We start from the raw sequence: 215894 nt of genomic DNA on the forward strand, positions 1-215894 counted from the left end.
TATATGTTAAATGATGGATGAAGGATTGGACATTGGCGGTACATGTTAGCACAACCCTTATGCTTAGGGCCATTTCTTTTTATACAAAGGTTACAAAGATGTTAAATGAGGAGTAACACAAAAATTGGATATAAATAAAAAAAATTGCATTGATATTTTTTTTTCATTCTGAGAATAATCAGAATTTTTCTTCACTTTTCGGAAGTGATTCTAGAGCAAACCTTCTTTTCTGGCAGGTGGCCGCTTTCTAGATGTTTTTAAACATATTTTTTTCAAATAATAATGGCTGAACAAGCACATATCAATACAAGCATGTAAATAGAATTACAACAGTTATTTTAGCACCCCGGTACCAGGGCGTCTGCTTTTCAAAATCTGCATCACCAGAGCGCTTGAAAATCATATTGCCCTAAGATCAAACTCCCGGGGTGCTTGTATTTTCGTGCGTGAAAAATTTCCAATAGCGAGAAAAAAGTCCACTATGATAGTTATTATAATGCTTTAATATCACAGGAATAAATGTCAATGTATGTGCGTACTTTCTTGTGCACTATTTTATAATGTGTTTGGCGTATGAATACATGTTTACAAATAAAAACTCCCCTTATGTTAAATGATGTGTTTGGCGTATGAAAACATGTTCTTGAAAGGGAAAAAAATTCCAATTAGAAACATAGCAGTCAGGTAAAGAAATAATAGGTGTAAAATATGACAGACAAAATATAATAGTGAATGTGACAATAAATTCTATAAAATATTATAAAAGTGTTTGATTTTTTTTTTGAGTATTCAAATATGCAGATATGAGCTATTTAGCTTCCTGTAAAGGATGTTTCTACCCTGATTATAAAAAAAAATATTATAAAACTCTCATTGCAAGCAAATACAAAATATGTGTAGGTTTAATCTATATAGATAAACAGCATATTGATAAATAGTGTTCAAAGTCATGATTTGTCTTTTGGCCCAGCCTCTATTTAATTCAGCCGATTCACCTGATTAAAGTCAATAACAGCTGACTGCTGATTAATTTAAATAAACATACGACGAATTTGAAAAAGCGGCATACCATTAAACAAAATAAAATTTTGAACACTAAATTTTATCAATAAATTCAGGATTAAATTTACAGAAAAAATGTGACATAAATAATTCATTACTTTTTAATGTGCAAACATTTTATAATAAAATGCACAAATATATTTAATACTTTTAACACAGTGCATGTCTCTTTTGTGAAGTACATCATTATATCATCAATTAATTCAAAATGAAAAAGAAAGAAACAGCAGTTTTTATGGTGATGAGACTATTGTCTTTTCTATTGAAACAACAGTTTTAAATATGTATGTTGTGTATGTGCTTCATATACAATCATAAACAAGGCTGTTTTCCAAAGTTGGTATTATTACGCAATGTTATTATCTGCCTTATTTTCTTTTATAATTAATCAGAAATACATTAAAGTTGAATTATATTTAGATTCCCTTTAAAATAAAATGACCTTGACCAAACTCATGTTATGCTACACTAAATGTTGGTTGTATCTGGTTTCTACTGTTCGGTCGTCTGTACGAGTCGTCCATAAGGTCGCTGGCGTTCAGTGTCCGGTTGATGGGCCGCTTGTCTTCGTCTTTGGCTAGGGTCCGATCCTGAAAATATATTTTAATAATTAAACAAGAAACACCGCAATTCGACGAAACCAGGTTGGCAATGATTGACAGAAGAACTTCAGCCTGTTTCTGTTTATCTATTTTTGGTAACAGTGACCTTGACCTTCACCCTAGGGACCCCAAATCCAATCCCATGAAAGGTACCTATAAACTCTTTCTATTGATCAAGTTTGGTCAAGATATGTCATCCCTAACTAAAGTTATTCAGTTTCAACCGTTTTTCTATTTTTAGTAACAGTGACCTTGACCTTGACCCTAGGGACCCTTAACGCAACCCCATGAAAGGTATCCATAAACTTGGTCAAGATATGTCATCCCTAACTAAAGTTATTCAGTTTCAACCGTTTTTCTATTTTTACTAACAGTGACCTTGATCTTGATCCTAGGGACCCCAAACGCAATCCCATAAAAGGTCTCCATAAACTCTTCCTATAGACAAAGTTTGGTCAAGATATGTCAACCCTTACTAAAGTTTTTCAGTTTCAACCGTTTTTCTATTTTAAGTAACAGTGACCTTGACCCTCGGGACCCAAAACGCAATCCCATGAAAGGTCTCCATAAACTCTTTCTATAGACCAAGTTTGGTCAAGATATGTCAACCCTTACTAAAGTTATTCAGTTTCATAGGTGAGTTTGACGCCGCCCAGACGAAGCGCCCAATTTAAAGCAGAGTTTTGGCATTACCAGACGAAGCGCCCTATTTCATAGGAGAGTTTTGGCATTACCAGACAAAGAGCCCTATTTCATAGGAGTGTTTTGACATTACCAGACCAAAAACCCTGTTTTTTAAGAGAGTGTCAGTATTATCAGACCAAGAACCCTGTTTAATATCAAAGAGTTGGCATTATCAGACCATACAAAGAGTAAAATACTCAAATATAGCATTACTTGTTTATTTCCACTCCATAATCTTTTAGATAGGGCGTAAATGCAAATAAGTTAATAACTTAATCTTAACGAAAGGCATCAATTCTTTAAAGCGGAATATCTCTGATGTTTAAATGAATGAGTGCAGTCTCAAAGATAAGCTGTATATCATCCATCGCTGATTACAATAAATAAGGCCCTCATAGTCAAATTATCCAGATACCTTGTAATCAATCATTGGACACACTGTCAATAACTTGCAAACAATTGTTTATCTACAAATAAATGTAATCAGGGCCTCACATGGTACGTCCTCAATTATAATCATGGAACTTGTGCATTTCGCAATAAAACCCTGTTGGCTCGAATTCGCTCGGGTTAAATTCCTCGTTGGCTCGAACTGGATGTAAAGGACCGATTTCTTTATACTGTATGTAAGCATTCTCACTTGGCTTGAATTTTTCGAGGTTCAAGGAATTTGTGGGTCCCAGACAGTTTGAGCCAGCAAGGTTCTACTGTATACCCTATTTTCAATAGACATATATTATGGCTCAGTGATATTTCCCATAAAATTGTCCGTCACTCAGATGTCAGAAATACATACCGTTCTCACGTGCACCTTGTTTTCTGTTTCCCATTTCTTCATGCGACGTCGGTCCTGAAATGGATAATTTATTAATGTCACAGGCTTAGAAGAGTATACAGCAAGTCAAGGCAAAACTGGACCTGCCTAAAAATATTTTATGGACTGCTGAAGCCAAATACAGTGATATACGGACCAATCTACTTTTTATATACACATTAATGTAAGGTATAAAATTTTATATAAACAGCCAAGTCCTTTGTATAAATAAAAAATCATATTATATAACACAGGTTAATGCATACTAATAATCCTTAACCAGCTTTGTGTTTGAAATAATATTTTGTCTCATTCAATTTTGTCTTATTTTTGAGCCAGCCTCTGTTTAAATCTATCAATTCACCTTATTAAATTTAATAATGCCTTACTTCTGATTTACAAAAATTGTACAACAGATTAGAAAATTACTCCATCCCATTGGACAAAATATAATTTCAATTTTAGTAATGACAAAAATAGAGTGGGTTATTTTTAACACCTATAAATAAAACTATACTTATTGTTGAAGAAATTGTTGTGTGTTTTACAAAGATGGTGATATTTGAAGGATACCTACCACACACCAAATGATGATACAAATAGGAACGTAGAGAATGAGGGAGAACCCTGTCACACACGCCACCATGTTCGTCTTGAAGGATTCAACTGAAATCAAAATAAAAAATATTATCATATGCTTCCACTGAAGAACACTTCCACAATTTTTGGAGTTGAAATGAAATAATATAAATGGGCATGATTTCCGACTTGTTATATTAAAGGTAAAAGCATATATCATGCCTCCAATATGAATGATGCAACGCCATTGGTCCAGAACTGGTCACCCGGGGACCTCATATTTTTCCATATTGGGTCACCAAATTTATATCCCATCAAAATGACGTTTTTTTACCAATTCTGATGAATATTCTTATGAATAAATAAAACATTGAAACATGTAAACAGGTTGTTGACATGATATATACGTTACGGGATAAATAGGTGACCCGATATGGGATATACCGGGCGGAGGAAACCATATTCTGATTCAAGCTTCGCTCTCACCCGATACAGGGCGTAGGAAACCATTTTCAATAACCATATGGTTTCCTTTGACCCGTATTTCCCAAATCTGGTCACCTACTAATCCCTTAACTCATAATACTGATTTTTTATATAACGTTCCCTTTGCTCACACTGAACATTTTAAACATTCACTTTTTGTTGAAACACTTGTAAATTTGAACCACCTTCAAGTCAGAGTTGTGCAAGCATATAACTTTGAGGGCTTTAAACAGGCTCTCCCACAACGCTACTAGAACCCATCCCTCCGTAGATAGAGGCCCTTCTACATATTTGAACAGATACAGATACAGACCTGGAACTAAAATCACTTACCAAGAAAGTCAATGCTGATTTCATCAATAAAGTCCCACAGTCGCTCTACAAGGTCTGTGGTGACCTTGATACACACACCCTGTAAATCATTTACAATAAACTTGTATATATATGAAAATCTTATGGATGCGAAATTTAGGGCTCAATTACAGAAAGATTTCATTTTGACTTTTTATCTATTGATATGTTTAACTTTCATAACAATTAAATTGTGTGATAAAACTATATTCTGGAAACAATGACATTAAAAATCTTTTATGAGAACTAGAAATATCCATAGTATTCAACTTTTGTCTGGTTAGGTATAGGTTAGCACACCAAGGCAACCCTGGTTCGATTTTCAGCCAGAGCACATGAGAGCTTTTACCCGTTTTTTTCATTATTAATCAAATTGAATAAAGGGTATACTGGGTATAAGTTATAATTCCAACTTGCCCTAAAACGAGCTAAAAATGTACGGACGGACTTAAATGAAATAAGTAAATCCTATGTCATACAGTAGCACAATATCCCTGGACACAGGATCTGCCATCGGCAAGAGCATCATTGCTGTACAAGGTACATGGAGTGGTGGTGTTGTCACGGCAACATCGCTTGCATGAGTTCTCAACTGTAAATAACAAATATGATTGAAAGAAGCGCTTAAAAATAAGATCGGGAATTCTCAACTGTGACAAACAATAATAATTGTAAGAAGTGCTCAAAAATAAGAGCAGGAAATCTCAACTGTAAATAACAATAATGATTGTTTGATTCCCAGCCTTCGCATATGAATTTTGTTGGTGGTTACCAAGCTGGAAAAGTGGGTTTTCCCCAGGTTCTCACCTAGGCAACCCGGGATCTCTACGCAGCCTTGGCCCATGTGAGTTTGGTTGGTGGTCAACAAACCGGACAAGTGTTCCTTTTCCCAGTTCTCCGGTTTCCCTCGCAACGCAAGACCACACTCTTGCACAACATCGTGCAACTTTTCATAAGTAATTATAACTTTCTTCACAAGTGTTGTGAAATAAATAAAGTTTAAACTAGGGCATAACACTATAACAATATTCAAATATCATGCACAAACATAACACAAGTAAAGTCGCTAGCAAAGAAGAGAAAATGTGTTTTATATTACCAGAATCGCATACACAGGAGATCTTTCCCCGATATTCACAATACCCTGAGCAACTTCCCGACTGGCATGACCCGCTGTAAACATGCATTGAAAAAACATGAATCAGAAGCATGCATTAAATAATGTGGCAACAAAGTAGCAAATTAAGGCCCACATGCCAACACCGATCAGGTTTTCACAGGTGAGACAATAAGGTTGATTCTGTTTTTTCAAGCTCCTTCTTGTTGTTTGAACATCGGAAGGGGCAAAAGCAAGTTTGATTAGGTATTGATGTTAGCCACGGTTTTCAACCTTTTCTTTCAGCCCGAGTCAAAAAAAAATTCAGCCACAGCCAAAATTGTTAACATCATGCCTACAACGATGACATCAAAGATATTTATCAAAAACCCCCAGCTAAAATGTTTTTTTGAAGATCTTATTTGAATTAAGATAAGCTATTTCATGACATGCAATATTTTTCAATTTAACATCACCAATAACATGCATTGTAATTTCAAAATATAACAGATGCAATGCTTAGTTGTGAAAATAAGAATAAAAGAACATTACAACATGTATACACTGACTCTAAACTTTAGTTCAATCTACAATGGTTAAAGATGCACTCTTACTCCCAAATAAGATTAGCCATAATTCATAGTATTGTTTTAATATTCCAAAAAGGATGCAGAAATGTCAAAAAACAATGGTTCTTATGAAGGATACCGAGTTTAATTTGAAATAAATGAGCATAAAACACGGTATTTCTACCTTATGAGACTATAGTAGACCACAGTAAATCTTTCAGCATTCACCAATCATTTAATATTTTTGCACTTTCTGCTATTAAATGCATGGTTACTATCTTGTTATAAGTAATTAATATTTTCCATAAATGCATTATTTAGAATTTAGTTAAAGGTTTATCAGTCAAAATTGATGTTTGTTATACATGTGTTTTTTTTAATAAGAGTGTCACTTTAATTGAATACGGCCCATTCATTTGCAAGGGGTTGGTTGTCAGGGGCAGTCAAAGTATTCCATTGGATTATAAAAACCAAGTGCTATTTTTTACAAATGAAATATGATTGCTTATTGGTCTACTAAATGGTTAAGAGACAAACAGCATCCTGTTAATTACAACAAGAAACATGGTAAGTGAAGAACTGATGATATTGTACCGGTTTGAAACCATTTTAAGAAAATATATGTTGCATTATAATATATTATATTAATGTGACTTTGCCTGCAAAATATCAGTCAGGTGTGGTATTCTTGTTAATGACAAACATAACAAAATTTAACCAAGTGATGAGATAAAAAAAACAACAACAAACTTACTACAATGCAAGAAACTGAATAAGAAAATATTTTTAAAAATATTTAAAAGTAGCTGTGAAAAACTGCTCATATACCTAAAAAAAGAAAATGGCATTATTTCCTTTGCATGAGTGATTTTTGGTGAAGACGTCACAAATAAAATAATAACTAGACCTACCCATCAGTACATAGTGTACCATCTGCCTTGTTGGTTACCGTCTTGGGGCATTCCACACTAATTCCAGTTCATACAGTCAAGGAAAAGTTGGAAATTTTGTGACAAATAATTTATGATGAGGCTTAAAATTATTTTGATTTTCATACAAGACCTTTAAAGCTGCACTCTCACAGATTGAACGTTTTGACAACTTTTTGTATTTTTTGTTTTGGAACATATTTCCGTCCGAAAATCAATGTTTTATGGCTTAAACTGTTAGTAACGGTTTAAGAAAAATCCATAGAAACAATTTTTTTCACCTAAATATAAAAATCTGTGATCTAATTTTTTTATGAGCACCAAAAGTTATATTTCACAAGTTCATCGTGACATAGTAAACAAGATGGAAAGATTAGAGGATATTTCTTGATTTTAGTGTAATATCGCAATATTTTTCAATAAACGACTACCAAAAGTTATGTTTTACTTCAATGTGGTGCAGCCTCAAATGAAATATGAGAATATTTGTTGATTTAAGTTTCAAATTATTGACATTACCGGTAATGATTATGCATGTTTAATTTTCTGCAACTTTTAAAGGGGCTATACACCGTATAATGAAATAGCGAAAAAAAAAACATTGTCGAAAACTTGGTATCGATGCGTACAATTCATTGAAACTAACTAACAGAAGTACCACATATTTTACAATTAATTAATTTTTCGCAGTTTTTCGTATTTTACCATTAAAAAAGATTACTAGGTATGTATACCTAGTAGTATTCATTCTTATGCGTGATTGGCTAGTTGATGTTATCACGTCATATTACCAAGTTAGGTATATAGCTTAAATATTCCAATGGTTAAGGGTAAGCGTTTGTAGCACAGTGGATACAACACTGGACTGCAATTTTGGCTACACTGGTTCGAACCCGGTCTCTGACTCGATTTTTTTTTACATTTTTTTTTAACAATTATGATATCAACGAGTAAAACATTTTATTGAATAATTATCCAGATTTATTACAGAAAAAAATTGTTTTGGTGCCAATATGGTGTATAGTCCCTTTAACTGCTGCATCCATAACAAAAAGAAGAATAACTATGTTTAATCATTATACTGAAGATTTGTCCACAAAAAAAATGTTCAATATGTGTAGAATGTTTTGTGACATCAGATAGAAAGGATATTCGCAAGACACTTCCTCCGTACAGGACCCTTCCACATCACCTTTACAGACTACAGTGCTTGGGGCCGTAAAACAGCTGTCTGTACAGCAGTCACTATTTGCAGGGCTGGAAGAAAACATTAATATGGAAATGAAATTGAAATGTGTAACAAGGTGAAAAGTTATAGTGTAATGTAACCGTTTCTTGTCAGTATTTTGTAAATTGGCTAACGATCAGAGTTATGCCCTTAATAAGGTATTTTAACTGATAAGTGGAAACAACTTATCTATTAGGCAATGGTTGGTTTTGTTTATACTCATTTGTTTTAGCTCGTTTATGACGAAAGATGGAAGCTTGTAAAATCACTTTTTCTGGGCAGAAACCAGTACTGTGCCCTTTTTGATAGGCCGTGGGCAAGTACCCTTGGTGGGGATTGAACTCACAACCTCTAATGTTTAAGCCAGTTGACCACTCTCAACTCTAGTTTAAGGTTAATAGTTGATTTGGCTATAAAGAATTTATGTGTTAAACTAGAACTCCGCGAGTCGGATGTGTCGCCTGACGAATTATTTACTGTCGACATTATAGCTGTTAGATTGGCATTTTATTCGTTTATATACAATGATGTTGCCATTTAACTTTCAAGTGTAGGTGGCATTTGAACCCTCAGTCAGATATACCTACGGAATAAGTTTCAGGTTGAAACCTCCTATAGTTTACGAGATATGCCACGGACAAAACCTAAGCAAGAAAATTAACAAAGGGCAAAAACTCTAAAAATATGGCAGCAAGAGTAACGGTTCTTGTTCACTGCACTTGCCCTCAATGAGATCTATCTAGCTATGAAGTTTCAAGTTGATACCTCTTATATTCTTCAAGATATGCCCCGGACAAAACTTTAAGCATGAAAATTAACAAAGGACAATAACTTTAAAACTAAGAAAGCAAGAGTTACTGTTATTGTGCACTGCACTTGCCCTCCATGAGATTTATCTACATATGAAGTTTCAAGTTGATAACTCTTATATTCTACAAGATATGCCCCGGACAAAACTTTAAGCATGAAAATTAACAAAGGGCAATAACTTTAAAACTAAGAAAGCAAGAGTTACTGTTATTGTGCACTGCACTTGCCCTCATAGAGATATATTTAGCTATGAAGTTTCAAGTTGATACCTCTTATATTCCTCAAGATATGCCCCGGACAAAACTTTAAGCATGAAAATTAAGAAAGGACAATAACTTTAAAACTAAGAAAGCAAGAGTTACTGTTATTGTGCACTGCACTTGCCCTCAATGAGATCTATCTAGCTATGAAGTTTCAAGTTGATACCTCTTATATTCTTCAAGATATGCCCCGGACAAAACTTTAAGCATGAAAATTAACAAAGGGCAATAACTTTAAAACTAAGAAAGCAAGAGTTACTGTTATTGTGCACTGCACTTGCCCTCCATGAGATTTATCTACATATGAAGTTTCAAGTTGATAACTCTTATATTCTACAAGATATGCCCCGGACAAAACTTTAAGCATGAAAAATAACAAAGGGCAATAATTCTTAAAAAAAATAGGGAAGCAAGAGTAACAGTTCTTGTGCACTGCACTTGCCCTCAATTAGATCTATCTACATATGAAGTTTCAAGTTGATACCACTAATAGTTTAGGAGATATACCCCGGACAAGCGAAAATGGGATGCGGACGCCGCCGCCGACGCCGCCGACAAAAGTAACCCCTATATGTCGTCTTTTCAGGCGACACAAAAAGTATATATTTACATTTGTACAGTTATTTAGTTCCATAATTATATTAATTTTTTATTACCGGGTACACCTAAATAAGGATTTCTTTCAGATTGGTTCACTACAAGTCAAGCTGATATAGCTTTCAGTATCATCCTTGATGTGTTTCATGAGTAGAATCCAGGGTCCGATTTTTTCTCGAAACTACTTAAGTCTGTTATAACAAAATTAAGCTGAGCTCACTATTTTTGTTCTGCTGTAATTTGTGAGAATTAAGTTTTTTGACTGTTCATCAAAGTTATCTATCTGATCAAAATCAGATAAAAGTATGAAATTTTGCTTAACAAAATAAACTACTCAAGTCATTCAAGTTTAAGAAGTTTTGAGAAATCAGGACAGGTAATGCTGTTCATTAAAAGTTCTTTTGCCCTCTGCTCGGTAGGTATCAAGGCGGACAAACATACCACTAAACCAATCCCAGGCTAATAGTTGACACATCAATTCCCATGTTCATCCCGCTGAATGTGAGAGACCTAGGAGGTTTTGCAAAAATAACCATCCATACCTGCAAAAAGCTCCTGGTCTCAGCGTACAGTCACTGGCACAGCACGTGTCCTGGTTGACCATTCCCAGAAACCCTCCGTCACATTCTTCTCCCGCATCCATACGCCCATTTCCACAAAGTTGTTCACCTCGTGCAACTACAGGGGAAACAAGGCAGACATCAAAGTTATTTGTCTGATCAAACAGGTATATATTCTATTTTTATCTATATAAGATAATGCCGAGTCATAAAAACGGCAGCAAGCTAACTTTCTCCTTTACACCTTCACATTATCACAAAGATCTTTCATTCTATGTTAACCTTAAACAACTTAGTATTGACCTTAAACATCTTAGTGTTGACTTTGAACAACTTAGTATTGACCTTGAACAACTTAATGTTGACCTTGAACAACTTAGTATTGACTGTAAACAACTTAGTGTTGACTTTGAACAACTAAGTGTTGACCTTGAACAACTTAATGTTGACCTTAAACAACTTAGTATTGACCTTAAACAACTTAATGTTGACCTTGAACAACTTAGTATTGACCATGAACAACTTAGTATTGACCTTGAACAACTTAATGTTGACCTTGAACAACTTAGTATTGACCTTAAACAACTTAATGTTGACCTTGAACAACTTAGTATTGACCATGAACAACTTAGTATTGACCTTGAACAACTTAATGTTGACCTTGAACAACTTAGTATTGACTGTAAACAACTTAGTGTTGACTTTGAACAACTAAGTGTTGACCTTGAACAACTTAGTATTGACCTTGGACAACTTAGTGATGACCTTGAACAACATAAATTATTGACGTAACATTGATGATTGTCCGGTTTATGCAGTGGGGTTAGCACACTGGCTCCTTGCCAAGGCGACCTGGGTTCGATTCCCGGCCTGGGTGCATGGAAGCTTTCCCTCACGACAATCTCATTAAAAAATATCCCCAATACACGCTTCACGGCGTAAGACTATGTATGTACATGACATAATGAGCTGAAGTGAACGTCATTAAATGATTCTAATGAGATTGCCCTGACGCAAACTCTTATGTAATTTTATAGCCAGGTACTCCCATTTCCTACTGAAGGTGCATCGGTGTAATCCCAAAATAGAATACATGGAGTGTAAATCATTCAATTGGACCACAGATAATAACTAATTCGTCAATTATAAGGGTCAAAGGAGCCCCGGCTGGAAAAACCAAGAGATTAATATCTGTTAGAGAAATGAAGTTGCCAAATATCTGCTCAACCTTGCATGGTTGACCATTTCAAATTAGAAAAAAAATATTAGCTAAATTTAAGTTTTAAAGAGTAATATAAAACAATTTATATCTCAGAAATAAAGAATTACTCACCCACGAAGCAGGAGGATTTGGTTGATAAAACTTCATTCATGCGATTAATACTGCAGGATGAGAATTTCTGAAAAGTGATATTTCAAATTTTACTGTAGATAATACACTATGATAGATAATATGCTGGGATAGATAATTCACTATGATAGATAATGTGCTGGGATAGATAATACACACTGATAGATAATATGCTGGGATAGATAATTCACTATGATAATGTGCTGGGATAGATAATTCACTATGATAGATAATGTGCTGGGATAGATAATACACACTGATAGATAATATGCTGGGATAGATAATACACTTCGATAGATAATAAGCTGGGATAGATAATACACTTTGATAGATAATATGATGGGATAGATAATACACTATGATAGATAATATGATGGGATAGATAATACACTATGATAGATAATGTGCTGGGATAGATAATACACTATGATAGATAATTTGCTGGGATAGATAATACACTTTGATAGATAATATGCTGGGATAGATAATACACTTTAATAGATAATATGGTGGGATAGATAATTCACTATGATAGATAATATGATGTGATAGATAATTCACTATGATAGATAATATGATGGGATAAATAATACGCTATGATATATAATGTGCTGGGAAAGATAATACACTATGATAGATAATGTGCTGGGATAGACAATACACTATGATAGATAATGTACTGGGATAGATAATACACTATGATAGATAATGTGCTGGGATAGATAATACACTATGATAGATAATGTGCTGGTAAAGATAGTACACTATGATAATGTGCTGGGATAGATAATACGCTAAGATAGATAATGTGCTGGTAAAGATAGTACACTATGATAGATAATGTGTTGGGATAGATAATACACTATGAAAAATAATTTGCTGGGATAGATAATACGCTATGATAGATAATGTGTTGGGATAGATAATACACTATAATAATAATAATAATAATAATAATAATAATATCTTTATTTTAAGAAGGTGACATATTAAGATCATGTACAAAACTACAGAATCTTATTTTCGATATGGCCCTCTGAAACAGAATGAAAATATGGCAAATAATCATAAGACAAACATGAAGACGATGCTAACAACGATGACGATGATGATGATGATTATAAGTATGCTGTTGATGCTGACGATAATGATGCATATGATGACATGATGATGATGTTGAGTCAATATTAGACAGATACTCTCAGTTAAATATAATTATGAATAAAACATCACAATTTGTATAATCACAAGTTTCCTATGAGGTACTGTTTGACCTTTATTTTATACGTATTAAAGTTTTTTGATTCTCGTATTTCCAAAGGTATATTATTCCAAACAATTCTGCTGTAATATGTAAACGATGCTTTCATATAATTAGTACGAGGTCTAGTTTGTAAAACAATATCTTTGTGTGCCATTGATCTTAGCATATATACATTATTGTCTGAAACTGTTACTAATTCTGACATATATGATGGAGCCATGCTATTCAACGTCTTGTAAACTAATACTGCTGCGTGGTATTTACATCTATCCGAGAAGTTTAGCCATTTTAGTTCTTTAAATAGATTTGTTGATGAATCTCGTTTAGATTTACCAAGTATGATTTTTGCAATTCGTTTTTGTAAGTTATTTATTTTATTCACATATGAATTGGTTCCCTTGCCCCAGACCAAGCAGCCGTAATCAAAATTTGGCAGAATATATGCATTGTAAAACATTCGTTTTGTATCAGGTGTGAGGAAATATATTATATTTTTTAGAAGTGCAATTTTCTTATTCAGATTTTTACAAACATAATCGATTTGCACATGCCAGTTTAGTGTATTATCTATATACAACCCTAATAACTTTTGCACAACAACATTAACTATTTGAACATCATTAATACAAAGTTCAAGATTCCCAGTGTTTTTTAATTTATTTGCAGACCCTATTAACATGCATTTAGTCTTGTAAGGATGCATTGACATATTATTTAGTTGACACCACTTATTAACATAATTTAAATGATGTTGTAATTTATTTTGAATATCCGTCAACTGATATCCAGATTCATAAAGTGTTGAGTCATCTGCATATAGAACTATATTTAATGTTGGATGCATAACTGCAATATCATTTATGTATAAAATAAAAAGCAAGGGTCCCAGTATGGAACCCTGGGGTACCCCAGATGTAACAGTGAGTTTTTGCGATTTAATTTTGCCAATCTTTACAATTTGGTTTCTATTTTCAAGATATGATTTAAACAAATTCAATGCTATTTCAGAAAAATGATACAGTTTCAATTTATAAAGAAGAATTTCATGATCAACTAAATCGAAAGCTTTTCTCAAATCCAAAAATATCGCACCAACTAGTTTACCACTGTCAACATCTTTAAGCCAAGTATCTATAAGTCTTATTATAGCAGTGTTACATGAATGGTGTTTTCTAAATCCAGATTGTGTTTTGTGTATGACATCTGTTTTCTCAAAGTACAACTGTACCTGTGTCGCTATATGCCTTTCAAAGATTTTTGATATATTTGGGAGTATTGAAATGGGGCGGTAATTATTGGGGTCCTCTTTGTTGCCCGACTTGAAAATTGGTATTACTCGTGCTTCTTTCAGTTTATCAGGGAAAACTCCATGCGCTATACTACTGTTGATAATTGATGCTATACAAGGTGTAATAGTATCACCACATTGCTTCAAAATTTTGGGGCCTACTCCATCTATGCCTGTGGCCTTTCCAACATTTAATTTATCAATAATAGTATGGACTTCATAAGGGGTAATATGTTTAATCTCAAACCTATTTGTACCTAGTTTTGTATCTAGAATATGTTTTAAGTTTCTAAAATTTGTATTCAAAAACTTTGTTTTATTTATAATGTTTGAAATGTTTACAAAATGACTGTTTAATTCGTTTACAATATTTGACAGATCTTCAACCGGAAATTCATTAAATGTCATTTTATGAGGTAATGCTGTCACAGTTGATTGATTCAAATGTGAAATATCTTTTAGATTTTTCCATAAATATGTCGGATTTTTATTGTCTTTTATTGCATTGTTGAAAAAATTCTTTTTACTTTTCTTTATCATAGAAGTTACTTTATTTCTAAGTATTTTATACTGGTCTATGTTGCCAGTTTTTCGGCATTTATCCCTGTGATTTATTATAGATATAATTTCCTCAGTAAACCAATCAGGCTGATTCTCGCGTTTCACACGTTTATCTTTGACTGGGGCATGTTTAGATAAAATGCCATTTAGAATTTCATAAAATCTTTTCAGTGCATCATTGGAATTTGACAATGAGTCTATTTCATCCAGTCCTGAAAACATCAATTCTGCCTGAAAAGCTTCTTTTTCAAATTTCTTAAAAGATCTATATTGTATAACTGTATGGCTATTAGGGGCCAATTTTGGTAATTTGTCTGTAATAGAATGTGTGAAACAAACGGGAAAGTGGTCACTTAGTGATAAGTGAGACACACACCATTCAGTTACATGATTACTCATATTCGTATATAAATGATCTATTATAGTAGAGTTATTTTTTGAAATTCTTGTTGGTGATTTAATTAATTGTTCCAAGCCATACTTCGTGGTAAGATCTGCCCATTTAGTGTTGTTATATTTGCCACTTTCCGGCGAATAATTGATATTAAAATCTCCAATTAAATGAAACCCAATATTAGAACTATCAGCTATTTCTAACTGCTTATCATATAAGTCAATCCATTTTTGTTGGGAGTTCGGAGGTCGATAAATGAAATTGATTAAGAACGATTTGCAATATAGACCATTAATTTCAAGCCAAATCGATTCAATGTCATTTACCTCGAGATCTAGACGTCTACGGTACTGTATATTATTGTTCACGTAAACAAGAATACCCCCTCCCTTTTTATGTTCTCGGTCTTTCCTTTCCAACGTGTAATTCTTAACTTGCAGCATATTGTCATTGATATCTGCGTGTAAAAAAGTTTCACATAAATCTAATATATTTGGCGAATACGATTGACAAAGGTGGTATTTAATTTCCTCAAGTTTCGGAAGCAAATGACATACGTTTAAGTGTGCACACCGAACACCCTTCTTATCAAACATGAACACAGTGTCACCTTGAGAAGAGGCTGCTGAAGTATATGTGTTTCCATTTGTTTCCATATTTGTATTAATACACTGCGAATTATGACTACCGCCCAACACACTCGTGCAATTTAGTTGACAGCATTTTTGGCTTATTATGGTGCTTTCGTTGTTATCGGTATCGGTAATAATTTTATCAGATTTAATATCGGTTCCTAGCGAGTTGACGTGACCGTATAACGCAACATTATTTTCGATACAATTTGTGCTAGATCTATTCTCATTTTGCCAGACGTCGTATGTTAACTCAGAATGTATACTTTCGATGTTTTTACACGTTTCAATTTGGTCAACACACATAACTTGCCTAAAAAAACTGCATGAACATATTACCTCATTACATTCCTGGCATATATTAGCTAAATGATGATATCTATTGCAAGAACGAGTTAAATCAATAGAGTGTCTGTCATGCTTATCCTATTGGGAATATCTTCCATTTTTTACCATTCTGAAATGAAAGTTATTCCTAGATTGTCTGGGAAACGTGCCCCACGTCTGCGTTGGAGGTGTGTTAAAGTGTCTCTGTGTTCTGTGTGTCTTCTGGTTACCGTCTCTATCACGAATAATATGAACTCGACTGTTTACAGTCGCAACTAGTGTTCTCGATCCCTGCTCAGTGAGATGAATTCCGTCGCGGGTAAAGTATAGTATCACTGTATCTCCGTTTCCGTAGACGAACGCCTGGTAGCAGTCGATGAGATCGGCTCCTGTTTCCCGGCTTACTTGTCGCACCCTGCTGTTAAACTCCGAAACGTCGGCGTCTCTGCGTGGAAAGACGGTACAGAGGTGGACTTTACAACGCTGCTCCTGTAGTTTCTGTGTGACGTTCAAAATTTCGCGGTAAGACGCGTCGGGCTGTTTTCCGTCACTGACGTCATTTCCGCCAACGTGTATGATGACGTCGTTATAGTGACGTGTGTCAATTTCATTCAGCCTCTGAGCCACGTCCCTAATTTTCGCGCCGCTGATCTTGACGAGTTCTACGTTTGTAGATAAACCAGGGGGCTGTATCCCTTTCACAATTGAGCTACCTATTAATAGAGTCTTTGTCCTTTCCGGTATTTTAGTAATTGAACTCTGAGCTGGTCGCTCTGTTGGAACTGTGTTAGGTGAAGTTGGTTTTCCGGCAGTAGAGAGATTTTTGACCGGCATAGTTTTAATCAAGTCTGTTATTTGTTGCAGTCTTTTAGTTAGGCTGTCGAAGTTTTTGACTACATTTTGTCTAATGTCATTTGCTGTGGTATTTACATCATCAATTTGTAACACGTTGTGCTTGTTTTCACAAATAATCTGCTTTTTCACACTTTGGATCTCATCCCGGATCTGGCCAAAATTTATATCCGTCATTTGTATATGGCTTTCAAGGCTATGGTGCAGATTTTTGACGGACTCGGCAATTGATTGGAGTAGGCCGATGTACTTGTCATAATTGGCGTCACAGTGATCGGGGCCATTTTCATTAGAGCTGCCTTCATCATTTTGTGAATCTAAACTGGAGTGATCGGACAGTAATATAACATTACTGGCTGCAGTTGCCGATGGGAGTGAATCACGCACTTGTATAGACAGGTCTTCTGTAGGGGTTTCGGGGACACTGATCGCTTTATACTGATGAAGGAGGGATTTCAATTGTGAGTTAACATCTTCTATAGACGAGTTGCTAACTTCTAAGCAGCTTCCTTGAATCAGGTTTGGGAAGTCGGCATCTATGAACTGAGCCACCTGCTTACCGTTCACAAGGCAACTTGACTTCGTGTGGTACATATTTAAGGTATAGATATGAGACTTACCACTGCTAACTTTAAACTTCGTTTCCACAATGTTTCCTTTTTTATCTGTCACTGGAATCTTTTGAAACTGGAACGTGTCGTTTTCAGATGCGTAAAAATGTTCCGCCGACACTTTTAAAAGTTCGTACGCACCAGTATTCAGCATGATCTTTATTCCACCGCCCGTATTTATTATTTCCACATCATTCACTTCGGTCGCCTCCATTTTCTTCCTGATCGCCTTCTTCTTATTTAAATCATAACTCCTTGTTTCCGTTTTTGAAACATGACGGTTAGAGTCTACGTTGTGCGAAAGTTTATTTTTCGCTGTAACTTCCGCAATTTCCATCGTAGATTTATAAAAAGCACACGCATGCAATTGTTATAAAATTTCCTTCAAATGGTATGCTTTTTCTATAAAATCGAACTTCTTTGACTTAATAATTAATTAATTTCATAAAATTTGTTCAGACGTCGAGAAAAACTTGTTTACACGGAAGTGACGTCATAATATAATATGAAAAAATCTATTCTATGATAGATAATATGCTGGGATAGATAATATGCTACGATATATAATGTGCTTGGATAGATAATACGCTATGATAAAGTGCTGGGATAGATAATACATTATGATAGATAATATGCTGGGATAGATAAAACGCTATGATAGTTATATGCTATGATAAATAAAACAATCTTTTTTAATGTTTGTAATGGTTTTAAACTAAAATAGTTTTAAAATAAACCAGAAGAAAAAAATCTTATTTCCATGATTAAAATGATAACTTAAAAAAAAGAGAGTCTTGTTTGAACCATTTCCATGGTTCAAATGATAACCAATAGAAAACAGTCTTTTTTCCTTGGTTTAACTGATAACTAATAGGAAATTGTGTTATTTCCATGGTTTAAGTATGAACAATAGAAAAAAGTATCTTTTCCATGGTTTAAATAAAACCCATAGAAAATTGTTTAAATGATAACCTGTAGAAAACAAGTGTTATTTCCATTGTTAAAATGATAACCTGTAGAAAACATTCTTATTTCCATGGTTTAAATGATAACCTGTAGAAAACATTCTTATTTCCATTGTTTAAATGATAACCAATAGAAAACAGTGTTATTTCCATTATTTAAATGAAAACCGATAGAAAACATAGTCTTATTTTCATTGTTTAAATGATAACCTGTAGAAAACTTTCTTATTTCCAATATTTTTATCATTACCATTAGAAATAAGATATTTTTATCATTACCATTAGAAAACATTCTTATTTCCATGGTTTAACTGATAACCAATAGGAAACAGTCTTATTTCCATTGTTTAACTGATAACCAATAGAAAACAGTCTTATTTCCATTGTTTAAATGATAACCAATAGAAAACAGTCTTATTTCCATTTTTTAAATGAAAACCTGTAGAAAACAGTCTTATTTCCATTGTTTAAATTATAATCTGTAAAAATCATCTTTATTTCCATTGTTTAAATTATAACTCATCAAGTACAAAGGAAGACTTACATGATTGTTTGGGTCTTCACCAGTCACAGAGGAGGTCCACATGAGGTATTTGCCGTCACCGAAGATGCTGCTTGGGGCACAGTCATCAGTGTCAGGGTCGTGATCACTGCCCAGGTTGTGACCAAACTCTGAATAATGAATTGAGTCATTTAGCTAAATGTTTGGAAATAAAAAAGTTATACTATACAAGATGTGAAAAAAGGGCCATAGGATGGTATTCAATAAAGTTTTTATACTTATTGTAAGACATGCCTCAGTAATTCCATTCAATCTATTGGCCGATTTATTTTATAATTAATAATCAATTTCTAATCAATTGGATTTTACTCTCAAAATTAAGTAAGATCTCAGGTGGATATTGAACAATTGATATTGATTAATATCATATTGCAGTATAGGGTATTTATGAACTTTGTCAAATCTCATTTTTCATTTATGGCAATGCATTATATTGATGATATACATGTTCAAGTTTGTATAAAATATAATTTTGGCTAGTTGAAATTATTTATTGTGACTTTAATGAGCCTTTGTCATCTGACAAGACACTGTGTGATTAATGGCATCTTTGAGAGAGGGAGCAATACTTTGAAGGTACATTGAAAGTCAAGTAGGGTGCCTCAGCAGATATGGCGTATGCAATTAAAAGTATTTATTATATGCTTTCTAGTGGTTAATAGAGATTTATCAGTGAAATTAAATTGATATTTCACTACTTCAAACAGTGAAAATATCAATTTGATATTTTTCACTGTTTTGAAATTTAAGCTTGCTCTCAGTTTCAAACATCATCCAACATAGGGCTGGGACACAATTTCAACGACATCATTTCCAGGAAATGAATACAAATACAACATTCAACTAGAACTCCGCGAGTCGGATGTGTCGCCTGACGAATTATTTACTGTCGACATTATAGCTGTTAGATTGGCATTTTATTCATTTATAGACAATGATGATGCCATTTAACTTTCAAGTGTAGGTTACTGAAGGTAACAACGTTAAGCCAGGAGCAAGCAATTGGTTATATAAGCAAAAATGAGCACAATAAATACTGAAGTCAATGACATTGAGAAATAATTTGAAGATAATGGATTAATACGTTTTCAGGTGTGAAATGAGCATCTCTGTCTTGCTTCTGTCTAAACTGCTATCCAGACCGGTTTATGAAAGTTGAAGTAAGACTCCAATTCACCAACAGACAAAATTTAAGCTTGAAAATTAACAAAGGGCAATTACTCTAAACATATAGATGCAAGAGTTACGGTTTTTGTGCACTGCACTTTCCCTCAATCAGATATACCTACGGAATAAGTTTCAGGTTGAAACCTCCTATAGTTTACGAGATATGCCACGGACAAAACCTAAGCATGAAAATTAACAAAGGGCAATAACTCTAAAAATATAGCAGCAAGTGTTACGGTTCTTGTTCACTGCACTTGCCCTCAATGAGATCTATCTAGCTATGAAGTTTCAAGTTGATACCTCTTATATTCTTCAAGATATGCCCCGGACAAAACTTTAAGCATGAAAATTAACAAAGGGCAATAACTTTAAAACTAAGAAAGCAAGAGTTACTGTTATTGTGCCCTGCACTTGTCCTCCATGAGATCTATCTACATATGAAGTTTCAAGTTGATGCCTCTTATATTCTACAAGATATGCCACGGACAAAACTTTAAGCATGAACAATAACAAAGAGCAAGTACTCTAAAAATATGGAAGCAAGAGTAACAGTTCTTGTGCACTGCACTTGCCCTCAATTCGATCTATCTACATATGAAATTTCAAATTGATACCACTAATAGTTTAGGAGATATACCCCGGACAAGCGAAAATGGGACGCGGACGCCGCCGCCGACGCCGCCGCCGACAAAAGTAACCCCTATATGTCGTCTTTTCAGGCGACACAAAAACCTTCACCATTACACAAAAACATCGTACATAGTCGGAATTGCTTACATAAACAACCTGTATCATATTATACTGGATAACCATACTCGGTGAAAGGCCTCGTTAAAGACAGCACCATCATTTTGTCAGTTCTAGTTTTATCTGGTTGCTAGTTTTTATTCACGTTTGCATTTCCAACAGAAGAATTCAACGGAAATTGAGCAAAAATAATAATAATCAATTTTCAAGTATTTTTGGGGGAATTTTGTAGTTTTCAAGGAGCGGGCATCAAAGTCAAGGACTTTTTTTGAAATTCAAGTACTTTTTAGGTAATTTTGTAGTTTACAAGGATTGTTTATCGAATTCAAGTACTTTCAAGGCCATTGCGAACCTTGGCACTCGTGGATTGCTTTAACACAGCAATCTGGATGCCATAAACATGGAAAACCAGGACTGCATTTTTGCATTTATTTCAAAGCTTTTCACTAAAAATGTTTTTGTTTTTTTCACAAATAAGTACAGGGTACAAGCAACTTACTCTAAGCATTTATAATGTTACAAATAGGATTTTTTCAAACATAAGCAAGTGTCGTACTTTTATTTAATTTATTGAAAAACATATTTACATATAACAACACTACCATGTAAAACAAATGTGCACTTCTGTGCTAGATGATTTCCAAAGTATGCTTCAGAGATTGTCTTGAGTGAAAAATCATATAAGAATGTATTAATGTATTTTTACTCTACAATTTTTTTTTCAGGCCTGGTTATGTAGAAATTACACAATTTACACTTTTTTGGGAGTTTATTGCTACTTTGTAATATTTTAGTCTTGATAATATTTGCATGCAATTTCATTATTAAAGCTTTATTAAGCTTTTGTTTAAAACAATATATTTCATTTAAGGAATAAATTGCGGGCTTGATGTCATTATCGGGGTATGAACGCAATTAGGCTGGTCAAAGTGTGTGAAGTCCGAAGGACTCCACGAGTACTTTGACGAGCCAAATTGCGTACATATCCCCGATAATGACATCAAGTCCGCAATTCATTCCTTATATTTACACCAATACTTCATTATTTCATTCAAGAATTGTTAAACAAAAACTTAATTTCATTTAAAAAAAACTTTCAGTAACCCATTCCTACCCATTCAGTAAATAGAACGACCCGGAAGCATTTTTTTAATGACGTCACAATATCGCGGGAAAAGATCAACCACTTGAAATCACTTTTAAATGTAAAATTCAAACAGTTATGGCAACTACATATTTAAAACTTAAAAAATTAACACTTTCTAAAATGCTGATTTATATTTTACGGGACCTTCTGACACAATACAAACAATAACAAGATAAATATTTTTCATGTATATTGTTATGCAATGAATTGCGATCCGAACATATCCGAAGATGTTGCGTTCATCAATTGAGGAATGCAATTGCCGAAATGACGTTCATTAAAGGAATGGAAGTTGAGGTGTAAATATATTACCGTGAGCTGTTAAAAGAGCCCGTTGTGTAAAGGTGAAAGTATTGCCTGCTCCGTTCTTGGATGAGGTCCAGCCGGTGTTGAAGTACCTTAACACTCCACTTTCGGACCGGGCTGTGAATGTAGAGACTTTAATGTTAGATAAGTTAACAAGGCCAGCCAGTGTTGAAGTACCTTAACACTCCAATGTAGGCCCGGGCTGTGAATGTAGAGACTTGAATGTTAGATAAGCTAACATGACCAGCCAGTGTTGAAGTACCTTAACACTCCACTGTAGGCCCGGGCTGTGAATGTAGAGACTTGAATGATAGATAAGTTAACATGACCAGTAAGTGTTGAAGTACCTTAACACTCCACTGTAGGCCCGGGCTGTGAATGTAGAGACTTTAATGTTAGATAAGTTAACAAGACCAGCCAGTGTTGAAGTACCTTAACACTCCACTGTAGGACGGGGCTGTGAATGTAGAGACTTTAATGTTAGATAAGTTAACAAGACCAGCCAGTGTTGAAGTACCTTAACACTCCACTGTAGGACGGGGCTGTAAGGTAGAGACTTTAATGTTAGATAAGTTAACAAGACCAGCCAGTGTTGAAGTACCTTAACACTCCATTGTAGGACGGGGCTGTGAATGTAGAGACTTTAATGTTAGATAAGTTAACAAGACCAGCCAGTGTTGAAGTACCTTAACACTCCACTGTAGGACGGGGCTGTGAATGTAGAGACTTTAATGTTAGATAAGTTAACAAGACCAGCCAGTGTTGAAGTACCTTAACACTCCACTGTAGGCCCGGGCTGTGAATGTAGAGACTTTAATGTTAGATAAGTTAACATGACCAGCCAGTGTTGAAGTACTTTAACACTCCAATGTGGGACCGGGCTGTGAATGTAGAGACTTTAATGTTAGATAAGTTAACAAGACCAGCCAGTGTTGAAGTACCTTAACACTCCCCTGTAGGACGGGGCTGTGAATGTAGAGACTTTAATGTTACATAAGTTAACAAGACCAGCCAGTGTTGAAGTACCTTAACACTCCACTGTAGGACGGGGCTGTAAGGTAGAGACTTTAATGTTAGATAAGTTAACAAGACCAGCCAGTGTTGAAGTACCTTAACACCCCAATGTAGGCCCGGGCTGTGAATGTAGAGACTTGAATGTTAGATAAGCTAACATGACCAGCCAGTGTTGAAGTACCTTAACACTCCACTGTAGGCCCGGGCTGTGAATGTAGAGACTTGAATGTTAGATAAGTTAACAAGACCAGCCAGTGTTGAAGTACCTTAACACTCCACTGTAGGACGGGTCTGTGAATGTAGAGACTTGAATGTTAGATAAGTTAACAAGACCAGCCAGTGTTGAAGTACCTTAACACTCCAATGTAGGCACGGGCTGTGAATGTAGAGACTTTAATGTTAGATAAGTTAACATGACCAGCCAATGTTGAAGTACCTTAACACTCCAATGTAGGACGGGGCTGTGAATGTAGAGACTTTAATGTTAGATAAGTTAACAAGACCAGCTAGTGTTGAAGTACCTTATCACTCCATGTAGGCCTGGGCTGTGAATGTAGAGACTTTAATGTTAGATAAGTTAACAAGACCAACCAGTGTTGAAGTACCTTAACACTCCACTGTATGCCACGGCTGTGAATGTAGTGACTTTAATGTCAGATAAGTTAACATGACCAGCCAGTGTTGAAGTACCTTAACACTCCACTGTAGGCCTGGGCTGTGAATGTAGAGACTTGAATGTTAGATAAGTTAATATGACCAGCCAGTGTTGAAGTACCTTAACACTACCCTGTAGGACCGGGCTGTCAATGTTAAGACTTTAATGTTAGATAGGTTAACAAGACCAACCAGTGTTGAAGTACCTTAACACTCCCCTGTAGGACGGGGCTGTGAATGTAGAGACTTTAATGTTAGATAAGTTAACAAGACCAGCCAGTGTTGAAGTACCTTAACAATCCCCTGTAGGACGGGGCTGTGAATGTAGAGACTTTAATGTTACATAAGTTAATAAGACCAGCCAGTGTTGAAGTACCTTAACACTCCACTGTAGGCCCGGGCTGTGAATGTAGAGACTTCAATGTTAGATAAGTTAACAAGACCAGCCAGTGTTGAAGTACCTTAACACTCCAATGTAGGCCTGGGCTGTGAATGTAGAGACTTTAATGTTAGATAAGTTAACAAGACCAGCCAGTGTTGAAGTACCTTAACACTCCACTGTAGGCCCGGGCTGTGAATGTAGAGACTTTAATGTTAGATAAGTTAACATGACCAGCCAGTGTTGAAGTACCTTAACACTCCACTGTAGGCCCGGGCTGTGAATGTAGAGACTTGAATGTGAGATAAGTTAACAAGACCAGCCAGTGTTGAAGTACCTTAACACTCCACTGTAGGCCTGGGCTGTGAATGTAGAGACTTGAATGATAGATAAGTTAATATGACCAGCCAGTGTTGAAGTACCTTAACACTCCACTGTAGGCCCGGGCTGTGAATGTAGAGACTTTAATGTTAGATAAGTTAACATGACCAGCCAGTGTTGAAGTACCTTAACACTCCACTGTAGGCACGGGCTGTGATTGTAGAGACATGAATGATATATAAGATAACATGACCAGCCAGAGTTGAAGTTCCTTAACACTGCACTGTAGGCCCGGGCTGTGAATGTAGAGACTTGAATGATAGATAATTTATCATGACCAGATAGTGTTGAAGTACCTTAACACTCCACTGTATGCCCGGGCTGTGAATGTAGAGACTTTAATGTTAGATAAGTAAACATGACCAGCCAGTGATGAAGTATCTTAACACTCCAATGTAGCACCGGGCTGTGAATGTAGAGACTTTAATGTTAGATAAGTTAACAAGACCAGCCAGTGTTGAAGTACCTTAACACTCCCCTGTAGGACGGGGCTGTGAATGTAGAGACTTGAATGTTAGATAAGTTAACAAGACCAGCCAGTGTTGAAGTACCTTAACACTCCACTGTAGGACGGGGCTGTGAATGTAGAGACTTGAATGTTAGATAAGTTAACAAGACCAGCCAGTGTTGAAGTACCTTAACACTCCAATGTAGGACGGGGCTGAGAATGTAGAGACTTTAATGTTAGATAAGTTAACAAGACAAGCCAGTGTTGAAGCACCTTAACACTCCACTGTATGCCAGGGCTGTGAATGTAGAGACTTTAATGTTACATAAGTTAACATGACCAGCCAGTGTTGAAGTACCTTAACACTCCACTGTAGGCCTGGGCTGTGAATGTAGAGACTTGAATGTTAGATAAGTTAACATGACCAGTCAGTGTTGAAATACCTTAACACTACCCTGTAGGACCGGGCTGTGAATGTAGAGACTTTAATGTTAGATAAGTTAACAAGACCAGCCAGTGTTGAAGTACCTTAACACTCCCCTGTAGGACCGGGCTGTGAATGTAGTGACTTTAATGTTAGGTAAGTTAACAAGACCAGCCAGTGTTGAAGTACCTTAACACTCCACTGTAGGACGGGGCTGTAATGTAGAGATTTGAATGTTAGATAAGTTAACAAGACCAGCCAGTGTTGAAGTACCTTAACACTCCATTGTAGGCCTGGATGTGAATGTAGAGACTTTAACGTTAGATAAGTTAACAAGACCAGCAAGTGTTGAAGTACCTTAACAATCCACTGTATGCCAGGGCTGTGAATGTAGAGACTTTAATGTTAGATAAGTTAACATGACCAGCCAGTGTTGAAGAACCTTAACACTCCCCTGTATGCCAGGGCTGTGAATGTAGAGACTTGAATGTTAGATAAGTTAACATGACCAGCCAGTGTTGAAGTACCTTAACACTCCACTGTAGGCCTGGGCTGTGAATGTAGATACTTTAATGTTAGATAAGTTAACATGACCAGCCAGTGTTGAAGTACCTTAACACTGCACTGTAGGCCCGGGCTGTGAATGTAGAGACTTTAATGTTAGATAAGTTAACATGACCAGCCAGTGTTGAAGTACCTTAACACTCCACTGTATGCCCGGGCTGTGAATGTAGAGACTTTAATGTTAGGTAAGTCAACATGACCAGCCAGTGTTGAAGTACCTTAACACTCCACTGTAGGACCGGGCTGTGAATAAAGAGACTTTAACGTTAGATAAGTTAACAAGACCAGCCAGTGTTCAAGTACCTTAACACTCCACTGTAGGACCGAGCTGTGAATGTAGAGACTTTAATGTTAGATAAGTTAACAAGAATAGCCAGTGTTGAAGTACCTTAACACTCCACTGTAGGCCCGGGCTGTGAATGTAGAGACTTGAATGTTAGATAAGTTAACAAGACCAGCCAGTGTTGAAGTACCTTAACACTCCAATGTAGGACGGGGCTGTGAATGTAGAGACTTGAATGTTAGATAAATTAACAAGACCAGCCAGTGTTGAAGTACCTTAACACTCCACTGTAGGACAGGGCTGTGAATGTAGAGACTTTAATGTTAGATAAGTTAACAAGACCAGCCAGTGTTGAAGTACCTTAACACTCCACTGTAGGCCCGGGCTGTGAATGTAGAGACTTTAATGTTAGATAAGTTAACATGACCAGCCAGTGTTGAAGTACCTTAACACTCCAGTGTAAGCCTGGGCTGTGAATGTAGAGACTTGAATGTTAGATAAGTTAACATGACCAGCCAGTGTTGAAGTACCTTAACACTCCACTGTATGCCCGGGCTGTGAATGTAGAGACTTTAATGTTAGATAAGTTAACATGACCAGCCAGTGTTGAAGTACCTTAACACTCCACTGTAGGCCCGGGCTGTGAATGTAGAGACTTTAATGTTAGATAAGTTAACATGACCAGCCAGTGTTAAAGTACCTTAACACTACCCTGTAGGACCTGGCTGTGAATGTAGAGATTTTAATGTTAGATAAGTTAACATGACCAGCCAGTGTTGAAGTACCTTAACACTCCACTGTAGGCCTGGGCTGTGAATGTAGAGACTTTAATGTTAGATAAGTTAACAAGACCAGCCAGTGTTGAAGTACCTTAACACTCCACTGTATGCCAGGGCTGTGAATGTAGAGACTTGAATGTTAGATAAGTTAACATGACCAGCCAGTGTTGAAGTACCTTAACACTCCAATGTAGGCCTGGGCTGTGAATGTAGAGACTTTAATGTTAGATAAGTTAACATGACCAGCCAGCGTTGAAGTACCTTAACACTCCAATGTAGGCCTGAGCTGTGAATGTAGAGACTTTAATGTTAGATAAGTTAACAAGACCAGCCAGTGTTGAAGTACCTTAACACTCCACTGTAGGACGGGTCTGTGAATGTAGAGACTTGAATGTTAGATAAGTTAACAAGACCAGCCAGTGTTGAAGTACCTTAACACTCCAATGTAGGACGGGGCTGTGAATGTAGAGACTTTAATGTTAGATAAGTTAACATGACCAGTCAATGTTGAAGTACCTTAACACTCCAATGTAGGACGGGGCTGTGAATGTAGAGACTTGAATGTTAGATAAGTTAACATGACCAGCAAGTGTTGAAGTACCTTAACACTCTACTGTATGCCTGGGCTATGAATGTAGAGACTGTAATGTTAGATAAGTTAATATGACCAGCCAGTGTTGAAGTACCTTAACACTCCACTGTAGGCCTGGGCTGTGAATGTAGGGACTTGAATGTTAGATAAGTTAACATGACCAGCCAGTGTTGAAGTACCTTAACACTCCACTGTAGGCACGGGCTGTGAATGTAGGGACTTTAATGTTAGATAAGTTAACATGACCAGCCAGTGTTGAAGTACCTTAACACTCCCCTGTATGCCCGGGCTGTGAATGTAGAGACTTTAATGTTAGATAAGTTAACATGACCAGCCAGTGTTGAAGTACCTTAACACTCCACTGTAGGCACGGGCTGTGAATGTAGAGACTTGAATGATAAATAAGATAACATGACCAGCCAGTGTAGAAGTACCTTAACACTCCACTGTATGCCCGGGCTGTGAATGTAGAGACTTTAATGTTAGATAAGTTAACATGACCAGCCAGTGATGAAGTACCTTAACACTCCAATGTAGGACCGGGCTGTGAATGTAGAGACTTTAATGTTAGATAAGTTAACAAGACAAGCCAGTGTTGAAGTACCTTAACACTCCCCTGTAGGACGGGGCTGTGAATGTAGAGACTTTAATGTTACATAAGTTAACAAGACCAGCCAGTGTTGAAGTACCTTAACACTCCACTGTAGGACGGGGCTGTGAATGTAGAGACTTGAATGTTAGATAAGTTAACAAGACCAGCCAGTGTTGAAGTACCTTAACACTCCAATGTAGGCCTGGGCTGTGAATGTAGAGACTTGAATGTTAGATAAGTTAACATGACCAGCCAGTGTTGAAGTACCTTAACACTCCAATGTAGGCCTGGGCTGTGAATGTAGAGACTTTAATGTTAGATAAGTTAACATGACCAGCCAGCGTTGAAGTACCTTAACACTCCAATGTAGGCCTGAGCTGTGAATGTAGAGACTTTAATGTTAGATAAGTTAACAAGACCAGCCAGTGTTGAAGTACCTTAACACTCCACTGTAGGACGGGTCTGTGAATGTAGAGACTTGAATGTTAGATAAGTTAACAAGACCAGCCAGTGTTGAAGTACCTTAACACTCCAATGTAGGACGGGGCTGTGAATGTAGAGACTTTAATGTTAGATAAGTTAACATGACCAGTCAATGTTGAAGTACCTTAACACTCCAATGTAGGACGGGGCTGTGAATGTAGAGACTTGAATGTTAGATAAGTTAACATGACCAGCCAGTGTTGAAGTACCTTAACACTCTACTGTATGCCTGGGCTATGAATGTAGAGACTGTAATGTTAGATAAGTTAATATGACAAGCCAGTGTTGAAGTACCTTAACACTCCACTGTAGGCCTGGGCTGTGAATGTAGGGACTTGAATGTTAGATAAGTTAACATGACCAGCCAGTGTTGAAGTACCTTAACACTCCACTGTAGGCACGGGCTGTGAATGTAGGGACTTTAATGTTAGATAAGTTAACATGACCAGCCAGTGTTGAAGTACCTTAACACTCCCCTGTATGCCCGGGCTGTGAATGTAGAGACTTTAATGTTAGATAAGTTAACATGACCAGCCAGTGTTGAAGTACCTTAACACTCCACTGTAGGCACGGGCTGTGAATGTAGAGACTTGAATGATAAATAAGATAACATGACCAGCCAGTGTAGAAGTACCTTAACACTCCACTGTATGCCCGGGCTGTGAATGTAGAGACTTTAATGTTAGATAAGTTAACATGACCAGCCAGTGATGAAGTACCTTAACACTCCAATGTAGGACCGGGCTGTGAATGTAGAGACTTTAATGTTAGATAAGTTAACAAGACAAGCCAGTGTTGAAGTACCTTAACACTCCCCTGTAGGACGGGGCTGTGAATGTAGAGACTTTAATGTTACATAAGTTAACAAGACCAGCCAGTGTTGAAGTACCTTAACACTCCACTGTAGGACGGGGCTGTGAATGTAGAGACTTGAATGTTAGATAAGTTAACAAGACCAGCCAGTGTTGAAGTACCTTAACACTCCAATGTAGGCCTGGGCTGTGAATGTAGAGACTTTAATGTTAGATAAGTTAACAAGACCAACGAGTGTTGAAGTACCTTAACCTCCACTGAAGGACGGGGCTGTGAATGTAGAGACTTTAATGTTAGATAAGTTAACAAGACCAGCCAGTGTTGAAGTACCTTAACACTCCACTGAAGGACGAGGCTGTGAATGTAGAGACTTTAATGTTACATAAGTTAACAAGACCAGCCAGTGTTGAAGTACCTTAACACTCCACTGTAGGCACGGGCTGTGAATGTAGAGACTTTAATGTTAGATAAGATAACAAGACCAGCCAGTGTTGAAGTACCTTAACACTACCCTGTAGGACCGGGCTGTGAATGTAGAGACTTTAATGTTAGATAAGTTAACAAGACCAGCCAGTGTTGAAGTACCTTAACACTCCACTGTATGCCAGGGCTGTGAATGTAGAGACTTTAATGTTAGATAAGTTAACAAGACCAGCCGGTGTTGAAGTACCTTAACACTCCAATGTAGGCCTGGGCTGTGAATGTAGAGACTTTTATGTTAGATAAGTTAACAAGACCAGCCAGTGTTGAAGTACCTTAACACTCCACTGTAGGCCAGGGCTGTGAATGTAGAGACTTTAATGTTAGATAAGTTAACATGACCAGTCAGTGTTGAAGTACCTTAACACTCCACTGTAGGCCCGGGCTGAGAATGTAGAGACTTGAATGTTAGATAAGTTAACATGACCAGCCAGTGTTGAAGTACCTTAACACTCCACTGTATGCCAGGGCTGTGAATGTAGAGACTTGAATGTTAGATAAGTTAACATGACCAGCCAGTGTTGAAGTACCTTAACACTCCAATGTAGGCCTGGGCTGTGAATGTAGAGACTTTAATGTTAGATAAGTTAACATGACCAGCCAGCGTTGAAGTACCTTAACACTCCAATGTAGGCCTGAGCTGTGAATGTAGAGACTTTAATGTTAGATAAGTTAACAAGACCAGCCAGTGTTGAAGTACCTTAACACTCCACTGTAGGACGGGTCTGTGAATGTAGAGACTTGAATGTTAGATAAGTTAACAAGACCAGCCAGTGTTGAAGTACCTTAACACTCCAATGTAGGACGGGGCTGTGAATGTAGAGACTTTAATGTTAGATAAGTTAACATGACCAGTCAATGTTGAAGTACCTTAACACTCCAATGTAGGACGGGGCTGTGAATGTAGAGACTTGAATGTTAGATAAGTTAACATGACCAGCCAGTGTTGAAGTACCTTAACACTCTACTGTATGCCTGGGCTATGAATGTAGAGACTGTAATGTTAGATAAGTTAATATGACCAGCCAGTGTTGAAGTACCTTAACACTCCACTGTAGGCCTGGGCTGTGAATGTAGGGACTTGAATGTTAGATAAGTTAACATGACCAGCCAGTGTTGAAGTACCTTAACACTCCACTGTAGGCACGGGCTGTGAATGTAGAGACTTTAATGTTAGATAAGTTAACATGACCAGCCAGTGTTGAAGTACCTTAACACTCCCCTGTATGCCCGGGCTGTGAATGTAGAGACTTTAATGTTAGATAAGTTAACATGACCAGCCAGTGTTGAAGTACCTTAACACTCCACTGTAGGCACGGGCTGTGAATGTAGAGACTTGAATGATAAATAAGATAACATGACCAGCCAGTGTAGAAGTACCTTAACACTCCACTGTATGCCCGGGCTGTGAATGTAGAGACTTTAATGTTAGATAAGTTAACAAGACAAGCCAGTGTTGAAGTACCTTAACACTCCCCTGTAGGACGGGGCTGTGAATGTAGAGACTTTAATGTTACATAAGTTAACAAGACCAGCCAGTGTTGAAGTACCTTAACACTCCACTGTAGGACGGGGCTGTGAATGTAGAGACTTGAATGTTAGATAAGTTAACAAGACCAGCCAGTGTTGAAGTACCTTAACACTCCAATGTAGGCCTGGGCTGTGAATGTAGAGACTTTAATGTTAGATAAGTTAACAAGACCAACGAGTGTTGAAGTACCTTAACCTCCACTGAAGGACGGGGCTGTGAATGTAGAGACTTTAATGTTAGATAAGTTAACAAGACCAGCCAGTGTTGAAGTACCTTAACACTCCACTGAAGGACGAGGCTGTGAATGTAGAGACTTTAATGTTACATAAGTTAACAAGACCAGCCAGTGTTGAAGTACCTTAACACTCCACTGTAGGCACGGGCTGTGAATGTAGAGACTTTAATGTTAGATAAGATAACAAGACCAGCCAGTGTTGAAGTACCTTAACACTACCCTGTAGGACCGGGCTGTGAATGTAGAGACTTTAATGTTAGATAAGTTAACAAGACCAGCCAGTGTTGAAGTACCTTAACACTCCACTGTATGCCAGGGCTGTGAATGTAGAGACTTTAATGTTAGATAAGTTAACAAGACCAGCCGGTGTTGAAGTACCTTAACACTCCAATGTAGGCCTGGGCTGTGAATGTAGAGACTTTAATGTTAGATAAGTTAACAAGACCAGCCAGTGTTGAAGTACCTTAACACTCCACTGTATGCCAGGGCTGTGAATGTAGAGACTTTAATGTTAGATAAGTTAACATGACCAGTCAGTGTTGAAGTACCTTAACACTCCACTGTAGGCCCGGGCTGAGAATGTAGAGACTTGAATGTTAGATAAGTTAACAAGACCAGCCAGTGTTGAAGTACCTTAACACTCCACTGTAGGCCTGGGCTGTGAATGTAGAGACTTTAATGTTAGATAAGTTAACATGACCAGCCAGTGTTGAAGTACCTTAACACTCCACTGTAGGCCTGGGCTGTGAATGTAGAGACTTTAATGTTAGATCAGTTAACATGACCAGCCAGTGTTCAAGTACCTTAACACTCCACTGTAGGCACGGGCTGTGAATGTAGAGACATGAATGATAAATAAGATAACATGACCAGCCAGAGTTGAAGTTCCTTAACACTCCACTGTAGGCCCGGGCTGTGAATGTAGAGACTTGAATGATAGATAATTTATCATGACCAGCCAGTGTTGAAGTACCTTAACACTCCACTGTATGTCCGGGCTGTGAATGTAGAGACTTTAATGTTAGATAAGTTAACAAGACCAGCCAGTGTTGAAGTACCTTAATACTCCCCTGTAGGACGGGGCTGTGAATGTAGAGACTTTAATGTTACATAAGTTAACAAGACCAGCCAGTGTTGAAGTACCTTAACACTCCACTGTAGGACGGGGCTGTGAATGTAGAGACTTGAATGTTAGATCAGTTAACATGACCAGCCAGTGTTGAAGTACCTTAACACTCCAATGTAGGCCTGGGCTGAGAATGTAGAGACTTTAATGTTAGATAAGTTAACAAGACCAGCCAGTGTTGAAGTACCTTAACACTCCACTGTAGGACGGGTCTGTGAATGTAGAGACTTGAATGTTAGATAAGTTAACAAGACCAGCCAGTGTTGAAGTACCTTAACACTCCAATGTAGGACGGGGCTGTGAATGTAGAGACTTTAATGTTAGATAAGTTAACATGACCAGCCAATGTTGAAGTACCTTAACACTCCAATGTAGGACGGGGCTGTGAATGTAGAGACTTGAATGTTAGATAAGTTAACATGACCAGCCAGTGTTGAAGTACCTTAACACTCTACTGTATGCCTGGGCTATGAATGTAGAGACTTTAATGTTAGATAAGTTAACATGACCAGCCAGTGTTGAAGTACCTTAACACTCCACTGTAGGCCTGGGCAGTGAATGTAGGGACTTCAATGTTAGATAAGTTAACATGACCAGCCAGTGTTGAAGTACCTTAACACTCCACTGTAGGCACGGGCTGTGAATGTAGAGACTTGAATGATAGATAAGTTAACATGACCAGCCAGTGTTGAAGTACCTTAACACTCCAATGTAGGCTTGGGCTGTGAATGTAGAGACTTTAATGTTAGATAAGTTAACATGACCAGCCAGTGTTGAAGTACCCTAACACTCCACTGTAGGCCTGGGCTGTGAATGTTTAGACTTTAATGTTAGATAAGTTAACATGACCAGCCAGTGTTGAAGTACCTTAACACTCCCCTGTATGCCCGGGCTGTGAATGTAGAGACTTTAATGTTAGATAAGTTAACATGACCATCCACGGTGTGGAAGTATCATAAAACTCCCCTGTATGCCCGGGCTGTGAATGTAGAGACTTGAATGTCAGATAAGTTAACATGACCATCCACGGTGTGGAAGTATCATAAAACTCCCCTGTATGCCCGGGCTGTGAATGTAGAGACTTGAATGTCAGATAAGTTAACATGACCATCCACGGTGTGGAAGTATCATAAAACTCCCCTGTATGCCCGGGCTGTGAATGTAGAGACTTGAATGATAGATAATTTAACATGCCGCCCTTTGTTGAAGTACCTTAACATTCCACTGTAGGCGGGCTGTTAATGTAGAGACTTTAATGTTAGATAAGTTAACATGACCATCCACGGTGTGGAAGTATCATAAAACTCCACTGTAGGCGGGCTGTTAATGTAGAGACTTTAATGACTTTAGATAAGTTAACAAGACCAGCCAGTGTTTAAGTAAATGACTGATTATAAGACGCACATTTTTCCCTCAGATTTTGATTTTGAAAAATACCTGCGTCTTACAAACAGTAATAAGCTTTTGACATTTTTTTAAGAGAAGTTTGTTTACGTTATTTAGAAAGGTATGTAACACTAATCACCCTACATCATTTCTATTTAATTAAAATGGCAGTTGAAGATCGGATGAGTTGGAAAAAAAAGAAGAAAAAAAACAACACTCCACAGTATAACCAAGCTGTGAATGTAGACTTGAATATTAGGTAAGCCCACTGACTCCAGTTAGCCAACAACTTGCAAGGAACCCTGACATTGTCATGTCACATAAAACACTTGTTTTTTTGATAACACAAAAAAATGAAAAAATATATTGATCTTACGTGGTGAGCATATTCCTCCAAGAGCTCCTGCCTTCGAACTAGCGATATATCCGTTCCCCAGTACACTTTGCTCAAACGGAGTCGCTGTCCACAGGCGGATTAAACATGCACTTGGAAACTCACTCGTTTTGCTTAATTCCTGAAAGTTTTGTAAAAAGGTAATGTGAATACTATGGTGGTTAAAACTGCCGTAAGATAATCTGTTAACCACTTAATTATCATGATAATTCTCTAACTATTTAGTTAGTATTTGCGAAACTTTCTTTGGTAAGATAAATATCATAAGACTTAAAACAAGCTTGAAAGTGCCCAGAACTGCCACCTGTTACCTTTTTTTAGCTGTACAACATTACCAGGTTAACTAATAATGGTTTGCGAATTCCACTTAATAAGTACCGTAACATAATAACTGGTTAACTAGATAAGCATCGTGTTACCACTTATCTTTAAATGCAATTTTGGCTTTAATCAGTTACTGGTTATTTAACCGGGGTGTGGTGGGGGGGGGGCAAATATAGGGCTAAAAATAAACAAATTAGTTAATAAACAATGCTAACCAAGACTTGTTTTCATCAATAATGGAAAAAAAAATTTCTGTGCAGTATATATTTTCAAGGTACATATACTGAAACAGTCAGTTCAGGTATAATATTTACTTATTTGATTGTCCATTCAAATACAGTTAAACCCTTCAAGTCAAACTCCAAGAAACTGGCGAAAATACCTTGATCCTCGGTTAATTAGACCAAAGCGGGAATGTTAACCTTCAGTATAAAGCAAACATTCCTTAACATATAGTTCAAGCCAACAAGGAATTCTAGCCAAGCAAATGCCAGCAGACTGGGTTGGACTGTATAAATTAACATGGTATTTACAGTTAGTAGTTCTCTTGGCCCCCAGTTGGACTTGGCGATGTTGTATGGGTACTTGGCGATGTTATCACCAGTAGATGCTGCAGTGTGGATCTCCATCTGAAAAACAAAACATCACTTTTGTTCCGTGTCTTTTTAGTCAAATTAGGCTGAAAATGTTAATTCGAAACATCGCTGTTCCGAAGTAATATGTTGGGTCCCTGCGATTTCGGATTAACGGTGTTCAACTGTATGTACCAAGTTACATTTATATATGGTCAAAAAAATTAAGTGGCCATGAGCAAGTAACCTTGGTAGGAAACAAACCTACTACCTCTTGGATGAGAGGGGGACAACTTTACCACTAGACCACTGTCAACTGGTGGGAACTGAACCCACAACCTCTTGGGTGAGAGCAATACATCTATACCACTTGGGTGGGAGGCGGACATTTTTACAATCTTACTTTCATCCTTTAAGAGATCAGACCCACCTGTTGTGTGAGAGATGGACACCTATACCACTAGACCACTCTCACCTTTGTTGGGATGAAACCCACAACCTATTTGGTTAGAGGAGGGCCCCTATACCACTAGACCCTCCTCACCCTTGTTGGGATCAAACCCACAACCTCTTTGGTTAGAGGAGGGCCCCTATACCACTAGACCACCCACACACTGGTTGGAATCAAACCAACAACCTCTTTGGTGTGAGGTGGACGCTTATACCATCAGACCACTCACACCCTGGTGGTGATCAAACCCACAACCTCTTTGGTGAGAGGTGGACACCTATACCACTACACCACTCACACCCTGGTGGTGATCAAACCCACAACCTCTTTGGTGAGAGGAGGGCCCCTATACCACAACACCACTCACACCCTGGTGGGAATCAATCCCACAATCTCTTCGGTGAGAGGTGGACTCCTATACCACTAGACCAGTCACACCCTGGTGGGGATCAAACCCACAACCTCTTTGGTGTGAGGTGGACACCTATACCACTACACCACTCTCACCCTGGTGGTGATCAAACCCACAATTTCTTCGGTGTGAGGTGGACTTCTATACCACTACACCACTTACACCCTGGTGGGGATCAAACCCACAACCTTTTTGGTGTGAGGTGGACACCTATACCACTACACCACTCACACCCTGGTGGGGATCAAACCCACAACCTCTTTGGTGAGAGGTGGACACCTATACCACTACACCACTCTCACCCTGGTGGGGATCGCACCCACAACCTCTTTGGTGGGAGGTGGACACCTATACCATAAGACCACTCTCACCCTGGTGGGGATCGCACCCACAACCTCTTTGGTGGGAGTTGGACACCTATACCATAAGACCACTCACACCGTGGTGGGGATCAAACTCACAACCTATTTGGTGAGAGGAGGGCCCCTATACCATAATACCACTCAAACCCTGGTGGTGATCAAACCCACAACCTATTTGGTGAAAGGTGGACACCTATACCACTACACCACTCTAACCCTGGTGGGAATCAAACCCACAACCTATTTGGTGAGAGGAGGGCCCATTTACCACTAGACCACTCACACCCTGGTGGGTCTCAAACCAAAAACCTCTTCGGTGAGAGATGGGCCCCTCAACAATATGACCACTCTCACCCTGGTCGCGATCAAACCCACAATCTCTTCGGTGAGAGGTGGACAACTATACCATAAGACCACCCACACCCGGGTGGGGATCAAACCCACAATCTCTTTGGTGAGCGGTGGACACCTATACCACTTCACCACTCACACCCTGGTGGTGATCAAACCCACAATCTCTTTGGTGAGAGGTGGACACCTATACCACTACACCACTCACACCCTGGTGGGAATCAAACCCACAACCACTTTGATGTGAGGTGGACACCTATACCATAAGACCACTCACTCCCTGGTGGTGATCAAACCCACAACCTCTTTGGTGTGAGGTGGACAACTATACCATAAGACCACTAACACCCTGGTGGGGATCAATCCCACAACCTCTTTGGTGAGAGGAGTGCCCCTATGCCATAAGACCACTCACAACCTGGTGGTGATCAAACCCACAACCTATTTGGTGAGAGGAGGGCCCTTATACCACTAGACCACTCACACCCTGGTGGGTCTCAAACCCACAACCTCTTCGGTGAGAGATGGGCCCCTAAACAATATGACCACTCACACCCTGGTGGTGATCAAACCCGCAATCGCTTCGGTGAGCGGTGGACAATGATACCACTAAACCACTCACACCCAGGTGGTGATCAAACCCACAACCTCTTCGGTGAGAGATGGGCCCCTAAACAATATGACCACTCACACCCTGGTGGTGATCAAACCCGCAATCGCTTCGGTGAGCGGTGGACAATGATACCACTACACCACTCACACCCAGGTGGTGATCAAACCCACAACCTCTTTAGTGTGAGGTGGACACTGAAACCACTACACCACTCACACCCGGGTGGGGATCTAACCCACAATCTCTTTGGTGTGAGGTGGACACCTATATCATAAGACCACTCACACCCTGGTGGTGATCAAATCCATAACCTCTTTGGTGTGAGGTGGACAACAATACCATAAGACCACTCACACCCTGGTGGGGATCAAACCCACAACCTCTTTGGTGTGAGGTGGACACCTATACCATAAGACCACTCTCACACTGGTGTGTCTCAAACCAAAAACCTCTTCGGTGAGAGGAGGGCCCCTATATCATAAGATAACTAACACCCTGGTGGTGATCAAACCCACAACCTCTTCGGTGAGAGGTGGACAACTTTACCATAAGACAACTCACACCCTGGTGGGGATCAAACTCACAATCACTTTGGTGTGAGGTGGACAACTATACCATAAGACCACTCACACCCTGGTGGGGATCAAACCCACAATCTCTTCGGTGTGAGGTGGACAACTATACCATAAGACCACTCACACCCTGGTGAGGATCAAACCCACAACCTCTTTGGAGTGAGGTTGACACCTATACCATAAGACCTGGTGATCAAACCCACAATCTCTTCGGTGAGAGGTGGACACCTATATCATAAGACCACTATCACCCTGTTGGGGATCAAACCCACAACCTCTTTGGTGTGAGGTGGACAACTATACCACTACACCACTCACACCATGGTGGGGATCAAACCCACAACCTCTTTGGTGAGAGGAGGGCCCCTATACCACTAGACTACTCACACCCTGATGGGAATTAAACCCACAACATCTTTGGTGTGAGGTGGACACCTATACCATAAGACCACTCACACCCTGGTGGTGATCAAACCCACAACCTCTTTGGTGTGAGGTGGACACTTATATCATAAGACCACTCACACCCTGGTGGTGATCAAACCCACAACCTCTTTGGTGTGAGGAGGACACCTATACCACTAGACCACTCACACCCTGGTGGGAATCAAACCAACAACCTCTTTGGTGAGAGGTGGACAACTATACCATAAAACCACTCTCACCCTGGTGGTGATCAAACCCACAACCTCTTTGGTGTGAGGTGGGTACCTATACCATAAGACCACTCTCACCCTGGTGGTGATCAAACCCACAATATCTTTGGTGTGAGGTGGACACCTATACCACTACACCACTCACACCCTGGTGGGGATCGCACCCACAACCTCTTTGGTGGGAGGTGGACACCTATACCACTACACCACTCTCACCCTGGTGGGAATCAAACCCACAATATCTTCGGTGTGAGGTAGACTCCTATACCACTAGACCACTCACACCCTGGTGGGTATCAAACCCACAACCTCTTTGGTGTGAGGTGGACACCTATACCACTAATCCACTCTCACCCTGGTGGTGATCAAACCCACAACCTCTTCGGTGAGAGGTGGACAACTATACCATAAGACAGCTCACACGCTGGTGGGGATCAAACCCACAACCTATTTGGTGAGAGGAGGGCCCCTATACCATAAGACCACTCTCACCCTGGTGGGGATCAAACCCACAACCTATTTGGTGAGAGGAGGGCCCCTATACCACTACATCACTCACACCCTGGTGGGAATCAAACCACAACCTATTTGGTGGGAGGTGGACACCTATACCATAAGACCACTCACACCCTGGTGGGAATCAAACCCACAACCTATTTGGTGAGAGGACAACACCTATACCATATGACCACTCTCACCCTGCCCTGATGGTGATCAAACCCACAATCTCTTCAGTGAGAGGAGGGCCCCTATACCACTAGATCACTCTCACCCTGGTGGTGATCAAACCCACAATCTCTTCGGTGAGAGGAGGGCCCCTATACCACTACACACTCTTACCCTGGTGGTGATCAAACCCACAATCTCTTTGGTGAGAGGAGGGCGCCTATACCACTACACCACTCAAACCCTGGTGGTGATCAAACCCACAATCTCTTTGGTGAGAGGAGGGCCCCTATACCACTACACCACTCACACCCTGGTGGTGATCAAACCCACAATCTCTTTGGTGGGAGGTGGACAACTATACCACTACACCACTCACACCCTGGTGGTGATCAAACCCACAATCTCTTTGGTGGGAGGTGGACACCTATACCACTACACCACTCTCACCCTAGTGGGAATCAAACACACAACCTATTTGGTGAAAGGAGGGCCCCTATACCACTACACCACTCACACCCTGGTGGGAATCAAACCCACAGCCTCTTTGGTGAGAGGTGGACACTGATACCACTACACCACTCACACCCTGGTGGGGATCAAACCCACAACCTCTTTGATGTGAGGTGGACACTGATACCACTACACCACTCACAACCTGGTGGTGATCAAACCCACAACCTCTTTGGTGTGAGGTGGACACTGATACCACTAAACGACTCACACCCTGGTGGTGATCAAACCCACAATCTCTTTGGTGTGAGGTGGACACTGATACCACTACACCACTCACACCCTGGTGGGAATCCAACCCACAATCTCTTTGGTGGGAGGTGGACACTGAAACCACTACACCACTCACACCCTGGTGGGAATCAAACCCACAATCTCTTTGGTGTGAGGTGGACACCTATACCACTACACCACTCACACCCTGGTGGTGATCAAACCCACAACCTCTTTGGTGAGAGGTGGACACTGATACCACTACACCACTCACACCCTGGTGGTGATCAAACACACAACCTCTTTGGTGAGAGGTGGACACTGATACCACTACACCACTCACACCCAGGTGGTGATCAAACCCACAACCTCTTTGGTGGGAGGTGGACACTGAAACCACTACACCACTCACACCCTGGTGGTGATCAAACCCACAACCTCTTTGGTGGGAGTTGGACACCTATACCACTGGACCTGGGGATCAAACCCACAACTTCTTGGTGAGAGGACGACACCTATACCATAAGACCACTTACACCCTGGTGGAGATCAAAACCACAATCTTACCTCACTGAATTCAAATCCATACCCATTGCCACCACGGAAGCCAGTAGATTTGTAAATCTGGTTCACTCTGTTCATAATGTTTGCCTAAAATAATCAATGGTTATGTTTTAACATGCTGTGTCTACATCATTTAAAATGTTAGCCTGCATTGAATATACGATAAAAAATTATCAACAACAATTTGAATAAATGATAAATAGAGAGGATTAACAAAACTACTTTTAAGGCTATTGCATTTAAACAATAACAAACTTCCTCAAGGGCTCATTTCAATAAAAGATTTTAGTCATTACTTCAATAGTTTTTAATCTGTATAAAGGTCATATATGGCAACTAATTGATATATTTTTTCTCAATTTTTGTTTGTTTTGATTTTGGTTAAATTCAGATCTCTAAAATATACAGCAAAATTACCAAATACTCTTACACCATTTTAATGAATTACTACAGACGACTAAGATTTTATTATAACAGCCCACAGAAAGGTAAAATAAAAGAATTAAATAAAGCAAGGTTCCTGTTAATTTTTTGTTTCAAATATGGTAAACAGGTTGTAGTTTTATGTTTAAATATGTCATACAATATAAAAAGAAATTCAGTACTCCAAATACATAAGTAAAAGAATATGAAATTGTTAAGTGTCTTCCTGGCCCCACTTCAATAAAGATTGAAGGCTTTAGATCTGAACTTTCTAGGCGTAACTCAGTTAAACTGGGTTTCAATAATATTGTAAGAGATTCTGCCCGTAAGTTTACAGTTGCACCCAGCAATCACAGTCTTAAGCAGCTTATGGTTTACAATTTAAGTATTTCTTATTAGAATAACAAGAGCTGTCACAGAGACAGAGCGCTCAACTATTCCACCGCTTTTCAATGTAAGGATTGAAGTTTTGGGGAAACATGCAAGGATCACTGTTAGATTATATTTCAATGCAATACGTGATGTGCTGAGATATTAACATAAATGTGGTTACATGGAAAATTTTAACCAGAATTTTTAAGTCTAATAATAAAGGGTCATTATTTGCAAAATACATTTATCTAACTTGGTTATTCAATTACGTTGGGTGGTTGAATACCATTGTATTAAATCTCAACGCAATACATCAAGAAGTTGCTGAGATATTGTGTGCTAACATGCAAGACCTTAACCAGAATTTCTAAATCTCATAATAAAGGGGAAAGAACTATATAATATGAAAGATAGAGTTATCTTACTTTATTAAAAAAGAAGGTTAAATGGTTGGGAGCCTGTGTGTAAAGTTTCAATGCAATACATGATGAATTCGCTGAGGTATTGACTTGAAAGTGGTTACATGCAAAACCTTAACCAGAATTTCTATGTCAAAAAAGGGGCCATTATTTGAAATTAATGCAAACTGGAGTTATCTAACTTGGTTAATTAAATAGGTTGGATGGTTGGGTACCATTGTATCAAGTCTCAATGCAATATCTCAAGTAGTTGCTGAGATTTTAATCTATGTGTGCTTGCATGGTGAAGGTTGCATTAACTAAGGTGTGACGCGGACGCCGACGCTTGGGTGAGTAGTATAGCTCTCCATATTCTTCAAATAGTCAAGCTAAAAACTACATTTTCAGCCAATGCAATTGAAAATAGGCAAACATTAAGTAGACTTAATGTCTATGTCTTTGTCTTAGGCGTTTACTCAGTGCCATTAAACCGGGTTTATGTTTAAACTTTTTTCTACTGAGCTTGTTTCTGTAAATAAATAATTAAGAATTTTAACAATCGCACATGTTTACAGGTCCGCCTACTGCCAAACATCAGATACACGCTCCCTGCGTCAGACTTTTCTTCAACTATGTATCAGCCAATGAGGTTGTATTCTAGTCAGTTAAATGACCTGAAGTAATTTCTTAATGATTAAGAAGGACTCGTTCACTACGCTCATTCCGCCCATTCTTAATCACTAAGAATTCACATCATGTCATCTAACGAGTACTTAAAATGGGGAGCTGATGACTTTTAATTCATAATACACTTGTAATCATTTCATTAACTTATCTTAAAAATATGCAGCAAATATGTTGACCATGTTAAGTATACCCAGTAGCTACATGCCTATATTTTCAGTATAATGGTAATATTTTCATAAGAAGACCTGAAATTACTTACAATATAGTTTGCAGTTTTAAATATGCTGCTTCTGCCCATATGCTCGTAGAATCGATAGTCAGCTATAGCTGCAACCTGACAGGTCTTTTCTCCTACAGCCCTTTTAGCCCTCTGACCTTCACCTTAACAGAAAAGAAACATACATAATAAGACATTTTACTCAAAATCTGACCTTTATCTTACAAGAAAAGAAACATACAAAATGAGACATTTTACTCAAAATCTGACCTTAATCTCAACAGAAAAGCATACAAAATATGACATTTTACTCAAAATCTGACCTTAATCTCAACAGAAAAGAAACATAGAAAATCAGACAATTTCTTCACTATCTGACCTTTATCTTAACAGAAAAGAACCATACAGAATAAGACAATCTATTCAAAATCTGACCTTCACCTTAGCAGAAAAGAAACATAGAAAATAAGACAATTTACTCCAGATCTGACCTTAATCTTAAAGGGGCTGTTTCACGTATGATGAAATAGCGAAAAAAAAGAGAAAATTGTCTAAAACTGACATAAACTTGGCATCAATGTGTACAATGCATTGAAACTTACTAACTGAACTACCACATAGTTTAAAATTTATTTAAGTTTAGCAGTTATTTCATATTTTTCCATTAAAAAAAGATTACTGGGTATGTCAACCAGGTAGAATTCATTCCTTATGCATGATTGGCTAGTCGATGTTATCACGTGATATTACCGAGGTAGGTGTATAGCTTAATTATGTCACTCGATTAGAGTAAGCCTTTGTAGCTCAGTGAGTACCACGCTGTACTGAAATTTTGGCGACACGGGTTCAAACCCGGTCTCCGACACAATCTTTTTTTTACATTTTGGTACTTTTTTTTACAATTATGATATCAAAGCATAACACATTCTATTAGATAATTGTCCTGAGAGTTGTTACAGAAAAAAACCTTTTTGGTGCCAATACGTGCAACAGCCCCTTTAACAGAAAAGAAACATAGAAAATAAGACAATTACCTCCAAATCTGACCTTAATCTTAACAGAAAAGAAACATAGAAAATAAGACATGTCTTCACAATCTGACCTTAACCTTAACAGAAAAGCATACAAAATAAAACAGTTTCCTCACAATCTGATCTTCAACTTAACAGAAAAGCATGCAATATAAGACAGTTTTCTCACAATCTCACTTTCAACTTAACAGAAAAGCATACAATATAAGACAATTTCCTCACAATCTGACGTTCAACTTAACAGAAAAGCATACAATATAAGACAATTTCCTCACAATCTGACTTTCAACTTAACAGAAAAGCATATAATATAAGACAATTTCCACACAATCTGGCCTTCATCTTAACAGAAAAGCATACAATATAAGACAATTTCCTCACAATCTGACCTTCAACTTAACAGGAAAGCATACAATATAAGACAATTTCCTCATTAATCTGACCTTCAACTTAACAGAAAAGCATACAATATAAGACAATTTCCTCACAATCTCACCTTCAACTTAACAGAAAAGCATACAATATAAGACAATTTCCACACAATCTGACCTTCATCTTAACAGAAAAGCATACAATATAAGACAATTTCCTCACAATCTGACCTTCAACTTAACAGAAAAGCATACAATATAAGACAATTTCCTCACAATCTGACCTTCAACTTAACAGAAAAGCATACAATATATAAGACAATTTCCTCACAATCTGACCTTCATCTTAACAAAAAGGCATACAAAATAAAACAATTTTTTTCACAATCTGACCTTTATCTTAAGTATTCTTAACAGAAAAGCATACAGAATTTGACAATTTCCTCCCAATCTGACCTTCACCTTTACAGAAAAGCATACAAATTATGATAATTTCTTTACAATCTGACATTCACCGTAACAGAAAAGCATAGAAATTATGATAATTTCCTCATTATCTGACCTTCACCTTTACAGGAAAGCTTACAAATCAAGACAATTTCATTACAATGGGACCTTCACCTTAACAGAAAAAACATACAAAATAATATAATTTTCTCAAAATCTGACCTCACCTTATAACAGTAAAAAACCCACAAAATAAGACAATTTCCAAGGTTTTGTGTTTGGTAGGTTTAAAATAGGCCATTTGTTAATAGGATCTGTAGTGGACAATGGTTGAAATCTTGTGGCCTTGACCATGCAGAACAAGCTATAAATGATTCTAAAATTCAAACTATGTACACTATACTATATATAGATTATAATGCTACATCCATCTCATCCTCGTTACCTGAGCTATGCTGGTCAAATGCTACTTCAATCTCATCTTCATCATCATCATCACCTAGCTCAACCTCTGGGTGGATTGCTCCACATTTTGGATGCCTGAAATATACACAAGGCTTACAAAACATATGGTGTATATTTTTTGTAAGTAAAGAGGTTGTTTATAATGCTTAATGTACTTAGTCCTTTACATGAAGATATGCACATTAGTCGAGGACACAGTTAGCATTAAGAGTTGCTTGCATTTTAAACCACCCTTTTCCAAGTGCTGGTAGGATCACCGACTCTCGCATTAACCTCTTTTCTTGTGAGTTTATAGATTTCATTATTGTTCACTTTGCATTCTAATACCTATATGACATAGATCACAATTTTACGTATGTGTCCTGCATATCAGCTATCTATTGTAGCGTATTATTTGTCATAGTATATTATCTATTGTAGCATATTATCTATTGTAGTGTATTACATGTTCAAATGTATTATCTATTGTAGCATATTATCTATCGTAGTGTATTACATGTTCAAATGTATTATCTATTGTAGCATATTATCTATTGTACTGTATTACATGTTCAAATGTATTATCAATTGTAGCATATTATCTATTGTAGTGTATTACATGTTCAAATGTATTATCTATTGTAGCATATTATCTATCGTAGTGTATTACATGTTCAAATGTATTATCTATTGTAGCATATTATCTATCGTAGTGTATTACATGTTCAAATGTATTATCTATTGTAGCATATTATCTATCGTAGTGTATTACATGTTCAAATGTATTATCTTTTGTAGCATATTATCTATCGTAGTGTATTACATGTTCAAATGTATTATCTATTGTAGCATATTATCTATCGTAGTGTATTACATGTTCAAATGTATTTTCTATTGTAGCATATTATCTATCGTAGTGTATTACAAGTTCAAATGTTACATGTTCAAATGTATTATCAGTTGTAGCATATTATCTATCGTAGTGTATTACATGTTCAAATGTATTATCAGTTGTAGCATATTATCTATCGTAGTGTATCACATGTTCACATGTATTATCTCTTGTAGCATATTATCTATCGTAGTGTATCACATGTTCAAATGTATTATCTCTTGTAGCATATTATCTATCGTAGTGTATCACATGTCCAAATGTATTAGCAGTTGTAGCATATTATCTATCGTAGTGTATTACATGTTCAAATGTATTATCTCTTGTAGCATATTATCTATCGTAGTGTATTACATGTTCAAATGTATTATCTGTTGTAGCATATTATCTATCGTAGTGTATCACATGTCCAAATGTATTATCTGTTGTAGCATATTATCTATCGTAGTGTATTACATGTTCAAATGTATATTCTATTGTAGCATATTATCTATCGTAGTGTATTACATGTTCAAATGTATTATCTGTTGTAGCATATTATCTATCGTAGTGTATTACATGTTCAAATGTATTATCTGTTGTAGCATATTATCTATCGTAGTGTATTACATGTTCAAATGTATTATCTGTTGTAGCATATTATCTATCGTAGTGTATTACATGTTCAAATGTATTATCTACTGTAGCATACTATCTATCGTAGTGTATTACATGTTCAAATGTATTATCTACTGTAGCATACTATCTATCGTAGTGTATTACATGTTCAAATGTATTATCTATTGTAGCATATTATCTATCGTAGTGTATTACATGTTCAAATGTATTATCTATTGTAGCATATTATCTATCGTAGTGTATTACACGTTCAAATGTATTATCTATTGTAGCATATTATCTATCGTAGTGTATTACACGTTCAAATGTATTATCTATTGTAGCATATTATCTATCGTAGTGTATTACACGTTCAAATGTATCATCTATTGTAGCATATTATCTCTCGTAGTGTATTACACGTTCAAATGTATTATCTATTGTAGCATATTATCTCTCGTAGTGTATTACACGTTCAAATGTATTATCTATTGTAGCATATTATCTCTCGTAGTGTATTACACGTTCAAATGTATTATCTATTGTAGCATATTATCTCTCGTAGTGTATTACACGTTCAAATATATTATCTATTGCAGCATATTATCTATCGTAGTGTATTACATGTTCAAATGTATTATCTATTGTAGCATATTATCTATCGTAGTGTATTACACGTTCAAATGTATTATCTATTGTAGCATATTATCTATCGTAGTGTATTACACGTTCAAATGTATTATCTACTGTAGCATATTATCTATCGTAGTGTATTACACGTTCAAATGTATTATCTACTGTAGCATATTATCTATCGTAGTGTATTACACGTTCAAATGTATTATCTACTGTAGCATATTATCTATCGTAGTGTATTACACGTTCAAATGTATTATCTACTGTAGCATATTATCTATCGTGGTGTATTACACGTTCAAATGTATTATCTATTGTAGCATATTATCTATCGTAGTGTATAACATGTTCAAATGTATTATCTATTGTAGCATATTATCTATCGTAGTGTATTACATGTTGAAACTTATAATCTATTGTAGCAAATAATCTATCGTTGCATATTTATCTATTGTAGCAATATTATCTTTTGTAGCATATTATCAATCATAGCATATCTTCTATTTTAGCATATTATCTATCCAAACAAATTATCTATTGTAGGGTTTTATCTATCGTAGCATCATTATCTATTGTAGCATATTAGCAATAATATCGTATTTTCTATCGTAGCATATTATCTATCGAAGCAAACTATATATCATAGAGTATTATCTATCAATCATAGCGTATAATCTATCTTAGCATATTATCTATCCAAACGAATTATCTATTGTAGGGTTTTATCTATCATAGCATCATTACCTATTGTAGCATATTAGCAATCATATCGTATTTTCTATCGTAGCATATTATCTATCGAAGCAAACTATATATCATAGCATATTATCTATTGATCATAGCATATTATCTATTCTAGCATAGTATCTATCAAAGCAAACTATCTATCGTAGCGTATTATCTATTGATAATAGTGTATTATCTATCGTAGAATATCATTGACAGTAAAACTCTGTATTACTTACGAGTCAGATTTGATGTCTGAACGTCTGTAGGCAACCATAGTGGACTCGTCGTGGAAGTCCATGGTCTCCTTCTCAGCATGGTGGGACAGCGGCTGAAGGAGTACAGTGAACCATATATATTATATATAGTTGTCCATGTCCTTCTCTCGCCCAAGAGGTTGTTGGTTTGATCCCCGCCATTGGTACTTTCTTATAGCTTCATTTAATGGACACCAGTACTGGTTTATATCAAACCAGAAAACAGACTCAAGGGTGATTCTATATCAGCTTACATTGCAATTCAGCTAAAATATATCAGCTTAAAGATGCACACTTACTCCCAGATAAGATTTACCACAATCAATAATAATGTTTTAATATTTAAAAAAAGATGAATAAATGTCGACAACAATGGTTCTTATGAAGGATACTAATTTTAATTTAAAAGAAATGAGCATAAACCCCGGTATTTCTACCTTATGAGACTAAAGTAGGCCATAATATATCTTTTAGTATTCACCAATCATTTAATATTTTTGTGCTTTCTGCTATTAAATACACGTTATAATCTTGTTATCAGTAATAAATATTTTCCATAAATGCATTATTTAGTAAGCAGTTAAAGGTTTATCAGTCAAATTTGATGTTTGTTATACATGTGTATGAATTGATTTTGAATAAGAGTGTCACTTTAAGCTTATCAAATATGAATTGTGTATCAATTGAGTTTGTCTTGTTGAATATCATGCTGTTCAGAGGTTAAGTGAAAAACAATGGGGGACTATATCCTTATGAACTCAATACTTGTATTTTAGTACATTTTGATACTAAAGTTTCCATGGCAACTGTAATATGGTACGTGTAACACTCCCATTTTATCTATGGCTCAAAACTAGACACGTGAGTTTGTCTTGTTGTATATCATGCTTTTCAGAAGTTTAAGGGGAAAATAATGGGGGACTATATCCTTATGAACTAATATGAGATAGTGAGTTCATTGCAATCAAATCTCACGGTTTCTTTTATTTTGGACTTTTGCTCTATAACAATCAAAACAAAAATGTACTCAGTGCTGGGGAGCAAAATCAATGAGGTTATTTGCCGTATTCAGCTGAAATTTGGCTCAATTTGCAATTTGATATCAATTGATTGTTATTTGTAATCAATTATAAGAATGAAAGAAAGGAAAAATGTTTGTTTCAGTGTAAGAATGCATTATATTACCAAAACTACCAGTAAATGTTTCACCATGACAAAGGCACTCTTGAAATTTGGTGCTCACTCGGTGAATTATATCATTTTGCTATCTTACACTAAAATAAACACTTCCCACAAAGACACAATACAGAACAACGGAATTTTCACCAAGTTTTCACTACAGCACAATTCGTACACACATCAGGGCCTTTTACCCTTCTTTGCTTTAGCCCACACCCGGCTACTTCCCCAAGGAACAGACCCTGTTCCCCCCCCCCCCCCCAAAAGCGTCTGATGATGTTTGAGTGATGTATTAACTGTGTTATTGATAATTTACTCCATATTTAAAACTTAATTGTTTAACAAAAAGTACTTGAAAAACTATGAAGAAGTACTCTGAGAATTTTTCCCAAGAAGAAAAAAGTGAAAAAAACACCCTACACATGTATACACGAAGGAGTCAAATAGTGCCAACGAGCATGATTTAGTATAATGTTGTAATAATTATTAACTAGATTCACAACTGGTGAAAACAAAATAAAATAACAATTAAAAGAGGGAATACCTCAACCACAAACTCTTCCCCATCGGTGGCAAACACCCCCGTGAACACGCCAGTATTGTCATCCATGTGAAAACTTGCCTCCGAATTTCTATCATCTGTTTACAGGAAAGAAACAATCTTACATTATACAAAGTTGATTCTGAAGGTTTTGGGATCATCATCCTAAAGGTATTTAAAATGTCTATTTCGGGGCTTAGATTAAATAGAGCTCTTTTGAAGCCAGATATTTATCCCCTGCCAGGAAACTGGGGAAAGGATTGAAATTCTGAGGGATGTTTCTCCCTTCAAGGGATATAATGATATGGCACATTTGAATACACATTTATAAGCACGTAGTATTCTAAAATTTGTCATAATGACATGTCAATATTCACACCGCAGTCGAAACCTGTTGGTTCGACCTCGCTCGGCTCGAGTTCCTTGTTGGCTCACACTAGATATAAACGACCTATTTCTTTTAACTGTAGATAATCATTCCCGCTGATTCCGAGGCTCGATGTATTTTCGACGGTCCCTGGTGGGAGGTCAAGCCAACGAGGTTTGACTGTATATGCTTATTATGGATTGGGTTTCTATTAATATGTCACTTACTTTCAACTACCCCTTCAAAGAAGTTCTCTTGGTTGAAGCCAAACACTTCCTCTTTTGATCCATCGGCATGCACCGCTCGTAGTTTGAATGTGGAGCTGAACAGATGACTAGGTTTGGCATGAATCGTAAAGTTCCTGAAAAAAATCATTAAAAAATGTATGAAACATTATTTAGTTGTTAAAAAATTAATGTAATATCGCCAAATTAATTACTCTGCCCACTACATGGATCAGTTAAAAAATATTCGGCGTTGAACAACATATTCATGAATAGCAGTATAATGCTTCATTTGCTAAATGTTAAGAGGTCAATGCCCCTAAAAAAAAGGAATTAAAAAATAAAAGGGATTTTTTTTCCATATGTAGAGTAGGGAAAAATATATACTTTTTCAGTAAGGGAATGGTGACGTATTTCAGCCATAAAAGGGCTGAATAAAAACACTGCATGAACGTGTACTTACTTGCCGAATGCTGAAAGTTTGATCTCTTTGGTGAATCTTCTTTCCTCAATGCTTCGTTTTGACAAAGAGTGAACATGAATGTGCTTGGTCTTTACGATGTCATATGAGTGAAATTTATCATCTAAGGCTCCTGAAATATAAGAAACACATGTATGAAATGAAAAGAGCAGGAGCAGTGTCCTTGATGGAGCTTAAGCATCGCGGTGACCAACACTTGCAGGGGTGGATCCAGGATTTGATGTTAGAGGGGGAGTAACATAGGGGCATGACCTTTTGACTTACATGAACATTGCTCCCTCAGAACTGAAATTTATTTGGTTAAAAGTGTTGGCAAGGGGGTTTGGGGGTACTCCCCTAAGAATTAAAACAAATATAGTCTGAATTTAAGAGCATTTTGGACATATTTTTGGGTAAGATGAAGACCCTAAAATGCACAACCTTTTGTGTGAGAGACAGAAAGCTTCGAATGATCCTCCGGTCATGATCTCTCATCAATTCATCTGTACATTTATAATCGTACAGTGTATTATTTTTTTAAGCTAGATCAAACAGCAAAATAAAATATTTCAGATGGGAAACTAAATCTTTATCTACTCTATTGCATTAAGATATGAATTGCTATAAATGGAAAATACCTTTAACACTGCAAAATAAATTCAAAATGAGGAAGATTTTGGCGATCATCTTGCTGCTACCGTTGCGAGATGTAAACAAACGGTCGGCCCAGTTGTCTATCCTTAATTATGATCGGACCTGCTTCGAGGCCATCAGAATTATAAATGTCGTTCATCTTTGTCGTGATATTTTTTTTTTTACTTTTATGTTATAAAAGGAATGGCAATATTACTATATTATAGTATATTCTATACTTTTTTTAGGAGTCTATCATGAATTATTTTAATGCAACGTTTATAAATACGTTGAAACTGTTGTCTATCACAGATTATTTAGCTTGACGAATAGGCTATTGAGCAAACAGATTATAGGCTTAAAAGTATCACGATTATGAAACTGTTGTCCGCATCTCTATAATATGTACCTTTACGAAGTTGTTAGTGTCTATCAAAGAAATATTTTGATTGATATTTATGTATGTCATACAAAAATAACCCTTTCATATACCATTTCTTTTATAGACATTTAAAGGTACATATAAACAAAATCAATTGATATATTTTATTTTTTGCATCAAATATGTTCTTTGATAATATAAAGAAAAGTACATTGATCAAACAAATGTAAGTGAGAAAGAAATAGAATTGGCTTCAATTGCCAATCAATAATTTTTGCTCACAGTCTGCAGTCTATCACAGATCAATGAGCAATTGCAATGACCAACAGTTAACACAAACGGTTCCGTGGGAGGGGGGATGGTACACCCGGCACATGCCCCATCACTAAAGTCACATTCTATTTCAAAGGAGTGGAAATTAATAAACTACACCTTTCAAATGCCATCATGTGCAGGCGACGTGAACTCATAAAAACAAGAGGGCCATGATGGCCCTAAATCGCTCACCTGAGTAAAAGAGTTTAATCTTTGTTATTAATATAGCTTGTTTCTCAAAGAATATTGAACAAGAGCTGTCAAAGTATGTGACAAATGCCCCCCAATGTGACATTGATCTATGAACAAGTACATAAAAAGTTGATCTTGCCTTTATGTGTCAAATACATATTGCAAGTTATATTAAATTGCCTCTGAGCATAGAAAAAAAAACAATCATACTAAATGAAAGCCAACACTCTTTATGTCCTCATATTCAGCATTCCATTGTGAATAAACACTTAGTGTATCTTTCACCTTAGAGGTAGGGACATGGGTCTTGCACACGACACGTTGTCTTGGTAAGTCGAAAACATATGGCAAGTCATTTTAAAATCTGTCCATATAAGAGTAAGTCACAGCGCGGACACGACAGCCTATATTTTCCTTCAGGTTGCCATGGCAACCAGAGTTCTGCATGGAATTAATTTTTTTGAACAATTTTGAAAAAGCACCAACCAAGGATCATTCCTATGAAGTTTCATCAAAATTGTCCAAGTGGTTTAAGAGAAGAAGATAATTGTAACCAATTGTTGACACTTTTCCTTTAGGTTGCCATGTCAACCAGAGTTCTACATGGAATTAATTTCTTTGAAAAATTTTGAAAAAACACCAACCAAGGATCATTCCTATGATGTTTCATCAAAATTGTCAAAGCGGTTTAGGAGAAGAAGATGATTATAACCAATTGTTGACATTTTCCTTTAGGTTGCCATGGCAACCGGGCCAAACAAAATTATGTGAACAAATTTAAGAGAGGTCCATGCAAGGACACTTCAAACCAAATTTGCTGAAGATCTATCAAGTGGTTCATGCGAAGAAAATGTTAAGTTTTTTTTACTAATTTTAGCTCTGGTGGCCCTTAAAAGGGGCCAAACAAAATTATTTGAAAAGACCTGACAGAGGCCCATGCTAGGATGCTTCAGACTTGAAGATCCATCAAGCAGTTAATAAGATCAAGTTGTTTAAAGGTTTTTCTATTTTTTGCTCTGGTGACCCCTAAAAGAGGCCAAACAAAACCATTTGAACAAAGTTGAGAGAGGACCATGTAAGGATGCTACATATCAAGTATGGAGTCATTCTGACCTTTACTTTCAGAGGAAAAGATGTTTAAGTGACAAGACAATGTAAAAACAAATGACCCCTGAGCAAGGCCAATTTGACCCCGGGACAATAATTTGAATACCTTTGGTGTAGGTCCACTAGGTTACACTATATACCAAATATGAAAGCTCTAGGTCTTATATTTTGGAGAAGAGGATTTTTAAAGTTTTATTATATAAGACTATATAAAAATATTGAAAACTTAAGCCTATGAACACAGGGCGTGGCCAATTTTGACCCCAGGGCTAAAATTTGAACAATCTTAATAGTGGTCCGATAAACAATGCTTCATACCAAATATCTAAGGCCTTCGCCTTTTGGTTTCGGAGAAGAAGATTTTATAAGTTTTCATCATATACATATATAAGGAAACCCATGACCGCCCGGGTGGGGCCATTTTTTGACCCCAGGGCCAAAGATTGAACAATATTGGTACAAGTCAACTAGATGATATATCATGCCAAATATCTAAGCTCTTGTCACTACTTGATTTTACGTGTGTATCTATATATGTATATTTGTTATTAATTGTTGTATGTGGCCCATATTGAAAATTGGTATGTGTACTAAATATGTTATCCAGTTTAAATTAAGACGTTACTTGTCTTTGTGAGTTCGGAGAAGATTTTTTAAGTTTTCACTATAACACATATAGAGAAAACCCATCAGCCCCGGGTTGTGGCCAATTTTGACCCCAGGGCCATAATTTGAACAATCTTTGTAGAGGTCCACTAGACGATGAATCATGCCAAATATCTAAGCTCAGAGGAGATGATTTTTGAAGTTTTCACTATAAACATATAGAGAAAACCCATGACCCCTAAAGGGGGTGGGGCCAATTTTGACCCCAAGGCCATAATTTGAACAATCTTTGTAGAGGTCCACTAGACGATGAATCATGCCAAATATCTAAGCTCTAGTCCAAGTAAGTTCAGAGGAGAAGATTTTTGAAGTTTTAACTATAAACATATAGAGAATACCCTAACCCCCCTGGGCGGGGCCAATTTTGACCCCAAGGCCATAATTTGAACAATCTTTGTAGAGGTCCACTAGACGATGAATCAAGCCAAATATCTAAGCTCTAAGCAACGTAAGTTCAGAGGAGATTTTTGATTTTTTTTAATATAAACATATAGAGAAAACCCATGACCACCCAGGGGCAGGGCCAATTTTGACCACAGGGCCATAATTTGAACAATCTTTGTAGAGGTCCACCAGACGATGAATCATGCCAAATATCTAAGCTCTAGTCCAAGTAAGTTAAGAGGAGAAGATTTTTGAAGTTTTAACTATAAACATATCAAGTATACCCATGACCCCCCGGGGCAGGGCCAATTTTGACCCCAAGGCCATATTTTGAACAATCTTTGTAGAGGTCCACTAGACGATGAATCATGACAAATATCTAAGCTCTAGGCCAAGTAAGTTCAGAGGAGAAGATTTTTTAAGTTTTCACTATAAACATATAGAGAAAACCCATGACCCCTCGGGGCGGGGCCAATTTTGACCCAAGGGCCATAATTTGAACAATCTTGGTAGAGGACCATTTGGTGATCTTACCTACCATATATCAACGGCCTAAGCCTTGTGGTTTGGGAGAAGAAGATTTTTAAAGTTTTTCCTTTCCATTGCCATGGCAATCAGAGTTCTGCATGAAATTCAATTCTTTGAACAATTTTCAAAGGGGACCACCCAAGGAACATTCCTGTGAAGTTTGGATAAAATTGGCTAAGCGGTTTATGAGGAGATGTCGTTTAAAGTAAAAGTTTACGGACGGACGGACGACGGACGTACGCCGGACAAATTGTGATCACAAAAGCTCACCTTGTCACTATGTGACAGGTGAGCTAACAACAAATTCAAACAGCCCAACTTCCTTTAATTATGTCCTCTTGATGTTTCTTCATCCGTAAATAAACAACAGTTTCCTCGTCTTCCAACAATTTCATATACTGTTGAAAATGTATCCATCATCCGTGTGATATTTGTTGAAAACAAGAAAAGCATACATGCCATAAAACTGAGAAAAAAATTATTTTCTCCAGTCTTGTAGCAGAACGCAATCCTTGAATATGTGCAAGATATGCCATGAAGTCAATATCACCACTACTTGAAGTCCACCGATGTGTTATATTCACTTGTATGTCTTTCTGATTTCTTCACAAATTGCTTACGTCTAGCGGACCCTTGGGGGGTGGGGTACGCCCCTTAGGTATGTCCTCTCTTAGGGAGCGGGGTACGCCCCTCAGGTATGCCATCTCTTGGGGAGCGGAGTACGCCCCTTAGGTATGCCCTCTCTAACGTCTAATCCTGAATCCTCCCCTGCTTTTACGATAAACTTTCATAACCAGTATCACTTATTACCTTATTATTATAATAAAATTCATTAAACTTATCTTGAAGCCATGTGATGGCAGATAAACTATGGTTAAAGTTAAATGAACAGTAATGTTCATTTCAATTTTTTTATTGATAAGATTAATCCCAGTATGAAAGATTCATTTTATATTAGAAAATAAATAAAATATATATGTTTAGGAAAGACAATTAAGAAAACCATGTTTTATGATAGACAATATTTTTTAATGTAAATGATACATAAGAAAACATATTCTTTATATTGTCTGTCATGAAATATATTTCTTATTGTCTATCATGAAAAATATTTCTTACTGTCTATCATGAATTCTTTTTATTATTGCCTATCATGAAATATTTTTCTAACTGTCTATCATAAATATTATCATATTTTAGGATAGAAAATAAGATTTTTTTTTAATATTTCTTATTGTCTTTAATTTAAAATATTTCTCATAGTCTATCATGAAATTTTTTCTTACTGTCTATCATGAATTATTTTCATTATTATCTATCATGAAATATTTTTCTTACCATCTATCATAAATTTTAATAAATATATTTAATGATAGACAATACATAAAAAAATTATACATAGTTACAGTAAGGCCACTACTTTTATATAAATTGGTTTACAAAACCGGCGGGTCTAATTTTCTGAAAAGTACAAAAAAAAAAAAATGAATTTCACTTTTTTTTTCAAAATTATTTTCCTGACCGTATTGATTTTGGTGCGAAACGAAAGAAAAACGAACAGATAAGAGTACGAATGCAGTAAATCTCGACTGGTTTGTTGTTCCGTAGCCGTATTCGCCAAATTATAGTGATAGCATGTGAGCCAGTCAACTGTTATGGCAGCGCCGTTGGCAATGGTGGAATTGACGATAGCAGTCATTCTTTGTATGATATAATTAATTAAAACATGCAGAAATTGTTAAAATAACAATAGCAAAAAAATGGCAAATTTAACAGCCGACACAAACAATAACTGTCACGTGATTGTTGTTATTTTCCGCCAATTTAGGTCATGAAAATATTGTTGTTTATAGATAAAAAATAAGTGTCAGCGGCTGCCATCGAATTAGTAGACACAAATATCTGTAAATTATGTGTGAGAAAAACATTTTATAACATGTTATGGTTAAATATCAAATAACAGTGCACTAAGTGTGAGTGGTTAAATCGAAATTAAAATTTCTAAGTCGACACCGGTGACCTAGTTTCACAAGTTCGGTCGATGGTGTTTATGGATTTTAAATCACAGAATGGTTTGGAAATACTTGTCATATAGTCAATGTAAAGCTTGTGTTTATTCTAGATTACATGTTTATTTATGTTTGGGTTAATAGTAGAGTTAAAACAATGAAAGAGTTGAACACATGTGTCAATGACATTTACTAATGCCGGGGAGTTGTATGCAAAACATTTAGATAAAACAACACTGAAAACTATTTTGAATAAGTCCATTTCAATTTGTAATGAACTTGATATTTCACTATGAATGAGATTTGTTGTTTTAACCAAGGAATACTCTTTAAAATGCAAAATAAACAAGCATGAAGCATAGATGCTCTGTGAACGCATGTATACACAAAATGGCGGAGTTGGGAGAAGATGAAAATATCCGATACATAATTATTGATTTCTCTGTCAGTTTACTATAATTGGTACATAAAGTTAAGTCACATGCTAGATTTATTATTTTGCTATGTGATTTTTATGTACTGATGTGCTAATTTGCTGCAATGATTTGAATTTGAAATGGATTTGGTGAACATCCCATGGTAGATATCCCGGTCCGAAAATATTCGGACTTAGCATGGGTTACACACCCGAAAAATTCTTGTAAACCAAAAAATAAAAAAGGAGTGGCCTAACGCAAAAATCATGATAGACTGTAAGAAACTTACTACTTGTGTTTTCATGTAATTATAGGACAAATAAGAAAAATATGAAGAATTCTTATTGTCTATCATAAATTTTAAAAAACATATTTTACGATAGATAATAAGAAAAAATCTGGATAAACAGCTAAAGTTCAACATTTTAAGAATAATATTTTACGATAGACAAGAGGAACAAATCTATACTGCGTTGATCATGATAGATAATATGACAATTGTCCTTTCCGATAACTCGATTATCTTTCCCTGAATACTCTTCAAGTGGGCATGCGCAAAAAGCGGAAATTTACTTCCGGGGACTACACAAACCAGGAAGTAAACAGCAACAAGTGAAAATGGAAAGTAAAGATTCAAAACTAATAAAGAAAACGGGCAGGAAAACCCCTAAGTACTGTTGTATTTGTAAAGGAATTTACAGAGGAAAGGTTATTGATGGGAGAAAAGTGTCATTGCACCGTTTTCCTCAGAACAAACGTTTAAAACGTGTGTGGGTGCAGCGATGTAAAACGGTCATGAGATCGTTCCAGTGGAATGAACACAGACGATTGTGTAGTGAGCATTTTGTTGGCTTCAGAGGACCTTCATTCCAGCATACACTTCCATCTATGTTTCCAACTGAGACTGGTGCTACCAAAACCTTCCAGCCAACGGTATTTTTTATTTCTTATATTAGTTTAAGTTCTTCCTTACATGCACCTCAAAATGAATTATGTTATATCAACGGTGCTTAAAAACAATGTCACAGCACTTATTTGTAAATTTTGTAATTTAAGAAATGATTAAAGAATTGTTTTCAAATACAGCCTGGAAAAATGTGTACCATATAGCCTGGCAGATTTTGTACTAAAACATTTATCTTATACAGTTTCATTTGCAATTTCAGCTCCTTGATGAAGACGTAGGTGATGATGATGATGGTGATACGGTCAATGACGATTTAGACCTAGAACTGTCAAATGATGATAGTATACAGCCACAACTGTCATTTGTATCCCCTTCCGGGCATGCCATTGATACCTCTGTCCACCTGCATGATTACTGCATGGGACCAGTACTACAGCCACAGAATCAGTCCTTTAGGTATTGTTCAATATATATATATATTGCTTCTTGTGCTATGAAATCGATCTGATAAGTTAATTACTTCTGATCATTTTTCTTCATTCTTTAACAAAAATAGGAAAATTTAAGTGTTTGTAAATGTTTAAGGCCAAAAAAACAAACATTTGGTTAGGGTTACCAGACTGTACATGTAAGATGTGGTAAATGGGTACATGATCAATTTGTATATGTTTCAGATGTTGTGACACACAGACTGAGAACAACTGTGCAGTGATGGAAGTACAAACTGAAGAAAGTTTCCTGGGAAAAACAGCAGACTTCAGTTCACAAACAGAACATTCTACTAGAGACTTTGGTGTACAATGTCAGCTACCTATGCTCACATATGATGACGTAAAATACAATGACGATTTGGTCAGTTTTTACACCGGAATCCCTAATCGAGTTGTGTTTGAAGCTTTGTTTGATGAAATCAAGGATGAAGCTGAAGTGCGGACATCAAGGCGGAAACTTAACTATAAAGATTCAGATGGAGGACGGCCAAGAACTCTAAGTGTTCTGGATGAATTTTTCATGGTGCTGATGCGCCTACGTCTAGGTCTGTTATTTGAAGATCTAGGTACTAGGTTTTGCATATCCACTTCACAATGTAGTGACATTGTTGAAAGATGGATCAACTATTTACATGTACAATTATCCTTTCTTGTTCAATGGCCATCTCGTGAGGTAGTGAAAAATAACATGCCTGAACAATTTAAAGAGAAATATTCTAACACTAGAATTATTATCGACTGCACTGAAATTTACAGTGAAACATCCAGTTCTCTTTCTTTGAAAAGTTTAATGTACAGTGATTACAAGTCTCACATGACTCATAAGATTTTGGTGGGTATAAGCCCAAATGGTGTTGTAACTTTTGTTTCTGACTGTTGGGTGGGCTGTACCAGTGACAAGAAACTCACAGAAAAATGTGGACTCTTGGACTTGCTTGAAGAAGGAGACGCCATAATGGTTGATAAGGGTTTCACTATTACAGACCTTACTACTCCAAGAGGCATTCATCTCATTATTCCACCATTTAAACAGAAAGGAAAACAATTCTCTAAACGTGAGGTTCTCCTTACAAAAGATATTGCAAGTTTACGAATACATGTTGAAAGGCAAATGGAGAGAATCAAGAACTTTCGAATATTGCATGGCAATATTCCTATAACACAGTCAAGGAGAATTTCTAAAGTGTTCAAAATATGCACATATTTGACAAATCTATGGCCACCACTTGTTCAATAATAACTCATGTGTCAATGAAAGCGTTTGTATATATCAAGCATTAGATTTAGGGATAAAAACTTGTATACTTCTAACTAGAACAATGAAATTACAATTTTGTTTTAAAATCATTTTTTCGAGCAAGTTATATGATAACATATGAGATTACACATTTGATTCAGGTTTGACAAAAATGGATAAGGAAATATGCTCATGTGAATGGATTTCAAGATTTGATTTGAAACATGTATGCATTAACTGATCAATTTATTGATATAATTTTTTGTTTGTGAAACATCTGCTTTGTATTTTGTGGTTTTATTATTTGTAACATTTCTAAGAATAAAAGTCAAAGATCACTTATTAAGTTTGGCTCTGAAATGAGTTTTTTTTTATTTGCCATGTGTAATTGATCTACCACCTACTTCAAATCATTAGTATTGAATTGCTTAAAGGATTTTTCAGTATGAACCATTTTCATATCAGTTTCATAATTGAACTAAGTGGAAATAAGAATAGGCAAGAGTGCCATAGATCAAACTGAAATGCCCGACAAATGTTAACTTTAAGATACATTAGATTAAAAAAACTAGCCCCATGCTAAATATGTCCCAATGTTTAAAGGGACTGTACACCAGATTGGCACCAATAAAGTTTTTTTCTGTAACAAATCTCAGGACAAATTATTTAATAAAATGTTTTACTCTTCTGATATGATAATGGTAAAGAAATAACAAAATGTAAAAGAAAATTGAGCTATGGATTGAACTAGTGTCACCAAAATAGCTGTCCAGTGTTGTATCCACTTTGCTACGAAGGCTTATCCGAAACCATATGAATGCTTAAGCTAATATACCTTACTTGGTTATATCCCATGATATCATCAACTAGCAAATCACGCATAAGAATGAATTCTACTAGGTATACATACCCAGTAAAAAAAAATTAATGGAGAAATATGGAAAAAATAATGCGAAAATAAATTAATTGTATACTACGGTATGTGGTACTTCAGTTAGTTAGTTTCAATGCATTGTACACATTGATACCAAGTTTATGTCAGTTTTTGACAAGTTTCTTTTTTTTTTCGATATTTCATCACACGGTGTATAGCCCCTTTAAGTTTTGCACCCTGCAAACATAAGAAAGTAACACTCATTTGTTGTTTTTAATTAGCAAGTCAGAAAAGGAGAACAACTCGACAGTCTTGAGTTATGGGCCGTGCAGTAGCTACATGCAAACCAATATTCAATTGAACATCTTCAATTGTTTTAGAGTAAAACTCAGCTACTTCTTTAAACAATGGCAATATAAACGCTATCACTATCCTGCACACAAAATGCAATAATAACACACTTGAAAGGTTAAACATATGTCCATTTATTAAGCTCAGAAATACATCCCTGAAAACTAGATAAATGGAAAGGAAAAGTAGAAAAGGTCAAACATAAAACAAGGAAATAATTAAAGTAGATTTACAGCATCGCATAATCACAATATGTTGACAAAAGTACACATACTTTCAAAATACTGCCCAAAATTTAGATTTACAACTTTTTTATTCATGGTTTCAAATTATAGTAACAATACAGTCATTTTGGAGTTTCATTTTGAATATAGTTATGAAAATAACTGAAAGCAAACAAGATATTCACATAAATTGCCATTATTGATCATTCAAATGTACATGTATAAACAACACATAACTAGACGATGTACAAATCAATTGAACAGACTCATTCCCCTTTTAACACGTTGTGCGTACAGTTCAGGAATGTATGATTCAAGGCAAAATCTGTCAAGTTGACACAACATTTTCAGCCAAAATGATTCACAAAATGCAATTCTCTGTATAGAAAGACCTACACATGTCCAAACTACAAAATCACACCATTTCCTCCCGGTGATTCCCATCTGCCCTTGGACCTGGTAGTAATATTTGTGTGTTTCCTTGAGTAACACCTTGCCATTCTCTAACTGACAAAAAAAATCATTGTCTTCACAGCATTCCTCAGGCGTTTGCATCCTCCATTTCTTAGAGGCAGGACACTTAATCTCAACCAGACCAACACTTTCTGTACAATGTGAACAGAACACAAGCCCATCTGGACTGGCACCAAGGTAGGGTCTGTCGGCACATACAACTAGACCACTGTCTTTAACTGCTAGTCCTTTGTGGTCAGTTTGCATTGCTTTCGCATACATTCTCTTTGCAGCCTTCTCATGTTTAATTCCATATTCTGTGTACTTGCTTGTGAAATTGGAATACAACATCTGCCGCAGGAGTCCGTCAGGTTCAGTTGATTCTTTCCTACGACAGATGCTGCCAAAGTTTGAAGCTGTTAGGCGTTCTTTTCTGGCCTCTTGCCATTTCCCACTTTTTTGGCCCCTTGTTAAGATTTCAGTTAATTGAATTTCTTCAGCGCTTTGCTTCAAAGAGTCAAAATGATCCAAAAACACTGTCTTACTAGAACTGTCCCTCAAGTTTACACTATCATGGTAGTTGAATGGCACAGAATGTAACACAGGGAGATCTGGTTCATTTTCAGTTGTTTCAATTTCAAAGTTTTTTAACCAGCCTACATTCAACTTCGAACCAACCAGTTTCTGCCTAAATCTGTCAATGTTAACAGTGCATCCATTGATAGAGTTCAGTTCATGGTTTTTGTTTACAGAAACTTTACGTACTGACACGTTGTACAGTTTCTTCTTTGAGAACATAAGATCTTCAGATTTCCTAGGCGACAGCTTACGTTTCCGTGGTGCAGACAGCATGCTGAAGTTGTTCCAGGCACAGGGTTTGGATGTTGGAGCAAGGGTTTTTTTACGCGTCAGGTCTTCAAGTCCATACAGCAGGGCACCAATATGGTTGCAGCATTCACCTTCACTAGATGAAAATAAAAAAATTCATTTACATGTGTGCCTTTTTACTTGTTATACTTACATGTATATTCCAAAACATTAAAGTTTGAAAATGGAGGTGAATACACAGTATTTTACACTTAGTATTTCCTGGTAGGCCATGAACATACAAAACACAAACAGTGCCATAAGTAAACACCAACACGGTGAAGGGAGTTCATTGAATCAATACATAAGCTCGCCTGTTCTTTCATTCAGAAAAAAATAGCAAAACTCAGCTAACCATGAAAGCCAAAATTATGACAGTTATAACATGTGCTTTTTTGTCTCTTGTAACAAGTGTACCAAGTTTGATAAGAAGATATGAAATAGTTTGAAGAATGCCCCAAGTTTAAGTATTTGATAATACTGACAAAATAGCCTAGCGTGTGTGGGTTTGACACCTTTCATCAATGCAGATCAGAGACTTTGATTTATCACAAATTAATTCAACTTACCCAGCTGGACAGTTGCAGAACGCGGAGTGTATGCAGCCAGTCACTTTCGACAGAAGGATCCAGGGTTGGTACTCTGGTGACTTTCTTTTGTCTGCAGTTGGAAATGATGGCAGCACGGAAGCTTGAACATAACAGTGGCTGCACTCTTCGCTTATGAGATGGACCTGAAGAATAAATTATAAATAATATTTTAATTTAAATGACAATAAATAAACAACATACATCATAGAACATATGAAAATTGTACAAAATACATTATTTTTTTTAAAATTAAGATAAGTATATAGTCAGTGTGGTTCGACACATACATGTGCTTGCATCCACCACACCCCCCTTAATTGTGGCTAGCCCCGCCTACATAAAAATGTTGAGTACATTTTTCACACCAAATTATTTTTATGTCCAAGTCAAAATAGTCCCCTTGAGCTAATTATATAACTAGATGAAGTAAACATGGCAGAAAAAACAGCCTCAGACTTATTATAAACTCACTATTTGACATACCTCAACTTTCTGTACATGTCCGTCCACATAATAAGTCCTCGCCTTCAATTGACGTTTCGAGTCTCTTTTCAGTACAATGTAGTTGTATATATCCTTTTCCTCTACAGCAGGAAACAGATCAATAGTGGACTTCCATGCCTTCAGTGTTGATGGCGGTGGAAGACCCTCGCCACATGGGAGGATAAAGCGTTCGGTTGCTCTTCTCTCTCTTTCTTCCCGATCTCTCTCCTCCAGCACGCGTTTGTCAGTTATAGAAAGTCTATATGCGCCTTTTATCCTCTCAATCAATTCGCATTTAAGACCTGATACATTCAATTTCCGGTTCGCAAGGTATCTTTTCAAATCGACGACCTTAAATGGTGTCAACTCATTGTTATTCATACACGCCCCAGTGATCTCATTGTCTACGTCGGCCATCTTGCAAAATGTATTCCCCGGAAGTAGGAAATGGAGTAGCCTCCCTTAGAAATCAGGGGAAGTAACCAAGTTATCGGAAAGGACAATAAGACCACTATTTTATGCTTCAACTACTAAATTTTCATAATTTGTTTTCAAGATGGACACAAAAAATATGTTTCCCCTCTGTTGACTCTCGTCTATAAACTCGAAGTTAGAGCAATATTAAAACCATTACCAAGATTTCCAAATCCTTTAGGCGAAGACCATGACACAAAACGAGTTGTTGTTTCAATTTCATGTGTTCGAATCGCATCCAGAGCCTCCAATAAACTTTTTTGCATGGTCGCCGCCATGTTGTATCACCTTAAACGACCAATTTACGGTAGTCGAGCTACTTTACATTATATTAATAATTGTAATGCCCAATAAGAGGTCGTATAATAATCTGAGATAGACAATAGCATCGACGTAAACGAACAACTTTCAACATGAATGGAAAGAATGTAGGACGAAGTGAACCACTTCCTAAGTGAACCAGAACTAAGTGAACCACTTGGTGAGACGAAGTGAACCATCTATATGTTATATAGGGAATATTCTCTTAATGAAATATTATGTTTCAGAGTTTATTTTCCTGAGTATAAATGATTTAATAGATGATATGGATAAATTGTTAATCATATCAAAGTGTTTATTTATTAGAATTATGTATTTTGATATAACAATGTTTTGAAAAAAGGAAAAGAAAAATGAAAAACAAAATACCTTTTTATTTAATCCTTATAATGAATATATTATCAATACATCCTACTTTGTTGAATTTTATTCCATATATGTTCAAAAATTCTCTATGTTTGTTATTTACACCTCAGTCATGTACCAAAAACAAATAAGTGTGGGTGTTTCATGACATTTTGGCTGGATCCATCTGCATTTCGCTAGCATTTTAAAGATAATCTGAGCCTATGATATAATAATAACAAAATACTGAATTTTTAAACACCTTAGTAATAGCCAATAATGTTGAATGCATCAAGTAATAAATATCATAATGTTTATGCATCTCTTGTATTTATGTTACTATCATAAAATAGCTACTATACTAATTGTCATGAAGCTTAAAAGTTAATTTCTAACAGCTAAATAAACATCTTTAACAGTGTAGCAAATGTGTGAAGTCTTGCATTCAAATGGCGATAATTACTAGTTATTATCACCTTTCAGGCAGTGTGCCATCACACAATAGCCACTATATAATACATATGTGGTTCACTTGGTCCTGAAATGGTACACTTGTGAAATGGTTCACTTCGTCCTGCACCCAATGGAAACGCCGACAGACGCTTGACTCTTGAGCGCTTGAGGGTGCTAATACCCGGTATCCGGTTCCCGGTATTGCCCGGTATCCGATATTACTTTCCAGGCGTCAATGCAGGGCTAGGTGGTACCTGGATATTATCAGATATTGTGAAGTTTTAATTATGATTTTTTTTCTTTTTTGCATCTGTTCAGTTGATTGTTCTTTTAATAATGTCATAAGTCTTATGATAGCCCCAGTAAAACATTTCTAGAAATAATGCATCGAGTTCATCTTCAATCCTGCAAACGTCTTCTTGGTCAAAATGATTTCATATACAGACATTAAGGAAAGCTTATCTCTGAAATATTATAGGTATATGGGTTTTATTAAATGGAGTGTGAAACGTTCATGGGTCAGTGATAATAAGTAATTGAAAAAGGTTTATAGCCTGCTGAAACATGATATAGAACAATATAATAGGAAACCATTTTTGTGCTCATTAATTAAAGATTTTCCTTGTAGTGTAAAATAATATGTTTAATGCTCCTTATTATTGTTTGTTTCAAATCCTAGGTTGCTATGATACATAGGCGGTGAATCTCTAGAAAATGTATATTGATATACGCAACATGACAACCTCAGTCCAAAAGTCCACATAGTCAAGTGCTGTTAGTTTCAATCCTTGACTATGCACATGCATTGTAACCTTATACGTTCGTCCATCACGACCGTTTATGGTCTAAAACGTGTGGCTATTTGATGGGCATTATAGCATTTTCAAAATAATATTGAATGTCTGATCGAATATAGCTTTTGTTCTAAGCCCGCAGATTTAAATATTGAAGTACGTTCAGAGGTAAGACATATCTACATACAATATTTAACATGCTTACTGACAACCCTACAATAAGTATAGCATTTTATAGGCTGAACACCCTTTTTGGTATGCAGGACTTAAAATGAGTTTGCGGTACACAGAAGAACTTAGTGCGTTCAGTAAAATCTTAAAGGCCTAGTTTAAGGAATGTTTGGCATGATAAACCCCTGCTGTGCATCTCCTGCTAATTGCACTAGTGTCACAGTAGGCCAATTTCCTGTATATTCGTTTATTGGCTTAGGGCCATTTAGGGTCAACTTCCATAATAAAAAACCCAAAGCTACACGGTAGGATACTCAGATCAGAGATCTGATAAGAGGGATCAAGGCAATTAGATTAAGATACACAGAGGTTGTGTACTGTACACAGATTGGGGGGGGGGGTCACTTATAGAAGGCTTAAACTAGGCCTTTAAGTAAATATATTAACTGTTCGGAACATATTTGTATCCTCAAATTAGTAAAATAATGATTGTTAACGCAGAATTGAGAAAGATATTATTTTAGAGTATTCGATACATAAGGGGGAATGAGAACACAATCATTACACTAAATTGTATTCCGTTTGTGTTTTAAATAAATCATGTTTCAAACGGAACAGACTGTTTTATTTCAATAAATGACACATCTTTTGAAATTGTCATATTAATATAAAAAATTGATACTAAATGAATAAATATTAAAAAACAATTCATATCTTTATTGCTTATGTCAAATACATAGCTTTGCGTCGCCTTTTTTAATAAACCGACCAATGGTACCTCTTTGACGGCGATAATTGTGTTGGCATAAGCGGTTTTCCGGGTGATAATGGCAAAACAAATGCTTTAATCATATCATTAACTTAGACAAATATTTTTGACCACTGTTGACAACCTTATTTTCAAATAACATTTTTTAATCAATTTCCTCGGTCATTTCCGTCCTGGTTGCTCGGTCATTTCCGTCCTGGAACTATTTTCCCATGATTCCTTTTCCCGGTTTTTGAGTGGATTCTGCCCTAAAATGCTGAACTATTCTATCTGTCTTTTTTATTCAATACCACTTAGAGCCGTTTTGTTTTCATGTTCATTTTTCAAGTTTAAGGAAAATCCGTTTTTGTAAACACCAACTTGCTATTTAAGTGTAATTACCTCAGCATTTCTGTTTCATTTAATACAATCGACCAATTATAAAAAAAATGCGTTATACAATTTAAATAAAAAACATAATTCTTAAGCGTGTTTGTATTTCTTAAGCATGGGGATCTTGAGGAATGGTGTCATTGTTTTGGTCGTTACATGTATAGAAGGTAGGTATACATTTATAATATAATTATAATATTCCGGCACCAATTCCTCTAAAAATCTTAAGCGTAAACAAGATCAGGAGTAATTAGGTATCTTATTTCATTCAGTCAAATTACTTAATATGATGTAAAGTAGTTTATCGTGATAATCATAAAAAATAAATTCCTTTAAAAGCTGCACTCTCACAGATTGACCGATTTGACACTTATTTATTTATTTTTTGTTTCAGAAACAGCTGATTTTGGCATATTTACCAGAGTTTGATTGAGAGTTGAGTTTCTTAAAACATTTCGACAAACCTTTTCACAATACGGCCTGATGGAGCACTGTCAAAACATTATTTTGGAAACAGGTTTGTCAAAGTGTTTGATGAAACTCATAACTTTATCAAACTTCGGTAATACAACGAAGGCGGGGCTATTTAAGCGGCATAGACTGCCCTTTGTTTCATTTAAAATGGTGTAGTAAAGTAAAATATATTTTTTATTTAAGTCTTTATTTTCAGCAAAATATTGCCTTCCGACGAAGCATATATGACGTAATTTATCACGTGGTATATACACACTGATACTTGTTGTGTCTTCTTCAACCAAAGAATGGTTATGATTGCAGAACGAATCGGCAGCACAATGTTATTTGTCTACTCTCTAAAACTATATTTAATTCGAGAGTAAGTTTTCCTATCGTCGTAAATCTTAAAGGTGACAGGAAAATTACTGGAGTGGAGTTTAAATATTCTATACCATCGAATTATTGATCGAGGTAAACAAACGCGTGATTTAACAGGTATTTTGTTTTATAATCTATAATTCTAATATTATCAAAATATATAAACAACAGCAAATATGTTATTTTTAAAATAAAACAGTAAAATCAGGTCTCATTCTTCCAATAAATTCTTGCATATTTAAAGAATACAACAATTGGATTTTTTTAACTCAATACAGGGGCCATATTCAAAAAGCATACTAGTAAAAAAATTCAACTCAGTGAAAATATGTTTCTTTTAAGCTTTAACTAACAATGTCTTTGCAAGAGATAGTGGTCTAAATTATAAATGCCTATGAATAAATCTGGTTAAATAAGAGTGTTTTTAAAGCTGCACTCTCACAGATTGAATGTTATGACAACTTTTTTTTTTGTCTTAGAACGAGCCAATTTATGCGAAAATGCATGTAAACCAGTGATATAAGACTGCTGACAAAAAATCAGATCGCAGATTTTCATATTTAAGTCTGAAAATTGATGTTTTATGCATTTTTCTTAAACCGTTAGTAAATTTGCTTTAAATGATTCGCTGTTAATCATTCGTAATATTTTACAAAGTTGAATTTTTTTTACTAGTAAGCTTAAATAATTTGGCTCCTGGTAGCTGAGAGAATAGTATCACAATTAAAATATTGTAACAACCTGGCTGAATATATGCAATCGAAAAACCAATAGCAAAATATTTATGTAAATAAGACAATCTTTTACATACAAATATTAAACTGCATAATTCACACTTTTAAGCAAAATATCACAATTACTGGTAGAAAGAACAATAGAAACAATAGAACAGATGCTATCGTAATGTACAAAGAGATAATGTTATTGCGGACATTTAAACTTCCAAAATATAATCATGTAGCTATTTTGAGCAAATCTATTAAAAATATGCGTTTTCAGTAAGTTTGAGCAAATATTTAAATCGCAAATTTGAGACGTTAAAATTATTTGCCTCACTAAAAGAAGTTTTTAATATTATGTCTTTTTATATTGCCTTCTAATAAAAAATGTAAATCAGACCTCAACATAATTGTATAAGTCATCAAACCAAATCACAAATTATGGAAGAGTATATTGTACCTACAGATCATGTAATGATGTAGTCATGTTTACTTATTTTTATGACCACTGGCAAGATATAACACAACATGTCACACTCATAATGTTGACTTGTTCACTTATTAAAGGGACAAGACACCAGATGATACCATTGCAAGAAAAAAAAATGTTTTTGCGTACTTTTCCAATTCCAAATTTACTGAGTACCAGTAAATACCAGTAAATTTTAAAATAGCGTTGGTTAATGTATCTGCACTAATTATGTGACTTTCACATGCTTTATATACTCACTATTAACTGGGAAACCATTGTGTGCTATTTTAAACAGGTAAACTCAGCTAAGAAAGTGACAAAATATTCGTTTAATCATGTAAAGTGATTATAATCGGTTTCATACTAGTTTTTATTAGCATTTCTAGCCTTGTTTAGAGGAAATACTGTATTTGCTGATTTTGGGACCATCTGGTGTCTGGTTTTAACTTGATAAATCAACATAATTATTGTGACATGTTGTGTTATAACTGGCAAGTCAACATAAAACAAGTCACATGACTACATGATCGCAACGTCTGTATATACGATATACTACACCATACACAAATGTCACGCGGCAGAATCCTCAAATAAAAACACAGAAAATAACCTATAATGTATAAAAGTATAAGGACTATATAAAAAGTTGAGTATCACATAAATAAGAGTAATATTAATTCTAATTCAAATTCTAAGCTATGAAGTAAATCATCAGACAAGATATAACTGTTATCTAGTTTAATCTAAGTATATATTTGTATAAGACTATTTTCACACCCAACACGAATAAAAAAAATAAAAGAAAATTTTTAAAGATAAAAAAAACAATTTTTGAAACATACTGCTAAATATAGTTCCAATTACCCCAGTACCTATACAACAAAATTACTCTGTTAGACCATTAAACTAAATGTATAACAACATAACAGCAACATTTCACGTATGAATAAACCATGTTCTATTTTTAAAAAGGTAATCCATTCCTTGACTGTTGTAAGAACAATTCTAAAACAATAATATCACAGATTTATACAACAATAACATATAAATTAATGAAAAGGCGCTCGAAAACAGACTTGCCTTCCATTAAGTAAAATAAAATATGTTGCGGGTTTCACATACTGTAGGTAATTAATTATAATATTATTTTCTTCTTTTTTCACATGTGAACAAATCTTGCTGAAATTTGTGAGATCATTTTTTTAATTTCAAAGGTTATTTGAAAGGGAATTTTGTAATGTAATTTTTGAATCACTAAATGTTTTTAAACTTTCAGGATATCTCGAAATAAGGTTTTTTGACATGAACTAATTGCATTTATTTGTAAAAAAATCTTTCAGACTTTCAAAAAATTGGAATTTCAATAGAAACAGCCATATCAACATTATTGTCTTACTTTAAATCAGATGTTCAAAAATTATGAAAATTTCTATGTTGCCAGAAACTACAACATTTATTATCTAAAAATCCTATGCAACAGCCCGAAATACATATTTACTCTGAATTTCACTGAAAAATACCGAAAAAAAACTAAAGTGGTTCTACAGTATGTAAAACACACTACATTCAAGTAAAACACACATAGTCACAACATACCCAATTATATACACTATAACTGACCATATATCATTATATACAATTAATGAATTTGTAATTTGTTCAAATCATTTTAAAAAAATTAATAAATGAATTGGAAACATTATCTTCATTCAGATCATTTTGTAGAGTCACAATGCATTCTTAAAACTCTTTTCAACGATAAAACTTGTTAACACAGAATTTATCACAGATTGACAACACATAAATAGTACATAAAAAAACACACATTACAATTGATAAATGCCACCACTACTTGGACTGCCATTAAACATATTAAGATTTAGTAAAATATAACTGAGATTAGTAAAGGATTTGGAGCAAAGCTTTCGTGTAAATACATGTGTATAAATGTATTTTTTTAGATATACCTGTAAATGACACTTTAAACAAATGGTCATTACATAACTGTCCTGGATAATTTTAAATAGTGATAAAGAACTTTTGATTTTGTATCTTTCAGTAATTAAATACCTTACAGTTAAAAATGAACCTGAAAAATTAAACAAATATAATGCTCAATAAGAAAATGACCCTATACTAATAATTATCACAGTAAGGTATATTTTGATTTATAATATGAAAAGTATATGTTAAATGATGGATGAAGGATTGGACATTGGCGGTACATGTTAGCACAACCATTATCCTTAGGGCCATTCCTTTTTATACAAAGGTTACAAAGATGTTAAATGAGGAGTAACACAAAAATTGGATATAAATAAAAAAAAATAAAATGCATTGATAATTTTTTTTTTTTCATTCTGAGAATAATCAGAATTTTTCTTCACTTTTCGGAAGTGACTCTAAAGCAAACCCTAAAAGAAGGTGCTTTAAAATGCTGGCAGGTGGCCGCTTTCTAGGATGTTCTTAAACATATTTTTTCAAATAATAATGGCTGAACAAGCACATATCAATACAAGCATGTAAATAGAATTACAACAGTTATTTTAGCGCCCCGGTACCAGGGCGTCTGTTTTTCAAAATCTGCATCACCAGAGCGCTTGAAAATCATATTGCCCTAAGATCAAACTCCCGGGGCGCTTGTATATTTTCGTGCCCGAAAAATTTCCAATTGTGAGAAAAAAGTCCGCTATGATAGTTATTATAATGCTTTAATATCACAGGAATAAATGTCAATGTATGTGCGTACTTTCTTGTGCACTATTTTATAATGTGTTTGGCGTATGAATACATGTTTACAAATAAAAACTCCCCTTATGTTAAATGATGTGTTTGGCGTATGAAAACATGTTCTTCAAAGGGAAAAAAATCCCAATTAGAAACTTAGCAGTCAGGTAAAGAAATAATAGGTGTAAAATATGACAGACAAAATATAATAGTGAATGTGACAATAAATTCTATAAAATATTATAAAAGTGTTTGATTTTTTTTTTGAGTATTCAAATATGCAGATATGAGCTATTTAGCTCCCTGTAAAAGATGTTTCTACCCTGATTATAAAAAAAATATTATAAAACTCTCATTGCAAGCAAATAAAAAAATATGTGTAGGTTTAATCTATATAGATAAACAGCATATTGATAAATAGTGTTCAAAGTCATGATTTGTCTTTTGGCCCAGCCTCTATTTAATTCAGCCGATTCACCTGATTAAAGTCAATAACAGCTGACTGCTGATTAATTTAAATAAACATACGACGGCATACCATTAAACAAAATAAAATTTTGAACACTAAATTTTATCAATAAATTCAGGATTAAATTTACAGAAAAAATGTGACATAAATAATTCATTACTTTTTAATGTGCAAACATTTTATAATAAAATGCACAAATATATTTAATACTTTTAACACAGTGCATGTCTCTTTTGTGAAGTACATCATTATATCATCAATTCATTCAAAATGAAAAAGAAAGAAACAGCAGTTTTTATGGTGATGAGACTATTGTCTTTCCTATTGAAACAACAGTTTTAAATATGTATGTTGTGTATGTGCTTCATATACAATCATAAACAAGGCTGTTTTCCAAAGTTATTACGCAATGTTATTATCTGCCTTATTTTCTTTTATAATCAGAAATACATTAAAGTTGAATTATATTTAGATTCCCTTTAAAATAAAATGACCTTGACCAAACTCATGTTATGCTACACTAAATGTTGGTTGTATCTGGTTTCTACTGTTCGGTCGTCTGTATGAGTCGTCCATAAGGTCGCTGGCGTTCAGTGTCCGGTTGATGGGCCGCTTGTCTTCGTCTTTAGCTAGGGTCCGATCCTGAAAATATATTTTAATAATTAAACAAGAAACACCGCAATTCGACGAAACCAGGTTGGCAATGATTGACAGAAAAACTTCAGCCTGTGTCTGTTTATCTATTTTTGGTAACAGTGACTTTGACCTTCACCCTAGGGACCCCAAATCCAATCCCATGAAAGGTACCTATAAACTCTTTCTATAGACCAAGTTTGGTCAAGATATGTCATCCCTAACTAAAGTTATTCAGTTTCAACCGTTTTTCTATTTTTAGTAACAGTGACCGTGACCTTGACCCTAGGGACCCTTAACGCAATCCCATGAAAGGTATCCATAAACTCGGTCAAGATATGTCATCCCTAACTAAAGTTATTCAGTTTCAACCGTTTTTCTATTTTTAGTAACAGTGACCTTGATCTTGATCCTAGGGACCCCTAACGCAATCCCATAAAAGGTCTCCATAAACTCTTCCTATAGACAAAGTTTGGTCAAGATATGTCAACCCTTACTAAAGTTATTCAGTTTCAACCGTTTTTCTATTTTAAGTAACAGTGACCTTGACCCTCGGGACCCAAAACGCAATCCCATGAAAGGTCTCCATAAACTCTTTCTATAGACCAAGTTTGGTCAAGATATGTTAACCCTTACTAAAGTTATTCAGTTTCATAGGTGAGTTTGACGCCGCCCAGACGAAGCGCCGAATTTATAGCAGAGTTTTGGCATTACCAGACGAAGCGCCCTATTTCATAGGAGAGTTTTGGCATTACCAGACAAAGAGCCCTATTTCATAGGAGTGTTTTGATATTACCATACCAAAAACCCTGTTTTTTAAGAGAGTGTCAGTATTATCAGACCAAGAACCCTGTTTAATATCAAAGAATTGGCATTATCAGACCATACATAGAGTAAAATACTCAAATATAGCATTACTTGTTTATTTCCACTCCATAATCTTTTAGATAGGGCGTAAATGCAAATAAGTTAATAACTTAATCTTAACGAAAGGCATCAATTCTTTAAAGCGGAATATCTCTGATGTTTAAATGAATGAGTGCAGTCTCAAAGATAAGCTGTATATCATCCATCGCTGATTACAATAAATAAGGCCCTCATAGTCAAATTATCCAGATACCTTGTAATCAATCATTGGACACACTGTCAATAACTTGCAAACAATTGTTTATCTGCAAATAAATGTAATCAGGGCCTCATATGGTACGTCCTCCAATATAATCATGGAACTTGTGCATTTCGCAATAAAACCATGTTGGCTCGAATTCGCTCGGGTTGAATTCCTCGTTGGCTCGGACTGGATGTAAAGGACCGATTTCTTTATACTGTATGTAAGCATTCTCACTTGGCTTGATTTTTTCGAGGTTCAAGGAATTCGTGGGTCCCAGACAGTTTGAGCCAGCAAGGTTCTACTGTATACCCTGTTTTCAATAGACATATATTATGGCTCAGTGATATTTCCCATGAAATTGTCCGTCACTCAGATGTCAGTTATACGTACCGTTCTCACGTGCACCTTGTTTTCAGTTTCCCATTTCTTCATGCGACGTCGGTCCTGAAATGGATAGTGTTTTAATGTCACAGGCTCAGAAAAGTATATAACAAGTCAAGGAACGCACCCAGGACCCTTTGCTCGAAAGTCAGACCCTCTACCAACTGAGCTTACCGACCAGGTATCCTCTGAACTTTACGAGTCAATACCCTGACAATAATTAAGAAATACAACACCCCACTGCCCCGGAAGGTTTATAATTAGATTATACAAAACGTTTTCTCACCAATCAATATTTTAAAGCAATTTTGATGTTCTTTATTGAATAAAGCAAATTATGAACAAACATTTCAACCTGAGATTATATTTTGTCCACTGACCCATCCTCTATTTAAATTTTCCAATTCACTTTATTAAATTTAAAAATTGCTGACTGCATATTTACAAAAAAATGTACGGCAGATTAGAAAAAATATTCCATCCCATAGAACAAAATATAATTTCAAACTTAGTGACAAATACAGAGTGGGTATTACAAGTATAAATAAAACTAGAATTATTGTTGAAGAGATTGTTGTATGTTTGTCAGAGATTGAGATATTTGAAGGATACCTACCACACACCAAATGATGATACAAATAGGAACGTAGAGAATGAGGGAGAAACATGTCACACACGCCACCATGTTTGTCTTGAAGAATTCAACTGAAATCAAAATAAGAAAATATTATCATATGCTTCCACTGATGAACACTTCCACAATTTTTGGAGTTAAAATTAATTAAAATAAATGGGAAACATTTCCGACTCGTTATATTAAAAGTCAAAGCAAATATCATACATCCAACATGAATGACGCAACGCCATTGGTCCAGAACTGGTCACGCGGGGACCCCATATTTTTCCGTATTGGGTCACCAAATTTATATTGAACCAAAATGGCGTCTATTTTTGACTTCGATGAATATTCTGATGAATAAATTAAACATATAAACAGGTTGTTTACGTGATATATATATGTTACGGGATAAGTAGGTGACCCGATATAGGATATACGGGGCGGAGGAAACCATATTCAGATTCAAGCTTCGCTCTCACCCGATACAGGGCGCAGGAAACCATTTTCGGGTTCGAGCTTCACTCTCATGGTTTCCTTTGCCCCATTTCCCATATCAGGTAACCTACTAATACTGATTTTTTATCATCGAGGGCTTAAAACAGGCTCTCCCTAAGTGCTACTAGAATCCCGCCCTCCAGAGATATGCCAGAAGTGGCCCTTTTACGTATAAATTTGAACACATACAGATACAGACCTGGAACTAAAATTACTTACCAAGAAAGTCAATGCTGATTTCATCAATCAAGTCCCACAGTCGCTCTACAAGGGTTGTGGTGACCTTGATACACACACCCTGTAAATCATTTACAATAAACATGTATACTTGTATATATATCAAAATCTTATGGATGCGATGTTTAGGGCCCAATACAGAAAGATTTCATTTATCTATTGATATGTTTAACTTTCATAACAATTGAATTGTGTGATAAAACTATATTCTGGAAACAATGACAAAAAAATCTTTTATGAGAACTAGAAATATCCATAGGATTCAACATTTGTCTGGTTAGGTATAGGTTAGCACACTCGCTTCTCACCAAGGCAACCCTGGTTCGATTTCCTGCCTGAGCACATGAGAGTTTTGTTAGTGGTCACCAAGCCGGACAAGTGGGTAATCTGATTTCCCCCACACTCTCATGCAACATTGCGCCAACTAGAGTGACTTAGTATAAGTGGCAATGGCCATTATTCAGTCCATAGTCAATCATTATGAGCATCAAAAGTACAGATGCACAATTTATACACACATGCTGATAAGAATTGCAGAAAGTTTGGTGCATTTTTTAACAAGAGCTGTTATAGGAAAGCATGCTGAGCTTTTACCCGTTTTTTTTTATTATGAATCAAATTGAATAAAGGGTATACTGGGTATAAGTTATAATTCCATCTTGCTCTAAAACTTTATCCTCCATATTTTAGAAATCGAGCTAAAAATGTACGGACAGACTTAAATGAAATAAGTAAATCCTATGTCATACAGTAGCACAATATCCCTGGACACAGGATCTGCCATCGGCAAGAGCATCATTGCTGTACAAGGTACATGGAGTGGTGGTGTTGTCACGGCAACATCGCTTGCATGAGTTCTCAACTGTAAATAACAAATATGATTGAAAGAAGCGCTTAAAAATAAGATCGGGAATTCTCAACTGTGACAAACAATAATAATTGTAAGAAGTGCTCAAAAATAAGAGCGGGAAATCTCAACTGTAAATAACAATAATGATTGTTTGATTCCCAGCCTTCGCATGTGAATTTTGTTGGTAGTTACCAAGCTGGAAAAGTGGGTTTTCCCCAGGTTCTCACCTAGGCAACCCGGGTTTGATTCCCAGCCTTTGCATATGAGAGTTTGGTTGGTGGTCACCAAGCTGGACAAGTGGGGTTTCCCCAGGTTCTCACCAAGGCAACCCGGGATCTCTTCGCAACCTTGGCTCATGTGAGTTTGGTTGGTGGTCACCAAACCGGACAAGTGTTTTTTTTCCCAGTTCTCCGGTTTCCCTGACAACGCAAGACCACACTCTTGCACAACATCGTGCCAACAAGAGCAACTTTTCATAAGTAATTATAACTTTCTTCACAAGTGTTGTGAAATAAATAAAGTTTAAACTAGGGTATAACACTATAACAATATTCAAATATCATGCACAAACATAACACAAGTAAAATCGCTAGCAAAGAACAGAAAATGTGTTTTATATTACCAGAATCGCATACACAGGAGATCTTTCCCCGATATTCACAATACCCTGAGCAACTTCCCGACTGGCATGACCCGCTGTAAACATGCATTGAAAAAACATGAATCAGAAGCATGCATTAAATAATGTGGCAACAAAGTAGCAAATTAAGGCCCACATGCCAACACCGATCAGTTTTTCACAGGTGAGACAATAAGGTTGATTCTGTTTTTTCAAGCTCCTTCTTGTTGTTTGAACATCGGAAGGGGCAAAAGCAAGTTTGATTAGGTATTGATGTTAGCCACGGTTTTCAACCTTTTTTTTCAGCCCGAGTCAAAAAAAATTTCAGCCACAGCCAAAATTGTTAACATCATGCCTACAACGATGACATCAAAGATATTTATCAAAAAAACCCAGCTAAAATGTTTTTTTGAAGATCTTATTTGAATTAAGATAAGCTATTTCATGACATGCACTATTTTTCAATTTAACATCACCAATAACATGCATTGTAAATTCAAAATATAACAGATGCAATGCTTAGTTGTGAAAATAAGAATAAAAGAACATTACAACATGTATACACTGACTCTAAACTTTAGTTCAATCTACACTGGTTAAAGATGCACTCTTACTCCCAAATTAGATTAGCCATAATTCATAGTATTGTTTTAATATTCCAAAAAGGATGCAGAAATGTCAAAAACAATGGTTCTTATGAAGGATACCGAGTTTAATTTGAAATAAATGAGCATAAAACACGGTATTTCTACCTTATGAGACTATAGTAGACCACAGTAAATCTTTTAGCATTCACCAATCATTTAATATTTTTGCACTTTCTGCTATTAAATGCATGGTTACTATATTGTTATAAGTAATTAATATTTTCCATAAATGCATTATTTAGAATTTAGTTAAAGGTTTATCAGTCAAAATTGATGTTTGTTATACATGTGTTTTTTTAATAAGAGTGTCACTTTAATTGAATACGGCCCATTCATTTGCAAGGGGTTGGTTGTCAGGGGCAGTCAAAAAGTATTCCATTGGACTATAAAAACCAATTGCTATTTTTTACAAATGAAATATGATTGCTTATTGGTCTACTAAATGGTTAAGAGACAAACAGCATCCTGTTAATTACAACAAGAAACATGGTAAGTGAAGAACTGATGATATTGTACCGGTTTGAAACCATTTTAAGAAAATATATGTTGCATTATAATATATTATATTAATGTGACTTTGCCTGCAAAATATCAGTCAGGTGTGGTATTCTTGTTAATGACAAACATAACAAAATTTAACCAAGTGATGAGATAAAAAAAACAACAACAAACTTACTACAATGCAAGAAACTGAATAAGAAAATATTTTTAAAAATACTTAAAAGTAGCTGTGAAAAACTGCTCATATACCTAAAAAAAAGAAAATGGCATTATTTCCTTTGCATGAGTGATTTTTGGTGAAGACGTCACAAATAAAATAATAACTAGACCTACCCATCAGTACATAGTGTACCATCTGCCTTGTTGGTTACCGTCTTGGGGCATTCCACACTAATTCCAGTTCATACAGTCAAGGAAAAGTTGGAAATTTTGTGACAAAAAATTTATGATGAGGCTTAAAATTATTTTGATTTTTCATACAAGACCTTTAAAGCTGCACTCTCACAGATTGAACGTTTTGACAACTTTTTGTATTTTTGTTTTGGAACATATTTCCGTCCGAAAATCAATGTTTTATGGCTTAAACTGTTAGTAACGGTTTAAGAAAAATCCATAAAACCCTAATTTTTTCACCTAAATATAAAAATCTGTGATCTATTTTTTTTATGAGCACCAAAAGTTATATTTCACAAGTGCATAGTGACATAGTAAACAAGATGGAAAGATTAGAGGATATTTCTTGATTTTAGTGTAATATCGCAATATTTTTCAATAAACGACTACCAAAAGTTATGTTTTACTTCAATGTGGTGCAGTCTCAAATGAAATATGAGAATATTTGTTGATTTAAGTTTCAAATTATTGACATTACCGGTAATGATTATGCATGTTCAATTTTCTGCAACTTTTAAAGGGGCTATACACCGTATAATGAAATAGCGAAAAAAAAGAACATTGTCGAAAACTTGGTATCGATGTGTACAATTCATTGAAACTAACTAACAGAAGTACCACATATTTTACAATTAATTAATTTTTCGCAGTTTTTTCGTATTTTACCATTAAAAAAGATTACTAGGTATGTATACCTAGTAGTATTCATTCTTATGCGTGATTGGCTAGTTGATGTTATCACGTCATATTACCAAGTTAGGTATATAGCTTAAATATTCCAATGGTTAAGGGTAAGCGTTTGTAGCACAGTGGATACAACACTGGACTGCAATTTTGGCTACACTGGTTCGAACCCGGTCTCTGACTCGATTTTTTTTACATTTTTTTTTTACAATTATGATATCAACGAGTAAAACATTTTATTGAATAATTATCCAGATTTATTACAGAAAAAATTTGTTTTGGTGCCAATATGGTGTAAAGTCCCTTTAACTGCTGCATCCATAACAAAAAGAAGAATAACTATGTTTAATCATTATACTGAAGATTTGTCCACAAAAAAAATGTTCAATATGTGTAGTATGTTTTGTGACATCAGATAGAAAGGATATTCGCAAGACACTTTCTCCGTACAGGACCCTTCCACATCACCTTTACAGACTACAGTGCTTGGGGCCGTAAAACAGCTGTCTGTACAGCAGTCACTATTTGCAGGGCTGGAAGAAAACATTAATATGGAAATGAAATTGAAATGTGTAACAAGGTGAAAAGTTATAGTGTAATGTAACCGTTTCTTGTCAGAATTTTGTAAATTGGCTAACGATCAGAGTTATGCCCTTAATAAGGTATTTTAACTGATAAGTGGAAACAACTTATCTATTAGGCAATGGTTGGTTTTGTTTATACTCATTTGTTTTAGCTCGTTTATGACGAAAGATGGAAGCTTGTAAAATCACTTTTTCTAGGCAGAAACCAGTACTGTGTCCTTTTTGATAGGCCGTGGGCAAGTACCCTTGGTTAGGATTGAACCCACAACCTCTAGTGTTTAAGCCAGTTGACCACTCTCAACTCTAGTTTAAGGTTAATAGTTGATTTGGCTATAAAGAATTTATGTGTTAAAAAAGTATATATTTACATTTGTACAGTTATTTAGTTCCATAATTATATTAATTTTTTATTACCGGGTACACCTAAATAAGGATTTCTTTCAGATTGGTTCACTACAAGTCAAGCTGATATAGCTTTCAGTATCATCCTTGATGTGTTTCATGAGTAGAATCCAGGGTCCGATTTTTTCTCGAAACTACTTAAGTCTGTTATAACAAAATTAAGCTGAGCTCACTATTTTTGTTCTGCTGCAATTTGTGAGACTGTTCATCAAAGTTATCTATCTGATCAAAATCAGATAAAAGTAAGAAATTTTGCTTAACAAAATAAACTACTCAAGTCTGTCAAGTTTAAGAAGTTTCGAGAAATCAGGACAGGTAATGCTGTTCTTCTGCCCTCTGCTCGGTAGGTATCAAGGCGGACAAACATACCACTAAACCAATCCCAGGCTAATAGTTGACACATCAATTCCCATGTTCATCCCGCTGAATGTGAGAGACCTAGGAGGTTTTGCAAAAATAACCAGCCATACCTGCAAATAGCTCCTGGTCTCAGCGTACAGTCACTGGCACAGCACGTGTCCTGGTTGACCATTCCCAGAAACCCTCCGTCACATTCTTCTCCCGCATCTATACGCCCATTTCCACAAGGTTGTTCACCTCGCGCAACTACAGGGGAAACAAGGCAGACTTCAAAGTTATTTGTCTGATCAAACAGGTACATATTCTATTTTTATCTATATAAGATAATGCCGAGTCATAAAAACGGCAGCAAGCTAACCCTCCCCTTTACACCTGCACATTATCACAAAGATCTTTCATTCTATGTTAACCTTAAACAACTTAGTATTGACCTTAAACATCTTAGAGTTGACTTTGAACAACTTAGTATTGACCATGAACAACTTAGTATTGACCTTGAACAACTTAATGTTGATCATGAACAACTTAGTATTGACCTTAAACAACTTAGTGTTGACTTTGAACAACTAAGTGTTGACCTTGAACAACTTAGTATTGACCTTGGACAACTTAGTGGTGACCTTGAACAACTTATTATTGACGTAACATTGATGATTGTCCGGTTTATGCAGTGGGGTTAGCACACTGGCTTCTTGCCAAGGCGACCTGGGTTCGATTCCCGGTCTGGGTGCATGGAAGCTTGGTTGGTGGTCACCAAGCCAGACAAGTGGGTTTTCTCCGGGTTTTCAAGTTACCCTCATATCACAAGACCACACTCTTGTGCAACATTGTGCCAAAGAGAGTGACTTAGTATAAGTTTACATAACTTTCATCTCAATCATTGTAAAAATAAATAAAGTTTAAACTAACATTGCAAAATACGGGATATTGTCTGTAACATACATTTTGTGACTACAGCAGGGATTTCCCTGACGACAATCTCATTAAAAAAATATCCCCAATACACGCTTCACGACGTAAGGCTATGTATGTACATGACATAATGAGCTGAAGTGAACGTCATGAAATGATTCTAATGAGATTGCCCTGACTCAAACTATGATGTAATTTTATAGCCAGGTACTCCCATTTCCTACTGAAGGTGCATCGGTGTAATCCCAAAATAGAATACATGGAGTGTAAATCATTCAATTGGACCACAGATAATAACTAATTCGTCAATTATAAGGGTCAAAGGAGCCCGGGCTGGAAAAACCAAGAGATTAATATCAGTTAGAGAAATGAAGTTGCCAAATATCTGCTCAACCTTGCATGGTTGACCATTTCAAATTAGAAAAAAAATATTAGCTAAATTTAAGTTTTAAAGAGTAATATAAAACAATTTATATCTCAGAAATAAAGGATTACTCACCCACAAAGCAGGAGGATTTGGTTGATAAAACTTCATTCATGCGATTAATACTGCAGGATGAGAATTTCTGAAAAGTGATATTTCAAATTTTACTGTAGATAATACACTATGATAGATAATATGCTGGGATAGATAATTCACTATGATAGATAATGTGCTGGGATAGATAATACACTATGATAGATAATATGCGGGGATAGATAATTCACTATGATAGATAATGTGCTGGGATAGATAATACACTATGATAGATACTATGCTGGGATAGATAATTCACTATGATAGATAATGTGCTGGGATAGATAATACACTATGATAGAAAATATGATGGGATAGATAATTCACTATGATAGATAATGTGCTGGGATAGATAATACACTTTGATAGATAATATGCTGGGATAGATAATACACTTTGATAGATAATAATACACTATGATAGATAATATGATGGGATAGATAACTCACTATGATAGATAATGTGCTGGGATAGATAATACACTTTGATAGATAATATGCTGGGATAGATAATACACTTTGATAGATAATATGATGGGATAGATAATTCACTATGATAGATAATGTGCTGGGATAGATAATACACACTGATAGATAATATGCTGGGATAGATAATACACTTTGATAGATAATATGATGGGATAGGATAGATAATCCACTATGATAGATAATGTGCTGGGATAGATAATACACTATGATAGATAATGTGCTGGGATAGATAATACACTATGATAGATAATGTACTGGGATAGATAATACACTATGATAGATAATGTGCTGGGATAGATAATACGATACGATAGATAATGTGCTGGGATAGATAATACACTATGATAGATAATATGCTGGGATAGATAATACGTTACGATAGATAAGTGCTGGGATAAATAATACGCTATGATAGATAATGTGCTGGGATAGATAATACGCTATGATAAAGTGCTAGGATAGATAATACACTATGATAGATACTATGCTGGGATAGATAAAACGCTATGATAGTTATATGGTATGATAAATAAAACAATCTTATTTAATGTTTGTAATGGTTTTAAACTAAAATAGTTTTAAAGTAAACCAGAAGAAAAATTTCTTATTTCCATAATTAAAATGATTACCTATAAAAAACAGTCTTATTTGAATCATTTCCATGGTTCAAATGATAACCAATAGAAAAAAAAGTATTTTTTTTCCATGGTTCAAATGATAACCAATAGAAAACAGTCTTTTTTCCTTGGTTTAACTGATAACCAATAAAAAACAGTCTTATTTCCAATGTTTAAATGATAATCAATAGAAAACAGTCTTATTTTTATTGTTTAAATGATAACCTGTAGAAAACATTCTTATTTCCAATATTTTAATCATTACCAATAGAAAAAAGTCTTATTTCCATGGTTTAACTGATAACCAATAGAAAACAGTGTTATTTCCATGATAACCAATAAAAAACAGTCTTATTTCCATTGTTTAAATGATAACCTGTAGAAAACAGTCTTATTTCCATTGTTTAAATTATAACCTGTAAAAAACATTCTTATTTCCATTGTTTAAATTATAACTCATCAAGTACAAAGGAAGACTTACACCATTGTTCGGGTCTTCACCACTCACAGTGTAGGTGTACATGAGGTATTTGCCGTCACCTAAGAGGCTGCCTGGGGCACAGTCACCAGAGGAAGGGTCGTGTTCACTGCCCAGGCTGTGACCAAACTCTGAATAATGAATTGAGTCATTTAGCTAAATATTTGGAACAAAGAAGGTATACTATAGATATACACAAGATATGAAAAAAGGGCCATAGGATGGTATTCAATAAAGTTTTTATACTCATTGTAAGACATGCCTAAGTAATTCCATTCAATCTATTGGCCGATTAATTTTATAATTAATAATTAATTTCTAATCAATTGGATTTTACTCTCAAAATTAAGTTCGATCTAAGGTGGTCGGTCATTTAATATGGCCTGTGATTAATGGCATCTTTGAGAGAGGAAGCAATAATTTGAAGGTACATTGAAAGTCAAGTGGGTGCCTCTGCAGATATGGCATATGCAATTAAAAGTATTTATTATATGCTTTCTAGTGGTAAATAGAGATTTACCAGTGAAATTAAATTGATATTTCACTACTTCAAACAGTAATAATATCAATTTGATATTTTTCACTGTTTTGAAATTTAAGCCTGCTCTCAGTTTCAAACATCATCCAACATAGGGCTTGGACACAATTTCAACGACATCATTTCAAAAAACCTTCACCATTACACAGAAAACATCTTACATCGTCGGAATTGCTTACGCAAACAATCTGTATCATATTATACTGGATAACCATACTCGGTGAAAGGCCTCGTTAAAGACAGCACTATCATTTTGCCAGTTATAGTTTTATCTGGTTGCTAGTTTTTATTCACGTTTGCATTTCACACAGAAGAATTCAAGGGAAATTGAGGAAAAAAAATATAAAATAATCAATTTTCAAGTACTTTTTAGGGAATTTTGTAGTTTACAAGGAGTGTTTATTGAATTCAAGTACTTTTCAAGACCATTGCGAACCTTGGCACTCGTGGATTGCTTTAACACATGTGATTGTGATTATTCTAAATATAGCAATCTGAATGCCATAAACATGGAAAACCAGGATTGCATTTTTGCATTTATTTCAAAGCTTTCCACGGAAAATCTTTGTTTTTTCCACAAATAAGTACAGGGTACAAGCCACTTACTCAAAGCATTTATAATGTTACAAATAGGATTTTTTTCAAACATAAGCGCCTGTCCTACTTTTATTTAATTTATTGAAAAACATATTTACATATTACAACACTACCATGTAAAACAAATGTGCACTTCTGTGCTAGATGATTTCCAAAGTATGCTTCAGAGATTTTCATTGAGTGAAAAATCTCATAAGAATGTAATAATGTATTTTTACTCTAGCATTTTTTTTCAGGCCTGGTTATGTAGAAATTACACAATTTACACTTTTTTGGGAGTTTATTGCTACTTTGTAATATTATAATCCTGATAATAATTGTATGCAATTTCATTATTAAAGCTTTATTAAGCTTTTGTTTAAAACAATATATTTCATATTACCGTGAGCTGCTAAAAGAGCTTGTTGGTCAAAGGTGACAGTACTGCCTGCTCCATTCTTGGATGAGGACCAGCCCGTGTTGAAGTGCCTTAAAACTCCACTGTATGACCGGGCTGTGAATAAAGAGACTTAATGATAGATTTATAAGTTAACATGACCAGCCAGTGTTGAAGTACCTTAAAACTCCACTGTAGGCGGGCTGTGAATGTATAAACTTCAATGATAGATAAGTTAACAGGACCAGCCAGTGTTGAAGTACCTTATAACTCCACTTTAGGACCGGGCTGTGAATAAAGAGACTTTAATGATAGATAAGTTAACACAACCAGCCAGTGTTGAAGTACCTTTAAACTCCACTGTAGGACCAAGCTGTGAATAAAGAGACTTTAATGATAGATAAGTTAACATAACCAGCCGGTGTTGAAGTACCTTATAACTCCACTGTAGGACTGGGCTGTGAATGTAGAGACTTTAATGATAGATAAGTTAACAAGACCAGCCAGTGTTGAAGTACCTTATAACTCCACTGAAGGACCGAGCTGTAAATGTAGAGACTTTAATGATAGATAAGTTAACATGACCAGCCAGTGTTGAAGTACCTTATAACTCCACTGTAGGACTGGGCTGTGAATGCAGAGACTTTAATGCTAGATAAGTTAACATGACAAGCCAGTGTTGAAGTACCTTAAAACGTCACAGTAGGACTGGGCTGTAAATGTAGAGACTTTAATGATAGATAAGTTAACAAGACCAGCCAGTGTTGAAGTACCTTATAACTCCACTGTAGGACTGGGCTGTGAATGTAGAGACTTTAATGATAGATAAGTTAAAAAGACCAGCCACTGTTGAAGTACCTTATAACTCCACTGTAGGACCGAGCTGTAAATGTAGAGACTTTAATGATAGATAAGTTAACATGACCAAGCAGTGTTGAAGTACCTTAAAACTCCACTGTAGGACCGAGCTGTAAATGTACAGACTTTAATGATAGATAAGTTAACATGACCAGCCAGTGTTGAAGTACCTTATAACTCCACTGTAGGACTGGGCTGTGAATAAAGATACTTTAATGATAGATAAGTTAACATGACCAGCCAGTGTTGAAGTACCTTAAAACTCAACTGTAGGACGGGGCTTTGAATGTAGAGACTTTAATGATAGGTAAGTTAACATGACCAGCCAGTGTTGAAGTACCTTATAACTCCACTGTAGGACTGGGCTGTGAATGTAGAGACTTTAATGATAGATAAGTTAACATGACCAGCCAGTGTTGAAGTACCTTACAACTCAATTATAGGACGGGGCTGTGAATGTAGAGACTTTAATGTTAGATAAGTTAACATGACAAGCCAGTGTTGAAGTAGCTTAAAACGTCACTGTAGGACTGGGCTGTAAATGTAGAGACTTTAATGATAGATCAGTTAACATGACCAGCCAGTGTTGAATTACCTTATAACTCCACTGTAGGACGGGGCTGTGAATGTAGAGACTTTAATGTTAGATAAGTTAACAAGACCAGCCAGTGTTGAAGTACCTTATAACTCCACTGTAGGACCAAGCTGTGAATGTAGAGACTTTAATGATAAATAAGTTAACAAGACCAGCCAGTGTTGAAGTACCTTATAACTCCACTGTAGGACTGGGCTGTGAATGTAGAGACTTTAATGATAGATAAGTTAACATGACAAGCCAGTGTTGAAGTACCTTATAACTCCACTGTAGGACGGGGCTGTGAATGTAGAGACTTTAATGATAAATAAGTTAACATGACCAGCCAGTGTTGAAGTACCTTATAACTCCACTGTAGGACTGGGCTGTGAATAAAGAGACTTTAATGCTAGATAAGTTAACATGACAAGCCAGTGTTGAAGTACCTTAAAACGTCACTGTAGGACTGGGCTGTGAATGTAGAGACTTGAATGTTAGATAAGTTAACAAGATCAGCCAGTGTTGAAGTACCTTATAACTCCATTGTAGAACGGGGCTGTGAATGTAGAGACTTGAATGTTAGATAAGTTAACATGACCAGCCAGTGTTGAAGTACCTTATAACTCCACTGTAGGACCGAGCTGTAAATGTAGAGACTTTAATGATAGATAAGTTAACATGACCAGCCCGTGTTGAAGTACCTTAACACTCCACTGTAGGACTGGGCTGTGAATGTAGAGACTTTAATGATAGATAATTTAACATGACCATCCGATGTTAAAGTACCTTAACATTCCACTGTAGGCAGGCTGTGAATGTAGAGACTTGAATGTTAAATAAGTTAACATGACAAGCCAGTGTTGAAGTACCTTAAAACTCCACTGTAGGACGGGGCTGTGAATGTAGAGACTTTAATGTTAGATAAGTTAACATGACAAGCCAGTGTTAAAGTACCTTAAAACTCCACTGTAGGACGGGGCTGTGAATGTAGAGACTTTAATGTTAGATAAGTTAACATGACCAGCCAGTGTTGAAGTACCGTAAATGACTGATTATAAGACGCACATTTTTCCCTCAGATTTCGATTTTAAAAAATACCTGCATCTTACAAACAGTAATAAGCTTTTTACATTTTTTTAGGTTGATTTCAGGCTTAATTTGGCTTTTAAGAGAAGTTTGTTCACGTTATTTAGGAAGGTATGTAACTCTAATCACCCTACATCATTTTTATTTAATTAAAATGGCAGTTGAAGATCGGATGAGTCGAAAAAATAAAAATAAAAAAAATACGGTACCTTAACACTCCACAGTAGAACCAAGCTGTGAATGTAGACTTGAATATTAGGTAAGCTCATTGACTCTTCTATCTGGCAGTTGAATATTCTATGAGGGCCAGTTCACCAACAACTTGCAAGGAACCCTGACATTGTCATGTTACATAAAACACATGTTTTTTTGATAACACAAAAAAAAATAAAAAAAATATTGATCTTACGTGGTGAGCATATTCCTCCAAGATCTCCTGCCTCCTTACTAGCGATATATGCGAGTCCCAGTACACTGTCCTCAAACTGGGTCGCTGTCCACAGGTGGACCAAACATGCACTTGGAAACTCACTCGTTTTGCTTAATTCCTGAAAGTTTTGTAAAAAGTAATGTGAATACTATGGTGGCTAATAACTGCCATAAGATAATCTGTTAACCACTTAATTATCATGATAATTCTCTGACTATTTAGTTAGTATTTGTGAAACTTTCTTTGGTAAGATAAATATCATAAGACTTAAAACAGGCTTGAAAGTGCCCAGAACTGCCACCTGTTACCTTTTTTTAGCTGTACAACATTACCAGGTTAACTAATAATGGTTTGCGAATTCCACTTAATAAGTACCGTAACATAATAACTGGTTAACTAGATAAGATTCGTGTTACCACTTATCTTTAAATGCAATTTTGGCTTTAATCAATTACTGGTTATTTAACCGGGGTGTGGTGGGTGGGGGGTGGGGTCAAATATAGCGCTAAAAATAAACAAATTAGTTAATAAACAATGCTAACCAAGACTTGTTTTCATCAATAATGGATTTTTTTTCTGTGCAGTATATATTTTCAAGGTACATATACTGAAACAGTCAGTTCAGGACAATATTTACTTATTTGATTGTCCACTCAAATACAGTTAAACCCTTCAAGTCAAACTCCAAGAAACTGGCGAAAATACCTTGATCCTCGGTTAATTAGACCAAAGCAGGAATGTTAACCTTCAGTATAAAGCAAACATTCCTTAACATATAGTTCAAGCCAACAAGGAATTCTAGCCAAGCAAATGCCAGCAGACGGGGTTGGACTGTATAAATTAACATGGTATTTACAGTTAGTAGTTCTGTTGGCTCCCAGCTGGACTTGGCGATGTTGTATGGGTACTTGGCAATGTCATCACCAGTAGATGCTGCAGTGTGGATCTCCATCTGAAAAACAAAACATCACTTTTGTTCTGTGTCTTTTCAGTCAAATTAAGCTTAAAATGTTAATTTGAAACATCGCTATTCCGAAGTAATATGTTGGGTCCCTGCGATTTCGGATTAACAGTGTTCAACTGTATGTACCAAGTTACATTTATATATGATCAAAAAAATTAAGTGGCCATGAGAAAGTAACCTCAGTAAGGACCAAACCTACAACCTCTTGGATGAGAGGGGGACAACTTTACCACTAGACCACTGTCAAATGGTGGGAACAGAACCCACAACCTCTTGGGTGAGAGCAATACATCTATACCACTTGGGTGGGAGGCGGACATTTTTACAATCTTACTTTCATCCTTTAAGAGATCAGACCCACCTGTTGTGTGAGAGATGGATACCTATACCACTAGACCACTCTCACCCTGGTTGGGATCAAACCAAAAACCTATTTGGTCAGAGGAGGGCCCCTAAACCACTAGACCACCCACACCCTGATGGTGATCAAACCCACAACCTTTTTGGTGAGAATACAACACCTATACCATATGACAACTCTCACCCTTGTTGGGATCAAACCCACAACCTTTTTGGTGAGAATACAACACCTATACCATATGACAACTCTCACCCTTGTTGGGATCAAACCCACAACCTATTTGGTGAGAGGAGGGCCCCTATACCACTAGACCACTCACACCCTGGTGGGAATCAAACCCACAATCTCTTCGGTGAGAGGCGGACTCCTATACCACTAGACCACTCACACCCTGATGGGAATCAAACCCACAATCTCTTCGGTGAGAGGCGGACTCCTATACCACTAGACCACTCACACCTTGGTGGGGATCAAACCCACAACCACTTTGGTGTGAGGTGGACACCTATACCACTACACCACTTTCACCCTGGTTGGGATCAAACCCAAAACCTATTTGGTTAGAGGAGGGCCCCTAAACCACTAGACCACCCACACCCTGATGGTGATCAAACCCACAACCTTTTTGGTGAGAATACAACACCTATACCATATGACAACTGTCACCCTTGTTGGGATCAAACCCACAACCTATTTGGTGAGAGGAGGGCCTCTATATCACTAGACCACTCACACCCTGGTGGGAATCAAACCCACAATCTCTTAGGTGAGAGGCGGACACCTATACCACTAGACCACTCACACCTTGGTGGGGATCAAACCCACAACCTCTTTGGTGTGAGGTGGACACCTATACCATATGACCACTCACACCCTGGTGGTGATCAAACCCACAACTTTTTTGGTGTGAGGTGGACACCTATACCATAAGACCACTCACACCCTGGTGGTGATCAAACCCACAACCTTTTTGGTGTGAGGTGGACACCTATACCATAAGACCACTCACAGCCTGGTGGGGATCAAACCCACAACCTCTTTGGTGTGAGGTTGACACCTATACCACTACACCACTTTCACCCTGGTGGGGATCGCACTCTCAACCTCTTTGGTGGGAGGTGGACACCTATACCATAAGACCACTCTCACCCTGGTGGGGATCGCACCCACAACCTCTTTGGTGGGAGGTGGACACCTATACCATAAGACCACTCACACCCTGGTGGTGATCAAACCCACAACCTTTTTGGTGTGAGGTGGACACCTATACCATATGACCACTCACACCCTGGTGGTGATCAAACCCACAACCTCTTTGGTGAGAGGTGGACACTGATACCACTACACCACTCACACCCTGGTGGGGATCGCATCAACAACCTCTTTGGTGGGAGTTGGACACCTATACCACTGGACCTGGAGATCAAACCCACAACTTCTTTGGTGAGAGGACGACACCTATACCATAAGACCACTTACACCCTGGTGGGGATCAAAACCACAACCTCTTTGGAGTGAGGTGGACACCTATACCATATGACCACTCACACCCTGGTGCTGATCAAACCCACAACCTATTTGGTAAGAGGAGGGCCCCTATACCACTAGACCACTCACACTCTATTGGTGATCAAACCCACAACCTCTTCGGTGAGAGGAGGGCCCCTATACCATAAGACCACTCACACTCTGGTGGGGATCAAACCCACAACCTCTTTGGTGTGAGGTGGACACCTATACCATATGACCACTCACACCCTGGTGGGAATCAAACCCACAACCTCTTTGGTGTGAGGTGGACACCTATACCATATGACCACTCACACCCTGGTGGGGATCAAACCCACAACCTCTTTGGTGTGAGGTGGACACCTTTACCATAAGACCACTCACACCCTGGTGGGTCTCAAATCCACAACCTATTTGGTGAGAGGAGGGCCCCTATACAATAAGACCACTCACACCCTGGTGGTGATCAAACCCACAATCTCTTCGGTGAGAGGTGGACACCTATACCATGAGACCACTCACACCCTGGTGGGGATCAAACCCACAATCTCTTTGGTGAGAGGTGGACACCTATACCACTACACCACTCACACCCTGGTGGGGATAAAACCCACAACCTCTTTGGTGTGAGGTGGACACCTACACAATACAACCACTCACACCCTGGTGGGGATCAAACCCACAACCTATTTGGTGAGAGGAGGGCCCCTATACCATAAGACAACTCACACCCTGGTGGGGACCAAACCCACAACCTATTTGGTGAGAGGTGGACACCTATACCACTACACCACTTACACCCTGGTGGGAATCAAACCCACAACCTATTTGGTGAGAGGAGGGCCCCTATACCACTAGACCACTCACACTCTATTGGTGATCAAACCCACAACCTCTTCCGTGAGAGGAGGGCCCCTATACCACTAGACCACTCACACCCTATTGGTGATCAAACCCACAACCTCTTCGGTGAGAGGAGGGCCCCTATACCACTAGACCACTCACACCCTATTGGTGATCAAACCCACAACCTCTTCGGTGAGAGGAGGGCCCCTATACCACTAGACCACTCACACCCTATTGGTGATCAAACCCACAACCTCTTCGGTGAGAGGAGGGCCCCTATACCACTAGACCACTCACACTCTGGTGGTGATCAAACCCACAACCTATTTGGTAACAGGAGGGCCCCTATACCACTAGACCACTCACACCCTATTGGTGATCAAACCCACAACCTCTTCGGTGAGAGGAGGGCCCCTATACCACTAGACCACTCACACTCTATTGGTGATCAACCACAACCTCTTCGGTGAGAGGAGGGCCCCTATACAACTAGACCACTCACACCCTGGTGGGGATCAAACCCACAACCTCTTTGGTGTGAGGTGGACACCTATACCATATGACCACTCACACCCTGGTGGGGATCAAACCCACAACCTCTTTGGTGAGAGGCGGACACCTATACCATATGACCACTCACACCCTGGTGGGAATCAAACCCACAACCTCTTCGGTGAGAGGAGGGCCCCTATACCATAAGACCACTCACACCCTGGTGGGGACCAAACCCACAACCTATTTGGTGAGAGGAGGGCCCCTATACCACTAGACCACTCACACCCTGGTGGGAATCAAACCCACAACCTCTTCGGTGAGAGGAGGGCCCCTATACCATAAGACCACTCACACCCTGGTGGTGATCAAACCCACAATCTCTACGGTGAGAGGAGGGCCCCTATACCATAAGACCACTCACACCCTGGTGGTGATCAAACCCACAATCTCTACGGTGAGAGGAGGGCCCCTATACCACTAGACCACTCACACCCTGGTGGGAATCAAACCCACAATCTCTACGGTGAGAGGAGGGCCCCTATACCACTAGACCACTTACACCCTGGTGGGAATCAAACCCACAACCTATTTGGTAAGAGGAGGGCCCCTATACCACTAGACCACTTACACCCTGGTGGGAATCAAACCCACAACCTATTTGGTAAGAGGAGGGCCCCTATACCACTAGACCACTCACATCCTGGTAGTGATCAAACCCACAATCTCTTAGGTGAGAGGAGGGCCCCTATACCATAAGACCACTCACACCCTGGTGGGAATCAAACCCACAATCTCTACGGTGAGAGGAGGGCCCCTATACCATAAGACCACTCTCACCCTGGTGATGATCAAACCCACAACCTCTTTGGTGTGAGGTGGACACCTATACCATATGACCACTCACACCCTGGTGGGGATCAAACCCACAATCTCTTCGGTGAGAGGAGGGCCCTTATACCACTACACCACTCACACCCTGGTGATGATCAAACCCACAATCTCTTTGGTGAGAGGAGGGCCCCTACACCATATGACCACTCACACACTGGTGGGGATCAAACCCACAATCTCTTCGGTGAGAGGAGGGCCCCTATACCATAAGACCACTCACACCCTGGTGGGGATCAAACCCACAACCTCTTTGGTGTGAGGTGGACACCTATACCATATGATCACTCACACCCTGGTGGGGATCAAACCCACAACCTCTTTGGTGTGAGGTGGACACCTATACCATATGACCACTCACACCCTGGTGGGGATCAAACCCACAACCTCTTTGGTGTGAGGTGGACACCTATACCATAAGACCACTCACACCCTGGTGGGTCTCAAATCCACAACCTCTTTGGTGAGAGGAGGGCCCCTATACCATAAGACCACTCACACCCTGGTGGGAATCAAACCCACAATCTCTTTGGTGTGAGGTGGACACCTATACAATACGACCACTCACACCCTGGTGGGGATCAAACCCACAACCTATTTGGTGACAGGAGGGCCCCTATACCATAAGACAACTCACACCCTGGTGGGGACCAAACCCACAACCTATTTGGTGAGAGGTGGACACCTATACCACTAGACCACTCACACCCTGGTGGGAATCAAACCCACAACCTATTTGGTGAGAGGAGGGCCCCTATACCACTAGACCACTCACACTCTATTGGTGATCAAACCCACAACCTCTTCGGTGAGAGGAGGGCCCCTATACCACTAGACCACTCACACCCTGGTGGTGATCAAACCCACAACCTCTTCAGTGAGAGGAGGGCCCCTTTACCACTAGACCACTCACACCCTGATGGTGATCAAACCCACAATCTCTTCGGTGAGAGGAGGGCCCCTATACCACTAGACCACTCTCACCCTGGTGGTGATCAATCTCACAATCTCTTTGGTGAGAGGAGGGCCCCTTTACCACTAGACCACTCTCACCCTGGTGGTGATCAAACCCACAACCTATTTGGTGGGAGGTGGACACCTTTACCACTACACCACTCACACCCTGGTGGTGATCAAACCCACAACCTCTTTGGTGTTAGGTGGAAACCTATACCATATGACCAATCACACGCTGGTGGTGATCAAACCCACAACTTCTTCGGTGAGAGGAGGGCCCCTATACCATAAGATCACTTACATCCTGGTGGGAATTGCACCCACAACCTCTTTTGTGAGAGGACAACACCTATACCATATGACCACTCTCACCCTGATGGTGATCAAACCCACAACCTATTTGGTGAGAGGAGGGCTCCTATACCATAAGACCACTCTCACTCTGATGGGGTTCAAACCCACAACCTATTTGGTGAAAGGAGGGCCCTTATACCACTAGACCACTCACATCCTGGAAGTGATCAAACCCACAACCTCTTTGGTGTGAGGTGGACACCTATACCACTACACCACTCACACCCTGGTGGTGATCAAACCCACAACCTCTTTGGTGGGAGGTGGACACTTATACCACTACACCACTCACACCCTGGTGGGGATCGCACTCTCAACCTCTTTGGTGTGAGGTGGACACTGATACCACTACACCACTCACACCCTGGTGGTGATCAAACCCACAACCTCTTTGGTGAGAGGTGGACACTGATACCACTACACCACTCACACCCTGGTGGTGATCAAACCCACAACCTCTTTGGTGAGAGGTGGACACTGATACCACTACACCACTCACACCCTGGTGGTGATCAAACCCACAACCTCTTTGGTGTGAGGTGGACAATGATACCACTACACCACTACACCACTCACACCCTGGTGGTGATCAAACCCACAACCTCTTTGGTGAGAGGTGGACACTGATACCACTACACCACTCACACCCTGGTGGGGATCGCACCAACAACCTCTTTGGTGGGAGTTGGATACCTATACCACTGGACCTGGAGATCAAACCCACAACTTCTTTGGTGACAGGACGACACCTATACCATGAGACCACTTACACCCTGGTGGGGATCAAAACCACAATCTTACCTCACTGAATTCAAATCCATACCCATTGCCATCACGGAAGCCAGTAGATTTGTAAATTTGGTTCACTCTTGTCATAATGTTTGCCTAAAATAATCAATGGTTATGTTTTAACATGATGTGTCTACATCATTTCAAATGTTAGCCTGCATTGAATATACGATAAAACAATTATCAACAACAATTTGAATAAATGATAAATAGTGAGGATTAATAAAACTACTTTTAAGGCTATTGCATTTAAACAATAACAAACTTCCTCAAGGGCTCATTTCAATAAAAGATTTTAGTAATTACTTCAATAGTTTTTAATCTGTATAAAGGTCATATATGGCAACTAATTGATATATTTTTTCTCAATTTTTGTTTGTTTTGATTTTGGTTAAATTCAGATCTCTAAAATATACAGCAAAATTACCAAATACTCTTACACCATTTTAATGAATTACTACAAACGACTAAGATTTTATTATAACAGCCCACAGAAAGGTAAAATAAAAGAATTAAATAAAGCAAGGTTCCTGTTAATTTTTTGTTTCAAATATGGTAAACAGGTTGTAGTTTTATGTTTAAATATGTCATACAATATAAAAAGAAATTCAGTACTCCAAATACATAAGTAAAAGTATATGAAATTGTTAAGTGTCTTCCTGGCCCCACTTCAATAAAGATTGTAGGCTTTAGATCTGAACTTTCTAGGCCTAACTCAGTTAAACTGGGTTTCAATAATATTGTAAGAGATTCTGCCCATAAGTTTCCGTTGCACCCAGCAATCACAATCTTAAGCAGCTTAAGGTTTACAATTTAAGTATTTCTTATTAGAATAACAAGAGCTGTCACAGAGACAGAGCGCTCAACTATTCCACCGCTTTTCAATGTAAGGATTGAAAAGTTTTGGGGAAACATACATGGATCACTGTTAGATTAGATTTCAATGCAATATGTGATGTGCTGAGATATCAACATAAATGTGGTTACATGGAAAATTTTAACCAGATTTTTAAGTCTAATAATAAAGGGCCATTATTTGCAAAATACATTTATCTAACTTGGTTATTCAATTACGTTGGGTGGTTGAATACCATTGTATTAAATCTCAACGCAATACATCAAGAAGTTGCTGAGATATTGTGTGCTACCATGCAAGACCTTAACCAGAATTTCTAAATCTCATAATAAAGGGGCAAGAATTATATAATATGAAAGATAGAGTTATCTTACTTGATTAAAAAGAAGGTTAAATGGTTGGGAGCCTGTGTGTAAAGTTTCAATGCAATACATGATGAATTCGCTGAGGTATTGACTTAAAAGTCAATATGCAAAACCTTAACCAGAATTTCTATGTCAAAAAAAGGGGCCATTATTTGAAATTAATGCAAACTGGAGTTATCTAACTTGGTTAATTAAATAGGTTGGATGGTTGAGTACCATTGTATCAAGTCTCAATGCAATATCTCAAGTAGTTGCTGAGATTTTAATCTATGTGTGCTTGCATGCAAAACCTTAACTAAGGTGTGACGCAGACGCCGACGCTTGGGTGAGTAGTATAGCTCTCCATATTCTTCAAATAGTCAAGCTAAAAACTACATTTTCAGCCAATGCAATTGAAAATAGGCAAACATTAAATAGACTTAATGTCTATGTCTTTGTCTTAGGCGTTTACTCAGTGCCATTTAACCGGGTTTATGTTTAAACTTTTTGCTACTGAGCATGTTTCTGTAAATAAATAATTAAGAATTTTAACAATCGCACATGTTTACAGGTCTGCCTACTGCCACACATCAGATACACGCTCCCTGCGTCAGACTCTTCTTCAACTATGTATCAGCCAATGAGGTTGTATTCTAGTCAGTTAAATGACCTGAAGTAATTTCTTAATGATTAAGAAGGACTCGTTCACTACGCTCATTCCGCCCATTCTTAATCACTAAGAATTCACTTCATGTCATCTAACGAGTACTTAAAATGGGGCGCTGATGACTTTCGATTCATAATACACTTGTAATCATTTCATTAACTAATCTTAAAAATATGCAGCAAATATGTTGACCATGTTATGTTTGTTTGTTTTTGCTGCAAGTATACCCAGTAGCTACATGCCTATATTTTCAGTATAATGGTAATATTTTTATAAGAAGACCTGAAATTACTTACAATATAGTTTGCAGTTTTAAATATGCTGCTTCTGCCCATATGCTCGTAGAATCGATAGTCAGCTATAGCCGCAACCTGACAGGTCTTTTCTCCTACAGCCCTTTTAGCCCTCTGACCTTCACCTTAACAGAAAAGAAACATACATTATAAGACATTTTACTCAAAATCTGACCTTTATCTTAACAGAAAAGAAACATACAAAATAAGACATTTTACTCAAAATCTGACCTTAATCTCAACAGAAAAGAAACATAGAAAAACAGACAATTTCTTCACTATCTGACCTTTATCTTAACAGAAAAGAACCATACAAAATCAGACAATCTATTCAAAATCTGACCTTCACCTTAGCAGAAAAGAAACATAGAAAATAAGACAATTTACTCCAGATCTGACCTTAATCTTAAAGGGGCTGTTTCACGTATGATAAAATAGCGAAAAAAAAAGAAAATTGTCTAAAACTGACATAAACTTGGCATCAATGTGTACAATGCATTGAAACTTCCTAACTGAACTACTGAACTACCACATAGTTTAAAATTTATTTAAGTTTAGCAGTTATTTCATATTTTTCCATTAAAAAAGATTACTGGGTATGTCTACCAGGTAGAATTCATTCCTTATGCATGATTGGCTAGTCGATGTTATCACGTGATATTACCGAGGTAGGTGTATAGCTTAATTATGTCACCCGATTAGAGTAAGCCTTTGTAGCTAAGTTAGTACGACGCTGTACTGAAATTTTGGTGACACGGGTTCAAACCCGGTCTCCGACACAATCTTTTTACATTTTGGTACTTTTCTTTACAATTATGATATCAAAGCATAACACATTCTATTAGATAATTGTCCTGAGATTTGTTACAGAAAAAACCTTTTTTGGTGCCAATACGTGCAACAGCTCCTTTAACAGAAAAGAAACATAGAAAATAAGACAATTAACTCCAAATCTGACCTTAATCTTAACAGAAAAGAAACAGAAAATAAGACAATCTCTTCACAATCTGACCTTAACCTTAACAGAAAAGCATACAAAATAAAACAGTTTCCTCACAATCTGATCTTCAACTTAACAGAAAAGCATGCAATATAAGACAGTTTTCTCACAATCTCTCTTTCAACTTAACAAAAAAGCATACAATATAAGACAATTTCCTCACAATCTGACCTTCAACTTAACAGAAAAGCATACAATATAAGACAATTTCCTCACAATCTGACCTTCAACTTAACAGAAAAGCATACAATATAAGACAATTTCCTCACAATCTGACTTTCAACTTAACAGAAAAGCATACAATATAAGACAATTTCCACACAATCTGACCTTCAACTTAACAGAAAAGCATACAATATAAGACAATTTCCTCACAATCTGACCTTCAACTTAACAGAAAAGCATACAATATAAGACAATTTCCTCACAATCTGACCTTCAACTTAACAGAAAAGCATACAATATAAGACAATTTCCTCACAATCTGACCTTCAACTTAACAGAAAAGCATACAATATAAGACAATTTCCTCACAATCTGACCTTCATCTTAACAAAAAGGCATACAAAATAAAACATTTTTTTCACAATCTGACCTTTATCTTAAGTATTCTTAACAGAAAAGCATACAGAATTTGACAATTTCCTCCCAATCTGACCTTCACCTTTACAGAAAAGCATACAAATTATGATAATTTCTTTACAATCTGACATTCACCGTAACAGAAAAGCATAGAAATTATGATAATTTCCTCATTATCTGACCTTCACCTTTACAGGAAAGCTTACAAATCAAGACAATTTCATTACAATGGGACCTTCACCTTAACAGAAAAAACATACAAAATAATATAATTTTCTCAAAATCTGACCTCACCTTATAACAGTAAAAAACCCACAAAATAAGACAATTTCCAAGGTTTTGTGTTTGGTAGGTTTAAAATAGGCCATTTGTTAATAGGATCTGTAGTGGACAATGGTTGAAATCTTGTGGCCTTGACCATGCAGAACAAGCTATAAATGATGAAGATCACCCTATTTCAATGTAAATTATGTCTGTTTAAGATGCACTTTGCTGCCACTAACTATAAGGTTGCCAGCATCTGTAGAACTTCCCTTCTAAAATGATAAACTGATTCTAAGATTCAAACTATGTACACTATACTATGTAGATTATAATGCTACTTCCATCTCATCCTCATTACCTGAGCTATGCTGGTTAAATGCTACTTCAATCTCATCTTCATCATCATCACCACCTTGCTCAACCTCTGGGTGGATTGCTCCACATTTTGGATGCCTGAAATATACACAAGGCTTACAAAATATATGGTGTATAATTTTTGTAAGTAAAGAGGTTGTTTATAATGCTTAATGTACTTAAACCTTTACATGTAGATAGGCACATTAGTCGAGGACATAGTTAGCATTAAGAGTTGCTTGCATTTTAAACCACCCTGTTTCCAAGTACTGGTAGGATCACCAACTCCCGCTTTAACCTCTTTTCTTGTGAGTTTATAGATTTCATTATTGTTCACTTTGCATTCTAATACCTATATGACATAGATCACAATTTTACGTATGTGTCCTGCATATCAGCTATCTATTGTAGCGTATTATTTGTCATAATGTATTATCTATTGTAGCATATTATCTATCGTAGTGTATTACATGTTCAAATGTATTATCTATTGTAGCATATTATCTATCGTGGTGTATTACATGTTCAAATGTATTATCTATTGTAGCATATTATCTATCGTAGTGTATTACATGTTCAAATGTATTATCTATTGTAGCATATTATCTATCGTAGTGTATTACATGTTCAAATGTATTATCTATTGTAGCATATTATCTATCGTGGTGTATTACATGTTCAAATGTATTATCTATTGTAGCATATTATCTATCGTGGTGTATGACATGTTCAAATGAATTATCTATTGTAGCATATTATCTATCGTGGTGTATTACATGTTCAAATGAATTATCTATTGTAGCATATTATCTATCGTGGTGTATTACATGTTCAAATGAATTATCTATTGTAGCATATTATCTATCGTGGTGTATTACATGTTCAAATGTATTATCTATTGTAGCATATTATCTATCGTAGTGTATTATATGTTCAAATGTATTATCTATTGTAGCATATTATCTATCGTAGTGTATTACATGTTCAAATGTATTATCTATTGTAGCATATTATCTATCGTGGTGTATTACATGTTCAAATGTATTATCTATTGTAGCATATTATCTATCGTGGTGTATTACATGTTCAAATGTATTATCTATTGTAGCATTTTATCTATCGTAGTGTATTACATGTTCAAATATATTATCTATTGTAGCATATTATCTATTGTAGCATATTATCTATTGTAGTGTATTATCTATTGTAGTGTATTATCTATGGTAGTGTATTACATGTTCAAATGTATTATCTATTGTAGCATAATATCTATCGTGGTGTATTACATGTTCAAATGTATTATCTATTGTAGCATATTATCTATCGTAGTGTATTACATGTTCAAATGTATTATCTATTGTAGCATATTATCTATCGTGGTGTATGACATGTTCAAATGTATTGGTGTATTACATGTTCAAATGTATTATCTATTGTAGCATATTATCTATCGTGGTGTATTACATGTTCAAATGTATTATCTATTGTAGCATATTATCTATCGTGGTGTATTACATGTTCAAATGTATTATCTATTGTAGCATATTATCTATCGTGGTGTATTACATGTTCAAATGTATTATCTATTGTAGCATATTATCTATCGTGGTGTATTACATGTTCAAATGTATTATCTATTGTAGCATATTATCTATCGTGGTGTATTACATGTTCAAATGTATTATCTATTGTAGCATATTATCTATCGTGGTGTATTACATGTTCAAATGTATTATCTATTGTAGCATATTATCTATCGTGGTGTATTACATGTTCAAATGAATTATCTATTGTAGCATATTATCTATCGTGGTGTATTACATGTTCAAATGTATTATCTATTGTAGCATATTATCTATCGTGGTGTATTACATGTTCAAATGTATTATCTATTGTAGCATATTATCTATCGTGGTGTATTACATGTTCAAATGTATTATCTATTGTAGCATATTATCTATCGTGGTGTATTACATGTTCAAATGTATTATCTATTGTAGCATATTATCTATCGTGGTGTATTACATGTTCAAATGAATTATCTATTGTAGCATATTATCTATCGTGGTGTATTACATGTTCAAATGTATTATCTATTGTAGCATATTATCTATCGTGGTGTATTACATGTTCAAATGTATTATCTATTGTAGCATATTATCTATCATTGCATATTTATCTATTGTAGCATTATTATCTTTTGTAGCATATTATCAATCATAGCATATCTTCTATCTTAGCATATTATCTATCCAAACTAATTATCTATTGTAGGGTTTTATCTATCGTAGCATCATTACCTATTGTAGCATATTAGCAATCATATCGTATTTTCTATCGTAGCATATTATCTATCGAAGCAAACTATATATCATAGCGTATTATCTATTGATCATAGCGTATAATCTATCGTAGCATATTATCTATCAAAGCAAACTATCTATCGTAGCGTATTATCTATTGATAATAGTGTATTATCTATCGTAGAATATCATTGACAGTAAAACTCTGTATTACTTACGAGTCAGTTTTGATGTCTGAATGTCTGTAGGCAACCATAGTGGACTCGTCGTGGAAGTCCATGGCCTCCTTCTCAGCATGGTGGGAAAGCGGCTGAAGGAGTACAGTGAACCAAATATATCATATAAAGGTGTCCATGTCCTTCTCTCACCCAAGAGGTTGTTGGTACTTTCTTATAGCTTCATTCAATGGACACCAGTAGTGGATTATATCAAACCAGAAAACAGACTCAAGGGTGATTCTATATCAGCTTACATCGCAATTCAGCTAAAATAAATCAGCTAAAAGATGCACTCTTACTCCCAGATAAGATTTACCACAATAATAATGTTCTAATATTTAAGAAAAGATGAATAAATGTCGACAACAATGGTTCTTGTGAAGGAAACTGAGTTTAATTTAAAAGAAATGAGCATAAAACACGGTATTTCTACATTATGAGACTAAAGCAGACCACAATAAATCTTTTAGCATTCACCAATCATTTAATATCTTTGCGCTTTCTGCTATTAAATTCACGGTTATAATCTTGTTATCAGTAATAAATATTTTCCATAAATGCATTATTTAGTAAGCAGTTAAAGGTTTATCAGTCAAAATAGATGTTTGTTATACATATGTATGGATTGATTTTGTATAAGAGTGTCACCTTAAGCTTATCAAATATGAATTGTGTATCAATAAGGCATAATTTCTATTAACAATTTTTAAATGGAAAAAGGTGTTTTTTTGTCAATACTTGTATTTTAGTACATTTTGATACTAAAGTTTCCATGGCAACTGTAATATGGTACGTGTAACACTCCCATTTTATCTATGGCCCCAAAACTAGACATGTGAGTTTGTCTTGTTGTATATCATGCTTTTCAGAGGTTAAGTGAAAAACAATCCTGGACTATATTCTTTTGAACTCAATATGAGATAGTGAGTTCGTTGCAATCAAATCTCACAGTTTCTTTTAATTTAAGTAAACCAAAATAAAAATGCACGCAGTGGTGGGAAGCAAAATCAATGAGCCAATTTCCGGTATTTTGTTGAATTTGCAATTAGATATCAATTGAATGTTATTTGTAATCAATTATAAGAATGAAATAAAAAGAACAAGAGGGCCATGATGGCCCTAAATCGCTCACCTGAGTAAAAGAGTTTAACCTTTGTTATTAATATAGCTTGTTTCTCAAAGAATATTGAACAAGAGCTGTCAAAGTATGTGAGAAATGCCGCCCAATGTGACATTGATCTATGAACAAGTACGTAAAAAGTTGATCTTGCCTTTATGTGTCAAATACATATTGCAAGTTATATTAAATTGTCTTGGTATGTCGAAAATATATGGCAAGTCATTCTAAAATCTGTCCATATAAGAGTAAGTCACAGCACGGACACGACAGCCTATATTTTCCTTCAGGTTGCCATGGCAACCAGAGTTCTGCATGGAATTAATTTTTTTGAACAATTTTGAAAAAGCACCAACCAAGGATCATTCCTATGAAGTTTCATCAAAATTGTCCAAGCGGTTAAGGAGAAGAAGATGATTGTAACCAATTGTTGACACTTTTCCTTTAGGTTGCCATGTCAACCAGAGTTCTACATGGAATTAATTTCTTTGAACAATTTTGAAAAAGCACCAACCAAGGATTATTCCTATGAAGTTTCATCAAAATTGTCAAAGCGGTTTAGCAGAAGAAGATGATTATAACCAATTGTTGACATTTTCCTTTAGGTTGCCATGGCAACCAGGCCAAACAAAATTATGTGAACAAATTTAAGAGAGGTCCATGCAAGGACACTTCAAACCAAATTTGCTGAAGATCTATCAAGGGGTTCATGCGAAGAAAATGTTAAGTTTTTTTACTAATTTTAGCTCTGGTGGCCCTTACAAGGGGCCAAACAAAATTATTTGAAAAGACCTGACAGAGGCCCATGCTAGGATGCTTCAGACTTGAAGATCCATCAAGCAGTTAATAAGATCAAGTTGTTTAAAAGTTTTTCCATTTTTTGCTCTGGTGACCCCTAAAAGGGGCCAAACAAAACCATTTGAACAAAGTTGAGAGAGGACCATGTAAGGATGCTACATATCAAGTATGAAGTCATTCTGACCTTTACTTTCAGAGAAAAAGATGTTTAGGTGACAAGACAATGTAAAAACAAATGACCCCTGAGCAAGGCCAATTTGACCCCGGGACAATAATTTGAATACCTTTGGTGTAGGTCCACTAGGTAACACTATATACCAAATATGAAAGCTCTAGGTCTTATATTTTGGAGAAGAGGATTTTTAAAGTTATATTATATAAGACTATATAAAAATATTGAAAGCCTAAGCCTATGAACACGGGGCGTGGCCAATTTTGACCCCAGGACTAAAGTTTGAACAATCTTAATAGTGGTCCGATAAACAATGCTTCATACCAAATATCTAAGGCCTTCGCCGTTTGGTTTCGGAGAAGAGGATTTTATAAGTTTTCATCATATGCATATATAAGGAAACCCATGACCGCCCGGGTGGGGCCATTTTTTGACCCCAGGGCCAAAGATTGAACAATATTGGTACAAGTCAACTAGATGATATATCATGCCAATTATCTAAGCTCTTGTCACTACTTGATTTTACGTGTATATCTATATATGTATATTTGTTATTAATTGTTGTATGTGGCCCATATTGACAATTGGTATGTGTACTAAATATGTTATCCAGTTTAAATTAAGACGTTACTTGTCTTTGTGAGTTCGGAGAAGATTTTTTAAGTTTTCACTATAACACATATAGAGAAAACCCATCAGCCCGGGGTGTGGCCAATTTTGACCCCAGGGCCATAATTTGAACAAACTTTGTAGAGGTCCACTAGACGATGAATCATGCCAAATATCTAAGCTCTAAGCCACGTAAGTTCAGAGGAGATGATTTTTGAAGTTTTCACTATAAACATATAGAGAAAACCCATGACCCCCGAAAGGGGTGGGGCCAATTTTGACCCCAAGGCCATAATTTGAACAATCTTTGTAGAAGTCCACTAGACGATGAATCATGCCAAATATCTAAGCTCTAGTCCAAGTAAATTCAGAGGAGAAGATTTTTGAAGTTTTAACTATAAAACATATAGAGAATACCCTAACCCCCCTGGGCGGGGCCAATTTTGACCCCAAGGCCATAATTTGAACAATCTTTGTAGAGGTCTACTAGACGATGAATCAAGCCAAATATCTAAGCTCTAAGCAACGTAAGTTCAGAGGAGATTTTTGATTTTTTTTAATATAAACATATAGAGAAAACCCATGACCACCCAGGGGCGGGGCCAATTTTGACCACAAGGCCATAATTTGAACAATCTTTGTAGAGGTCCACTAGACAATGAATCATGCCAAATATCTAAGCTCTAGTCCAAGTAAGTTCAGAGGAGAAGATTTTTGAAGTTTTAACTATAAACATATCAAGTATACCCATGACCCCCTGGGGCGGGGCCAATTTTGACCCCAAGGCCATAATTTGAACAATCTTTGTAGAGGTCCACTTGACGATGAATCATGCCAAATATCTAAGCTCTAGTCCAAGTAAGTTCAAAGGAGAAGATTTTTGAAGTTTTCACTATAAACAAATAGAGAATACCCTAACCCCCCGGGGCGGGGCCAATTTTGACCCCAAGGCCATTATTTGAACAATCTTTGTAGAGGTTCACTAGACGATGAATCATGCCAAATATCTAAGCTCTAGTCCAAGTAAGTTAAGAGGAGAAGATTTTTGAAGTTTTAACTATAAACATATCAAGTATACCCATGACCCCCTGGGGCGGGGCCAATTTTGACCCCAAGGCCATAATTTGAACAATCTTTGTAGAGGTCCACTTGACGATGAATCATGCCAAATATCTAAGCTCTGAGCCACATAAGTTCAGAGGAGATGATTTTTGAAGTTTTCACTATAAACATATAGAGAAAACCCATGACCCCCGAAGGGGGTGGGGCCAATTTTGACCCCAGGGCCATAATTTGAACAAACTTTGTAGAGGTCCACTAGACGATGAATCATGCCAAATATCTAAGCTCTAGTCCAAGTAAGTTCAGAGGAGAAGATTTTTGAAGTTTTAACTATAAACATATCAAGTATACCCATGACCCCCCGGGGCGGGGCCAATTTTGACCCCAAGGCCATAATTTGAACAAACTTTGTAGAGGTCCACTAGACGATGAATCATGCCAAATATCTAAGCTCTGAGCCACATAAGTTCAGAGGAGATGATTTTTGAAGTTTTCACTATAAACATATAGAGAAAACCCATGACCCCCGAAGGGGGTGGGGCCAATTTTGACCCCAGGGCCATAATTTGAACAAACTTTGTAGAGGTCCACTAGACGATGAATCATGCCAAATATCTAAGCTCTAGTCCAAGTAAGTTCAGAGGAGAAGATTTTTGAAGTTTTAACTATAAACATATAGAGAATACCCTAACCCCCCTGGGCGGGGCCAATTTTGACCCCAAGGCCATAATTTGAACAATCTTTGTAGAGGTCCACTAGACGATGAATCATGCCAAATATCTAAGCTCTAGTCCAAGTAAGTTCAGAGGAGAAGATTTTTGAAGTTTTAACTATAAACATATAGAGAATACCCTAACCCCCCTGGGCGGGGCCAATTTCGACCCCAAGGCCATAATTTGAACAATCTTTGTAGAGGTCCACTAGACAATGAATCAAGCCAAATATCTAAGCTCTAAGCAACATAAGTTCAGAGGAGATTTTTGGTTTTTTTTAATATAAACATATAGAGAAAACCCATGACCACCCAGGGGCGGGGCCAATTTTGACCACAGGGCCATAATTTGAACAATCTTTGTAGAGGTCCACTAGACGATGAATCATGCCAAATATCTAAGCTCTAGTCCAAGTAAGTTCAGAGGAGAAGATTTTTGAAGTTTTAACTATAAACATATCAAGTATACCCATGACCCCCCGGGGCGGGGCCAATTTTGACCCCAAGGCCATTTGAACAAACTTTGTAGAGGTCCACTAGACGATGAATCATGCCAAATATCTAAGCTCTGAGCCACGTAAGTTCAGAGAAGACGATTTTTGAAGTTTTCACTATAAACATATAGTGAAAACCCATGACCCCCGAAGGGGGTGGGGCCAATTTTGACCCCAAGGCCATAATTTGAACAAACTTTGTAGAGGTCCACTAGACGATGAATCATGCCAAATATCTAAGCTCTAGTCCAAGTAAGTTCAGAGGAGAAGATTTTGAAGTTTTAACTATAAACATATACAGAATACCCTAACCCCCCTGGGCGGGGCCAATTTTGACCCCAGGCCATAATTTGATCAATCTTTGTAGAGGTCCACTAGACGATGAATCATGCCAAATATCTAAGCTCTAGTCCAAGTAAGTTCAGAGGAGAAGATTTTTGAAGTTTTAACTATAAACATATCAAGTATACCCATGACCCCCTGGGGCGGGGCCAATTTTGACCCCAAGGCCATAATTTGAACAATCTTTGTAGAGGTCCACTTGACGATGAATCATGCCTAATATCTAAGCTCTAGTCCAAGTAAGTTCAAAGGAGAAGATTTTTGAAGTTTTCACTATAAACATATAGAGAATACCCTAACCCCCCGGGGCGGGGCCAATTTTGACCCCAAGGCCATTATTTGAACAATCTTTGTAGAGGTTCACTAGACGATGAATCATGCCAAATATCTAAGCTCTAGTCCAAGTAAGTTAAGAGGAGAAGATTTTTGAAGTTTTAACTATAAACATATCAAGTATACCCATGACCCCCCGGGGCGGGGCCAATTCTGACCCCAAGGCCATAATTTGAACAAACTTTGTAGAGGTCCACTAGATGATGAATCATGCCAAATATCTAAGCTCTGAGCCACATAAGTTCAGAGGAGATGATTTTTGAAGTTTTCACTATAAACATATAGAGAAAACCCATGACCCCCGAAGGGGGTGGGGCCAATTTTGACCCCAAGGCCATAATTTGAACAAACTTTGTAGAGGTCCACTAGACGATGAATCATGCCAAATATCTAAGCTCTAGTCCAAGTAAGTTCAGAGGAGAAGATTTTTGAAGTTTTAACTATAAACATATAGAGAATACCCTAACCCCCCTGGGCGGGGCCAATTTTGACCCCAAGGCCATAATTTGAACAATCTTTGTAGAGGTCCACTAGACGATGAATCATGCCAAATATCTAAGCTCTAGTCCAAGTAAGTTGTAAGTTCAGAGGAGAAGATTTTTGAAGTTTTAACTATAAACATATAGAGAATACCCTAACCCCCCTGGGCGGGGCCAATTTTGACCCCAAGGCCATAATTTGAACAATCTTTGTAGAGGTCCACTAGACAATGAATCAAGCCAAATATCTAAGCTCTAAACAACGTAAGTTCAGAGGAGATTTTTGATTTTTTTTAATATAAACATATAGAGAAAACCCATGACCACCCAGGGTCGGGGCCAATTTTGACCTCAGGGCCATAATTTGAACAATCTTTGTAGAGGTCCACTAGACGATGAATCATGCCAAATATCTAAGCTCTAGTCCAAGTAAGTTCAGAGGAGAAGATTTTTGAAGTTTTAACTATAAACATATCAAGTATACCCATGACCCCCTGGGGTGGGGCCAATTTTGACCCCAAGGCCATTATTTGAACAATCTTTGTAGAGGTCCACTTGACGATGAATCATGCCAAATATCTAAGCTCTAGTCCAAGTAAGTTCAGAGGAGAAGATTTTTGAAGTTTTAACTATAAAACATATAGAGAATACCCTAACCCCCCGGGGCGGGGCCAATTTTGACCCCAAGGCCATAATTTGAACAATCTTTGTAGAGGTCTACTAGACAATGAATCAAGCCAAATATCTAAGCTCTAAGCAACGTAAGTTCAGAGGAGATTTTTGATTTTTTTTAATATAAACATATAGAGAAAACCCATGACCACCCAGGGGCGGGGCCAATTTTGACCACAAGGCCATAATTTGAACAATCTTTGTAGAGGTCCACTAGACGATGAATCATGCCAAATATCTAAGCTCTAGTCCAAGTAAGTTCAGAGGAGAAGATTTTTGAAGTTTTAACTATAAACATATCAAGTATACCCATGACCCCCTGGGGCGGGGCCAATTTTGACCCCAAGGCCATAATTTGAACAATCTTTGTAGAGGTCCACTTGACGATGAATCATGCCTAATATCTAAGCTCTAGTCCAAGTAAGTTCAAAGGAGAAGATTTTTGAAGTTTTCACTATAAACATATAGAGAATACCCTAACCCCCCGGGGCAGGGCCAATTTTGACCCCAAGGCCATTATTTGAACAATCTTTGTAGAGGTTCACTAGACGATGAATCATGCCAAATATCTAAGCTCTAGTCCAAGTAAGTTCAGAGGAGATGATTTTTGAAGTTTTCACTATAAACATATAGAGAAAACCCATGACCCCCGAAGGGGGTGGGGCCAATTTTGACCCCAAGGCCATAATTTGAACAAACTTTGTAGAGGTCCACTAGACGATGAATCATGCCAAATATCTAAGCTCTAGTCCAAGTAAGTTCAGAGGAGAAGATTTTTGAAGTTTTAACTATAAACATATAGAGAATACCCTAACCCCCCTGGACGGGGCCAATTTTGACCCAAAGGCCATAATTTGAACAATCTTTGTAGAGGTCCACTAGACGATGAATCATGCCAAATATCTAAGCTCTAGTCCAAGTAAGTTCAGAGGAGAAGATTTTTGAAGTTTTAACTACAAACATATAGAGAATACCCTAACCCCCCTGGGCGGGGCCAATTTTGACCCCAAGGCCATAATTTGAACAATCTTTGTAGAGGTCCACTAGACAATGAATCAAGCCAAATATCTAAGCTCTAAGCAACGTAAGTTCAGAGGAGATTTTTGATTTTTTTTAATATAAACATATAGAGAAAACCCATGACCACCCAGGGGCGGGGCCAATTTTGACCACAGGGCCATAATTTGAACAATCTTTGTAGAGGTCCACTAGACGATGAATCATGCCAAATATCTAAGCTCTAGTCCAAGTAAGTTCAGAGGAGAAGATTTTTGAAGTTTTAACTATAAACATATCAAGTATACCCATGACCCCCTGGGGCGGGGCCAATTTTGACCCCAAGGCCATTATTTGAACAATCTTTGTAGAGGTTCACTAGACGATGAATCATGCCAAATATCTAAGCTCTAGTCCAAGTAAGTTCAGAGGAGAAGATTTTTGAAGTTTTAACTATAAAACATATAGAGAATACCCTAACCCCCCGGGGCGGGGCCAATTTTGACCCCAAGGCCATAATTTGAACAATCTTTGTAGAGGTCTACTAGAGGATGAATCAAGCCAAATATCTAAGCTCTAAGAAACGTAAGTTCAGAGGAGATTTTTGATTTTTTTTAATATAAACATATAGAGAAAACCCATGACCACCCAGGGGCGGGGCCAATTTTGACCACAAGGCCATAATTTGAACAATCTTTGTAGAGGTCCACTAGACGATGAATCATGCCAAATATCTAAGCTCTAGTCCAAGTAAGTTCAGAGGAGAAGATTTTTGAAGTTTTAACTATAAACATATCAAGTATACCCATGACCCCCCGGGGGCGGGGCCAATTCTGACCCCAAGGCCATAATTTGAACAAACTTTGTAGAGGTCCACTAGACGATGAATCATGCCAAATATCTAAGCTCTGAGCCACATAAGTTCAGAGGAGATGATTTTTGAAGTTTTCACTATAAACATATAGAGAAAACCCATGACCCCCGAAGGGGGTGGGGCCAATTTTGACCCCAAGGCCATAATTTGAACAAACTTTGTAGAGGTCCACTAGACGATGAATCATGCCAAATATCTAAGCTCTAGTCCAAGTAAGTTCAGAGGAAAAGATTTTGAAGTTTTAACTATAAACATATAGAGAATACCCTAACCCCCCTGGGCGGGGCCAATTTTGACCCCAAGGCCATAATTTGAACAATCTTTGTAGAGGTCCACTAGACGATGAATCAAGCCAAATATCTAAGCTCTAGTCCAAGTAAGTTCAGAGGAGAAGATTTTTGAAGTTTTAACTATAAACATATAGAGAATACCCTAACCCCCCTGGGCTGGGCCAATTTTGACCCCAAGGCCATAATTTGAACAATCTTTGTAGAGGTCCACTAGACAATGAATCAAGCCAAATATCTAAGCTCTAAGCAACGTAAGTTCAGAGGAGATTTTTGATTTTTTTAATATAAACATATAGAGAAAACCCATGACCACCCAGGGGCGGGGCCAATTTTGACCACAGGGCCATAATTTGAACAATCTTTGTAGAGGTCCACTAGACGATGAATCATGCCAAATATCTAAGCTCTAGTCCAAGTAAGTTCAGAGGAGAAGATTTTTGAAGTTTTAACTATAAACATATCAAGTATACCCATGACCCCCTGGGGCGGGGCCAATTTTGACCCCAAGGCCATTATTTGAACAATCTTTGTAGAGGTTCACTAGACGATGAATCATGCCAAATATCTAAGCTCTAGTCCAAGTAAGTTCAGAGGAGAAGATTTTTGAAGTTTTAACTATAAACATATCAAGTATACCCATGACCCCCCGGGGCGGGGCCAATTTTGACCCCAAGGCCATAATTTGAACAAACTTTGTAGAGGTCCACTAGACGATGAATCATGCCAAATATCTAAGCTCTGAGCCACGTAAGTTCAGAGGAGATGATTTTTGAAGTTTTCACTATAAACATATAGAGAAAACCCATGACCCCCGAAGGGGGTGGGGCCAATTTTGACCCCAAGGCCATAATTTGAACAAACTTTGTAGAGGTCCACTAGACGATGAATCATGCCAAATATCTAAGCTCTAGTCCAAGTAAGTTCAGAGGAGAAGATTTTTGAAGTTTTAACTATAAACATATAGAGAATACCCTAACCCCCCTGGGCGGGGCCAATTTTGACCCCAAGGCCATAATTTGAACAATCTTTGTAGAGGTCCACTAGACGATGAATCAAGCCAAATATCTAAGCTCTAAGCAACGTAAGTTCAGAGGAGATTTTTGATTTTTTTTTAATATAAACATATAGAGAAAACCTATGACCACCCAGGGGCGGGGCCAATTTTGACCACAGGGCCATAATTTGAACAATCTTTGTAGAAGTCCACTAGACGATGAATCAAGCCAAATATCTAAGCTCTAAGCAACGTAAGTTCAGAGGAGATTTTTGATTTTTTTTTAATATAAACATATAGAGAAAACCTATGACCACCCAGGGGCGGGGCCAATTTTGACCACAGGGCCATAATTTGAACAATATTTGTAGAGATCCACTAGACGATGAATCATGCCAAATATCTAAGCTCTAGTCCAAGTAAGTTCAGAGGAGAAGATTTTTGAAGTTTTAACTATAAACATATCAAGTATACCCATGACCCCCTGGGGCGGGGCCAATTTTGACCCCAAGGCCATAATTTGAACAATCTTTGTAGAGGTCCACTTGACGATGAATCATGCCAAATATCTAAGCTCTAGTCCAAGTAAGTTCAAAGGAGAAGATTTTTGAAGTTTTCACTATAAACATATAGAGAATACCCTAACCCCCCGGGGCGGGGCCAATTTTGACCCCAAGGCCATTATTTGAACAATCTTTGTAGAGGTCCACTAGACGATGAATCATGCCAAATATCTAAGCTCTAGTCCAAGTAAGTTAAGAGGAGAAATTTTTTGAAGTTTTAACTATAAACATATCAAGTATACCCATGACCCCCCGGGGCGGGGCCAATTTTGACCCCAAGGCCATAATTTGAACAAACTTTGTAGAGGTCCACTAGACGATGAATCATGCCAAATATCTAAGCTCTGAGCCACGTAAGTTCAGAGGAGATGATTTTTGAAGTTTTCACTATAAACATATAGAGAAAACCCATGACCCCCGAAGGGGGTGGGGCCAATTTTGACCCCAAGGCCATAATTTGAACAAACTTTGTAGAGGTCCACTAGACGATGAATCATGCCAAATATCTAAGCTCTAGTCCAAGTAAGTTCAGAGGAGAAGATTTTTGAACTTTTAACTATAAACATATAGAGAATACCCTAACCCCCCGGGGCGGGGCCAATTTTGACCCCAAGGCCATAATTTGAACAATCTTTGTAGAGGTCCACTAGACGATGAATCAAGCCAAATATCTAAGCTCTAAGCAACGTAAGTTCAGAGGAGATTTTTGATTTTTTTTAATATAAACATATAGAGAAAACCCATGACCACCCAGGAGCGGGGCCAATTTTGACCACAGGGTCATAATTTGAACAATCTTTGTAGAGGTCCACTAGACGATGAATCATGCCAAATATCTAAGCTCTAGTCCAAGTAAGTTCAGAGGAGAAGATTTTTGAAGTTTTAACTATAAACATATCAAGTATACCCATGACCCCCTGGGGCGGGGCCAATTTTGACCCCAAGGCCATAATTTGAACAATCTTTGTAGAGGTCCACTTGACGATGAATCATGCCAAATATCTAAGCTCAAGTCCAAGTAAGTTCAAAGGAGAAGATTTTTGAAGTTTTCACTATAAACATATAGAGAATACCCTAACCCCCCGGGGCGGGGCCAATTTTGACCCCAAGGCCATTATTTGAACAATCTTTGTAGAGGTCCACTAGACGATGAATCATGCCAAATATCTAAGCTCTAGTCCAAGTAAGTTAAGAGGAGAAGATTTTTGAAGTTTTAACTATAAACATATCAAGTATACCCATGACCCCCCGGGGCGGGGCCAATTTTGACCCCAAGGCCATAATTTGAACACTCTTTGTAGAGGTTCACTAGACGATGAATCATGCCAAATATCTAAGCTCTAGTCCAAGTAAGTTCAAAGGAGAAGATTTTTGAAGTTTTCACTACAAACATATAGAGAAAACCCATGACCCCCCGGGGCGGAGCCAATTTTGACCCCAAGGCCATAATTTGAACAATCTTTGTAAAGGTCCACTAGACGATGAATCATGCCAAATATCTAAGCTCTAGTCCAAGTAAGTTCAGAGGAGAAGATTTTTGAAGTTTTAACTATAAACATATAGAGCATACCCATGACCCCCCGGGGCGGGGCCAATTTTGACCCAAGGGCCATAATTTGAACAAACTTGGTAGAGGACCATTTGGTGATCCTACCTACCATATATCAACGGTCTAAGGCTTGTGGTTTGGGAGAAGAAGATTTTTGAAGTTTTTCCTTTCCATTGCCATGGCAACCAGAGTTCTGCATGGAATTCAATTCTTTGAACAATTTTCAAAGGGGACCACCCAAGGAACATTCCTGTGAAGTTTGGATGAAATTGGCTAAGCGGTTTATGAGGAGATGTTGTTTAAAGTAAAAGTTTACGGACGGATGACGGACGGACGACGGACGCCGGACAAATTGTGATCACAAAAGCTCACCTTGTCACTATGTGACAGGTGAGCTAAAAATGTTTGCTTCAGTGTAAGAATGCATTATATTGCCAAAACCACCGGTACCAGTAAATATTTCACCATGGCAAAGGTTCTCTTGAAATTTGGTGCTCACTCGGTGAATTATATCATTTTGCTATCTTACACTAAAATAAACACTTCCCACAAAGACACAATACAGAACAACGGAATTTTCACCCAGTTTTCACTACACCACAATTCGTACACACATCAGGGCCTTTTTACCCTTCTTTGCTTTAGCCCACACCCGGCTACTTCCCCAAGGAACAGACCCTGTTCCCCCCCCCCCCCCCAAAGCGTATGATGATGTTTGAGTGATGTATTAATTATTGATAATTTACTCCATATTTAAAACTTTTTTTTCTATTATTATTAAATATTCCACATTACACAATACAATTGATCATATACATACGTAATGTATAACATATGGTGTTTATTATGTGATGCTTATTTAAGAAGTGAGGGTGGTGTCGATACAGAAAAAATAGACATTTTTATATTGTTAAACAAACTGATAAAAAAGAAAATAGAAGACAAAAAAGCAGAGATCAATTTTAAACTAGAAAAAAAATATTAACAAGTAAATAAAGAGTTTATAAACTACGAAAAGGTAGAAAGAAAAAAAAGACTGTACTAGAGGGTGTTGCTTAAATGTAATTTTTCTTTTAATACATGCCATTTTTGCTCGTGGACTGTTAGTTTGTCATTTATGAATGCAATTTCATGTTCGATTTTGTATCGCAAACCTATGTAGTTTTTGAAAGCTGTAAAAGTTGGAGTAATATCTCTAAGCTTCATAAAGTATATAAAATATTTCAACAACACAATCAAGAAATTAATATGTTGGACAAATTTGATACCTTTTTCATACCATTTGTGATAGTATACACTTTGTTCATTTACCTTTATGTCGGTGTTATTCCATAATATTGTTTTACTTGAACTATTAGTTTCAATATATTTGCTTATTTCAGACCATGATAAGAGTATTACAGCTAAAAACTTATATTTATGTGCAATGATGTTTATTGTTACTTCGTCGAGATTACTTTCGAAAACCAACCTGCCTCCAAATTTATGTAAAGCGTCATTATATAAAGTTTTGTATTGATGTCTGTTTGTTTCATCCAGTAGTCTCTTCACCCATGACGCTTTGATCGATTTATTTAACATATAAATATTTGGAACTCTAAGGCCACCATCTTGAAAATTGTTCATTAGTACTTTCCTTTTTATTTTTTCGGGTTTATTATTCCAAATGAACTTAAAAATTGATGTTAATGTCATCAAGGATGTATTTAGGTGGTGAAGGTTAGTTTTCTGTGCTGCCAACTCTTGAGACAATTCTTGAAACTTTGTAGCTTTGGAACAAGATTATTTTGAATCATATTGCTATTGCTTTTGTTAAAAATGATTCCAAGTGTTTTGGCTTCCTGACTGTCGTTGTGAAATTGATAACCATCTAAGTATGCAATATATGATGATTTTAAACTCCCTACTCGTAAGACTGTTGATTTTGTTGAATTTAATTTTAGGCCAGATATTTTTCCAAAGTTATCTATTGTTTTTATCAAAGTTTCGAAAGATGTTTTGGATCCATCATTAATATATGTAGCATCGTCAACAAAAAGAGATTGTTTTATTTCATTGTTATAAAGTTGTATCCCTTCAATAAGTTTATTTTTCTGTATTGTATTAGATAGCAGTTCAATACAAATGATAAATATGAAAGAAGATAGGGGGCAGCCTTGTCTGACGCCTCGCTCAATTTGAAATTCTTCAGAGAGAAAACCATTATTTATTATAACACTATTGATATCATTATAGAAGAGCTTGACCCAATTTATTAAGCTTTGACCAAAATTTAAATGTTCTAGACATTTAAGTATAAATCCGTGGTTTAAAGTATCATAAGCCTTTTCAAAATCGGCAAAAAATAACAACCCAGGCTTATTTGTAGTATTGAGTCTCAGAGATAGTTAATACTTTCATCTATAAGTCGTATGTTTTCACCAATGTATCTTCCATACACAAAACCTGTTTGAAAAGGGCTTACAGTTTTATTTAAAATTCTTTTCATTCTATTTGAAATGGATTTGGTTGCTATTTTATAGTCTACATTAAGTAAACTTATTGGTCTCCAGTTTGAGATCACTTCTAAATCTCTGCCTTGTTTTGGAATTAAAGAAATTAAACCTTGTTTCATAAGAGGAGATAAATTACCTTCTGTAAAACATTGATTAATAGCATTGACAAAGAATATTTTTAAATCGTTCCAAAATATTTTATAAAACTCGGCTGTGAAACCATCAGACCCTGGGCTATTTTTATTTTTCATCTCTTAGTCAATTTAACGCTTGTCTGCATTCGTATTCTGTCAAAATACCTTCGCAGCTAGCTTTATCTTTATCATTTAGTTTGACAATTGGTGTTGAGAAAAACTCACTATTGTGATTTAAAAGAGTATCATCTTTTGTGTATAATTTCTTGTAAAATGTCCGTTGAGCATTCAGTATTTCTGAAGGTTTACTAATAATTTTATTTTCAACTTTCAGAGTGTGAATTGTTTTCATTTCTGCATGCCTTTTTTCAAGGTTTGCAAAGTATTTAGAGTTTTTCTCATTATTTTCAACATGTCGAGCTTTTGCTCTTAAAATAATTCCATTTATTCTTTTAGTGAGTATCTCGTCTAGTTCGCCTTTAAGTTTTGAAATTGCTTCTATTATTTGGTTACTGTCACACTCTGTATTATTTAGCTTTTGCTCTAAATTAGATATATCGTTTATTATGTTTTTCTCTTTTTCGTTTGTTTTTCGCTTTAAATTTGATGAAAAACTTATTGTTGAGTTTCTTATGTTTCCTTTTAATATCTCCCAAAATGTTATGGGGTTTGTTTCCTTATTGATTTCAGCAGTGTTTGTTATCGTATCCTTTATAAGCTGTTGGTATTCGCTTATTAATAGTATACTATTATTTATTTTAAAATATCCTGGACCCCTTTTGATTTCAGAAAAATTTATTTTTATATATACTATACAATGATCAGTTTTATATCCGTGGATAATTTTGCTACTTATACATATATTTTGCATGTAATTTGAAACTAAAAAATAGTCCAATCGGCTATGGGTGATAGGTTCAGTATTTGAATGCCAAGTAAATTGTTTTTTATGTTGGTGTTGTTCACGCCAAACATCAAAAATGTTACAGGAAGTGATCATGTTTAATAGAGTTTGTCTCGATCGCTTATGTAATTCAACATTACCATTTTTCTTATCTAAACTACTATCTAAAAAGTTGTTAAAATCTCCTCCAACAATTATGTTTCGATCACTATATTCATTTATGAAATTTTCTAATGTTTCAAAAAAGAGAGGTTCATCTTGGTTTGGCCCGTATAGGTTAATAATAAGTAACTCTTTGTTTTCTATGGTTAATTCCAAACCTAAAATTCTGCCTATTTTTATTTCATGAACATTTTTTATTTCTACAAGACAGTTAGGATTAATCAGTATTGCAACACCTTCACTATTTGTAAAATTGCCGCTGAAGTAAAAATATCCACCCCAATCATCTTTACATTGTCCAAAATTCCTTTTTGAAACATGTGTTTCTTTCAATAGACAAATAGAAAACTTGTTATCTTTTAGCCATGAAAATATTTGATTTCGTTTGATTTTGTTTGACAAACCACGAACATTCAACGAGCAAATTGTTCTATCCATAAGGTAGGTTGAAAATGATGTTTAATTCACCCTCTAAAACAGAAATTGTAAAGACATAAAAAAATATGCTAGCATTGTATTATTATACAGTTTGGACTGGTATTCAATAATTTGGACTTTGATAAAATTAACATTAGGAAAACGATATTTTATTAATTATTCAGCGATTGGAAGGAAATTTTCCGTTTAATTATGTTGACTTGAACATATTATCTCTTTAAATTTAAAGTATCTTTATTATAGAAAAAAAACAAAAAGATGCCTTATAAATTACAAAAGAAGGAAAAGACTCATTAAAAGGGAATATTATGTTTGCTAGCAAAAGTAATTATCATAAAATTTAAACATTACTAAAATGAAAAAGAAGTATGCGTTAGAAAGCATACACAAGCTGACTACCACAAAAAGCTATACATGTTCAGCAATGAGAGTCGTACCTAAATATATCCTGAAAACAAATATCAGAAAGAGTTCGATCAAATTGCATAATATACAAATGCTTAAAAAAAAACTATACAATCGCACATGCTTGAGCTATTGGTTGATATCTAAGTATTACTTTTCATATTTCAAATATCAAGAACAATAAAAGGAAAAAAAATGTAGGGACACGTATAAAACTCATTTGTGAAGCATTTAACTAAAATGCCACACAACAGCTGAGCTAACAACTTTTCATGGATAGCATATATACAATACTTGTGTGTATCGTTTTGTTTCTGTATCTTGTCAATACATGTATCAAGTATAAGCTATGTCAAAAATAGATTAAGAAGCATGTATTTGTTCTTTGTTTTAAAGAACTTATGTACGTGTATAATGATCACAAAAAGATGTAATGCATATTGTCTTTACTATCGAAAATGAAACGGTAAAGAACTCATGCAAGTTTTACTAAAACTAAAATACTTCAGAGTGATACGATCATTTCACGTTGTTACAGTAAACATTGATATTTATACCAGGGCTCTGTATTATGAATAATAAATAATACATTTATCATAGTTTTAAATTACATAATGATATTTTCTATTTATAACAAAATCGGTGTATTACATTAACTTAGGTAATCTATAAACAAAGATGTGCTCTGTTTATGGTATTTAGTAAATTTATTTTAAAAAATAACAAAACAAACAAAAAATATGTACTTTTTTTATTTGTGCCAAGTTTTACAAACAACGGATATGTTTTCGTTTTAACAGAAAATTATAATGCTATTTAATTATAAATGTAGCTGTGACACTATGCGATTAGTTCTTATGCACCGATAGATACGTAATCTCCACAATGCACAGTGTATACTGCACAACGTAAAATAGCGGAACACATATTACTGCGGCCATGGTAAGTCCAGCCAACTCTGATAATCATCGAAATCTACTCGGTACAGTTTGTCTGTTTTATCCTTATAGAAGATCTTTCCATTTGATACCCAGGCTCTAGACACTTCATCCCTCTGTTTCAGCCGCACGCACATGAAAACATTATAGTTTAAAGCAGTAAGATCATCATAGAGGAACATTCCGCTGCCTGACATTTTCTTTTTATTTCTCATAACTTCATCACGTTTCATGCGAGAAATAAATCGAATGATGACGTCACTTTTGCCGTTTCTATTCCTTCTAAGCCTATGCGCAATATCGATATCAGAATAGGATATATCAATGCCCATTCATGTTTTTAGTTCATGCACGACTATCTTTGTTGATTCCTCGGAAAACTCTGGGACTGTTCTACTATCTGCTCTTTCTGGTAGCCCACGTATTCTTATATTATTTAGCCTACTGTATTGCTCACTGACATTCCTGAACTTTTCATGCCTATCTTCATTTTCAATGATTTCTCCGAAGATTCGTTATTTCACCGGTCTTCTCTTTCACGGCCATTTCTAGAGATGTCATCTTTTTGTCATGAATATCCTTCTCATTTTCTTTATCAAACTGAATGCTTTCCAATTTCTCTATTCTAAGAGTAACAGAACCTAACAGTTGTTCTTTCATGTCACTAAAAGTTTCCTTTATTAGATTCTTAATAGTCTGGCCATCACTATCTCTGTCTAAAATTTCTTCTATCTTCTTCTCCAACAGAGAGGTAGACTTATCTATTTTAGAAAGCATTCCGTTAATTTTGTTATTCATATCTTTCAATTGTTGTTTAATATTTGATATTTCATGTTCAGCTGTGTGGTCACTTTCACTTACACTTTCTTCAAATACTGTATCTACTGTTTTCGCTTTCTTTTTCTTGCTTTTCTTTTTCTCCTTATTTTGTTTACTTGATTCTTCAACACTTATTTCTAATTCACTAGGTCCGCTTATACTTTCACTTTTCTTCCTTTTCCTATCATTTTCATTGTCTATCACTTGTGTAGTATTAGTCGTTTTCGGGGTTGCCATTTTTAATGTTGCGCAGTATACTTTTTATCTCATTCAGCGTGACCCGTTGTATACATGTCAGTTTAGCCAATATCCGATATCTGCTGACCTACATGTATATTTTATCGATAATGCAATGTACAATGCTGTCTAAACATTTTAAGTAATTCAATGACGAACCAGTCCGTGAAGTATTAAAAAGCTTACATACTCGAGAAATGTTTCCAACCACTTGAAAGTCCAAAAAACGTGTTTATTAGGTCACTAGAAAACTCAAAACTTTGATTTAATTTAGGATAAACAAAAACACGTCCATCTTGAAAAGGGACACCACTCCAGTCATATTTAAAACTTAATTGTTTAAAAAAAGTACTTGAAAAACTATGAAGAAGTACTCTGAGAATTTTTCCCCAGAAGTGAAAAGTGAAAAAACACCCTACACATGTATACACGTAGGAGTAAAATAGTGCCAACGAGCATGATTCAGTATAATGTTGTAATAATTATTAACTAGATTCACAACTGGTGTAAACAAAATAAAATAACAATTAAAAGAGGGAATACCTCAACCACAAACTCTTCGCCATTGGTGGCAAACACCCCCGTGAACACGCCAGTATTGTCATCCATGTGAAAACTTGCCTCCGAATTTCTATCATCTGTTTACAGGAAAGAAACAATCTTACATTATACAAAGTTGATTCTGAAGGTTTTGGGACCATCTTCCTAATATGTTTCAAACCATCTAATGGTATTTAAAATGTCTATTTCGAGGCTAAGATTAAATAGAGCTCTTTTGAAGCCAGATATTTATCCCCTGCCAGGAAACTGGGGAAAGGATTGAAATTCTGAGGGATGTTTCTCCCTTCAGGGGATATAATGATATGGCACATTTGAATACACATTTATAAGCACGTAGTATCCTAAAATTTGTAATAATGACATGTCAATATTCACACCGCAGTCGAAACCTGTTGGTTCGACCTCGCTTGGCTCGAATTCCTCGTTGGCTCGAACTAGATGTAAAGGACCTATTTCTTTTTACTGTAGATAATCATTCCCGCTGATTCCGAGGCTCGATGTATTTTCGACGGTCCCTGGTGGGAGGTCAAGCCAACGAGGCTTGACTGTATATGCTTATTATAGATTGGGTTTCTATTAATATGTCACTTACTTTCAACTACCCCTTCAAAGAAGTTCTCTTGGTTGAAGCCAAACACTTCCTCTTTTGATCCATCGGCATGCACCGCTCGTAGTTTGAATGTGGAGCTGAACAGATGACTAGGTTTGGCATGAATCGTAAAGTTCCTGAAAAAAATCATTAAAAAATGATGAAACATTATTTAGTTGTTAAAAAATTAATGTAATATCGCCAAATTAATTATTCTGCCCACTACATGGATCAGTTAAAAAATATTTGGCGTTATATTCATGAATAGCACTATAATGCTTCATTTTCTAAATGTTAAGAGGTCAATGCCCCTAAAAAAAGGAATTAAAAAATAAAAGGGATTTTTTTCCATAGGTAGAGTAGGGAAAAATATATACTTTTTCAGTAAGGGAATGGGGACGTATTTCGGCCATAAAAGGGCTGAATAAAAACACTACATGATGAACATGTACTTACTTGCCGAATGCTGAAAGTTTGATCTCTTTGGTGAATCTTCTTTCCTCAATGCTTCGTTTTGACAAAGAGTGAACATGAATGTGCTTGGTCTTTACGATGTCATATGAGTGAAATTTATCATCTAAGGCTCCTGAAATATAAGAAACACATGCATGAAATGAAAAGAGCAGGAGCAGTGTACATGATGGAGCTTAAGCATCGCGGTGAGCAACACTTGCAGGGGTGGGTCCAGGATTTAATGTTAGAGGGGGAGTAACATAGGGGCATGACCTTTTGACTTACATGAACATTGCTCCCTCAGAACTGAAATTTATTTGGTTAAAAGTGTTGGCAAGGGGGTTTGGGGGTACTCCTTAAGAATTAAAAAAATATATAGTCTGAAGTGCATTTTGGACATATTTTTGGGTAAGATGAAGACCCTAAAATGCATAACCTTTTGTGTGAGAGACAGAAAGCTTCGAATGATCCTCCGGTCATGATCTCTCATCAATTCATCTGTACATTTATAATCATACAGTGTATTATTTTTTTAAGCTAGATATCTATCAAACAGCAAAATAAAATATTTCAGATGGGAAACTAAATCTTTATCTACTCTATTGCATTAAGATATGAATTGCTATAAATGGAAAATACCTTTAACACTGCAAAATAAATTCAAAATGAGGAAGATTTTGGCGATCATCTTGCTGCTACCGTTGCGAGATGTAAACAAACAACTTTCAACATGAATGGAAACGTAAACGCCGATAGACGCTTGACTCTTGAGCGCTTGAGGGTGCTAATACCCGGTATCCGGTTCCCGGTATTGCCCGGTATCCGATCTCACTTTCCAGGCGTCAATGCAGGGCTAGGTGGTACCTGGATATTATCAGATATTATGAAGTTTTAATTATGATTTTTTTTCTTTTTTGCATCTGTTCAGCTGATTGTTCTTTTAATAATGTCATAAGTCTTATGATAGCCCCAGTATAACATTTCTAGAAATAATGCATCGAGTTCATCTTCAATCCTGCAAACGTCTTCTTGGTCAAAATGATTTCATATACAGACATTAAGGAAAGCTTATCTCTGAAATATTATAGGTATATGGGTTTTATTAAATGGAGTGTGAAACGTTCATGGGTCAGTGATGATAAGTAATTGAAAAAGGTTTATAGCCTGCTGAAACATGATATAGAACAATATAATAGGAAACCATTTTTTGTTCATTAATTAAAGATTTTCCTTGTAGTGTAAAATAATATGTTTAATGCTCCTTATTATTGTTTGTTTCAAATCCTAGGTTGCTATGATACATAGGCGGTGAATCTCTAGAAAATGTATTTGATATACGCAACATGACAACCTCAGTCCAAAAGTCCACATAGTCAAGTGCCGTCAGTTTCAATCCTTGACTATACACATGCTTTGTAACCTTATACGTTCGTCCATCACGACCGTTTATGGTCTTAAACGTGTGGCTATTTGATGGGCATTATAGCATTTTTAAAATATATATAGCCTTTGTTCTAAGCCCGCAGATTTAAATATTGAAGCTTACTCGTTAAACTAATGTCAGTAGTATAAGGAAGCATATCGATGGCCTCACTTTAAAATGCCGAAGCTGCATTCTGTTCTGTTTCGGAGTTTTACATCACGAAAATCATAAAGGCGAGCCGCATCTAGAACTGCAAAATGCCGAGTAAATAGTCCAATGAGAATTTGGTGCGTTATCACGTGATCGAAATGTCGAGCAATGATTGGACATCTCACATAGAAGCACAAATGCCGAACCTTCAGAAAATTTAACTTCAAAAATTGTAACTTTAGCATTTTGTAAAAAACGAGTAATCAAATTACCAAGATTAAATACTAAAAACATTGCTACTGAAAACATGGGATATTGTAGCTTCGGCATTTGAAAGTGAAGCCATCGATATACATGTACTCCGTATTTATAAGAGATCAAAGTTTAGTCTTATATTTGTAAAACAAAGATGACCAATAACATAGCTTATTCTTTTTGACGTACATCCGTTTTTTTTACTTGAACACATAAATCATTGTTTAACCATCCTCATCCTCGGCACTCAGAGTATTCATAACCTACATATAGTTTAATTCATTATTATTTATTTATTTATTTATTTATTTATTTATTTATTTATTTATTTATTTATTTATTTATTTATTTATTTATCTATTTATTTATTTATTTATTTATTTATTTTTATTTTTTTTATTTTATTTTTATTTATTTATTTATTTATTTATTTATTTATTTATTTATTTATTTATTTATTTATTTATTATTTCAAAATATTTATTTATTTATCGTTTATCGTTCTAGCATTTGATTGGTTCCCTTCTCAAGACGGCCTAGAGGAATTCTTGATCTCACAACAGAACAAAACTTTCAGCGAATGCGAGGCATACTGTCTCTCGTTTACTGGCCCTTCACCGGCGTCACTTGTGTCTGAGACGGACATCGGCGCTGTATTTAAGACGGGGAAAATTTCACCTGCGGTGGGACCGCCCGGTTAGCTCAGTCGGTAGAGCGTTGGACTGTGAATCGGACAACCCGGGTTCGATTCCCGGGCGGACCAGGTCACTTCTGTTGTGATTGGTTATGAAATCCTTTCTACGACCATCCGCACTGTACCATTGCCCCTGGCATGTACAGAAGTTGTCAGTTCCTTGCAAAAGTGAAGGCACCTAGTACTGGTTCACCGCCCGGGATAGGTGTGCGGTGGTTGAACTGTCACTCTGGGACCCTTCAATGTGCTCACGCCGGGACCCGGAGTATAAACTACTAACACCACCACCACCTGCGGTGGGATTTAATATTTATTGGTCACGGGGCGCTATCGGTCAATGTAAACCGGTTGTATCTCAGAGCAGCAGGTTTTACATCCTAAACGCAGGCTTTGACTGCGACCAGCCTGAAAAATGTGTCTGCAAGCGCCAGAATTCAAAACCAGGTTCGTTGTCAATAGATTTTGTAGAGAAACAAGGATATATAGCGAGAGTAAACGTACGAAAATGCGTTGCAACTTAATTAACTGTGTTGATAAGTTGTAGCAACTTAATTCTAATTCAAAATTATGTTTGTTATAGTTAAAACATATAATGTAAAGTCTTCATGATAAAGAAGGGCGCAGCAAGAGGGGGAACAAATTATAACGTCATGTCTGTTAAATTGTAAACCTGCAATTTGTAACGACTGAGCGTGTTACTTTTTTCAAGGCCGATATGCGATTTAACTGGCTGGGAATGCAGGTTGTAATCTAATGATATTTCCAGGTCCATCCTCTAAGGGCGGTTACTTTGAGATGATGGCAAAGGACGTATCACCTCCACCGGAAGTCACGCCTCTCAAACACGTTAACACTGGTTCCCCGCTGGCATGTGGCATAGAATGCCTTAAACTTCCGGATTGTGGATCCTTCCTTCTGACACCCGGCATATCAAAGTGTTCGCTTTACACCGGGAACCATATCCACCATTCAGTGGCATTTCACGGAAAGGAGTACTACGTAAAGACATAACAGCAAAAGTACATAAAAACAATGGAATCTACAGGGACAATCCTCAGGCCCCAGTTTCTCGAAACTTCTTAAGTCCCTTATTAGAGGATTAACCTAATCCAACTATTTTTCTTTGTCTTTAATTTGCATAATATTAACTTCAATAAGAGTTATTAGACTTTAAATAGGAATTAATATTAATATGGTTATTTATCACAATAAACCATATTTTATTTACCAAAATCGCATTTAAATATGTGTTTTGTGACATTGAAATAAGCTACTTTAGCCTATTAAGCTTTAGCAGTTTCAAGAAATTGGGGCCAGAAGCCTTAAATTTAGCCACATTACTCATTCAAGTACTTACAAACCCGAGGAACTATTGAATGGCAAATATTGGGGAAAAAACTTATACAGATTGCACTATTATGTAAAAAAAAATACAATCAAACTTTCGATTACTCATTCTCCGTATTATTAATAATATAGCTTGGTTTGGGACATTTCATGATATAAAATATTTTTAAAAAAATGTATGGGCCATGATATATCCCCTGTCTCAACATGAATGTGCATACGTATATTGTATAGTGTCCGTTAGGGCCATCACTTGTGGATGTGTGAATCTCATACGCGATACTCGATAGTACGATGATGAAAACGCGAAATCACGAAACTACATTAACGAAAACGCGACAGTACGATGATGATAACGTGACATTATTTTTTTTTGTCAAAATAAACATTCAATTTAAAAAAATACTAATAATAGTAGAAAGCCTCGCCGCGTTCACCAGATTCACTGCTTTGATCTTAAATATGTGAACAAAAAACAGCGCCGCTGGTGTAGTGGTATCATGCAAGATTCCCATTCTTGCGACCCGTGTTCGATTCCCGGGTGGCGCATATAGTTTTTGTCAGAATTGCCATGAATACTGACCTTTTAGTTTAACTCTTGGACCTGCCCTACGTTTTGTAGAGTTGTTTTCGGCAATCGTAACAACTCGGCCATCTCCGGTAAGGTTCGAAAACCTCAATTCTGTTGGATTATGGCCAAGGTGTTCCGATTGCATTTGCAATTTGGTTCCCCGCATGTAGTGTGTGCGCTGCAATGCAGCAGGGATACACAACAAAACAATTTGCCAACTTCAGTTCAGAGCAGTCTTGAAATATCAGCATGCTTAGCCTCTCCCTTTTCAAGCTCTGTAACAAGCTCTTTCTTTCTCTTCATGTCGGGGTTAGACAACGACGGAGACGGCTCTCGGAAGGGTGTTCCCGTATAAAAGAATGCTGGCGTAGAAGCTGGTCGGGACCCACTTTTTCATTCCGTAACAAATTCACATTCTTTTGATTACATTTTGCGCATGAGCCGCACTATTTTCGCCCTCATCTTGTCACGATGCGTAGATAGAATAGACGTTGGCATCAAAGCAATACTTGCGATATTCAAGACATAAACAGAAAGAGTGTCAGTGATTCGTACAGAACGGTTTCGGATAGACTTGTTGTGGTCTCTTCAAGCACAGAATGGTAATGATGGAAAAACAAATAGGTAGCACAATGTTGTTTGCTTTTTCCGTAGAAAGGCTGCCCGCCTGTACCAAATTCAGTGTTGTTATTTTTTTATTTATATGTAATCATGGAAGAAAAAACAGCGCCGGTGGTGTAGTGGTATCATGCAATATTCCCATTCTTGCGACCCGGGTTCGATTCCCGGGCGGTGTATAAAGTTTTTGTCAGTGTTGCCATGAATACTGACTTTTTAGTTTAACTCTTGGACCCGTCCTTCGTTATGTAGAGTTGTTTTCGGCAATCATAACAACTCGGCCATCTCCGGTAAGGTTTGAAATCCTCAATTCTGTTGGATTATGGCCAAGGTGTTCCGATTGAAGTTTTCGGTGGACATTTGCAATTTGGTTCCCCGCATGTAGTGTGTGCGCTGCAATGCAGCAGAGATACACAACAAAACAATTTGCCAACTTCAGTTCAGAGCAGTCTTGAAATAGCAACATGCTTAGCCTCACCCTTTTCAAGCTCTGTAACAAGCTCTTTCTTTCTCTTCATGTCGGGGCTAAACGACGACGGAGACGGCTCTCGGAAGTGGGTTCCCGTAAGAAACACACGGAAGAAACGTCATACTGACGTTGATGCTGGTCGGGACCCACTTTTTCTTTGCGAAACAATTTCTCATTTTTTTATCACATTTCGCGGATTAGTCGGGCGATGTTTCGCCAACAAACTCTCACGATGCGTTAATGGGAATGACGCGATAATCAACGCGATAATTGCGAATTTCAAGACATAAAAAGAAAGAGTGTCAGTGATTCGTACAGAACAATTTCTGCCGATATACTTGTTGTGGATTCTTCAAGCAAAGAATGGTACTGATGGAAAACCGAATTGCCAGCACAATCCAGCTTTTTCCGTAGAAAGTCTTTACCAAATTCAGTGCTTTGATTGTTTACTTATGTTTTGTCTTGGAACAAAAAACAGCGCCGCTGGTGTAGTGGTATCATGCAAGATTCCCATTCTTGCGACCCGGGTTCGATTCCCGGGCGGCGCATATAGTTTTTGTCCGTATTACAATGCTTTTTGTTTAACTGGTGGATCTGCCCTGCATTATGTAGAGATGTTTCCGGCTTTCATAACAACTCGGCCATCTCCGGCAAGGTTCGAAATCCTCAATTTTGTTGGATTATGGCCAAGGTGTTCCGATTGAAGTTTTACGGCTGACATTTGCAATTTGGTTCCCCGCATGCTGTGTGTAGGCTGCGATGCAGCAGGAATACACAAGAAAACAAATGGCCAGCTTTAGTTCAGAGCAGTCTTGAAATAGCAACATACTTAGCCTCCCTTTTTCAGGCACTGTACCCAGCTCTTTCTCCCTCTCCATTTTTGTATATACCAAGTGTGTGTAAACCACGTGATTAATTGCGTCATAAATGCTACGTCGGAAGGCAGTATTTTGTTTCAAATGAAGACTTTAAACTAAGATATTTTCAATATTTCTTTACCATTTTAAATGAAACAAAGCACGGTCTACGCCGCTTACGGAGCCCCGCATTCGGTCTTTACCAGGGTTTGATTGAGAGTTGAGTTTCTCAAAACACTTCGACAAACCTTTTCACAATACGGCCATCTGATGGAGCACTGTCAAAACATTATTTTGGAAACAGGTTTGTCGAAGTGTTTGATGAAACTCATAACTTTATCAAACTTCGGTACTAAAACGAAGGCGGGGCTATTTAAGCGGCATAGACTGCCCTTTGTTTCATTTAAAATGGTGTAGTAAAGTAAAAGATATTTTCGATTTAAGTCTTTATTTTCAGCAAAATATTGCCTTCCGACGTAGCATATATGACGTAATTTATCACGTGGTATACACACACTGATACTTGTTGTGTCTTCTTCAACCAAATGGTTATGATTGCAGAACGAATCGGCAGCACAATGTTATTTGTCTACTCTCTAAAACTATATTTAATTCGAGAGTAAGTTTTCCTATCGTCGTAAATCTTAAAGGTGACAGGAAAATTACTGGAGTGGAGTTTTAATTTAAAATTTATATAGTTATATAGTATACTTACAAAAAAAATAGTTGGATTTTCTTGAATTTTAATTAGGTAACGCATAATATTAAAACACCATAAATGTGGTAGTTACATAAATGGAATTATGGAAATGGAAATATTTCACAGCCCGTTTGATCTGAACGTGAAACTAAAACTTCGAAACAGTACAAAAGTATAATATGAAGGCGAAATGATACCGAACATTAAACCTCAATCAATATCAAATGTTAAATGTACTGTAATACGATAGTTATTCAATTTCAGAACAGCGGCTGATCAAGGCAACAGCCGATGTCTTCTTTATTGTTCATGGTGACAGGCATACATATACTAGCACTCGAACCTAGATTAAGAAATCAATTTTCTCTACGTCCAGGATGGGAAACACCGAGATAATGTTTCCATACCGGTTATACCCCCTCCCACGCCCCTTACCCGACACGTGATGCAAGTGTCCTGGATTCCGTCCATTTCCCTTCGTCATTAAAGCGCTCTATGATCAAGACGGAACAATTGATTATATGACCGATGTCAACAACTAAGGGGCGATGATGGGTACGCCGATACGGTATTACGGAACGGAAAGCACCATGATTGAACTGAACTACTATAACACCTTTTACAACCGTCTTTTCGATGGTAAAAAGTCATACAGCCCCCAGGACAACAGGAAAACGAATCTGTTTTCGGTGCTCTTCTGAATCGACAAGGACTGACTGGTGAGTTTACGAGAGTGGCATTTCCAAATTCGAGGGTCCACCAACGAGAACGCGAATAAAAACGGACTAACATCATTAAGCAAGCATTGGAATAGATTAAATTTATTAAAGCAGAACGCTCAATATGAGGCAGCGTGATTCTTGATTGAATAATGAATTAAATCTAAAATGTTTCTGTTTTCAAGGTGATTCTCCGCGTGCTAATCTGGTGTTAATGTCTGCACACACTTCCGGTAGGTCTTTAATCGAATCGACGACGTAGTGCGCACCTGCTTTACGTAACAAGTCACGTGAATGCTCGAGCCTCGTTTGGATTTCAGCTTCACTCAGTTGGCTCTCTTGGTCTAACGTGTTAATATCCATGTAATTTGAATATCTGGCCACGCCTACTCCCCAACAACCAGCGTTTAGTGCTTCGCCGATACCACTTACAGTGTCATCAACCTAAAACAATATAACATATAGTTTCAATTTCAATATACGGACTTTAACCAAAAAAAATCTATAGTAAGGTTGGAAGTTCTTGGAACATACATATATATGTTACCTTGACATATATTCGAAACTCCTCGGCCATTTTTCCATCGAAAACAACGTTGGAAATTGGCTGAGGTGTTCCGAATGCTTCACTATTTATCGTCGCAACCCACGCTTTATTATTCCGATCACTCTACAGAAAATACCGGAAAGGCATGCACAACTTCGTAAAGCATAAATATTCATATTCAAAAGTAACTTCTCTGCTGTTTCCGTACTTCACCTCATAAAGCATTCCAATCGGAACACCGAGTTGCTACGATTGAAAGCATATACATTAGTATGAGGTCTCTGCAGTCAATTTGTCCAAAGTATTCAACGGAGTTCTACGGTTGCTTGCGTGTCGTATCGTTCCTGACAACGTATTTTGTTATGTTCATTTTTTACCTTTATAATTCAAGTGTAAATTATCATTACGCAAAATGTTTAAAAATTCTTACTTTAACTACTGACTGTATGGTCGCAACATCCAACAAGTCAAGGTTACGATAAACCATGAATGGTTTCGGACGTGCTCCGTTCACAACCTCGTCGCCTGTGAACAAACATATACATTTTTAATACACATACATGTACAACACTTACATACTATTTTATTTTTTTTAACAATTTCTTAAGTGGTTCTCTGTAGTGGACGATGCCATAAAGGCTGATAAAGAAAATTGTGGCCGATTGTAATAAGATGTATATCGACCAAAGACAAACCATATCTAGCCTACAGATACTCGGTGGCCGGACAACTAATTATTGTGTTATACAATTGGGAACTGTGCGACAAAACCTGCAGAAGCCAGTTGTATAAAACTGGTTAAGTTATCCACGGGTAATCATTTTTCAGTTAAAAGCAATTTGATTGGGCAATAGATATAATTGGATAACTATTGACCAACCAATAAACATTTTGGCTAACTTAACCAAACCAAAGAAATAACCAGTTTTATTCAATGTGCTGCAGTATGGCCGTATTGAATCAGACGTAAATGACGAACATTGCGAAAAAAACGCTACTATTTGCGAGTCTTTGCCAAAATAAAAGGCATGTTGTTATTCATGTGGGAAAATAGCTCATTGAGCTAATGTTTCTTGTTAATATATTCCCAACTTTAAATAAAGCTTTGTGTATTGTATCTTGTTATTATTTAAATTACATTTTAAACCCAAATTGCTGAATTTCGAAAAATGTCAACGTATAGCAGACCATCACTTTCGCCGATGTCTTAACGTTACAGTTTCAGTGTATTATAAAAGACCCGCTTAAGAGCCTCTTTTCTTCCAACGTGCGTCATTTACGTGGTGATGGTGGTGGGGTGATCTTAAACTTTACCTGCAACAGTGCAGTCGGGATGAAATCCCTGCTTTTTACCCTCTTCTAGTAAAATATCCACCATAGACCTGACAAAGCCAGTAGAACTGCCGATCTTCATGCCTATAATACGGCATTAGAATGGAAACAAAACATTGTGGAAGGTTACATCGATCAACAAACACTTCTATTCTGAAAACACAAAACAACAATTTACATGTACATATATCTTGTCCATTTGGTCCATTTTGGAAAACAAGAGTGATGATGCTATGCGTACCTTTTTTTTTTCTTTTTTACCAGATTTATTATTATCAAACATCTGTTGAATAAGAATAGTTTTGTTCTTCAGTTGCGGAATGTTCGAATATGCTCGTATTCATTTTAAATACAAGGAGTGTCTCCGCGTTGGTGAGTATACTAACCTTTTTAATAACACATTGAAAACTACAGGGACAAAGCCAGTTGGCCACATTTCAAACCTAACGGACTAGAGACACAAACGCATACACACCGAATACACCAATCGTAACAACTCGGCCATCTCCGGCAAGCTTCGAGATAGCCATATCTTGATACTAGCCGAGGAGTTCCGATTGCGAATACACATGTCAAATACAAACAAAATCAAATAGCATTACCGATAAATGATTGAATTACCGCCTTTAAGCGGCGTAGTCTGCCCTTTGTTCCATTAAGCTCATGAAAAAAAATAAAGAAGTTATCTTTCTTTGAAGATATCATTTCAACCAAAATGCTGCCTTCCGACGTAGCATATATGACGTAATCTATCACGTGGTGTACAAACATTGGCCTTGGAACGCGGTCATAAAGTTTTAAGCGGCTGCTTTATAGTCAAATAAGAAGAACGCGTTTTATATATTAGAGTTCTTGGACGTGTGCAGTTATTGGGCTAGCATCAAGAACGGATGAATATTCATCAAATACATTTCGAGGGATGAATGCGAAAAGGTTCTAAGTGGCATTAAATAAAGAAGATGATAAAACCTTTTCGCTTTCACCCTTTTGAATGTTGTGCCCACTTACCAAACTCGTTCTTCATGGTATTGACGGCTTCAACAGTTCCCGGTATCAGGTCAGTGTACTTCCGGAGGCAGCCCAGCTGCATGGGCACAAAGTCCTTGAACATGTTGTCAACGTCACCTTGCAGGGGACAGTAATGAAGACATAATTGACAAATTGAAATGCAAAGGATTTAGTAGGACATACACTGAATATAATTGAATTCTTGCCCTAATATTTGTAGATTTGTATTAAAAATAAAATTTTGAAGTTTTAATAAAGCCACTGTTCATTCAAGACTTTACCATGTATAATTGCGTATGCTTTTACCGAACTCACTAATCTAATTCTATCAGATGCAGGCGTCGGAAGCACTCGGCGCCCCCCGCCAACACCCACATTTTGCTCTAGTGAACTTCTTATGACAATTCGTTGGGGGGGGGGGGCGAGGGCACTAAGAATTGCGCCCCCATGTTACGCTCCCACTAAAGTCAAATCCTGGAGACGTCCGTGTTAATAGCACCAATTTTGCCATATCGACACTAGCTGTTGCTGCTGCCTGGCAATGCTTCTGACGTCCATGTCCCACCTCCGAAATATAGCCAAACAAATAGCAATATACCTTGGTTTGGATCCCGTCCGTACACTTCCTTCCATCGCTGCCTCACTTCCGGTATCTCCGTGATCTCCTTGATGTGGAGGTCTTTCCGGAGCCCCATAGGGAGCCGCGCCTCTTTCATAGAGATTGGGACCTGAATTATAAAACATTATATACTCCCAAGCTCCGTCATCGAAATGGCCGGAAAGGGTTGTTCTCATGCTAACAATGCGAGGTCGGGACTGAGAGTGTAGGAAAAGGCTACCCTTATAAGTCTTAACCTCGTCATTGAAATGGTATGGTTGTTCCTATGTTCCGTTAAAGGATCGACTATTATGCAAAACTTTTAATTAAACTTGAAAATAAATAATCGTAAAAACGCGACTTTTAAAGTCTTATTTTGACTGCGTTCTCGACCACCACGTCTCAGTATAATCACGGTACGCTAGAATTTTTAAAGGTTCAATTGTTCGAAAGTCGAAGTTTCCATATACATTACGTATTTATAGTAGATAAAGATGCACGTTTACTCCCAAATAAGATGTACCACATTTAATACATGTGTTAGCGAAAATTATGAATAGATATCGAAAACAATGGTTCTTTTCAATTATAGCGTGTTTAATTTGAAAGAAAGGTGCAGAAAACACGGTGTTTCTACGTTTTGGGCCGAAACTGTAAATCTTTTAGCATTCACCAGTCATCTCATATTTTTTGCGTTTTCAGCTATTAAATACACGGTTAAAATCTTATTATCAGTAATTAATTTTCCATAGATGCATCATTTAGTATATAGTTAAAGGTTTTTCACTTAGAATTTACGTTTTTTACATATGTGTATGTATTGATTTTAAATACGAGTGTCAGTCACTTTAAATGCCTAGTTTAAGGAAGGTTTGGCATGATAATCCCCTGCTGCATCTCCTGTTAAATGCACTGGTGTCACAGTAGTGGCCAATTTCCTGTGTATTTGTTGGCTCAGGGCCATTTAGGGTCCATTTCTATAATAAAATCTCCAAAACTGCATAGCAGGATACTCAGATCAGATCTGATAAGAGGGATCAAGGCAAGTAGATTAAGAACAATACAAAGAGGTTTTGTACTGTACACAGATGGGGGGGGGGGGGCACTTATTAAAGGCTTAAACTAGGCCTTTAAGATAAAAAAATATTATCGACAATCTTTTCAGCAATGGTATCTGTGGGCAAATTACTCAAAACGTTTGCCAACATTTATAGCAATTTATTTTACCTTGTGTTTCTCGAAGACGTCGGCGAACACAACCGCCGGTGCGAGGACGTACTTGTCCGCCGTGGTTCCGCTCCAGTCCAATATTGCAGCCCGCAGCGGCCCGGTGTAACGGCGAATAAAACGGAAGTGCTGACTCATAGTGAGATGTTAAGAGCAGTTCTGAAATTCAAGAATCGTCTTTTATTTTTTTCGAAAAATGATTTTTTTATTCCATTCCCGTCACAATAAAAGCTTACGTCAAAATAAATCTTAGAACGGCAATAAAAATTATAGCTCCACGTGAGTTCAAACCGGCTTAAGATGTTGCCCCGGATTATGGACAAATACGGTGGCCGAGGTTTCTGATTGAATCTGACAAAAGGACTCCCTATATAACCTCTAACCTAAATTCAGAAAGTTTTATATAATCAATAACCATGGACCTATAAGATCGCAAAATTATCTGCAACTTATTGATATCACTGCGCTATCAATTCGATAAGTGATAAATAATCAAACGACATGGACCTTTAAGATCGTAATTTATCTCCAACTTGTTGACATATAACTTCATTATCAATGCTGTTCCCTTCCGATCGTTAGGCCAAACAAAGAGAATGCCATGGTTACTGTGACATGTTAACATAAAACAACAGGCTAAGTACAGCTTAGGAAAACATTTCATTTTCGAATATTATTTAATTGTGTACAAAGTATGTATATGAATATATATAACGTTTTATTGTCTTGATCTGTTAACATTCTCACAGGCAAAGTATAGCTTAGGAAAAACATTTTCGAGAAACATTTTATTTTCTACAATGTATAAACATGTATCACGTTGTATTGTGTTGATTTGTTAGCATTCTGACACATTCTAACATCAGTGCTGCCAAGGAAGTAATACAATACCGTCAAACCTGTATTAAGTGGCCACCTTTGGGAAAAGGTCAAAGTGGCTGCTTAAGAAAGGTGGCCACTTTTTCCAGGTTGGAAATTTCAACCACTTAAGCGAAATAGCATAATAGTGTCGCATGGATTACATGAAATAAAAATGATAATTGGGGTCGGTCCTGTAACCAGAAGCACGACATTATTTTGTTTAGCCTCAACTTCATTCAAGGACACAATGACATTATGACATTGGTGATGCAAAATCCGATATATCTGATTTGTTGTATAATAAAATATTACATAGATGAATTATTAATAAACTTCAGTCGGTTAATGATTGTTTTGTCAGCACCAGTGGCCAGCCTTTGTCACCGGCACCCTTCCACAATGGTTTAAGGAATCCAATATACATATATAACAGTTTCAGGGGATTTGCATGTTTGTCCATGTTTATGCATTTTTAGTCCTGAATTATGTGTCAGGGTACAATATGATTTTAGGTTATTCTAAGAGTACCATTAAGTTGTTGCATCGCTCACCCATCCTCCAACTACTATGCACCCATCATTATACGCTGCCCAAATGTATAAATTATAGTTGCAATCTGTGTTTAATAATTAAATGAACAATTATGCACATTTGCCTATTTGTTCTAACCAAATACTATTATTAAACCATGTGTTCAAGTTCTGTAAAATGCATACTCTAGTAAGTGCTGTAATATACAATGCAGTGTTAAATGCAAAGTTGATATTTTATATTTCTGTGCCGTTGGTCTATACAAATGCAAATGTGGCTGTATGTCAACATTGTAATTAGGTTATATTGATAAATTTAAAAATATTCATAAAATATCATATAGCAAGCGACACAGCGTGACACGACATAAGCTGTCACCATTAAAAGCATGCATGTTATCTGTTCGTTTGATAATAAATAAATGGAATAACCGCAACTTGAATAGACATACACATATACACGTACATAAATAACATTAATTTTCCTTTAACAATAGATTTAAGCTGAACTAAAAATAACTTACATAGCAGGAAATATAATGTATGCAATGGTCTGGATATCCAATTCTATAAGCATATAAATACTGTGCAGACGTACTCAAAAGAGAGATCTCACATCAAGTGCACATTGAAGTATCCTGGAGACTTTGTCTCTGTTATCTCCCGTACTTGTTATCCTTGAACCTACATGTATATGGGGAGAAGGCCAAGAATAAAATGTTTGTTTCGTGGGAACATTGAAAATGCATCCACAATGAACATAGTTTTTTTAAATACTGATTTGGCATACATAATGGACCAGTCCATTGTAACCTCGGCCCCCCAGGTCCGGGGGCATACCGGGAATAGCCGGGGGAATGGGCCGTGGGCCGGATGAATGCGGTGGTTTTGTCTTCACGCGAAATATAACAGGAAATTGGCCTTATTTATGGTCCCTGGGGTGCGGGGGCATTTGGCGGGGGTTTACCTGCAGTTCGTCCCCGCAGGACGGAGATTTTGCCCGGGCTTGGCTGGACCGAAAGTCAAAGTCCCCGCTGTTCCCCGGACCTGGGGTGGGGGCGTGGTTACAATTGACTGTTGCATAAAGCCTTGATCGTTTCAATGACTATGAAATTAACTCGAATAAAAGCAAAGGATTTGAATGCTTTTAAGAGAAACAAATGTATTTTATCTCCAATTGTCACTCAAACCATTCGCTTTTGTTTTCTTCTGAGATCAAATTGTGTGGCATTTAATTATAAGCATATAATTATGCATATATACCTTCTTCTGTAGATTGTTCTCAAATAAAGATAAACAAAGTCCAACGCCTATTGCTGCATCAAAATATGCATTAAAACGATGCAAAAATTATATTAATAGATACTAGCTACTGTTGGTTAAGTTTGTCCTCATATAAAGATAAACAAAGTCCAACGCATATTGCCTTATCAAATTATTTATTGAAACGATGCAAAATTATATTCATAGATACTTGCTACTGTTAGTATAGTTTGACCTCCAATAAAGATAAACGAATTCCAACGTCTATTAACATACCCGAAATGCTGTACTTAAACGTTGCAATTCAAGTATTTAGGTTAGTTTTAAATAATACTGACCCACTTTTTCTCAACATCATGGTGTACAATGCAAAAATAAACAATGAAACATTTAACTTAATCTCAGAAAAGCGACAAAATAAACACTACCTTTTCACTCACGGCACAAAAAATACGTACTATAAATGTTTTTCCCTCATCAACTGTTTTCCATAAAGCTACTATCCTCAGATCAATATGACATATATGGACTTGTGAAACCTGATTTCGAATCTAATAAGCATAGAGTGAACGACCTTGATCATTAACAAGCATAGCGAGTAAATAAACAAGGAAATAAATAGTTATTTACTGCGTTGTTACACATTCTGTTAGTTACAGTGTAGCAACCATGTATCAGGCAGAGGTGGTGTTATGTAATTATATGATATTTCTATAATGAAATAAGATACAGCGTGGAAACCATAGATGGGAGTATCATTCATAGATGGTGACTTTTTATATAATGATATAATATTTCCGTTATGACATAAATAACAGTGCGGCAACCATAGGCGGCAGTGTCAGTCAGAGATGGTGATAGTTTATAATGTTGCCTATATAAAAAAGGTAACTTTCTCTCCTATGGTAGTAGCAAAACAAAGTTACATACGTAGGGCATTCATATAACGACAAACAAAGTAATTATAAATATTATAAATTCAAAAAAATATAATTGTGTTCAACTTTAAACGTTAAGCGATTGTGCCCTCCCGAGGCTTGAAGGCGTTCGGGCGGCAAAGTTCCAGGGAACAAAACTCGGCCATTTTTATTTCTCGGGAGGAGGTTCCATCTGGCCTATTACCCCGCCTGACGTGAATCACACACTGTCCCCTATATAATCTACTGTTTGCAAATAAACCGAACAAAGCGGACAAGAACATCAGCTCAACAAAGTACGTAATTGACATTAAAGTTTACTTGGACAATTTGAGGTAAGCGACAGGTGTCCCCCAACCTCCCCTTCCCCACCCCATACTTGTTTTGTGATAGTTGACGGGATACATATAGCAGCGAGCTGTGAATAAAAGGTTATGAATGAAAAAGGACATAGGTTAGTATACTAGTATTATAGTGAGTGGATAGTGTAGGTACCAATTTTATATCTCACATACGGGCCTCATTTAAACGAATATAGACTGATAACGTTTGCATTCATTTTTTTGCTGTATTGCAAGACGTTCGTGCTACATCAAGAGTTTTACATTGATATTAAGGGCAATAACTTCAAGAGCACTTACTTACTTACAAGGTGCAAATATCCTCCTAAAACACCAAAATCCCTTCGAACACCGCCATTTCATTACACATAACACATTTTCCTCACTTAAAATTCAGCAAACAAAAACACGTTGGACCCCCTCTCTGGATATGGCGGTGTTCGAAGGGATTTGGGTGTTTTGGAAGGATATTTTCAAGAGTTCTTTGATATAAAGAGCAATAATTTCATGAGCAATTTAATTGCTAGAATAGTATACAAGTGTATCTGGTTGGTAGATTTGCATAACAAATACGCGGTACGTTCTTATTGGTTAACAAATTGCATTTTTGTTATAAATATTAACATGTCTTACAGCTAACAGCATAAAACTTCCTCGCCCAACATAAAGGATGTTTTTAAAAACATTTAAGTGCACTAGGCATCGAAAAGAAAAAAATATGCACAAATTCAATGAAAAATAGCTAAAATAGGTAAAAGAAAGGAATTCTTTGACTAAAAACATAGTTTTATGTCACGCATTTTTTTTGTTTTTACTTTGTAAACAAGCAATCGTTCAGCTTATACATTCAATAACTTGTTTTGTTAAGGTATATAGAAACATTGGTTAAAGAACTGACAGAAGCTTTCACGTGTGACCTCCGGGTATGCGTATTTATAAAAAGTGATATAACTTACTTACCAGGTGAAAATATCCTACCAAAACACCCAAACCCTATGAACACAGCCATTTCATTTCGCATCACACATTTCCCTCTCTTTAAACACCTTGAACCCCTGTGTAAGGACCCCATTGGAAATAATTTAAAAATATGGTTCTTTTTGTTGTTGTTGTTGTTGTTGTTGTTGTTGTTGTTGTTGTGATTTAGTATAGATATCATCCCTAAAAATGAGAACTTATGAGAAATATTTTTCCCTGTTGTTTCTGGCTTTAGAAATATATTTTTTAGTTCTTCTTCTTGTTATTTTGTGGATCTCTTATTTACATTTAAGAAATAGGCGTATTCAAGCCATTTCACTCCAAGCGTTAACAATTTAGTAAATAAAGCTAGAGTATTGACTGCATCGCTGGTTGAATGTAGCCAATTTTTATTTCTTTCTGGTTAATTTTCTTTGCGGTAAATTCTTTCGCGGAATTTTTTTTGACCAATCGGCTATTGGCGGAAGTCGAGTTCGCGCCAAGCACTGAAACCATCAAGAAGTTGACACAAAAGGAGCAGTGAAAAAAAGATTGAGTTCTCCAATTTCTGCAATTAAACGTACGTCTAAATTGATTGCATTTTATTCGTATGGTATTATTTTATCTATATGACTATTTTATATCACGGATCCTTCATTGTCCTTGTATTTATTTACTTGTTCGAGTGTGTTTAAGTATGCGTCTTTTTCCGCTCTTATTAAACAGTTGATTGTTGACATTCAACAAGTGCTGATTGTTTTATTAATAACTATATGTTTCAGGCAACAATGTCCACCGCCGTTCAGCGCAAACTTGAATTCCCAGTGAGAAAATCGTCGAGACTGCAGAAAATCGTACCTCAAACACAAGATGAATCAGTGCCAAAGACTAGATCAACAAGGAAATCTGCGAGGAAAACTAGGAAAGATGAAAACACACCTGTTCAACAAAGTGAAATGTCTCCAAGAAAACGGCACAGTGATGGTAACTTGTTTTTAAACATACATGGTTTCATATATATATATATATTGAGTACTGTATCATATTAATAATTTAGCTAGAAAATGAATAAGTACAGTAAAATGAAATAAATCATTGATTTTTGTAAATTGAAAGGAATTTAAACCATTAGTCATTGATGAATGACCTCTGCATGCTTTGCTAGTGAATAAATGTTTGCCATATTCATATCCTATTATTAAGCTGATGTCAATGTTCAATGTTACAAATTATCAAGTTTACCGAAACCTCCGCACTTCAATCAGTGATTAAAATATACACTTGTCCTTTTTGTCAGCAATAAATTTCAGTAAATGAATTGTTGTTTCACATACAGATGAGAACCAACCAGTTTTCAATACACCAAGTCCATGTAAAAAGATAAAAAATCAGGATGAAAACCTGTCACCTCAACGGCGAGATGAAACTCCAGTCAGAGGGAGTCTAGCTGCCAAACTTGCTGCAGCGAAACTGTCGGATGAAGCTATCAAGAAAGGTGCTATATACATTTTTTAATTTACTTATTCGTTTGTCAGTGTTAAAGTCTACTATTTAAAACAAAGAGTTTCCATTACATCGAAAATGTTGAGGTCAATATCATTTAATGGTGTGGATTTTCATTATGATGACTGAACAAATGAGTGTGTACTTCCTACTTTCCTTAACTAAACAATGTTTTTGCATGATTATTGTTAGTCTATAGAGCCAGAGCAATTGTTGATCCTTTCATTTCAGAACTGTCTTCGCCAAAAAAAGAACAAATCAGGACACCTTTGTCCCCGATCAAATCACAGATGACCAATTATCCAGAAACAAGGTCACCATTGAAGACTCTTCTACAGGGACGACCATTATTGTCTTCACCATGTAAATCTCCGAGAAAGCTGCTTCTCTCCTCACCTGCCAAGTCTCCGAGAAAGTTGCTGTTTGAGCCTAATAGTCCACACATGTCTCCTAGGAAGTCACTGTGTCAGACAAGTAGTCCACACAAGTCTCCGAGGAAGTCGCTGTGTCAGCCAAGTAGTCCACTGAAGTCTCCTTCTATGAAACTTGGAAAGCCAGACTGTAAGCTATAGTTTTAAATTATGACTGGCTAATTTTAACTTAATGTGATTCATACTGGGTCACTGGTTAAATAAACCTTTGACACCAAAACTATTTGCTTTCAGAAATATGTTATAATAACACTTAGAATAACAATAATCAAAGATGACTAAGAGTAAGAGAAACTCCTTTGAAATCACATTTCATAAAATCTACTTGGTGATTTTTTCCTGCAGTGTATTTTATGAAAAAAGAAATAATTTGTTGTACAGGCACAGCGTATCACAAAGCCAAGCAGATGTTTCACACTGCAAAACCGGAGCGTTTGATTGGTCGAGACAAAGAGACAGAAGAGGTTCGGTCATTCCTGAAGGGTCACATGAGCAAAAAGACAGGCGGCAGCCTCTACATCTCCGGTGCTCCAGGAACAGGCAAAACCGCTGTGTTAACGCACATCATTGATGAGTTGAAGGTTAGTTAATACTATATTTCAATGATGGTAAGTTTTTTAGCTTTTGTGTTTAGGTGTTTAGAAGAACATTGCTTTTTCTTCTTTAACAGACAGGATACAGTGTCAAATAAATTGGGAAAGGATGATTTAAAAAAAAAAAAAAAGCGAGTTAATCAAGGGGAAACAGCCTTCAGAAGGCAATGAATGCACACAAAAACACTTAGAAGTTCCTCTTTATCTTACTTGTTGTTAACTGCATAAACATGCTTTTTTATGAAAATAAGGCACACATTATATATTTGTAGTTCCTCGTGACTATCATTTTCGACGAAATAGATATTTTCATCTAAGTATTTGCACTTACTGCCAAACAGTAACATCATACGGCACATTTTAATGATTTATTCACTTTAATATACATTATACAGTGGTATATTTTAATATTTCAGAGTGTCCACAGCTGTAAGACTGTGTACCTGAACTGTATGACCCTGGACAATTCTTCCACTGTGTACGGCAAGCTCTACACAGACATAACGGGCAAGAATGCCCCCACTGCCAAGGAGAGGTTGAGAGCTGTTGAGCGAGTGTTGACGACAGATGGACCATCAATGTAAGTTACGGTGTTTTTAATACCAATATTCAGGTATATTCCCAATGCCAAAATTACGTTTTTTGTCTCAAAGGATAGAATTACTTACCAGAAAATCTTGTTGTTTTTTTTGTACAATTTTCAATTTTATAACTTTCTTTTTGTAATCTAATTTATTGTTATTTGAAGCCACATTTTTTATCAGACAGTAGTCAATTATTTTTTTGATTGCATGAATTCATTGTTACAGTAGGAGATTAATCACCCTGGGTGCTTAAGTACAGGATTAAAAACTTTTAGCTTCAGACTAGTGTTAGTGTTCAGACCCTCAGTGTTTTTCAGTATTGACAATTATCATCCATTAAAACTCCTGTGATCACTCTGGAGTGTGGCTATGGTGTGCGTGGGTACTCATGATGTCATCAATGCTGTGTTAGAATTTGTTTTGGTTGATGTTGTTTTACTATATCATTACATGATTTCAGTGTTATGGTTCTGGATGAGATTGACCAACTGGACAGCAAGAATCAAGAGATCTTATACACCATTTTTGAATGGCCATCTCTCAAAAAGTCTAGGCTCATACTTGTCGGTGAGTGTTTATTATACAATCTTTGAATCTGTTTCTCCAAAGTCTAGCCTCTTAATTATTGTTCAGTTTCCAATACACCCTCTTTGAAAAGTGGTGACTGGTCTCTCCAAAAATCTAGTCTCGTATTTGGTGGTGAGTTTCTAGTTCACCATCTTAGAATGGGTGTACACAAATACTAGACTTGTTCTTTGATTGGCTGTCTATCCCAAAGTCTAGACACATACTTACTGGTGAGCTGTCCCTACCTCAGTCTTAACTGGTAAGGATTTCATGTGTAGTGGTGTTTTTGTTTCATAATTAGAAAAAATGAAAACAATTAAACAGTAAATACTGCGGTATTGACTAAAATTTATTGCTTATATCATTGATGTTGCTGAATTTGAAAGCCATATTAATGGCAAATAACACATTTGCAAAAACTCTTGTAAATTTGTTAGAATACTTGTGATTCTTTTTGAATATATAGTAATCTTAAGGCTCCTTTTTGACACAGGTATAGCCAACGCCCTAGATCTCACTGATCGAGTGTTGCCACGGTTACAAGCCCGCCCCAGTTGCCGTCCACGCCTCCTCAACTTTGCTCCGTACACGAAGGACCAGATCTCTGCCATACTAAAGGACAGGATTAAAGATGTAAGTTATCGACATTAGTATGTGCATTATATCATATCCAGAATTTGAGTAAGCCTGGTAAGCATTTACCTGTTTTTCCCCAATTTATTTCTTGTCCTTAGAAACCATGTTTAAATACCTTATTTTAATAATAAAAAAGAACATTTTTCAAATTTCTTTATTTGTTTGCATGTTAAAGGCCCCTATAAACACAATGACAAACTAATCACTGGACAAGTAAACAAGTTTCAAAATTTTCTTCAAAACATCCTGTAGTGCAATGCAAATGTATCTATAATCTTTATATTAAACATAGAAAGCATTTAATAATATAAGAACATTCACCACAATCTGTTCTGTTTTACACGAAACACAATATATTCAGATTTTGTATTGTTGTCTTTCAGCTGGAGAGTGACCTTGTGGATGTGGTAGCAATCCAGTTCTGTGCACGAAAAATATCTGCAGTAGCGGGCGACATGCGTAAAGCCCTTGATGTGTGTCGAAGAGCGGTGGAAATGGTGGAGACGGACGTGCGATCACAGAAAGTCCTGCAACCCACTGCTTCAGGTTTGTATTTCATTTGTGCACAAACTAAGGCGTTGATTATTATTTTGAAATTCATTTAAATATGTAACATTTGGAAATACAGTAGTTTGCATGATAAGTTTTGAATTTGTAATTGCTTTTCTTGTTGACAGATTACTTCTACCTAAAGATAGCCACATTCAACACTGTCAGTCTTGTTACTTTAACAGTTTATTTTAAAAAATATACCAGCGTTGAATATGTACCAGCATTTTGACATGCTGACAATGTCTGTTCAGCAGTGAACAGGTATTGGGCGTCCATAAGCTTAAGCTTTTTGTTCTTGCAATAAATGATCAGTAATTCGCCGTTCCATATTTCACGTATTTGCTCTATACAATATATTGAATTTAATAGGAAAACATTTTTGTTATGGAACTAAAGTTTTTCAATATTTTTGATTTCTTATTTTCATAAACAATGCTAAATTATGCATAACCCATTGTAATTTTATCAGGTTTAGCCAGTCCAAGCAAACAGTCCCCGAGAAAGAAAGTGCCTAAGAAGATCAGCGTGGCTCACATCAACAATGTGTTGTCTGACGTATATGGCTCTGGAGCTGCGGCCAAGCCACAAGAGACCATACCCCTACAACAGCAACTGGCCGTGTGTAGCTTGCTGCTGCTCCTAAAACAGGGAAAGATGAAAGAAGTGCCTGCTGGAAAGGTATGGTTTTTGTGATGTGTTAAAATTATTCAGTTTTTAAACAAAAAAGGAAAACTACTTGAACATTTACAGCAATTGAGTTTTTCTTGGTTCCTGATTAAAACTGTCCTGTAAATTGAGTTGTTAATTTAAACTATGACAAGCTTTCCGCTTTATTTTCTGTCAAATGGGTATACTCTAGGATTTTTTTCAAAATATCAATTGGCTGAATAGACTTGAATGAATAACATTAAATACTTACACAAGTGTTAAATTAAGCCGGAATAATCGACAAGCCCTGCTTTATAAAATCCAGAGTTTAGGCAAGCCCAGAAATTATTTTATAAGTATAGGGCTTGTACAAATTTCGACCACTGCAATAAGAGTTGGGTTCAATCATCACCACTATTAAGATGCTTTGAAGCATTTGAAGTTATAAGTTTAAACAAAACGATTTTACAAAAGAATAATTTATATCAATAATCCACTTTCATTTTGCAAAACCTTTCGCGAAAAAATGGTCTTGTGTTGTTTGGGGAACCAGAGAAAGCCCACTTGTCCAACTTGGTAAACACAAACCAAACTCACATATGCCAATGCTGTGAATCAAACCCAGAATGCCTTTAATATTAAATTGACCAAATTTTGAGTTAGCCGTGTCACTCACACTTTAAGGCAACTTGTTCAATCAAACACTATAAGAGCAGTTCTTTATATCAATTCAGTGACATGGTCAATCTGTATTTCAGCTGCACGAGACTTACAGTAAGGTATGCAAGGGCCGTCAGATGGCAGCGGTGGACCAGTCCGAGTTTCAGAGCATTCTCACCCTGATGGAGTCCCGGGGAATCATTGGCATGAAGAAGGCAAAGGAAGCCAGGCTCAACAAGGTGATTATGCTGGATGTTTATACTGGTTACCGAACTTAAAAATAGATAAAATACTTGGGGAAATGTTGAAAATAATCAGGTAAAAACTAAAGGAATTTTTGGTATTCAAGTTCGAAAAATAACCCAGTACATTTTTGCATCAAACATTACATAGCTGAATATTGGCAATAAAAGCAGAAGTAAAAATTGTCCTGGCAATGGTCTATTGTATTATTATTGAAATATAGGTAAAATTACTCACTGTATTGAGTATCTGTAATAGTATCAATTCTTTTTGCAGGTAACACTGAAGTTGGATGAAAAAGAATTAGAACACACCATGCAGGATAAACTCCTTGTGTCCAGTATTCTACAGGAGGGCATTCCAAAGTAACCACTGGTCCATCAAAAAACATCTACATAAAACATGTGCTTCCATATCAATAATGTTCAATTATGAACCAAGACTCGATGACCAGTATTATGGGAGACGCAGAGGATTTCGCAAAGTGACCACTTCTCAACAAGAGGACAGCGTCCAGGCTTTCTTCGGTGGTTATTTTAGGAAAGTGACCCTAACCCATCAAGTTTGATTGTGCCTGTTAGAAACTTTGAACAATAGCCCATCAAAGTTAGAAAATTGAAGGTAAAAATCAACTGGATATTTTGTCAGGTCATTCAATCATTACTATTTATAAGCTGCATGCAAGAGAGAAAAAAACACCATCTTTGTCATTTATTTGTCAAACTCAACTTTTATTTCCTGAAAGATTTTTTATATCTGGAATAGTGAAAAAGAATACATTTTAGCATTGGTAATGTAGCCGAATAACAACTGTGAAACAGCTGAAACAAATCCCTGTGTATTCTTCTAAAGGTTGTTGTTTGCGTATTATTTTTTAATCTGCTGCTCATTATGACTTAATTTACTGATCTTGCCTGCAGCCTAGCTGTAAATAGCCTTATTCTTGGGTATTTTCAAGGTCACTTCAAATGCACTTATCAATTACATGTAAGAGATTCTGTGGGAATTAGAACAGGCAAAATGTTGTTTAGTCAAGAGGTAATTTAGCTTTAATATTTTGAATTCAGAATAAATCTGACTTTGACAGAAAAATATTGAGTTGTAGGTTCACAACTTACTAGAACCATCAGACCTTGTCAGTTATATATTTAAAAAAATGTGTTTATGAAAACATTTGTCGGTCAACCAATAACAATTATATATACAGACGATGTTCTAAATTTTCCAGTGACCACTGATTGTAAGGCAATGTTGCTATATTTTCTAAATCAATTGCATTTCTCATTGGGCCTAAAAAAAAACACATTTGGTTCGGGTTACCCGACCCTACCTACGGAATAGGCGCCGACCCTAACGTTTTTAGTCAGTTTGAAAAAAAAATGAAAAACTAAAAAAAAAAAAATCTTTTTTTTTTGCTTTTCAATATGTAGTTTAAAACCTTAATTGCTTATATAGAAGATAACTTTAACACCATTCTCCAATGATGAAAATGACATTCTTATATAAAGCCTAATAAAAAAAAAAAAAAAAAAGCCTACCTACCCTACCTATTTTTGAAAATGATGTAACCCTAACCAAACAATTATTTTTTTTAGGCCTTGGTGATAACTTAGAAAAGTATATTACACTGTAACAAAGTCATTTTAGGTATATGAGAATGTTCAGTTAAAATGATTGTGACCTGTTGTAACATATAGCTAGTATGAATGAAAATGTATGTGCCAAATGATATGATAATTGTACAGTGTGTTGAGTGGGAGACTTTCTTGTGTGTGGAATGCAAAATGTGCTAGACTTGTCTGTGTGTGGAATGTTTAATTTGTTGAAAGGAAGAATGAATGAGTATAGATGCTGTATTATATATTTGACAAAAGACACAAAAAAACATGTTATGTGTAATTGTGAATGAAATGTGTGCATGTATTATTTTAGTGTTAGGCTACATAAATGAGCTTATTTATGAAAACTAGTTACTACCTTTCTTTTGATGTATGTACATGTATATATTGTCACCTTACTGCAATAAGTCAATATCTACTTCAATTTCCATATGCAGTTATTGAGTTATTGCACTAAGGTGCCGATATATATGCATAAAAAGGTGTAAAAAAATATACTTTTAAATTATTTTTAAAAACAGATTTTTAGCATTAAATTCAGGTGTTGCCCATAATAATTGGCATTATGTATGTTTTAATATATATTTAATAACTTATAGGCCTTTGTATTAATCTTACCAGTAGATCATGTATTGAATATTTGTGAAAGTATAAATTAGTTGAATGCACTTTTCATGTATTATTTATTTTTAATCAATTTTGAACATGTAAATCATTGTCTTTCAGAGTAATCTTTTTTGCTCCACCCACTGTGTTCATGTGATGAAATATTTAATTTATGTTTATTGACATTTTTGATATGTACTGTGTATGAAATTTCAGTTATTTAGGAGGAATTTTTATACAATAACTAAAAACATTGCTCAGAAGTCGAAAACTTTTTTGGAAACTTAGTTTCATATGCTACTAGCCTACTAGGAAAAAAACACATGCACATCAAGGGGCTGTTTTCAAAAAGCATTGTAGTCATTTCATAGCTTTAGTTAATTTCTTAAAACTTTCATAGTCAAATTAAAACAAATGAATAAATGTTACTAACATCAAAGAATGCTTTTTTCAATAAGGTAAATGAAAATAATTTTGGAAATCCGTTTTTGTTTTTTTTTCATTTGACTAGAGATACTACAATTAGAAAAGTGACTTAAGTTAGTAAATGGCTTGAAAAGTTTTAAGAATTCTGTCCAAGGCCTATAACTCAGCTTAGTTATTGAATTAATAGAAATAAAGCTTAAAACTTCGATCAGAAGTCCAAAATCCTAAGAAAAATGCACCTTATTACATATGCTTCCAGAAAAAAATTCACATGCATATCAAGGCTTACAACACCGCTTAGTTATTTAAGTAGTAAACCAAGATGAGAGTTGATATTCCCTCCATAAGGCACTCGTTTATTGTAAATCAAGAGCAGTCCCAGTTGTGATCATTTAAATGGGCATTAATTGATATTAATAACTTATTCAAAAGGTTCATGATTTGCCTACTTTTTATTCCATTTGTGTTTTTGTGAATGACTGGGACACTGTTTTTACTATATTTTCTAGTACAAGCAACAAATATAAAGATCGAATAACAAAGAAACCGAGAAAAAAAATACAGACAAGATAAAAAAGAAAAGAAAAAATAGTAGTTAGTACAGCCATTATTAATCAATTATTTTTGTTTTTTACAGAATATACAATGTCCGTGTATGCAATGTTTCAATTTGTCAATTATGAATTGTTGAAATGTTTATATGTAATCATGTACTTGCCGCATCCAACTCGATGATGCCCGAATCAAGTGTTTTATTTAATTGTGCATGTAATTCATTGCAGATATGTCAATTGTGAGGTAGTGTTAAACACAATGTCTCTATGAAATAAATAAAAGAGAAAACCCCCAAATTTCTACCTTTATTCTTGTGTGTACACATATGTAAAGGCTGTTGTTTAATTTTAAAAAAAGATCGGTCATCCCAATTTCATCAAACTTTGCACGAATATAAACCAAAGAGATTTTAGATAAAGATCATGGTGACCTTGAACACAAAACCTTGTCCGATTGTTAACTATATGAGTATGATTAGGCCTCCGGGCATCAAACTTGAAAGTAAGGTTTGTCAAGACCAGCAGAAGACCCTTAATTGATTTGAGGTCTGTAGGTCAATTTTAGAAAACAGAACTTGGTAGGGATGTTAGTCATGACTTTAAGACGAGACATCAATTGTTTTTAGATCAAAGATTGCAAGATTGACCATAGTCATGGTCATCTTTCAAAATGTTGATGAAAAAAGAATTGTATTATTAAAAACAGAAGCTGTCCCTTCCAATGACCCTTATGCAGCAATGCATAAAATATGCATTTCCCATATTTTTAACATGGCTGTCAATTTTACAAAAGTTACTGCTGTATGTTTGTTTTATCGCAAGCTAACTAATCGACTTTTGGAACTGATCAATAACTGAAACGTAGATTGGATGTTAAGTCACAATCCTAAATTAACCCACAAGTATGCATTGTATGTGAATCGCCTTATAATTTATGAAGGACTAGACACCAGATACTATTGAAAAAAAAAAAAGAAAATTGTCAAAAACTTACATGAAATTGATATCGTGTACAAGGCATCGAACCTGACTGACTGATGTATAACATCGCTAAAGACACATGTATCTTTCGCAGCTTTTGCATATGATATAATTGTATTACCATATGAAAGGGCATTGATATCTCAAATTATTCGAAATAGCATTCAAGCTAAAGCTATTATAGTCTGTATTTTGCACTTAATTTCTACCGAAAAAGGATGTTAAGTTGCCTCTTGCAATTTTGATCGCGTCATTACTAAGAACGTATTCCAGTCCGAGTCTAGAACATAACTTTTTTAGATTACAAAGAATCAATTTTATCCCATTCGTTAAAAATATGTATAATTTTACAATTGCGAATGGTAATAAAATTCAGCAAATGTTTGATAAACACTCTACCAGAAAGATAGTTACAAAAAATATTTACGATTTAAAAGTTTTTCAGTTTTTAGCCTGATAAACAATGGAAATTACTAAGATAATTATGAAATTTCTGAAATTTTCAGTCCTGTATCTTTTAAGTCCAACATAATTCTGACGTTCGGGGTGATATTTTAAAATTATAAAAGCTTTGAGAAACTCTTAAAACCAAAATTCACATAGTAATGGCACTATTTGAATACAAACATTTCCAATGAAATCATGTTATGGGAAATAAAAGGTTAAATAATAATTATTGTCAATATTGTTTTTGGAAACGTTGAAGGGTAAAATTTCCTTTTATTTTCAAAATTAAAGGGAGGTATTTTAACAATAAAGTATTTTGACTGAATTTTGACGTCGTTAACAGTTGTTTTGGCAAAATGAAATGCTTTTAAGAAAGAAAGTTTTTATCGTTAAGTTTATGAATATTTAAATAATTTCTATAATTTCAGTGCAGATATTTCAGAAAATGACCGTATCTTCTATTTTATACGAAAGGTGTAAACTCGGTAAATTTGGTGAAGATGCGCCAAACAAATGAGTAGGTGCGCTACATTACTGTAATGCTTGATAAATACTATGTTATCGGTAGTTATTTTTCCATTAGTCAATAAGCAATAAATATGGAGCATTAAGAAGTGGTAATATTCACTGTATTGTTCAAATCATGCCCTTGGAATCATGGTTAGCACCACCTCAAGCTCTATTGATTCTTACAGAATCAAAACCTTTAAAACAGAGACACCTCGTTGCCATTATCACCATTTTTTCTCCAATAACATTTGTTTTAATCATGATGAGTGGTTTAAGATTGATGCTAAATTGGAGGATTTTGCTTTTACGCATCTCGTAACAAGAAGATAAAAACTTCATTCTGACAGACGTGCACGATGTGACTTGCTTGCGGTAACAGTGTATATCAGAGTGCCCGCTGTCAGAAATCGCATTCAATATCATTTTAATATTTGGCATACAATATTGAATAATGGACTACTATTTCCACTTTAATTCGCCCACCTGACCATTCAACGCGATTCAGAGCTTCTTTATCCCCTTGTATGAAGCTGATAGGTAATTTAGAGAGCTATATACTAAAAGTATATATATATGTGACTTCCTACATCTGTATTTATTGTGATGCAAAGTTGTATATTGTAACTGTCCGCTGTAGGCGGCAGATGTGCGTTCATAGTTTAACACTACGTTATAGACGTAAGTACTTCCATACGTAGTACGTATGTTAACTTGATTGGTAATATGCTAATTAGCAAAGCCCGGGCTCTGTGTATATTGAGAATTTACTGTATATAAAGACCAGCGGACCCCTTCAGGGTGGAGCATGCTTTTCTCTCAAGGGATTTGTTGATGTTTGTTTGTCTCGCACGTTACAATATGAACGGTTTTGAAACTGTGTCCTATTAAATCGACTTTATCTTCGACCTAATGTTTTCATCATGTTGGTGATTCGATCCAGAGTAATTCTGCTCTAGGATCCGCTTGTCATTGTAGAAAGAGACCTTAAAATAAACTTTATTAACATGTCCAATGCATTTTGTTGGATGCAATTGGTTAAACGGGGATACCCTGGTAGTACATAAAATTTGACTGAGCTATGTTTGAATTGTGGATGAGATTTTACTAAAAATTCGTTATCCGTGACAGTGCGAAGTAAACCAAAGTTCCAAATAATTGCCTATTACTCCTTCCTTTTGTAACATTATTTGAGTATTCCACATATCAAATGAATATTTCAAGTAATTGATACTCCATAGTTTGGAATTAATTGAGTATCAGCATAAAACTCTAAGTATTTGCGAAAGAATTATGCGCAAGCATAAACTATCTTTAGTTTTTTATGTTAATGTGTTTTACAAATATTTTACACATGTCTCTTACACAACGTAGCAAGTCGAACGCCTATCAACGTTTTAAGCGCTTTGGTTATCATACATGTACGCCGTTCGAACGGCATGCGGCGGATACTGGCTGCTTGTGTTTGCTTGCTGTTGTGGGTTCGAGCTGAACCTGTAATTTCTGTGTCATCGTTTCAGTTTTGACCGTTCGGTTCATTTATAAGAGTTTACTTCTTGCATGAAACCTTTTTCAAACCTTTTTTGACCAGTGTGTGCAAATGAAGCATATGACTGTCATTTCAGAACAAAATTAACGTAAGATGGTCACTGTTATCTCTGGAACTCGTTCTTTTTTAAGGAATTAAACACACCAAGAACAACACCTGAAATGGACAAAAAAATGATGAAGTCACTGCCAACAATCACAATGGAAATGTTACTTTTCAAATAACGCAAGGGCTAAAATTATCAGTTCACTATATTTAATATGTTCGGTTGTTTTCGTAAGCTTCTGCATTGAAAAATAATCTTTAATAAAGACAACAATGTATTTTCTTTAAAAAACGTTTAAAAAGGCGGTCATGGTAATCTAGAAATCTGGTAACCAATTTCTTTATTGAATTGAGACTATAAAGTTGCCGTTTAATCTTTCTAAAATGTATACAAAAAAAGAAGATAAATACAAAAGTTCATATAGTATGTTGATACGGATTGTGCGACGGATTGTGTTGCCGATGTTTGTTAAACTAATTTTACAATCTTATTTGCTTTTATATGTAACAAAATAGAATAACATATATAAACATTATGTCTTAATTTATGCAATTTGTTATAGGCCTAAACTATTTATGCAATTTGTTAAAAGTGTAGAGAAAGATGCGATGGCAATAAAAATGTTCATGTTTTTTAATAAAGGATTAAGGACGGCTAGAGTATGAAGAAACTTAGAATTGCACGTTTTAAATTATGTTTTGTCAAGTTGGTTTATTGTTTTTTCTCTTCTGTTTAAAAACAAACACACATAATATTGTTTAAGCAGTCCAGCTATGAGTGTGCACGGTTCTCTTTGAAGCATTGTGTAAAATTAATGATTACAATTGAAAACGTTTCCATGGTTGCATATCCGACCCATGCATGTCGTTACGATAAGATATGTTTATTGCGTAAAACATTATACAGTGTCCATAGCATGTAAACAAGTAAATCAATGAATGGTGAAAAAGTACACAAGATCTACAACTAGATGAAGAATGTTTATTTGAAGTTGCGCCATTCTTAAGTAAGAAAAACATTACGTCTCCATTTTTCGTATATATATTTTTGTGCTATTCGCTTACATTGAATACATTCGAATACCTTCGTCATTATTACACAACTTTAGCAGAATATATTTTATTTGTCAACTTTAAGTTTGCAATAAATCTCTAACTGTTTAAGAAATCTGATGCTGATTATTTTTGAATTTGGAACAATCATTTATTATAATAAACAACCATATTTTTAAGGTATGAACCAAACAGAAGCCGTGCGTGTGTAATTAAACAGGCTTATCCATTTATCATGTCCTTAACGATCGAGGGACATGCGCTAATCTCTGACACGCGTTGTATATCGCATTTTAACCTTTCATGGTATGACATTATTGTGTATTGTCATAAACCTGTTATGAAGAGTTCCTTGACAATAATAATAGTAAGTATAGTAATGATAATAAACTACTAAAATATTTGGAAGGCTATTTTACAAATGAAATATAACTTACAAAATACAATAATCTTTTTTTCAAGTCGTCATGATCGTTAAAATAGAATTGCCATTAAATAGCCAGCAATATGTATTATTTCAAACTCATCACATTAAAGTTTGACTTAAAAATGGACGTTCCAAATCTGCCTAGAAGTTTAAGATTTCCATAGAGATCTTTTGCACTAAATAACTGAACATGGGGCATTCAACACGAAATTGTTCTAAAGACACTCGTGGCTTCACTATGAAGAGGTGAACTGTGCCAATTAGTTATTTAACATACATTGTGAGACTGTGCAAATATGAATATTTAAGGAGAAATAAATACTGGTGTTTATAATAATTTGTGATTGCACAATAATTAACATATCGCTGTTGCTTACAATGTTATTTCAACCGAAAAAGGGTTCAGATAAAAACACGAAAATAAAACCTGAACTCACAGGAAATCGAGTCCTTCAATGCTTAAAACTGAAATAAAATCTCGACGGGAGGGGACACACCTCCCCAGCACACCCCTTCCGCGGCCCCAATGTCAATTTCCTTCCTACGCGCCTGTTTACAACAACCGTCAAATGGACATGCCTGTTGTGTCTTTGCAATTACGAATGCTGTAGAATTCTGTTTTAAGAATGACTGTGTAAATACTTATGCCAAACTCGTTGTCAGTGAAATGAGGGAACATCTAGTCAGTCTAGAAAACATAAAAAAACCGTTTCATAAAGAAAATGAAAAAGCGCGATCCCTTTGACTTTAAAAAAACTAACCATTCTGTTTATGTGAAATGCTAGAATTCGTCGATAGTGATTTGCGAAAATAGAACATGCAGGAACTGGACGTGGCACTGCATCTCTTGTAACAAAGTCAATAGTTAAACAAAACAAAAATGCTAGAATTTATGAAGTACTGAGTTAACTTACACATTTGATTTACATGTATTCTTGCATTTCTATTTATATTACTATTATCAAAAGTTAACTTATAACTGAATTTAATAAGGAAAAAAAAACACAATGTTTGTTATTCATTACATTAATTTTAGAACATGTGCATATATTATGTTTTTATCTTTGCCTTAATTCATTTTTTGTTTTATTGATATAAAATATGAAATAAATGGTGAAATAATTATCATTAAATATCTAATGTTTTAATTAACTGTAATCTTTTGTAATCCTATTACCCCCGCTGCCATTCACACCTTCTCGATCACGCCCGATAGCTACAATAAAATTTTGAAAACAGAGACCGGGACCGGATGAGACCGGGACCGGGAAATAGTATCGCCCCAATATATATCAAATTATATAATTATAGTCCTTTAATCGGTTATAAACTTGAAGGTGGTGTGAACATTCATGATTCCAATTTATTCTCAAAATGCATGGCAATCAAATAGAAACATCTCTTCAGATCGAAAACAAATGCAAAATGCAGGCTACTCGCAGTTTTTCTTTTGAATAAACTCGGCCCAAATTACCATACATTTAATATGAATTTAATGACATTAAAATCTCTATCTGGACAAAAAAGTATTCCTCTCTGCCTGGCCACAATATCACGAGAATACATAACGCAATTCCATATCTCAATCTCAACTCACTTTTCTACATGTAAGCAGCACGATGCAGCACTATGAATGTTTAACTTTTATTTAAAAAAGGGGGTCTGTTACATATTATGTTGATAAGCATCACTGATAAAAAAGACAATAAATTCTAGAACAAGAACATCAGTAATAACTAAAAAATAATATAGATTGCATACGAGTACATTTTTGCTCTAAATCATATTTCTTTGGAATAACGAACGAGGTGTTAAGCCTACTATTATACAAGCTAGAGAATGTACTTTCAAAAATAGTAAAACCCATAAGATTTGGGATCGTTTTATGCTGTTTATGTGGGAAAATTAGATAAGATGCGATTGAGCGATGATTTGTCTATGTTCGTGACGTTGGTGTCTGATCAACACGTGGTTAGAGGTTTTAAAAAACAACAACAAAAACACACACACAAAACACAAACAGGGTCATAAGTTACTAGTTGATTTCACCAATAAAGAAATTAAATATATTGTAATTCCGATTTTCAAAAACATTATAAATATAAATACTAGGTTGAAACTTTAATAACCAAATGAAGCAACTGGCGATAGGTATTTTATTTTAATTGTGTGGTAAAAGACAATGAAGTTAAACAATTTAAGTATAAACTACTTCATAGAAAGAAGAAAGAAAGAAATTTTATTCAAGGAAATATAACACACAATATACATTTGAAATAGGCCAACATGACCCGTGATCAAATTCATCGAATACAATAGCTTACGTATTCAAAATTCAAATTCAAATACAATCATGGCAATAAATAAATCTCCTCTTAACAAGTCCTCTGTGTAACCACTGATTTTCAGTAGAAGATGACAATTATTTCCTTATAAATTGCCCGTATCTAGATCAATTTGGGTCAAAGATAAATAACACTTAACAAAGTAAAATATAGACTGGAATCTCTTGTTATTGGATATAATATTGAATACAAAAAGCAAACAAACTTAATATTAACATTACTATTCTATGTCAATAGACCACTGCATGTAGAAGTCTTATTTCCCATCTTGAAGATGGCTGAAACATATTTATACAAGTATAAATATGATGAAAGGAAATCACAGTACATTTCAAAATAAATTAATTACAAATTAAAAGTCACATAGTTTGATTCACTAATAGAAGGTTTCATTAAAAATGAATTTATATGGTAGCGAATCTCATCATTCTTAGTCTATGTACACGGTATTTCATATGTTATAATGTATGGTTTCATGATGAAATGCATACGTGTTTATACGTGATTTTATACAATAAAAGAAATGCCGTCAGGTCATTCCAACAATGAAATAAATAAACGCTTACCTGTGTTTCGAATTACATTCAATGGGATTGACCCCGCCCCGGCAAATTTTGATTCTAATGACTTAATTTTGAAAATGCAACTCCAGACAACTGTGTAAAAATCAAAGTGTATTGGTAAGTTGAGATTTGTTGTTCTTAAAAAGGGGCTAATTTTAAAATGAAGCAGTAAGCATGTGATATTTTGTTTTTGTTTGCAATGCAAGGCAATAAAAAACCCCAGCAAAAATGCATGGTGGCCTTTACGACAATGAGATTTGGCATCAAACGAAGAACTAACGATTCGCCACAATTAGATAACGATACGCCAAAGTTGTAAAACGATTCGCCCGATATGTTTGTTGTATATAATCCAGTACCGTATACTGTACGGTGCACCCATCGAACGGAATTCAGTTACAGGACATTTTTTAATTGATTTCCGAAAATAATAGAAGGAATGCTTTAAAACGAGGTTTATGAAAATGTGTGACCCTGAGATACAATTACAGTTGTAGTTTATTATCTTGTAGACCAGCAAGAGGTCATTCGACAATTTTAGCTGAATATTGCAAGGGAAATAATTCTGTCCAAATGCTTTTGGTTAAAATTCTTTGGTAATGTTTCGTGTCTAACATTGGAGCACCTGTTTTAATGACGTCACCCAAGATGGATGCTCCCTAGCATTACGAGACAATTACAAGTTATATTTTCAAGAATTGGACAAGAACGGATTAATTAATTGTGGTAATGATGGTGAAGTTTAATATTTTTTTAACTTAACTAAGACGGGTATGAGTTTTAGCTGTTGTCGCTGCGTTTTATAAACATTAAACGAACTTTTTAGAACAGTTGACCTACGCCAAAGAAAACTTATTGAAGTTGTTGACCTACATACTTATTTAATTGTATAGGAATTTAAGTGAAATCACTCGATTTCTTTTGAGCAACTGATGACTAATTAAATAAGAAATTTGAAATTGTATTTTATTTCACCTGAAAAAATTCTCTTTTTGTTGATAACATTCATTTTTTTGGAAATTGCAGGATTAGTTTTTTACTTTTAGTTCATGACATATACTGATATGGCAATTGGCAGATATGAATGACTCACTACTTGTTTGTTTGTGTGTAATTCTAATTTGCACACACTTCAAAGTTCACCAAAGGACTTGCACTCATGACCATCAGAAAACGATCAAGTTGCTCTAATGTCTAAGCTACCTGGAAAGATGGTTCATGCACATCATTTCAGTGTTTCGTGGAAAACCTATTCATATGACAGAATGGTTATACATTTGTTTATTTTTGCTCAGCTCTGATTAACATTTGAACATTCCAGTTTGTCACAAATGTGCAGGGCCTTATGCAGGCTGTTTCAATGTTCCAGCATTGGGCGCTTGAATTTTGAACTCTGTGTCACTAGGGAAGTTTAAATCCTAAGTGTGTTGATGCTTATGACCCGGGTACTTTTATATTTACAACAATGACAGCTTACATGTGTATATGACCCATCAATATAATTTGATATGCACCGTGATCACCTGAACTGCTGGAGTAAAATAATCCCAAAATGTTTCATTTAACATTCCCAGAGCTTTTAAATTCTCATTTTTTTTATCTTTTCATAAAAAAATTACACCCCTAAACAGTTTGTGTATGAAAGAGTTGGTGTATTATTAAAGAAACAAACTTGATAATATTTCTTTTACTTTTTCTGTATAATATGCAAAGCATTTTTGTTCATTTCTAGGTATAATTGGTTTTCGCCTAGTTTACTTTGGTCACCATAAAATGACAATCAACCTCAAACAAGTGACCAAGCAGAGCTAAGCTCCTGTTCACATCATGATATTAATTAGACATGATGTTGTACTTAGAGCTATATTTTGAATACCTGAGTCCTTTGAAGACAGTCAAGAAGAAACTATGACATCAAAGGTATTCTTCTATGCTTTTTCACATACATATAATATACTATAAACAAACATCTGACCACACACAAGTTGAAAACAATCTTGTATGACTATATTTCTTTGATGTTGATGACACCTCAGTTTTGCAGGAAAACTAAAGAAACTGAATAAATGATAAAATTAATGTGTGGTGACAACTGTATAAATTTATGAATATTTACTTCAAGTGTTTTGAAACAACAAAGCATTATCATCTGCCAAATGCTGTCATGGACGCTTTGTTATTTTATAAACTGTTTAAAAAATGTTGATAGGAAACTGATTTCTTTAATTTTTTGGTCATCAAATCGTTAAGCCTGTCGTTGACAATTCTTCACTTTCATTATTTTTGAGGTTTTTGGTAATTCTACTTACTCATTAGCAAACTGAATTGTCTTCATCAAACAGTTTCAATGTTAATGCTCACAGTTTTTGTACTTTGTAGAAGTGATTACAGTTTTTGTTAGAATGTCTGAAACTTCACGTTTTGCAATAGGAAAATAATTACGTACAATTACGTTGTTAAAGTATGTATGTAGGATATCACAATTGATTAAACAAGTTTTTTAAAGTTGATGAAATGTGCCAAGATTTGAATTTAAACCAGTTGAATAAAGTTCATAATGATTGACCTCAAAATTATATGTTTTATTCTATTTCTATCATAAATTTTACTAATATGATGATTTTAAGCACGTAGATAAATTTACAAATAACATCGTATACAGCATGTCCATCTTCAACACTATTCATTTATGAAAAAATGATATGTTGTTACTTTTGATCATGTTTTGGCTGATGTTGTTTATTCTTTTGTAAAAATTTGGCTGCATCATAATTCTAAGCCCATTTTCTAGCTACATGTACTTAGCCCCCCCCCCAAAAAAAAATAATAATAAATAAAAATGATTTGGTTAGGGTTACATCCTTTTAATAATAGGTAGGGTAGGTAGGCTTTTTATTTTTTTATACTTGGGCCTGAAAAAAAAAATTGTTTGGTTAGGGTTACATCCTTTTCAAAAATAGGTAGGGTAGGTAGGCTTTATTTTTTTATATATTTTTTTTATTAGGCTTTATATAAGAATGCCATTTTCATCATTGGAGAATGGTGTTAAAGTTATCTTCTATATAAGCAATTAAGGTTTTAAACTACATATTTAAAAGCAAAAAAAAAAAGCAAAAAAAAAATATTTTTTTTTTTTTTTTTAGTTTTTCATTTTTTTTTTAAACTGACTATAAAAACGTTAGGGTCGGCGCCTATTCCGTAGGTAGGGTCGGGTAACCCGAACCAAATGTATTTTTTTTTAGGCCTTGTTAGGCTTTATATAAGAACATTGTAACATTGGAGAATGGTGTTAAAGTAATATTCTTTATAAATCATTAAAGGTGTTAAACTACATATTAAAACACTAAAAAAATGGTAGGGTCATCGCCTATTTCATAGGTCTGATCGGGTAACCCAAACCAAATGTGTTTTTTAGGCCTTACTACTCAAGATAACATTTTGTGGTTTGACATGTTTTTGTACTTTAGTGTTTGAACACTTGTGGCCATGCATCAACACTACATCAAATATATTCATAGTTTTATAAGTAATGATGATCTATGAGCATTTTCTGGGAAACTGTTACTGAAACCTGAACTGATGATAATTAAATATGTAGGGTTTTAGCCAGGTTTTTAAAAAGGACAGGGAACTAGGTGTTTAGACTGAGGGACACCCGGCGCTCGCCCCCTCTAAAATTGTTAAAGTTTACTTTTTGTGAATATCAGTAACTGAGGAACAATATGAAAATAATGCACATGAATGCAATATTCCAGACGTAAAAGTCTCAATATTTCATTGGGGACAACTTATAGGGTGCTGCAGAAGACAGAGTACTAAAGGAGAAAAGGGCACATTGTATCGGGCTGTATTTAAGAACTTGAACATTATGAATATCACCAAAAGTGTTAGGAACTGTTTTATTGAAGTAATTTTAGGTTTAAACCACCGAATATGTAAAGTTTGCACATATAATCTTATTACAGGTACTAATAAAAAAAAGTGTGACTAATATTTAGTCTTTTAAGCATTTAATTCTTTGACGGCAGGAGGGAGCCCATGCGGGTCTCCATGAGGGTAGAGAGGGCCACCAAAATAGAACAGGGTGGAGCACCCTTCCATAACTATTTTGCTAAAACCATAAATATGAAGATTTTTTAAAATTTTATATAAAAAAATCTGGTCACTTTGTGTTTTAAGGGTCCTGTGCCCAAACTGATACCTGAATCTTATTTTGAGGGTGTTTTCCAGCTGAAACTAAAAAATTTATACATAGAAATTGAGGTATTATTAGTTCATTGTATTCCCTTTGTGAGAAACAGCAATGTTTAATAGAAGAGTGATAATTTTGAATGAGTTGGGTTTTCTTCCGTATAAAATGAAAAGGAATATGTATCACAGTATGTTTATAATGTATCACAGTATGTTTATAATGTATCACAGTATGTTTATAATGTATCACAGTATGTTTATAATGTATCACAGTATGTTTATAATGTATCACAGTATGTTTATAATGTATCACAGTATGTTTATAATGTATCACAGTATGTTTATAATGTATCACAGTTTGTTTATAATGTATCACAGTATGTTTATAATGTATCACAGTATGTTTATAATGTATCACAGTATGTTTATAATGTATCACAGTATGTTTATAATGTATCACAGTATGTTTATAATGTATCACAGTATGTTTTTTTTTAAGTTCTGCTCAATGTATTGATTTATAGTTCTTCGAAGAACATGCAGTCACAGTGATAGCCTTGTTGTCCGCGGCGTTGCCTGCATCCTGGTAGGTGTCATGCAGAAATTTAACCTTGGCTGTTATTATAAAAAATTAACATTCAACTGAAAGTTATAACACATTTGCCAATGATAAAACACACATGTTAAGCAAGGCCCATAAATCTGACTTTGATAATTGTTGAGTTATGCCCCCTTTTTTTGATCCAACAAATTTGCATATTCAATGATCAAACAAATTTGCAAAAATATTCAAGGAAGTCAATTGAAACTTGGTACACATCTTGCCAACTATGCACATGTAATTGTAGAGTAAGGCAACTTGAGTGAGTTTTCCACTTTAAGGGAATGGTGGCAGGGCCATTTGAAAAGAGAAAAATATCACCATTTTCCAAAAGGGGAAAATTACTAACATGATTCTTATAATGATCAATTTGTTTTCAAACCTTTATTCAAAGAACCTATGATCATATTCATGAATGCCACCTTAATGCTGCATTTGCTAATTGTTTAGAAGTCAATTCTCCTCCAAAATGTTTTTGCTTTGTTTTAAAGGGGATTTTTTTACCTGGGTAGGGGAAAAGTAATAACTTTCAAAATGGGATTTGGGTACGAATTTTAGCCCCAAAAAGGCCGAAAACAAATTGAACTCTGACAGCAGTAATTGTAAATAGTATGGCCCTTATTTCTGAAAAAAATAACTGCAGAGTGTTTGCAGTTCTGAACGGTGCTCTTGTCTAGACAGTTTTAAGTTGCTTTTTGTGGTGCATAATTTGGCCCCAAAAATGGATTAAGATATTCCTTTCATAATTACAAGTACTGTGTGTTGAATGGTGACAATCCTTGGGAAAAAAGGCTTATTACCTATGAAAACTGTATTGAATGCAAGTCAACATAATTACTAGACCTTTAACATGTGGTTACAGTAAACATTGCCTTGACATAAGCTATTAATGAAAGATTGGTGTAATAGTTAGTTATTCTGTCATTTATGTAGAGAATTAGGGTGAATCTGGACCATGAAAAATGCATCTGTTGTCATAAAAAAACATGAATGTACAGTTGCTTCAAGCAAAATACGGAATGAATGAGAAGTTAGCAAGATTAATGGTATTTTTTTTGTACAAAGAACTGTTCCTTGTGTGTGTTTAAGGTAAGCCATCCATCGATTGTACTAAAAATTGCTACTGGCAAACTCTTATTTAAAGTAACAAAATTGTAAGTTTTTCACTTTTTTTACATTAGATTAACATTATGTATTTTAAAGGGCTGCACTCCGTATGATGTAATAGGAAAAAAAAGAGAAAATTGTTGAAAACTGACATAATCTTGGTATCGATGTGTACAATGCATTGAAACTTACTAACTGAAGTACTGAATAGTTTACAATTGATTTATTTTGCACAGTTTTTCATATTTTTCCATTAAAAAAGATTACTAGGTATGTCTACCTAGTAGAATTCATTCCTTATGCGTGATTGGCTAGTCGATGTTATCACGTGATATTACCAAGTTAGTATATCTAAGCTTAAAATTCCATCTGTTTAGGGTAAGCCTTCGAAGCACATGGGATACAACGCTGGACTGCAAATTTTGCGACACCGGTTCGAACCCCATCTCTGACACAATTTTTTTTACATTTTGGTATTTTTTTTTACAATTATGATATCAAAGAGTAGAACATTTTATTAAATAATTGTCCTGAGATTTGTTACAGAAAAAAACTTTTTTTGGTGCCAATCTGGTGTATAGTCCCTTTAAGAAACAAAGTTATTAAGTTGCTTTATAATAATAGATTTTTATGTTTCATTACCTCCCTTTAATATATTGTTTTATAATAGAAGCCTCATGATGGTGTTAATAAAAAAACTTAATCCATGCAAAAATAATATAATGGTTAATCAATATAAATTGAACACTATTGTTAATGTAAATATGTAAAATGCACTAACTCATCCTTGCATCCTTAATATGGGTGTCTTTCCTTAACTGTTGATGACAAGCGGTGAAGTCAGAAAGGTTTTATCTGTGTCACTTAGAATATTTGTGCTTAAACCCCGCTAATAATTTGCCTCAAAATTTTTTCAGTAAAACAAATTGTTGGCGTTTAGTAAAACAAATTGTTGGGTTTAAGTAAACCAAATTGTTGTGTCGTTGCTGTCATAATCGACATTTTGAAAAAACTTGGCTTTTACTCTGAAAGTCCTTCACAATATTCTTATGGAACTTGGTACGCATGTTGCCAGAGACAATACACATTTGTATAGCGAGGCTTATTATTCTGGTTTTAATGATTGTAGAATGATGCCGCTTTTTGACCATCGCTCTGGGGTGCTCTCGTTTTGGTATACTTTCATTCCTTTTAAAAGATTTGTTTTACAATATCTAAGTAAAAGATCAGAAATGCTATTGATTGACAATTTGTATTATAAATCTGAAGTGAAATATGAACCATACTCTGTCTGTACTGGCTTTCAGTGTTACTAGGGTTACTCATACTGTGACATGAACTTTTTCACTATTCAACTGCTCAACAGTTCAAAAAAGTAAAATTTTTAACATTGATAAATTGTCTTTGAATTAAAGCAACTTAAGACACTGTAGTTTAAATATTACCGTTGTAAGTTTTCATTTAAAAAAAAATACATGTAGTGCAATGTTTTTTTCACCATTATGGGAACATGGCCGGAGCATTTCGGATTAGGTTATTTTAACATTGATTCAGAATTCCAATTATGCCAAGAAATGAGCATGAATGCTTAAAAAAATTGGCAGAAAAGGGAAAAAAATGTGATAAAAAAGTTTTCTTCAAGAATATACCAAATCACCAAATCTTTCATTTCACCAAATTGTTGTTGTTTTTTTTTAAATAAATTGAAAAGCAAACATTAAATAAATGTTTTATTTTCACATTTAGGATTTTTAATAGGTTTCGTCAATGGGAATGGGGCCAATTTTTTGCCAAAAATTGGTTGGAAAAAACATCTACACTAGTGTCTTGTTTAATTAATAATTTCCAACTTTTTGATATTAATTCAATAGCATATTTAGTGTTCAGTTTATCCAGTTGCTGTTTTAACCTGAAACGTCAGCTGATGATTTGAAACAGCAGTTTTTGTTACTGGTATTTAATGATATATGATTTGAATTTATTAGTTTTCAATTGGAATGGTAACAGCACATGTTAGATTTTTATCGAAGCATGCTGTTATATCGCGATAAGGAAATTCACAAACTGAAACAAGAGTTTCTGGCCGTAGAGTTTGGAAATGACAGGATACTTTGATATAAAACAGAAACTAGTTGCCATGGAAATGTTTAAACATTGTGCCAGTTTTTGAAACAGACTGAAAGAAACAGTGCTTTGGAAATGTTTCAAATGTTTAGAATATAAAACCTTGTGGGTACAGCAAGATGTTTTTTCCAGGGGCACATGCTCTTCATCCTGCTAGGGGGGGGATTTACAGGGGCACTTGCTCTTCATCCAGCTAGGGGGTTGAACAGGAGCAAATGCTTTTGAATCTTCCAGGGTATTATAGAGGGGCAAATGCGCTTGAATCTGCTAGGGTGGTGTACTGGGGCAAATGCTCTTGAATCTGCCAGGGTGGTGTAGAGGGGCAAATGCTTATGAATCTGCCAGGGTGGTGTAGAGGGGCAAATGCTCTTGAATCTGCCAGGGTGGTGTAGAGGGGCAAATGCTTTTGAATCTGCCAGGGTTGTGTACAGGGGCAAATGCTCTTGAATCTGCCAGGGTGGTGTAGAGGGGCAAATGCTCTTGAATCTGCCAGGGTGGTGTAGAGGGGCAAATGCTCTTGAATCTGCCAGGGTGGTGTAGAGGGGCAAATGCTCTTGAATCTGCCAGGGTGGTCTACAGGGGCAAATGGTCTTGAATCTGCCAGGGTGGTGTACAGGGGCAAATGCTCTTGAATCTGTTAGGGTGGTGTACAGGGGCAAATGCTCTTGAATCTGCCAGGGTGGTGTAGAGGGGCAAATGCTCTTGAATCTGCCAGGGTGGTGTACAGGGGCAAATGCTCTTGAATCTGCCAGGGTGGTGAACAGGGGCAAATGCTCTTGAATCTGCCAGGGTGGTGTACAGGGGCAAATGCTCTTGAATCTGCTAGTGTGGTGTACAGGGACAAATGCTCTTGAATCTGGCAGGGTGGTGTACAGGGGCAAATGCTCTTGAATCTGCCAGAGTGTAGTTCAGGGGCAAATGGTCTTGAATCTGCCAGGGTGATGTACAGGGGGCAAATGCTCTTGATTCTGCCATGGTGGTTAACAAGGGCAAATGCTCTTGAATCTGGCAGGGTGGTTAACAAGGGCAACTGCTCTTGATTCTGCCAGGGTGGTGGTGTACAGGGGCAACTGCTCTTGATTCTGCCAGAATGGTGAACAGGGGCAAATGCTCTTGATCCTCAGTGAGGGGATTGAACAAGGACTTGAACTCTCATGACCCATTTTCTGGAACAATATAACAGCTCACTGTTTGTGTATTCCCATTTTGAAGTGTTCTGAAACTGTTTAAGGAAATTATTTGATAAGCTGTGTTTTGGTTTATGAGTTAAAGTTTAACCAAGTTATAAAGCTGAATGAAATAAGATACTGAATTCTGTTACACTTACAATATTTTTTAAAATTGGGGCAAGTATTGAATGCCCCTTTAATTTGAGGGATCAACTTACCACCTTCCAGCATCTTTAGGACTGAAAATAAATTTACATAATAATGCTCATGCATGGAATCATACACTTTTATAATATGCTTCATTTTATTACATAAGTTTTTGGACAATTTTTAAAAAAATATCGTTTCAAAGGGCCTTAATTTTATGAAAAAAATAGGGAATTTTGAAAAATATGCATATTTGAGTTAGCTTATATGTAATCTTTAAAATGATATATCAAGATCATGATCGTACCACTCAAATTGCTGTTTTATGTTGTAATTGCTGACTACAGTGCATATAGATAGAGCTACGCCAATGAGCATAGCACCAAGTGACTTATCATGAGAAAATGTAGGGGAATTTTATAGATGTAGACTGTTGATGTGTTTTGGCCTCTTTGATATGCTTTGTTTCTCTGGTTTGATATGAATTTGGGTCAGATTTATCATTACAAAGTTTACGGAAAAGAACCTGGGACTTTTTCTAAATATCAGGCTGCCATGTAATAAAATAGGGTTACTTTTAATAGTAAGTACAAGTTTTGATATGGAGAGGTAATGTATATATTCAACTGGATTTTTTTTTGTGTCACCAAAGGCGGGCATATTAAAATTGCACCGATCGTCCAGTTTTCTGTGTCTTGGCTGTAACTTTGTCATGCAGGGAGGGGTTTTATTTAAAGTATTCGACACATGCATTCATTGCATAAAGGTGATGCATCGCATTGCAAGACCCTCGAACCTACCTCAAAGTTCAAGGTCACACTCAGAGTTTTTGCAAAACCCTCGAACCTACCTCAAAGTTCAAGGTCACACTCAGAGTTTGCGCCATATATAACATACACTTGGACCATGTGCATCATATATAACATACACTTGGGCCATGTGCGTCATATATAACATACACTTGGACCATGTGGCGTCATATATAACACACACTTGGACTATGTGCGTCATATATAACATACACTTGGGCCATGTGCGTCATACAAACATACACTTGGGCCATGTGCGTCATATATAACATACACTTAGACCATGTGCGTCATATATAACATACATTTGGACCATGTGCGTCATATATAACATACACTTTGCCATGTGCGTCCTATATAACATACTCTTGGGCCATGTACGTCATATATAACATACACTTGGGCCATGTACGTCATATATAACATACACTTGGACCATCTGCGTCATATATACCATACACTTGGACCATGTGCGTCATATATACCATACACTTGAACCATGTGCGTCATATATACCATACACTTGGACCATGTGCGTCATATATACCATACACTTGGACCATGTGCGTCATATATAACATACACTTGGACCATGTACGTCATATATAACATACACTTGGGCCATGTACGTCATATATAACATACACTTGGACCATCTGCGTCATATATAACATACACTTGGGCCATGTGCGTCATATATAACATACACTTGGACCATGTGCGTCATATATAACATACACTTGGACCATGTACGTCATATATAACATAAACTTGGACCATGTACGTCATATATAACATACACTTGGACCATGTGCGTCATATATACCATACACGTGGACCATGTGCGTCATATATACCATACCATTGGACCATGTGCGTTATATAAAACATACACTTGGACCAAGTGCGTTATATAAAACATACACTTGGACCATGTGCATCATATATAACATACACGTGGGCCATGTGCGTCATATATAACATACACTTCGTCCATGTGCGTCATATATAACATACACATAAACCATGTGCGTCATATATAACATACACTTGGACCATGTGCGCCATATATAACATACACTTGAACCATGTGCGTCATATATAACATACACTTGGGCCATGTGCGTAATATATAACATACACTTGGGCCAAAGTGTGCATATATAGCATTCACTTAAACCATGTACGTCATATATACCATACACTTGGACCATGTGCGTCATATATAAAATACACTTAGACCATGTGCGTCATACATACCATACACTTGGACCATGTGCGTCATCTATAAAATTAACTTGGGCCATGTGCGCCATATATAACATACACTTGGACCATGTGCGCCATATATAACATACACTTGGACCATGTGCGTCATATATAACATACACTTGGACCATGTGCGTCATATATAACATACACTTGGGCTATGTGCGTCATATATAGCATACACTTGGGCCATGTGCGTCATATATAACATACACTTGGACCATGTGCGTCTTATATAACAAACACTTGGGCCATGTGCGTAATATATAACATACACTTGGGCCATGTGTGCATATATAGCATTCACTTAAACCATGTACGTCATATATACCATACACTTGGACCATGTGCGTCATATATAAAATACACGTAGACCATGTGCGTCATACATACCATACACTTGGACCATGTGCGTCATCTATAAAATTTACTTGGGCCATGTGCGCCATATATAACATACACTTGACCATGTGCGCCATATATAACATACACTTGGACCATGTGCGTCATATATAACATACACTTGGACCATGTGCGTCATATATAACATACACTTGGGCTATGTGCGTCATATATAGCATACACTTGGGCCATGTGCGTCATATATAACATACACTTGGACCATGTGCGTCTTATATAACAAACACTTGGGCCATGTGCGTCATATATAACATACACTTGGACAATGTGCGCCATATATAACATACACTTGGACCATGTGCATCATATATAACATACACTTGGGCCATGTGCGTCATATATAACATACACTTGGACCATGTGCGTCATATATAACACACACTTGGACTATGTGCGTCATATATAACATACACTTGGGCCATGTGCGTCATACATAACATACACTTGGGCCATGTGCGTCATATATAACATACACTTAGACCATGTGCGTCATATATAACATACATTTGGACCATGTGCGTCATATATAACATACACTTTGCCATGTGCGTCCTATATAACATACACTTGGACCATGTGCTTCATATATAACATACACTTGGACAATGTGCGTCATATATAACATACACTTGGGCCATGTGCGTCATATGTTACATACACTTGGACCATGTGCGTCCTAAATAACATACACTTGGACCATGTGCTTCATATATAACATACACTTGGACAATGTGCGTCATATATAACGTACACTTGGGCCATGTGCGTCATATGTTACATACACTTGGACCATGTGCGTCATATATAACATACACTTGGGCTATGTGCGCCATATATAACATACACTTGGACCATGTGCGTCCTATTTAACATACACTTGGGCCATGTGCGTCATATATAACACACACTTGGACCATGTGCGTAATATATAACATACACTTGGACCATGTGCGTAATATATAACATACACTTTTGCCATGCGCGTCATATATAACATACACTTTGGCCATGCGCGTCATATATAACATACACTTTGGCCATGTGCGTCCTATATAACATACACTTGGGCCATGTGCGTCATATATAACATACACTTGGGCCATGTGCGTCATATATAACATACACTTGGACCATGTGCTTCATATGTAACATACACTTGGACCATGTGCGTCATATATAACATACACTTGGGCTATGTGCGTCATATATAACATACACTTGGACCATGTGCGTCCTGTTTAACATACACTTGGGCCATGTGCGTCATATATAACATACAATTGGACCATGTGCGTGATATATAACATACACTTGGACCATGTGCGTCATGTAAAACATACATTTGGGCCATGTGCGTAATATATAACATACAATTGGACCATGTGTGTCATATAACATACACTTGGACCATGTGCGTCATATATAACATACACTTGGACCATGCGCGTCATATATAACATACACTTGGACCATGCGCGTCATATATAACATACACTTGGACCATTTGCGTCATATATAACATACACTTGGGCCATGTGCGTCATATATAACATACACTTGGGCCATGTGCGTCATATATAACATACACTTGGGCCATGTGCGTTATATATAACATACACTTGGGCTATGTTCGTCATATATAACATACACTTGGACCATGTGCGTCATATATAACATACACTTGGGCCATGTGCGTCATATATAACATACACTTGGGCCATATGCGTCATATATAACATACACTTGGGCCATGTGCGTCATATATAACATACACTTGGGCCATGTGCGTCTTATATAACAAACACTTGGGCCATGTGCGTCATATATAACATACACTTGGGCCATGTGCGTCATATATAACATACACTTGGACCATGTGCGCCATATATAACATACACTTGGACCATGTGCGTCATATATAACATACACTTGGACCATGTTCGTCATATATAACATACACTTGGACCATGTGCGTCATATATAACATACACTTGGACCATGTGCGTCATATATAACATACACTTGGACCATATGCGCCATATATAACATACACTTGGACCATGTGCGTCATATATAACATACACTTGGACAATGTGCGCCATATATATCATACATTTGGACCATACACTTGGATTATGTGCGTCATATATAACATACACTTGGACCATGTGCGTCATATATAACATACACTTGGACCATGTGCGTCATATATAACATACTCTTGGGCCATGTGCTTCATATATAACATTCTCTTGGACCATGTGCGTCATATATAACATACACTTGGGCCATGTGCGTCATATATAACATACACTTGGACCATGTGCGTCATATATAACATACACTTGGACCCTGTGCGTCATATATATAACATACTCTTGGACCATGTGCGTCATATATAACATACTCTTGGACCATGTGCTTCATATATAACATATACTTGGGCCATGTGCGTCATATATAACATAAACTTGGGTCATGTGCGTCATATATAACATACACTTGGGCCATGTGCGCCATATATAACATACACTTGGACCATACACTTGGATTATGTGCGTCATATATAACATACACTTGGACCATGTGCGTCATATATAACATACACTTGGACGATGTGCGTCATATATAACATACACTTGGATCCTGTGCTTCATATATAACATACACTTGGACCATACACTTGGATTATGTGCGTCATATATAACATAAACTTGGGCCATGTGCGTCATATATAACATACACTTGGACCCTGTGCTTCATATAGAACATACACTTGGATCCTGTGCTTCATATATAACATACACTTGGACCATGTGCGTCATATATAACATACACTTGGACCATGTGCGTCATATATAACATACACTTGGACCATGTGCGTCATATATAACATACACTTGGACCATGTGCGTCATATATACCATACTCTTGTACCATGTGCGTCATATATAACATACACTTGGGCCATGTGCGTCATATATAACATACACTTGGATCCTGTGCTTCATATATATCATACACTTGGACCATACACTTGGATTATGTGCGTCATATATAACATACACTTGGGCCATGTGCGTCATATATAACATACACTTGGACCATGTGCGTCATATATAACATACACTTGGACCATGTGCTTCATATATAACATACACTTGGGCCATGTGCGTCATATATAACATACACTTGGACCAAGTGCGTCATATATAACATACACTTGGACCATGTGCGTTATATATAACATACACTTGGATCCTGTGCTTCATATATAACATACACTTGGACCATGTGCGTCATATATAACATACACTTGGATTATGTGCGTCATATATAACATACACTTGGGCCATGTGCGTCATATATAACATATACTTGGACCATGTGCGTCATATATAACATACACTTGGACCATGTGCGTGATATATAACATACACTTGGGCCATGTGCGTCAAATATAACATACACTTGGACCATATGCGTCATATATAACATACACTTGGACCATGTGCGTCATATATAACATACACTTAAACCATGTGCGTCATACATAACATACACTTTGACCATGTGCGTCATATATAACATACACTTAAACCATGTGCGTCATATATAACATACACTTGGACCATGTGCGTCATATATAACATACACTTGGGCCATGTGCGTCATATATAACATACACTTGGACCCTGTGCTTCATATATAACATACACTTGGACCATGTGCGTCATATATAACATACACTTGGACCATGTGCGTCATATATAACATACACTTGGACCATGTGCGTCATATATAACATACTCTTGGGCCATGTGCTTCATATATAACATACACTTGGGCCATGTGCGTCATATATAACATACACTTGGACCATGTGCGTCATATATAACATACACTTGGACCATGTGCGTCATATATAACATACACTTGGACCATGTGCGTCATATATAACATACACTTGGGCCATGTGCGTCATATATAAAATACACTTGGACCATGTGCGTCATATATAACATACACTTGGACCATGTGCGTCATATATAACATACACTTGGACCATGTGCGTCATATATAACATACACTTGGACCATGTGCGTCATATATAACATACACTTGGACCATGTGCGTCATATATAACATACACTTGGACCATGTGCGTCATATATAACATACACTTGGACCATGTGCGTCATATATAACATACACTTGGACCATGTGCTTCATATATAACATACACTTGGATCCTGTGCTTCATATATAACATACACTTGGGCCATGTGCATCATATATAACATACACTTGGACCATGTGCGTCATATATAACATACACTTGGACCATGTGCGTCATATATAACATACACTTGGACCATGTGCGTCATATATAACATACACTTAAACCATGTGCGTCATACATAACATACACTTGGACCATGTGCGTCATATTTAACATACACTTGGACCATATGCGTCATATATAACATACACTTAAACCATGTGCGTCATATATAACATACACTTGGACCATGTGCGTCATATATAACATACACTTGGGCCATGTGCGTCATATATAACATACACTTGGACCCTGTGCTTCATATATAACATACACTTGGACCATGTGCGTCATATATAACATACACTTGGACCATGTGCGTCATATATAACATACACTTGGACCATGTGCGTCATATATAAAATACTCTTGGGCCATGTGCTTCATATATAATATACACTTGGGCCATGTGCGTCATATATAACATACACTTGGACCATGTGCGTCATATATAACATACATTTGGACCATGTGCGTCATATATAACATACACTTGGATCATGTGCGTCATATATAACATACACTTGGGCCATGTGCGTCATATATAACATACACTTGGACCATGTGCTTCATATATAACATACACTTGGATCCTGTGCTTCATATATAACATACACTTGGACCATGTGCGTCATATATAACATACACTTGGATTATATGCGTCATATATAACATACACTTGGACCATGTGCGTCATATATAACATACACTTGGATTATGTGCGTCATATATAACATACACTTGGATTATGTGCGTCATATATAACATACACTTGGGCCATGTGCGTCATATATAACATACACTTGGGCCATGTGCGTCATATATAACATACACTTGGGCCATGTGCGTCATATATAACATACACTTGGGCCATGTGCGTCATATATAACATACACTTGGGCCATGTGCTTCATATATAACATACACTTGGACCATGTGCGTCATATATACAATACACTTGGACCATGTGCGTCATATATAACATACACTTGGGCCATGTGCTTCATATATAACATACACTTGGGCCATGTGCGTCATATATAACATACACTTGGGCCATGTGCGTCATATATAACATACACTTGGGCCATGTGCGTCATATATAACATACACTTGGACCATGTGCGTCATATATAACATACACTTGGGCCATGTGCGTCATATATAACATACACTTGGACCATGTGCGTCATATATAACATACACTTGGACCATGTGCGTCATATATTACATACACTTGGGCCATGTGCGTCATATATAACATACACTTGGGCCATGTGCGTCATATATAACATACACTTGGATTATGTGCGTCATATATAACATACACTTGGGCCATGTGCGTCATATATAACATACACTTGGACCATGTGCGTCATATATAACATACACTTGGACCATATGCGTCATATATAACATACACTTGGACCATGTGCGTCATATATAACATACACTTGGGCCATGTGCGTCATATATAACATACAATTGGACCATGTGCGTCATATATAACATACACTTGGACCATGTGCGTCATATATAACATACACTTAAAGCATGTGCGTCATATATAACATACACTTGGACCATGTGCGTCATATATAACATACACTTGGGCCATGTGCGTCATATATAACATACACTTGGACCCTGTGCGTCATATATAACATACACTTGGACCATGTGCGTCATATATAACATACACTTGGACCATGTGCGTCATATATAACATACACTTGGACCATGTGCGTCATATATAACATACACTTGGGCCATGTGCGTCATATATAACATACACTTGGGCCATGTGCGTCATATATAACATATACTTGGACCATGTGCGTCATATATAACATACACTTGGACCATGTGCGTCATATATAACATACACTTGGGCCATGTGCGTCATATATAACATACACTTGGACCATATGCGTCATATATAACATACACTTGGACCATGTGCGTCATATATAACATACACTTAAACCATGTGCGTCATACATAACATACACTTGGACCCTGTGCGTCATATATAACATACACTTAAACAATGTGCGTCATATATAACATACACTTAAACCATGTGCGTCTTATATAACATACACTTGGACCATGTGCGTCATATATAACATACACTTGGGCCATGTGCGTCATATATAACATACACTTGGACCCTGTGCTTCATATATAACATACACTTGGACCATGTGCGTCATATATAACATACACTTGGACCATGTGCGTCATATATAACATACACTTGGGCCATGTGCGTCATATATAAAATACACTTGGACCATGTGCGTCATATATAACATACACTTGGACCATGTGCGTCATATATAACATACACTTGGACCATGTGCGTCATATATAACATACACTTGGACCATGTGCGTCATATATAACATACACTTGGACCATGTGCGTCATATATAACATACACTTGGACCATGTGCGTCATATATAACATACACTTGGACCATGTGCGTCATATATAACATACACTTGGACCATGTGCTTCATATATAACATACACTTGGATCCTGTGCTTCATATATAACATACACTTGGGCCATGTGCGTCATAAATAACATACACTTGGACCATGTGCGTCATATATAACATACACTTGGACCATGTGCGTCATATATAACATACACTTGGACCATGTGCGTCATATATAACATACACTTAAACCATGTGCGTCATACATAACATACACTTGGACCATGTGCGTCATATTTAACATACACTTGGACCATGTGCGTCATATATAACATACACTTAAACCATGTGCGTCATATATAACATACACTTGGACCATGTGCGTCATATATAACATACACTTGGGCCATGTGCGTCATATATAACATACACTTGGACCCTGTGCTTCATATATAACATACACTTGGACCATGTGCGTCATATATAACATACACTTGGACCATGTGCGTCATATATAACATACACTTGGACCATGTGCGTCATATATAAAATACTCTTGGGCCATGTGCTTCATATATAATATACACTTGGGCCATGTGCGTCATATATAACATACACTTGGACCATGTGCGTCATATATAACATACATTTGGACCATGTGCGTCATATATAACATACAGTTGGACCATGTGCGTCATATATAACATACACTTGGGCCATGTGCGTCATATATAACATACACTTGGACCATGTGCTTCATATATAACATACACTTGGATCCTGTGCTTCATATATAACATACACTTGGACCATGTGCGTCATATATAACATACACTTGGATTATATGCGTCATATATAACATACACTTGGACCATGTGAGTCATATATAACATACACTTGGATTATGTGCGTCATATATAACATACACTTGGATTATGTGCGTCATATATAACATACACTTGGGCCATGTGCGTCATATATAACATACACTTGGGCCATGTGCGTCATATATAACATACACTTGGGCCATGTGCGTCATATATAACATACACTTGGGCCATGTGCGTCATATATAACATACACTTGGATCCTGTGCGTCATATATAACATACACTTGGACCATGTGCGTCATATATACAATACACTTGGACCATGTGCGTCATATATAACATACACTTGGGCCATGTGCTTCATATATAACATACACTTGGGCCATGTGCGTCATATATAACATACACTTGGGCCATGTGCGTCATATATAACATACACTTGGGCCATGTGCGTCATATATAACATACACTTGGGCCATGTGCGTCATATATAACATACACTTGGACCATGTGCGTCATATATAACATACACTTGGACCATATGCGTCATATATAACATACACTTGGACCATGTGCGTCATATATAACATACACTTGGGCCATGTGCGTCATATATAACATACACTTGGACCATGTGCGTCATATATAACATACACTTGGACCATGTGCGTCATATATAACATACACTTAAAGCATGTGCGTCATATATAACATACACTTGGACCATGTGCGTCATATATAACATACACTTGGGCCATGTGCGTCATATATAACATACACTTGGACCCTGTGCGTCATATATAACATACACTTGGACCATGTGCGTCATATATAACATACACTTGGACCATGTGCGTCATATATAACATACACTTGGACCATGTGCGTCATATATAACATACACTTGGGCCATGTGCGTCATATATAACATACACTTGGGCCATGTGCGTCATATATAACATATACTTGGACCCTGTGCGTCATATATAACATACACTTGGACCATGTGCGTCATATATAACATACACTTGGGCCATGTGCGTCATATATAACATACACTTGGACCATATGCGTCATATATAACATACACTTGGACCATGTGCGTCATATATAACATACACTTAAACCATGTGCGTCATACATAACATACACTTGGACCCTGTGCGTCATATATAACATACACTTAAACCATGTGCGTCATATATAACATACACTTAAACCATGTGCGTCATATATAACATACACTTGGACCATGTGCGTCATATATAACATACACTTGGGCCATGTGCGTCATATATAACATACACTTGGACCCTGTGCTTCATATATAACATACACTTGGACCATGTGCGTCATATATAACATACACTTGGACCATGTGCGTCATATATAACATACACTTGGACCATGTGCGTCATATATAACATACTCTTGGGCCATGTGCTTCATATATAACATACACTTGGGCCATGTGCGTCATATATAACATACACTTGGACCATGTGCGTCATATATAACATACACTTGGACCATGTGCGTCATATATATTATACACTTGGACCATGTGCGTCATATATAACATACACTTGGGCCATGTGCGTCATATATAAAATACACTTGGACCATGTGCGTCATATATAACATACACTTGGACCATGTGCGTCATATATAACATACACTTGGACCATGTGCGTCATATATAACATACACTTGGACCATGTGCGTCATATATAACATACACTTGGACCATATGCGTCATATATAACATACACTTGGACCATGTGCGTCATATATAACATACACTTGGACCATGTGGGTCATATATAACATACACTTGGACCATGTGCTTCATATATAACATACACTTGGATCCTGTGCTTCATATATAACATACACTTGGGCCATGTGCGTCATATATAACATACACTTGGACCATGTGCGTCATATATAACATACACTTGGACCATGTGCGTCATATATAACATACACTTGGACCATGTGCGTCATATATAACATACACTTAAACCATGTGCGTCATACATAACATACACTTGGACCATGTGCGTCATATTTAACATACACTTGGACCATGTGCGTCATATATAACATACACTTAAACCATGTGCGTCATATATAACATACACTTGGACAATGTGCGTCATATATAACATACACTTGGGCCATGTGCGTCATATATAACATACACTTGGACCCTGTGCTTCATATATAACATACACTTGGACCATGTGCGTCATATATAACATACACTTGGACCATGTGCGTCATATATAACATACACTTGGACCATGTGCGTCATATATAAAATACTCTTGGGCCATGTGCTTCATATATAATATACACTTGGGCCATGTGCGTCATATATAACATACACTTGGACCATGTGCGTCATATATAACATACACTTGGACCCTGTGCGTCATATATAACATACACTTGGGCCATGTGCGTCATATATAACATACACTTGGACCATGTGCTTCATATATAACATACACTTGGATCCTGTGCTTCATATATAACATACACTTGGGCCATGTGCGTCATATATAACATACACTTGGATTATATGCGTCATATTTAACATACACTTGGACCATGTGCGTCATATATAACATACACTTGGATTATGTGCGTCATATATAACATACACTTGGATTATGTGCGTCATATATAACATACACTTGGGCCATGTGCGTCATATATAACATACACTTGGGCCATGTGCGTCATATATAACATACACTTGGGCCATGTGCGTCATATATAACATACACTTGGGCCATGTGCGTCATATATAACATACACTTGGATCCTGTGCGTCATATATAACATACACTTGGACCATGTGCGTCATATATACAATACACTTGGACCATGTGCGTCATATATAACATACACTTGGGACATGTGCTTCATATATAACATACACTTGGGCCATGTGCGTCATATATAACATACACTTGGGCCATGTGCGTCATATATAACATACACTTGGGCCATGTGCGTCATATAAAACATACACTTGGACCATGTGCGTCATATATAACATACACTTGGGCCATGTGCGTCATATATAACATACACTTGGACCATGTGCGTCATATATAACATACACTTGGACCATGTGCGTCATATATAACATACACTTGGGCCATGTGCGTCATATATAACATACACTTGGGCCATGTGCGTCATATATAACATACACTTGGATTATGTGCATCATATATAACATACACTTGGGCCATGTGCGTCATATATAACATACACTTGGACCATGTGCGTCATATATAACATACACTTGGACCATATGCGTCATATATAACATACACTTGGACCATGTGCGTCATATATAACATACACTTGGGCCATGTGCGTCATATATAACATACACTTGGACCATGTGCGTCATATATAACATACACTTGGACCATGTGCGTCATATATAACATACACTTAAAGCATGTGCGTCATATATAACATACACTTGGACCATGTGCGTCATATATAACATACACTTGGGCCATGTGCGTCATATATAACATACACTTGGACCCTGTGCTTCATATATAACATACACTTGGACCATGTGCGTCATATATAACATACATTTGGACCATGTGCGTAATATGTAACATACACTTGGACCATGTGCGTCATATATAACATACACTTGGGCCATGTGCGTCATATATAACATACACTTGGGCCATGTGCGTCATATATAACATACACTTGGACCATGTGCGTCATATATAACATACACTTGGACCATGTGCGTCATATATAACATACACTTGGACCATGTGCGTCATATATAACATACACTTGGACCATATACGTCATATATAACATACACTTGGACCATATGCGTCATATATAACATACACTTGGGCCATGTGCGTCATATATAACATACACTTGGACCATGTGCGTCATATATAACATACACTTGGACCATGTGCGTCATATATAACATACACTTGGACCATGTGCGTCATACATAACATACACTTGGACCCTGTGCGTCATATATACCATACACTTGGACCATGTGCGTTATATATACCATACACTTGGACCATGTGCGTCAAAACAGAGGTATAGGTTGACATTAAGACTAATGGGACTGGGGCGTTATTCATAAAACGTCTGAAGTCATTTCCTACCTTAGGTCAATTTCTTAAGTGTTTCATTGTCAAATTAAAAGAAATGTAGAAATGTTTTAAACATTGAACTTTTTTTTTCAATAAGTTCAATGAAAATAATGTATTTTGGAAATCCTTTATTTCATATGACTTAAAAGATACACAAGTTAAGAAAGTGACTTAAGTTAGGAAATAACTTGGACTTTGCAGTCTGTATCAAATAATGTCATTAATCATAATAGATACTTACTTTGAAACCATTGCTCAAACAGTCGACTAGGACTCCGGACAAACCGTCCTGGGCCACATAGTTGCCGTTGTCAAAGGCAGCAACGGCGGCGTGCAAAGGTACTCCGCTACAACCTCCATTATACACCTTTTGGAAGTAGATTTTGCTTTTTTTAAATTTATATCCATAGGCTCTAAAGTAAAGAAAAATAGCTTCACATATGGCTTTGAAAAGTTATTTATCTAACTATCGGATAAGTCTATGTTATAAATGAAACATGAGTGTCATAGTTTCATTATTTGGATAATAGTTTGAAATTAATTTTAGCCTGTATCAAAGCTGGAAACACAGTAGAGATAAAACATTAGAATTTGACGCCATATTCGATGTTACTGCATATTTAAGTTGTTAATTCACGATGATCCACACTCAATATACACATACAATCGAACCCCGTTGGCTCGAACTCCCAGGGACCGACAAAAATACCTCGAGCCTCGGAAAATTCGAGCCAAGCGCCAATACTTACCATCAGTATAAATCAATCGGTCCTATACATGCAGTTCGAGCCAACGAGAGTTCGAGCCATGCGAGTTCGAGCCAACGAGGCTCGACTATAGTTAAACATACTTCAGTTTTTTGCTGCAAAGAACTAGACAATTTTCACAACAAATATAAAAATTAGCATAATTACGTACATATAATTTTAATGACATAATAGGCAAGATAACTAACTAAAGGACGAATATATACCTGTTTGCCTTTCGCCCACGAGCTTGGATCACTAGAGAGGGTCGTGCAGTGGTCAAGGACGAACGCCTCGTGTGAGGAATGACTACTGGTGTACGGACACACAAAGGCTGATGGGTTGTCACTGGACGTGCCACTGGTGATGTCTACACTGACTTGCATGAAGTTGCAGGCATGACCAGCTGAAATGTTTTTTCAGTTGGATAAATGCCTTTCGAAGAGACTTTAAAGGAAAAAGACTTGTTCCGGTTACTTATCAAATCTGTAGAATTTAAACTGTTGTTAGCATTAAATATGAGCTCTTCATCTGGTATATTTATAAAAATGTGACAACAAACTAATGGAATAAAAGTCATTGTGCTGATTATTTTTTTCTTATCTTCCTTATCTTCAATTAATTAAAACATTTAAACATGTTAATATTTTACTAAATTACTAAAAGCAACTGTTGTTGGCCTTGTCGTCGTTGTTGATGGTGTTGAAGTGGTAGTCGTCGTTTCCGTTGTTGGTGTTGATGATGGTTCTGTAAAATTCAGTCCAAGAAAAAGCCATTGTCAATAAGCCATTCAAATTATAATAGGCTTCCTCCTAGTACTGCGGATTCACTCAAACCACAATACCACACTAACGCCCGATTCACAGCATGCCTTTTAGAGCTATTCATATAAAAGTGTTATAATTTGTTTCAGAATCGCTTAAAAAACAATAAATGTGTCTAAACCTGTCGACTTCAAAATTATAATAATCACAACGGGAAAAACAAAGAACCAGTCTATAAAGGGGGGTAACAGCAAATCGACAATCTAAATAATATGATCCCTTTACAATGTATATGACAATCTTGTTAACCTTTTTAAGAAAATTATCGAAATCGTAATATTCTTGTATGCATATTAAAACCCTTCATAGAACACTAGCAAAAAAGACAACTATAATTAAAAACGTATCAATAATTTGCTATTTACTGTTACTTAAATGCAAAACATTTGTCGAAAACGAGGGGCAATAAAACAGCCCCTTTTTGATAAAAAGGTAGCTTTACTTGCCCCAACAAGTCGCCCCTGTCCAGTCATTAAAACAATGACAGGAACTTCCGTCCCACGAGCCGTGGTTGTTGCAGATGTAAGACGGTACACCCGTGTCTATTTGGTTACCTGAGTAAATGAATTGATACGCATGCATGTGGTACGAGTTTGGGTATATTTGTAAATCGCGAGGACAGTGGGTGTAGAAACTGTTCTGTAGCATATTGTATCACATTCCGAGGACAGTGGGTGTAGAAACTGTTGGGTAGCATATTGTACCACATTTGTAAATCGCGAGGACAGTGGGTGTAGAAACTGTTGTGTAGCATATTGTACCACATTTGTAAATCGCGAGGACAGTGAGTGTAGAAACTGTTGTGTAGCATATTGTACCACATTTGTAAATCGCGAGGACAGTGAGTGTAGAAACTGTTGTGTAGCATATTGTACCACATTCCGAGGACAGTGGTGTAGATACTGTTGTGTAGCATATTGTACCACATTCCGAGGACAGTGGGTGTAGAAACTGTTGTGAAGCATATTGTACCACATTCCGAGGACAGTAGGTGTAGAAACTGTTGTGTAGCATATTGTACCACATTCCGAGGACAGTGGGTGTGGAAACTGTTGTGTAGCATATTGTACCACATTCCGAGGACAGTAGGTGTAGGGACTGCTGGGTAGCATATTGTACCACATTCCGAGGACAGTGGGTGTGGAAACTGTTGTGTAGCATATTGTCCCACATTCCGAGGACAGTGGTGTAGATACTGTTGGGTAGCATATTGTACCACATTCCGAGGACAGTGGGTGTAGGAACTGTTGTATAGCATATTGTACCGTATTTGTAAATAACGAGGACAGTGGGTGTAGAAACTGCTGTGTAGCATATTGTACCACATTTGTAAATCACGAGGACAGTGGGTGTAGAAACTGTTGTGTAGCATATTGTACCACATTTGTAAATCACGAGGACAGTGGGTGTAGAAACTGTTGTGTAGCATATTTTACCACATTTGTAAATCAAGAGGACAGTGGGTGTAGAAACTGTTGTGTTGCATATTGTACCACATTCCGAGGACAGTGAGTGTAGAAACTGTTGTGTGGCATATTGTACCACATTCCGAGGACAGTGGGTGTAGAAACTGTTGGGTAGCATATTGTACCACATTCCGAGGACAGTGGGTGTAGATACTGTTGTGTAGCATATTGTACCACATTCCGAGGACAGTGGGTGTAGAAACTGTTGGGTAGCATATTGTACCACATTCCGAGGACAGTGGGTGTAGAAACTGTTGTGTTGCATATTGTACCACATTCAGAGGACAGTGGGTGTAGATACTGTTGTATAGCATATTGTACCACATTCCGAGGACAGTGGGTGTAGATACTGTTGTGTAGCATATTGTACCACATTCCGAGGACAGTGGGTGTAGGAACTGTTGGTTAGCATATTGTACCACTTTTGTAAATCACGAGGACAGTGGGTGTAGGGACTGTTGGGTAGCATATTGTACCACATTCCGAGGACAGTGGGTGTAGAAACTGTTTTATCACATGCTTACCCTTGTTTTCCGTGTAATATACCCATTACGAATATTTTTATCTTACACATGTGTAAAATAACCTATCAGACATTTCTATTGGCTAGACTAATCACACGCAACCTAGATATCCCTCCGCATTGTTTGTAAACAAAATGGTTTAAATGCCAACAAATACTTACCTTAATAATGAAGCTGTAAGACTTCCGGGAGACAAATGGCTAACGAATCATAGTGCCAGAAAGCATCTTATACAAAAACTTTCTGATAACAATGATCCGCCAACCAGATAATGAATATCATTAGTCACAGAAATATCCAGTCAGTCAACAAATACAGCCACATTAGTGACAAACACCACAAGAACATTTCAAACATTTTCATCTTGACCAACACAAGCAATATGCAATCAATGCCATTTGCTTGCCAGTTTAATCAGCTGTCGGTAACCAAAAACACAAATTCGAATTCCGCAGCACATACATCTCCTTACACAATCCATGGCGGTTAGAACATCATGTTCTCTGGAAACATTCTTGGTGGAACTTTTTCAACATCAACATCTATGCAGTACAGAGTAAGGCTTTGCCGTAATCATCTGCATGTTGTGAAACTCCATGTACACTAAGAAAACGCTGCAAAATAATCGTAGACAGCGAATAACTTTTAAATCCGTGCATACAGTAAAACCTGACAGACCGATGTAGGTCACATTAACCGCGTAAATGCATGTACTCTGAGTGTGACGTCACCAAATTGTGTACTTATTGGGGTTTTTTGGTTAAAATCGTTCGTTATTCATGTTGTTGGATATTTTCTACACATTTTATAGTTGTGACTTGTTAAGCGCTTTATCAGAATTAAAACTTGATAACTGCTAGTTACTTTTGTCATTTTAATTTGGAACTATTTATATGGCGCATCGTTGACATTCTACTCTGAGTACTTTGGCTGTCAAACAATCGGTTCAGAAAGTGGAACTAAATTGGTAATAAAAACACTGTTTTAAGCATGTGATAAAAAAGATCTGACACTCGTTGTCATTTAATACAAGATTTTTATTAAACTCGTCCATGAAAGTTGTTAGTAAGCTCGCCAGAGGCTCGCTTACTAACAAATTTCATAAACTCGTTTAATAAAATCTTGTATTAAATGACAACTCGTGTCACATCCTATATATGTAGCATATTGTACCACATTCCGAGGACAGTGGGTGTAGGGACTGTTGGGTAGCATATTGTTTCACATTCCGAGGACAGTTGGTGTAGATACTGTTTCGTAGCATATTGTACCACATTCCGAGGACAGTGGCTGTAAGGACTGTTGGGTAGCATATTGTACCATATTAGTAAATCACGAGGACAGTGGGTGTAGAAACTGTTGTGAACCATATTGTGCCACATTTGTAAATCACGAGGACAGTGGGTGTAGGGACTGTTGGGTAGCATATTGTACCACATTCCGAGGACAGTGGGTGTAGGGACTGTTGGGTAGCATATTGTACCATATTAGTAAATCACGAGGACAGTGGGTGTAGGGACTGTTGGGTAGCATATTGTACCACATTCCGAGGACAGTGGGTGTATATACTGTTGTGTAGCATATTATACCACATTCCGAGGACAGTGGGTGTAGATACTATTGTGTAGCATATTGTACCATATTAGTAAATCACGAGGACAATGGGTGTAGAAACTGTTGTGTAGCATATTGTACCACATTTGTAAATCACGAGGACAGTGGGTGTAGGGACTGTTGGGTAGCATATTGTACCACATTCCGAGGACAGTGGGTGTAGGGACTGTTGGGTAGCATATTGTACCACATTCCGAGGACAGTGGGTGTAGGGACTGTTGGGTAGCATATTGTACCATATTAGTAAATCACGAGGACAGTGGGTGTAGGGACTGTTGGGTAGCATATTGTACCACATTCCGAGGACAGTGGGTGTAGATACTGTTGTATAGCATATTGTACCATATTCCGAGGACAGTGGGTGTAGATACTGTTGTGTAGCATATTGTACCACATTCCGAGGGCAGTGGGTGTAGAAACTGTTGGGTAGCATATTGTACCACATTCCGAGGACAGTGGGTGTAGGGACTGTTGGGTAGCATATTGTACCACATTCCGAGGACAGTGGTTGTAGGGACTGTTGGGTAGCATATTGTACCATATTAGTAAATCACGAGGACAGTGGGTGTAGGGACTGTTGGGTAGCATATTGTACCACATTCCGAGGACAGTGGGTGTAGATACTGTTGTGTAGCATATTGTACCACATTCCGAGGACAGTGGGTGTAGATACTGTTGTGTAGCATATTGAACCATATTAGTAAATCACGAGGACAGTGGGTGTAGAAACTGTTGTGTAGCATATTGTACCACATTCCGAGGACAGTGGGTGTAGGGACTGTTGGGTAGCATATTGTACCACATTCCGAGGACAGTAGGTGTAGGGACTGCTGGGCAGCATAATGTACCACATTCCGAGGACAGTGGGTGTAGGGACTGTTGGGTAGCATATTGTAACACATTCCGAGGACAGTAGGTGTAGGGACTGCTGGGTAGCGTATTGTACCACATTCCGAGGACAGTAGGTGTAGGGACTGCTGGGTATCATATTGTACCACATTCCGAGGACAGTGGGTGTAGGGACTGTTGTGTAGCATATTGTACCACATTCCGAGGACTGTAGGTTTAGGGACTGCTGGGTAGCATATTGTACCACATTCCGAGGACAGTGGGTGTAGAAACTGTTGGGTAGCATATTGTACCACATTTGTAAATCACGAGGACAGTGGGTGTAGTGACTGTTATGTAGCATATTGTACCACATTTGTAAATCACGAGGACAGTGGGTGTAGAAACTGTTGTGTAGCATATTGTACCACATTTGTAAGTCACGAGGACAGTGGGTGTATAAACTGTTGTGTAGCATATTGTACCACATTTGTAAATCACGAGGACAGTGGGTGTAGAAACTTTTGTGTAGCATAATGTACAACATTCCCAGGACAGTGGTGTACAAACTGTTGGGTAGCATATTGTACCACATGCCGAGGACATTGGGTGTAGATACTGTTGTGTAGCATATTGTACCACATTCCGAGGACAGTGGGTGTAGGGACTGTTGTGTAGCATATTGTACCACATTTCGAGGACTGTAGGTTTAGGGACTGCTGGGTAGCATATTGTACCACATTCCGAGGACAGTGGGTGTAGAAACTGTTGTGTAGCATATTGTACCACATTTGTAAATCACGAGGACAGTGGGTGTAGAAACTGTTGTGTAGCATATTGTACCACATTTGTAAATCACGAGGACAGTGGGTGTAGAAACTTTTGTGTAGCATATTGTACAACATTTCGAGGACAGTGGTGTAGAAACTGTTGGGTAGCATATTGTACCACATTCCGAGGACATTGGGTGTAGAAACTGTTGTGTAGCATATTGTACCACATTTGTAAATCAAGAGGACAGTGCGTGTAGAAACTGTTGTGTTGCATATTGTACCACATTCCGAGGACAGTGGGTGTAGATACTGTTGTATAGCATATTGTACCATATTCCGAGGACAGTGGGTGTAGATACTGTTGTGTAGCATATTGTACCACATTCCGAGGGCAGTGGGTGTAGAAACTGTTGTGTAGCATATTGTACCACATTCCGAGGACAGTGGGTGTAGATACTGTTGTGTAGCATATTGTACCATATTCCGAGGACAGTGGGTGTAGAAACTGTTCTGTAGCATATTGTACCACATTCCGAGGAAAGTGGGTGTAGATACTGTTGTGTAGCATATTGTACCACAGTCCGAGGACAGTGGGTGTAGGAATTGTTGGGAAGCATTTTGTACCATATTTGTAATTCACGAGGACAGTGGGTGTAGAAACTGTTGTGTAGCATATTGTACCACATTTGTAAATCACGAGGACAGTGGGTGTAGAAACTGTTGTGTAGCATTTTGTACCACATTTGTAAATCACGAGGACAGTGGGTGTAGATACTGTTGTGTAGCATATTGTACCGCATTTGTAAATCACGAGGACAGTGGGTGTAGAAACTGTTGGGTAGCATATTGTACCACATTCAATATATCATTTTCTTTCGTTGATTATCTGATCCAAGACTCTTGACTGATGTATTGCTGTCTGATATAAATACTGGCTTTACCCAATACATTTGGCATATTTTATTATGTCACAGTGTTATAATAGGATGGAAACGAACACAAGGGCTATAGGGACAAACTTAAACCCCTAACCCATCCACAGTTATGTGCCTTGCTTCATATTGATATGAATTCCTATTGGCAACAGGAAGAACGTATGTACTTAATTTCGTATGATTATCATTGATTGCTAATTAAAGCTGCACTCTCACAGATTTACCGTTTTGACAACTTTTTTGTCTTGAAATGAGCCATATTATGCGAAATTTCATGTAAACCAGTGATATAAGACTGCTGACAAAACAGAAGATTGCAGATTTTTATATTTAAGTTCAAAAATCGATGCTTTATGCATTTTCTTAAACCGTTATTAACGGCTTTAGCCACGAAACAATAATTTTGGAACGGAAATATGAAAATCTGCGTTCTGATCTTTTGTCGCCAGTATTTTATCACTGGTTTGCAGATATTTACGCAAAAGTTTGCTCATTCCAAGACAAAAAATATAAAAGTTGTAAAAACCATGAATCTGTAAGAGTGCAGCTTTAAGTTACGGACCAAGTTAAAACTGTACTATAACACTAAAGCTATGGTTACTAAAATGCCATTAATTAAACTTTACTCGTATATCCTGTTAACGGTATGCATTATTTGACAGCTGCTTTTGTCTCGTCGAACATGATGGTATCATAGACAGTGTGTGTTTATACCACACCGACGTAGCATATATGACGTTATTTATCACGTGGTATACACACACTGATAGATTGTCAATAATACAATGAGAACTGAGCAACAAGCCCAGTGTTCAACATTCGAGTATAAACGCTGCAAAAGGTTGGGGATCAAACGACACTGAGAGACAGACACAGGTTTTTGGCATTAAATGTAAGCTCTTAAACATTAAGATCTCAATAGCCTCAAAATTACCTCCGTTAATACAAACGAAATGAAAATTGTGCTTATAAAAATCCTCTTACATATATTCGAGATTTTAAACCGTAAAATATGCTAATATTTAACTATATTACTAGCAGCTGTAGTCGGAACCGTTGCGTGCTACTTGTTGGCCTTGGCGTCGTTGTTGGTGGAGCTGATGTGGTAGTCGTCGTTGTCGTTGTTGTTGTTGTAGATGTTGACGATGATGGTAGTTCTGATTGAGATTAAATATATACCATTTGTTAAAGTCCAATCGAATACCTAATGAATGTCTAAGGCGTAATGCAATGTTTGCTTCTGGCTTCAAAACCTACCATAACATTTAAAACTCGACAATAAAATAATGTTATTTTATATTGACCCAGTAATTTGTAAACCTTACCTCAAGTTATTATTGAAGCTTATATCCCTTTTTTATTCATGGATTCTGCTTTTCTAGAGGCGCGGGATTAAACGCAAATAAGGCCAAAAAAAATAATTGTTTGTTTAGGGTAACCTTTCCAAAATTTCTAGGTAGGGTAGATAGGGATTTTTTTTCAAAATCTGTCGTAAGTTCAGAGTGTTTTCTTGCACATGGCAGTCTTTCCTACATTACTGCCATTGCCTGACTTTGTTTAATCAAATAAACAATAATTCTGATTAAAATCTGCATTTATCCGCCCTTCGTAACTCTATATTCGCTAACGAATTTTTTTTTTTTGCTAGGTCGGCGCATTTTTATAGGTAGGGTCGGGTTACCCGAAACAGACATATTTTTTTAGGCCTAACAAAGAGATAGAGTAACGCAGATAATATAGACAGAGAAGGGTTTTAAGAAACATAGATAACATATACATAGAAGGCCATGGAGAAACGCAGATAACATATACTAAGAAGGATTTCTTTGAACATTTTAGTTTAAAAAAATTAAATTCGAATCGCAATTTCTAGACGGAACTTTGCTGATTTTAACCTGCATTCCTTTAAAGTTACATTGCGCAGACTTATGAATACAGCCGATTGCACTATACAGTCTAACCAAGCATAACTTTTCGTGATTATTTCGTAAATCGTTCGCCAATATTTCAAAATTGTTTCCACCTTCGTCGTTGATTTTTTCCGTTTCCAAAAGAATAACTGTCATTAAATCCACCAAAAGGTTAAATACAACTGTAATATCAAACTTTACAAAGTGGTTGTGAAGTACTTTACGGGATGGTAATTCCAAAATTGTTTTAAACAATGCACACAATTTTCAAAACAGTCGGTAAAACGGAAAACAAAATGGCTGCCTGTTAAAATAATTTGCAGCATTCTCATATTAGGGCGAGTTTCGACAACCAATGAAAATGGTCCATTTCACTAATCCCGTATTTTGCGAGTTTAGTAGCCAATCAAAACGGCAGAAACTCGGAGTGGCCGACTTTGGAATTATTGAGCGAGTTTTGGCATATATTGTCGACACTTGTCAAGTATTAGTACTACTCTTGTCCCGGTATCGCGTCAGATACGCAATAGTTGATTAATAATATTTGTTATTGCCCACGGCAATTTTTGCCCGAACTTTACCTTGGCAATCTTTGGGGTTATACTTCTTGGTAGTTTCTTTTACCGGTAAGATGCGTATATTTTATATAGAACGAATAAATTACATAGCCCAATGCAACACGGTTATGATTAAATGTCTAATAAATGACATACAGTTACAGATTAATATAACACATACACTGAAAGCCTTTCCTACTTTTTAGCAATGATATCGGAAACAAACATTTTTTTAAGCCGGACAAATACCCTTAAAAACCATGGTATATCAAGATAATTATGAACACCAATTTGTGTTAACTGATATTTACATGTACAACGATAACTACAGAAAGAACGCCAAATAAGTATTTATATTGCAGTTATGTTATAAATACACTGCGTGTATCAAAGCCACATATCTTTTCACTTATTAGTATAACAAAAAAGTGATCAATGAAAACAAACGCACAATATATTGTGCAAGACAAAATGTCTCGCCCTCGACCAAGCTGCGTCCGTTTTGATAGAATGATAATGTGATATTAGTTTGTCAATTTATTTACAAGCATATTTTATGCTTTAAACTCATTCAGACGGTCGGAAAGAAAACGAACGAAAAGTTGCGCAACTACTTTTTTAATAAGACAGGCCGATGCCTTGGCGACATGTACAACATACACATTTTGTCCGCTAGTCGCAGTATTCGGAAATCCTCGGCCATTTTCTGCGAATGCAACCTCGGATTAGTGCCGGTATATCGTAGAAGTAGTTCTTAAAATTTTGAAATATACATGTATTACTAAGTTAAAATTGATTGCCATTGAAGTGTATTATTGCAAACATAATTAAGATTTCCAAGAGTTAAGTCTTTAAGTTTTACTGCTAAATTGAAATTACAACGCGAACTATTTTCAACGTAGTTAAAGTGTACCCATTTCGAACATTGTAAACCGTCAATATAAATCCGCGGTTGTTTTTGTAGAAAATAGCAGAGAAGTTCCGAATGGTCACTTAGCCGTACCAAAACGCTTCCTCCGTATACTGTGGTTTCTCTTACAAGAGCATGAGCTCGCTTTATCAACATCATACTTATTAGAACGATTATTTAAGCTTTGTTTCACAATCATTGCCAAACTCAATTAACAGGTCTAAATATGTCCTTTTTAAAATTATCATAATAACATTATTCCGGCATGCTGTATAATCTAATCTAATACACTCCTATCACACTGTCAACACGACATTTCTCCTAGTATACTGTGATATACAATGAAAAGACCCTTTTGACACTGTTACGACATTCTCGCGACATGCTGTGATATAAGACGAAAAGACCCCTTTCACACTGTCACGACATTTCCCCCGGCATGCTGTGATATACGAAGAAAAAACGCCTTTCTCACTGTCAAGACATTCTCACCGGCATGTTGTGATATACGAGGAAAAGACCCCTTTCTCACTGTCACGACATTTCCCCCGGCATGCTGTGATATACAATGAAAAGACCCCTTTCTCACTCTCAAGACATTTCCCCCGGCATGCTGTGATATACGAGGAAAAGACCCCTTTCTCACTGTCACGACATTTCCCCCGGCATGCTGTGATATACGAGGAAAAGACACCTTTCACATTGTCACGACATTTCCCCCGGCATGCTGTGATATACGAGGAAAAGACACCTTTCACATTGTCACGACATTTCCCCCGGCATGCTGTGATATACGAGGAAAAGACCCCTATCTCACTGGCACGACATTTCCCCCGGCATGTTGTGATATACAATGAAAAGACCCCTTTCTCACTCTCAAGACATTTCCCCCGGCATGCTGTGATATACGAGGAAAAGACCCCTTTCTCACTGTCACGACATTTCCCCCGGCATGCTGTGATATACGAGGAAAAGACACCTTTCACATTGTCACGACATTTCCCCCGGCATTCTGTGATATACGAGGAAAGACCCCTTTCTCACTGTCACGACATTTCCCCCGGCATGCTGTGATATACGAGTAAAAGACCCCTTTCTCACTGTCACGACATTTCCCACGGCATGCTGTGATATACGAGGAAAAGACCCCTTTCTCACTGTCACGACATTTCCCCCGGCATGCTGTGATATACGAGGAAAAGATCCCTTTCTCACTGTCACGACATTTCCCCTGGCATGCTGTGATGTACGACGAAAAGACACATTTTTTCACTGTCACGACATTTCCCCCGGCATGCTGTGATATACGAGGAAAAGACACCTTTCACATTGTCACGACATTTCCCCCGGCATGCTGTGATATACGACGAAAAGACCCCTTTCTCACTGGCACGACATTTCCCCCGGCATGCTGTGATATACGAGGAAAGACCCCTTTCTCACTGTCACGACATTTCCCCCGGCATGCTGTGATATACGACGAAAAGACCCCTTTCTCACTGGCACGACATTTCTTCCGGCATGCTGTGATATACGACGAAAAGACACCTTTCACACTGTTACGACATTTCCCCCGGCATGCTGTGATATACGAAGAAAAGACCCCTTTCACACTGGTACGACATTTCTCCCGATTTGCCGTGATATACGACGAAAAGACCCCTTTCACACTGTCACGACCTTTCCCCCGGCATGCTGTGGTAAATGACGAAAAGACCCCTTTCACACTGTCATGACCTTTCCCCCAGCTTGCTGTGATATACGACAAAAAGACCCCTTTCACACTGTCATGACCTTTCCCCCAGCATGCTCTGATATACGACGAAAAGACCCCTTTCACACTGTCACGACATTTCTCCCGACATGCTGTGATATACGACGAAAAGACCCCTTTCACACTGTCACGACATTTCTACTGACATGCTCTGATATACGACAAAAAGACCCCTTTCACACTGTCACGACATTTCTCCCGACATGCTGTGATATACGACGAAAACACCCCTTTCACACTGTCACGATTCTCCCGGCATGCTGTGATATACTACGAAAATACCCCTTTCACACTGTCACGATTCTCCCGGCATGCTGTAATATACGACGAAAAGACCCTTTCACACTGTCACGACATTCTCTAGGCATGCTGTAATATACGACAAAAAGACCCCTTTCACACTGTCACGACATTCTCTAGGCATGCTGTAATATACGACAAAAAGACCCCTTTCACACTGTCACGACATTTAAATGTAAACACCACGGCAAATAACACCAATTCGGAATTGAAATGCCTATTCAGTGTTATTTTGTGTGCGAATTTGTAATTTGTCTTTAGAATTTTTATGAAATTCATATGTCCACCATGACCACCATGTGAGCATTTGAAGACTGTAATCAGGTTTTATGGCCGGTTGCTAAATTTTATTTAGCCAAGATTATAAAGTTATTACCTTTATTATTGTAATTTAACGTTAGTATTATGGGACTACATTTGACAAGAAACAGCTTCTCAACTGAGCATAGATGATACAAGGGCGATAAATATGACAAACCTTATCATGAAGACAGACAGAGTGCGCTTACCATGGCGTAATCGTTCAACCCGGTGTGACGCGAGTTTGTTAACCACTACGCTATCAGACCGACCCGCATTGATGAGCATGTAATGCGCTAACTACTGCGCTAACAAAAAGTCGCCTTCGTGAAAAGCGAGTGTGGTAACAACTGCGCTAACTCGACAACCCTCCCTGGTGAAAAACGAGTGAGCTAAACACTACCTTAACAAGACAACTCGCCCTGGCGTGAAACAATGGCGCTTACCACTACGTTAACAAACTTGCCCTGGTGAGAAACGAGTGCGCTAACTACGACATAAACAAGACAACTCGCCTTGGTGAGGAACGAGTGCGTTTACCACTACGTTAACAGGAGAACTCGCCCTAGTGAGATACGAGTGCGCTAACCACTACGTTAACAGGACAACTTGCCTTGATGAGAAACGAGTGCGTTTACCACTACGTTAACAGGACAACTTGCCCTGGTGAGAAACGAGTGCGCTAACCACTTCGTTAAAGGACAACTTGCCTTGTTGTGGAACGAGTGCGCTAATCACTACGTTAACAGGACAACTTGCCTTGTTGAGAAACGAGTGCGCTAACCACTTCGTTAACAGGACAACTCGCCTTGTTGTGGAACGAGTGCGCTAATCACTACGTTAACAGGACAACTTGCCTTGTTATGAAACGAGTGCGATAACCAATACGTTAACAGGACAACTCGCCCTGGTGAGAAACGAGTGCGATAACCACTCCGTTAACAGGACAACTCGCCCTGGTGAGAAACGAGTGTGCTAACCACTCCATTAACAGTACAACTCGCCCTGTTTAGAAACGAGTGAGCTAATCACTACGTTAACAGGACAACACGCGCTGGTGAGAAACGAGTGCGCTTACCACTACGTTAACAGGACAACTCGCCCTGGTGAGAAACGAGTGCGAAAACCACTACGTTAACAGGACAACTCGCCCTGGTGAGATAACCACTATGTTAACAGGCCAACTCTCCCTGGTGAGAAACGAGTGCGATAACCACTACGTTAACAGGCCAACTCGCCCTGGTGAGAAACGAGTGCGATAACCACTACGTTAAAAGGACAAGCCGGGGCGCCCTGGTGAGAAGCGAGTGTGCTAACCAAAACGTTAACAGACAAATTTTTCCTGTTGAGAAGCAAGTGCGCTAATTATTTTGAAAACAACGAAACTCGGAGCGCCTTGAATTGAAGCCGTTGCACAAACGAGTAGGTTTACAGGACAACCCGCCTTGGTGAGAAGCGAGTGCGCTAACCACTGCGCTGACAGAACAACAAGGAACGTGTTTTGGTAATTTTGTTCTCTTGTACGTTGTCTTTCCAAGATATTGTTGTTCTCAGACTGTTTAAACAATCATTATTTCGTACTTTAAGACGAGAGACGAAGGAGGACGAAACCTACATTCACAGCTTTGTGAATTACCCGCTCATGTCTAAATGATTAATTGATTATTAATTATTGACTCTGTTTAAGGAATCTATAAAAGTGAACTAACAATACATGCTTTATTTACATAGACTTACGGCATTTGTTACACATCCGCGGGCATATCATTTTCGCTAAGTCCGGATCTTCGCAGAAATGGAGATTGTTAGCGCAACCATTAGTATCGAGATCATCGCATTGGGGTACTTGTGGTGTCACACTTATAGCCACTAGCACTAGAACTGCCACACCTATGATGCCGTGTGACACATGAACTACCGCATATTAGAATACATTTCACAACAAATAACATCGATATCATCAAATTGATTGTGGCTTCGCAACGTAGACTAATGTATCTTACGCTTTGGTAAGTTTAATTAAACACAGTTAATTTAATGATCAAACTAAAGAAAAATGTACAATACCGTAAACTAGAAACAAGACCATAGTTCATCACCTTCTCTTGCAAAACTGATAAGAGAGTCCAGATTTAATCACTTATCGTTATATATAAACGTGTGTTACAGCCTACACTTATGAGGGAATTTCACTGGCAACCATTTTATATTATAGACAAAGACAACAAAGTTACAATTGAAGAAATTTAAAAATAATCGGATTTCAAAATTATTAATTTGTGTTGATTGTGAAAAAGTTATCTTGAATATTCTATGTAAGAACTAATTTTTCTTTTCTTTTGGAAGCCTAAAACCCATTCAAATGTATGAATAAAAATGGAAGTCTTTATATTTGAGAGCGTTCATGGCCACTAGCAGTAATGGCAACACTGTTAACACGCCCTAACACAGACCTCGGTATTTCATGTTCAACCTTACATGGAAACTACGGAACCCTTATGTGCCACATGGATCAAAGCCCTCGGTACAGACAGTGTAAACATATAATTTGAACTATGGCGCTGCCTCCACGGGCTTGAAGTATTATTGCCGGAAAAAATAGTTAAAGTTAACTTAATTACTTAGTGAAACATATCAGGAATAAACGGAAACGCTTGCCATATGTTAATGCAGCTTGAAAGTCTTTCACCTCATGTTAAATAAAAAGCAGTTTTGCTGCAGTTAAAAATTTCTTTAATATGTAAACAATCATTTACAATAATAAGTGCATTCATGAAATATTGCAACTATGCACTCGATAAAGTACACAATTGCCGCAATTAGTAGAATATGTAACATACCGAAAATAAAAACAACTATCACATAACAATAATGATTGCACAAAAGAATGTTTCTATCAAGAGTATTTTTGTGTTTTCTTAACTAGAAATAAAGAGACTAAACTTCATCTTCATATAATGGTAAATCATTGCCAAAGATTTACTTAATTCCGAACATAAATGAAACAAAAAAATATCCCTAAACCTAAAAATTGAAGAAATTATTGATTGAATATGCTTAATGACTTATTTGAAGCCAAGCAATTCTGACACTACATCTGCACAAACATATCAGTGAGAACACATAATATATTCCTTTTAGTTTGCTATAAAACTAACATAATTCTAATTCACAATCTGTTAAAACACTGTTGCAAAATGTCAAATATGAAAATGTGATATAATGGAATATACAAATAATGATTTCATTAAGATCACTACAGCAGAAGAATTTCAACTCTCATTTCATAAACTTTCAAAATACTTTGTATTTGAAAGATTAACGAATTTGACATACTTTATACATAGGGCTGTCAGTTTAATGATTAAATTAGGCTTATTTTCAAATCATATATTTTTTTCACAACCTTCTTTATTTGCGTGTTTCCAAATAAGTCTTAACCTTTGTGACAATTCAACCCCCAATATGATTTTAAAAAAACAACAAACATTTTTAGCAATAACAAATATTCAACACAACCGAATGTATATTCTAATTTAAGCACGCAAAAAGTCACGACCAAATTTGCATTTCACGTGCCTTTCTTAAAGGCCAAGTATGTTTTTATAGTGTGAAGTTATCAAAGCGTATTCATTCAAAGAAGACATTTTAACTATTAACATTTTTTGACCCACAGGATGATACTAGAATTTATAACAATTCAATAACAATTTTTCAACAGAACAGAAAACATATTCTAAATTTAGCGCCTATGTATCTCTTGGGATGGTCTTAAATATTCAACCTATATTAGTTTTATAGTCATACATCATATACTTTATTGGTCAGTTATTGATAAAAAGTAATCTGATAAGCCACATCGTTTTTAGATCCAATCAAGACCAATATTGATTACCAGCCCTGGCGGGTACCAGTATCACGGAAAAAATCATTCGCATTCCCAACATATTATTATATTATAACAGCATAGCTTGATTCAAAATAATACATGTTATAGTCTTCAGAAAAGGCACATTCTCTTATTCTGTTGATAAACACCATTGCTCAATATTCTAAAGAAAAGTAGTTCTAGAGCAAAATACGTACCAGTGTAATAACGGTACTCAAGTACGATAACTGCTGTAGATAATATTTATTAGGAATATTGACCAGTCATTTGTCTACATTTTTTTTTTAGGAAGGGTGCTGTAAAAATGTGGTTAAGCATACAATACTTTTATATGGTAAAATGATGGTTAGGTCAAAGTCAGTATAAATTTATTTTAGGGTAACTACATCACAATATTTTATAAATCTTTATTTGTTATCAAATTTATTCATATCCCTTTTTTATATGCACAGTTTTTCCTATTTTCATCTTTTCTTTAAATAAAATTCGGAAAAGAACAACATTTTAATACGTTTAACTTTTTCACCAAGATGCTTTATGAATACGTTCTCAGGTCAACATAATGATTTTCTAATGTCGTAGGTTTTTGTATAAATTACTAGATAATTACATTGCAGTTGTTGTTTCCTTTTGTCACATACATGTTTCAACTGGGTGCCGTATGAAGGAACACGTTTAACTATTGTTTGTTCCTTGGAACATAGATATTAAGTGTACAATACATATTGTACGAATTTCATAATTCCATATTATTTCTCTATATGCAAAGTTATCTATACAGTATATTATACAACACTTTAAAAGAAACATATACTCTAGTTATAATACTTTAAAAAGGTTGAGATATATTGAGAGCTCCTTAACAGCCTGATAACCATCCTGATAGATCCTCACAGCGAAATGTCCAGTTTAGTTTTCATGTTGTTAATAGCAGATAACGCAATACTCAGGTTTGAAACAGTAGTCAGTATCATAAACTATCGAATATAGTTTTTAGTTGCTTTCCAGATTAATAATCTAAGTCCATCAATTCCCTTGGAGCCTTTTACATTAGTAAGTTAAAATGCAATATATATCGAAGTATTGCAAATATATATATTTTGTTCTATTGACTAGAATGCAAAGATAAAAATGTGAACAAGTAAAATTATTGAAAATAATTGCCGATGTAGCAAGATCGTTCATTATTTTTCAGTGAACAATCCACAAACTTCTACAACTACCAGCACCACTATCGCCCCACACAGTACTCAACTGTGACGGATCGTACTGTAATGGTCACGGAGACTGTGAAATATTCGATGGTCAGAGGAGATGTTTATGTTATCAAGACTTCCACGGGGACACTTGTCAATATAGATGTTAGAACTGAATTCATGAATTTCACCAAATTTACTTAGTATGAACAATTAGATAAAAAGCAAGTTATTATAACACTTGAGCGGGAATATGTTAATTCAGCGCTGTAAATTTGTGTGATTCCTAAAGTGGTTGTTGTGCAACAATCAAATAGAACAGAAGTCAGCAGTACTGTCGCTTCCCGAGCTCATTGGTTCCAGATCGCTGGTTCCAGAATCAAATTTAAAACGTGAAACCACGCAAATATTCAGCCTTAAACCATGAACGAGGACATATTTAGTCTCAATTTCCTAGCCAGGAACCAGGCGTCCACTGATTGTCAGACCCAATATTTTAGCATCGAACCATGCATCCACTGATTGTCAGATTCAATTTCCTAGCCTTAACCTTGGATCGACTGATTCTAGCCAGGAACCATGCATCCAATGATTATCAGACCCAATATTCTAGCCTTGAACCATGCATCCAATGATTGTCAGGCCCAATACCCTTGCCTTGAACCATGCATCCAATGATTGTCAGACCCAATATTCTAGCCTTGAATCATGCATTCAATGATTGTCAGGCCCATTATTCTAGCCTTGAACCATGCATCCAATGATTGTCAGGCCCAATATTCTAGCCTCAAACCATGCATCTAATGATTGTCAGGCCCAATATTCTAGCCTTGAACCATGCATCCAATGATTGTCAGGCCCAATATTCTAGCCTCAAACCATGCATCTAATGATTGTCAGGCCCAATATTCTAGCCTTGAACCATGCATCCAATGATTGTCAGGCCCAATATTCTAGCCTTGAATCATGCATCCAATGATTGTCAGGCCCAATATTTTAGCCTTGAACCATGCATCCAATGATTGTAAGACCCAATATTCTAGCCTTGAACCATGCATCCAATGATTGTCAGGCCCAATATTCTAGCCTTAAACCATGCATCCAATGATTGTCAGGCCCGATATTTTAGCCTTGGACCATGCATCCAATGATTGTCAGGCCCAATTTTCTAGCCTTGAACCATGCATCCAATGATTGTCAGGCCCAATATTCTAGCCAGGAATTATGCATCCAATGATTGTCAGGCCCAATATTTGAGCCTTTAACCATGCATCCAATGATTGTCAGGCCCACTATTCTAGCCAGGAACCATGCATCCAATGATTATTAGGTCCAATACTTTAGCCTTGGACCATGCATCCAATGATTGTCAGGCCCAATATTCTAGCCTTGAATCATGCATCCAATGATTGTCAGGCCCAATATTTTAGCCTTGAACCATGTATTCAATGATTGTCAGGCCCAATATTCTAGCCAGGAACCATGCATCCAATGATTGTCAGGCCCTATATTTTAGCCTTGAACCATGCATCCAATGATTGTCAGGCCCTATATTTTAGCCAAGAACCATGTATTTATTGATTATCAGGCCCTATATTCTAGCCTTGAACCATGCATCCAATGATTGTCAGGCCCTATATTTTAGCCAAGAATCATGTATTCAATGATAATCAGGCCCTATATTCTAGCCTTGAACCATGCATCCAATGATTGTCAGGCCCAATATTTTAGCCTTGAACCATGTATTCAATGATTGTCAGGCCCTATATTCTAGCCAGGAACCATGCATCCAATGATTGTCAGGCCCTATATTTTAGCCTTGAACCATGCATCCAATGATTGTCAGGCCCTATATTTTAGCCAAGAACCATGCATCCAATGATTGTCAGGCCCTATATTTTAGCCTTGAACCATGTATTCAATGATTGTCAGGCCCTATATTCTAGCCTTGAACCATGCATCCAATGATTGTCATGCCCAATATTTGAGCCTTAGACCATGCATCCAATGATTGCCAGGCCCACTATTCTAGCCAGGAATTAAGCATCCAATGATTGTCAGGCCCAATATTCTGGTCAGGAACCATGCATCCAATGATTGTCAGACCCAATGTTCTAGCCTTTAACCATGCATCCAATGATTGTCAGGCCCAATATTTGAGCCTTGAACTATGCATCCAATGATTGTCAGCGTAGAAACACGAACCAACTAATTTTCTTGCTTTATGTTTTTGCATGCATCTACTACATTGTCAGGTTTAATTTTCTAGCCCCAAACCATGCATCCACTGATTGCCAAAACGCGGACTGCTCACATGAAGGAACGTGCTCTATGCAGGATGGAAGACCACATTGTCAATGCTACGCACACCGATACGGAGACTACATGTATTGTGAATATTTTGGTATGTTTATGATTTGTTTGGATTATTTAAGTTTTAGGTTTCATGCAATAGCATTATTATGTATTATGTGTATTAGATAGATAATTGTTATATTAGGATTGGTATTGAACAGAATAATTATATCAACTGCAGTGAGGTTGGTTACGGAAATATTCCGATATACGGTTCGTTTTTGTCACTGTTTCGTTAATGGATGAAACATGTAAAAGGATTTTCATGTCAATGATACATTCTTCTCAAAGTATTGCCGCTCTAGCCAATACGGTGTAATTCTTTTCTTATTCGAAAACAATAACATATACAGTCAAATTTCGTTATGTTGAAGTCGTTGGGACCTCGGGAAATACTTCGAGATAACGAAGATGCGATAAAACCGAAATAAAATTCTGGTCTCACTGAACCAAACACATTCGGAAATAATTTAACAAAACCATAACACTGAGATTACAAAGTTTGCTTTATTGATTTATATTCGACTGTATATATTTGTATTGAAATAACGTAACTCATTACATAACGGTATTGACCAGATGTTTTTGTTTAGTTACGGTCACTTATAGATTCACAAAATTAAAGTTACTTTTTGTGAGTATCAACAACAAGTGGGGATAATAAACTACTGGAAAAAAAGAGTAATATCAAGACAAATGTGGAGTAAACGCTGAATTGTTGATGTTTTGCAACGCCTTTTGTGTTGAGATTATTGCGGAGCTGTGTCGCCGTGCTTAAATGTTGGGACCTGTGTAAACCAGTTGGACCTCAACCACCCTTACACGTGTACATGCCCATATGGGAGAGAAGGAAGCCATTGTGAGAATGGTATGTCGCAATTCTGCAAAATTATTATTTCCCTTTTTTGAAATATAATAATTATCATGATTGATAACAACAATGCGTTTGATACTGATGCAATATGTATGGTAGCAAATGCTCAAAACTAACCTTACACCTTAATTTGTTCATATGGACGAGAAGGACATCCTTGTGAAAATGCTATGTCACATTTACAAACAATTATTACTTTTAACAGTATTAGATATAATATTGTTAAAGTCACAGAATATTAAATAATATGTTCGTGCATGTGTAGTAATAATAGACACAGCTCCGCATACAACGACGTTGTCACCTACCAAACCATTTAATTTTGAAATCATACACTGGGCCCACCCATGTTCACTTACATTTTGCTTCTGAGCTTGCGACTCAGAAATAAGTATTTTTTAACGTAATAAATTATCTTAATTGTTGTTAATTTTGACAGAACATGTGTAAATAGGTGATACACATTGTATTTGCAACATATTCTTCCAGTTTTAACATTTTTGCTCTTTTAATAATTGTGTACAATAAAATGAATATTTGACGTTTGAGTATTAAGTCTCAAATCAAAACTCAAGACGTTAGTGAATACGGACGCTGGCCAAGATATCAAATTAAGTTCTTAAGTCAAATCTCGGTCTCAATTTCAACTCAATTTACGACATCAGAGTATGGCATGCCACACAATTTTACACTATTTTATAGACTATATGGAATAAGTCGATGTCAATGTTCCAAAGAAATCACATGACAGAACAAAAATGTACTTTTTGGACACCCTTCCTAATCCTTCACATGATACAAGTAGCGGGACAATGGGGGTCAATATGATAATCATTTTTACTTAACATACACAGAGTGTTTTCGCTAAACAACTTTATTATGATTTAACTTTCCATTTTTAACTTTTGATTACTCTACAATCATTTTAAAACAGGTTCAGTTATATACATTTTTATGGTATTAAGCAACTGCTTTTTGTGCAGAGAGCTAATGTAAGTTCCTGGAGGTAACTGAGTTGGATAAGCTTGGTGACCACCGTAGTGAGCTAGTTACTGCTCAAGCCTGTTACATTGACAATATGATATATAACACCAGCCTGAACTTATAGGAAGCCTTACCTGGATTTCACTTTGGTTTGTAGGGTCAATTTCAATGCTTTATTGGTCATCAAAGATAGCTGTTAACAAAAGAAAGATAACTTGTTCGTATGCTTAAAGAGTCATTGGCGCAATTATATTGAATTGTAATCAGAAGGCTCACTGATATTCACATAAATCGCTTAAGTCCTATTTTTGTAACTTGTGCAATGTACACATCACTGGGCGAAAACGCGAACAAAAAGTATTCCACAAGCTCACGCACGTGTTCAAATCTCGCTGTTGTAGATGTGTCAACCACTGTCACCACATCAACAACTGCTGCCGCATCTGCACCAACCACCATCAGCAACAATGGAGGAACACAAGGATGTGCTGACCTCGATGTCCTTGCGTGTCAGAGGGACACGAGTCTATGCCAAGATCATACATATGCGAAATTTGCCTGCCCTAAAACATGCCCTAATAACAGTACATATAGATTTCAACTATTTACAGCACACACAGATAAACATATTCTTACACAGGAACACTAGAAGTGCTCATCTATTTTAATCAACATTTCACTATTATTAAATTTAAATGAATTATTTCCTGGAATAGTACCCTTTCTATATATATGCATCTGCCATGGTTTTCAATTTAATGCAAAATGTTGAAGAAGCCCCTGTCACACCCAGCCGCGTTGCCACTGCGATTACACGGCGTTGCTAAATTTCACGCGCGTTCACTGCACTCAAACTGCGCTGTCAGAGACCATGAAGCAACCGTCTGGCTTCGTCCAGCCATGGTCAAACCAAAAGCCTCATACGCCTTGGGTTCCTTCGCCATCCTCTTCTTAGAATGTGAATCAAAGCGTCTGCGTCATCCTGGATCTTCTGGACCTGCATGAATGCTTTTTGTTTGCATATATATACTCTATACACTATTGGGTTGGTTCATTGCTATAACAACGCCGATTGACGCGGTAAAAGAGCATTGGGAGCGACTCCGTACAATCGTTGTAAGAGCGCGGTAAGAAAAATAAAACTCATTGTAAGCGCCGTAGACGCGCCGTAAAATCGCGATAGGGACGCAGTGTCATCTCTGAGAACACCGAACGATCACCGGGCAAGCGCCACTGAAAAACATTACCTCTGCATTGCGCCGGCGACGATCCTGTGGCATTGTAGGAGACCTAACTGCGCTGTTACGGCGACCTCACGGCGATCTCACTGCCCTCTTATCAGAACGCCGAGCGACGGCGTTTATTTTGGGCATGCTCAAAGTGCGCGCCTTAATTCACCTTGAATAAATTGCAAAACAGAGAGAAGAAAAAAAACGTTCAAAAAATATGTGCATATTATATAGCTAAAATCCAGCTATTCTCGCTCGTGGTGGCATAAATCTTTTCTGCTAGTCAGGAGAGATCAATGTGAAGGATATTGGTTATTTGATGGGCCTTTCATTCTACTGTATGGAATTATTGTCGTAATATGACGGGCCTTTCATTGTCATTCTACTTTAGAATTTTATGTCGTAAATTGATGTGCTTATACTTCTACTTTATTAACTTATTGTCGTAATGCAACATCACATACCATTAAGGTTACAGACGCCTTTTTAATTTCCTTTCATATGCCTCGCCAATGTTATCACAGTGTACTTGACGCGCTATGCCAGACGCACAGATGAAGGCACAAAACTCATGCTCAAAGAAAATCCGTGTATTATAATACGGCGATTTCAACCAAACGTAAGGATATCGGTCAAATATCGTTTTTCGACATCAATATGATGTTTGAAAATAAATCTGTCCATTTTGGGACGAATATATTTTCTGATTGGCTCGAAAGCACTCAAAAAGTATTCAATTTATATCAAGAGTAGTCTACTTGTTCATATATAATTTACAACAAAGCTACAGTGTACCAATACACATACGGGGAATATTACATAACTATCGGACCGTTATCGGGCCATCATTGGGCCTATCTGTCGACATTCCGACCAGATGCCGATAGCTATTCGATATGGCCACGCTCACTGGGAATTTGCATATTTCAGACTTTAATAAAATATAAACCTTAAGTACCATACTCAACCTTAAAAAAGAGTGTGTATCTTGAACGTCATCCGGGAACTTTGCATTTAGTTATAACGTACCTATAATTAACCGAAAATTGCAAACACTAATTCAGGCGAAAGTGATCTACTAAAGCGTTATGTAAAATCGTAAATATGTTGTTTGATATTTTTTTTAATTTAACAATGAACCTCAAGAATATACTAGAATGCAGCGGAACGCAGTACTTATATTTATTTGAAAATCAATCATGTTTGGTACACATGATTTACAAGATCAGAAATACACTTTTTAATGGGATATTATAAGGACTTATGATTATGATGTTTCCTCAATGTTTCCTCGAATTGATTTAGTCCCATTCCTAGATTCCAATTACTAAATTTAGGAATTTAATGCGATTTTATGCATTTTAAATTGTCAATGAACCAAACTTCAAAAATTGCAAACACAAACGTACAAAATCATAGACTTTAGTCAGATTGGAAGTCTTTATTTTCAAATTGTACCAAATCAACGAAGTTCCATTCACTGATATTCGGTTATTAATTAAATAATTGTATAGTAGTTTAAGGCGTCCATCAGGTTGACTCCCTGTGTTGTTATGGTGACGATGGCAGGGTCAAGGCCACACTCCTGAACCGCAATCTGAACAATATCAAATGTATTTGACTTTTACCAAACCCAATGCTCTAAAACAGGTGGGTTTGCACTAATCTGATCAGGCGGTTGTTAATATTGCGTTTATAATAAAAGTAATTTATCTCTTATTTCTTGTATCTCTTAAACTCTTATTCTTTATATACCTCATTTTGATAATTGATAGTCCAATTATTGAGACTGAATATGGTATGTGTTTTGTTACATTTACTCACATTTCCGTGATTTCCTTCCAAATATTGATGAACTAATTTCAACTCTGTCGGTTGCAAAGTTATTTTAGTATATCGATATATAATCTGAATTTGAAATATAACGAATCTAAATTGAATAGATTTATTTCAAAAGGGTCAACATTGTCAAAAGTATCCCCCATAAGCGTACCTTAAATCCATTGGGCGTGCATTCCATGATGATTCCAGAGAGCCCTCCTTGCGAAACATATTGATTGTTGTCAAAAGCAGCTACGGCTGTGAATGGTGGGAGATTGTGGCAACTCGACATCACCTAGCACGTTTGAGTGAAATCTGAGTATGAAAAAGGCTTGACTCTGTATGATGAAACTAGATAAACGACAAACTCATAACTTTAAGGTTCATGACTTCTCTACAAAATATCCGAATGGAGCTGAGGAAAAACCATGAAACCAGCGCATTTGTCAGCCAAATATGTATATGTGAAAGGAATTAATGAATACATTTAATAGTGTTAAAGCAAATCATACCTACCAAATATGAAACACGATATATATATATATATATATATATTATATGTATATTTCAACGAGTAATATTGAATATATATATATTACTACGTTATAAAGAGGAAACACTGATGGTCTATGTGAAAATTAAAAGTCAAATATTTTCTCCAAAGTATGTTATTAACCTGTTTTCCGAACACCCAAGATGTGGTATCATTATTGACGGTTAGACAGTTACTCAGCACGAGAGCCTCGTGGGATGTACGTGTGGTTGAGCCGGGACACACGAATGCCCCCGGGTGTGAGCTTGATACTTTGTTTAGGAGTTGCACGGATAGTAACTGATGTTGACATTGGTGGGTATCTGTAAACGTACATGTATACATATTGATACAGTATATCGGTTGAGGAGTTGCTTTGACAGTAACTGATGCTGGCATTGGTGAGTATCTGTAAACGTACAAACATACATATTGATACAGTATATCGGGGGAGAAGTTGCATTGACAGTAGCTGATGTTGACATTGGTGGGTATCTGTAAACGAACATACATACATATTGATACAGTATATCGGTTGAGGAGTTGCATTGACAGTAACTGATGCTGGCATTGGTGAGTATCTGTAAACGTACATACATACATATTGATACAGTATAACGGTTGAGGAGTTGCATTGACAGTAGCTGATGTTGACATTGGTGGGTATCGGTAAACGTACATACACACATACATATTGATACAGTATATCGGTTGAGGAGTTGCATTGACAGTAACTGATGCTGGCATTGGTGGGTATCTGTAAACGTGCATACATATTGATACAGTATAACGGTTGAGGAGTTGCATTGACAGTAACTGATGCTGGCATTGGTGAGTATCTGTAAACGTACATACATACATATTGATACAGTATATCGGTTGAGGAGTTGCATTGACAGTAACTGATGCTGGCATTGGTGAGTATCTGTAAACGTACATACATACATATTGATACAGTATATCGGTTGAGGAGTTGCATTGACAGTAGCTGATGTTGACATTGGTGGGTATCGGTAAACGTACATACACACATACATATTGATACAGTATATCGGTTGAGGAGTTGCATTGACAGTAACTGATGCTGGCATTGGTGGGTATCTGTAAACGTGCATACATATTGATACAGTATAACGGTTGAGGAGTTGCATTGACAGTAACTGATGCTGGCATTGGTGAGTATCTGTAAACGTACATACATACATATTGATACAGTATATCGGTTGAGGAGTTGCATTGACAGTAACTGATGCTGGCATTGGTGAGTATTTGTAAACGTACATACATACATATTGATACAGTATATCGGTTGAGGAGTTGCATTGACAGTAACTGATGCTGGTATTGGTGAGTATCTGTAAACGTACATACATACATGTTGATACAGTATATCGGTTGAAGAGTTGCATTGACAGTAACTGATGCTGGCATTGGTGGGTATCTGTAAACGAACATACATACATATTGATACAGTATATCGGTTGAGGAGTTGCATTGACAGTAGCTGATGTTGACATTGGTGGGTATCTGTAAACGTGCATACATATTGATACAGTATATCGGTTGAAGAGTTGCATTGACAGTAACTGATGCTGGCATTGGTGAGTATCTGTAAACGTACATACACACATACATATTGATACAGTATATCGGTTGAGGAGTTGCATTGACAGTAGCTGATGCTGGCATTGGTGGGTATCTGTAAACGTACATACAAACATATTGATACAGTATATCGGTTGAGGAGTTGCATTGACAGTAGCTGATGTTGACATTGGTGGGTATCTGTAAACGTACATACATATTGATACAGTATACCGGCTGAGGAGTTGCATTGGCAGTTACTGATGTAGGGATTGGTGGGTAGCTGTAAACGTACACACATACATATTGATACAGTATATCGGTTGAGGAGTTGCATTGACAGTAGCTGATGTTGACATTGGTGGGTATCTGTAAACGTACATACATATTGATACAGTATACCGGCTGAGGAGTTGCATTGGCAGTTACTGATGCTGGCATTGGTGGGTATCTGTAAACGTACATACATACATACATATTGATACAGTATATCGGTTGAGGAGTTGCATTGACAGTAGCTGATGCTGGCATTGGTGGGTATCTGTAAACGTACGTACATACATATTGATACAGTATATCGGTTGATTGGTGGGTATCTGTAGAGCTAACGATCATTAATATAGAAACAATGAAAATGTCTGTATGCATTATATTCGTCAATTAGTTTGTTTTATCACTTTTCACACATAATGAAACATTTAGCTTGGGAGACTTTACAATCTTACTTAAGTTTGACGTTTAAATTTGCCAATACAAAATTAGATATATATCATAAAAATACTAAAAGCCCCAGTCTTAAACAGTAAATTCACATTAAGGGAACTAAAGCATAACTATAACAGTCAGAGTTATGGACCTTTCTGTCAATATTTTGTAAATTTTTGTCTAAATATTTCGGACCTAATTATAGACTTGTATTTTTATTTAGAAACTTATAATAAATTTGGAGGTTGCACGCTTAATAACTAGTTAAATTACCGAGTCTTGGGATTATGCTAATCGTTCCAATGCAGTATTCTAAACACTGACTATGAATGCTTTGCTTGACCTTATGTTGTTTTTATTGTTGTTTGAATATTTTACTTTCACACACCGTTGATAATGATGATGAAGACACTAGTAATGCTATGCCAAAACCTCGACACTTGTTTTAAAACAAAAATAAGGGACGTTCAGAGTAAAGTAAAAACATTTTGGAAAATAAACCAAAAATCAATGAAATCAAAATGTATCTGTGATATCAAATGTCATTCCATGTTCAATTAAACTTCATCTTAATAAGAGGAATGTTCTAAACTGTGAATATCCATTTACACACAGACTTACAACCGCATAATGCCTTACAGTTTGATGGTATGTGCTTTAATGGTAGTTACAGATAAAGGATATAAATATTGGTTGCAGTAAGAAATGATCATAACTTCAAATTTTCTTTCAGACTGATTGCAGAACAAGTCAACAAAAATGATAAAAATTGCAAGTCAGCTAACGAGGTGAATTATCTTACGATCTTACACTGTAACGAGCAATTTTCCATCAACACATGACCTACGTTACTGTACGGCATTGGAAGTAACCGATGTGTGGAGTTTGAGTATGACCAAGTATCAAAGGTACTAAATGTGCATATGGAAATTCAAGTAGGAATGGTACCACATGTGTATATGGAAATTAAAGTATCAATGGCTCTACATGTGTATATGGAAATTCAAGTAGCAATGGCACTACATGTGTTTATGGAAATTCAAGTAGGAATGGTACCACATGTGTATATGGAAATTAAAGTATCAATGGCTCTACATGTGTATATGGAAATTCAAGTAGCAATGGCACTACATGTGTTTATGGAAATTCAAGTAGCAATGGTACCACATGTGTATATGGAAATTCAAGTATCAAAGGTACCACATGTGTATATGGAAATTCAAGTAGCAATGGTACTACATGTGTTTATGAGAATTCAAGTAGCAATGGTACTACATGTGTATATGGAAATTGTAAAAATTGAATAAAAACGGTTACTTATGTATGCTGTTGTCGTGGGTATTGTAGTTGTAGTAGTAGTTGTTGTTGTCGTCGTCGTAGGTGTTGTTGCCACCTCTAAAAAATGGAAACACCGTTAAAACTGTCGAATAATTTCCTATCGTCCGATATTTGGGTTACTTTTTCATCAATTTTAAAGTAAAATCTAACCAATATACATTCATTTTATATGTGATATACAGCTACATAGTGCTATCAGTTGGCAGATCTCATAGATAAAGTGACGAATACTTAAACATTACCAGAGTATATATTCATGTCCCCTTAAAAGCCATTTATATGTTATTTGTATTTTGCCACCTATTTTCAATGATATATTTATATTGCCATCGTTAAAGCACGCGATTTTTGTTTATCTTCGTAGAATCATCATAAATGATTGAATCAACTTTTCAACTAATCATTGTTATATGTTGAGTTGAATATTTTGATACTTGTCTATTTGCTTACTGCTTGTTATTCAATGCATTAAGTTTCAAATACATTATAAGTTTACTTTGTTCTTAATATGCGTTCCGTTGGATTGCTTCGTATATAACACTGCTTCCTTATATTTATACACTATAACAATTTTCCATATATCTTGTTATGTAACATTGATCCTCAGCATGAATAAATTGTTTTCCATGTGTTTACATGGGATTATGGCTGGAAATTAAGATATAAAAAATGAGATATTTCGAACAAGCCGGAACTTTGTTTTTTATTGGACTCATTAGCTTAAATGAAATAAAATATAGAAAAGTGTTAAAGACTGTTGCCTTGTGTGTTTAATGATATGTGTATGCTGCCATGTATCTATAATGTTATTTGAATGTTGCCATGTATCTTGTATGTTTAAAGCCATTTGTATGTTGTCATGTGTGTTTAATTATATTTGTACGTTGCCATGTGTATTTAAAGTTATTTGTATGTTGCCATATATAATTTAAAAATATTTGAATGTTGTCATGTGTGTCTTATTCTATTTGTACGTTGCAATGTATGTTTAAAGCTATTTGTATGTTGTCATGTGTGTTTAATTATATTTGCAAGTTGCCATGTATGTTTAAATTTATTTGTATGTTGCCATGTATTATTTAAAGCTATTTGCATGTTGTCATGTATGTTTAATTTTATTTGTGCGTAACCATGTGTGTTTAAAGCTGTTTGTATGTTGTCAGGTATGTTTAATGCTATTTGTTTGCTGCCTTGCATGTTTAATACTTTTTGTACGTTGCCATGTATGTTTAGAGCTTTTTGTACGTTGCCATGTGTGTTTAAAATTATTTGTATGTTGCCATGTATTATTTAAAGCTATTTGTTTGTTGCCATGCATGTTTAAAGCAGCTATTTGTATGTCGCCATGTATGTTTAAAGCTATTTGTATGTTGCCATGTGTGTTTAATTATATTTGTACGTTGCATTGTATTTTTAAAGCTATGCGTACGTTTCCATGTGTGTTTAAAGCTATTCATATGTTGTCATGTACGTTTAATGCTTTTTGTATGTTGCCATGTATGTTGATTGTTATTTGTATGTTGTCATGTATGTTTAAAGCTATTTGTATGTTGTAATGTATGTTTAAAGCTATTCGTATGTTGTAATGTATGTTTAAAGCTATTCGTATGTTGTCATGTATGTTTAAAGCTATTCGTATGTTGTAATGTATGTTTAATGCTATTTGTATGTTGCCAGGTATGTTGATTGTTATTTGTATGTTGCCATGTGTGTTTTAAGCTATTTGTATCTTGACATGTATGTTTAAAGCTATTTGTACGTTGGCATGTATGTTTGATGTTATTTGTATGTTGCCATGTATGTAAAATGCTATTTGTATGTTGCCATGTGTATTTAAAGTTATTTGTATGTTGCCATATATTATTTAAAGCTATTGGTATGTTGTCATGTATGTTAAATGTTATTTGTATGTTGCCATGTGTGTTTTAAGCTATTTGTATCTTGACATGTATGTTTAAAGCTATTTGTACGTTGGCATGTGTGTTTAATGTTATTTGTATGTTGCCATGTATGTAAAATGCTATTTGTATGTTGGCATGTGTGTTTAAAGCTATTTGAATGTTGCCATGTATATTTAATGCTATTTGTACGTTGCAATATATGTTTAATTCTATTTGTACGTTGTCATGTGTGTTTAAAGCTATTTGTATGTTGCAATGTGTGTTAAATTCTATTGGTACGTTGCCATGTATGTTTAAAGCTATTTGTATGTTGCAATGTGTGTTTAATTCTATTTGTACGTTGCCATGTATGTTTAAAGCTATTTGTATGTTGCCATATATATATCTAATTATATTTGTTTGTTACCATGTATGTGTAATGCTATTTATACGTTGCCATGTTTGTTTAAAGCTATTTGTTTGTTGCCATGTAAGTTTAATGCTATTTGTATGTTGCCATATATGTTTAAAGCAGTTACTTGAACGTTGTCATGTGTGTTTAAAGCTATTTGTATGATGCCATGTATGTTTAAAGCAGTTACATGTACGTTGTCATGTGTGTTTAAAGCTATTTGTATGTTGCCATGTATGTGTAATGTTATTTGTACGTTGTCAAGTATGTTGAAAGCTATTCGTATGTTTTCATGTATGTTTAATTATATTTCTACGTTACCATGTGTGTTTTAAGCTCTTTGTATGTTGTCAGGTATGTTTAATTATATTTGTACGTTGCCATGTGTGTTTAAAGCTTTTGAAATGTTATTTGTATGTTGCCATGTATTTGAATGTTAGTTTTATGTTGCCATGTGTTTGAAATGTTGATTGTATGTTGCCATGTTTTTGAAATGTAAGTTGTATGTTGTCATGTATTTGAAATGTTGTTTTTATGTTGCCATGTTTGTTTAATGTTATTTGTATAATGTTATTTGTATGTTGCCATGTATTTGAAATGTTGTTTATATGTTGTAATGTTTTTGAATGTTAGTTGTACGTTGCCATGTATGTTTAATGTTATTTGCATGTTGTCATGCATTTCAAATGTTGTTTTTATGTTGCCATGTTTTTGAAATGTTGTTTTTATGTTGCCATGTTTTTGAAATGTTATTTGTATGTTGCCATCTATTTGAAATGTTATTTGTATGTTGCCATCTATTTGAAATGTTGTTTTCATGTTGTCATGTTTTTGAATGTTAGTTGTATGTTGTCATGTTTGTTTAATGCTATTTGTATGTTGCCATGTATTTAAAATGATATTTGTATGTTGCCATGTATTTGAA

At 36.4% G+C, this 215894-nt stretch overlaps 8 protein-coding genes and 4 non-coding genes across 16 annotated transcripts; 6 read left to right on the forward strand and 6 right to left on the reverse strand.

Annotated features, from left to right (window-relative positions):
* Positions 1 to 334: 334 nt before the first annotated feature.
* Positions 335 to 52613, reverse strand: LOC128242345 (ADAM 17-like protease). The gene is made up of 22 exons (XM_052959462.1): positions 52539 to 52613; positions 51904 to 52033; positions 51444 to 51577; positions 50853 to 50947; positions 49112 to 49203; positions 46023 to 46117; positions 43771 to 43892; positions 41635 to 41718; positions 36217 to 36312; positions 35342 to 35480; positions 22808 to 22918; positions 19417 to 19544; positions 11961 to 12027; positions 10610 to 10745; positions 8325 to 8429; positions 7155 to 7220; positions 5678 to 5751; positions 5058 to 5170; positions 4561 to 4639; positions 3740 to 3828; positions 3145 to 3198; positions 335 to 1652 (listed from the first exon to the last, which is right to left on the reverse strand). The coding sequence occupies exons 1-22, from the start codon at positions 52585 to 52587 to the stop codon at positions 1521 to 1523; spliced, it is 2190 nt and encodes a 729-aa protein (XP_052815422.1). The 5' UTR covers positions 52588 to 52613; the 3' UTR covers positions 335 to 1520.
* Positions 52614 to 59044: 6431 nt separating this feature from the next.
* LOC128243945 (uncharacterized) lies at positions 59045 to 60886 on the forward strand. The gene is made up of 4 exons (XM_052961965.1): positions 59045 to 59465; positions 59699 to 59895; positions 60114 to 60475; positions 60825 to 60886. Exons 1-4 carry the CDS (start codon positions 59151 to 59153, stop codon positions 60884 to 60886), a joined length of 936 nt encoding a protein of 311 aa, XP_052817925.1. The 5' UTR covers positions 59045 to 59150.
* Positions 60887 to 62848: 1962 nt separating this feature from the next.
* LOC128243946 (uncharacterized) lies at positions 62849 to 65426 on the reverse strand. Its single transcript, XM_052961966.1, has 3 exons — positions 65010 to 65426; positions 64506 to 64669; positions 62849 to 64033 (listed from the first exon to the last, which is right to left on the reverse strand). Exons 1-3 carry the CDS (start codon positions 65424 to 65426, stop codon positions 62869 to 62871), a joined length of 1746 nt encoding a protein of 581 aa, XP_052817926.1. The 3' UTR covers positions 62849 to 62868.
* Positions 65427 to 69398: 3972 nt separating this feature from the next.
* On the reverse strand, positions 69399 to 122548 carry LOC128243947 (ADAM 17-like protease). The gene is made up of 19 exons (XM_052961968.1): positions 122033 to 122548; positions 103961 to 104052; positions 101444 to 101538; positions 99243 to 99364; positions 97092 to 97175; positions 90773 to 90868; positions 89896 to 90034; positions 86975 to 87085; positions 85461 to 85588; positions 83857 to 83923; positions 82556 to 82691; positions 81528 to 81632; positions 80356 to 80421; positions 78878 to 78951; positions 78155 to 78267; positions 77388 to 77466; positions 76671 to 76759; positions 76064 to 76117; positions 69399 to 74571 (listed from the first exon to the last, which is right to left on the reverse strand). Exons 1-19 carry the CDS (start codon positions 122546 to 122548, stop codon positions 74440 to 74442), a joined length of 2298 nt encoding a protein of 765 aa, XP_052817928.1. The 3' UTR covers positions 69399 to 74439.
* A 495-nt stretch (positions 122549 to 123043) lies between these two features.
* LOC128243948 (uncharacterized) lies at positions 123044 to 124875 on the reverse strand. Its single transcript, XM_052961969.1, has 4 exons — positions 124791 to 124875; positions 124155 to 124284; positions 123702 to 123835; positions 123044 to 123186 (listed from the first exon to the last, which is right to left on the reverse strand). Exons 1-4 carry the CDS (start codon positions 124837 to 124839, stop codon positions 123044 to 123046), a joined length of 456 nt encoding a protein of 151 aa, XP_052817929.1. The 5' UTR covers positions 124840 to 124875.
* Positions 124876 to 126670: 1795 nt separating this feature from the next.
* On the forward strand, positions 126671 to 126747 carry Trnah-gug (transfer RNA histidin (anticodon GUG)). Its single transcript has one exon. It is a non-coding gene; the product is annotated as a tRNA-His (tRNA).
* A 1751-nt stretch (positions 126748 to 128498) lies between these two features.
* Positions 128499 to 128569, forward strand: Trnag-ccc (transfer RNA glycine (anticodon CCC)). Its single transcript has one exon. It is a non-coding gene; the product is annotated as a tRNA-Gly (tRNA).
* A 748-nt stretch (positions 128570 to 129317) lies between these two features.
* On the forward strand, positions 129318 to 129388 carry Trnag-ccc (transfer RNA glycine (anticodon CCC)). The gene has a single exon. It is a non-coding gene; the product is annotated as a tRNA-Gly (tRNA).
* A 767-nt stretch (positions 129389 to 130155) lies between these two features.
* On the forward strand, positions 130156 to 130226 carry Trnag-ccc (transfer RNA glycine (anticodon CCC)). The gene has a single exon. It is a non-coding gene; the product is annotated as a tRNA-Gly (tRNA).
* A 1814-nt stretch (positions 130227 to 132040) lies between these two features.
* LOC128242624 (phosphonoacetaldehyde hydrolase-like) lies at positions 132041 to 139905 on the reverse strand. Of its 5 annotated transcripts, none has more exons than XM_052959846.1 (8): positions 139779 to 139882; positions 138656 to 138741; positions 136667 to 136825; positions 135440 to 135569; positions 134842 to 134958; positions 133816 to 133917; positions 132932 to 133026; positions 132041 to 132398 (listed from the first exon to the last, which is right to left on the reverse strand). In XM_052959846.1, the coding sequence occupies exons 3-8, from the start codon at positions 136802 to 136804 to the stop codon at positions 132135 to 132137; spliced, it is 846 nt and encodes a 281-aa protein (XP_052815806.1). In that variant the 5' UTR covers positions 136805 to 136825; positions 138656 to 138741; positions 139779 to 139882; the 3' UTR covers positions 132041 to 132134. The 5 variants fall into 5 exon arrangements, with proteins under 5 accessions (XP_052815806.1, XP_052815803.1, XP_052815807.1 ...); XM_052959843.1 differs by having other exon boundaries at positions 138582 to 138741; XM_052959847.1 differs by lacking the exon at positions 139779 to 139882 and adding an exon at positions 139749 to 139776.
* Positions 139906 to 142017: 2112 nt separating this feature from the next.
* On the forward strand, positions 142018 to 151441 carry LOC128242446 (cell division control protein 6 homolog). The gene is made up of 12 exons (XM_052959599.1): positions 142018 to 142115; positions 142318 to 142519; positions 142872 to 143030; positions 143270 to 143599; positions 143851 to 144050; positions 144479 to 144642; positions 145107 to 145213; positions 145707 to 145846; positions 146233 to 146395; positions 146871 to 147079; positions 147808 to 147948; positions 148229 to 151441. Exons 2-12 carry the CDS (start codon positions 142324 to 142326, stop codon positions 148319 to 148321), a joined length of 1902 nt encoding a protein of 633 aa, XP_052815559.1. The 5' UTR covers positions 142018 to 142115; positions 142318 to 142323; the 3' UTR covers positions 148322 to 151441.
* A 56754-nt stretch (positions 151442 to 208195) lies between these two features.
* Positions 208196 to 212935, reverse strand: LOC128243949 (uncharacterized). Its single transcript, XM_052961970.1, has 5 exons — positions 212920 to 212935; positions 212657 to 212734; positions 209195 to 209373; positions 208691 to 208813; positions 208196 to 208294 (listed from the first exon to the last, which is right to left on the reverse strand). Exons 1-5 carry the CDS (start codon positions 212933 to 212935, stop codon positions 208196 to 208198), a joined length of 495 nt encoding a protein of 164 aa, XP_052817930.1.
* Between the last annotated feature and the right edge of the window lie 2959 nt (positions 212936 to 215894).

The sequence above is a fragment of the Mya arenaria genome, chromosome 8, assembly GCF_026914265.1.
Source record: "Mya arenaria isolate MELC-2E11 chromosome 8, ASM2691426v1".
NCBI lineage: Eukaryota > Metazoa > Mollusca > Bivalvia > Myida > Myidae > Mya > Mya arenaria.

Bases quoted from the DNA above. Each gene is read 5' to 3' on its own strand.
- LOC128242345 (XM_052959462.1), bottom strand. From the start codon at position 52,587: ATGATCGCCAAAATCTTCCTCATTTTGAATTTATTTTGCAGTGTTAAA. The intron at 50,948-51,443 runs GTAAGTGACATA...TCCTGTAAACAG, and splicing joins CTTTGAAGGGGTAGTTGAAA to ATGATAGAAATTCGGAGGCA. The intron at 8,430-10,609 runs GTATGGATGGTT...GTTTTCTTCCAG, and splicing joins AGACCAGGAGCTTTTTGCAG to CCCTGCAAATAGTGACTGCT.
- LOC128243945 (XM_052961965.1), top strand. From the start codon at position 59,151: ATGGAAAGTAAAGATTCAAAACTAATAAAGAAAACGGGCAGGAAAACC. The intron at 59,466-59,698 runs GTATTTTTTATT...TTGCAATTTCAG, and splicing joins CCAAAACCTTCCAGCCAACG to CTCCTTGATGAAGACGTAGG. The intron at 60,476-60,824 runs GTCTGTTATTTG...GGGCTGTACCAG, and splicing joins GCTGATGCGCCTACGTCTAG to TGACAAGAAACTCACAGAAA.
- LOC128243946 (XM_052961966.1), bottom strand. From the start codon at position 65,426: ATGGCCGACGTAGACAATGAGATCACTGGGGCGTGTATGAATAACAAT. The intron at 64,670-65,009 runs GTATGTCAAATA...TTTATTCTTCAG, and splicing joins GACATGTACAGAAAGTTGAG to GTCCATCTCATAAGCGAAGA. The intron at 64,034-64,505 runs GTAAGTTGAATT...ATTTTCATCTAG, and splicing joins TTCTGCAACTGTCCAGCTGG to TGAAGGTGAATGCTGCAACC.
- LOC128243947 (XM_052961968.1), bottom strand. From the start codon at position 122,548: ATGGCAACCCCGAAAACGACTAATACTACACAAGTGATAGACAATGAA. The intron at 83,924-85,460 runs GTAAGTCTTCCT...ATCACTTTTCAG, and splicing joins GTGAAGACCCGAACAATGGT to AAATTCTCATCCTGCAGTAT. The intron at 81,633-82,555 runs GTATGGCTGGTT...GTTTTCTTCCAG, and splicing joins AGACCAGGAGCTATTTGCAG to CCCTGCAAATAGTGACTGCT.
- LOC128243948 (XM_052961969.1), bottom strand. From the start codon at position 124,839: ATGATCGCCAAAATCTTCCTCATTTTGAATTTATTTTGCAGTGTTAAA. The intron at 124,285-124,790 runs GTATTTTCCATT...CTTATATTTCAG, and splicing joins TTTATTTTGCAGTGTTAAAG to GAGCCTTAGATGATAAATTT. The intron at 123,187-123,701 runs GTAAGTGACATA...TCCTGTAAACAG, and splicing joins CTTTGAAGGGGTAGTTGAAA to ATGATAGAAATTCGGAGGCA.
- LOC128242624 (XM_052959844.1), bottom strand. From the start codon at position 136,804: ATGAGTCAGCACTTCCGTTTTATTCGCCGTTACACCGGGCCGCTGCGG. The intron at 135,570-136,666 runs GTAAAATAAATT...TTTATAATTCAG, and splicing joins ACGTCTTCGAGAAACACAAG to GTCCCAATCTCTATGAAAGA. The intron at 132,399-132,931 runs GTAAGAATTTTT...ATATTGTTTTAG, and splicing joins CCATACAGTCAGTAGTTAAA to GTTGATGACACTGTAAGTGG.
- LOC128242446 (XM_052959599.1), top strand. From the start codon at position 142,324: ATGTCCACCGCCGTTCAGCGCAAACTTGAATTCCCAGTGAGAAAATCG. The intron at 146,396-146,870 runs GTTTGTATTTCA...TAATTTTATCAG, and splicing joins CCTGCAACCCACTGCTTCAG to GTTTAGCCAGTCCAAGCAAA. The intron at 147,949-148,228 runs GTGATTATGCTG...TTCTTTTTGCAG, and splicing joins AGGAAGCCAGGCTCAACAAG to GTAACACTGAAGTTGGATGA.
- LOC128243949 (XM_052961970.1), bottom strand. The intron at 209,374-212,656 runs GTAACCGTTTTT...GTACGTTTACAG, and splicing joins CACGACAACAGCATACATAA to ATACCCACCAATGTCAACAT. The intron at 208,814-209,194 runs GTTAATAACATA...CAAACGTGCTAG, and splicing joins CTTGGGTGTTCGGAAAACAG to GTGATGTCGAGTTGCCACAA.